We start from the raw sequence: 255000 nt of genomic DNA on the forward strand, positions 1-255000 counted from the left end.
CCTTCTCCAAAACTTTTTCCAAACCTCCATCTTGAAACCTCCATCTCCAAAACTCCATCTCCAAACCTCCCTCCCTATGTCAAACCTCCATCTTCAAACCTCCATCTCCCCATCTCCAAACCTCCATCTCCAAACCTCCATCTCCAAACCTCCATCTCCAAACTTCCATCTCCAAACCTCCATCTCCAAACCTCCCTCCCTATGTCAAACCTCCATCTTCAAACCTCCATCTCCCCATCTCCAAACCTCCATCTCCAAACCTCCATCTCCCCATCTCCAAACCTCCATCTCCAAACCTCCATCTCCAAACCTCCATCTCCAAACTTCCATCTCCAAACCTCCATCTCCAAACGTCCCTCCCTATGTCAAACCTCCATCTTCAAACCTCCATCTCCCCATCTCCAAACCTCCATCTCCAAACCTCCATCTCCAAACTTCCATCTCTAAACCTTCATCTCCAAACCTTCATCTCCAAACCTCTATCTCCTAACCTACCTATCCAAACCTCCCTCACCATGTCAAACCTCCATGCCCAAGCCTCCCTCCCCATCCCAAACCTCAATGCCCAAACCTCCCTCCTGTGACCTACTTAGGTCACGTCATTTTTATTTTGACATTGTATAATTCCTTATATGGAATGATGGTGTAACACCTGGGGTTTTTCCACTGACTTATTAAGGTGTTTGAGACATAGAAATTTTCCATTAAAATCTGATTGAATGATTCTGATCAGATGACTACCCCATAGCTCAATGGCTAGGATCTCGGCGCGCCACGGCGGCGGCCGAGGTTCGAATACTCTGTGAGAAACTGAGTAGAGTCTATGGTGTCTAGTGGTCTAGTGGCTTAGAAACTCGGCTTGCTGCCGAGTATTGTGGCATAGTGGTTAGGAACACCACTAGTGGCCTAGTGGTTAGAACCACGTAAAGTGTCACACCATAGGAAAACACAACCAGCACGAGAACAGTAACTCAAGTGGCCTTGAGTGATCTGTGAGTCTCCATAGAGACTTGTCGCAGGCAGTTTTACCTTGATCAGGCAGCCGTCCATATTGTCCGGCTATAGACTCTGACCATTTGAACGTGAGAGTACTTAAGACCTGTGTGTGCCTTGCTTTCTTAAGTGATTTAGTCTTCTAGTTTAATATTACTTGTCGCTAAGTAATTCCTGAAGCTACAGCAGTGTTGTGTGGCCTGTGGCTGTTTTTTAGACAGTGTAGAAATCTGTGATAGTGTTTTTTCCTACATTGTGTAAGTTGGGTTTTTGATATTTTATACATTAAATATTTTATTTAGTTCAACCTTGTGTTCTGCCACTTCTGAGTTCGCTGATTAAAAGGTCGTATGTAGATTGGATGAGTGTTAATTACAATAGTATCACTAGCTTCCCTAGACATTAAATTCGAGCCCTAGTGGGTCGTTGTGTTAAGTGTTCATCCACTTAGGCCGTAAGGCATTTGCATATGACCCCGAAAAAAGAATCCGGGGACGTTCTCCTTCTATTTGGCTGATAGATAGGTTAACGTTACAAAGTGGGGTCTCGCCGAGATTTAATCTGTCGTTCCAGTTGTTGGTTATATCAGTTGAATACTAAGGTTAGTTGGATTTAGTTGTTTTTATATCCAGTAGCGCAGTGTTCTTACAACGCGCGCTCAGGCTAGAGTATCTAGGTCAAATAAGCAGACGTGTCACGTCCTACATTTAGAGGTCAAGTACACGGCCCAACGCTGTGTATTAATTTAAAGGATCTAGGCTTGTTGTGATTTGAAAGTTAGTGTTATGGAGTCTTTTTTGGCTAATCCTACTGTTGAAGATGTCGAGAAGTTGAGTAGAAAAGTTTTGGTTAGTGTTGTTAAGGAATTGAAATTGGATTATTCTGTTACGCAGAAGTCAGAGGTGTTGAGAGATAAAATTGTTGTTCATTTCATTAATGAAGGAGTATTTGATGAAAGTTTGTTGGCTGGTGTGTTGCTCCGCGAGGAGAAAACTCTAGAGAAGGTAGAATTAGAAGCTAGAATTGCTTTAGAGAAGGAGAAAGTTGCTTTAGAGAAGGAAAAAGTTGCTTTAGAGAAACAGGAGTTAGAGGCTAAAATTGCTTTAGATAAGAGGAGGTTGGAATTAGAGTTTGGTCAAGTTAGTGATGTCACTTCTCTGGTAGATCCAAAAAAGTTGTCGGTAGGGCAAGTGATTGCCAAATTTGGGAAATTAGTTCCTAAATTTGATGAAACAGATTTGGTCGTTTTCTTTAACTCGTTTGAGAGTTTAGCGAAGACTTGTAAATGGCCCGAAACCTCCATTACTGCTTTATTGAGTTCTGTCCTTACTGGGAAAGCTGCAAAAACATACCAGGCACTCTCTCACGACGTTCAAAATAACTATAGTTTGGTCAAGACTGCCATTTTAAAGGCCTACGCACTGATGCCCGAGGCCTATCGGACAAAATTCCGAACACTCCGCAAGTTACCCACACAATCATATGTGGAATTTCTCTTTGAAAAGGAGAAAATATTCTCAAGGTGGCTACACTCTGAAGAAGTTTCTGAGTTTGAGAAACTCAGGTCACTTATCCTAAGGGAAGAATTCCTATCGTCCCTGCCTGAAGAGATACGACTACACATACTGGATAACAAGATAACTGACATCCAGAAGGCTGCTGAGTCGGCTGACACATATATGTTGGTGCATAAGAAACCACCAGTGTCAGGAAACCGCCTCAACCCCGTGCTTCCCCTTTTTGGCAGCAATCATCCTGTTGGCCAACATTTGAAGGCATCACAGTCCAGAGAGAAACCAAGATCAACTCTCAATCGTCGAGCGGTATGCCAGTTCTGCAAAAGGCCTGGTCACCATGTCAAGGACTGTTACAAACGTCTTCAGAATAACAGGGAGGTGGTGCGTACTTCCGCGCACTATGCTCTATCCCCTCAAACAGCCAGTTCAACTATGAACTCTAGAATTCAAAAGGACTCTAACCCTAAGTGTCCGCAAGAAGGTAGTCAAGTCTCCACACATTATGTGCAGTCACATTTTGACTGTTCTCGCCACCATCCAGTTTCTTCCGAGTCTACCGATCTCGAGAGATCGAGAAAAGTTGACTTTTCATCTTTTATTGCCGAAGCCATCATTAGCAAACCAGGTGATCCGTTGTCTCAGAAGAATATCACCGTTCTAAGAGACACAGGAGCGTCACAATCACTCCTTTTGAAAAGTTCAATGGACATTACACCTGAGACGAACACCGGAAGGATTTCCATTATCCAGGGAGTGGGGACAAAATCTACTGTCGTCCCTCTACACAAGTTTGCCCTGAAACATCATCTCGTCGAAGGTGAGGTCATTTTAGGTGTGATAGATAGTATTCCAGTCCCAGGAGTACACCTACTTCTAGGGAATGACCTTGCGGGAAGCAAAGTATACCCCTGTACGGTTTCAGACCCTTTGTCAACAGTTCCAGATAATGATTATGAACTGTATCCTGCATGTGCGGTGACAAGAAGCCAGACCAAACAATTGGCTGACACAACGTCTGAACCACACCCGCCATCATCGTCAAGAAATTCGACTCCCAAATTGGAGTCTATGCTTCCAGAAAACACAAGTCTGGGCTTACCCCTGAGGATATCTCAGGAAGACATCATTAAAGCTCAACAAGTCGACGCGGAACTCAAAGCAACGGTCGGAAAATCTCTATCATCTGACGATGGAGAATATTTCTCCGAGAACGGCCTCTTCTTTCGTCGCGCTATACCAGTGAATGCCTCACCAGCCGAACCATGGTTGGGTAAAAACCAGCTGTGGGTCCCTCCACCTTATCGGCATGAAATACTTAAGCTGGCACATGACCATCCAATGTCAGCGCACCCAGGTGTCACTAAAACGACGGCGAAGATCAAAGAACTGTTCTTTTGGCCCAAAATGAGAAAAGATGTGTCGCGTTACTGTAGAAGTTGCACGAACTGTCAGTTGGCCGGAAAGCCAAACCAGACAATTCCTAAGGCCCCTTTGAGTCCGATTCCTGTATTAGAAGAACCTTTTTCTAAAATCGTCATGGACTGTGTAGGTCCCTTGCCTAAAACCAAGGCGGGCAACGAGTACCTACTTACCTTTATGTGTTCAAGTACCCGTTTTCCCGAGGCGATTCCCTTACGGAACAGTAAGGCAAAGACTGTAGTCAGAGCCATGACCCGGTTCTTCACTACCTTTGGATTACCTAGAATCGTGCAAACAGATCAAGACAGCAACTTCACCAGTCACCATTTTCAGGAAGCGCTAGCCAAGCTAGGCGTTACCCACATCACCAGCTCAGCCTACCACCCTCAGTCTCAAGGCGTACTTGAGAGGTTCCACCAAACCCTCAAAACCATGCTAAGGACATTCGCTAACAGTAACACCCAATGGGATGAGTCTGTTCCTTGGATTATTTTCGCCGCGAGGGACTGTGTCCAGGACTCTTTAGGCTACTCGCCTTTTCAACTTGTGTTTGGACATTCTGTCCGTGGCCCCCTGAAGCTGATACACGAACGTTGGACAGGTACCAGTGATCATCCAGTGGAAAACTTCGACGATTTTCACGTTCGACTGAAAGCCGTGTGCGAAATGGCTCACAAGAACTTAAGAAAGGCCCAAGTGAGAATGAAAGAACTGTATGATAAGAGTTCTTGTAAACGAACATTCAATCCAGGCGACAAAGTTCTTGTGCTAGTACCTAATCTGAACAATGCGTTATCCTTGAGATATTGTGGACCCTTTACTGTGCATTCAAAATTAAGTGATTTGAACTAAGTTGTCAATACGCCTGACAGAAGAAAGAAACAGACAGTGTATCATGTTAACTCACTGAAAAAGTATTATGATAATTGTAACAATTTTCAATCCACAGCTAAAATTACTTTACCTGTATGTTCAAATGTTTCTGATGATGTGATACATGATAAATTGAAACCCCCAAAATTGGTAAATTCTTCCTTTTTAGATAATTTGAATGTCCACCTTATGCATTTGTCCACAGAGGAAAGCCATAGATTATCTCAGTTATTTGAGACATTTCCCTCTATTTTTGGGGATGTCCCCAAAGAAGCGAAGGTTCCACCTCATGATGTAGACGTTGGTGACGCAAAACCCATTAAACAACACCCCTATAGAGTTAACCCGGAAAAAGCTGCTTTGATAAAAGATGAAATTGATTATATGCTCAAGAATGATATCATTGAGCCCAGTTTCAGCAACTGGAGTTCCCCATGTCTCCTAGTACCGAAAGACGGTGGATCTTTCAGGTTTGTGACCGACTTTAGGAAGGTGAATGCGCTCACCAAAGCTGATTCCTATCCCTTGCCTCGGATAGAAGACGTTATTGATAAAGTTGGTCAAGCTAAGATAATTTCCAAAATTGATTTACTTTCAGGATACTGGCAAATCCCCTTATCTGACCGTGCAAAAGAAATATCTGCTTTTGTAACCCCTAATGGTTTTTATAGATACAAACGTATGCCCTTTGGTATGCGAAATGCTGGTCAAACTTTCCAGAGGGTCATTAACTCTGTCATTGCTGAAATAGACCAATGTGAGGCCTACATAGATGATATAGTTGTATTTTCTAATACTTTTGAAGAACATATTGTTCAGTTGACTCACCTTTTTAGAAAATTGTCTGAAGTGAATTTTACTGTAAACTTACATAAAAGTGATTTCTGTAAAGCTTCAATTACCTATTTGGGTTACCAAGTGGGAACGAACCAAGTTCGGCCCATTGAAGCTAAAGTAGATGCTATTGTAAGGTTACCACCTCCCAAAAATTGTAAAGAGATCAAAAAGTTCCTTGGGATGGCTGGTTACTATAGGCGGTTCTGTCAAAACTTTTCAGCTATTGCTGAACCTCTTACTGCATTATTGAAAAAGGGTGTTGAATTTGAATGGTCCAATAAATGTCAAGAAGCTTTTTTAACCATTAAGTCATTTTTATCAAATGCTCCTGTTATGGCTGCACCAAATTTCAGCCAGCCCTTTAAACTTGCCATTGATGCTAGCAACTTAGCCATTGGCTCAGTCCTATTTCAAGAAGACAACATGGGAATTGACCATCCCATTGCCTTTTTTTCCAGGAAGTTAAATGAGAACCAAAAGAATTATTCTACTATTGAAAAAGAAGCTTTAGCTTTGGTTTTGTCATTACAACATTTTGAAGTCTATGTCTCTTCTTCAACCAATCCAGTCAGAGTGTTTTCTGACCATGATCCCCTGAAATTTACCTCTAAGTTAGGACAGACAAATCAAAGAATATTGAGATGGTGCTTATATTTCCAAAATTTTAATCTGGAAATTTCACACATTAAGGGTAGTGATAATGTTGTGGCTGATTGTTTGTCAAGGATGTAAAATCTTGTTGTACACATTGATCATGTGACATGCTTTGTGGTTCATTAGGACCATAAACAGGTTTTGTTTGAGTGTCACTCATATGAAAATGAGTGGTGTGAGTTTTGAATTTTTTTCAAAATTCCAATCCTGTTGAATATTTTGTTTATTTTCAGGTGAACCTTAATTAAAGGTGGTTTTTGATTATATGTAATCTTTTATAATAAAATGTCTCATATGACTCAATTGATATTGTAGCTAGTCATTGAAATAAAGGTCTTACCCTGGCGGGTTTACCACTTTTAATATCCACATGGAAATATTGTAATACCCTTTTCTGAGGGATTTTGATGTATAATTACTTTTTGAAGGGTTACTCCCCTTTCACCAATTGTAAAAGTTGGAGTTACTTCCCTTTTATGTTCAGGGATATTTTCATCTGGTATTATGATTTTGATTGCCTACATTTGTAAAACATTTTTGTTATTTCATTGCCAGATTGGTTCCTTATGTATGTTTTTGTGGAACCTATCTGTCACTTCCAAAAAGGGAGGGGATGTGACCTACTTAGGTCACGTCATTTTTATTTTGACATTGTATAATTCCTTATATGGAATGATGGTGTAACACCTGGGGTTTTTCCACTGACTTATTAAGGTGTTTGAGACATAGAAATTTTCCATTAAAATCTGATTGAATGATTCTGATCAGATGACTACCCCATAGCTCAATGGCTAGGATCTCGGCGCGCCACGGCGGCGGCCGAGGTTCGAATACTCTGTGAGAAACTGAGTAGAGTCTATGGTGTCTAGTGGTCTAGTGGCTTAGAAACTCGGCTTGCTGCCGAGTATTGTGGCATAGTGGTTAGGAACACCACTAGTGGCCTAGTGGTTAGAACCACGTAAAGTGTCACACCATAGGAAAACACAACCAGCACGAGAACAGTAACTCAAGTGGCCTTGAGTGATCTGTGAGTCTCCATAGAGACTTGTCGCAGGCAGTTTTACCTTGATCAGGCAGCCGTCCATATTGTCCGGCTATAGACTCTGACCATTTGAACGTGAGAGTACTTAAGACCTGTGTGTGCCTTGCTTTCTTAAGTGATTTAGTCTTCTAGTTTAATATTACTTGTCGCTAAGTAATTCCTGAAGCTACAGCAGTGTTGTGTGGCCTGTGGCTGTTTTTTAGACAGTGTAGAAATCTGTGATAGTGTTTTTTCCTACATTGTGTAAGTTGGGTTTTTGATATTTTATACATTAAATATTTTATTTAGTTCAACCTTGTGTTCTGCCACTTCTGAGTTCGCTGATTAAAAGGTCGTATGTAGATTGGATGAGTGTTAATTACAATAGTATCACTAGCTTCCCTAGACATTAAATTCGAGCCCTAGTGGGTCGTTGTGTTAAGTGTTCATCCACTTAGGCCGTAAGGCATTTGCATATGACCCCGAAAAAAGAATCCGGGGACGTTCTCCTTCTATTTGGCTGATAGATAGGTTAACGTTACACTCCCCATCCCAAACCTCAATGCCCAAACCTCCCTCCCCCCTCAAACCTCCATGCCCAAGCCTCCCTCCCCATCCCAAACCTCCATGCCCAAGCCTCCCTCCCCATCCCAAACCTCAATGCCCAAACCTCCCTCCCCCCTCAAACCTCCATGCCCAAGCCTCCCTCCCCATCCCAAACCTCCATGCCCAAGCCTCCCTCCCCATCCCAAACCTCAATGCCCAAACCTCCCTCCCCCCTCAAACCTCCATGCCCAAGCCTCCCTCCCCATCCCAAATCTCCATGCCCAAACCTCCCTCCCCATCTTAAATCTCCATGCCCAAACCTCCCTCCCCATCTTAAATCTCCATGCCCAAACCTCCCTCCCCATCCCAAACCTCCATGCCCAAGCCTCCCTCCCCATCCCAAACCTCCATGCCCAAGCCTCCCTCCCCATCCCAAACCTCCATGCCCAAGCCTCCCTCCCCCCTCAATCCTCCATGCCCAAGCCTCCCTCCCCCCTCAATCCTCCATGCCCAAGCCTCCCTCCCCCCTCAATCCTCCATGCCCAAGCCTCCCTCCCCATCCCAAACCTCCATGCCCAAGCCTCCCTCCCCCCTCAATCCTCCATGCCCAAGCCTCCAATCCCCCTAAGCCCCAATGTCGATGCACCCAAGCCCAATTCCCCCTCCCCCCCCCCTCCCCCAGCATTAGCAGAAAACAGACGTGGAAGTTCCAGATAACGGAGTTCCAGCTCCACACAACGACGTAATCACGGTCATCAGCTGTCGCCACATTCGTCACGCGCGGCGTGGCAGTTCCCCCACAAAAAGCAGGTATTAAATGAGGGCGCGTCACTGGGGCGCTCAAATCAAGGGTTTATCTGCCCATCAGGGCGTCAGGGCGCGGGAGCAGACTCATGTCACTGCGCATGTCAACAGAAATATCAAACATATTATCATTGCATGTTGCGAACTAGATTGTCAGTGCACAGGTCAACTGCAATATCACTGATAATGTCATACAATATTATCAACAAGACAATAACTGCACATGTCAAACGATATTTACTTGTGTATAAAATTATATTTACTAGTATGTGCACTCATAAAAATGATATTTACTAATATGTACACCATCAAAAAGATATATAGAACATATGTGAACATATAAACTAATTTATTTTAAACTTTTTATTCTAACACCAACGTCGGTCTTGATTGGCACCTACGTCATTGGCCATCATGGAACACAGTATAGATTTCATTTGTAAACAAAGTCTTTATTGACAGACGACATAGCTTGTCTCAGCAGACGACCTAAGCCAATATTTGACAGACGACGCAAGCCTCTATAACAGACGATCAAACCTCAATACCAGACGACCCAAGCCTACATTGACAGACGACCCAAGCCCCTATCTGCAGACGACCCAAGCCTCTATAACAGACGACCCAAGCCTCTATAACAGACGACCCAAGCCTCTATAACAGACGATCCAAGCCTCTATAACAGACGACCCAAGCCTCTATAACAGACGACCAAGCCTCTATAACAGACGACCCAAGCCTCTATAACAGACGACCCAAGCCTCCATTGACAGACGACATAGCCCCTATCTGCAGACGACCCAAGCCTCTATAACAGACGACCCAAGCCTCTATAACAGACGACCCAAGCCTCTATAACAGACGACCCAAGCCTCTATAACAGACGACCCAAGTCTCTATAACAGACTACCCAAGCCTCCATTGACATACTACATAGCCCCTATCTGCAGACGACCCAAGCCTCTATAACAGACGACCCAAGCCTCTATAACAGACGACCCAAGCCTACATTGACAGACGACATAGCCCCCATCTGCAGACGACCCAAGCCTTTTATTGACAGACGACCCAAGCCTCTATAACAGACGACCCAAGCCTCTATAACAGACGACCCAAGCCTCTATAACAGACGACCCAAGCCTCAATAACAGACGACCCAAGCCTCCGTTGACAGACGACATAGCCCCTATCTACAGACGACCCAAGCCTTTTATTGACAGACGACCCAAGCCTCTATAACAGACGACCCAAGCCTCCATTGACAGACGACATAGCCCCTATCTGCAGACGACCCAAGCCTCTATAACAGACGACCCAAGCCTCTATTGACAGACGACATAGCCCCCATCTGCAGACGACCCAAGCCTGTATTGATTGAAAGGTCTTTAGAGGTCAGGAGCGCTGAAAATTCTTGGGACAAAGACCGCCTGCTCACATAGCTTGACATGGAGAGGTACTGACAGAGGGGGTGGGGGGGACGAGGGGTGGGGGGTGGGGGACGAGAAGATTGGAATGCCGTCCGGGGTCGGATCTTAATCGAAAGAAGGAGATTTGGAGAGGAGCTGGTGGGGCATAATGAGATGCTAAGTAACCCGGGGAGGGGGGTGTTAGGGCAGGGGTATGTGTGGCAATTATTGAGAAGCAGTCTGGAAATTTCCGATTTTCTTTTTTTTTCAACAACAAAAAAAAATTCCTCCGGGCTTTTAGACTGCGGATGGAGGGGCAGGAGGCGGGGTGAAAAGGTGGGGGTGGGGGTAAAATGGGAGGGGTAGGAGGAATTCCTCTAGTCAGGAAAATGTATGTGTAGCGCCCTGGGGGATCTGGGTGTCGGAGCAGGCGTGAAGGCGGCCTCCAAGTTCTGGCGGGCAAATACAGAGATAAATCGTTACTAGGGGCTCGGTCGGTTGCTAGGATGGCTCGAGAGGGCTGGGTGGGGGGGGGGGTGAGCTTCGATCGGTAGAAGCATTTTGAGGGAAAGTTGGGGGTGTTTGCAAGCTAGCCGGATCCGGCAACCGGTGGGCCGGCAATGTCCTTAATTCTAATTTCCACCAACGAGGTTTTGGAGAAAATTGGTAGTGCATTTTCTTGCACAGTTTTCTTGCGCTTGTTATGTGGCATTTCGTCATTTCGTCATCAAATCATCACATCGGTCCAATACAGTTTATTCGCGAGATCACACACATGTCTAAGCCGGTGCTTTTAAAAAAAAAAATATGGCGCTAAGACATTGAATTTTTTTTTATTTATTTTATAACAATATTTTTTAAAAAAAAACATTAAAAAAAACTTTGATTTTCTTGAAAATAATGTGTCGGTATTAAGTTTGTATAACAGTTTCACTTAAACATTTATCGATTTTGATACCAAAATGAAAATAACTAGATATGGAAACACACGACATAAAAGAGAGTGAGGCGCTGTGTTTTATATCCACCCAGGGTGTACTCAACATGTCAGGCAAAGTCGCCATCACACTCATATATCCTTTTTGAAAGTGACCGACAGTAAAAAGTGATAAATCCCCTCCCCCCTCCCTCCTTACATCCCACCCACGGGTTTATTCTGCTATATTCCAGTCGACGAGCAAGAAGATGGGCTCAGTCTTTTGTCCAGATGCCGCCATCTTGGTATAACCCCACGTCGTCTTTCAATTTCAGCTAACCCCCATGGGCAGTCTCACACCTCCCCCACCCCAACCCACCGGCCATCTCACCGACCCCCGCACCACCCCCCCCCCCCCCCACACCACTCATTTATTGAAACGATCGTCGCCCCTAGTATTTTGGTAGCTTTCAAAATGTCTATCTTCATTTCGCCCGTGTTTCGGTTCAATCGTCGTCGTCTCTACAGCAGTAATGATGGTACCCTGTAGTAATGATGGTATCAGCGACGATAATGGCATCACAAACGATGGGGTGGGCGGGGAAGACGAGGGCGAGGTACTCGTCAAATCCCAGGGCTGGTGCCTCAAGCGAGAAGTTTCTGGAGAATTTAGTATTAATAACAGGACTAGGGGAAGGGAAGCTGACAATGACAAGGAATCTGGGGTTGTTGTTTTTTTTTTTTTTTTTTTTTTGGGAGTTGCGGGGGATAAGGGTGGGACCTTAAACTAACAATATGGATGCGTTTGCGTTGAATAGAAGCTCAACTGTCCTATATGTCTTTATAAATGTGTTGCGTCTTCGATAAAAGCGATAAAAAACATCTTTCAAAGTTTGTCGGAGAGGGGGAGGTGAATTATGTTATTATTATTATTGATAAGTAATAATATACTAGATTTGGGGATATTCGACACTAAAAATACGTGTATCTCTCAAATAGCTTGTTAAGACTTTCTCTAAAATATCTGCTGTCAAGGTTTAAATGTAGATTTGGGAGATGAAACTACAAAATGGCGCAGAATTTGACGGACGAAATACCTGCTTTCGGTGTTTGAGCGGCTAGACGCAAATTATGTTCCCTAAACTATCCTTGCTTGGATAAAATTCTAAACTTAAAATTGTTTTTTTTTATTCTTAATGCTCCAAGATTATAAACAATATTTTCACGGATCCAAGTTGACCTTTAAATTCAAATCAAAATTTTCTGGAAACCTTAACATCCATTGATTTTCGCATAAAATTGTTGTTTGACATGAAATTTCCGTTGATGTAAACATAACATTTCTATGACCTTAAATGTCTTTTTATTCACACATTAAAATACATGTGAAAAGTAAACACACTTAGGTGTGCTCAAAAAAAAATAATGAAACCGCGCGTTTAAAACTCTTAAGCCTGCTGCAAATATTTCTGCTTCTTATTTCCGTATCTAAAAAAAAACCTTTGTACACAGTACCGAAAAAAATATCAAATAACTTTTGCCATATTTAATTATCATTGCATGCTAATGATTGGGTAAAATGGTTTGTCATGAATGTAGAGCCCAGTCTTAAGGGACTCCCCCCCCCCCCCCCTATTGTAAGGATATTTATGCTCTTATCCCACACATGCGAAGCTAACTGGACTTTCCCCAGCGGGTGAACCGTTAGTTAGCGCGTCTCAGTGGGAGATTATAACTAGATTGTCCGGCCAATTAATGAGTACTAAGTCATGGTCATGTAGTGTTAGTCATAATGGGGATGTCGGGTCGGGTAGTGTATAGGGTACTACAAATGATGTAGTGTATAAATGATACACTTGTTTACATGTAGTGTGAGGTATAATGTTCATGTCGGGTTGTGTAGTGTATAGGGTACTACAAATGATGTAGTGTATAAATGATACACTTGTTTACATGTAGTGCGAGGTATAATGTTGATGTCGGGTTGTGTAGTGTATAGGGTACTACAAATGATGCAGTGTATAAATGACACACTTGTTTCCATGTAGTGTTAGTTTTAATGGCTGTCGGGTTGTGTAGAGCTAGTCATAATGGGATGTCGGGTTGTGTAGTGTATAGGGTACTACACATGATGCAGTGTATAAATGACACACTTGTTTCCATGTAGTGCGAGGTATAATGTTGATACTAGGATGTATATAGTACACAAAACAACAGTTGATGTAAAGTAAGTGTACAGCTGGTACACTTGGGGACATTTAGTGCTGCTGTCAGAGGTAATGTACATCATTTGATTTAAGTGTACAACCTGTATACTTGTGTACATTTAGTCTCGTCAATTTGCTGCTTTCATTAGTAATGCAAAATTTCTAATACACAGAAAGGTATGGGCATTGTCATGTAATTGTACATATGGTACTCACTTTGTGTACTAAATACATTATCATAAAGTAAGTGTACATATGGTATTCACTTAGGATACATAATAAATTGTCATAAAGTGTAAATACGGTACTCACTTAAGGTACATAATAAATTGTCATACATTGTAAGTACGGTACTTATTTAGGGTACATAATAAATTGTCATAAAGTGTATATACGTTACTCACATAATAAATTGTCATACAGTAAGTATACTTATGTTATTCAGTTGTACACATAACACAGTGTCATAAAGTGTACATTAGTACTCACTTAGGTAACACAATACATGAAAATTCTGCTAAGTATAACAATCCTTACAGCGACATTGGGTACAAAATGTCCATGATGACAGTACAAGTAAGGTTGTTAAAAATATTTCAGGAAGGCAAGCTAATAAAACAGTATGAGAGGACCAGGTAAGGAACTCAAGGAGGTAAGTTAAGGTCAGTGAAGTCTAGAGAAAGGAAGGTCTAGGTAGGAGGGTCAGGGTGGGGAATTGAACAAAAGAGGTCAGTTAAAGGTCAAGGAAGAAGGTCATTGTAGGATGGTCACCTAGAGGAAATCAGGGGGAAAGATTAGTTTTAAAATTCTAATTACTGTAAATGTTTCGGAAGCATTCCTCTAGCGTAACGCCTGGTTCTAGAAACTTACTGTTCCACATTTGTTGAGTACCCTAAGGTAATTCTGTCTACCTAGTTGTATGCACTAGTTTCACGTACTCACTGTGTGCTGATTGTAGTGGTTTATGTATTTGTGTTGGGTGTGATCTTAACCAGCAAGACAAACAAAGTAACGAATTAAATATAACTTGTAAAAGGCATTAATTATCTTGATTTAAACAATCAGTATGTTCAAAATAAACATCAAACGAAATTAATTGGCAAAAACAAAGCGGTATATAGCATCTAAAATTGACATTTTGTATAACTTTTCAAATATTGGCCGGCATATAATGATGACGTTGGTTTAGTAGAGATTGGCCTCTCTGCTACCAGAGTAGTCGTGCTTCAGCATACACAACCATCAATAGCAGACAGCTCTAGCAGAAGCCTCTGGTGATAGGGATAGCACTACAGCCCCTGGGGATAGCGATAGAGCTGGTCTCTGTCTCTGGGGATAGCACTAGACCTAGTCTCTCATAACGGTCTTGGGATAGCGCTAGAGCTAGTCTCTGGGGATAACGCTACTGCTATTCTCTTATGGCGATCTGGGGGTAGCGCTAGAGCCAGTCTCACATGGCGGTGCATCTTGCAGCCCTCGCGGCTCCGTCCACACGTCTAATGAAACGCCACAGGCACTGGATTCCTCTTGAACAGTTCCGGCGAAGAAATTTATTTTGGGACCGTAAAGTAATGTGAGGGGAGAGGGGTGGAGAGTTTGAATAGATTCACTGAAGAAAAAGACATTTACGAGTTTTATAAATTAAAATAGATTTTATTTTAAAATGATTGCTTTTGTTTTTCATTAAAATCCTGTTAACTATTTTACATAAAAATAAACTGTATTAAAACGTAGTTTTTAAGACATCTATTCATCAATCATGATATGATTAATAATAAAAATGAATTAAAAATTAAACTGTTTCCAATTAAAAACAATGTCAACGTTCCAACATTTTCTGAAGGTTGTTTATTTTTGCTTCGATCAAGTTTTTAAGAAGTTCACGTTTTTTAAATTTTGTAATTTAAATGAGATATTGAATAATTTTTTGTCTTAAATATTTTTTTTACTGGAACAAATATTTGTTAGAGTGACACACCCGTCTTGTTAATGGGTTTGCACTTCGCACTTCTAATTGCACGTTACACAATTAGCAGAATGAGTCACAGAAGAGTGATTCATGTAACACATTCTCTAGCACTAGTAAGACAGTGGTCTGTCTTCATTTTATACAATCCAAAACTCTTGAACATTTCAGTTGATTTAGTCATAAAATATAGCACAAGACAGAGGCTTTCTTGAGAGGTAAATTATTAGGATTTACCGGGTCGGATTTTTCAAGAAAAGATTTGCCCTTTACTAAACCCCGGATTCTTTTAGTGCTTTTCTCTTTAAGTTGGTTGGAGTCGACCTTCGACGGCATTAAAGTTGGCATTCCTGGTGTAAAGCCGTACACAGCCTTGCCTTTGCCCGGGGGTGTAATTATGCGGTCCCTGGGTAGTGGACTCACTAAGGGAGCCCGTGGAGCATTTAATGCCAGCACATAATGAGGCTAGTTCATCAAGTATCAGAGAATTACTACAATTGTTACCTACCAACATACAAGAACGGGTTTTAATATAAATAAATAAATAAATAAATAAATAAATATATATATATATATATATATATATATATATATATATATATATATATATATATATATATATATATATATATATATATATATATATATATATATGTTTGTGAGTGTATGTGTATCCATATCCATTGATCTAAAAGAAGATCTATCAATGCCCCATTCATGAACACGTAAAATTAAGTACAGTAAGTGTTAGCGTGTACTTTCTCTGCTTATAATATGATACAGCAGTCAATTGACATAACATTTTCAATAAGATACGCTGGACAGGTCTCCTAATTCGGGAATACAATGACAGAGCATATTAGTTTAATGGTTTTAAATACCGCAGTTACATGCGGTAATAAAGCACCAACCTGATGAACTGAGTTCGATTCCACATCGGGCGCCAGGCAAACCTAACCCAACCTAACCTTAATGGTAAACATAACACTTGAGGATTCCCTACTTTACATTATACCACACATCTGATACATCTCTGTTTCCGATTACAAGTACAACACTACTCAGACATAACCAGCACACTACACACCTGCTGTTCCATCTACTTAGGTCAAGTCTTTATTCCCCTGTCTTGTCCTCCCACCAAGCCTACACTCCCCATACACCAAATTTTAAAATAATAAATCAATCTTTAGGTAAAAAATAAGAGCCAGGAATGTGCGTGCCAGCTAGCGGTCATGTTAGTGCCAGCTGCCGGTCATGTTCGTGCCAGCTAGCGGTCGGGTTAGTACCAGCTAGCGGTCGTTTTATGCCAGCTAGCGGTCATGTTAGTGTCAGTTAGCGGTCATGTTGGTGCCAGCTACCGGCCATGCTGTGTTTCTGTTGTCGTGGTGTAGTTCCAATTTGCGTGATGGTCTCTCAGTGTGTCCCCTCTCTCCACCGCACAACACCCAAACAATTAGACTCATGTATATTTTAGATGTCTTCCTGTGAGAAACAGGAACCAATTTGTTTTTGGCATTATCACTACTGTATCGTTTCTTTTTCTGGCTCATTTCTTCTTACAAAAAATATTTTTTGGTTTGTTTTCCTAAAATATTCGTTTGGCTTTTGTTATATCTAGGCCTATATGTATATATATATATATATATATATATATATATATATATATATATATATATATATATATATATATATATATATATATATATATATATATTTATTTATTTATTTATTTATATATATATATATATATTTATTTATTTATTTATATATATATATATATATATATATATATATATATATATATATATATATATATAATATTATATACACGAGGAATAGAGTATCCCCCAAGTGTATACAATCCTGTAATGTGTAAAGTTCCAACAACGGATGACTTGGCCCCAATCAATGTTTGACAAGATGACTTGGGTTCAATCAATGTTTGACAAGACTAACCTGTTATGGCGTCCACCTTGATTGCCGCATGGCGTGATACAATTAGATATCCGCGTCCGGATCACAGAATAAGCTTCACGAGTATCAAGTGTGTAATCAGATATCACGTGATATCTTTCAACCAATCGATGTGTTGTTTTATGGAGTAGCAATAACAATGGGGAGGGGATGATAGACGGGGCTATAACCTTGAACAAAGAACTTTTAGAACGATTCTCAATTAGTTCAAGGCTTCCCTACCCTCGTACTCACTATTCCAAGTATGTAACTTATAGGATAGCAAAATGTTTTCTAGAGCATAAAACGTCTAGTTTCTCTTTATAGCATGGGAAAAAGGTAATTCTATCAAACTGTTTAATATTAGACAATCTGGTTTCATTTAAATTAACTCTTGGCTTATTTTTGTCAGTTATGTTAACTTTTTTTTTAGATTCTTTTATTAAAAAAAACGTGTGTGTTTTACAGTCAAAGCAATTTAAAATACCTGATTTTTTTTCGTAAAAATTTCCCATGTTTTTGTATTTTAAAAACATTAACTTTATGTGTAAAATATGTTTAGTTTCACGTCAAGGTGACGCTTCATCTGCTTTACCCGCGGTTGCCATGGTAAACATGTCCGCCGGAAATAATCATGCCTTCATTCTTTATTTATCGAGTTTCGAGATCATTCCAATCCTAGATAATTCGTGGTATTTCGCCCACTTTGTGTAGATGGGTGCTATGGGTTTACTGAAAGGTGTGTTAAAGATTCGACTTGTTATGGTGCCATAGTCTTCCTACATGCTCCTTACATCAGCCATGTTACAGCATGGTTAATTCGGTTAACGTTGCTGTGGACATAGTTTTCTCGGTTAACGTCGATGTGGTCATGATTAATTCGGTTTATGTCGATATGGTCATGGTTATCTTCTTTTAAGTTCACGTTGACATTGGTTCCTAGATGTACGTTGACGTGGACATGGTTACCTCGCTTTACCTCGCTGTGGAGGGTGTTACCTCGGTTTACATTGGTGTAGGTGTTGGACAACACTTTAACATTTTTCCATAAATGCTGCAAGTGGTTGTCTGAAAATATTTGCAACAGCAATGTTTGCATCACACTTTATCCCTGTATGATTGTGTGTAGGTTAACATACGTCAATATCCCTGTATGATTGTGTGTAGGTTAACATACATCAATATCCCTGTATGATTGTGTGTAGGCCATAACACCGCAATATCCCTGTATGATTGTGTGTAGGCAATAACACGGCAATATCCCTGTATGATTGTATGTATGACAACACACGGCAATATCCCTGTATGATTGTATGTATGACAACACACGGCAATATCCCTGTATGATTGTGTGTAGGCCATAACACGGCAATATCCCTGTATAATTGTATGTATGACAACACACGGCAATATCTCTGTATGGTTGTGTGTAGGCCATAACACGGCAATATACCTGTGTGATTGTATGTATGACAACACACTGCAATATCCCTGTATGATTGTGTGTAGGCCATAACACGGCAATATCCCTGTATGATTGTGTTTAGGGCATCACACAACGTTATCCCTGTATGATTGTATGTAGGACACTATAGTACAACCACGTTAGACGCAGGTGTGTAGGACATAGCTGGAAGATGAGAAATCTAATTGAAAACATAACAACCTTAATACCGTGTGAGTGGTTTAATTAAGTTGTTCAAATTTATTGTAATTAAAATTAACAAGTGGCTGGAAACAGATGTGACAAGAAAATTCTGGAAATTTAAACACATTATTGATAACTGAGTGGGCGTTCTATTTAGTGAACCGAAAAATTGATAACTTTGGGGGAGGGTGGGTGGGGGAGTGTGGCTGGGGGTGGGGGGGGGGGGGGGGGGGGGGGGTATGTGGGTGTTTTCTAAACTACTGAACCAAAATGTCATTGAAATACGTGTTGGACTGCTAAACTACGGACAAAGGGGGAAAAACGCCTAGATGCACACACAAAGTTTACAGCTTTGAAAACAAATTGGCTTTTTATGCAACCCGCTAGATAATATATTTCTGGTGGGTTTTTTAGTGATAAAATTTTCAATTTTTTACAAGATTTAATGATTTGTTTCCTCTTCCTGCTTGCACTGGCGGACTGTTGGGTTTGAAATCCCACCTAAATGTAACACTTAATTTAAGTTTGATGCTGAAAATATTTATAATATCGTTTTTTACACACACACACACACACACACACACACACACACACACACACTCACACACACATACACACACAAACACACACAAACACACACATACATACCGTGTTTCCTGACAGTTGGCAAGTTTTTACTCATACAATTTTCTTCTTACTTCAAAGTAAAACAAAATGTATCAAAATGTTTATCGCAACAAGCTTTCACATGTACACTAAAATATAGAAAAAAAAGTAAAAAGGCTTTCATTATATACAACACTTAATACATAATTATAACGAAAATCTCATAAAATATTGATATTCTCTACATTTAGCGGTACATAACTATAAGTGTATTTATTGATCATGTTGTAGGTCTATTTATAGAGGTTGGTCAACAACCTTCTAGTTTTTTCATGACACAATTTCGAATCTCGCATATCACGGGCACGCTGGTATTATTATATTTAGAGTAATTTTCTTCGTTTTAGTGCATATTTTAGCGCACATTTAAAAGTTCGCTACTAAAAGCGTTAAAAAAAACTTTTTTTCTAGATAGTGTTACGATTAGGTTAAGATAATTTTATTTCTTTTGCTTTAAATAACATTTTAAAATACGATATGTTCAAAGTATGAAATTTACTGAAGGTAGTTAAATTTCAGCTTGTTTACATAACTTGAGTGAACTATTTATCTGATATAGTTTCTGACATTATCTTAATAGTTTAAGTCATATCAGAATTATTCAAAGTTGATAAAATTAACTTCTTTTTCACATTCTAAATTATTTTTTGTTTAATTAATATAAGTAATCATCAGTTGTAAGTTCTTTAAGTTTAAGACACCGGAAGTACAACTGTCTAGAAAGTTTAAGACACCGGAAGTACAACTGTCTTGAAAGTTTAAGACACCGGAAGTACAACTGTCTAGAAAGTTTAAGACACCGGAAGTACAACTGTCTAGAAAGTTTAAGACACCGGAAGTACAACTGTCTAGAAAGTTTAAGACACCGGAAGTACAACTGTCTAGAAAGTTTAAGACACCGGAAGTACAACTGTCTAGAAAGTTTAAGACACCGGAAGTACAACTGTCTTTTAAGAGCAAATTTGACAAATCCCGACAAAGGTGGAAGGGGGGATGCAAATCGAAAGTTTGAGGGGGGGTGCAAATCGAAAGTTTGAGGGGGGTGCAAATCGAAAGTTTGAGGGGGGTGCAAATCGAAAATTGGAAGTTTGTCCCCGGGCGCCGGAAGGGTCGCTACGCCTCTGGGGGTGACACCATTAAGTGCCGTACCGGGTGACACCCGACATCGCTACGCCACTGTTCTGGTGTATAGTGTTTTGTAATGAAGGGATGTTCAAAATATTGTACTTGTTTGGTAAGTTTTGATGAATCGTTTAGAAATGGGAGTAACGGCGGAAGGCTGTTGCAGATAATGGTTTCGTAGGTATAAAGTATCGAGGTATTAGAGTGTCTTATTTTTTTTATTTGACCACACTACAAAGAAACTTAGGCGTTCTCTAGCTGAAAATCTTTAGTTTTTTGTTTTTTTTAGGAATCTAAATTATCACTCTTAAAGTATTAGTATATAATATTAACTAGGCTGGAATTTGTAACTAACCGTAAACTTAGTTTTTAAAAAAAAAAAATTTTATATTTAATCGATAATTATAGCAATGTCTTAACTTAAACAGTTAACCGTATTTGAATTTCGTGAAATGTGTCCCATTTTCTCGGGGATCCAAAAACTTGTTTTAAAAATGACTGATCTGTACACTAAACTGTATGTCGTCAAACTTGAGTAGAAGTATGTTACAATAAAGCTAGCGTATTTAGACTTTCAAAAAAAACCTATAGTTAAGTAGTCAATTTGTAAAATATATTCTTTTGACACGCTTACATAAATAATATAAAATATTTGTTCTAATTATTACGTAATGAAATTTAGATCGTTTTACTTTGTTTTTCAAGAATATTTTAGTTACACTAGGTTAATTTAGCTACTCTTGTGAAAGCTATTTCCCTTGAACACAATTTTGGTATTTGAATTTCCAAATGGGAGATAATTCATCGCTTATCTTTACATTAATTTCAAATTCCTGCATCTAGTTACATAATCACACAATACAGACATTTTACAAATATAACTAAAGACAGTCAACCTTAAAACAGGTAAGTTCCGTTCTGGAACTCACATTGGGGGGTCTGCAGAAAGTCCAACACTACAAGAACTATGCTTTTTTTTACAAAGAATTTTTACAGACTTTTTTTTCTCTAGGGAGAGCGTTAGGGGGGAGGGAAATTTTCTAGGGGGCAGGGGCATTGTCGTAAAGTACAAAGTAGACCCGTAGACTGTAATTGAAGGAATTAGTACAAACTTTTTTGACGAAAGAGGCAAGTAAAATTTGATTTTGGTGTCTACTTATAACGTGTATGCAATTGATAATAGATTAATATGTCTCTTTCAGTTAATTGCTTTCTTATACATATGTTTTAGTAATTAATTTGTGTGAAAGGGGGCGTTTTAATAAGTTTTGCCTAGGGCGTTAAATATCCTGGAGATGGCACTGCCCCCCCCCCCCCACAGGACGCCACACCCCGGATGAGATCTCATTAAATCAGGGGGGGGGACTTTAAATTTCATCTTTAATACATCAGCCGTGAGCTTATATTTTTTATTTTCTCATTTTCGATTAGCCAGGCGAGTTTCACCTCGCCAATGAGAAAATGATTAATGGCGGTCAAAAACAAACTCTACAGCACACTCATTCATCATGTTCAGAATTTTGACATTACAAATTTTTAAAGTTTGGGGGAAAACACATTTTTTTTTTAGTCTTGTGTCCTCTATTCTCAAAACTGTAAAAGTTCTAAACGTCTTTTTCCACCTCGTTGAGTATGGTAGTTTCGTCCTTCTAAGTAATGGACCAATGAAGGCAATAAATGTGTCTCGCTTCCTTTTTGTTTTATCGGTTGTTTTGTTCTCTTCGATCTATCATCTTCTACGATCTTCCTCCTGTCTCTCTATCATTCCCAGTCACTATCTTATCAGTATCATCTTTCTATCTTTCTCTCTCTCTCTCTCACTCTCTCTCTCTCTCTCTCTTGACTTAAGCTCTAGCTAAAATCAACAGAGAGCATGCTCCAATCACTATAGATATAATCTTCATGTAGCTTGCTGTAAGCACGTTAACCATTTGATTACATGTTTATTTCGCCACTTCTTTCTTCTACACATAAACTTTTTGCACGCCCTACCTTTAGCACTCCATGCTTCTACAGATAAACTTTTAGCACTCTCTACCATCTACAGATAAACTTTTAGCACTCTCTACCATGCAGAGATAAACTTTCAGCACTGAGTAAACATCCATCAGTGTATGTAGACGTGAAATCAATGCCTTAGCTCACACTTGACCAATAACTTCTACCACGCCCCCCCCCCCCCCCCCCCCCACCCCCCACCCCCCTAGAAATAAATATATTTAACCCTCAAATGAATTCTCACACATACACACGCACATACGCACAACTAACCATAATATATATGACATATTTCCCAGCTTTTTTCTCACCTACCTTCTTTTAAATTCTACACATTTTCGATCCTTAAAAATAATGAATATACTCTTCATTTGTTTCTTCAAAACGCTTAAAATTAGCACATTATATCATTAAATGAATATTAAAAAACTTCTTTTTCTGTTTATTATTTCTTTTCTCTTCACTTCTATCCGTTGTAGTTATTCCCTGCTAAAATAATCTGACCAAAAAATTGTCAAAAAAACCAAGTCACCACATTGAAAAATCCTAGTTTTTAAGTTGCCTTTATTCCCCCTAGAGTTCCCGCCATAGCTGGCATCAAGTCGTCTGCTGTGTCGTTATTGTGTTATCTCCTCCTGGGCTGGCTCCAGTTGCCGGCTTGATAATGTTATTGTTGATTTGGGACCCTGGTGTTGTCATCTGGTTGATTTGGGACCCTCATGTCGTCACATGTTGATTCGGGACCCTTTTATTGTCACCCTATTGTCGCCAGCCTTTGCTTTGGGACCTTATTGTCACCCCACATTGGGAACTTTGGTTTAGACCGGTTTAGACCGGTGACGTCTAGGCCGTTGGCGACGTTTTATTATCATTTTTTTTTAAATTCCCACCCTAACACCCCTGTAGTTTTAAAAATAAACGTAACATAGACTAACCCATTTTCATTGTTGTGTTTTATAGCGGGCTATCGGGTATCAGCCTCAATGTCAACACTTGTTTAGGAGGGGGGGGGGATTGAACTTAACTCATCACCTTTATACTTTTAGTTTTAGTCAATCAATAATGTGGAGTCCATTTTGTTGCCCCACCCCTTCTCGTCCCCACCCCACATCTCGCAGTGTGATTTGTTTTCTGGCTTTACTTCCATCCATCCATCCCCCCTACCCCCACCCTCACGTCCTGAGGTCCAGCGTAAGCCCCACCCCAGTCTACAGCAAATTCTAGAATAGATCCAAGTCTTATCCCATCCTCTACCACTTGTCTTACCCCTACCCATCCCCACCCCTCCCCCACCCGCCTCTACTCAGGATGAAGGATCCCGCGAAAAGAGACCGACCCGTACATCGATATCACCTCCATAGCAGGACCCGAATCTTAGCCCTTTACCCCGCCACCTCCTCCCCTCCTCCAACCCCAAACATCGATATTGGTTCCACAACACCACCCCGACCCCACCCCCTCCCCCAAACCTCTGGTACCGCATTCATCAGCTCTCCGTCCGGCAAACTTTGACAGGCGTGCAATTACAGTGCCGGCGTCGTCCACTGATCCAAAGGGTCTAAACCGGCAACCGGCACTGAGGCGCGCAACGGTTATCCCCCCTCCTGTAATATAAAAAGGGAAATTGGCAAGTAGAACGATGGAGGCGCCGGTTATTTATAACCTTATCCTGGACGCCTCTACACTCCCGCAACCTCTCTACATCCCCTCTCTCTTTTCCCATCTCTTAAATTATTTTAGACACTTTCTATTTGTTTTATTTTTCCCCTTTACTCCTATTATCAAGTATAAATTGTATGTATTCAGCGCAACACATCGCGGGGTGCACCCAGTCTTTAGCTGTCTACAACTATACTTCACAGCTCCGCGTCGTTCATCACAGACCACAGGCTTTTAGAGCACGTCCCATAACTATGTAGAGAACAGTAAAAGGGGGATAACAAACATGCAGCTCTCAACATTTCAGACACCCATCAAACTGAGAAAAGGGAAAGAAAAACCAAGGAAAACATAACAGGATGAAATGTAAGGTGGTGGAGATATTACACAATGCCCTAAGGTATAAAGACTGTCTGCAATTTTTAGAACTTGCAGAAACTCGAAGGCTAGTGTGTTTCCTGTGTGTGTTTTATGGATGTTTTCATATCGCAATTAGTATATATATATATATATATATATATATATATATATATATAGGCCTCTCTCTCTCTATATATATATATATCTATATAAAATCTATATCTATATATATATATATATATATATATATATATATATATATATATATATATATATATATATATATATATATATATATATATACATATATATATATATATATAATCAATTTCAAGCAAATTTCGAATATTGTTGAAAATAATACTAGGCTCGTTTGTTAAACCATTTGCGTACTGCAATAAAAATAATGCCACGCTATATAAAGAATCAACGCGAGATCATAAATTACTTTCAAATTATCAATTGTTTACTAGTCTACCCGTCATCCTTTGGATAACTGTGGGTTTCAGGGTTCATTCATAAATGACATCACGTCTGTCACAAAAAAAACTAGACCGCACATTCAAAAAGACGTCACACTTTAGTCATGTTGTCTGAGACTTGGCGGGACACTGGGTAGGTGTAGCAGATTTGGGTAGGTGTAGAGTTCACCTGGGACGTCAGCATATGAGGGGATAGTGTGGTCAGACCCATGCTCAGGCAAAACAGGTGTTTTAAAAGACAAAACAACATAACTACTATTGAACAGCCGAGTTTTTAACGAAATAATTTAAGTCTCTTAGTTTTAAGTCTCTTAATCAACGTGTGCATTTAATATGGTGTTGTGTTGACTAATAGTGTATATAATTTGGTTTTAATTTTTCTAATAGGTATTGGTAGTCTGTGTTATTTTAAATGTGTCGGATTGTTTTAGCTATTTAGTTATTTCTTTGCATGGTCACAAATATCGTTCAACGTGTAGTAAAGCTCAAAGCGTTTTGACCAATAACTATTGTATAAAATATTTTTCTCAAACAAGTATAACATTAAAATATATAGGTAGGCCTATAACGGGCCTATAGCCGGAGTTATATTACGTCACCGGACTGTAACGGGTAAGCTCTAGAAGATTCTAGTCGGTCGTACTCGTAGTTTTTTTTTTCGATTTACCTCTTTAAATTCGGTCCAAAAGTGTCCTTCTTTGTAGCTTGTACTAAATGCCCTCATTTATTATCTCCCTTACCACTGTTGAAGGGGTCATTGCATTGTAAAACGGTCTTCAATACATAATAATCCACTTAATAAAAATAACAATCCCAATTTTAGTCTGAACTATCATTCATACAGCCGAAAGGTACAATTTTGTTTTGTTTTTTTAGACAGGATATAATAACAAATAATTGCCTATTATTACAGCTAAAATATAATTAAGCTTGGGATGAAATGATAAAAACGTTAATTAAATCAAGAACACATTTATTTTTTATTCGATGTCGCTGTGTTTTTTTTAGATCCTGCAAATTTTGTGTTATAATGTAACGCAAATTGAAACTTTAGTTGGTCAAACTTTAGTTGGTCAAACTCTAGTTGATCAAACTTTAGTTGGTCAAACTCTAGTTGGTCAAACTCTAGTTGGTCAAACTCTAGTTGGTCAAACTTTAGTTGGTCAAACTCTAGTTGGTCAAACTCTAGTTGGTCAAACTCTAGTTGGTCAAACTCAAGTTGGTCAAACTCTAGTTGGTCAAACTCAAGTTGGTCAAACTCTAGTTGGTCAAACTCTAGTTGGTCAAACTCTAGTTGGTCAAACTCTAGTTGGTCAAACTCAAGTTGGTCAAACTCTAGTTGGTCAAAGCTAAGCTTTAGTTGGTCAAACTCAAATTGGTCAAACTCAAGTTGGTCAAACCTAAGCTTCAGTTGATCAAACTTTAGTTGGTCAAACTCTAGTTGGTCTAACTCTAGTTGGTCAAACCTAAGCTTTAGTTGATCAAACTTTAGTTGATCAAACTTTAGTTGGTCAAACTCTAGTTGGTCAAACTCTAGTTGGTCAAACTCTAGTTGGTCAAACTCTAGTTGGTCAAACTCTAGTTGGTCAAACTCTAGTTGGTCAAACTCTAGTTGGTCAAACTTTAGTTGGTCAAACTCTAGTTGGTCAAACTCTAGTTGGTCAAACTCTAGTTGGTCAAACTTTAGTTGGTCAAACTCTAGTTGGTCAAACTCAAGTTGGTCAAACTCTAGTTGGTCAAACTCAAGTTGGTCAAACTCTAGTTGGTCAAACTCAAGTTGGTCAAACTCAAGTTGGTCAAACTCTAGTTGGTCAAACCTAAACTTTAGTTGATCAAACTTTAGTTGGTCAAACTTTAGTTGGTCAAACTCAAGTTGGTCAAACTTTAGTTGGTCAAACTTTAGTTGGTCAAACTTTAGTTGGTCAAACTTTAGTTGGTCAAACTCAAGTTGGTCAAACTCTAGTTGATCAAACTTTAGTTGGTCAAACTTTAGTTGGTCAAACTTTAGTTGGTCAAACTCAAGTTGGTCAAACTCTAGTTGGTCAAACCTAAACTTTAGTTGATCAAACTTTAGTTGGTCAAACTCAAGTTGGTCAAACTCTAGTTGGTCAAACCTAAACTTTAGTTGATCAAACTTTAGTTGGTCAAACTCAAGTTGGTCAAACTCTAGTTGGTCAAACCTAATCTTAAGTTGATCAAACTTTAGTTGGTCAAACTCAAGTTGGTCAAACTCTAGTTGGTCAAACTTTAGTTGGTCAAACTTTAGTTGGTCAAACTTTAGTTGGTCAAACTTTAGTTGGTCAAACTCAAGTTGGTCAAACTCTAGTTGGTCAAACCTAAACTTTAGTTGATCAAACTTTAGTTGGTCAAACTCAAGTTGGTCAAACTCTAGTTGGTCAAACCTAAACTTTAGTTGATCAAACTTTAGTTGGTCAAACTCAAGTTGGTCAAACTCTAGTTGGTCAAACCTAATCTTAAGTTGATCAAACTTTAGTTGGTCAAACTCAAGTTGGTCAAACTCTAGTTGGTCAAACTCAAGTTGGTCAAACTCAAGTTGGTCAAACTCTAGTTGGTCAAACTCTAGTTGGTCAAACTCTAGTTGGTCAAACTTAAGTTGATCAAACTCTAGTTGGTCAAACTCAAGTTGGTCAAACCTAAACTTTAGTTGATCAAACTTTAGTTGGTCAAACTTTAGTTGGTCAAACTCAAGTTGGTCAAACTTTAGTTGGTCAAACTTTAGTTGGTCAAACTTTAGTTGGTCAAACTTTAGTTGGTCAAACTTTAGTTGGTCAAACTCAAGTTGGTCAAACTCTAGTTGATCAAACTTTAGTTGGTCAAACTTTAGTTGGTCAAACTTTAGTTGGTCAAACTCAAGTTGGTCAAACTCTAGTTGGTCAAACTCTAGTTGGTCAAACCTAAACTTTAGTTGATCAAACTTTAGTTGGTCAAACTCAAGTTGGTCAAACTCTAGTTGGTCAAACCTAATCTTTAGTTGATCAAACTTTAGTTGGTCAAACTCAAGTTGGTCAAACTCTAGTTGGTCAAACTTTAGTTGGTCAAACTTTAGTTGGTCAAACTCAAGTTGGTCAAACTCAAGTTGGTCAAACTCAAGTTGGTCAAACTCAAGTTGGTCAAACTCTAGTTGGTCAAACTCTAGTTGGTCAAACTCTAGTTGGTCAAACTTAAGTTGATCAAACTCTAGTTGGTCAAACTCAAGTTGGTCAAACCTAAACTTTAGTTGATCAAACTTTAGTTGGTCAAACTTTAGTTGGTCAAACTCAAGTTGGTCAAACTTTAGTTGGTCAAACTTTAGTTGGTCAAACTCAAGTTGGTCAAACTCTAGTTGATCAAACTTTAGTTGGTCAAACTTTAGTTGGTCAAACTTTAGTTGGTCAAACTCAAGTTGGTCAAACTCTAGTTGGTCAAACCTAAACTTTAGTTGATCAAACTTTAGTTGGTCAAACTCAAGTTGGTCAAACTCTAGTTGGTCAAACCTAAACTTTAGTTGATCAAACTTTAGTTGGTCAAACTCAAGTTGGTCAAACTCTAGTTGGTCAAACCTAATCTTTAGTTGATCAAACTTTAGTTGGTCAAACTCAAGTTGGTCAAACTCTAGTTGGTCAAACTTTAGTTGGTCAAACTTTAGTTGGTCAAACTTTAGTTGGTCAAACTTTAGTTGGTCAAACTCAAGTTGGTCAAACTCTAGTTGGTCAAACTTTAGTTGGTCAAACTTTAGTTGGTCAAACTTTAGTTGGTCAAACTTTAGTTGGTCAAACTCAAGTTGGTCAAACTCTAGTTGATCAAACTTTAGTTGGTCAAACTTTAGTTGGTCAAACTTTAGTTGGTCAAACTCAAGTTGGTCAAACTCAAGTTGGTCAAACCTAAACTTTAGTTGATCAAACTTTAGTTGGTCAAACTCAAGTTGGTCAAACTCTAGTTGGTCAAACCTAAACTTTAGTTGATCAAACTTTAGTTGGTCAAACTCAAGTTGGTCAAACTCTAGTTGGTCAAACCTAATCTTTAGTTGATCAAACTTTAGTTGGTCAAACTCAAGTTGGTCAAACTCAAGTTGGTCAAACTCTAGTTGATCAAACCTAAACTTTAGTTGATCAAACTTTAGTTGATCAAACTTTAGTTGGTCAAACTCAAGTTGGTCAAACTCAAGTTGGTCAAACTCTAGTTGGTCAAACCTAAGCTTTAGTTGATCAAACTTTAGTTGGTCAAACTCTAGTTGGTCAAACTCTAGTTGATCAAACTGTAAATCGAGGTGGTCAAACTGTAAGTCAGCTCTAATTGGCCAAACAGTAGCTCTAGAATGTTCTAGAACAAACCAGGATGTTGATCTAGTCTAGTTAGGTACTTGCTATATCAACGTTAAGTTAACTAGTTTTAAGCAACTTATTTCATCGAGTACACGCTCATTTTTACCAATACCGTTTACATACCTGTAACATCTACAAACATACCTAACTTATTCTAAATTAAATAAACGTTTACAGAGGTACGCTAGTGTCAGATTTAACAATACAGTTTATCTACCTCTAACACCTACAAACATATACAGTAAATACCCCAATTCTAAATTGCATAAAAATGTACAGTTTTCTGTCGTTTGTTTGAGTTTTATTATCGTCACAATTTTAAAAGCCTTTTTGGTTGAAAATGTAGACCTCCCAAAACCATCGTCATGTCCAAAGTCTACCACTACCCACACATAAAATTACATTTGTTGTTGCTATTTCTTTCAAACACGTTAAACTGAACTGTGGAAAATTAGATATTTATATCGATTTTTACAGATTTTACAAAACAAAAAATCTTTATAAAAATGCAAAATAGCTGTTTGAAATTAGTCTAAAAATAGCTTTCGATATCGCAACCAGTTGTGCTCGCACTCTCCTACCCCTCTTATTGGCTAAGACTGTCACACACGACCGACCCCCCTAACCCACGGAACGTGACGTCATTTATGGACGACCCTGTAGCTTTAGCTTACCCAATAAACAAAATATTGTCCATACCGAGCCTTCAAAAAATGTTCAGGCTCCAATTATCAAACATGCAATTGTTTGAGAAACTTAAAACGTGTTTTACCACACTCGTTGGTGGACGTGAGATAGAACTCGTACAGTCTTTAATCAGTTCCATCTAGTCACTGGTAGGTCGGTGTTTTCACAAATGACATGTACACTCCACCCCTTTACCCCAACTCCCATCCTCATTCCACCCCGAAAAATTCTATCGCCCCCCCCCCCCCCCCCCCGAACGAAATGAAATGTATATAATTTATATAGAAAATATATACTTTTAACAGTGTCCGCCCCCCCCCCCCCAAAGAAAGTCCATCGCCCCCCCCCCCCGAAAATTTCAAGTGCCCCCCCCCCGGAGAAAAAAGTCTGGAAGAAACACTGACCCAGAGTTCCATAGCCCTGCTGTAATCCTCCACTCCCCCCCTTCCCACTTAACCCCAACTCTAACCCACAATCCTCCCAGAGTTCCACAGCCATAGCCCTGCTGTAATCTTCCACTCTGCCTTCTATCCCTACTCCCACCCTGAATCCTACCAGACGTTTTAAAGCCCTAATTTAATCCTCCACTCCTCCCCCCTCCAAACCTAGCCCCCCACCCCTCCCCTCATTCTTCCAGAAGTTTTAAAGCCCTTAGTTTATCTTCCTTCCCACCCCCCCCCCCACATCAGCCCACCTCCACCCTACCCCCCCCCCCACCCCACCTCCATCCTCCCAGAGATTTCCTAGCCCTGATGGGTTTATAAAAGCCGGGATTTTCTCCTCCATGTCCGGCTAGTTCCGGTGAAGAAAGCCGGACCCTGCCGGTAAGTTCGCTTTTCGCGTCGATTGCCAAATTGCATAGGGAGAGGCTGGTATAATCAAGCGGGGTATGTTCAATCTTTTAACGGCGGTATCGATTTTCTCCAGCGCTCGGCTCGGTCGTGTGGGGGTATGGGACAGAAAGGGAGGGAGGGGTTTGGAGGGGCTGGGGCATACAAGGCCAGATTACTAAGGACAGGGGAGCTTTTCGGCCTTTAATAAACATTTTTTTAAAGTGGGATGGGATGGGGTGTGGTGGCGTTGGAGCAATGAAAAAAAGAAGGTGTTTGATGATAAAAATTGAAGGATATTAAAATAGCTGGAGTTATATTACGTCACCGGGACTTTATTAAACGTTTGTTTGTTGGTGGGAGGGTCAAGCTTTACCTCACCCAAACATGGGGGTCTCATAATTACACTCGTCGCTATGGTAACGTTTCTACCTCACCCAAACATGGGGGTCTCATAATTACACTCGTCGCTATGGTAACGTTTCTACCTCACCCAAACATGGGGGTCTCATCATTATGGTACACTCGTCGTTAACGTTTCAAACTCACCCAAATATGGGAGTCTCATCATTATGGTACACTCGTCGCTATGGTAACGTTTCTACCTCACCCAAATATGGGAGTCTCATCATTATGGTACACTCGTCGCTAACGTATCTACTTCAACCAAATATGTCCCAGTCATCTTTATGGCAATATCATCACTTCTTTATGGTGCCCCTCCACGGCTATATTAAACCATATCTTCTAACGTGAAGGCTACTACGCGACCTTTGACTTCCCAAACATGACCCCTACACATGACCCCTGACATAAAAACACACCCACATAGGAGCTCCCAACTCCCGAAGACATTTTAACAATAATTCTTAAAAAGACCAACACATTCAACACAAACCTCACAACTAAACCCCTATTGTAAAGACCCCACTACAGTTTTACCTACCTACTAAGACCCCTATCTTAAGCCCCCCACCATCGTTTTACCTAACTACCAAGACCCCTATCTTAAAGACCCCCACCATCGTTTAACCTATCTACCAAGACCCCTTTTGTAAAGACCCCCACCCACATTGACCATGGCCCGTCGTCTATCAACCCTAAAGTTTTGTCCTGGGGGGGGGGGGGACAATTGAAACTGTCGGCAGGATGGGGGGCGTCCTATAAATTAGGTAGGGTGAAGTATATATTTTATATTTATAAATTTTCTTTTTTTTCTATTTCGTCAGCTGGCGGTGGACTTCATCCTCTCCCGCCCCTGAAACTACCGGCCCCACGTCACATATCCCTGACACTTTACCTACAACCCCCGTTCCCCCATCCCCCAATACAGCCCTACCCCAAAAATAACGCTAACACTAACGTCACAGTTTCTTATTGTTTAACATCATATTTACCCGGCTGTTATTAATTCAACACATTTAGCTCCAACCCTTACCCTCGGGGTACCCACCCTGACCCCTGGGGTACAAACCCTGATTCTCAGGGTACCAACCCTGACCCTTGTGGTACCCACCCTGACCCTCGGGGTACCCACCCTGACCCACGGGGGACCAACCCTGACCCTCGGGGGACTAACCCTGACCCTCGGAGTACCCACCCTGACCGTCGGGGTACCCACCCTGACCGTCGGGGTACCCACCCTGAACTCAGAGGACCAGAACTGAACCCACACCAATGAAACCAACACTGAAACAGGTGAAAGTTGACGTTTTTAGCTCCTGTAATTACACAACAACTGGTGAGTACTCCTGGTGCTCACGCTGGTGGGTTGTTTAAATAATTGATGGCTCGTGTCTGGTCGGGTGATGTAGCTAGCTGGGACATCATAGTGAGTTGAGTTCAAACCTTAAGGTTTTAATGAAGATCAACAGTTTCATACATGAACTATATTTTGGTATCTAGTTCATGTTCGAATCGAATTGTGTGAGATGTGATACAGGTTAGTGTACACTGTGTGTGGTCTCATTGTCATGTATGTATGAACAGACTCGGGAATTTTCTATTGCCGACGTAAACCGTCATTTTGTCACGTGTACATACAAGGTCAAGCATTGATTTTCAAAGTTTGTCTTTACTTTATATATATATATATATATATATATATATATATATATATATATATATATATATATATATATATATATATATATATATATATATATATATATATATATATATATATATCATGTTACGCATAATTCCAAACTTGCTTGAACTTTTCTTGCACTTAATCAAAACTTGTTACATTCGACAAGTCGGCAATTTATTATTTCTTAAAGGTGGGGAAAAAAACGTATCAACTCGACAAAAAACAAACTAAAAACCAGTCGGACAATAGGCCTCGTTAAGAGTAGGCGCAAAAAATAGTTCTTTGTATGTTAACAAGCAGAGTGGCTAAGTAGTTCTGCCCGTCCCAGGGTCTCAACTTCCGCCCCTGGGTGGCGCTAATAGACAGCACGTGACCCGGCACGGAAGGGCTTCATTTAGAAAGATGAGCAATTTGCATTAGAACCTGGGGTGGAGGAAGAGGTGGGGGGGGGGGGGGAGAGGAGACAACAATCTTAGATCAGTGCTCACTTTGAAAAGTTTCTAATTTTACAGACTGGACTTGTTCCTGTTTCTATTCATAGGCGTGGGGCTTTATTAATGGGCTTGGTGCTGGTTTATGATGGTCTTGGTGCTGTTTTATAATGGGCTGGGTGCTGTTTTATAATGGGCTGGGTGCTGTTTTATAATGGGCTGGGTGCTGTTTTATAATGGGCTTGGTGCTGTTTTATAATGGGCTGGGTGCTGTTTTATAATGGGCTTGGTGCTGTTTTATAATGGGCTTGGTGCTGTTTTATAATGGGCTGGGTGCTGTTTTATAATGGGCTTGGTGCTGTTTTATAATGGGCTGGGTGCTGTTTTATAATGGGCTGGGTGCTGTTTTATAATGGGCTTGGTGCTGTTTTATAATCGGCTTGGTGCTGTTTTATTATGGACTTGGTGCAGTTTTTGTAGTTTCCATGGTGATATATTATTGTACGTTTGGTGTTGTTTGTACATCTTTGGTAAATTTGAATATCCTGCTTTAATAACTTGTATTGACTTTAAAAAGTGTAAAGAAGAATTCCGTTCGTTTACAGTACAGCAACAGTTTCATTAAATTCTTAATCTAACGCCTTTTATTAACTTTCATTTTATTGTTTAAAGTTACTGTAAGTTAAATTTCCAATAATCTTTCATATTATCCTTTAATTTAGCTGTAATTAGAATGCCCAATCAACATTCATATTATCCTTTAATGTATTTGTAATTAAAAATGTTCCCTTTTAAAAAAAAAATACTTTGCTGCCTATTTTAATTTGTTCGATACCAACCCGCTTACATCAGCAGATTATTTAGTACTGGTTACTTTAATTGATTACTTTAACACTGATTAATTCAACTGACTATTTAATACTGATTAATTACGTTAATTGCTTTTAAACATCTAGACTAAACCACCCACCGTTTAGTGATGGAAACATCTTAACATTGGGATACAGAGAGACTGTATACAGCAGTAAAGTGGGATACAGAGAGACTGTATACAGCAGTAAAGTGGGATACAGAGAGACTGTATACAGCAGTAAAGTGGGATACAGAGAGACTGTATACAGCAGTAAAGTGGGATACAGAGAGACTGTATACAGCAGTAAAGTGGGATACAGAGAGACTGTATACAGCAGTAAAGTGGGATACAGAGAGACTATATACAGCAGTAAAGTGGGATACAGAGAGACTGTATACAGCAGTAAAGTGGGATACAGAGAGACTATATACAGCAGTAAAGTGGGATACAGAGAGACTGTATACAGCAGTAGAGTGGGATACAGAGAGACTGTATACAGCAGTAAAGTGGGCTACAGAGAGACTGTATACAGCAGTAAAGTGGGATACAGAGAGACTGTATACAGCAGTAAAGTGGGATACAGAGAGACTATATACAGCAGTAAAGTGGGATACAGAGAGACTGTATACAGCAGTAGAGTGGGATACAGAGAGACTGTATACAGCAGTAAAGTGGGCTACAGAGAGACTGTATACAGCAGTAAAGTGGGATACAGAGAGACTGTATACAGCAGTAAAGTGGGATACAGAGAGACTGTATACAGCAGTAAAGTGGGGTACAGAGAGACTGTATACAGCAGTAAAGTGGGATACAGAGAGACTGTATACAGCAGTAAAGTGGGATACAGAGAGAATGTATACAGCAGTAAAGTGGGGTACAGAGAGGCTGTATACAGCAGTAAACTGGGGTACAGATAGACTGTATACAGCAGTAAAAACAATCAAGTAAACCTACTCTTTCGACTGAAATGGTCCGTAGGGCATATAGGGGCAGATGAAGTAGAGTTAACCTGTTTCTATGACTGGCATATGAAGGGATAGACTGGTGACCTCTATGCCTAGCCGACTTAGTTAACCTTATCTGATTTAGGTACCCATCAGAACAGGATAGACTCTGGCAAGTAATACAGACTCGAACCAAATCTGAACTCGATACTTTCTGGTTAGTAGTCAAAACAGCCACATGTTTAATAGATGTAGGCTACTGTGCTATCAATATAGAATCTACGTTAAAATATTCAAAACGGGAAGCGCAACAGAAAGACTGGCATTAGAACTCTCCAACACTGAAGATCAGAACGTAAGAATTTTTTTTAATAATGACGTCATCTGGCTTGTAACAGAAAATCAACAATGTAGTTATTAAATCTATTGTAAATAATGGTATGCGAATGTATCGTGAAAATAAAATAAAGAACAGATTTTCTGTGTATTATAAAACTTGATTCTATTGAAATGTTGCAGAATGTAGATACATTGGGGTTAAACGCGACAAAGTGAAGGGTTAATAAGGCCAGAGATGACGGTAAAGAATAAATCGCATATTGAGTGGCGACAATTCTATTTCAACATGTACATTTACAGATTTTTCTCCTAAGTGAAAAAATAATAGATAAATATAAATAAATACATAAATAAATCCCATAACCATTGGGGGGCGTTGGGGCGCCACAAATTTGTGTAGTGTGATTAGGGTGGTACTTAGGTGTTTGCATTTTTTTCAGATAGATGAAAAGTTATTTCGTTTGGATGGAATGTTTTTCAGATTGAAGATGGGTTACTTCACGAGGAAGTACAGCTTTAGGTATTCCATTCCATTCCATTAATCCTCGTCACTCTTTGTGGAGTATAGGGCAGCAACAAATCTCCGCCATTCCACTATGTCTTGGGCGAGCCACTTCAATTCATGCCAGGTCTTGCCAGTAGACTGTCAGCTTTATGTATACTTGTACCCAAATGCAAGCTGAAAGTTTTGTAAATTATCTCAATATAATCCCATTATAGACAAAATAGAATTCATCTATTTTTTTAGATAACAATTTGTTGTGATCGTGAGCGCAGCACTAGCCCCACCTGCCTTTGATTTCTCCAGCTCTAGTCATGTACTAAAACCATCATGGGAACCGATCTTGAAACATACGGGAAGCAAGTGCTCTAACATTCCACCATTCCATTCCACAAGACACAGCCGCAGGAAACATATTTCAGAGATTTTTGTTTTGTGATAACCATTTTGGGAGCTGCAAAGTTTGGGTAGACCCGAATTGTGTTATTAAATGCTTGTATTCTGACAAAGTTCCTAAACATGTGTATTATCGGGTCTATTCATTGGCTGTAAGTTCTCCTTTAAAAGCGGCTGTAACTGGCCATACCACTATCGATTACAGTTCTTAAACCTTCATTTTTTTTTAAAATTAAATTGGGACGACGACCTTACAGTCCCTACCCTCCCCCCCTCCCCAAGTAAGGATGACCCACGGGCCATTAGGGTGGTAATGTCCGGGGCTACAGTGTTAGTTTAAGGCCCGACTCCGCTCATCCTGAAGATTGGGGACGGGTAAATGGCACCGGCTAGTGCCTCGTTAAAATAAAACTCAGGAAGTCATTTCAGTGCGAACTGGTGTTAACCTTATACCAGTCGGGGACTGGTCTGTGGAAGAAATGGTAGCGTTAGCTTCAGGGGCGGTTATAAATTTTAAACCCGCGGAGTTAGGACATAAGATGAAAAAATAAGCTTGGATTAACTATTTATGGTTGAGAATATAGGAACTATTGTGTTGGTTTTAGTTTTAAAGCAACGATGGTTCAAAATGTTAAATGTTTTTACATCGGAATACGTTAGGGTGTAGGGTTGACTGCGTGAGTTGGTACCTATGTTGGGCTGTGAGTTGGTACCTATGTTGGGCTGATCTATGGCCCGGTGACTCCGACTTGAACCTGCTTGTTTTCTGGAAAAGCTTCCATGGCCGCAGTTACAAGGTGGCAGTTGTTTGATTTTGGAGCTTTCTCTCCTAGACGGGGAGTTGTCCCCAGTTAATAAGCCTCAGCATTCGAACTCGAGTCAGCTTGCTATTTGTTTTTACATTTTTTTTTTTTTTAATATTTAGAAATTGTAAGAACTATAATATTTAGCAAATTTATATTCTTAAGACGACAGTCGAGAGTTTACTGAAGGTTGGAACATGGAGCGAGTTGAGTTTTTGTGTCCATTGCAACACAACAACAAGAAACACAGCAACTAACGATATATGCCATACATGATACATATATTACTCACACTACATACACAGCTGATTTTATACACACAGCATCCATAACCAAACAAATATTAGACGATAACAAATACTAGACGCATTACTCTCGACACTTATTACATACATTACATACATAAAGCTTACTTCAAATTTCATCAGAACCATACTACAATCACTAGATGCATATAAAAATTACATGCGTTTTGTATGCAGCACAATTCAATTTATTTTTTTCAAACAGTTGGCAACAACACATGTTACGCTACATGATCAACACAGGCCTACTAATGACACAACATATACTAAGCACTACTTACATAACAAATACTACACATACAGTCACGACAAAAAACAACAGTGCACACCACCAGTATAACACACAATTACACAACAGCCCATACTACACACAGCACTGACAACCAATGGAACACACTCCTTAAAGAGAGTACAACACATCCCCACACAGCCAACACCACACATCACACACAAAAAATACAAGACATTTACACACCAGCCAATACTACACACACCACTCACAATAAATATAACACACCAGAGAGAGTACAACATAACATCACACAGCCAACACCACACACCACAGACAGGTAATACAACACCCTATACACAACAGACAATAAACGAAACAACATCACAGACAACCAATACAACACAACAACCCACACAGAGTACAACACAACACCACACAACACAACACCACACAACACAACACCACACACCACACAGAGGTAATACAACACAATGTACACAACAGACAGTAAACGAAACAACCTTACAGACAACCAATACAACACAACACCACACACAGAGTACAACACCACACCACACAACCAAAACCACACAGCCAACACCACACAGGTAATACAACACCCACTCTACACAGACAGTACAAGACCACACAGCTAACACCACACAACCAACACAGCCTAGACTGTCCAGACCTTACCAAACACCAGGGGACCAATGTAGCGAGTGAATCATTTATTTGGGCACGTACGTGAGATGTCAGACAGACCACGTCGATAACTGCTCACCGCCCCAGCACGTGAGCTGGCCAAAAAACGCCCCTGGAATTGGATTAATTATCTTAGAGGCGCGAGCTGCAGGACAAGTTCCGCGGCGTCCAACTCATTAAGCTGTTTGTCCTTATATTTGCCCCCCCTCCCTCCCTCCACCAATCAGGTCATTAAGCTCACTATTCCCGTCTTTGTCACCCCCCCCCACCCCACCACCACCACCTCACAATTAAGTTGTTTGTCTCTGTCGGATCAACTCCTAGACTGTTTGTCCATGATTGTCCACCTCCTTAGAATTTTACATGTATGTATATATATATATATATATATATATATATATATATATATATATATATATATAATATATATATATATATATATATATATATATATATATACATACATATATATATATATAAATCTATATATATCTATATATATAGATATATATATATATATATAATTGATCTCCATCCACAGCTACGAAAGTGTATTAGTATCTCGAGGCTACCATTCCCTTTTACTCGACAATATTAACTTTTTTCTTTTTAAACGTGACGGATGTTCAATTTAACAACGCCCCTCAAGTATATATAGACAGAAAAGGCTGCCGCACCACCCTTGTAACGCCATCGCCGTGTGGTTGCTATGGAAACACAAAAACTCCTCCACATACAGACATGTCTGGCACGGAACTAAGTCTTCGACCCCTGAACCCCAACTAAGTAAATCCGCCATTGACCCCGCCGGAAAATTGTCAGTTGTGGTGGAATTAAGGTCAGCTCCGTGTCTGACTAGTCTGTTAATTTATTGAGCAGGTGATTGATCCCCGGCTGTGTGGGGTCGGTGGCGATCTGCCCTAGGGTGGGCCGTTTGACATTAGAGAGAGAGAGTTTGAGACTTATTTGGCTGGTTGAGTTGTTGGGTTTTGTATATCTTTTTATACCAACATTTAAATGTAAACAAATAATAAATAATATGGTAAAACAGTATCGAATTTCTAGTAAATCAGTCTCAGTACATAAAGGCTTTTCATTTAATATTTCCACTATATAGTAAAAGCAAAAATAAATTTTCTAATTATTTGTACATTAGTGGTTTATACATTTGATTTTTTTTTTGCCTTGTTGAAGATTAATTTAAAAAAAAAAAGGTTGAATAGACAAATTACATCAAATTGGTTTTGAAAATAAAAATGGCAAATGTAAATGTAAATTGCTAAACAGAATGATTTGCTCATTAATTCAGCTGTGTATACTATTATTAGAGGTCATATATTTAAAAAAAAAACAACTAAGGCACCAAAAGGTGACACTGTCGGTTTTAGTTATAGTGGGTACGTCACAAAAACGTGACAATATCGGTGTTAGTTATAGTGGGTACGTCACAAATATGTGACTATGTCGGAGTTAGTTATAGTGAGTACGTCACACATATGTGACAATATCGGTGTTAGTTATAGTGAGTACGTCACAAATATGTGACAATGTCGGTGTTAGTTATAGTGAGTACAGCACAAAAATGATACAGTGTAGGTGTTGGATAAAGCGACCCAGTGCTACGTAGATCATCTTTGGAAGGGATTTGACTTTAGCTATTTGCCTGCCTTTCAACTATTCTTTCCATCCGTTACATCTTTATATCTACCCATCCATTCATCATTCATTCATCCGCTCAGCCGTTCATCCATCCATCCATCCATCCATCCATCCATCCATCCATCCATCCATCCATCCATCCGTCCATCCGTCCATCCGTCCATCCGTCCATCCGTCCATCCGTCCATCCGTCCATCCGTCCATCCGTCCATCCGTCCATCCGTCCATCCGTCCATCCGTCCATCCGTCCATCCGTCCATCCGTCCATCCGTCCATCCGTCCATCCGTCCATCCATCCATCCATCCATCCATCCATCCATCCATCCATCCATCCATCCATCCATCCATCCATCCACCCATCCATCCAACCATCCATCCATCCACCCACCCACCCACCCATCCATCCATCCATCCATCCACCCACACACCCATATATCCACCAATACATACATCCGCCAATACATCTATACTTCCCGAATTCCATCCTCCCATTCTTTTATCCCTCTATCCTTTTATCCCTTCAACGACCCATCATTCCATCCACCCATCCTCCCATTCTCCCATACATCCATCCATACATCTAAACTTCCATCATTCCATCCTTCCTTTATTTTATCCCTTCAATGCCCATCATTCCATCCACCCATCCTCCCATTCTCCCATACATCCATCCATACATCTAAACTTCCATCATTCCATCCTTCCTTTATTTTATCCCTTCAATGCCCATCATTCCATCCACCCAACCTCCCATCCTTCTATCAATCAATCCTTCCATTATTTTATCCCTCCATCTTTTTATCCCTTCAACGTCCCATTCTCCCATCCTTCTATCACTCCAAACAAACCAAATACGCCAAAAGGCTTAATTTCATGTTGGCAACGTCTCCCAGAATCCAGAAAATTAAATAACATATTCCTCTCAGCATTTGTTTGCTTCATTGTCATTGGACAAGTTCTGCTTGTGAGATGGAATCCGAGGTTCTCAAAATATGAACTCCTCCAATATATTGGCTATGTTTATATATATATATATATATATATATATATATATATATATATATATATATATATATATATATATATATATACATCCATATATATATATACATCCATATATATATATATATATATATATATATATATATATATATATATATATATATATATATATATACGCCTGTATACAGAAGTATAATTCTTGTAATTAATTCCTAGATCAGAAAATAATATTCAACAACTGTTTTAAATGTCCCATCTTTCCTCCACTTAAACGAATCTAAACGAGAACACGTTATCCCATTCACCTAATAGCACTATCCTTATTTATTTGGTTCATCCTGTTAATTTCTGCATTATGCAGTTAGTTATACACGTTTCTCCAAAAATAAAATTCTAATTACTTTTTTTTAAATCAAACAATTCTTTCAATTTTTTTTCCTATTTGGCAACCCAGTTTTGTTTGAAAATTTTCAGCGAACATTATGAGCTGAGTTCAGATAGGCCGGTTACATCCTCCAGCCAAAATGTTGGCCAAAATGAATGTGTCCATCCGAGGGTATTTTTCTCAGCCTCGGCCTCAAGAAAACGATTGAGGTCACGCCCTTCCCCGGCGCTTAGAGTTAAATTATCAGCGATGTAAATTACATCAAGCAAAAACGTTCATCAACTCCGGGCCAGTTTCCTTATATTTTTTTGGTTGTCGCCCTTTACTTTTTTTCTTGTTATGGCCCTTTTTTGCGTTCTATGTTACTGATGACGTATTTTGGGGATATTTTTCTTTAGAGGAGTTTCTGCTCCAGCTCATCCAGCAGATGGAAAACGGTCGTTAACAAGAGCCCTAGGTCGTTAAAGGAGCCCTGGGTCGTTAGTGAAACCCCTGGGTCGTCTGCAGAACCCATGGGTTGTCTGCAGGAGCCCCATGTTAGCAGAAGATTTGGGTCGTTAACAGGAGCACTGGGTTATTAGCATGAGCCCTGGAGTTTTAAAAGTGCTCTATGTCGTTAGTCGTTGGTCGTCTGCAGGTGTCCAGGGAGCCCAGCGACTTTAGCAGGAGCCATTTGTCGTTAGCATGAGCCCAGCGACTTTAGCAGGAGCCATTTGTCGTTAGCAGGAGCACCTACACGTGAAACGAATGTTGCCTTACATCATAATAAAAAAAACAATATAGCTAACGTGATGTCCTATGAGATCTCTACTTACAGTATGTAGATGTTTGGGTTTTTTTTTTCTAGGTTTTGGGGATAAACTATTCGTGTATCAGTTATTTATTTATTTGAAAACATTTACTGTCAATAAGATTTTATTTAGCATGTATTTATCAGTAACAACGTCTTTGAGGGAAGACGTGGTCGAATGGTAGAGCTTACGACTTACAACCCGAATGTCAAAAGTTCGGAATCCGAACTCAAGACCGTAGGAATTCCTCTGGCCGAACTTCTAGTCAAGTCCAAAACCGGTGCTGCAATGCACCAGGTAATTAGCAAAAATTTAACTCATCTGTTAAATATTTGATTATGAAACATTAGACTGCAATCTTTACTTTCTATTTGTAAATATTTTTTAATCGAATGCCTATTTTGTTTTAAATACTTAACATTATACTGCATTGTTTCTCTGTTAACATCTAACATATTTTAGTCTCTACGTTACTAAAACATTTTATAAAGATCGGAAATTTTGAAATAAAATTGCCCTTTTTTCTTTTTCTCTCACTCTTTCTGTTTTTCGACGAATTTTCTCAACAATATAGTCCAACTAGTTTATTTTAAATCTGAACAGTTTTTTAAAACTGAGGTTTAATATTTAAATATAACTTGATCCCCGTATTGAAAGTCTTCAACTAGTGGACTATTTACAAGATTAAATGTATTCATCCGCGGATCGTGTCGTCTCAGGACACAATGAGAGGACGTAGGTTTGAGAGATGCTCGGCTTGTCGCGACGTTTTCCAAGCTGGAGACTTCTTGTACGTCCGCCCACCTGATCCGTCAAAATGTGCTTATGGTTATTAGATGAAATAATTCTAAGTCTTTTCTACGAGTTTTGGTGAGGCTTTGGGATAATGTTATAATTACCAGTATTAAGTCTGTGTATGTGTGTGTATGTACGTGTATGCCAGTGTGTGTCTGTATTAGTGTATGTCTGTGTATTATGTATATATTTAAATGTGGCCGAGTATTACAATATACGGTCAATTGTGGGGGGGGGGGGGGGGGTTTAATATGATATGGTGTAAGAATATGGCCAAATGTGTGGTGTAGGCCGAATAGGGGTATATGGTCAATAATGGGGTATTATAGCCGGATGGTATATGGCCATCAGTGAGATATACAACCAAACGTGGGGTTATTTCACAAGGTATAAAATATGGTATATACTAAATAGCTTACTATGGGAGTTTATGGCTGTATTATAGTATGTGGCCAAATATAGGGGTATAGGTGGAATGTGGGGGTATATTGCTAAATGTGGGGGTATATGGCCAAATGTGGGGCTATATGGGCGAGTGTGGGGGTATATGGCCAAATGTGGGGGTATATTGGCGCGTGTAGGTAGTAGGTGGAGTGTGGTGGCATTTGATGAGTAGGTGTGTATATGGCCGTATATGTATAATAGAATGTGGCCGACTATTTGGTATACAGCTAAGTATAAGTGTAAAGTGTATATCGGTGGTTGTGCGTAATAATTTATTTCGTTTTCTTCTTTACTTAAATTCTAATTCAATAAATGTCCAATTTATTTCAAGAACTTACAACAGACATTTGAGTGGAATGTGACCTGTGAAGTAGATAAACAGAGTTTACTGTGAACAATCACTGATTTCACCAGAAGGTGTGATGATTTAATCTGGACTGGGCTGACGTTGTTGCTCGTTATACAAATGGTTCAATTAGCTAATCCTAACATGTTGGGAACTTTAACAAACATACAGCTTGAAATGTAGAGAGGGGGGGGGGGGTTATCATGCCGTCGCCCTTACGATAAGAGTAAGATCCCAGGGTGCTTATGTGGGGGGAGGGGCTTGTTCCCCAGACTTTGTGATGGTAGAATCAGATAAATCCTTCTAGAAGATCGATCGCGATTGTTGTATCACCACTTAGGCGGTCATCACACAGGATGACTGCGGATCCTCGACAGTCACAAGTCATCTTAAGATGAAAGTCATGCGGTTTTGTTTCGTACAGAGGAATCCTCTTTGGCGAAAACTTAGGACCGACGGTGAAAGCAATTATCGCCCCTGGCTTTCCAACAGTTTGAACAGACAATAGGCTTAGGGCGGGAGACAGCAAGGACGGGCAACCAAGGAGAGATAACAAGGGGAAGGGGGGAGAACCAGCTTTCGATTTTTAATGAACAATGGGAAATCCCGATGGAGATGAAATCGAAAGGATTCTTTAAGAGGGCGAAAGCCGGTGTGGAAGAAATAGTTTGTGAAGAGAAATGTAACAAGTTATGAATGCTTTACGCTGGGAGATGTGGTGTGCTAATACTAAAAACAGAAGATCTAAGCTTACCGTGTGTAATACGGTTCAGCAGTAGTTTAGAGAAGTTTGGGGAATGATAAGATTCAACGTAGTTTAGAAAGGTGTTGGGGAATGATAAGATTCAACGTAGTTTAGATATGTGTTGGGGAATGATAAGATTCAACGTAGTTTAGAAAGGTGTTGGGGAATGAAAGCAGTGCCCTCTGGCGGCTGTTTTCGTCCTCTGTTGTCGCCCTGTTATGGAGGGTTCTATCTCCTACTTCCTTTGTTATTGTCATGATTTAACAGAGCATTCGACATCGTACAAGCACTGGTGTATTTGGGATTTGAGATTTTATCTTACATACTTTTTTGAAAGAGGATCTTTTGCCCTACATGCTCTGTTGAAAGAGGATCTTTTGTTAATATATGTTCTGTTGAAAGAATGTCTTTTCTGTCGGAAGAGGATCTTTTGTCAAATCTGATCTGTTGTAAGATGATCTCTTTTTCTACATTCTGAGTTAAAAGAGGATCTTTTGTAGATCTTTTGTTCTACATGCTCATTTGAAAGAGGATCTTTTAACCTACATGCTCTTTTGAAAGAGGATCTTTTGAAAAGCATACTGTGTTGAAAAAGGATCGTTTAACAAACATACTGTGTTTAAAACAAACTTTTAACAAACTGTGTTGAAAGATGATCTTTTGACAAACATACTGTGTTGATAAAGCTCTTTTGACCTACACGCTCGGCTGAAAACCAGATTTTGTAAAGGATTCTTTTTCAGGAACTTTGAGTTAGAGTACACTGCTTTAAGCACGTGATTAAACGAGCCAATCAGCGGCTGCTTTTAAAGGCTCGAGGCGGATAGAATGTAGGTCATCCAGAGAAAATCTTGCTTACTGGTCCTTAAGCTACTCACACACATAGAAACAAACATATACATAAATACTTTTATTTGTATGTAGTTACTTTCAAACGAATTCCATTGAGAGCTATTTTCGTGATGTCAAAAAAAGTAAACTTGACCACTCGCAACATTCGTGGTAGTGTGGCGTGGGTGAGGCGAAACCAAGGACAGCAAAAATTGAATCGTGTACACAATGACTTTGTGGAGTCATGTGACTGAGAGTTGACTTGCAGCCGCCTTCTTACCTTGATGTGTTCTGTCAGAGGTCGTAGTGGCAACTCTTCCCCAGCATATTGTAATCTCGTTTTCTCTTTAAAAAATCTGAAAATAAAAATCATCTTATGATCAACATTCACACAAAAATAGAATTTTCCTAGAGCGGAAATATCAAGTTTCATAAACTAGAAGAGTTTGCATGTGTGGGAAATGTTCTAATAAAATACAATTAGTACGTGCCTTTTAATTAGAACAATTATAAAACCGCGCATTCACACAGAATGTGCCAATTAGTGGTATGGTAAAGTCTACCCAGTATTAGCCAATTAATGGTATTATAAAGCCTATATTTACAAGGTATTCGCCTAATAGTTAGTGGTATTATAAAGCTTACATTCGCCCAGTATTCGCCTAATAGTTAGTGGTATTATAAAGCTTACATTCATCCAGTATTCGCCTATTAGTTAGGCTTATTGTACTGCGTCAAATCCCGCAAAAGAGCGCAAATAGCGCAGTAACCGCGGGGAAACGTAATCCTCCAGTCCGCGACAGTTTTTTCACCCGGCTCCGTATCCATTTCCGGTTCTCGCCGCATTGACCTTTCACGTGATTTGAAGTGCGGCCGTTAATTACAATTTTTTCCAATAATGCTCAATAAAGTTCATTTAATTTAACGATTCGTACTCCTTAACGTGTTCAGAGAAATCGATTCCATGTTGAATCGGATTTTTTTCCCGATTCTATCGCGTTGAATTACGATTTGTCCGTGCTATTTATAGCATCAGTGTTGGTGTGTTTGAAATAAAATATGTAATCCATTTTCTACTTTATGCTCAAAACGTATGAAGTACACGGTCAATGCATCTCTTTAAAATCCTGACTTTAAGTTGATACAATCTATGACAACTTATGACACATAGTGACATCAGATGTGTCATCAAATAGCTTACAATTGCAGTGATTACTGTATGACCTAATGACCTAATGTCATTTAGATAAGGACGGTGCCTGTGTATGATTTTAACTGCAGGAGCCAACCATTCCCTAGCAGACGACAGGGCTCTGTGGCCCAGAGGCGTAGTAACCCATTCCGTCTCCTGGGGCAAACAATTTATTTTGCGCTCCCTCCCGCCCATTATATAAATAAATATATATATATATATATATATATATATATATATATATATATATATATATATATATATATATATATAAGAAAATACATTTATGCCCAGTTGAATTCTTTTTAGCTATCCAACAATATATTAAGTTTCCAGTTGACCTTGAACTCTTGCACTGAGAATGTTTATATGCCTGCTGTCCAGATACCTCACCACCAAGACAGTTCTTTAAGAGGATTGGGGCCAGACAAGGACTCGGAAATTCAATTTCCCCGTACGTTTTTCAGTTCCAGGCGATATAACTCGGTGCCATTCAAAAGGCGGCATCAGGGAAAGTGTCGCTCCAAGTGGGGGAGAAATATCATTGGATTACTTCAATCGTTTGTCACGGTGCCGGTAAACTCGATCAGGTCCTAGTGACGGGGGGGGACCATTCACAGGCGGAGAGAGAGAGACCGGATACAGGACAAGGAAGAGATAAACTTCTGGCACTTTACTCTTAGTGCCAGAAGAAAGTAGTCGATATTGGGAGGGTACCGGTCTGTTGACGTTTTTTGGTGGAGGTTGTTCTGATGACCATCAGCTATTGTTCTAAAATGAAGATCTTTAGCTAAAGGTCCTTATTTGCCGACCTCCAGGTTTTTCTCATCTGACCTTCAGGTTAAGTTATCTCGGTGATGACCTTCAGTTAGGGCTTTCTGTACTATGACAGCTATATATCTGATGATCGTCAGCTAGATGTATGACGACTTTTAGCTAAAGGTCTTTATCTTGAGCTTCAGCTAGAAACCTTTCTTACATGACCTTCAGCTTATGGTCTTCAAGCTATATATACGATGACCTTAAGTTTTCTCTTTTGACCTTCAGCTAGAGGTCTCAGAACGTCGACTTTCAACTATAGGTCTGTATCTGCAGACCTTCAGTCAGATGACCTTTAACAAAAGGTCACCCTGTCATCGAAAAGACTGGAAAATGAGCTTGTGTGAGGGGGAACGGTTATCACGTGATTAATGTCAGTTAAGGCAGGTATCGTCCAGGGGCAAACGAGCATCTCCAGGTTGATGCCCTAGTGAAAGACATGACGTTTCTGGTGGTTTTAGAATACTTAATTAATGAACGTCATTTGTTTAAGTAATTAGATTTAGCTTGATGACTGCATGATGAAAAGGTTATTCATGTACATTGATTTTTGGAAATTTACTTAGTTCTCACTGTCTTTCTCGATATTATTCGCCATTGAGATATATGTAGGAATGCTCTATTGCGTTCAAAACATTTCGCTTTTCTTGCAAGGAAAATCGCATTGTTCAGTTGCAACAAAATACTGGAATTATCTATAAAATAATCTTATGGGATTTTGTAATGTTATTTTTTCAGCTCAATCTTCTTTTTATAAAGAGGTGAGTAAAAAAAAAGTAGTAATGGTACGAGTTTCGGATTTTACCAGGACAAAAGATTATGCATAAAGAAAAATCAGCTTTTTCAATTTGAAACGTACGACCAGTTTTTCTTAGAGTGGTAAAACATTCATGGTATCAAGGTATAACAATAAGACAAATGTCGGGTTGTACTATCTAGGGGATACTGTATAACAATACAAGAAGTCAATCAAAATAGATTTGACAATACTGATAATAATACATACTAAAATAAACGTTTAATATGTAAAGATAAATAATAGAAAACTTACGATACACAATACCCAACACACTCGTCCACGTCCTCTCTCAATCCACACACACACCAACCAACTGCCACACCCTAAAACACGCTCAGTCACTCACCAACTGCCAATCCTCACGTGAACACCTCTCATTCTATATCAACACACTCAACCAAGGGCTACAACTGTGTACATATATAAGGGTACCTGTTGTTCGAACACACAATACACAAGAAAATTTCGTAACTACGTAAAAACAACCCCGCGATTTTTAAAAGATTTACATGTTCTATATATGTTTTTCTTTCCTCTATTTCTCTGCCCGCATAGTAAAATTTTATTACGTAAATCCAAAATGACTAAGCTTGAATTTTTCTCCACCAAAACTAAATTTTTATTCCACCCAGTCTCCAGGCCCTAATGCGTCTGACCTCTGCGTGAGTGAAATCTTTCCTGTACAGACCACTTGAGCAGACGACTTGAAGCCAACGAGACGTTCATCTTTACCTCACCAACCTTACAGCTAGCCTCAGGACTCAACCTAGCATTCCAACAAAAAAAGTTGGACCCCGTCCAAAAAAAAAATAATTTCGCCCCATCCTAACACAAACCCTCAAACCGTTATTCAAATACACTGACATAAACCCAACACTACAAACACAAAACACTGACTCCCACCCTAAAACTTCAAAACAAGAACCCTTATACATAAAGAATACACTGGCCCCAAATGCAACACTTAAAAAACACAAAAACCCTTCCCGCAACCCTGAAAATCACACAAACCCTTCCCAAAACCTCCGAATGACAAAACCCTTCCCAAACCCTGCAATGAAATAAAACCCCTTCCCCAAACTTCGAAAAAAACACAAAAACATTCCCCAACTTTTCAAAACACACAAAACCCTTATGCAACACTCCAAAAAAAACACAAAAACATTCCCCAACTTTTCAAAACACTCAAAATCCTTATCCAACACTCCAAAAAGTAAAAAAAAAACCTAACCTCACTCTCCAAAACCTCGGAACCCACCCCCAGTATCTCAAAAAAAAAACACCCCAACCCCCTTCATCCCCTCCTCGTGTTATTAATCAAGTATAGTCCTCCTCTCACGTGGAACCAAAGTCTTGTGCCACTAGCGGATCTTGGGTTACAATACTTCTTGATTATCTCCACTTTTTTTTTCAGCACTTCCTTCACACAACGGTTGAAAAAAAAAATTTGGGATTTTATTTTTTTTACCAGCATGCCGATCCTACTAAAAATCAATACAATTTTTTTTTAGTTCGTTACTTTTTAAATGTAAAAATAGCCCTGATGCTGCGATGGTCTATCCTAAAGAGTTATTTTATGACTGTAAATTCTGAAAAAACAAAGTCACAGCCTTGCTGGAACATCGGATTCTCAAGCGCTGTACAAAGCGCAACACACAACAAAATGTGCACATTAATTATGCTAAAATCAGAACTACAAGTGCTACCAACATAAACCATGAATTTTAAACTATATACACCGTAATAGTTACCACAAATGAACTTCAGTTACACACAATTAACCAACCGACAGCACCACAAAAATACTACCATTTTAAGCTCAACCACGTTTAGAATCAGCTACTCACTTGCAAGTACCAGAAAAGAAAACTCACTCAAGACCCCAATGTCAGTAGCTATAGAGAGAAATGCCCTAATTACATCAACAGGACGCCCTTGCGTCAGGGCAGCTGTAACGCAATATATGACGTCATTAACTGTAGTTAGTGTTGGCTGACCACCCACAACCATTCAGTGGACAAAATGGATTTAATGATTCTGTTACGTCTGTCAAGTCACTAATGCGGCATGTCAGCCGTCTAAAGCTCCACTATTTCCGCCGTCTACATTACCACCATGTTAGCCGTCTACATTACCATCTTGTCAGCCGTCTACATTACCATCTTGCCAGTCGTCTACATTACCATCTTGCCAGTCGTCTACATTACCATCTTGTCAGCCGTCTACATTACCATCTTGTCAGCAGTCTACACTACCATCTTGTCAGCCGTCTACATTACCATCTTGTCAGCCGTCTATATTACCATCTTGTCAGCCGTCTACATTACCACCATCTCAGCCGTGTGATAATCGTCACCATCACCACTATTTCACTCGTCTACATCATCACCACTGTGTGATGTGAACATCGCAACTACCACATGCCATACCACAGCAAAGCGACACCTTCGCATCTGACTTTCTCGCAGATGGAATAAGGGATGTTTAATACAATCAAGCCAGGAATTTGAACCCTTTCCTTTCTGGTAGCAGTCTTGTACTCTAACGCCGAACCAGCCGCCTCGTACCACTAAAATACTAGATACCAATTAACTAAAACAATTGCATTTACTTGATGAAAAACAGCTTTCATAATCTTTCATCTTTTCTGCGTGGGATTTATGTTGGGCGAGGGTGGGGGGATAGGGGAGGTCACTAACCTACATAGCATCAGTCTACATACGTCAAAAAGTTGAATCCCCTCAGGTCCAAAATGTAATGGAGACACGAAACAATTATACCTCACGTAGTGGAAGTTGTAAAGGAAAAATAGAACATAGAAAAAGAGAAAAATCTTTAAGTATTACAGAAGATTTCGTTACTATATACACAGGGTGGAGATTTGCGCTAGAAGACATCAATAGATCCAATACATCTTTGTCAGGAGGCATGTGTCGTTTAGAATTAGAAAATTTAGAAATAACAAATAACAGTATGAGATTGTTGATACCATCTGTTTTTTATGTAAATGATCCATGATTTTGTAGGCCATACGGGTTTAGATCGTTGATAACTGGGTTTTTTGTTCTGAATATATGGATGCCTGTGTTCTTCTATAGAACATAGATGCAGTGTTTCTTTCAGGCATCTCTTCAGACACTGCCCCCCCCCCCAATAAAATATAATTTATATTGAAAATATATACATTTACAATCTCTTGTGGTATTATTTCCAGATCTATTCAGAAATAATATTATATTTATATACATTGTATTCATTGATTTTGGCCAAGCTGATTTTATTTTTTTTTCTTTCTCGAGAGCTGAAGTTTTTTGAGAGATTTAACGATGACGCAACGACGAAGATTGTGCCAAAGCTTTGCCAGAGTTCCAGATATACACACGTTAAAGTAGCTCGTTCTTACAACTGGTCAAACGTGTCCATTGATTAAGTGAAGTTTTTTTTCTCATGTCCAAGTACAGACACATACAACTACATACACTCTATCTCTCTCTCTCTCCCTCACTATCTCTCTCTCTCTCACACACACACACACACACACACATATATATATATATATATATATATATATATATATATATATATATATATATATATATATATATTTATATATATATATATATATCGCATTACAATTCAAGTAACTATAGTCTGACCGTTAGCTAAGTAATTAATTAATCAATACCATTGATGTTGTCAAGAAGTCGTAGGTAAATGACCCCACGCACCATAGGGGTCAGAAATTTTTGAAGATTTGGGAAGAGAAAGGAAGGGGTGTTGTTCAAAACACACCTTAAAGTGTAAAAAGTATGAAAAGGGGGGGGGTGATTTTAACGTTATGTTTATATTACGGGGTGAGGTAGGAGATGTTTTCGTGACTCTTTTGGTGAAGGGTTCAACTTTTTGTGACATGTCATGACTGTGGGAGAGGCAGTTGATAAACGGCTTGATTAAAAATCATCAAAATCATCACTACTACATGGTTTTGTCAAAAACCACACCAAACTGGGATTCCTAAATAACATCCCAAATTACATTGGTCTTAAACAGGCACCCATACCAAGACTTCAATCTAGCCCCTAACCATATTCCTAGCCCAAATTTTATATCGAGTTGATACCCGAACTCCATAGTCGAACCCCCTCCAGATAGCCAATACAGACTCTCCAACCTAAACTCCTTACTTACAGCCTACTCCACCGGGATCTTTCTAAAACTGGGTCTCTGTCCCACCCCACACTCTGAGATCCCTAATTCGAACCCTCTTTTTTCCCCAGTGACCTACGCATCCTCACCTCAACCATCCCCCCACTCCCATCTCTCCTAAATCCCCCCACACCGACTTGACCACTAAAACTAAGCGGAAGCTCCTGATGACGCACGCATGACGTCATCAGCCTCTTTAAATCTGGATGTCTTCATCTCGTCTGCTCGAGGTCTGTGAGTCGGGCAGGTGGGGGGGGGGGGACATCAGGAACTTTTCTCTACAGCCATGTTCTAGCTGGCATCACAGCCATACTCTAGCTGTCATCACAGCCATGCTATTGCTGACATACCATCACAGCCATGCTCTAGCTGTCATACCATTACAGCCATGCTCTAGCTGTTTTATATTTAAGCCATACCCTAAGTATACACAAAAGCCTGTTATTTTAAAAGGTATTCTTCGTGTTCTTGTAGATTTGTTTTAACCACTACGAAATGGTGACCTTCGCGTAAAAATGATCTTTTCAATGTTTAAAGTGTTTTTATCAATCTTTCAAGATTGTTTACTTACAGTACCCTAAGGCTATTTTTGTTTATATATATATATATATATATATATATATATATATATAAATAAATCTAATATATAAAGCTCAGTTCTGTAACGTGTGGCAAAAGAAAAGTTTGTCGTTGACACTTCTACGGATTTAAGTGTTAGATTTTTTATTGTGCTCAAAGTCTAAATTTACGAGTCAAAAAATTACCATTGAAAGTCTTTAAAAACAATTTTCATTCTATTTACTTAGAAGAATAATTTTCAATTATGAACGCGACATAAAATTTTTAAAAAGTGTATCGACGTTTATAAAATTTCTAAAATTGTGTCAGAAATGTATTGACTGCAAAGTTACTTCCCTTTAATGAAAAATAAATCCTTAAGAAGAGAGAATTAACATTTTATTACTTTGTTTTTGGTGTTAAGAAAAAAATAAAATAATTACACAATTAGCGGGGATTGATTAAGTGCAATGTCGTTAGGTATTTTTAACACTGCCTTTTATTTATTCTATACACTGAACATACTGTTCAATAATTATTATTTTTTTTTAAAATCAATAACATTTAATAAGCCAGGTCCTACAAATCATATACGTTTATTTCTTTCCATTTACGGATAAGCTTGGAGTATTATCATTTTTGTTCACTAAATTGAAACAGGCGCGTCCGCCGGTGCCCCTGCACGGTTTGATTTGGCACCCTGGGCTATCATGTGAGCGCTATGCTGCATAATTTTGTTTTAAACAGTGCGATAGACTATGGATAAGAAAGGTTACTATAGTCTTTAAGTGAATCAAATCCGGGCGTCCTCCGGCACCCCGACAGGGTGCTATTTGGCGCCCCGGGCCTTCCGGTGTACGCTATGGTATCTACGTTCGCGTGAGTTCAAAAGACTATAAATAAGTTATGCACTATAGGCGTTTACTAAGTTCAATCAGGCGGTGACGTCATGGTGCGTCCTCTGGCGCCCAGACAGGGTGCTTTTTGGGGTCCCGGGCCTCCCGTGTTCGGTTTCGCGCCTACGTTCATTAAAGTGAGTGCAAAAGACTATGAATAAGTTGGGGTACTATAGTCGTTTATTAAGTTGAAGTAGGCGATTCAGCCCCGTGAGCACTTTGCGTTTATATTCGCGTTAGTGTTTTCTTTGTGTTTAGGTTGGGTTTGCGTTAGTGGTTGCGTTTTGATTTGGTTCGTTTTTGTTCTTTCTTTTTTCGTTTTCGTTTGTGTTTTATTTTCATTGGGTTTGTGTTTGTATTTGTGTTTGAGGTTGGTTTTGCGTTTGGATTTGGTTTGTTTTCGTTTGTTTTTTCTTTTGTGTTTTTTTTCTTTGGGTTTGTGGTTGGTTTTGCGTTTGTATTTGGTTTGTTTTCGTTTGCTTTTTCGTTTGTTTTTTTCTTTGGGTTTGTGTTTGTGGTTGGTTTTGTGTTTGGATTTGGTTTGTTTTCGTTTGCTTTTTTCTTTGTGTTCGTATTGGTGTTTGTGGTTGTGGTTGGTTTGTTGTAAGTTTTTGTTTTCGTTTGTATTTGTAATTGTGTTAGCGTTATGTTTGCGTTTTGTTGTTTTGGTTTTGGTTGATTGTGGTTTGGGTGGGCAATGCCGGGTTTATGATGATTACTAAACACACAGGTGATGGTCTTTAACAGAAGGGTTTTTCACAGAAGCCAGAGCAGGGCCTGGCCGGGACGGCTAGTATATATATATATATATATATATATAAATAAATAAATATATATATATATATATATATATATATATATATATATATATATATATATATATATATATATATATATATATATATATTATTTATTTATTTATTTATTTATTTATTTATTTATTTATTTATTTATTTATTTATTTATTTATTTATTTATTTATATATATAATATGTGCATTGATTTTATTTTTTTAAAAGTCAACGCCTCTCTACACTATCTTTTTTGCTTCACACAATCCACGTCTTGATGAGCTACTATCTGAGAGCACCTGACCAGATTGTTCAGACAATTTCTTCTAGAACATTCTCACACAGTTCCGCCCCTTGCCCTGTAATAAAGCATAACAAAAAAGGGGAGATGATGAAGACAAAAAAAAAAGAGGAGACAAGGGGAAAGAAAAAAAATTTCCAATTTTCACACGGGAGACAGATTCCGGTAGGGGACGCGACTCTAAAAGTCATTACGTCCCCTTATCTCAGCGGCCCAGCGGACTGCCGAGAAGCTGATTGAACTGGAGGGACTTGATTGGAGTTTACCGACGGGCCGATAGGAGCTAATGGTGATAGTCAAGGTGGGACCCCACACACACAGACCCACACACACAGAGCTAATAGTGATAGTCAAGGTGGGACCACACACACACAGACCCACATACACACAGACAAACACAGAGCTAATGGTGATAGTCAGGGTGGGACCACACACACACACACAGACCCACATACACACAGACACACACAGAGCTAATGGTGATAGTCAAGGTGGGACCACACACACACACACAGACCCACATACACACAGACACACACAGAGCTAATGGTGATAGTCAAGGTGGGACCACACACACAGACACACATACACACACACACACAGACACACACACACAGACACACACACAGAGCTAATGGTGATAGTCAAGGTGGGACCACACACACACACACACAGAGCTAATGGTGATAGTCAAGGTGGGACCACACACACACACACACAGAGCTAATGGTGATAGTCAAGGTGGGACCCCACACACACACATACAGAGCTAATGGTGATAGTCAAGGTGGGACCCCCCCACACACACACACACACAGACACACACACACAGACACACACACAGAGCTAATGGTGATAGTCAAGGTGGGACCCCCCCCCCACACACACACACACGGAGCTAATGGTGATAGTCAAGGTGGGACCACACACACACACACACACACACACAAAGAGTTAATGGTGATAGTCAAGGTGGGACCACACACACACACAGACCCACACACACACAGACACACACACAGAGCTAATGGTGATAGTCAAGGTGGGACCCCCCCCCCCACACACACACACAGAGCTAATGGTGATAGTCAAGGTGGGACCACACACACACACACACACACAGACACACACACACAGACACACACACACAGACACACACACAGAGCTAATGGTGATAGTCAAGGTGGGACCACACACACACAGACACACACACACAGACACACACACACAGACACACACACAGAGCTAATGGTGATAGTCAAGGTGGGACCCCCCCCCCCCCACACACACACACACAGAGCTAATGGTGATAGTCAAGGTGGGACCACACACACACACACACACAGACACACACACAGACACACACACACAGACACACACACAGAGCTAACGGTGATAGTCAAGGTGGGACCACACACACACAGACACACACACACAGACACACACACACAGACACACACACAGAGATAATGGTGATAGTCAAGGTGGGACCACACACACACAGACACACACACACAGACACACACACAGAGCTAATGGTGATAGTCAAGGTGGGACCACACACAGACACACACACACAGACACACACACAGAGCTAATGGTGATAGTCAAGGTGGGTCCCCACACACACACACACACATACGGAGCTAATGGTGATAGTCAAGGTGGGACCACCCCCCCCCCCCCACACACACACACAAACAGAGAGCTAATGGTTATAGTTAGGTGGATAGCCCCCCCCCCCCCCCAATCCCTGAGCTAATAGGGATTGTTTAAGTGACCCCCTCCCCCCCCCCCCCCCCCCCGCCCAGCCCCAGTCACAGACACCCTAATAGACAGTTTAACACTCTCCTGCCATCTTTACACATTCCCCAACTCATCAATATAAAAATAGACGCATTTTCAGATCAAGCAGCATGTTTCAGATAATTAATTTAATTAAAATACAATTAATTAAAAGAATATCCTGTCATTTTAATAAAACCAGTTAATCATGGAAACCCATCATTAGGTCGCGTCCACCCGTTCACCCGCCCTCTTAATGCCGCCACTTTAACCTTGACGTAATGATAGACTTATGACGTCACAGAGTCTAATTGGGCTTTTTTTCAGCGGACGAGGCGTACAAGTGACGTCAAAGACTTGCCCGTCTTATTTACATCAAGGGGCGATCAGAGGGTTGACCGAGTCCGGGAATAGGGTTTGACGTCATCCAGTGGAAAAAATCCTGTTTTAACGACGTCGGAGATTATTTCATGTCAGCGTTTGTTGACGTCATGATGTCAGCAAGTTGGGTGCAGGGGTGGGGGGGGGGGGGGGTATTTGAGAGGTGGTGGAAGTTGTGGAGGCAGTGGAGTGTGAAGGTGGTGTAAGTAGTGGATATAGTGTGGATGTGGTGGATACAGTGTGGAGGAGATGGATACAGTGTGGAGGAGGTGGAGGCAGTGGATACAGTGTGGAGGAGGTGGAGGCAGTGGAGTGTGAAGTGGTGGAGGTAGTGGAGGTGGTGGATATAGTGTGAGAGTGGTGGATACACTGTGAGGTGGCTAAAGTATTGACTGAGTGTATAAAGCATGATTATAAGCATTAAGTAGAAACAAAAGAAAATTGAGAACAGAAAATAAACATTGGTATCAATGTATCTACCTTGTAGAGTGCTTTTCATATATTTAACTATAGAAAAAAAATCTATATATATTTTTATAGTATGGTGGGAATTTAATTAATTAATTACATTATAATACAGTTTCATTTTTTTAAATATAAACTATCATTTCTTAAGAATTTTTTTTAATACCAAAGTAAATAAATATATGTTAAAATGTTTTTTTCTAAAAAGCATAAGTATTTGAATTTACCTCCTTCAGTCGCTAGAGACGGGATTTTTTAAACCACATTTATGCTCTAAGGGAAATAATCGTGAAATATCAAATTACAAGGGACGCTATAATTTAGCATATTGTTAAAATACAATTATATATTGGTTACTTCCCTTTGATAAAAAGTGTTGTTTTTTTTTCTTTATTAATATCTTGTTACATTTAAATTTTAAATGTTTAAGATTTACCATTCATTAAATGCCTAGTAGCTTCCGAACAGCGATGGGCATCAAATTACTATTCTACAACCAGTTTTTATGAGCTGTTGTATTGTCTAGTTTTGCAATCTAGTTAGCGTGAAAGTGCACAAATAGTAGTGGCGGTTTTGTTAAATAGTGCTCCACGAGCTATATATACGCTAGAGTATGGGCTTTGCTTCTGCTAAAGAATGGTTTTATTCATACAACCAGGGGCGTAGCGAGGGGGGGCGGGGGTTGCGGACCGCACCGGGTGACACCATTTAGGGGGGTGACACCAAGGCAAAAAATAGCAAAATATATAGAGAAAAACTCGAAGGCGGGGTGCAAATCGAAAGTTTGAGGGGGGGGGGGGTGCAAATCGAAAACTTGAGGGGGGTGCAAATCGAAAGTTTGAGGGGGGGGGGTGTAAATCGAAACTTTGAAAGTTTGTCCCTGGGCAGGGTCTCTATGCCTCTGGCGGGGGTGACACCACTAAGTGCCGCACCGGGTGACACCCGACCTCGCTACGCCACTGCATACAACTATTATAAGACGTTTCAATTCTTTCTGATGTAGATGTAATATGTGTATGCATGTAATTCATATCACAAATTAAATATCCGGGTTTGTGAGTGTTAAATAGTCAGATTTTTTATTATGTTATGGTGTGTTGAAATTGTGTACGTCATATTTGGGGTAGGGGCGGATCACCATGGTCCCCTGTTTTATAAAACATACACGACCACTTTTCCCAGAGTTCCTTCCCTTTTTTCAAGTGTTCATTTTGGTCTCAAGATGTCATGTCAGTTAACGTCAAAAGAAAGACGCTTTGACTTGTTGTAACTGTACGTAATTGTACGTCTTTCAGACGTCACACGTCAATGTACGTCCGTCTGTCGTCACGTCACGGTAGGTCCGTCACTTGTCGTGTTACTGTACGTCCGTCACTCGCTTCGTATCTGTACGTCCGTCCGTCAATCGTCACGTGATTGTACGTCTGTTCCTATTAAAGCAGTTTCTAGAATCTAACTCTCGTATCTAGAATTCAACTCTCATTCATGACGTATCTAGAATGTAACTCATGCATGACGTATCGTGTACGTGTAGTGTACATCGGTGCGACCTTCCTATAGAAGAGTCTGACCTCTACGCTGGTGGGTCTGACCTTTACAATAGCCATGTAGGACCTACTGTATTATGTCATTTAATTGAAGAATTTGCCGGTCAATGTAACGGTAGGGGGTGAGGGCGGAGGGTGGTTCAAATTTTGAAGAATTTAATTTTATGGTCTGTGAACGTTGAGATGTTGAAGTTAGGGTTACAGTTGTATAGGGAGTCGGGTGTGTATGAGTGATGGTTTACCTGATGTGCATGGATGCATTTCAACACCACCAGATAACAGAAGGATGGTAGAGTCATACAGATGCCAACAGAAAGGTTGTATGAGATGTAGAGAGTACAAATTTGTAAAGGTAGGTTGTATGAGATGTAGAGAGTACAAATTTGTAAAGGTAGGTTGTATGAGATGTAGAGGGTACAAATTTGTAAAGGTAGGTTGTATGAGATGTAGAGAGTACAAATTTGTAAAGGTAGGTTGTATTAGATGTAGAGAGTACAAATTTGTAAAAGTAGGTTGTATGAGATGTAGAGAGTACAAATTTGTAAAGGTAGGTTGTATTAGATGTAGAGAGTACAAATTTGTAAAGGTAGGTTGTATGAGATGTAGAGAGTACAAATTTGTAAAGGTAGGTTGTATGAGATGTAGAGAGTACAAATTTGTAAAGGTAGGTTGTATGAGATGTAGAGAGTACAAATTTGTAAAAGTAGGTTGTATGTGATGTAGAGAGTACAAATTTGTAAAGGTAGGTTGTATGAGATGTAGAGAGTACAAATTGGTAAAAGTAGGTTGTATGTGATGTAGAGAGTACAAATTTGTAAAGGTAGGTTGTAACAGATGTAGAGAGTACAAATTTGTAAAGGTAGGTTGTATGAGATGTAGAGAGTACAAATTTGTAAAGGTAGGTTGTATGAGATGTAGAGAGTACAAATTTGTAAAAGTAGGTTGTATGAGATGTAGAGAGTACAAATTTGTAAAGGTAGGTTGTATTAGATGTAGAGAGTACAAATTTGTAAAGGTAGGTTGTATGAGATGTAGAGAGTACAAATTTGTAAAGGTAGGTTGTATGAGATGTAGAGAGTACAAATTTGTAAAGGTAGGTTGTATGAGATGTAGAGAGTACAAATTTGTAAAAGTAGGTTGTATGTGATGTAGAGAGTACAAATTTGTAAAGGTAGGTTGTATGAGATGTAGAGAGTACAAATTTGTAAAAGTAGGTTGTATGTGATGTAGAGAGTACAAATTTGTAAAGGTAGGTTGTATGAGATGTAGAGAGTACAAATTTGTAAAAGTAGGTTGTATGTGATGTAGAGAGTACAAATTTGTAAAGGTAGGTTGTATGAGATGTAGAGAGTACAAATTGGTAAAAGTAGGTTGTATGTGATGTAGAGAGTACAAATTTGTAAAGGTAGGTTGTAACAGATGTAGAGAGTACAAATTTGTAAAGGTAGGTTGTATGAGATGTAGAGAGTATAAATTTGTAAAGGTAGGTTGTATGACTTGTAGAGAGTACAAATTTGTGTAAAGCTTCACGCATCAGTTCTTTCTCTGTGCACTTATCTGCGGCTAAAAATAGAACAGTGCCTTGTACAAAAAAGACTTTGTTAACCGATCTAGAACCCAGATGTGTCGACTGCTAGAACACGTGATTGCTCACTTGAAAGTCTCGAGTTTGGATCCGCAGCTAACTAGTAAGTTAATACTTCCAACAAAAGGTGAGTAATAGAAGGACATTTTTGTCATGGGGCATATTTTGTCGGGAGTCATATTGTCCAGCTGACTGGATCTAGTATGTAGCGGCCACATGGACGTGACCCTATTGTATGTAGTTTTTTGATCGTGTACTTTAAGGCTCACCGATGAGGTCGAGTTCCTGCAGTTCATTGAGAGAGAAAATTTCATACAGCAAGAAATTATGCATATATATATATATATATATATATATATATATATATATATATATATATATATATATATATATATATATATATATATATATATATATGGTGACAGGACAAATGATCTCAGGACAAATGATCTCAGACAAAATATCTCACGGACAAATGATCTCAGGACAAATGATCTCAGGACAAATGATCTCAAGGACAAAAGATACCAGGACAAAATATATCAGGATAAATGATACCACGGACAATTGATCTCAGACAAAATATCTCAGACAAAATATCTCACACCTAAATTTTAATAGTGTATTGGGTGACTTTAGTTGATCTGAATAATTTTTATTAACTGTCGTATGGTTTTGTTTAATATGTTTAATATTGTTTATAGGCCCATATGATAATTGTAAGAAATGTTTGCCGTATAAATTTATCATATTGCACTTTTAAAATTGTATATTGCATTTTAAAATTAGAATTATTACTATAGAAGATTAAAGAAATTGTTCGATAGACAGCGTAGGCGGGCTTGCCAAACATGAGACAATCCAACCATGTCAGGTGGACGAAACTAGATCAAAGAGGATGAAATAACAATAGAGAAACACCTTCGTATCAAGGTGGCCACCCGCTTTGATGGTAGAGACATGCCTTAAGGGAAAGTCATCCGCCCTCCATGAACAATACAACAAATATCTAAATTCAATGGTTATGCGTCGGTCACACCTTAGTGATCAGGTGACTAATGCTCCTTTAAGACAAACAGCGGTCATCGCGGAGTTAGAAGATGTCGAGCAAGAGTTCAAACAATACACGATCACATAGTATTGGAGAGGTGTGATCACAACGATGTACTGTCAGCAAAGAACCGTAAACGTTATGTTTGTGTTGATCATGCAATAAAAACAATAATTTTACGTTACGAACCTGGAGACCCATTAACATTTTTGAAAGATATTTCGCATGTTTTAAACATTATTGTTGTATAGCTACCGTTACTTTGTTTTATACATTATCATTTATCATACCTTTCAGATTAAAGGAGAAAGTTTGTTTTAATTTTTATTTTTTCAAATCAAAGGCCAATACAAAGATTAAGTTAAATAAATCTTTTGATGGTTTGTTAAGTTTAACAAATTCATTTTATTCACAATTATGATGCGTAATGAAAGTAAACAAAACCATATTGACAGTCAATTTAAAAAAAAAGTTCAAATGAACTAAAATCATTGTACATACTATCAACATTTTGCTGTGAGATATTTTGTCTGAGATATTTTGTCTGAGATCATTTGTCCATGATATCATTTGTCCTGATATATTTTGTCCTGGTATCTTTTGTCCTTGAGATCATTTGTCCTTGAGATCATTTGTCCTGAGATCATTTGTCCTGAGGTCATTTGTCCGTGAGATATTTTGTCTGAGATATTTTGTCTGAGATATTTTGTCTGAGATATTTTGTCTGAGATCATTAAATTTGTCCTGAGATCATTTGTCATGGAACCATATATATATATATGGGAAATAAAATAGTATTACAAAAAAATATTTGTTTACATTTGATTTTTAACAATTTAAATTATTTAAATTTAAGACCCTGTAACATTTAACTCGTCTACCAAATTATAACTACGCAAACTAATTTCAATGTCTTTAATCCCGAAAGGTCACAAAAATATCTTATCAAAGACCCCAATTATAAACATTTAGTGCTGTAATGTCAAACTGCGTTGTATCATTGGATTTTCCCTCAGATTTTCTCAAGTACATTGCTAACTCCTGCAGGGAAATTTTCAAAACATAAAAGGGTGGGGAATCACAACTATGTCAAAAAAAGTATTTATAATTTATTTTTTGCGAGGGGGGGGGAGCTTCAAGCTGGGAGTCTTGTCTGACAGAGAGCTGTCACTTGAAGCAGTGATGTGTCATTCAACGATTAGGTAATGGTTGTCATGGTTGTATGACACTAGTGTCCGCTATATGTCAGGGTGTACTGAAGGATTGGTTTTTTACGTGAGTTAAGCTACAGGACTATTATGTGACCACCTCAAGACACTCGGGACCAATAAAGTTGAATGGAACGGTTACGTTATATAAAAACTTTATATAAGGCGACACCTTGACGCCACTACCGGTTGAGAGAAGCGTCAGTCTATTGTAAGCTGATGACGGTTGGGGCGGTAGAGTCACCAAGGTGTTCAGTGGAGTCTGGTGCTATGGTAGTCGGTCGCTAAACATATTAACATCATCAATAGCTCATCACTACAGCACGACAGACGCTGTCACCGTGACGTAGATCGTGTAAGGACACTGGCACTGAGTGAAGACTTCGTGAACATTGATCCTAACGTCAAATGTCAAGAGATCTTGGTATACAATATTATATAACTAAAAAAATATGTAACCTTTAAACGCAACTCCTGACAGTACTGACTTGTACCCCCATTAGGCTAGAAATGAAAGGAGATGCACGGATTCTTTGTTAAGTCTGGTCGGAAATTCAAGTCTGGTCGGAAATTCCGACCAAACGCTGGTTGCATGATAAATAAAGCGGTAGTGATCTCCCCTAAACTTTCTCGAATATTCTTATATCACAATACGGGGGATGGCAACTTGTGATTAGATAAAAATTTTAATCAATTTTTAATTACTTAAACTTTTTAAAATAGGATAGAATATCGTAGAAAAAAAATGCACACCAAGTGAATGACAAACAATATGTGTATAATATTGCGGAATATTAGTACTTTATAAATTCATAAGCGTTTTTTTAAAATCAGAAATAGCGTAAATTACTACTTCCGGTCAACGGAAATTACTCAAAATTTGATATAAGGCAGTACTCAAACAGTTCTCATGTTTTAGGCTTTTAAAAATTGAAAGTAGAATAAGTTCCACTTCCGGCTGTCGGAAATCGCCGAAAATTTGTTGAAATACTACAAATTTGATATAATACTTATACATGAAATTTCATCAACCTAGCTTTAACGTACTAAAGTTATCGTGTTCGCAGACATACACACTCATACACACACACACACATACACACACAGAGAGACATATGGACAAAATTGCAAAAGTATATTTTTCCTACTCAGGGAGGTGTAAAACGTCGAGATTCGATTTTTCCTCATATACAAGAAATTAAAACCGTCAGATAAATTGCTAAATGCTGTCAAACGTTAAAACAGAACAGCCGTTCTATAGTTTCATGACATTTACAATAATTGTTTATAGAATTGCGTGTTTCAAGTTTATGGTGTTAGTCATAGTGCTATAGATCTGGTATGTTTTTGTTTATGTAAATTGCGCATCACAACCCTAGAGGAAATTTTCCATTCTACTTCTAATTGGGTTAATGAATGGTGTAGTGTGACAACAGGCAATTACTGCGGTCTGTTTTTCTATTCACTGTATACACAATAGGAATATAGAAAAGGTAAATCATCTTTATTTTTCATAACATTTTGGTTTGTAACCAAATAAATTGGGTTTTACATAAAGTAAAAGTAAAGTTTCCCTTTCAAACCTGACGGTCTATGGGTTTTACATAGTCATTTTAAATTTCAAACCTAGCTCTGTTAAAATTTAAATTTAAAAATTAGATTTTAAAATCGTGAACGTCACAATGTGGTGAGACTACTAATCACTTGTTGAATTTGTATCATCTAAGTTGAAATTTTAACTCATGCTTAGGCTTGTGGTTTAACAATGAAGTTAATGTTATATTTAGTGGTTAAAATCTTATAATCTGCGACGCCTACATAAAAATAGTTGGGTTCGCATACTAAAATATAACGCTTTATTAATTACCGTCATAGTTGTATCTATATTTATTCAGAGTCGTAATTGCCATCGTTTATACATACACTGAGTTTCGCGTGTGTTTTCGAATGTGTTTTCATGTATTCCGCATGTCTTATGCATATGTTTATATGTGTTTCGAGTGTGTTTTGATGTATTTCGCATTTGTTTTGATGTGTTTGAAGGGCTCATGTATTAAAAGTTTCGCTCCAATGGTCATGACGGGGATTATAGACGTCCTTCTTTAACACAGGTCCAGTGACGTAATAAAGTATTTTATTGTTTAAGTGACGTTGTTCGTTACAGGCTCAGATGACGTTATGTGGTGTTTTAGGTCCCAGTGACGTGTATGGTGTTTGACGTCCCATTTAGGTGAAAGATGTTTGACCCAGTGTGATAGTAATCTTGTGAGGTAGTGACGTATTTATACCTGCGTTGTTTCAATGACGTCAATTATTGATTGATGCTAATTAACGATCATTCACAAGCACTGATTGATGTAATCATGCCATGTTCAAGTTTCCAGTTGACCTACCATAGGCTTAATAGCTGAGGTGTGCATGTCGCGTATGGTGATTGTGACTTAGCTAGCTGTATTGTGACGTATGTGACGTAGTACAATTTTTATAAGCTTTTACTTAAGTCACAATGGCCGGATTTATGTGAATTTGTAAACAATACTTGTACCTAACTCACGTTAGGGAAAGTAAAGGCGGCTGGGCATAGTGCTGGCCACACTATCTCTTCATATGCCGAGATCACAGAAACAAGTGAACTCTACTTCACTTGCCCCATAGACCGTCAGGTTTGAAAGGGAACTTTACTTTTACTTTACTTGTAATTCAATCCAACCCGATGACAACACAAAAATATCTCATTCTTAATTTCTAAGCTGTTAAAGTAGTTATTGAACTTTTTCTATACTAATGTTTTGAAAGAAAACAGGAAGACATCAACATATTAGCCATGGCTCTATCAGGTGAGCTGGTGATAACATCAAATATTTATATAACTTTTCCAACTAGTCGAGATAGTAAGATGATGATAATAGAACTATTCTTCTAGAATGATTTTATAAGAGGCTTTTAGCGGCAGTAATTCCATTCGATCTGATATAAAGGAAACTTCTTTAATCAAGTGGGGTGTTGACTCCTGTACGATTGGTTTGAGATGAACTGTAGCACTAATTACCAAATATAAAGAAAAAATTACTAATAGGACCAATGCTATTACTTGCACTATTATAGCTAAAGAAGAGTATAATTATTTTCTTATTTTACTGCATTTAAAGCTTGTTTCAAAACTTGTTTTATTGGGGTGTATAAGACCCAAGTTTCCAGCCCTATGTATACATTTAATGCCCACAGTTAGTTTTTTGCTGGCTCTCTGTCTCTCCATTCTCCCCCCCCCCCCCTCCTTACGATCTCTCTCAATCTATCTCTTCCACTCTCTACAGCACCGCCACATTCTACACCACCACTACACCAAACACTAACAAAACCAAGCATCTACACAGCCTTGCTCAGTGACCGTAGGATATATCCATTTATGTCCCCTTGTCATTAGACCCTTTCACAACTGTGACCTCAGAATTTGGTGACACAACATCCGATTTGGGGAGTTCGGCATTAGATCAGCAGTGTGGTTCACCCACATGTAGGTAGTGTAGACTGTAGTTCACCCACATGTAGGTGGTGTGGTTCACCCACATGTAGGTAGTGTAGACTGTAGTTCACCCACATGTAGGTGGTGTGGTTCACCCACATGTAGGTAGTGTAGTTCAGCGGCGTCGCTAGGTCGGGTGTCACCCAGTGCGGTACCTCATAGTATCACCCCTCCCTTATTTTTCTCTGTAAATTTTGCAGTTAGTGTGGTTCCCCCCCCCCCCCCCGGGACAAGCTTTAAAGTTTTGACATTTAATACTATTAATATCTATCTATAGTGGTTCAATACAGCTAGGTGTAGCATTATTTTCTCTATAGTTTAAATGTTTACGTTATGGAGTCATCCCCCCTCCCCTTTGTCTGGCTCGTAATTATGTACTTAAATTAATTTTTAACTCTAATTAACCATTCACTAAACTGGCAAAAAACATATTTATTCTATAAATCTTGAATTTTTTTTTGTCTTGGTGTCACCCGGTGCGGCCCGCACCCCCCCCCCCCCCGCGCTCGACTCACGACGCCTCTGGTGTAGTTCACCCCCCTATACACCTTGATTAGTCACCTGGCTAATATAGAGACTATAGTACGTCACATATTGACTTCCCCACCCTAACTCTACAAGGACGGCTGGAGATGTGCCTGGTTGAACAAACTGCTGGGGGGGGGGGGGGGGGGGTGTCCAAAAGTTGGGATGTGTAAAACTTTAGGGACTTGACATCATAGGGAAAAGACGCTAAACACAGTTACACAGGTCAACGTTACAGAAAATTAGTCTAAGTATCATGTCATTTTTAAGTTAGATGAAGGTGGCGTGGGAGGGGGGGGAGGGGGGGAGAGATTTAAACAAATGACAAAATGGGCTCCGTACAAGCTACCTGCAATGATGGGTACCCAGCCGACTTATATATATATATATATAGATATATATACATATATATATATATATATATATATATATATATATATATATATATATATATATATATATATATATATATATATATATATAACTACCTTTAAAAATATATCAGTACACCCCATGAGAATCATTTAGCACTCCATCCCCGGTCTTGCGTGACAAATAAATCCAACCAATCAAAATACTTTGACCCAGTTGCTGCAGCCATAATACTGTGCGACCTGGGCCACATACCGACACCAAAGTTCTAAATGAAAATTTACATCAATGTTTACGCTCTGCTAACTACAAATAAGCTCAGATGCAAACTAGACATTTTTTTAAAAGTGTTAATGATGTATAGCAGGGGTCTCCAAACTTTTCAGTCCGAGGGCCGCATTAACTATCAAATTTCAGTTCGGGGGCCAGTTTCTTCCAGGCTTGTCTTTGATTTTTCTGGGCAAAGTTCCTCAGCCATCACCAACAAACGTTTTTTTCGTGCACAAAAAGATCTCCGCGGGCCGGATGAGAGGACATCGCGGGCCGCATCTGGCCCGCGGGCCGTAGTTTGGAGACCCCTGATGTATAGGTTAAAAAACGAATCATGAGAAAGCGCAAACAGAAGAATCTCTAATAGCCTCCTGTCAATCTAGGATATATATATATATATTATATATATATATATAAATGTATATATATATATATATATATATATATATATATATATATATATATATATATATATATATATATATATATATATATGACACATGGGGTAATAATAAAATAGAGTTCATCTGTTTCAATAAACACGGCCGCCTTTGTTTCCCTAGCGTGAATTAGGTACCCATAAGAGCTGGGTGGACTCAGAGACGTAGACGTCCCACGGACTCAAGCCAGAGGCGTAGCTAGGGGAGGGCGGGGAGGGCGGCCGCCCCGGGCGCCGACCCTAGGGGGGCGCCAAAAGGGGTAGGAAAAAAATTTACAAGCTCATTTTAAGCTGCAGTTTTGAATTATAAACAGTCAAAGTAAAGAAATTTAACGGCTGAGAGCCTTTGCATACTGATTTAACTGTTTTCTACCTTGATTAAGTAACTGTAAAAGGTATATCCTTAAGAAACAGTGACCGGAAAAACTGCCTTCCAGCTTGCCTAGATGGGGGGGGGCGCTTTTTCGAAGACTAAAATCGGAAAAATTAAGGAATAAATAACCCTTATCACTCAGAAAAGAACCTTGGAACTAAAGCGTCTTTTACGATTGTGTAACATAAAAATAAGAATAAGAATCCGCTCTACCATTTTTATCCAAGATGGTGGGGAGGGAGGCGCTTTTTCACCAACAAAAATCGCAGGATTTGTATTGGATCGGTTACTATATAACTCTTTTAACACTTAGAAAAGAAATGTGTTTCATTATACAATCAACCAGTCAACGAAATACTCATATCGTATTCCAATGTGAACAATAATTTGTATGACCTTAATCTAACAAACTTATAATCCAAATATATACTATATCATAACAGAGACTGTTCCAAAGATAAAACATAAAAAGTCTGTCCTAAACGATTTAGCACCGCTAAAAAAATTTTCTCTGACATTACTAATCATCATCTTTAAAGGATAATGCATCTTAAGGGGAATTTAATTATCGTCGAGTAAAGTTTTAGGGAACGACAATCATACAGCGAAATTATTTTTTTTTCAAGACTGTCGCACACACACACACACACACACACATATATATATATATATATATATATATATATATATATATATATATATATATATATATATATATATATATATATATATATATATATATATATATATACTAGGCATACTGCCTAGCTTCGCTTAGGTTGTCAAAAGCATTTGATAATTTGAATACTAATTATTTATTGATTGATGAGGTGTGGAGTGTTAAATTTAAACAGTAATGCTAATTTGAGAGAAGATGTTGTTGTATGTTGTTTACGATCCGCTTTCAGAGAAAATAACTGAAAGTACGCAATTTATGACTAAAATGAAATTAGAACTACAGAGGTTCCACGATCAGTATATCTCATAATTTATATTACGTTAACTTTTAAAATTAATTTTTACTTTCTCGTATATACGTAGTATAGAGAAAGTATTGTAATCGTGCAAAAAAAAAAAATCGAGATTTTTACAAATCTCGACGTTTTACACCTCACTGATACGGAAAAACATAATTTTGCAATCTTGTCCGTATGTCTGTGTGTGTGTGTGTCTGTCTGTGTGTGTGTCTGTCCGTGTGTAAACACGATAACTTGAGTACCGTTACAGCTAGGTTGATGAAATTTCATATATAAGTATTATATTAAAATCGTAGATCCGTATCAACTTTTAAGCGATTTCCGACAACCGGAAGTGGTACTTTTTCTACTTTGAATTTTTCAAAAGCCTATAACTTGAGTACTATTTCAGATAGATAAATGAAATTTCACATGTAAGTACAAGATCTAATTCTCTACCTTCTGTTAAATTTTGAGTAATTTCCGTTGACTGGAAGTAGTAATTTACGCTACTTCCGATTTCTCAAAAAACTAATGTAAATTTTTAAAGTACTAATACTATTGCGCACCATTATACACACCTTTATTAGGCGTTCGCTTGGTGCGCAATTGTTTTTTACTGAGATTCTATTCTATTTTTAAAAGTTTCAGTATTTAAAATGGATTAAAAATCATAACTATATCCCCAGTTACCATCCCCTGTTGTTTTATATAAGAATATTCGAGAAAGTTTAGGGGAGATCACTCCCGGTTTATTTTATTTAATTATGATATGTAGCTTAATCAAGAAATTAATGTTTTACTAAAACAAATGCTATACTTTGTCATTTTCTGTTTCTGTTTAAAATAGTATACAATTAATTGAAAAATAATTATTTAAAAAGGTTACCTCCCTTGAAAATGACCCGAATGACGTCTGTCATTGTTTACTTTTTTTTTAACAAACAGATGCAATGCTTATAGTAGAAAATACAATATATGAACATATTTAACGACTACAATGGCTTTTCCCGACTGGAATAAAGTTTTTTTGTTACCCTCCAGGGTCGGTCTACGACCTCAAATAATATTAAGTGGATCGTTCGTCAATTTATTTATATACATCTCATATAAGAAGAATGTCACTCGCGGTCATCTTTTAGCCCTCGTCGAGGGCTTTGAGTGTGCCCAACAGCTTTTTCATACGGCCTAGTCATCTATAGAAATGTATGCAAAACATTAGCATGATGTACAGAGGTTAAGTAACCTAAAAATTGTGTTGAAATTACACTGTTTTTCCCATAAAATACAAAGATTATATAGGGAAATACGACTGGTCAGTTTTGACCCATTTAACGAATTTTCCCGGACATGGCGAGTTTTTTGGGACACCCCAAGGCGTTCTCCTACCACCTCACAAAATTTCAAGGGGGGTCGTCGGAGGAAATTTTTTTTCGTAATAGAGCTCATATAAAGAGAATTTCACTCGCGGTCACTTTTTAGCCCTCGTCGAGGGCTTTGAGTGAAACCGACAGTTTTCCCTAAAGGTCAAGCCATTTACCTAAGAGCATGCAAAAAATTAGCCAGATGTAAAGACGGTAAGTGCCCTCAAATCCGTTTTGAAATCACCCTCTGTTTTTCCCATAAAATACAAAGATTATGAAGGGAAATACGACTGGTCAGTTTTGACCCATTTAACGAATTTTCCCGGACATGGCGAGTTTTTTGTGACACCCCAAGGCGTTCTCCTACCACCTCACAAAATTTCAAGGGGGGTCGTCGGAGGAAATTTTTTTTCGTAATATAGCCCATATAAGGCGCCGGTCAGTCGAGGTCAGTTTTGACCCCTTCTCCGTAGACTTTTCGGCCAAGCGTCACCGGCCCTCGTGTTCTATCGCCCCAAGGCACCATCGTGCCAAATTTGAAGCACCTGCGGCGCCGGGAAGTGCCCTAATGGGCACTTGACCACTTTGCTTTATATACATAGATATATATGGGAGGGGGGTGCCAAACTGAATGTTCGCCCCGGGCGCCTGGAGGGGTCGCTACGCCTCTGACTCAAGCCCATACATACATTTTAAATATGTGTTTGTAAAGATGTTTTGTTAGTTTCATGCATACACCACATATTTTAATAAACAATTCTCTCACCCTAACATTAATGTGTTTTTAATGAAACAAATGAAGGCGATTATTACAATAATATTATTGTAAAATGTGCTTACAACTGATTACAAGAAAACTGATTTCCGTCTTTATCTGCCGGAAGTAGACTTCCCCCTCTCGTGACCTTCCTCAAAAATTCCCCTCCCGTCCCCTGACCTTCCCTACACACGTGACCACTTTTTGAATGACGCATGCGTGATTTTACTTCCATTCACGCTGATGTCACAATCCAATCCGCCTTTCACATATTCTTGATCTTCCACCCACAAGCTAATCCTCTACCGGAAAACGTTCATCCCCCCCCCCCCCCTCCCTACAGTGAAGGTACACCCAACAGGTAAAACTAACCGGGTTTCAATCGTGGCCGTCTGATGCGTGTATCGCTGCATCGACAGTCAAGTCAATTTGAGTGAACTTTTAATTACGTTTTTCCTTCTCCACCTGTTGAAGGCTGGTTGGATCGATGTGCATGTGGGCTGAGATGGAGCTTTAGTCCTACACGCTGTTTCATGTTTTACCGCTGGGTAATTGTGAGATATTTTATGAGCAAGTAATGTCAAGTGTGTTGTGTTCATAGCTGAAACAGTTTTCTCAGGTATGTCAAATTTTCTATTTTAAATTATTCTGTAAAGATATGTCACATTATATAACTTCATTTATGTTACATGTATATTCAAATATAAGGCAAGTTATAATTTAATGTTTGATGTGTACAAAGTTTTTAGAAGAACGGTGTATGTCAAAAATAATTATTCAATTTTAGATTTTTTTTCCTAGAAAATTAAAAGTGGCAGATAGTTGCAGACATATAGGCTATCCCATTTAAATATATGTTTTATTAATAATGTGTTAAGATGGCCGAGCTGTAGACTAATTATGGGGTTTGTGGATTCGAACCATGTTCACCGTTGTTACGTAATCGTGTGCGTTTACGTTGTCTCTGTTAGAACCATTTATCTAGAACTTGGGTAAACTACACAACATTACTAGACAAAAGATGAGTAAACTACACAACATTACTAGACAAAAGATGAGTAAACTACACAACATTACTAGACAAAAGATGAGTAAACTACACAACATTACTTTACAAAAGCTGAGTAAACTACACAACATTACTAGACAAAAGATGAGTAAACTACACAACATTAGTAGACAAAAGCTGAGTCAACTACACAACATTACTAGACAAAAGATGAGTAAACTAAACAACATTACTAGACAAAAGCTAGATAAACAGAGACTGACTTTGGAGAACAGAGACTGACTCTACATGACAATATACTAATGCCCTAGACCCCTTGGTATATATACAACGTTTGAGGGGGGGGGTGCAAATCGAAAGTTTGTACCCGGGTAAAAATTTGAACCACCCACCCCTATGAGACGCTACTGGCCATAAGTGATGGGTTATTAGCCTACATATTCTCGTGTGTTTATATTGTGATTTTGTGTACAAGTACACAGTTTCGACAGATTAGCCAATAGTCCCCTAGTACACACCGTCACGGTTGACTGACGATATTTGTATGGTTGTCACTGAAGGATAAAACGACTTTTTTTCTCAAGACAGATTTTTTTTTCTTACGAATTCACGCACTGGTTGTTGGGTAATTTCGACAGGGGTAGCTGCGCAAATATTGGATGGGGGGGGGGGGGTGAAAACTTAAGTGCTACCTACTTGAGTTAATCTATTCACATTTTGAAATATTTTTGCTTTTTTTTTTTCAGCTATAGAAAACAGGGCGTTTTTCTATTTATATCCCAGTATTACCTCCCCTGTCCGCACCCAGTACTGTATTTGTATGTGACCTGTGAATCCAAACGCTGTTATTTCCCTTGCACCAATTACCGCTATTGACTGTCAGACTGGCTATCATCACCCACCTACACACAGGACAGCCGCCTTTAGTGTGATCCATCATAAGGACCCAACGCAACAAGTCTCTGTCATTCGTTGACTCACTCTAATACAGCCAGCAGGGATTGATTGGTTTCCTTCTTGGTTTTATTTTACACTTCGTTTTTTCTTATATTAACAAAGTGTTTTAACTTGTTTTAGTTATGAAATTATTTTATTTTTCCTTTGTTTTTTTTTAAAATGTTGCGCACCTAAAACTGTTTTGGTAGTAGTAGCAGACGACGACTGGACAGATAAACACGTAAATTCCGCAGATCTAGAACACCAATTAGTCTCCAAACATTCGTAGGCCTAACTAGTAGATGTTCCACCGATGTTGTGAAGGTTATCATCAAGCTAGAGGGTCGATTGTCTTAAAGGACTAACTTGATACGGACGCGTTATAATTATGTACAATATCACATGCTCATAAATATTCTTATTGACGATTACAACAGTAATTTAAATAGGGAGCCTGTAAATATTTTGATATCTTAGTAGATTTTTTTAAATCTAAATTAGCGATTATCATCAAATTAAGATATATTTCTCACAATTTAAATGGTTTGATTGTATGTACAGTGTACAGTTAAACAACTGATGAATGTAAACTAGAGTTTAAGGTGGGTTTACTCGTGGGCCCGTGTGTGTTGGTATATGATGATGATAATTGATGAAACTTGTGCAGTGATTTGAAAATAAAACAATCTCCTTCTTCACACGCTAATAAAAATAAAACAGAAAAAAAATTGATTAGTTCGTTAATGAAGTTACACGAATGTGCTCTGATTACAGAAAGTTAATGGCACACACAAAATGTTATCGCCTGCATTTGACTAAATCGATGGTTATATTTCTAAAATAGAATTTTAACTTACAACAAAATTTCAAGTAAATTAAAATGCTTAAAGTCTCTAATTCGTATCACTAGTTCGAGTCTGTGGGTAGTGCCTAAGTTCGCCCAGCTCTTATGAGTACCTGACTCATTTTAGGGAAACCAAGATGGCTAGGAATAGTGCTGACCACACTATCCCATTATATTACCAGTTCATTGAAACAGATTAACTCTACTTCATCTGCCCCATTATTATGTCTTGGGCACCAACGGGAAAAGATGACGATGAATCATTAGGCCTGCTAGAATTTTCCATGTCTCTATTTAGTGCAGATGACAACGAATGTCACCAAGACTCATAACAAACGCCGATGACATATTTAACACGTCCAACAATAAACATCCGCTGTCCTGAACCAACATTGTCATTTAATGCCAGTAGCAAAGCGTGGCAGACAAGTGTGTATTTAACCTGATATGAATAGTGCGAAACACCATAATTTTTTTAATGTAATGGTTAAAAAGGGATATAATTCCAATAATTTCTACTCAGAAACAGTTCAGTTACAAAAAGGTAAACAAAATTTAACATATATTTTAACACGTAGTAGTTAGACATGCTAAAACTCCTATTAATATAACTTTAAAAAATTATTCTAGCAGTGTATGTCTGTTATGTTCGAGTTCATGCTAGAGAGGTACACAATTAGGCTCGTTAATTAGAAAGTTTTTAACATTTTAGATGTCGGTTCAAGTATGAAGGATTCAATCTTTTAACCGAATTCTACACTATCTACAATTTACCCCTTTGTAAAGTATCAATTTGTTCTCATAGTGTTACAGAAATTGTTCCATGTTCTACGTGGAAATAGATCAAGAACAAACGGTTAGATTTGGTCAGGTTGAATAATAAAGCGCTAATTAATGTCATTATTGTCATTAGGAGAGACCGAGTGGTTGCGCTTGTCTTGTAATTCAATTAGGCTCATTAATTAGGTTGATTGACACGAGTCTGGTGTGACCCGGTGATAATGTTGAGGCTGGGGGGGTTAGTCTGTCGCATTCCTGTTGGTGTCACATGTGTGATGTGTGTGTGTACGTGAGTGTGTGTTACTGTGAGGGGGGGGGAGGTAAAGAGTGTGCTATTTGTTGAGTGTGACATGAATTACGTTGTCTGTACAATATCCCACTTTTTGATTGTGAAGCCCATGGACGACAAATTTCGTTGTTTGAGAAAGCAATAGACAACAAATCCGATTGTCTGAAGTTAGAAAGCCATGTACGACAAATCCCATTTTATTATGTAAGAAAGCCATGGACGATTAATCCCGTTTGATGTGAGAAAGCCATAGACGACAAATTCCATTGTTTGATGTGAGAAAGCCATGTACGACAAATCCCATTTTATTATGTAAGAAAGCCATGGACGATTAATCCCGTTTGATGTGAGAAAGCCATAGACGACAAATGCCATTGTCAGGTAACTGACACGTCAGAAATTCTTTCTCTCTCTTGACACGGAGGAACAGTAATTAAAATTAATTGTCTTAAAGATATAATCAGACACGTCTAGTGATTAATCACTATTGTCTAATTAGTTGTTAATTGGATTGTGTAATATTCCAGCGCTCGTCAAGTTCCAAAACTTCGCGGATGTCACGTGTGAGACAATTGTTGATGGTCATGCGGTTTAATTAAGGCAGAACCGCTGCATGTCGGTGGTTCGAAACCACCCTTTACTACATAATAGACCGTCCTTTACCACTTACCACCCCCACCCCCAAGCCCCTACCCCCACACTACATGATTGATCGCCCTCCACCAATTATCTCCCAATTATGAACGTTTATGTTACTTTATGTGACTATAGTAAAGTACACTTTCAAACCTTAAGGTCCATGGGGCAAGTCAATGTGTTCACCTGTTTCAGTGAGCACAGCATATGTAGGAATAGTGTGGTCAGCACCATGGCTGGTCGCATTTATTTAGGTACCCATCAGAGCTGGGAGGACTCAGGGACGTCTTACGGCCCGGGATCCGAACTCGAGACGTTCGGGTTAGCAGTCGTATGTTCTAACATTCGATCACTCCGTCCCTAATATGACTACAGCATCATTTTATTTTTTGTATTTATTTACAGAAGAACACACAAGCTTGTGTGACGGTGACAGTAAACTAATCTTTCACCTGAGGTCATCTAGAACAAAATGGTGAGTTACGTAATATCGATCAGGTGGTTGTGTGTGTGATGTAACGTTCCTCGTTAATCTCTTCAAACTGCTCCCCATTGCCCCCCACCCACCCAGCTTGACACAGCGACGTTAAACAACATCTGCCCACTTAACGCCAAGAAAGTGCTGAAGCATTATTATATATACACACATAACAAACTCTCGCAATACAAACACCGCCTAGCTAATTAAAATTACGAGCTTATCCCTAACACTTGCTACACACTAAGCCAGCACACAGAAATATTTATGTGACCTAATGTGCTACATCGCTCGCTACACACAAACAATTAGCCAGCACAAAGATATATTTATGTGACCTAATGGCTACATCACTCACTCACAGATTTATGTATGTGACCTAATGTGCTACATCGCTCACTACACACACAAAGCCAGCACACAGAAATATGTGTGTGACCTAATGTGCTACATCACTCACTCACAGATTTATGTATGTGACCTAATGTGCTATATCAATCACTACACACACAAAGCCTGCAAACACAAATATTTCTAGACATGTCTGTCGGTAAGACCAGCCCAGGGCGCTAGAAGACAAGACGACATGATTTAGAATGTCAACACACTACAGAACGTTTAGCTATGTATCTGTGAATGCATGTGGTAAATGTTATGAAGAAATCGATAGTAAGACGTCAGTAAAACTATTCGCACGTGTGCTGTCCCAAGTTAAATCACAACATATGTTTACTGTTTACACAGCGTAATAAACAGCCTTCATTAAAAAAAAAGCTCTTTTGAACTGGATAAAGAAACAGCTTGACTATTTTAGTTTTGAGCAACGTGTGAATAAATAAATCTGGGAATTCACAAGAAATAAAATCACACAATTGCAAAACAAATTGTAATGAATATGTAAAGTAATAGTAAGTGGGAGGGTTTATGCCTTTGCAAACAAAAATACTGCTCTATAATTACTTGATATGTTGGAGGCAAATAATTTCAACCAAGTTTTGATGAAGAGTTATCATAAAAAGACATCGAAAAGAAAATTATTTGGTTGACTAAACTAAAATTGTGTGGGTCTATTCCAACAAAATGCTAGTCATTTTGTCAAGTAATTCATAGAAATACCATTATTGTCTTAGTTTATATGTATCTTTAGTTTCAAAAGTAACGTCGCGTTTTCATAGTTTGGTAAGTTATTCCGTGTATGTAGAAGTAAAGCATTTTAGATAAGAGTAAATTTAGGTATAGGACGTTAACAAAAGCGGGTGAATGTATTTCAATGTGACTGTATGGTTCAGGGATATCCATGATATGTTATTTGAAACTTTTCCTTTTTAAATAAATTTAATTAATTACATTGATTGATTTTTAATTATTTTTTCCCCACAGGGGGACATGCAGGAGGTTGACCCACATACCCCAGCACTGGGCAGACGATCGGCTAGATCTGGCGGGAAAACAAACGGCGCCTCGGCCGTGGAGTCGGACATGTTGACGGAAGGTATCCATGGTTACGAGCAGATCACCCAGAGCGCCATCTCCCGGCTGGCGCGTCACGTGTTCTCCACGGTGCTCGTGCCACTGGCCATCATGGCGGCCGTGCCCAACGTCGTCGTGCTCATGTGGTACACCGTCATGCACTGCGGCGGCAGCTACAACCGGATGTTGGCCGTCTTCACCGACAGGTCTCTGCTGCACGGACTCGGCGTCATGTGGAGCCGAACCTCGTACCCTTCAGCCCCGATCGTCTGGATCCTGGTCGCGTACGGCATCTACGCCTTGGCTATGATGAAAGTCTTACCTGGCAAGTACGTCACGGGACCGGTCACGCCTAAAGGGAATGTACCTGTGTACAAGGATAACGGCTTCACCTACTTCGTCCTGACAATAGCTTTGTTCTGGCTCTTGACTCTACTTCTACACCCTTTTGGTATTTCACCGTCTATTTTATACGACAAGTTTGATGAAGTTCTTTTTGCATTGAATGCATTTAGTCCAATCTTCTGTGTTTTTCTCTACTTGAAAGGAAAATTTGCTCCATCTTCAACAGACTCAGGATCATCAGGTAACGTCATCTTTGATTACTACTGGGGTATGGAGCTGTACCCAAGAGTGTTTGGGTTTGATATCAAAGTGTTCACCAACTGCAGGTTCGGCATGATGTCGTGGGCCCTGATGGTCTGTGTTCACGCCGTCAAGAGCTACGAGCTCCACGGGTTTGTCGACTCCATGTTCGTGTCGGCCGTCCTGCAGCTGCTCTACATCACCAAGTTCTTCTGGTGGGAGTCTGGGTACCTGCGCACCATCGACATCATGGTCGACCGCGCTGGGTTCTACATCTGCTGGGGGTGCCTGGTCTTCCTGCCCGGATTCTACGCGGCCGTGACGTCATACTTGGTCAGCCACCCAGTGAACCTTGGCCCGGGGGTCGCAGCTGGGATTTTGTTCAGCGGGGCCGCAAGTATCTACATCAACTACGCTGCGGACGCCCAAAAACAAAAAGCCCGGGGCGCTAACGGCAACTGCACCATCTGGGGACGCCGTGCGGAGATCGTCCACGCCAGGTACCGCCTGGAGAACGGCGACGTCAAAGAAAACATCCTGTTGGCGTCCGGCTGGTGGGGTCTGTCGCGTCACTTCCACTACATCCCTGAGATCCTGCTGGCGTTTTTCTGGTCGGTACCGGCCCTGTTTGACCACCTGCTGCCGTACACCTACGTCATCTACCTGACGGTGCTGCTCATACAGCGGAGCTACCGGGACGAGATTAAGTGCGGACTGAAGTACGGAGATTTCTGGCACCAATACTGCCGGAAGGTACCGCACAAGATTGTGCCGTTCATATTTTAATCCCCGGTGTGAAAACTACCTCAACTGTGTGTCATGTTTAACTCGTTTGAATCTGAAGGTGTAACTCTTGTTTTAATATCTGATGAATTAAAATTGATTGTATTTCCTGTAATGCTCAATGTTATGAAATATGTTTTTAATCAATTGATATTTATAAAATGCATTACACACACAAATAAATTATTTTTTGGTAATGATTGATATTAATTAAATAAGGGCTAAAAAGGGCAGAGTTGCAATTTTTTTTTAATATATCAGAAAATGAAAACCAATAAGAACTATTTGTTGATTTATTGATTTTGTCTTTTATAACTTCTTCACGATAGAACTGAGAATTGTATTCTTTCAAATTTAGTCATATTCAGTGAAATAAAATCAATCTTAGGAAGTGAAATTTTTAAACATTTAAACAATAAAACGATAGCAATCGACCATTGATGTGAAATATTTAAACAATAAAATAATATAAATCCACCATTGATGTGAAATATCTAAACTAGGGGTCTCCAAACTACGGCCCGCGGGCCAGATGCGACCCGTGAGGTCCTCTCATCCGGCCCGCGGAGATCTTTTCGTCCACGGAATAAATGTTTGTTAGAGGTGGTGGAGAAACTATGCCCAGAAAATTCAAAACAATTTGAAAATTTAGCTTTGGGTGCAAATACCATTGCCCGCCGTGTTGCAGACATCGGTGAAAACATCGTGACTCAAACAGCGAAAATGCAAGTTTGGTAATTTTTTAATTGTAATGGATCAGTTGCTGGACAGCTGCTCCACATCTCAACTGCTTATGTTCATTAGAGGTGTGGATGAAGACATAAACATAATACAAGAGCTGGCTTCCCTACCTAGAATGTATGACACTGTTACCGGAGAGAATATAAATAGTTCGAAGACATGTTAAAAGATAGAAACACAGAATCGCAAGATTTACCATATTTCACAGCAGTAAGATGGCTAATTTGCGAGAATTTTTTCTGAGCAGAGTATTTAAGTTAAGAAAGGAAATAGGTGACTTCCTTGAAAGTAAAGGCAAGCAACAAGCTGATGTACTTACTGTCTGATGAAAAGTGGGTATAGAAATTGGCCTCTGCTGCAAACATAACTAGTCATTTAAATTTTCTGAAACCTAAAACTACAAGAGATAGAAATTTAGTTTTTGATCTAGACACCCACCTAAAAGCTTTCAGATCCAAACTTGTCATGTTTTTGGAACAAGTACAGGCCAACAACTTGACGCACTCAGTTGTGCAAGGGTCTTTACGGCTGAAGCAACCACTGAATTCCCCACGTCATTTGCATACGAGATCATCAAAGACTTTAAGCTGCAGTTTCAGTAGCGGTCTTCTGATTCAAAGGAAGAAAAAAGTGAGACTGTTTCAGAACCCATTTGAAGCAAATGTGGCCAGTTGCAAAGATAAACTGCAGCTGGAGGTCATTAGAGACACGTTCAAAGAAGGGCAGGTGGGTTTTTATAAGTTTTTGCAAAAGGAAGATTTTCCTAATATTAAAGCTTTGGAACAAGATACCTGTGTGAACAAATATTTTCAAGATTGAAATACGTGAAGAACAATTTGTGAGCAAACTTGGACCTCGAGTGTGATTTTGGCCACCAACAGTGTTTCTTTCAGACTTTTTCCTCCGGGGGGGGGGGGGGACACTTGAAATTTGTATATATTTCTATATAAATTATATTTCGTTAAGGGGGGGGGGCGGTATACGTTCCTTGGCGTGGGGGGGGGGGGCGCTTTCACCCCGAAGAGATGTCTTGAAGAAACTCTGGCCCCCGAACTATAGTTAATGCGGCCCTCGGGCTGAAAAGTTTGGAGACCCCTGAATTCTAAACGATAAAATAATAAAAATCGACCATTGATGTGAAATATTTAAACAATAAAATAATATAAATCGATCAATGATGTGAAATATTTAAACAATAAATATCATAAATCGACCACTGATGGTCAATATTAAAACAATTAAACGATATATATCGGCCACTGATTCAACAAAACGATACGACGAAGAACTAGCTATGAGCGAGTCAGGATCGAACCTTTGACGCGATGAATGAGAGTCATATTTGATCTACTTTGTTATCAAACACCGACTGTAATTTGTTACAGTAATTACGTTAACGACGAGTCCTAGTTCCTTGTAGTCTAAGGGTTTGTTTCTATAGAAGAGGCAGTTAACAGTTATTCAAGGTACATAACTCAAACTTCTATATTTTAATTTTAGTAGATAATACTTTAATTGCTGGATTATGAGTTAACCTATAAAAATTTGTCTTGAAATACCTGCGTGGAAATTTACGAATCAAAAATTCATCTAAATTAGCATAACTTATATAATTATCGTCTATGATCTACTGTAGCCTTTTAAAAAGCATAATTATTACGCCTGCGATATATTGAGAATTTAGTTGTTGTGTAGTGTCTGATAAGGGAATCAACCCACTCATGTTTAAACGGTTTAAAATTATACACGGTTTTGTCCCCTTATAAAATCTGCAGAATTGTTATGTTTTTTAATCAAATATCCTATTTATATAATTGGATTTTTACAATAATATAAGACTGACGTTTTATTTAATCTATTAAACATGTCCACATTGTCCTTAGGTTGGCTAAACATGTGCATACATTAAATTTTGGCTTGGTAAAGATCTGCAAACGGTATTATAACAAATAAAGTTATAACAAATAGAGATACAACAAAAAAAAATATAAAAAATAAAGTTTTAACAAATGGAGCTATCACAAATAAATCTACAACAATAAAAGCTACCACAATGAAAGGTATAACAATGAAAGATATAGCAAAGCTATAACAATGAGGTTACAACACAATGAATATGTGGATGACACGCATAACTGAAAAGCTTTTGAACTATTTTTTGTTTGTTTCGTATAATGTGTTAGTTCGAGGTTTAATGTAGTGGGTTGTTGTTTTTTTTCTATCGATTGAAGATGCAATCTAATGAAGCTACATTGTGTACAGCTTATGATGGCATAACGTATGTGGGTAGGTTAATTAAATGGTCGCATGCACAACATTTTTCTTTGGCAAAAAAATAATTAATTAGGAAAAATAAATAAGCACGATCTCATATAGAATATTAAATGACACAAGCAAATCAATAACTGTTGTTTTACACATTTGACAAGTGTGTGCTAGACCACTTGACAGGTGTGTTCTTGTGCCTTCACAGGTGTATTTTAACCTAGAAGTCAGGTGTGTTCCAGTTTGTATTAGACCACCTGACCGGTGTGTTTTAATCCACCTGTCAGGTGTGTATTAGACCACCTGACAGGTGTGTTTTAGTCCACCTGACAGGTGTGTATTAGACCACCTGACAGGTGTGTATTAGACCACCTGACAGGTGTGTATTAGTCCACCTGACAGGTGTGTATTAGACCACCTGACAGGTGTGTATTAGACCACCTGACACGTGTGTATTAGACCACCTGACACGTGTGTATTAGACCACCTGACACGTGTGTATTAGACCACATGACAGGTGTGTATTAGTCCACCTGACAGGTGTGTATTAGTCCACCTGACAGGTGTGTTTTAGTCCACCTGACAGGTGTGTTTTAGTCCACCTGACAGGTTTGTATTAGTCCACCTGACAGGTGTGTATTAGACCACCTGACAGGTGTGTATTAGACCACCTGACACGTGTGTATTAGACCACCTGACACGTGTGTATTAGACCACCTGACACGTGTGTATTAGACCACATGACAGGTGTGTATTAGTCCACCTGACAGGTGTGTATTAGTCCACCTGACAGGTGTGTTTTAGTCCACCTGACAGGTGTGTTTTAGTCCACCTGACAGGTGTGTATTAGACCACCTAATAGGTGTGTATTAGACCACCTGACAGGTGTGTATTAGACCACCTGACAGGTGTGTATTAGATCACCTGGAAGGTGTGTATTAGAGTACCTGACAGATGTGTATTAGACCACCTGACACGTGTGTATTAGACCACCTGACATGTGTGTATTAGACAACCTGTCAGGTGTGTATTAGACCACCTGACACGTGTGTATTAGACCACCTGACAGGTGTGTATTAGACCACCTGACACGTGTGTATTAGACCACCTGACACGTGTGTATTAGACCACCTGACACGTGTGTATTAGACCACCTGACACGTGTGTATTAGACCACCTGACAGGTGTGTATTAGACCACCTGACAGGTGTGTATTAGACCACCTGAAAGGTGTGTTCCAATAGACAGGTGTGTTTTAGACCACCTGACAGGTGTGTTCTGTCCTGCCAGCTGCCCCTAACACACCTGTTCCACTTAACTGTCACACACCTGACACGCGTGAGTAAGGTGTTTGATGCAAGTACAGCGTGAGTAACGACATAATATCGACCACATGTTTCCCTAAGCTCGGAGGATTAAGCCGTCAAATCCTCCACCATTGAAGTCTTAATCCGCCGTTGTGATGGCGTGGGCAACACCCACAGTTTTACCACACACCAGTACATGCCAATAGAAAATTTGCTTATTACAACTGAATAGATCTCAGGAGACAGCTGGTTCGAACAATTGTGGTTCCACCTAAATGATTGGCCAGTGGCCATCCCATACAGCACGTTACACTTCAAAGTGGAGGGGCAAGGCGAGTTTTCGTGACTATATGTGACGAGATGGTAATGAGGGTTCAAAACGTGTGAAGGCAGTTTTTCATACAAGAGAAGAATGTTCCCAACTGAAATTTGGCCGTTTTGTAAGTTTTAATTTAAAAAATGCTAGACAAGCTCAACATATTATTTTAGAAATGTCCATGTGGACATTCTTTTAGAAAAAAAATCTTTAATTGCATTTTTTAGATGGGGCTGCTAGGCTGTGTGACATTATTTTAGCAGATGGGGAAGAGGAAGATCTGCTGGTTTAAATTTACTTCTAAAATTTGAGTCCGCATTTAAAATTGTGTAACAGAATACATGTACCAGGCTCAAGCGATTAAGAAGATTTAAACATAGGTACACGGAGAAGTAAGGCGTCTTTAACATGAGAAACCTGATGTTTAAACAAAGGTACACTTAGAAGTAAGACGTCCTTAATATGAGAAATCTGATGTTTAAACAAAGGTATTTGGTGAAGTAAGACGTCTTTAACATGAGTAACCTTATGGCTTGCTTTAAACCCATGTCTGACCTGGTTCCTGTGTTGGTATTTGACGAGTACCCAGTGACCCCAGTGTCACGTGACATGAACGTGACGTAATGTAAGGACGTGGGTGTGCAGGGGTGACAGGTTGTGTGTGTAGTGGCTAGCACAGGTGTGTTCGTGTAGTGGCTAGCACAGGTGTGTTCGTGTAGTGGCTAGCACAGGTGTGTTCGTGTAGTGGCTAGCACAGGTGTGTTCGTGTAGTGGCTAGCACAGGTGTGTTCGTGTAGTGGCTAGCACAGGTGTGTTCGTGTAGTGGCTAGCACAGGTGTGTTCGTGTAGTGGCTAGCACAGGTGTGTTCGTGTAGTGGCTAGCACAGGTGTGTTCGTGTAGTGGCTAGCACAGGTGTGTTCGTGTAGTGGCTAGCACAGGTGTGTTCGTGTAGTGGCTAGCACAGGTGTGTTCGTGTAGTGGCTAGCACAGGTGTGTTCGTGTAGTGGCTAGCACAGGTGTGTTCGTGTAGTGGCTAGCACAGGTGTGTTCGTGTAGTGGCTAGCACAGGCTAGGACCATGTGCTTATGTGTACGTCTGTTGTCCCTGTGCTATATGTACGTCTGTTGTCCCTGTGCTATGTGTACGTCTGTTGTCCCTGTGCTATGTGTACGTCTATTGTCCCTGTGCTATGTGTACGTCTATTGTCCCTGTGCTATATGTACGTCTGTTGTCCCTGTGCTATGTGTACGTCTGTCGTCCCTGTGCTATGTGTACGTCTGTCGTCTTTGTGCTATGTGTACGTCTGTTGTCCCTGTGCTATATGTACGTCTGTTGTCCCTGTGCTATATGTACGTCTGTTGTCCCTGTGCTATATGTACGTCTGTTGTCCCTGTGTTATGTGTACGTCTGTTGTCCCTGTGCTATGTGTATGCAGGCGTATGTTAGCCACGAGCTCATGTATGTCTGTGCGGCTCTAGGCCTGTGAGTCATAAACTAATGTTTACGTCTGTAGGTCCTAGTAAACATCTGCACGCTTTAAACAAACTCAAGCAAGCTGGGCACCTAACCATGTAGAGAATTACAACCAGAGTTGGTCGTGTTGGCTATGTCCTGTTGTGTTGAATATCTACTCGTTACACTCTATTTTTTATCATCGTAAACTGCATTTTTTTCTCACAGTCTACCTGACCCACGGGACAAGGGCGTGGCACTAGGCTGACCTACACCAGCACTTCAACATTACGACACGTCATCAAACCACTTCTCTGCTGCTTTGTTTACCTGAGCTAATACGTGATGGAGCCAATCTAATATTCAAATGTAAATCATGTTTATACCCGCGCTCCCACATTACACATCGCCCTTCACCTTCGTGCACCCGGTGGAGGGGGGGGGGGGAATGCCCACCCACCTGCACCCTCACCAAAACATGGCCTATTTTCTGTGCACCTGGTTTAACGTCTTTCTTACACTGTGCTGCACGTTGTTAACTACCAACTACCGCACTAACTACTCCATTTACTACCGTATAAACTACCACTATAACTACCTCACTACCACACTGAATACCACACCAACTAAAGCACTAGCTACCCCATTTACTTAACTACCACAACTATCTTCCCCATTAACTACCACACTAACTACCTCACTTATTAACGAACAAACTACCCCAATAACTACTGCACTAACCGCTACACATTTACTTTAGTAAATTCTAGCAATAAGACGAAAAGATAAATAATTTTTAACTCGCCACAAGACTCGCTTCGTCTATGTGTATGGGGTTTATCGTGATCAAACAAAATGTTACTTTAAGGTTTCACAACAGGTTTAAACCCCTCACTTTAACCAACTGATCTATTTTCCTGGCAACTCAATGTCTAGACGACCTGCTCATGGATACATTGATCGATAGGCTTATTATTAGAATTAATTACAGCTGCAAGGAGTTTCAAATCTCTGATCTTGCACACTCTAATATAATTATCATTCCTTCTTTCAAGCTAACGACCCCCCCCCCCCCCATTCAACCCCTCTTCCCCCCCCCCCCCCCACACACACACACAAACATGAACAAAAAAACTTAAGATTATGGAAAGATTCATTAGCGCGTGGCAAGGTAGATATGTGTTGTTTTTTCTTTAGCCCCGGTTTTGAAGCTGTTTGGTTTAGTTAATTAAGTTTAATTATCCTAGATTAATTACGTTTAATTATCTGAGACTACGATACGAAATCAATCCTTGCTATGTTGAAGAAATTGATTTTGTGTCTAATAAGTTTTCTTAGTTCAGCTCCGACACATAATATATAGCCACGTATGGACCAGAATTAATCAAGCTAATTAAACAGAAAAACTTACAGGATGAAACGTGATTTATTTTAATTAATGTCTTTTTTTACGAAAGAACAAATATCTACATGTGTCTTATAAAAAAAACTCAGCATGTAATTAAGATACATTGGGGGACTTTCTTTTTTCTGACAGAATTGATGTCAAATACATCTTAATACAGGTTGGCAAATACATCTTAATACAGGTTGTCGATTAGTCAGCGCTATAGTAAAAATAAGGGTTAATAAGGGTTGGTAAAATAAAAAAAGCAAGCATTAGCATTTGTTTTAGTAGGTGGTTGCGTTGCAGACCCGCCTTTATAGGCCACGCCTTCATAAACCACGCCCCTATAAACCACGCCTTTATAAGCCCTAATTAGGCTATGCCCAGGTGACGGTACAGTGACGTAAAAGATACGATCAAATAAATTGTGGCCTTTAAAATCTATTTCTGGACACAACACACAGAAAAATTAAGTTAAATGTGCCTTGCGATCAGAAAAAGATTTGTCATCGTTTAATAACTCCGTATTGTGTTGGATCAATAACTGAGGACTCCCGTGTGTCATATTTATCTGGCCACCTAGTCCCGTGTGTCATATTTATCTGGCCACCTAGGGAGTGAGCCCTGGATTAACTTGCTACCTGCCACTCACAACTGTCGGCATCATACTGGGGAAGGGGATTAGATCGGCAAGAGATCCACGTCATTATCTCTACATTATCTCATTACACTAAAGTGTTACATTATCTCATTACAACAACACACTACATTATGCCATTGCATTATTTCACAGTTTTATATCACTACATTATCCCATTACATATCTCATTACATTATCTCATTACATTATCTCATTACACTAACGTGCTGCATTATCCCATTACATTATCTCACTACATTACCTCACTAATTTATCTCATTACATTATCTCATTACATTATCTCATTACATTATCTCATTACATTATCCCATTACATTATCTCTCTACATTATCTCACTTCATTATCTACAGACATCTTTAGTTGTTGTTTTTTTTATTTGTTTGTTCCTTAGTGTACTTTTTGCTGGTTTAACGTAGTACAAACTAGTGTAAAGAGAGTGCTACTGTACTATCTAAATTATATTCTAATGCCAATTTTCTGGCCAGTACATTCATGGTACCAGTAAAATGGTCTGAATGTGGTAATATGACCATCATCAGAGGTGGTGATAGCTTCACATGAAACTGGCCAATATTAGACTCTACTTCCCCTGCCTCATTTTGCTCATATCTTGAAAAAAGGCTTTACAATTATTATTTTTTAAACATTCATAAAATTACTATAAATCAAATCGATAGGTTAAAAATGCCCTATGAGTTTATAACTTCACTTGTATGTGCCAACATTTTTTCACTACAAAACTTGGTTGACAATGGTAGTGTAATCCTACAATGAACATACGATCACACTCAATCAGATTTGAGACCATTCCCAGATGTCCGGATGAATATTCCAGAGCTAATCTCGTCAGATCTTACACTTACCGCTAATCCTTCTGATGGTGCTACTCGGAATACCAATGTCAGATATTCTAGCACATACATTCCCTCACAACCCCCCTTTCCCCCCCCCCCCCCCCCACACACACAGAGACGTCTGGCTAGTCATTAGTAGGTCAGGTGAATAACTGTCTAGTAGAGGTCACTTGCGGTTGGAGGCTAAATTTAGCAACACTCTGTCATCGTAGTGGCTTGACGGTTGTCACATTGCCTGGAGGGAAATAGTCCAGTTCTTGTGGGAGACGTTAGGACATATGTATGTTTGTGTGTATGTATGTGTGTGTGTGGTTGCCTATCTGATTGTTGTTACTCTGTGTGTTTTTGTGTATATATGTGTGTATGTTAGTGTGTATAATACAAATGTCACATGTGTGAAATGAAAGGTCTATGCGTTTAGTCAAGTCATTGTATGTGAGTTACTGTGTAGAATTGTCAGTGTTTGTTGGTTAGCAAAGCTCAGTGTAAGTGGGTGTGGAATATTCACTGCATTTGAGCATGGAAGGTCATTTTGTGTACATGGAAGGTCAGTTTGTGTATATGGAAGGTCAGTTTGTGTATATGGAAGGTCAGTTTGTGTAGGTGTAAGGTAAGTTTGTGTACATGGAAGGTCATTTTGTGTACATAGAAGGTCAGTTTGTGTACATGGAAGGTCATTTTGTGTACATGGAAGGTCAGCTTGTGGATAAAGAGTATGGATATGCGAGCCATATAGTCCCAGATTGTATAACGTCCCTCCCCATCTAGATCTAGTTAAATTGTCGGCTTGACAAGCCGGCGACGGGTGAGCGAGTGTTAAAAAAGAGGCGTTGCTAGGTTCAGTGTAGCCCGACACAGTGATAACATGATGTGTCACCCCCACCCCCACCCCCGAAACACATTAACGTCCATTATCGATCTGTCACATTGATCATGGCCCCTGGTCTCCCGACACTGAGTGATGGAAGAATAATCTGCGGGCGTCTAGAACTTCTATCCCGAGATTATGATTTGTATCGCAAGATTGTGTCTAGAATTTGTATCCCAACATTGTGTCTAGAATAATTTGTATCGCAAGATTGTGTCTAGAATTTGTATCCCAACATTGTGTCTAGAATAATTTGTATCGCAAGATTGTGTCTAGAATTTGTATCCCAACATTGTGTCTAGAATAATTTGTAGCCCAAGATAGTGTCTAGAATTTAAATCACCAAGATGATTGTCTGGAGTCGGTATTGCCATGGTGATTCTCTAGAGTTTGAATCACCATGTGTGTGTCCAAAATGTGTGTAAAGACTGTTTAGAGTTTGCATTACCTAGTTTGTAAATAGAATTATTTCACTAATATTTTGTCTAGAATCTGTATCGCCAAGTTGATTGTCTAGATATCTGGGCGCCGAGATGATTGTCAAGATTCTGTATGGTCTATCCTGCTTAGCATATACTATGAGCCAGCTACCCTGCACTAACTATACTGAAAAAAGAATTGTCATATATAAAGCTCTGAGGTTTACTTGGTTTTTTTACTGCTGCATTACTCATAAAAGAAATTTTTAATTAAAAAAAAGATCTCTGGGTTAGATATAAATGCAAATCCAAACCCCACACAGAGAGTGTGAGCTCTCCATTATGTCATGAATCGTTACAGCTTCAGAGGACAAGGGCAATCATCATTACCGCCAATCAATACAAGTCTTACCACAGTAGACAAAATAAGAGCCGCATTGTATTGATCTTGTAGGGGAGAACAATGGGCTATTGAGAAATTGCACAATGATCTACTGAAACAAAGAGCTATTTAAACAGTGAACTGTTGTAAGGGAAAGAAAAAACTGACATTGATAGAACAAACGGTAGAAATATCTGCAGGTTGAAATGTCTGCAGGTTGAAATGTCTGCAAGTTGAAATGTCTGCAAGTTGAAATGTCTGCATGTTGAAATGTCTGCAAGTTGAAATGTCTGCAGGTTGAAATGTCTGCAAGTTGAAATGTCTGCAAGTTGAAATGTCTGCAGGTTGAAATGTCTGCAGGTTGAAATGTCTGCAAGTTGAAATGTCTGCAGGTTGAAATGTCTGCAGGTTGAAATTTCTGCAGGTTGAAATGTCTGCAAGTTGAAATGTCTGCAGGTTGAAATGTCTGCAGGTTGAAATGTCTGCATGTTGAAAAGTCTGCAGGTTGAAATGTCTGCAGGTTGAAATGTCTGCAGGTTGAAATGTCTGCAGGTTGAAATGTCTGCAGGTTGAAATGTCTGCAGGTTGAAATGTCTGCATGTTGAAATGTCTGCAGGTTGAAATGTCTGCAAGTTGAAATGTCTGCAGGTTGAAAAGTCTGCAGGTTGAAATGTCTGCAGGTTGAAATGTCTGCAGGTTGAAATGTCTGCAGGTTGAAATGTCTGCAGGTTGAAATCTCTGCAGGTACGAATGGGGCTAGAAACCTTCGACCCGGAGCTGTTAATAAACTGAATGAATAGGATTATCCCCCACGCCATCCATTATGTGGGTAAAGTTGTGTGTAATCAAAGTGTGCATGTACAATCCGCACTGGAACAGCAAACTCTCGACGCTGACTCCTAGAAATGCTGGCTGGTGCTGACTCCAATTTATCCCTGTAATATCCGTATCATAGCCTGACGCAGCAGCAAGACGCGTGACTCTGGGATGGCGCTATGCTCTGGGACATCAATTTTACAGCGAAATGGCAGTAAGCCAACTCTTATACGGTCAATTTGGTGGAGGGGGGGGGGCATCTCACAGTGTATCTTTGGGGAGGGGGCACACAGTGTTTATTTAAGAGATGGGGGGTACACCTCTTAGTGTTTATATGAGGGATGGGGGGTACACCTCTTAGTCTTACACTATGACTAGCACATGAAGGGATATCTTCAACCTGGGGGAGGGGGGGATTGATTAGGCCACAATGGTGATCTATTTATCAGTGTCAACCACTAAGTCACATGACCAAGAATTTAGGGTTATTAACGATGGGGTGGGTAGAGGAGGGTAAAGGTGGACGATGTTGTGGCAAGGGGTCAAAGGGCGGCTGTGGTGACAAGACCCAGTCTGTCTGTCTGGGGTTTGATGGGGGGGTCAAATGATACATGGGCGAGGGGGTGGGGTGAATGTACACTCATTTGTTGACCGATGTAGGATGTTCACTAATGTGTTGACAGATGTAGGATGTTCACTAATGTGTTGACCGATGTAGGATGTTCACTAATGTGTTGACAGATGTAGGATGTTCACTAATGTGTTGACAGATGTAGGATGTTCACTAATGTGTTGACAGATGTAGGATGTTCACTAATGTGTTGACAGATGTAGGATGTTCACTAATATGTTGACAGATGTAGGATGTTCACTAATGTGTTGACAGATGTAGGATGTTCACTCATCACTCATTTGTGACAGATGTAGGATGTTCACTAATGTGTTGACAGATGTAGAATGTTCACTAATGTGTTGACAGATGTAGAATGTTCACTCATTTGTTGACTGGTGAAGGGTTGGGACGGGGGAAGTAGACAAAGTACGATGAAATCTGTGAATTGTGATGATAATAATTGTGGCGAATGGAGGGTGAAAACAAAAGAGTGAGGGGGGTCGGGGGGTTCTTTATGTAATTTCTGGTCAGACATTGAGACAAATTAGCTCACAAATTAATTGTCTCACTTAATTGAGTAGTGTTATCTAATGGAGGCGAGCGAGTTGACGAGATTCCGTCCCCAATGTTGTTGACATGGAGTAAAAACGTGCTTTTTAGATTTAGACCGTAAAAAAAAATAAAAAATAAAAACTTAAGCCTAAAATTAATTTAGAAATTTTATATTTTTAGAATAAATGCTATAAAAGTTGCAAATCCAGAGAACTTGAAAATAATTTGTTGAGTTTAAGGCTACATTTCTATTTATTTTCATCAAGCCTAAGTTATAACCGGATGTTTCACTTTCGTAAGACAAATATTGATTGGCTGTACAGTAACTTAGTGATCGATAACTATTTGTTTACAAAACTTTGCAGATCAAGTTTTTAAATAACAATGCAAATTTAAAACCCCATGAACTAGTTTTCTATTTTTAGCTTACAATGTGTACAATAAAATCAATGGCGGCCTATCCAATAGCAGGATGCCATTGTTTATGTCGCCATTACACGTGAAAACCAAATTGTTTTTGCTTTTTTTTAAATTTTTATTTAGTTACCGAAAATATTATAAACATCAAATACATCCAATCTTTAGTAAAGTCCGAAAAAAACCAGATAGACAGGATTTTATAACCATATTTATTGTAACTACGCTGTGCATGATTTTTAAATGAATTTATACACCTCTCAAATACCTTTGAGACTTTTCTCGCTGGTGTCCATTGTTTGATATTGTATGAAACCCAGGTGTGGTAGATGAGTGACCCGTGTGCTAGGTGGGTGAGCAAACCTTCTTTGCATTTCAATTAAACGCGTCAGAATAAACTTAAAATTAGATTGTTGAGCGTGTTGTTCTAGAAAGTGTATAGAGGGTTAGTTCTATATTATCAGCATAAAAAATTAAACATTGAAAGATCGGCAAACTCTTCATATTTTTAATCAAAATGTATAACCGATTTAAGTGTATTACCAGCTTCCGCCTAATAATTAAACACGTTTTAACATCAGTTGATTACGTTTGGGGGAAAAACCTAATTAATTATTTTCATTGCATGCTTTTTGTGTAGATTTCTTCTTCGTAACGGGCATACTGTAGATTCACCTTCATAATTAATTAATACAGAGAATTAGAACAGCTCAACTCAAAGCTTATACAACATAGTTTGATTAAAGCACGCGTAATGTGAACGAAATGACCCCTATCAATTTTGCAAGCGTGCATCTTTTCTGTGTTCTACGTCACGGGGAAAGTGTCGCGCGAGCCAGCACGCCGAGGGGGAGGAGAGTATTTGCTGTGTCGCCTCGAGACGACCTACTCTCGCCGTGCTGCCGTCTGCGCTTGTTGTCGGTCAATAAGGTAAGAGATTGCTTCTGTTGTTATTTTAAAATCCGATCTATAAATCTCCGACGTTACTTTCTGTATCGTCGGCTGATCCGTTGTGTGATTGTGAAAGAAGGTTGATCCGTTCATTGGAGATGGCGTGTGGCGATATCCGAACCGGTGAATTTCTCTCTCGCTCCCCCGTCTTTCACTCCGTTTGTTCCGTAACCTGCATTAGCCCTGTCTGTCTGCTTTTGTCTAGACTCTTCTGTTGTTATGGAGAGTGGGCTTTTCTTTTAGTGCTGACGTAGAGTCTATATAATTCATCTAGATTTAGATCTAGACCAGATTCTAGATCTATATCAAAACTGTTTACCCTATATTTTTTCGATAGAGATTTTTTAAAGTCTATTAAAGATTTGAAAAATAAGTTTATTTTGTAAAAAACAAAAACAAAAAACGTTGAAAACTCTTATTAATTATTTTTTTAAATTAATATTTTATGCCCATTCGGTGATCATTCATTATTGTTGATATTTTTCATAAACTTTTTTTTTCTTTTTTCTACAATTTTGTTCTTTTGAGTAGACATACAAAGTTAATTCAAATTAAAACAAAAACTAAAAATATGTTGGATATTTTTTTTTTTTACTTTGAGGCTTTTTGTATTGAAATAAATCAGGTCGACATGTTGCGCTGACGCATCCCATTTGTAAGAGAAGCTGTGATTGGCTACTATGTAATTATGGCCACTCATAATTGTTCCCTACGCCCTTCTCACTCTAGTGTTGAATATCACCATGAACTACTGAAATCCGGATGTCCCGAGTTCGGATCCCGGACTTGAGTCAGCAGGGTGTCCTGAGTCCACTCAGCGCTGATGGGTACCTTACCCAAGTTAGGGAAAGTAAAGGCGGATGCGCACAGAACTAGCCAGACTATCACATAAACAGCTGGACTCTACTTCATCTGCCCCATTGACCTCCGTATTCCATAAAGTAACTTACTCTACGGGATGATCTAGTTAAGGCTATCGTCTTTACATTAGTAAAACAAAGCGTGAGTCCATTAGATACCTTTACTAAATATTAAGAAGCGACTCACTCTTTTCTTTATAGTTATTTAAATAGAAGTGCATTATTATACATTAAAAGAAAATCAGTTATTTTCTCGTTTTTAATGCATAGTTATATAAAAGCTTGTTATTAAAACGTTTATGCATTTTTTTAAATAGTTGTAGGCCGATGCCCAGAGGCACAGTGAGGGGGGGGGGGGGGGGTGGGGGGGGCGGCAGGGGGTACATATGTCACCGGGCGCCGACCTTAGGGGGGCGCCAAAATGGGTTGTAAAAACAAATTAAAATCTCATTTTAGCTGCAGTTTTGCATTATAAATATAATACCGATGCCATTAGAAGATGACGTAGGCTAAATACAAGGGTTTTCCAAATAATCATGACAACATTTTACTACCATAAAGTTATTCGCCATGCTAAACATATTTTAGTCGGGGCTTTCCAAACGTGACATCACTTGTGAGATTTCCCAAAAAAACATCGTGAAACCTTCGATACGGATGTAAAAATCTTTGGGTGAAACTATCACATGTCGGTTTTTTTACACATTTCTTCATTGTGGACATCTTTGGGTGAAACTATCATATGTCGGTTTTTACGCATTTCTTCATTGTGGACATTTTTCTGTAAAACGCTATATATTGTCATGATCCCCCCCCCTTACTAACTCCAGAATCTCGCATTCCCTAAAAAATTTTGATCATTCCCCTCTCCCTACCCTGACAGGTGTTTGATCGAAACTTAAAAAACAAACATTTCGATTTGAACCCCCCCCTCAAACTTTCGATTTGCACCCCCCTCAAACTTTCAATTTATTTTTCCAACCCATTTTGGCGCCCCTAAGGTCGGTCGGCGCCCGGGGACATATGCCCCCCGTAACCATAAAGCCCCTCATGCATGCTGAATACTTTAACGGGGTTTTCCGTTTATAGAAGTCTCAATTTTCTTGGGAATACTCGGCTTGTCGGTGTGACACTATTCATTACTTAGATTTGATAATACTATGATACTATCATACCAAGAACAGTTTACTGTTGTTATTAAGTATCAAATGCCAATCGGCCTTAGTCATACTGTTTTTATTATAATCAAGCACAGTTTACTGTTGTTGTTTTTCACTATCAAATGCACTTTAAAAGTAGATTTGACAAACCTCGATAAGCCGCTTACAGCTAGTAGAAGCGTGTGGTGTTGTGCGTAAACAATATTTGGATAATGTAAACAAAATATTATAATGTAAACAAAGTATTATAATGCAAACAAAGTACGACAAAGTACGACAATGTAAGCAAAATATGACAATGTAAACAAAGTATGACAATGTAAGGAAAGTACGACAATGTGAAAAAGTATGACAATGTAAACAAAGTATGACGTCGTAAGCAAAGTATTATAAAGTAAACAATGTATAAAAAATGTAAACAAAGTATAATACTGTAAACAGTGTAATATAATGTAAACAAATAATAACAATGTAAACAAAGTACGACAATGTAAACAAAGTATAACAAAGTATCTATCTTCTATATATATATAATTCTCTTCTGGGAGTCGTTAGAAAACAAGCTGCAAGCGCGCCTTGCAGTCCCCTCTCTTCCTCTCTATCGCTACTGTGGAATTCACAAATTATGAATTACTGAAAAGTAGAAAAAACAACTAAAAAGCGGCGTATGATACACCGCGGGTCGGCTCGTGGCAATTTAAACCAAGTATGACAATATAAACAAAGTACGCTAGACAAAGTATGACCATGTAAAATGTCAGCGTGCTGCAATTGGTAGGGGTACACGAGTTGAAGCCCTCGAGAAAATATTTTTGGATTAACTTCGTTTATCTGCAGTTTAAAAAAAATTATTACCGGCTCATAAACGCTTTTTATTCAATTTATGTTATTAATGCTTGTTTTATTTTTATGCCATCACGACTGCTGACCCGAAAGTCTCGAGTTTGAATCCCGGCTCGAGCCCTTCGTATGTCCTTCAGTTTGACCATCTCTTACGGAACCTGACTCACTATATGGGAATTAAAAGCGACATAACGCTGACCATACAATCATGTTATATACTGAGGTCACAGAAATAGGTGACCTCTCTTCATTAATGTTGTCCCACTTGTCGTTTTGTTGTACGTGCACACCATGCTAAACATAGGGCCCTACGTATTTAGTTGGGTTTTGTTGCACTATGTTTTAGTGCAACAATGTTGGACGTTTTGACAGTAAAGTGCCAGGTGTGTACTGTAGGTATCACCAGTCGTCATCATCATCACTGTCATCCTTAGAACTACAACACCATCATCATCACCACATCATCCTGAGCACTGCATCACCAGCCACCATCATCGCTGTCAGCATCACCACTACATCACCAGCCACCATTACGACATCATCACCACTACATCAACAGCCACCATTACCACATCATCATCACCACTACATCACCAGCCGCCATTACCACATCATCCTCACCACTACATCAACAGCCACCATTATCGCTGTCAGCATCACCACTACATCACCAGCCGCCATAACCACATCATCCTCACCACTACATCACCAGCCACCATTACGACATCATCACCACTACATCACCAGCCACCATTACCACATCATCCTCACCACTACATCACCAGCCACCATTACGACATCATCACCACTACATCACCAGCCACCATTACCACATCATCCTCACCACTACATCACCAGCCACCATCGTCGCTGTCAGCATCACCACTACATCACCAGCCACCATTACCACATCATCACCACTACATCACCAGCCACCATTACGACATCATCACCACTACATCACCAGCCACCATCATCGCTGTCAGCATCACCACTACATCACCAGCCACCATCATCGCTGTCAGCATCACCACTACATCACCAGCCACCATTACCACATCATCCTCACCACTACATCACCAGCCACCATCGTCGCTGTCAGCATCACCACTACATCACCAGCCACCATTACCACATCATCACCACTACATCACCAGCCACCATTACGACATCATCACCACTACATCACCAGCCACCATTACCACATCATCCTCACCACTACATCACCAGCCACCATCATCGCTGTCAGCATCACCACTACATCACCAGCCACCATTACCACATCATCCTCACCACTACATCACCAGCCACCATCGTCGCTGTCAGCATCACCACTACATCACCAGCCACCATTACCACATCATCACCACTACATCACCAGCCACCATTACGACATCATCACCACTACATCACCAGCCACCATTACCACATCATCCTCACCACTACATCACCAGCCACCATTATCGCTGTCAGCATCACCACTACATCACCAGCCACCATTACCACATCATCACCACTACATCACCAGCCACCATTACGACATCATCACCACTACATCACCAGCCACCATTACCACATCATCCTCACCACTACATCACCAGCCACCATTATCGCTGTCAGCATCACCACTACATCACCAGCCACCATCATCGCTGTCAGCATCACCACTACATCACCAGCCACCATTACCACATCATCCTCACCACTACATCACCAGCCACCATTACGACATCATCACCACTACATCACCAGCCACCATTACCACATCATCCTCACCACTACATCACCAGCCACCATTACGACATCATCACCACTACATCACCAGCCACCATTACGACATCATCACCACTACATCACCAGCCACCATTACCACATCATCCTCACCACTACATCACCAGCCACCATTACCACATCATCCTCACCACTACATCACCAGCCACCATTACCACATCATCCTCACCACTACATCACCAGCCACCATTACCACATCATCCTCACCACTACATCACTACCATCCACAGCACGACATTACCGCCACCATCACCATCACCACATCCTCCTCACCACTACATCACCACTGTCATTATCAGAACCACATCACTAGTCTGTATCATCGCAGTCTTGCAGCAAACAAGTTCTCTCACAAACTTGATGAACTTTCTATATTAAACTTTCGACTGATGGCAAACTTAAATACTAACTGTAACGTGTCTCCTACATTATACCGCTATCATTTCTTCTTAACATATCTTTTAACCCAGCGTCTTGCTTGATGGGGGAAATACAATTCAAACAAAATGGTTTTGTAACCGTTTTATGCAACAGGAAAATATTGCTTAGACATGTAATAGATTAGATATAATTCCCTGAATCAAAGAGTTTCAGCCGAGTGTGACAGTGTAGGCTTTTAGTAGTTAAGTTCACGATATCCAGTCATGCGTCACACAAGCTAAGCATAGATGGCAATGGGAACATGAAGGCATTAATTTAATTCATTTGGGAGCAGCTGTTGACTTTATATTGAGCTATTTTTAGCAACAACCGCGGGTAGCTATAGTTAGTTTGTATTTTGTTTTATTTAGATCCGTCATGTTTTTCTCGCGTGTTGAGTGAGGCCGTACTAAAATCACGAACTCACGACCACAGTAAAAATGTATTTGCTGTCGAGATTTTGACGCAGTGCTAAAAAAAAACGTTAGCTCCCTTAGATGTAGACCAGGGGTTCCCAACCTTTTTTACTCTAGAGCACATTCTAAAATATCGATAGGGTGGCGGGCACCACCTATTTTAAATCGACAAACTCCATCCAGAGGCGTAGCGACCCTTCCCGTCACCCGGGGACAAAACTAACTTGCAACTCCCCCCCCCCCTCAAATTTTCGATTTGCACCCCCCTTCAAATTTTCGATTTGCAACCCCCCCCCCCCCCCCCCCCCTCAAACTTTCGATTTCCATTCCCTTCAACCTTTCAATAATGTTTATGAAAAAAATTCTGTCTCAGTCAATATTGTGAGAGGCGGGCACATACGAATCAATCGGCGGGCGCCATGGCGTCCGCGGACACGGGGTTGGGAACCCCTGATGTAGAAAGTTAACCAGTTCTTCCCAAGGTACCAAATCTTACTTCAGGTCCATAAAGTATAGCCTTGGTCGTGGTCCCCACCTGGACTGCCCTGTGTAGCCCTTGTGTGTGGTCTGGTCCAGTGTTCCTTCCAGACTTTTTTCTCCGAGGGGGGTGGGGGGAGACACTTGATTGGGGGGGGGGAGCATGTCTTCTATATAAATTCCATTTTGTTCCGTGGGAGGGGGAAGTCTTTCTTCGGGGGGAGGGGGGAGGGGCGGAGATGCCTGGAAGAAAATCTGGTCTGGTCCTAGAATCCACACCATCATCATCACCACATCGCTCTGAGCACTACATCGCCAGCCACCAACACCACAGCCATCCTCAACACCACAATAGACTATACCACCAGTCGCGATCACCAGCACAACTGCTATCATCAGCACTGCATCACCAGCCACCACCACCACATCATCCAAAGCACTGCATCACCAGCCACCAGCACAACTGTTATCCTCAGCACTACATTACCAGCCGCCACCATCACCACTGTCATTCTTAGCACCATATTACCAGTCTGTATCATCGCAGTCTGGCAGCAAACAATTTCTCTCACAAACTTGATGAACTTTCTATATTAAACTTTCGACGGATGGCAAACTTAAATACCAACTGTTGCGTGTCTCCTATCATATGTTCCTAACATATCTTTTAACCCAGCGTCTTGCTTGATGGGTGAAATACAATTCAAACAAAATGGTTTTGTAATCGTTTTATGCAACAGGAAAATATTGCTTAGACATGTAATAGATTAGATATAATTCCCTGAATCAAAGAGTTTCAGTGGAGTATGACAGTGAAGCCTTTTAGTAGTTAAGTTCACGATATCCAGTCATGCGTCACACAAGCTAAGCATAGATGGCAATGGAACATGAAGGCACCTATTTAATTCATTTGGGAGCAGAGGTTAACCTTAAATGGAGCTATTTAAGCAAAAACGGCGGGTAGCTGTAGTTAGGCCATGGTTTGCATTATGTTTTATTTAGTTCACAACTGCCATCCTCAGCACTACATCACCAGCCACAATCACCACTGCCATCCTCAGCACTACAATAGACTACACCACCAGTCGCCATCACCATCATCACTGTCAACCTCAGCAGTTTATCCAGAGGCGTAGCGACCCTTCCCGGCGCACGGGGACAAACTGTCGATTTGCACCCCTCCCCTCAAACTTTTGATTTGCACCCCCATCAAACTTTCGATTTTGCACCCCCCCCCAAACTTTTTATTTCCACCCCCTTCAAACTTCCGATTACTTTTTCCAACCCATTTTGGCGCCCCCTAAGGTCGGTGCCCGGGGACCTATGTCCCCCCCCCCCCCCCATCGCTACGCCTCTGAGTTTATCACCAGCCACCATCACCACTGTCGTTCTTAGCACCACATCACCAGTCTTTATCATCGCAGTCTTGCAGCAAACAAGTTCTCTCACAAACTTGATGAACTTTCTATATTAAACTTTCGACTTCTGGCAAACTTAAATACCAACTGTTGCGTGTCTCCTATCATATGTTCCTAACATATCTTTTAACCCAGCGTCTTGCTTGATGGGTGAAATACAATTCAAACAAAATGGTTTTCGCATGAACCAGCATGTTAACGATGTCAAAGTTCCTTGACATTTTATTTCTTCACGCCAAATGCCATTCCCCACTCGACAACAAATCACCAACGAGCTGGAGTATGTCATGTTATATTTATGCCTTTCTTGTCTACACCACTGATAAAAATAGTGTCTGCTGTAGAGAAAAGCCTTGACATAGAGACGAATGCAAGTAAAAAACATTTTTAAAGGGTTACGGATTAATTAAATCTACGAAATGCCATTGCATTTAAAATAAACTTCATGTAGATTTATACTCATTGTATACATTCGTTTTTACAAGCTTTTATTTAACTCACTTCCTCTGTCGTCAGTCGTCAGTCGTCAGTCTAGACGGAAACGCAGGAGTGAAAATTCGGATAGTTCTACTTGACCGACACGATTCACAGTTGGCACGTGGGTCAAGACATGAAGACAATGCAATCTGAAACTAAATTTGACTTAATTGGATGCCTAATTGATTTTTTATGAATTAATTAAAATTTGGACCGAATTAGTAGGCATGTCTAGCCAACCACACCACACGCGTCATCAATAGCTGCGCCATCACGACCACGTAATGGCTGCGTTCAAAAACCATTGCGCGCCTACTGAACGTGATATTCAGTAGGCGCGCAATGGTTTTTAGTCATGTAACTCTATTGTAGATAAAACATGTAAAGTACTGAAAAAAAAATTCATAAAAAACGTTTTAATAACAAGCTTTTATGTAATGATGCACTAAAAAGTAGAAAATAAATTATAGACTACTATTTAAATAACTATAAAGAAAAGCGTGGGTCACTTTAGTATCTATTGGATACCTTTACTAATGTTAAGGAAGACACCCACGCTTTTCTTTATAGTTATTTAAATAGTAGTCTATAATTTATTTTCTACTTTTTAGTGCATCATTACATAAAAGCTTGTTATTAAAACGTTTTTTATGAATTTTTTTACAAGCTTTTATTTAACTCACTTCCTCTGTCGACAGTCTGTCTGTCTAGACGGAAACGCAGGAGTGAAAATTCGGACAGTTCTACTTGACCGATACGATTCACAGTTGGCACGTGGGTCAAGACATGAAGACAATGCAATCTGAATCTAAATTTGACTTAATTGGATGCCTAATTAATTTTTTATGAATTAATTAAAATTTGGACCGAATTAATAGGCATGTCTAGCCAACCACACCACACGCGTCATCACCTTCAATAGCTGCGCCATCACGTAATGGCTGCGTTCAAAAACCATTGCGCGCCTACTGAACGTGATGTTCAGTAGGCGCGCAATGGTTTTTAGTCATGTAACTCTATTGTAAATAAAACATGTAAAGTACTGAAAAAAAATTCATAAAAAACGTTTTAATAACAAGCTTTTATGTAATGATGCACTAAAAAGTAGAAAATAAATTATAGACTACTATTTAAATAACTATAAAGAAAAGCGTGGGTGTCTTCCTTAACATTAGTAAAGGTATCCAATAGATACTAAAGTGACCCACGCTTTTCTTTATAGTTATTTAAATAGTAGTCTATAATTTATTTTCTACTTTTTAGTACATCATTACATAAAAGCTTGTTATTAAAAAGTTTTTTATGAATTTTTTTTACAAGCTTTTATTTAACTCACTTCCTCTGTCGACAGTCTGTCGTCAGTCTAGATGGAAACGCAGGAGTGAAAATTCGGACAGTTCTACTTGACCGATACGATTCACAGTTGGCACGTGGGTCAAGACATGAAGACAATGCAATCTGAATCTAAATTTGACTTAATTGGATGCCTAATTAATTTTTTATGAATTAATTAAAATTTGGACCGAATTAGTAGGCATGTATATCCAACCACACCACATACGTCATCACGCGTTCAATAGACGCGCAATGGTTTTTAGTCTTGTAACACTATTGCAAATAAAACATGTAAAGTACTGGGAAAAAAATTCATAAAAAACGTTTTAATAACAAGCTTTTATGTAATGATGCACTAAAAAGTAGAAAATAAATTATACACTACTATTTAAATTACTATAAAGAAAAGCGTGGGTCTCTTCTCAAATATTAGTAAAGGTATCCAATAGGTACTAAGTCTAAAGTACTAAAGTGACCCACGATTTTCTTTATAGTAATTTAAATAGTAGTGTATAATTTATTTTCTACTTTTTAGTGCATCATTACATAAAAGCTTGTTATTAAAACGTTTTTTATGAATTTTTTTTTTTTTGTATGTCAGTTCAATAATTTTCCCGCCATTTTGTCTAACCTTGACCGTGAGCTGCTAACGATCGATTTATCGCGCCACGTTGGTGACGTAACACAAAGGTCACGACCTATCAGGCCATTGAAAAAAAAACGCACATCTGCCGAGGAATGTGTCCCGCAAGCTTGCGGGTCAGAGGTTATGACCTTAGATTGCGTCACAACGAGTTCACAATGAATTATTTTGTGTCACGGCTAATGGGCGAAAGGCAGCCACTACTTGGGCTATGGCTAATGTGTAAAGGTCAACTCTTAGCTTGGGCCAATACGTAGGGGCCAACTCTTGGCCAGGCCCAATGTGTAGAGACCAACTTTTGGTTAGGCCCAATATGTAAAGGCCAACTTTTGGCTAAGGCCAATACTTAGAGGCCAACTATTGGCCAGGCCCAATGTGTAGAGACCAAATTTTTGTTAGGCCCAATATGTAAAGGCCAACTTTTGGCTAAGGCCAATACTTATAGGCCAACTATTGGCCAGGCCCAATGTGTAGAGACCAAATTTTTGTTAGGCCCAATATGTAATGGCCAACTTTTGGCTAAGGCCAATACTTAGAGGCCAACTATTGGCCAGGCCCAATGTGTAGAGACCAAATTTTTGTTAGGCCCAATATGTAAAGGCCAACTTTTGGCTAAGGCCAATACTTATAGGCCAACTATTGGCCAGGGTCAATATGTAAAGACCAATTCTTGGCCATGGCGAGTACAGTAAGGCCAGTCAACCTATGGCCAATATGTAAAGGCCAACTCCAGGCCATGGTTTATAACGGAGTTGTTTTTATTGAAGAGGGACTAAGTATATTCTCTGCAGCAAACAACCATTAATTTCGGAAGAGACGGGACTGTTTATGCAGTGGTTTTATTATAATGGTATAACGATTCAGGTAAACCACATTATGATGTTGATGTTTGTTACGTTGGTTGTTCTTTGTAGTTGCCCCACGCTCCACCGGGCATTCATAGAAGTAAAATGATATCTAGGTTGTAACAAAAATAACTTCTAATTTTACTTTAAACTAAACAGTAATTTTAAAATGTATACCTTTGGAATTAATATATGTTGAAACAAATAATCGAGACAAGAAAAGTCAAGGTGATGTATGGTAGCTGGTTAATGATTGACACACCTGTCTTTAAGTCACCTGCGGGTCTATCTCACCTGGTGACACCCAGCGATAGACCCCCCACATTATATACCTGGGTTTAAGGCGAGGAGTGGACGTTCATTAGTCTTCTCGTTACTGGCAGGTTAACGAGCATCATTAAATTGTTGAAATGTTGACATGGTAAAATGGACGAGATGTTGGACTGTCCGGTTTAAAACTTCCGGTCCTGACGTATACCGATGTTTTTTTAAAGCATGGAACGTCGGTTCTAGTGAAGGTACTGCACTATACTTTTCTCCAGTGTGTAATAATGTGAGTTTTCTAATGTCTTCATCGATTGGTTGTTGTTAGAAACCAATCCCAGAAAGTTACCATTTGAGTGTTAAACTTTGGGGACTCAACAATAGAAAGCAACACTGTTCCATGTTAAACATATGGACTCAGCTATTGACATAAATCCCAATGTTGTGAATATTGCGGACTCAGCTAGCGGAGTACATCTTATTGTTGCTGTTAAACTTAATCTTCCGCTCTGGAAACAACTTATTGAGATTACATTAGTAGAGTTCTACTATTGAAATAGGTTGCTACACTTGCTGTTGAAATACATTGCTAGACATAAGAGCTCAACTATTGAAATAGGTTGCTACACTTCAACTTGCTGTTGAAATACATTTCTTGACATAAGACCTCAACTACTGAAATATAACCTTTAGCTACCATGAGCTAATCTACTAAGATATTTAATCAGGTTTGGCTAACCCACAGATTCAGCCGTACATCCCGCTCGAGTCACGTGGTATCTAGCCAATCAATCACAGGTGATTGATGCGACTTATCGATTCGTCTGTACTCGTGAGTGATAGATCCTCGCCGAACAAAATCGAGGATCGATCTACAGGTGTTTTATTGGCTGGCGCATGCGCTGATGTTATTTCACGTCCGGGTGTGACAACAGTCGTAGACAGTCTCAGAGATTGCCGTTTTGTGTGGGCATCGTTTTACTTCCTTTATTAACAATACGGTATCTAGTTATATTCAAAATTATATATGCGTGCGTTGTCATCGGAAAAGTACCCATCTGGTGCTTTAACATTTGGTCAAAATTGAATGAGAAGATTTGAACACAAACCTATCCACTCAGAGGGACAAAAAAGAGATTGTGATATAAGAATAAGTTTGTAACAGAGTATATAAATCTACACCATATGTGGATATAACAGCAACATCGACTATAGAGAGCATGCGCAGTTGTTTATTTGCGTATTTTTTTATATGCGAGAAACAGTCGATAGCATGGTCAGTGGTCGTGTGGTCTATAACCCGACCACCCCATCTCATGGTCGATCTTTGTGGTACTGTTATTTGCTCTTGTTACACCACCACCCTATCTCATGACTCAGACAATAGTCGCTGTGGTGGTACGACGCTTATTTAAAGTTATTACCTAACTTTAGTAATGACAAGCACAGTGTAGCAGACCTTCACAGAATGGATTGTAAAAAAAACAACGATGTTTTTATATTGAAATAGCCTTGACAAGAAATACATTTTTAAAACCATCGCACACGCAATCGATGATGATAGCCAATGATTTAAAAGGTCATTGCTTGCTTTAAACTTAACTGACTGGTTCCCCGGTATTAAATGTCCTTGTTTTTTATTTATTCGCATGTATTTTTTCCCAATACGAAACTGTTGAGCACATTAAAAAAAACGCAGGTAAACAAACACGTTCAGACGTCTCTTAGTTCAGGTTACCAGACCTGGCAGCCACAACCTCGGCCGATAATTCTAGAATAAATAGCCAGGTTAACCTTCGAGCACACATCCGGCATCAAACGTGTAAGGTCATCTTGACTGACCCGTGGTCATTTCTGAATCATCAGCAGATGTGAGTTTGTTGCGTGTTGTGTGGCCGTGGTGGTGGAGAATATAATCTTGATGCAAACTTGAGGCATCAGAACTCATTGACGTGTACCAGATGGGAGTGTCATTTGATCACTTGTATGGCGTGACACTATGTGACTTATGTGAAATGTCGCTTTGTGACTTATGTGAAATGTCACTTTGTGACTTACGTGAACTGTCACTTTGTGACAAGTGAAATGTGAAATGTCACTTTATGACTTATGCGAAATGTCACTTTGTGACTTATGTGAAATGTCACTTTGTGACTTATGTGAAATAGGAACTTACGTTATTTGTGAAAAGCAAATGATGAATTATGTAACGTGTTACATTGTGACTTCTATAACATGTCACATTATCAAATGTCAGAAGTCTCACTTGATGGCGTATGTTCATAAAAAAAACTTAACGACATGTATGGCTCATTAGCTCAGCTCATTTCTGTGACTAGCAGGAGTTAATTGTCCACGTGAATACCTGATTAAGATTAGCACGGTGGGGCTATTATTTTCAATATAAAATCCTTCTGTAAAACTCTGCTCACCTGTAATACCTGTACCTGTACACTGACAGACAACACCTGTAAACTGTTGGTGTCCACCAGTTTTGAGTCGTGGAGTCAGTCATGCAGTCAGCCCACGTCCACCAACCTTATGTTTACTCTACTGCTTTCTTTCACCGCTTTAAATCCCATGCCCGGGCGAAAATCAACAGGAAAAATGAAGAAACCAAACAGAGGTGTTTAGCCTTGTGCTAACCTCCTGTCAGGTATGCTGTAACTGCCCGTGGATGGCCCTGGTCAACCCGTCCCCTCCCCACACCCCAGCCACACCTGGTTGTTAATCTGTTAACCCTTGCCCACCTGTCTTGTGGGAGATTTTCCATAAGCTTTTACTTGGTTTACAAGATGTCTGACTTCTGTCTGTCTGCCTACCTGACTGCCTGTCCGTCTGTCCGTCCGTTCGTCTGTCCGTCCGTCCGTCCGTCTGTCTGTCTTTCCGTCTGTCTACTTGCCTGCCTGTCTGTCTGTCTGTCTACCTGACTGTCTACCTGACTGTCTGCCTCTGTCTATCTGTGTCTATCTGTGTCTGTCTGTGTCTGTCTGCCTGCCTGTCTGCCTGCCTGTCTGTCTGTCTGTCTGCCTGCCTGTCTGTCTGTCTGTCTGCCTGTCTGTCTGTCTGTCTGTCTGTCTGTCTGTCTGTCTGTGGCAGATCTTGCAACTCAAGTTTGACCCACTTCTAAAGCATCGATTTTGCTCAAGATTGGCAGATATATTGGAAGACAACGCAAGAATTTCTCATTTCTAATCTAATCACATACTAAATTAGTAATTAACAATTAATTAAAAGATTACCAAAACCAATAGCCATAGGCAGTGGCGTAGCGAGGTCGGGTGTCACCCGGTGCGCCACTTAATGGTGTCACCCCCCCCCCCCCCCCAGAGGCATAGAGACCCTTCCCAGGGACAAACTTTCAAATTTTCGATTTACACCCCCCCCCCCCCCTCAAACTATCGATTTGCACCCCCCTCGAGTTTTTCTCTATATATTTTGCTATTTTTTGCCTTGGTGTCACCCCCCTTAATGGTGTCACCCGGTGCGGTCCGCACCCCCCGCCCCCCCCCCCCCCCCCCCTCGCTACGCCCCTGGCCATAGGAGATATAGTAAATTAATTACTGGCGGTAGAGGATCAGCTGGGTGAGCTGTCTTTTCGGGAGGGTCTCACATCTGAGAACCAACCACGAACGTATAGTAAGGTGCATGTATTTGACTCGTTCAGATTGCAAGCTACTGATCGGGTTTTTAAGCTAATTGATAAGTTTACTCAAATATGGTGTTGGCTGTTGCTAATGTGTAGCTAAGTATAGGAGGTAGGTAATGCAATTAATTATTTTTTAAATGTTGGATTCATTAAGTGTTGAATTTAATCTTATCGAAGTATTTGATTAATTAATGTCGGATACAATTGAAAACAATACTCAAAATTTTGGCTGGGGCTATAACAAAGTAAAGGATTTAGTCATAACAAAGCTTTGGGGTAGTTTCTTCAGTCCCAGATGTTTATATATAACAATGTACCTGCTATACATCTAATACCACAAATGCAATGCTAAATAGAGCACAAAAAGTGATTGATTATCAGCTGATCAGGAAGGTATTAACACTGTCTTGTTGTTGTTATCTCTTCCTTATGAGAACATACACACCTGCTTATAAAAACCTCCACGATAAGCCGATAGGGATTACTTAATCCACTAGGGAAGAATTAACGTGATTGAACTAATCAGATATAATCGTTGATATAGATTTAAATAGATTGCTGCTGTCTTCGGCTGTTGTAGATGGAGCTGTCGTGGGCGGGTTAGTGTGTTATAAGGGCAGATAGAATTGTCGTGTGGCGGGTTGGTATGTAATAAGGGCAGATAGAATTGTCGTGTGGCGGGTTGGTATGTAATAAGGGCAGATAGAATTGTCGTGTGGCGGGTTGGTGTGTACTAAGGGCAGATAGAATTGTCGTGTGGCGGGTTGGTGTGTAATAAGGGCAGATAGAATTGTCGTGTGGCGGGTTGGTATGTAATAAGGGCAGATAGAATTGTCGTGTGGCGGGTTGGTATGTAATAAGGGCAGATAGAATTGTCGTGTGGCGGGTTGGTGTGTACTAAGGGCAGATAGAATTGTCGTCTAGCGGGTTGGTGTGTAATAAGGGCAGATAGAATTGTCGTTTAGCTGGTTGGTGTGTAATAAGGGCAGATAGAATTGTCGTGTGGCGGGTTGGTATGTAATAAGGGCAGATAGAATTGTCGTGTGGCGGGTTGGTGTGTACTAAGGGCAGATAGAATTGTCGTCTAGCGGGTTGGTGTGTAATAAGGGCAGATAGAATTGTCGTTTAGCTGGTTGGTGTGTAATAAGGGCAGATAGAATTGTCGTGTGGCGGGTTGGTATGTAATAAGGGCAGATAGAATTGTCGTGTGGCGGGTTGGTGTGTACTAAGGGCAGATAGAATTGTCGTCTAGCGGGTTGGTGTGTAATAAGGGCAGATAGAATTGTCGTTTAGCTGGTTGGTGTGTAATAAGGGCAGATAGAATTGTCGTGTGGCGGGTTGGTATGTAATAAGGGCAGATAGAATTGTCGTGTGGCGGGTTGGTGTGTACTAAGGGCAGATAGAATTGTCGTTTAGCTGGTTGGTGTGTAATAAGGGCAGATAGAATTGTCGTGTGGCGGGTTGGTATGTAATAAGGGCAGATAGAATTGTCGTGTGGCGGGTTGGTGTGTACTAAGGGCAGATAGAATTGTCGTGTGGCGGGTTGGTATGTAATAAGGGCAGATAGAATTGTCGTGTAGCAGGTTGGTGTGTAATAAGGGCAGATAGAATTGTCGTGTGGCGGGTTGGTATGTAATAAGGGCAGATAGAATTGTCGTGTAGCGGGTTGGTGTGTTATGAGGGCAGATAGAATTGTCGTGTGGCGGGTTGGTATGTAATAAGGGCAGATAGAATTGTCGTGTAGCGGGTTGGTGTGTTATGAGGGCAGATAGAATTGTCGTGTTGTGGGTTGGTGTGTACTAAGGGCAGATAGAATTGTCGTGTGGCGGGTTGGTATGTAATAAGGGCAGATAGAATTGTCGTGTAGCTGGTTGGTGTGTAATAAGGGCAGATAGAATTGTCGTGTATCGGGTTGGTGTGGAATAAGGGCAGATAGAATTGTTGTGTAGCTGGTTGGTGTGTAATAAGGGCAGATAGAATTGTCGTTTAGCGGGTTGGTGTGTATTAAGGGGCAGATCCCACAGAATGTCATTCTTTATCTGGACAAATTAGAACATTGATTATGTTTTTTGTGATGTTCACCTTAGTTGTATGTAAATTACATTGCACGTACAATTTGATAATAGTCCTAGACTATTCTAATCGATGGTTGCCTTACTGTTAACTGACTCATTGGCGCCACTTTCTGACAGAGTTAAAACAATCAGGTGAGCAGTTCCAATCACAACGATTGTCTGTAAGTAGTTCATGTAAAGTTCACTGGGTCAGGCTGGCGATGGATCGATGTCGGCAGACGACTTTGGTGGCTGATTAGTTTTGGCCAGGTAATCTATACAGGGAGTTTTGGCCAGGTAATCTATACAGGGAGTTTTGGCCAGATAATCTATACAGGGAGTTTGGGCCAGATAATTCAGTGAATGATGAGCTTTGGCCAGGTAATCTGGGCAGGGAGTTATGGCCAGATAATTCATACGGGGGGGGGGGGGGTTGGTCAGATAAATTGTGCAGGGAGTTTTGGCCAGGTAATATATGTGGGTGGTTAAAGCCAGGTAATCTATAAAGGGACTTTTGGCCAGGTATTCTATGAAGGGAGTTAGGGCCAGGTATTCCATGAAGGGAGTTTGTTTGATTTTTTTTGTGTTTTTTTTTTTTTTTTTGTTTTTTTTTTTGGGGGGGGGGGGTGGGCATTGTGAATGGTGTGAGGTTGCATAGTAACTAATGGATGCAACTGTATTGTGTACATAGTTAGGAGAGCATGGTGTACATAGCCAGTTACTATATAGCGTTACATTTAAATCTAGATCAAACCTGACTTCCAGTTGGTATATGGATTTATTAGACCCTAATCTTGATTAGATATTAATTTGTCTTTCTTCCTCTACTCCTACCTTATCTATCGCTGCCCCGCCCCTGCGCTTCCTCCTTTGGTATCCAAAAACGACCATTTGACACTGCCGGTAAAATGTAGGTCAGATTTACACAGGGAAACCCCGTTGCACGTCATAATTACATTCCGGCCAAACGCATCGTACGATAAGGGTGACCACAATTTGTGAGCTCAGTATTAGCCCCATTTTTCATATATTTTTTTTTTTGTTATTGTTTCAACCGAATGTTGTCCGCATAATTGATTCTGCTACAGAGCAGAGTACAGTGCAAAAACGGTTTTGATTGAAAAATATCGATTAACATATTATTCTAGCTTTAGATCAATATTTTAGCATACATTTTTTAAAGTTATTGAACAACATGTGTTGTTTTTATGTACTTTTTTACGATACATAAGATGAGTCACATATAAAGTTCATACATTAGAGTCATTCACTAGAATCACACAATAGATTTATAGTCGCACATTAGTCATACAATAGAGTCATAGAATCACACGTTAGAGTCATAGAGTCACACATTAGAGTCATAGAGTCACACATTAGAGTCATAGTCATACATAAGAGTCATAGTCATACATTAGAGTCATACATTAGAGTCATAGAGTCACACATTAGAGTCATAGTCATACATTAGAGTCATAGTCATACATTAGAGTCATACATTAGAGTCATAGAGTCACACATTAGAGTCATAGTCATACATTAGAGTCATAGTCATACATTAGAGTCATACATTAGAGTCATAGAGTCACACATTAGAGTCATAGTCATACATTAGAGTCACACATTAGAGTCATAGTCATACATTAGAGTCACACATTAGAGTCATAGTCATACATTAGAGTCACGCATTAGAGTCACGCATTAGAGTCACTCCTAAGCTCATGTTTCCCACTCAACTCACGTCCCCAATCGATGCCGAGTTCTGCGACTAAACTGAACAGTGAGTCGTCTGTCCGCCGACCTTTGTCACGCATGGCTGGGTATGACTCAGGCGGAAATCTTCCGCATCGAGACGATTTCCGCGCAGTCGGAGGGCGGCTCAAGTGGAGCGTAGGGGGTGGGGGGTTGATATGCCGTGAGGGTGAGGCGTGGTGTGGTACGGTGGGGGTGGGGGATAAGTGTAGGAGTCAGCACGGCAGGAAGTGAGTGAGTTCTTTGTGCTGGGCGTGTGCCGTGGTTTTTTCATCCCGCGGTAACTTCCCCTCTTTTAAACTAGGAACACAGTGAGTACATACCGGCCGGTGTCTTCGTGCTGGGTGAGTTCTCGTGTGTAGTTCGTGTGTAGCTCGTGTGTGCTTTGTGTGTAGTTCATGTGTAGCTCGTGTGTACTCACATCAATATATCTGCTCACGTCGCGGTAAGTTTTGTCCTAGTTAAATCAGCACATTACGTCACTCAGTTGTAGTTGTCTCAGTTGTGTATTGGTGTGTGTGAGAACTATAACTGGCTAGTTAAATCACAACATTACGTCACTCATTTGTAGTTTTCTCAGTTGTGTTTGGTGTGTTAGTGTGGGGAATATTACTGGTTTTCTTGGTTAGGCTCTAGTTGTATGTGCACCCTTGCTCAGCTATGAGTACAGAGGTATATGGCTGTGTACACAATGTTTAACACTGTGTACACTGAGGATACATCAGTCATTTAACAACCAATACATCAGTGATTTAACGACCAATACATCAGTCATTTAACGACCAATGCATCGGTGATTTTACGGCAATATATCAGTGATTTTACGAAGATATATCGGTGAATTATCGATCAATACAGCAAGGATTTAGTTCTTTGCAATACAAAAGTGATTTAATGACCTATGCATCATTTATTTAACGACCCGTGATTTATATTTACAACAGTGATTTATATAACACGACCGTTATAATAGTGATTTATTTAACACGACCGTTATAACAGTGATTTATTTAACACGACCGTTATAACAGTGATTTATATAACACGACCGTTATAACAGTGATTTATATAACACGACCGTTATAACAGTGATTTGTATAACATGACCAATACATTATCACAGCAAACCAAGTCAGGATGTATCGTGTGTGTTTTACCGTGGCTTATATCCGGGTGAAAGGTCATGTGTGTGAGACGTTAGTGCTGTGATGTGCAATCGAGTGAGCTGAGTACTACAGTGTGTTCGTAATTAGCCCAAAGGTCATGCGAGTGAGTACCCCACTGGGAAGTGTAATTTGGTGTGTTTGTATTGGAGAGCTCATGCGTGTTTTATAGTCCAGTACTTTTTTGGCTTGTAAGTTTGTTTTTCTTGAGTATGCTATCTTAATATTCCCCATTTAGCGTTTTATATGAACAAAAACTTGACATAATGTTGTGGAGTGGCAATTTTGTTAACATAATCATATTTTACAAACATAGAAAAATATTCCTTTAGATTTTAGATGAAGCAATACAGAAGAGTATTATGAGCAATTATAATAGAGAAATGATTGTTTCTTTTTTGTATATTTTTATATAACATTTCTAGTAAGATACAAAAGTAAAGTTTGAATGAAAACATAGCCATTAAATAAAATTATTAATTTTCTTAATCTTTTCTTTTCCTAATGAGCATATCCATTTGAATAATGATTGTTTTCACTGATGTTAATTAGGCAACGCCTTTGTTTAATTTATTTCCTGATTGCTCTAATACTTAAACACTGCAACTATGGTTTAATTTTTAATTAAATTTTAATTAATGTGTCAATCTTATCCTTATCTATTTTATTGGGGAATTTCAATAAACAAATTTTATTGTTAAATCCCTAAATTGTTGGGCTGATTGTGGTATTGATTACCCTTTCTTTTTTTTTTTCTTTTTTTTTTCTTTTGGGATGCTAATTTTATTAATCATTCTTCCTCAGCTGGGGTTTATAATCAGCAGAAGCCACAATTCAGACTCCATACCCCTCTCTTCAGCAGACGACTTGCAGACGTGCCAGAGAGTTTTAAAATTTTAATAAGCTCTAGACGGACGGGCGGTTGTTTGATCGTTTTTTCAAGGTGAGCTCATCTTTTTATTTTTCACTCGAATAAAGAACGGCCTCGTGGTCTATTTTTAGCACGGCCGTGTATCCCCGATTAATGATATGAAAGTAGGTCAAGTTCACGCCGCTATCTCTGCTGATATAAATTTCTCCCAGTCATATAATGTGTGTCAGTCTGTTCACCTCTTGGTGATCCAGATTTGGTTTTTTGTAGTTCCAACCTGAAAGTTAAAACATGTTTTTAGTAATGCTTGCTAATGCGGATACACTTATCTATGGCTGAAGGGGGTCATTGACACAGTGGGCCCGTATATATATATAGGCCATAGTACGTTGTCCTGGTATTGCTGTTGTCATGCTGAGTTAAAACTGACATGACATCATGATGAAAATCGAACTGATAAATAACGTCATGAAAAAATCGATCTCATACATAACGTCATGAAGAAAATCGAACTGATACATAACGTCATGAAAAAAATCGAACTGATACATAACGTCATGAAAAAAATTGAACTGATACATAACGTCATGATGAAAATTGAACTGACAAGATGATATATGGAGCGTATTAAAATATATCAACATTGTACTTATATTTTAATCTTGCATGAAAATTCTGACAAGTATCTGGTATGTACCGATGGTTTATGTATGTTTCTCATTATTTGTCGGATGTGTTATGTGTCATCCTCAGGTGTGTATCTCGTTGTATGCGCGTTATGAATGTTGTTTCGTCAGTTCCACAATTGTCTATCAGTTTTTGTACATCGGGCATATGCTAATTTAACGATATAAAAAAATACCATTAAAATGCTTGTCTTGCTTGAACTGAATCTATTTTAAGCGCATTGTCTTCTGTTTACGTTTCAATCATAGAAGGTATTCAACGCTAGCCAGATACTGTGCTAAAAAAATCTTTCTATTGTGCTAAAATTTAAAGCTGTCTTATTGTGCTAAAAAATTTGAGGCTACATATTTTCCTAAAAGAGTTGAAGCTCACTGTATTGTGCTAGAATTCACTGTCTTTGTTTGTCGCAACTTTGTCCTACCAGAAATCTATTCAACCTACTCTTTGTTACACATTCTTTCCCTCACCCCCCCCCCACACCCCACCCCACTGTTTAAGCTAACAATCCTTTAGCTGGGGAAATAATTTGATCATAGGACACCACGTTAATCTTAAACCAACACATGGAGGAGGTAATGTGGGGAGCGGGGGAGGAGTATTATTGTTAGGTGGAGAGGACAGGTGTACTTTATGTTGCGTCAAAGTAAGTTGCATTGTGCCTACTGTCTCGCTGCAACTTAAGTCAGCAGTGGTTAGCGTGCTATTGTAGTAGTTAGACTAAGGTCCCACTAAGACATAGGCCTTCCAGATAAATTCATCCTGAGCTTGTTTCTCCAATAGTCCCCAGTGGTAAACCATCTTTGTTAGTTAGCTCTCCCAGTCAAGTCGCCATGTTTTTTCTTTCCCCGCCTCTTTCTATCGCGTGCCCTGGAGATTTCAGGCAGCGATCTCTGTCTTGATGTGCTGGAGTTGACGACCAAAATAGACCAAGTTACCAGTACATTGAACACACGTTTCTGTAACACATTGTATTGTTTGGTAACATATAAACACATGCAAGTTACCAGTACATTGAATACACGTTTCTGTAACACATTTTATTGTTTGCTAACATACAAACACATGCAAGTTCTACACGTAGCTACACTCAGGAAACTGTTGGACCAATGTTGGTAATAATTAATTCACGGTGTACTTCAGTAGGCCTACAGCTTTTAAAATCTTAGAACAGAAATGATCATTGTATCTTTCTAATTTGAATTTAATTCGTTGTTTTTTTTGTTGTTTTTTTGTTTTTTTTAAATTGTGGATCGTGGCCATAGCGATAGGGCATATGACGTCTCACATTCTGGGTAAATGACCCCTGGCCTATTGTGTAGATGATCTAATACCAATAGGGTTTATGACGTCACAACTGTAACAACTAAATACTGACATAGTACTTTTGTTATACCTGGCCAGTCCACGTTCAAATTATCGCAGTAAAACAAACGAAAACCTTGACTGAACTCGGCCAATTGCAGGGGAAATAACTCTGGAGTAGCAATAAATAATTCAAGCAGAGTTCTAAGCTGGGATGTCGTGTGCTTACCCCCACTGTACCGGACATTGAACCCTTATCTTATCGCCCCCTAGGTCAGCCCGTGGGCCTTAAATAGGCCACTTAATAATGGAAGCGATAAAAGCACCTTGAACTATTTTAAACACCTGGCGTCGACTTTATCTTTCTGTAGTGCACACATTTTTTATATATTTCTTTTTTATGCTTAGTTTCTTATTTCCCTGTTCATTATTTTGACTGACATTTCCTATGTGAATTAGTAAAACAATTATTTAATATAAGTCAACGTTTTTAAATATAAAATCCTATTGACCCACAGAATAAGAGTGTAAAAGAAACGGATAAAAGAGCTTGGCATTTGATTGGGTATGCCCCCTTCCCCTTCCCCTCCCCCTCCCCATCCCCACCACTAACTACTCCAATCTTTACTCTGTATTAAATTCATTTAAATTGGTCTCCACGTTTACGACCTTATGCATTTTATATTATGTTACCATTGCTGCCTGGGGCTGACACCCCCTCACCTCCTCTGGCTACGCCACTAACAGCTGTACAAGACAAATGGGAAATAGAAGGAGGGACTGGCTGTTAATGATAGAACCCAGATCCCACCCAATGAGTCAAAAAAAAAAAAACTAAGCTCACGATAAGAAAAACTAAGCTCAAGATTAAACAAAAACTAAGCTCACGATTAAACAAAAACTAAGCTCACGGGGAGAAAACTAAGCTCAAGGGAACAAAAACTACCACAAGATTAAAAATATCAATGTTTATTCTAGAATTATATAATTAGCGAATAGATAAAGGTTTTGCTTAGGTTAATTAATAACTAGATTCTAATTAACTTGATTACGTAAGAAAACAGCCCAGGGCGTGTCATTCGCCTAGAGCACAAATGATCTACACTACATGACAATACATAGTAAAGTATATCACTTGTTCTTAAGAGATCTAATTAAGTCAAAAGTTTCATCAGCTGAGTCAAGCAGGTTTGACACGACCAGAAATGGACATGCCGCGGAACTTAATGTCGAGCAAAAACATCGGTTATAGGATGGTAGGATGACGGTTATTTGAAATCTACTAACTTCTGTAGAGTGGAGGGTGTGTAATGGGTAAAGTTTGATTTAGAAACTCTTGTAGATAAGCTAAGGAGATGGTGGGTCGTTGGTCAGAGATTTTAGAAAGTGCTCGGTACAATGGGTGAAGAACTTAAGTCTCTTGTCGCCAATAGCCTTTGTCTAGTTGTGAAGATTATTCCCCAGTGTTGATGTAATTCGAAAAGGTTTCTTGTTTGTTTGTTTTTTTAATTATTTTTTTTTTAACGCGCGTCTAGCTTGACGATTTTTCAACCTACTCAGGCAAACTGTGAGTGATAACAGTAAAAAGGTTCAGCTACTCGTTGTTCGAAGTTTTAACATTGCTACCTCAGCACTAACTCAGTGCTACCTCAGTACTAGCTCAGATCTGCCTAAGTAATAGCGCAGAGCTACCTCAGTACTAGCTCATAGTTACCTCAGTGCTACCTCAGTACTAACTCAGTGCTACCTCAGTACCAGCTCAGAGCTACAGTACTACTTCAGTACTAACTCACTGCTACCTCAGCACTAGCTCAGTGCTACCTCAGTACTAACTCATAGTTACCTCAGTACTACCTCAGTGCTACCTCAGACCTGGATCGAACATGAGCTGCACGTGTAATTGACTGCTCACATTAGCCGGAGAGTTTTCTCGCTCTTATCGGAAAACGTGAGAGGTCCAACGTGAAAAACACAGCACTTATTTTTTAAATACTTTCTTATATATATATATATATATATATATATATATATATATATATATATATATATATATATATATATATATATATATATATATATATATATATATATATATATATATATATATATATTGGCATAGCAGTACAGTACACTGGTTAATGCTTTTGTTCTAGTTGAATAAGACAAGGGAGAAAACCGCAAACGTTCTTCAGTAATGGTTTTCTGTAATTGTATGTATATAATCTTTAATTACATGTACATATCATGTAATTGAAATGTGAGCGAAGCGATAGCAGTAATATCGGGTTAACAATAGAACAATGCCATTGGCTGGCCCAAGACAAAGGGACGTTATTACATAAAAATGTAAGCCCAGAGAAACTTTTGGCTTGGTTCTGACATGAGTATTGTCCCAGCTACCTACGTGTGTGGTTGTCTCCCTTAATGGCTATGGCTTCAACAGGTGAGCTGTTGATATAGTGACACTGTTTAATTAGCTAGATTTCTTTCACCGATCAAATCAGGTTGGAAAAACTGTTTATTTTCTACCAGTGTTTGTTTTCATTCTCTTTGAGTGATCTACAGCTTCTCTTTGCTTGCTTTTAGTGAGTATTCTTCGTATATAGCCCGTCATTGTATATAATTTAACCCTTCGAAAAACGAGTCATACTACAAATATATACGTGCATTAAACTTAACCATCATATGTTTTGCTTTCCAAAAAGGTACGTTGTGTTAATTTATTGTTGATTTTTATGGGTTATTCCTCTTAAAAATATAACTGAGAAATGTCGTGACTTTTGTATGTATACACTTGATAGTCAACTGACCTCTGAACTTGTCTGTCATAACTTAGTAAAGTCACGCCCAAGTCTCCAATAAAAATAAAATATTGCCAGCCAACAAATGTGATTTAAATCAAGTGCTTGTTACATTAGCACTGCCCCAAATCTCCATCAAAAATAAAATGTTACCAGCCAACAAATGTGATTTAAATTAAGTGCTTGTTACATTAGCACTGCCCCAAATCTCCATCAAAAATAAAATGTTGCCTGCTTATAAATGTGATTTAAACCAGGTATGTGTTATCTTAGCACTGAATCCACCATAAAGATTAGAGTTGCTGTGCCAATGGAATTTGTCCTTGCTAATCGCCCAGCATCGCCACATAAAGTGTCGTTGAGTATCTTATCTTGGTGTTGATAGAAGCTCTCTCCTCTGTGTGCTTCAGGCAGATACTCCAGAGATAGGTATCTGAACAATCTGCTGACCATAGCATGTGGCTAAATAGATAATGAAAGGTTTTGTCATTTCTTATCAGAAATGGGTTAGTGTAAGGAGTTACAAAAGTCTTACCAGCAGTATGGGTTCAGGGTTTCATTCGGACATTTTTCTCCGGGGTGGGGCACTTAAACTTTCCGGGAGTGATACTTGTTGAAGTAATATTTCCTATTTAATTGAATTTGTTTTATATTTCTCTCCCCCCCCCCCCCCCCATTCCTTCCCTTCCCCCCCCCCCCTCCCAGGTGGACGTGCTCCGGGGGTTAGGATCTATATTAGTTTTGCCACTTCTATTAGCTACGGCTAGAAACTTTGAACTACGGTGTGGGCTCTATATTTGTAGACTCAGCTACGACATGTATAGAGTAGCCTGCCGAGTTGTGTGTACTTGGAGTCCAGGACTTTCCAATGATTCCATCGTTTGAATGGAGAGCCAGACCTCCAGCAGGGCTGAGTTACGTCTGTAAGATGTTCGTTATACAGGTCTAAGCTTGGGGTCAATGAAACTGTGTCAGCGTGACCCGTCTGTGATTACCAGACCGTGAAACCACACGGGACGTTACGAGATCTGTACATAGGGCCTATATGACGTGTGGGTGTTGATTGACTGTGTGTGATGGAGATGTTCTATGGGTGTTGTTAATGTGGTGTTTCCTTTAGCCGAGGTGTATGTTCTTTAACTGTTCTAATCGTTCTATAGCCACTGGTCCAAAGCTATGGTCTTATACCAGAACTATAGTTCCCATTATCTTAAGTATTAGCTAACATTTGTGTATCTATCACTTTTTCCACCCGCTAGCATTTAAGCTGGACGCGATAGCATTAGTGCATTCGTACTTAGTTGTTGACAAACATAAGTGTCACTTTCCTAAATAAATTTTAACATTTTGATTCGTTATTTATTTTTGTGATGAGGGTTTAATGTTGTGCTTGTAAGAGAATGTGGGACCAGTGGTGGGGAGGGGGGAGAAAGAGTCGGGAGGGATAGTGTTGGGGGGAAATTAAGTGTCGGAACATGGGGGAGGGGAATATTACATAAAAGTTCAGACCAGGGTGGGTGAAGAATTAAGTGTCGGAACAAAGGGGTGGGATATAAGGAATGAAAAATACGACCGGGGATGGGGGAACAGAAAAACTTTGGTCGCTTAGTTCATCGAGTCACTCGTGTTACTGAGATAAGAATGGGCCACCTTCATTCATTCTCTGCCCACGTCGTCACTAGTCGCATGTTGCCTGGTCTGATGGTCGCATGTTAGATAGGCTGTCGGTAAAATAAATAGTTTAACGTTAGGCCGTGACATGTTGATGTGAGATGGAGCACAGGTAATAACCCACTTTTTTTTTATCTGTACTCTAGTCACCACATCACCTGTGTGTTAGCGTTACCTTGTTCTTCGTTCACAGAGTTTCTTCAGGCATCTCTTCGGGGGGGCGAAGCCCCCCCGAAAATTTTTTACCGCCCCCCCCGAACGAAATGAAATTTATATAATTTATATAGAAAATATATACTTTTAACAGTGTCCGCCCCCCCCGAAGAAAGTTTACCGCCCCCCCCGAAGATTTCAAGTGCCCCCCCGGAGAAAAAAGTCTGGAAGAAACACTGTTCGTTCATGTTTCATTCCAGACCTGTTTATGTCGGTCAGTTCATTTTTATACGCCATCTCTGTTTAAAAAAACGGACTACATAACTACGTAATAGAAAGTTTAAAGTTATGTTTTTAAAAAGTCTATGTAATTCCTTGTAACACAGAATAAAAGTTGTAAGTTGGCCTACGTAATTCTATGTCATATAGGTAATAGGTTTTAAGTTGGCCCATGCATTTCCATGTAACCGAATATAACTTCTAAGTTGCCCCATGTTAGAATGTAAGTTGGCCCATGTAATTCTCTATAACAGAATATAACTTCTAATTTGGCCCATGTAAGACAGAATGAAAGTCTAAGTTTAACTGTGACCATTTAAGACAGAATGAAAGTCTAAGTTTAGCTGTGACTATGTAAGACAGAATGAAAGTCTAAGTTTAACTGTGACCATTTAAGACAGAATGAAAGTCTAAGTTTAGCTGTGACTATGTAAGACAGAATGAAAGTCTAAGTTTAGCTGTGACTATGTAAGACAGAATGAAAGTCTAAGTTTAACTGTGACCATTTAAGACAGAATGAAAGTCTAAGTTTAGCTGTGACCAAGAAAGAACGACTAGGTCGGCACGGTGTAGACGAACTTGCCCTGTAGATTTTTAACTCGAGGCTGGTCACGTCATTTTCACTGAACAGAGGTCACCAACGGCTTCTTTCTTTACGTCAGGTTTTATATCACTCGTGTATGTGTGTGTGTGTGGGGGGGGGGGGGGGGGTGATAGCTTTCTCATATATTTTACACGTAGTGTGTTTAATTGATTCCTCCACAAGTTTGTCAACGTTTAACTATAATTATATTGTTGATATTTATTTATACAGTGAGGAAAGATGTGGTATTTAATAGAATTTTTTTTTTACCGTTCTGTTTTTTTTTCTACATTTACACTTAAGTGTACAAAATTAAAAACAAATTTAGTCCTAAAATTAAAAAGGTCAAAAATGAGCTGTTCATTTTATAATTTGTTTTTATATGACACTAATTCCACCTACTTAAAAGTGCAATTAACGAATCAATAAACCCTCCACCATCCGCCCCTCCCCCAAACACCCTGCGAGTAAATTAGTAATGCTAAACTAGCTGCTTGATGAGCTATAGATCGGCCTGCAAGCGATCAAACCACCTGTCCGTAATAGCCTGCATTTTATAGATCTACATACGATTTTACGTGTTAATGTATTGCGCTCTTAACCCCAAGACTGCTGTCACACCTGTGGGTGAGGTCACCTCTACCTGTGTCCACCATACTCTACCCTACACCCATGCCCCCTATAACAGTTGTGCCGTAAGGATATCACGATGCAGGTATAAAATGACTATCAGGGGGTCGGTCATACCATGGACGATTAAATTGTAGATTATATTTTACAAATTGGGGGAATTCGGCAGGTTTATTGATTCTACCTGGAAATGGAATACAAATTTTAAAAGACGCAACACACCGCAACCTTTTTTCTTTCACTACAAAAAAAAATTTCCCATACCATTAGAGACACCCTTGGGTTGGATGCCGGGGTATATGAACTCCCAACCCTCTGTAGGTCACTGGTTGCAGTGTAACGCGTGTACGGCGATGTGACCATCTATGTTGTCCACACACAGGCTGGCCCTAGCGAGGGGTTCAAATCCTTCAGATATCGACTTATTCGTCTGAAATCCTAATTTAGACCTGTATATCATCTGCCCTATGTTTGAACCTTACCTGCCCGCTATAGACTTTCACCTCTTACCTGTCTGGTACCACGTGTTGTTGTTGTTCCGGGTCAGTGAACACGGACCCGCCCAGTGGTACGAACAGCTGACGCGCGGTCAGCTGTGAAACAAGACCAAGAAGTCGAGCACAACACGTCACGGCTGACCGCGCACGGTGTGAATGGAGGAAATTTCGTCATGACGTCAGATCTGGTGTCACACGGTACGGGAACTGACTGTTAAACACAAATAGACTTCTAACAACTGTTACACGTTCGAGATCTGACCCAGCTAGACCGTGGTGTTTGGGCATTTAATGAGATCATCAACTGTAAAACACTCTGTACTTAGCCACGGTTCATGGACTAATTAAAAGAAAAAAAAGATGAAACAAAATCCGCTTTAATTAAACCATGACCTACATTTTGACTCTGGCTGGTAGCGCTTGCTTGCAGACGCCCTCCAATAAAGCCCGAGCTATTTGCACGTGTTGACCTGCTGTCTATTTTTACCTACTGACCCGTGAGAGATCGCTGCTGATCTACGCTAGCTGTTTGAACGTACTGACCACTTCACGTAATGTTTTATTGAATGTTTCCCAACGCCCATTTTCAATCTAAATCTAATTATTACTTGTCGTTAATTTGCAATCGCGTCTTCTTTGCTTAAATTAATCGATAATTGATTTGCGTGCCTGGGGTGTTGCGTCTAGGTTGGTGCTTGTGAACGTCATAAGGTCAAAGTTCAAATAACGACTAAGTGTCCTTTCGCGGGAAAGGGGAGAGAAATGCCATTAGAATCAATCGAAGTCAGGTATAGTTTGTATCAGTGGTACAGTGTTTTTATTACAGAGTATGTCATGTAGAGTTTTGTAATACTGTTTGTTGCGGTCTTATAGTAATGATATTACAGTTTGTAGCGGTCTTGTATACTTTTGTAGTACAGTTTGTAGCAGTCTTGTACTGTTTTTACTGCAGTTTGTAGCACTAGCTTGCACGTCATGTTGTAAATCTGTTCGGTATGGCTTAGAAGCTAACTAAGGTGGATTCACCACTCTAAACTCGTCATTTGTTTAAAAAATATTCATGTCACTACTTTGTATGTTTGTTGGGGGGCATCGAATAAACATCATTTGGGACGCCGCAGTTGCTGACTGGGTGACCCGCTGAATCCTGTTATCGATGTTTGTTTTTGTTCTTGACACTGTACTGTCTCGTCCTGTGTTAGAACCCTCGGGCACACGAGTCTCGTTAGCTGGAGACATCGACCCATCTAGGAGAGAGAACTCCGAAAGCAATCAGGCATGCAGTTATCGCATCGTCTTTTAGACTATGGCGCTATTTTATACCATCATATTACATAAAGACGCATCATCCAGCCCTTCTCCCCCAATGAATTTACCTCCTTCCTTCCCCCAAGTCTAACAACAAAAGACCTTCTATCTCTAATTGCGTAAATCGCGTGATGTTTTATTTTTTTTTCGCTAAACTTTCCGTACCGGCAGGTCCCTGGACACACGAACTTTCCGTGTCCGCGTGACGTCACTTCCTGTATTTTTACAGTTCACCAACATAACCACTCACCCGTCCTACGAGGAGGTCAGTGTTTTTAAATAACCGCCCCCCCCCCCGGCGAATTTTGTGTTGTCACTCACGTGATGCGCACATGACAGTATCGATTCGTCATTTTGTCGGTCAATTAAATCACGGACGGTCGGTCAATTGATTCACGGACGGTTGGTCGATTGATTAACGGACGCCTCACGACCGGATGGTCAAATGATGCGTCACGGGCTTTTAATCGGCGCAGTTCCGGTCGATGGTTCGACCAGTGATGTGAGCAGGACTGACCCAGTAGCAAGCATGAGCAATCGTCTGCTATCTTTTGTCCGGTTGTCTCTCAATACTGCCCCTTCGTTTAGCGCGATTGCCTATGGTAACCCCAACACTTCCTCTTCTTTCTTTAATGTCATCAGAGGCGTAGCGGCCCTTCCCGGCGCCCGGGGACATACTTTCAATTTGGCGCCCCCCTCGGGAGCAAATTTTCGATTTGCACCCCCCCCCCCCTCGAACTTTTCATTTGCACCCACCCCCCTCAAACTTTCGATTTGCACCCCCCTCGAACTTTTCATTTGCACCCCCCCCCCCCTCAAACTTTCAATTTTGCGCCCTCCCCCCCCTAAGGTCGGCGCCCGGGGATATATGTCCCCCCTCGCCCCCCCCCCTCGCTACGCCTCCGAATGTCATTAGCATAATTAATTATCTCTCATCATCCCCCCCCCCCTCTCCTCACAATATCCAGCACGAGCAACCATCTGTTGTCCTTTGTCCGGGTGTTTCGTCATTATGGCATGAATCTATAGACTAGACCTTTGGTTAGCGGGATCGCCTATCTCCCCCTCCTTCTATTCATTAATGCTATTAGCATAATTAATCAGCATGTCAGCACCCCCCCCCCCTCCCCACAATGTCCTGCTCTTCTGCGCACGTTAATTAATACTTTATTGATTAATATTTGCAAAACAGACTAAGACATTTTAAAACCCCATTACCTGTCTAAATATGCTATTTCCGTGCACAGTGAGAATAGTTTTGTTTTTTTCAACGATATTGACTTGCTTGCCAATGTTAAATTTTTTAACAACAGAGTTATCTTTCCTTCCGTTACCTAGGAAACCATCAACATCACTCAGAGACCGAGTGAAAGTTTCATGTTTTTTCCTGTACAACTCGTGTTTTTTTTAGACGTGATGTAATTTTACCCTTTCAATGACGTCTTTTCATTGGCAAAAAATTCCCAGCAGCCATTGGAGCGACAGGATGTTTACAAAACTAAACAATGGCGTTGCCATGGTGACCAATTGGGCTAATTAAAGTTTGAGTTTTTCAATGTTTGGCGTTCGTCTGTGTAAAGGAAAGTTTTAGAGAGAGCTTTAGTTCAAGTTTGTTGTGTACTATGGGCAGGTCTTTAGAACAGATATTCGGGTTTTTTGCGGCGCGCTGTACTGATGTTTAGAGATTTGAGTATTTAACTTTTAGGTATTTAGGTGTAGGGTATTTGGGGCTGTGTGTTAGAGTTAAGTTAACCACTCTAGAAGTGACTCTATCACTCTAGAGGCGACTCTACCACCAATAGAGGTGACTCTACCACCTCTAGAGACGACTCTACCACCTCTAGAGGCGACTCTAACACCTCTAGAGACGACTCTACCACCGATAGAGATAACTCTACCACCTCTAGAGGCGACTCTTTCACCTCTAGAGACGACTCTACCACCTCTAGAGGCGACTCTACCACCTCTAGAGATGACTCTACCACTCTAGAGATGACTCTACCACCTATATATGCGATTCTAACCCCTAGATGGCTCTAACCCCATATAACAATATCTCGAACCCTCGACAAACCTTCGTGTATCAATCAACGATTATCGATCTAATAGATCGGTTAAAGACCCGCCCGTTGACCCGAGTGTCCTGCATCCACTCACCTGACGACCGCCGTCTCCCGTGTCCGTCTCCCCCTGTCGGCAACATCAAAGGAATAAATGCATCACATGATCAAAGAGTAATGTGGTGAACGAACACATGTCTATTGTATTATTGAACTAGAATACACCACCTTGGATTATTGTTCAAGGTTTGAGGATTTCTTCATGCGTGTGTTTCCCTGTTTGGTGTTTGTGCCGTTGATAGTTCTGATGTTAGATTCGTTGTTTTTTTTTGTTTTTTTTTTTTAAACATTTAAATTTAACATTTTTAAAGTAAAAACATTCTTACCCTGGAACAGCTTAATTTTCTTTATAGAAGGTAAAGGTATAGTTTAACGACGATTTAAAAAAAAAAGAAATAACAAACGTGTTGATACTGTTTAACTATTGCACTTCTAAAAAGCATTTTTTAGTATTTTAATTCAAGCTATTGACATCGGTGTATCTGTCTGTCTACCTGCTTGTCGATTGTGTGTATGTGTGTATCTGTCTGTCTACTTGTTTGTCGATTGTGTGTATGTGTGTATCTGTCTGTCTACTTGTTTGTCGATTGTGTGTATGTGTGTCTGTATGTCTACTTGTTTGTCGATTGTGTGTATGTGTGTATCTGTCTGTCTACTTGTTTGTCGATTGTGTGTATCTGTGTATCTGTCTGTGTACTTGCTTGTCGATTGTGTGTATGTGTGTATCTGTCTGTGTACCTGCTTGTCGATTGTGTGTATGTGTGTATCTGTCTGTCTACGTGTTTGTCGATTGTGTGTATGTGTGTATCTGTCTGTCTTCTTGCTTGTCTAAATATACATGCACGGTAAATACTTACCTATTTCCTTTTCAATGAATCTTGAAATCATTTGTTTGTTGTTTTTTTTTATTTTATTTCCGGGTAAGATTTCTTCCCCCGTCCCTATTTCTGTTTGTTTGTTGTTTTTTTTTTAAATTCCAAAATGAGCGTTAAACGTTTGGATAGGGCGGATTTAGAGTGATTTCAGTATTTAAACATCAAAGACAAGGTAAATATTTTTTAACCGATTTCTACTTCCGGTTCTAAGGTGTCCATCGTGAATCACTCCCCAAACTTATACCCCCCCCCTTCCCTCCCCGTCCATCTGGTGATCTAGTCGCTAGTCAGGTGTGGGGTGGGTAGTGATTGGTGCACACCCGTGGTAAACAAACATGGCGACACGGTGTAACGCCCTCTACCCCACAACCCCTCCCCCTGACAATCTGCGCGGTAAATTAAAAAACCCATAGTTAAGCAGACGTCAGCCACGTGTAGCCGTTTAAAAAGTTTCCACCATCAGGACTAGATCCCCTACCTCACAGATCTGTGGTGTTCTTTTGTTCAAAGATTCATCCAGCCAGTTAGGATCTCGCAGTCAAAGTGTTCTGTCGTTTATTGACATTCATGTCTTTGTTTACAGACTTGACAACGGGAAATATTTATTCATTAAGTTATATTGGTGAGTGCAGACATACATTTTTAAAATTTCATAGGTAGAGAAATAAATACAATTTTAATATTAAAACAGTATTATATTATTTTAATAGTAAAAAGTTAGTCAAGAGAATTATTTTTAAACTCCGGCTAATTTCTCGCATATTTTGTTCCCGTTTTAATACAATTCTATTCTTTCATGTGTCCTTGTGTAGTGTTTTAACATTTTCGGGGACCGAAACCTAGAAAGGACTTTTGCCCCCTCTCACCCTTCCACCCCACCCCTATATATTGGCGACCGAAAGCATTCACGGATTTGTACATCGCGTAACCCCTACACCCACATGTGTTAGGTAGTTAAAGTACTGCCTCTCTCCACCAAACTGATCTACGTCATTCGCCAAAACAAACATGTGGATTTATGTAATCAATCTGTCCTCTACAGACTATAATCTACAGTGGCAATAAATCTACACTAGCTATAAAACTACTACAGCAATAAATCTCTAGCAGTATTTTAAAATCATTATAATAAATGCCCGAGAGTGTAAAAACAAGATTTAAATAGGTGTACAATATAATCCTACGTCATTCCAACTAGATGAAAACCATTGGTTGACCAAACACCACGTGACGTGAACCTCGACTACTCAATGTTTGTAAACAAAGTTTACCGTGCACTCAGCTGATCGAAGATCAGAATTAGAAAATAGGGCTGGGGAATCCCCTGGGATGTGGGCACATGTTCACAACCTAAAACTTGTATATTAGTCTTTCTAAATGTTTGACTTGGGTGTTTTAACAATTGGTTACAAATAGTGGTATTTGAGCACTTGGAGGATTAATTTAGAAAGGGGTTAGCTTTAAATATGATTGGATACAAAAGATAAAATTAACATTGTGTTCTTGTCAAAATGTGTTAGACGATTGGTTTGATTTAAATCTTACTTTTGGGCTAAACCCTAAACAGAATCGACGTCTTTTCGTAAGGTTATATTCAGTGTAATGTCATGGTTCAGCGAAAGGTGAAAAATAGGTTTCAGAGAAAAGGTGTTAGTTGTTGATGTTTGTGTGACAAGGAAGTTATATGTGTATATGTGCCTGTGCACTTCGCTGATGCTATGTGTGTATGTGCACCCCACTGATGGCGTATATATGTCTATGCACTCCGTCGATGTTGTATATGTGTATGTGCTCCCCCCTGATGTTGTATATGTGTCTGTGTACCTCCTGATGTTGTATATGTGTATGTGCACCCCCTGATGTTGTATACGTGTCTGTGCACCTCCTGATGTTGTATACGTGTCTGTGCACCCCCTGATGTTGTATACGTGTCTGTGCACCCTCTGATGTTGTATATGTGCCTGTGCACCCCTTGATGTTGTATATGTACCTGTGCACCCCTTGATGTTGTATATGTGTCTGTGCACCCCCTGATGTTGTATATGTGCCTGTGCACCCCTTGATGTTGTATATGTGTCTGTGCACCCCTTGATGTTGTATATGTGTCTGTGCACCCCTTGATGTTGTATATGTGTATGTGCACCCCGCTAATGCCAGCAACCGCCACATGTTTGAACATACCTGTACTGCACCGAGTGCATGTCACCCCCCTGTATACAAAATGGGCGTTGCTGTCGCTGCCATTGATTTCCCCCAGACGTCATTGTCCCTCCTCCATAGAGACGGCTGGGCCGGGTACATGTCCCTGTTTCCACCGGCTATCACGTGACCGGCGTGCGTGCCTACACTTTTAAGAATCGCTAAAAATAGTTTCGCCGATCAGTAGCTGATTAAGCCGGGGGTATCTATTCATTGTTTACCTCCAGAAACAACGAGCTGTAAACATCTAAACGCTGTTTTGTATTGTTTAGACCGTAGCTACTGTCTCGCACCTAAACTTCATTCTGTACTTTTCTAACTGATAAGTAAACTTGTATAGATCCGTAATCAACTATTCCCTTTGTAGCGCTACATTAAACCGTTAACGCTTTACTTAATCTTAATTAGAACTAGACGCAAAAAAAAATGAATGTGTGTAAATATTTTCTACCCAATGGACTACCTGTTAAACACACACGTTCTGTTTTCTTCATATACATATGTATGTATAGAAATATATTCATATACATGGGTATTTATGTATATATATATATATATATATATATATATATATATATATATATATATATATATATATATATATATATATATATATATATATATACATATATATATATGTGTGTGTGTGTGTGTATGTGCAAGCGTATGTGTATGCGTGTGTTCCCGTTAGCCTCCACACAATAAGTAGGTGAACGAGACGCCACTTTTATACCGGGCCCAACTAGTCCAGATAGTTCTATATTAATCGGATTCCTTTGTTATCAAACATATTTAAAAACAGCAAGTTATCGCGCGGTTATTTATAGACATGACGTGTGCCGCCGATACTAGAGTGAATGCCCCTAGCCGTGATACGAATGTAAAAGTACACCAGTGTTATCAAGTACTTCAGTAAAATAAAACTTTTATCTCGTTTTGTTTATCCAATTCAGATTGCCATTCACACGTGCAACATTTTGTAATCAAGCTAATGAATGTATGTTTTAAATAGGGCTTTGGCGTTACTTTTGATTCGACTATGTCGTATGTTTAAAAAGAGATATGAATAGCACATGCCTAAATTTCTAAAATAAATTTTGACAATTTCCGTCCTGTTTTTAACAACAGAAAACAGAAAAACAACATAATATGCTCGATATTTTGTCAGCAAACACCGTGACACCCCTTCCCCTCCTACCATTTGATGTGACAGCCACAACCCCTCCACACCGTACAAAATGTACTCTACAGGCCTTTATCTGGTTTAAATATCATTTTTAACGTTATTTAACATATTTAATGTGCATGACATCAGTATTGGGGGTAGTGGATGTTTTGATTAGGGTGGGGGTTAAAAGTGCTTGATGTCATATTGACGTTTTAGGTTAATATAAAAGAGATCAAGTTTGTCAGAGAAACCTAATATACATTTTGTTTTCAAGCTAGCCTCAGTTGGATATTGAGCAGGATTGTTTTGAAATTAGCAGCTCCGATCTGAATTTTGGTAATTACCCTCGCCGATAATTTGCTTCTTCATCTTGTGATGCTAGTTCTCTTGCCACTGTTTTTCACGCATCTTTTTAAACTGTTTGACCATAGGGTATGTAGTAACAACATACGTTGGTATGATATAAAGATCGCTGTGACTATAGGGTATACAGTAACAACATACGTCGCTATGATATAAAGATCGCTTTGACTATAGGGTTTACAGTAACAACATACGTTGCTATGATATAAAGATCGCTGTGACCAGAGGGTATACATTAACAACATACGTCGCTATGATATAAAGATCGCTGTGACTATAGGGTATACAGTAACAACATACGTCACTATGATATAAAGATAGCTGTGACTATAGGGTATACAGTAACAACATACGTTGCTATGATATAAAGGTCGCTGGTAGAAGGCCAAGCCACCCACAGGCCAGAACGTTGGTTGGTACCTAAGTACTGTAGCTTTTCTGAAATCTTTTAGCGTTGGATGCACTTATAAGTTATATTTATGGTCGTTTGGCGCAGTTTGATTTATGGGGCTTGTTTCCCTGTAAAATTTCTTGGGCCTTACCGCCCTCTTATAATTAGCATACAAGCAGTCATAAATACTCCATTGCTATATCAACATTTTTTGTGTGTAACTGCATGGCTTTGAGTAGTGTGTTGTGGCATTTGCTTTACAATGCTTTGATCATGGTGCAAATAATCTCGAAACAAAGCTCAATATCGATCATTATATATGCGGTATGTTAATTGCCTTTTTTTTATTGTCTTTTTTTTTTCTTAAATATTTTTAAGATTCTAGCTGGTACATATTTTATTGATTTTATGATACTAGCTGATAGATATTATATTGATTTCTAAACCCAACTTCCTTGTCTAGCTCTGGGTGTGGGTGGGTTGGGTAGCTCTGAGTTTTAAGAAATTCCGCTTTGTTCTGTAGACCAAAATTTGTGTGGTCTTCGTTTACCGACGCTATTCGGGATCTTTACAATAGGACGTTTTGTGTTCACATCAAATGGCGGGTCTGGAGATTTCTGAGAATTTGAATTTGTTATTGCATGGATCTGATATGAGGGTCTGGAGATTTCTTAGAATTTGAATTTGTTGTTGCGTGGATCTGGTCTCACGGTTCGGGACTTAAGCTATGCTGTGGGTGTCTTAGTCCGGATACATCAGCGTTGGTTGGGGTCTGTTTCTATCCTTCATTACCGAACTTGTGGACTTGACCACGGACCATCACGTGACTGCTGGGCTGTCCAGATCTTGAGATAGACAAGGTTTGGTTTTGTGTTTGTTGTTAGTTTGTTGTTATACCGATCTAATGTTCTCGTTGAGTAAGCAAATATTTGAAATATTCAAGTACTCGCTCGTTAGGATGTGCTCGAATGGCGTTGTTGGCGTTGTGTTGGCGTTATGTTGTGCTGGCGTTGGGTTGTGCTGGCGTTGTGTTGTGTTGGCGTTGTGTTGTGTTGTGTTTACTTTTTCATGGGTTCGCCTGCAGATTTCTATGGTAGCAGGAATGAGGTAAACGTAAAATGAAAAATATTTTAATATTTTTATAGGCATAATCATAAAGCAATCTATAATTATATCTCATTACACAATTACACATCGTATAAAAAGATATTATGCAAATGTAATCATGTATTAGTGCATGGTTAAGTGACCACACTACACTGCCAGTTGGGCTGTGTTACGCTCTTATTATTCTGTCTATATTTAGCCCCACGTTGCCCATGCTCGCGCATACGTAAACTCTTTATCTCGACCTTGTGCTAAAAATAGCTTTTGCCTGAGCGGGAAGAATTCCATTTGGCAGACGTGTTCAGGTCCGTGGTGTTAAGAATTTTTCAGAGTGAGTAGATCTGTCTAAGGTGACTGTCTTAAGGTGTAATTCTTGGACTCAGCGGAGGTTTGTGGAAATGTTTGTTCTGCTACATTTTTTACTTGGGATTTTTGTTCTGCTACATTTTTATTGGAGATTTTTTGTTTTGCTACATTTTTAGTGGGGATTTTTGTTCGGCTACATTTTTACTGGGGAGTTTGTTTACCTACATTTTACTGAGGAATTTGTTTCGCTACATTTTTACTTGGAGTCTTTGTTCTACTACATTTTAACTGGGAATTTTTGTTCTGCTACATTTTTTACTGGGGATTTTTGTTCTGCTACATTTTTTACTGGGGATTTTTGTTCTGCTACATTTTTACTGGGGATTTTTGTTCTGCTACATCTTTGCCACACAATATTTTTAACTATTTCGCGAGGCATTATGTTTCCCCCAGTGTAGAGACGTAGGTTTTGTCTGACTGTTTGCTCGAGCAGATAATTTTCTTGATAGCATTGATCGCTCCAGTGACCCCAGCCAAATCAAAGTGACCATTGTATCGACCTACCCGACCATCGTGATTGGTTTGGTCCTATTCGGGCTGTACGGGCATAGTGTTTGAAATGTCCTGATCTAATTTTAGATAGTTTCTGGAATATCCCTGGGGATTAAAGTCAGTTGTCCACTGTTTCCAATTTTGATTCAAGTGCAAGCGTTCAGCAGTCTGTTATTTCAATAATAAAACCTGTAAAATGTTGTTCCGGTAAAAGCATGTTATCTTGCTATATTATGGTAAATATGATAATTGTTCTGCTAATTACAGTCATGACCTTTAAATGCCCCGACATGCTATGTATGTCTGCCTATCCACACGCAGATGTGTATAGAGTAATTTGGCGTATAGAATTTACTAATTAGCGGTATATTTTAACTTAGATCAACCAGTTCTGCTTAAATTTTTCTTTCACTGGAAGTTCTCACAAGAAGACTTTAAGACCCCATTAAAAAGAGACAGTCTGACCCTGTTGGTACAATAAATTATTATCCCTATTTAATTAGACATTCTGATCCCCCCCCCCCCCCAAGAGAAGACATTCTGACCCTCCACAAGAGAAGACCTTTAACCCCGTGACGTAGCGGGTCAAGTTAATTCCTTAACCCCAGTCCCACACGAGTAGTGGATCTACCTAAGCCGGGTCGTGACCTAACTGTGCTCACCCACGGGCTGGCACAGGTAGACTTGCTGCACACTGGCACTAGGTAGATGCCAGACTCTGATGTTCTAATCCAGTTCATAAGCACCAGATTAATCTTCATCCAACTACAGTCTACACATATCCCGCTTAGTTATTTTATAACATGTATAACAAAGCCTCAATATCTTCTTAGTCAATATAATCCGCCCCTCCTTATTTATTTTATAAACCTGTACAATAAGGTTTTGGTAACTATAGTTAGAATTGTAGTTTTGGTTCTTTCGTGGATTAAGTCTCCACTCTCCTTCCCACCGCCATTTAAATCCCGTATTCCCACTTTGAGGGTTACTCCATTGTGTATGTTCCTACCCTATCTCATCCTAGTTGATGTGTGGGGCGGGCCACCTGACAGTGACTGAAACCTGTGACTGCTGGCTTTTAGCCGTTCAGTACAATCAGTCAATCACTTAGGACTTGGGACGACTTAATTTATACCAGCCATTTCAGTAAACACTGGTCTAACAATAGCTGCCATCTGTTTCCTGTCGTTTTCCTTTTAATGCCTGCCATTTTGTAGTCCACGTTTATTCTCCTTTCTCCCCCTTCAAATAATATTTTCCAACCCACTTTATATGCATATATATATATATATATATATATATATATATATATATATATATATATATATATATATATATATATATATATATATATATATATATATATATATGATTGACTCGACCGAGTTATGAATACTGCTAAGTTTCGCTGTGTTACGTTTTTGAAATAACGTTTTGCGAAGTGTCGTTGTGTTCGTGTTACGGTTTTTAAATAACATTAACAATATACATAATAATACTGTTCGTGTTGTGTTACGGTTTTAAAATAACAAGATACATGAGACTATTCATGTTGACACAGACAATTTTAGTTTTGACATCCCCTCCCCTACTCTAAAAGTTAGTCATGTATGTATATCAAGTGTTAGCATACACAAATCTTATTAGACAACAATCTATTTCAAGAGGTCTGTCTGTGAGAAATCTTTTCAATTGTTTGCTTCACAAAGATTTCAATGATAAACATGAGCAAGGCTAGCTTGTGTTGAGTGTGATCAAATTTCATATTTTTATCTGCGTCTTTGTGAAGTGTCATCCGGTTGTTTCCTGTGAGATACAAGTTTAACATTGATCTCGCTGGGCTGTGAATATTGACTTAGTTAATGCCATCAGTAGCGGGTCGTTCTTGTTAACCTGCCTCGTCAGAAAATGATTCACATCACGAATCTACCCTGCCTTCGTCCCACCTACCCGGACACAGGCACAAATCCAACCCAGCCACCAACTCTCCAACCAACGTAAATGTACACATATTTCTCCAGCCACCATCCCCCCCCCACACACACACACACACACCACCAACACCACCACACGTAACAACTAAATATTCCAACACTTAGATGGCTCAACATTTACCGCATGCAACATGTATTAAGCTTGATATTTGCCAGACTACTTTGTTCCCAATACCACGTAGCCTATACCGGCATGTCACATCACTCTGAACAATTCATATCACTTAGGGCCACTGGCCAATACTGACCGTATGATTCTACACCTATACAATGCTACTGACCATGTGATTCTATAACTATACAATGCTACTGACCATGTCTGACCACCAGCATAGTCTCACCCCAAGCTTATATCAGGCCTAACCTTGAACCAGCAGACGGTAAGAATTCGGTCAGGTACCCCAGCCAGCAATAATAGTGCTCAAACTGCCTGCCTGCATGTGGCCTGTCTGCCTGCAGCCTGCCTGCCTGCATGTGGCCTGTCTGCCTGCCTGCCTGCCTGCCTACATGCATGTGGCCTGCCTGCATGTGGCCTATCTGCCTGCAGCCTGCCTGCCTACATGCATGTGGCCTGCCTGCATGTGGCCTGCCTGCATGTGGCCTACATGCATGTGGCCTGCCTGCATGTGGCCTGTCTGCCTGCAGCCTGCCTGCCTGCATGTGGCCTGTCTGCCTGCCTGCCTGCCTGCCTACATGCATGTGGCCTGCCTGCATGTGGCCTGCCTGCATGTGGCCTGTCTGCCTGCCTGCCTACATGCATGTGGCCTGCCTGCATGTGGCCTATCTGCCTGCAGCCTGCCTGCCTACATGCATGTGGCCTGCCTGCATGTGGCCTGCCTGCATGTGGCCTGTCTGCCTGCCTGCCTGCATGTGGCCTGTCTGCCTGCCTGCCTGCATGTGGCCTGTCTGCCAGCCTGCCTGCATGTGGCCTGTCTGCCTGCAGTCTGCCTGCATGTGGCCTGTCTGCCAGCCTGCCTGCATGTGGCCTGTCTGCCTGCAGTCTGCCTGCATGTGGCCTGTCTGCCTGCCTGCCTACATGCATGTGGCCTGTCTGCCTGCAGCCTGCCTGCATGTGGCCTGTCTGCCTGCCTGCACATATGTGGCACGGCGTCTCATTATAAGTGCCTCACAGAATTGCCTCTCAGATAGGGGTGGGGTGAATGTCAGGGGGGGGGTGTATGCGGACGCTGTTGGACGTTAAGTAGTACATGGTAATTTTACCACGACCTCTTCATTTTCCATCCCCTTCTCTCTTCCCCCCTACCCCTCCCCATCCCCCGGAAATGGAATGTCGAGCAGGGGATATAACACGTGATTGAAACAAAGATTTACTTTCCAATGGCATGACAAGATAGAGCAACACAGGCGAATACTTCTTTCCATTCTGTGCATCTAGTTATACCGTTATTTTTACGTTGGTCGAGTCAGTCAGTAGTTTCATTTAATGTTATCAAACTCACATAACATACAGATAAACAAGATATAGTCTGTGTACTTCGTTGCCTTTTGAACTTGTTTGTAAACAAAGGCTGTGCTATACAGTACATGGTCGTGAAAATATTTTGATTGGTAAGCACAGACGTTAACTCGGTTAAATTAAAAATTGATGTGCGTACTTTTCAAAGTTTGTAAAAATCAATATTTTGAACTCAGCTGTTTGGTTTTAATCTATCAGATTACGCAGCCATTAGTTTAATACAGTATAATTGATTTTTCCTTCCTCATGGCAACAGCTATGCAACTTTTCCTAGTTTCAGTGCGTTTGGGGAATGAGCGCAACAACACTGTATAATACACTAGGCCTACCGAGACTAGTACTACTTAATATGCAGATTGCGTATAGGTCACGGTTAAACTTATCAATTATGGGCCAAACTCTAGCTCGCTAAATTGTCATGCGCAAATAAGTTAATAATTAATACATTCAGTCTGGTTATACAGCGGTCGCGACAAGCTTCTAAGGCAATCGGTTCTACCCTTGTAACGATGCGCTAGAAATTAATAGAGACAGACCATAGTTACTAGTGTTTGGAGCGAAGTTTTGGCCAATCGTTACTGACAGAAGCGCGCGGCAGACGCGTTGTTGAACTTGACGGCTTTCAGACGAGACAGCCCGGGAACATCATCACACGCGCTAGGGGATGCCGGAATAGGCTGGGGCAGGCGGGAGCAGAAACGAGTAGGCTACTTGACGGGAGCATCGTATGCTTACAAACATCCGCACGCCGTTACTGTGCCGGCCGCTCTGGTCTATTCAAGGCTGCGGGACTTAGGGTTTTTCTTGTCTGGTTATTGCTAGTCTACCATCATGGGTAAGTGTGTTCAATTAGAATTATTTTGTGATGCAAGGTCGAGATTCAAGATTGTGTACAAAGCTAGCGTTAATCTACTGCGGATTAAATATCTAAAAGTAATAAAATGCATGCGCTTAGACGCTTAGGCTTAATACATTTTAATACATGTTTTAATCAGCTGAATTTATTTTTTGTAGTCTCAACCTCTAAGTCATCTAGAGTAGAGTAGTCTAGACTACATTCTAGAATCTATATTAAAATGCGTTTTGATTAAATCTAGATCTAGAATCTAGATCTAGATCTAAATATTCTAGATCGAGATAAACTTTCCACTGAATAAAAATCATGCATTGTAATAATTACAAAATGTGTGTATTTACTACTAGCCGCGTAACCATATCGATATCAGTAATAATCAATTCGTATGGATGATGAATAATTTAATTATTAATTAAGCAATGATGAATAATATAGATCTAATCTAGGTCTACAAAAATTTGAATGAAAAAAAAAAGCTGGAGTTTGCATGTTTAGATCTATTTAATAATATCTAGATCTAGATCTAAATACTATATTGTTTACAGCTCTGATTACTGCTGGTAAAAAAAAACCGTGTTAGCATTCAATACTGTGTATGTTGGTGCACACTTAATTGCGCGGTTGTTGAAACTGAGCGCGCTGTTATTTTATCATCGTTCTCTAAATGTAGGCCTCCACCGATTATCTTGCTTGCTGCAGTATAGTGAGTGTTGGACTAATTATTTCTAAATATAGAACTACAAGTTTGGTTTTATTTCATTTGTTTTCTTTCAGAACTGATAAGAATTTGGATGACCAAAACATGTTGTTTTTTTTAAACCTCACATCTGTTCTTAGATTAGATTTATTTATTTTTAGTTTAGAATGAATACAGTGATGTATTATAGATCTAGATCTATATAAAAGTAGATCTAGATCTAGATAATAGAATCTAAACTAGATCTCGATCGAGAATATAAATCGAATATAGATTCTAGATCTAGCTGATATTGGTACTGGTAGCCTGTAGACTTTCTTTTAAAAGAAGTTTCGTCATATTTTTTTGTTAGCTTTTTTTTTGGGGGGGGGGGGGGGGGGGGGGAGAGAGAGAGAGATCTGGTTATGTACAATGATAGGGGTCTGGAGTAAAAATCGACCAAACTATTGTGACGTCACTAATGATCCTGCCCCCTAAATTCACACTAAACTAGCTCAGAGATCTTTTGATATCCACGGAGACACGGAAATAGTTTCATCTATCGGAGTAACAGATTTAATCAGATATTGTTAGAGCACACAGTGTTTCTTCCAGACTTTTTTTCTCGGGGGGGGGGTAGACTTTCTTTGGGACACACACACTGTTAACAGTATATATTTTCTATATAAATTTCATTTCGTCGTGCGGGGGGGGGGGGGTGTCGGAGCTCCCCCCACCCCCGAAGAGATGCCTGGAAGAAACTCTGAAAGCACACCTTTTAAATTTAATATTTAGACTTGACTCAAGCCTTAGAATTGTATATCGGTTCGTGAATATTTTTTTATTAGCTTGATAAGAAGCTAGGAAACAAATCAACGTTTTTTTTTTTTTTTTTTAATGCACAGGTAAACTGATCAACACATTTTAAACTGCAGGCAACTGCTGTGAGATGTCGTCATTAAAAAGTAAAAAAAGTTATGATTATCTATTTAACTTTTTTTTTTTGCTCTTCAGCAGACAGATACAAAGAAAAGAAATTCGTGAGTCAACATAAATCGTCTTCAGAAGAAAGTGAAAGTGAAAACTTAACAAAAATGGTTAGTAATTATTATTATAAATACCTAGATTTTAGTTCTAGATATTCTGAGATAGCATATAGGTAGATCTATGTTCAAATAAATTAGACCTAATCACTAATCTCCTATATGACCTATGCAAATGATGTAAAGTGAAGAACTAATAAATAATCAACTATTTTCCATTAGTAATAAGTTATCAGTGATAATATTTCTTGTTTTATTTTCCTTGAAAAAGCTTATCAATATATATCAGTATAAACATTAACAGCCAACAAAAAGTTTTTACATCAATAAACATATATTTACAGGTTGACACAGCAGAAGCAGAGCAGCTGATCAGGCAAGGGCTAGGCAAAAGGGTGGTTAGAGCAGATGGTAATGTCAATGGCACTTCAACAAGTAATGGCGACTCAGACATGTTGTCAGAGGGTATCCACGGTTACGAGCAACTCACTCAAAGTGCCCTCTCTCAGAGAGTGAAGAAGTTCATCACCATGACAGTGATGCCAATCTTTCTGATTGCCTTTGTGCCCAATCTGATCATCCTGATCTGGTACACAGTCATCCACTGTGATGGCAGCTACCTCAAGATGATGTCTGTGTTCAGCAACAGGTCAATCTTCCATGGCCTGTGTGATGTCTGGAGCTTGGCGCGCTACCCCTCGGCCCCAATCATCTGGACCCTCGTCGGGTACTGTATCTATGCCTTGGCTATGATGAAAATTTTACCTGGGAAAAACGTCACCGGCCCCGTCACACCAAAGGGAAATGTGCCTGTGTACAAGGACAATGGGTTTTCATTTTTTGTGATTACAATGGCCCTGTTTTGGATCTTAACCGTAATTCTGCATCCATTTGGAATCTCACCTTCCATTTTATATGACAGATTTGATGAAGTGATTGTTGCTTTGAATGCCTTTAGCATTATCTTCTGTGCTTTCCTCTACGTGAAGGGTAAAATTGCTCCATCTTCAACAGACTCAGGGTCATCGGGTAACGTTATCTTTGATTACTACTGGGGTATGGAGCTGTACCCAAGAGTGTTTGGGTTTGATATCAAAGTGTTCACCAACTGCAGGTTCGGCATGATGGTCTGGGTGTTGCTCGTCTGCGTACATGCTGTTAAAAGTTACGAGCTTTATGGGTTCGTTGACTCCATGTTTGTCTCAGCGTTCCTCCAAGTTCTCTACCTCACTAAGTTCTTCTGGTGGGAGTCCGGGTACCTGCGCACCATCGACATCATGCTGGACCGCGCTGGGTTCTACATCTGCTGGGGGTGCCTGGTCTACGTGCCTGGACTGTACGCCTCAGTCACCTTCTACCTGGTCAGTCACCCAATACACCTAGGACCAACTGTCACTGCTGTGTTTTTGTTCTGTGGAGCTTTGAGCATTTACATAAACTATGCTGCTGACTCGCAGAAGCAGGAAGTCCGTGGGGCTAATGGCGACTGCCTGATATGGGGTCGTAAGCCTGATATCATTCGTGCCAAGTACCAACTGGAGAATGGCGACGTGAAAGAAAGTATTTTACTGGCGTCAGGCTGGTGGGGGCTGTCGCGACACTTCCACTACATCCCTGAGATTATGCTGGCGTTCTTCTGGTCTGTCCCTGCTTTGTTTGACAATGTACTGCCCTACTCATACGTCATCTGGCTCGTGATTCTCCTCACACACCGCAGCTACCGGGATGACACCAAATGTGGGAAGAAGTACGGCTCATTTTGGAATCAGTATTGTAAGAAAGTTCCACACAAGATTGTACCCTATTTATTCTAAATCTAGGTGCAATATTTTATTTAACATTTGGGTTGTTTAATTTCTCTCTTATCATTTCAAAAACAAGTACTCACTTTTTTTTAAAAAACAAAAAACATTAACTGTTGCCATTTTATTCTGTAAATAGCCATTTCTTCCATGCTCTCCAAAGATACTCATGTAATCTCTTACACTTGGTTACTCAGTTCTTTAAACCTTTTTTCTAAGTTATAAAGCACTTAAGTATCTATAAACAATGCATTATGTGGATCTAAGGATTTTTTTTTCTAATCAGTATATCTATAGTGACTTTTACATAAACCAAAGTCTGACCTATGTGTTAATTCTAGTAGGCATATTTGTCTGTCAAATATCTTACCTTAATGAACGTTTCTTTAAAAAGACAATTAATGTATCATTAAAAGCAAAGATACTTTTAGATTGTTTGAAAAAAAAGAAGTAATGAAATGGAGGAAGACTTGTCAGAAAAATGTGTGAGTTAAATCAACAGAACTCACTAAGATTACCAAGAATAATCCAAACTATGATTACTAAAGTGGAGCTACTTTTATATATATATATATATATATATATATACTCTAGTCCTACTATCTGTATGTTGAATTGTACAGCATAATCCAGTAGTAATTACTGTGACTATAACAGAAAAAAAATATTTATATATTTGTAGAGGCCCTCGTACAGTTTATAGATTGTGTACTTGTTTCTTTTTAACAAACTCAAAATTTTTCATTTTTTGAAAATGGGTTATTACATTTTCAGAACACAATGTTGTACATTAAGGAATTTTTAACGAGCAATTTTTTTAAAGCCAAAAAATATGCTCATTGTTAGAGCATTTACTACATATTGTGCTAGTTGTAATGCTTTTTTCAATGTTTACTCAGCATAGTAGAATCAATAAATTTTGATAGCAATCAAATGTTTGATTTGCCAGCAAATACTCGCATGTTGTCATTGTTCTGTTTTCATCTTCTTCATTAAATTATTTGTAATGTTTCATGTTGTTGAAGCTTTTATCAGTATTGCAATTAATTTAATAGCTTAATTTTTATATTGTTTTCATTTTTGTTGTTAGTTGTTTTTTTTTTTTCTGTGGATAAACCTTGTAAATTATTTTACTTTTAATAACATATTTTATACATTGTATAATTAGCAGTTGGCTTCTTCTTTTACCTTTAATGAGTTTTTTATTATCAGGTGGTTAATTACCGATTTTATTTTTTTAATAAAAATTCTATTGAATAAATAAATTCTTGATCTATACAAAAAGTAATTTTAAAATGGATATATTTAAAATAAGGCAAGGCTGTAGGCCTTATACCAAATTAAAACTACTAAATACATCACAATGACCACAATTTTATTTCTGATATTTATTTAAGATTCCTGAATTGATTCATATTTTGGAATGGGTAAATCTTTAAATAGTTTTTATTTGTACTCATCTGAAATGGTGAAATAAAGAAAGGTCACACACTGGTATCCACATGATACTTGCTGGTAAATGTCCTCATAAGTGGGTTCACAAATCTTTATTCTTTTTTCTTTCTTAATATTCTTCTGGGTAAAAAAATTGTCAATAATTTATTCAAAGAGTTGAAGCTACTTTATAAACGGTTGCCTAGCACCTATTTAATTTCCTGGTAGTGTGTATTTTAGGTGATTAGATTGTTATGCTTCGAAACAAAGGATGCATGTTTTTCTGCCTTTTACACTAAATGTTTCTTCATTGTCTGAAACTACTTTCATTAAAGTGAAAAATGAAAATTTAAACATTTACAAGTTCTGAAAGTCATCTCCTTTTTTTATGTGTGTATATAATTTAAGGTTTTTTTATTTGTTTTTTTTTTTAATTTTGTAACTCCTGAATACTTGATCTAATAATTCTGGCCAAAGTCAATTTCATATTTTTTAAAATAAATTATCTATTTTTACTGTATATTAGGTTTTTTGGTTTGACTTTTTAAAAAATCATCTCTCACTGAATGTTAGTCTTGATTCCTGTTTTTTATTTATTTTATTTTTTTTAATTCAAGGGTAAATAAAACTCAGTGTTTGAAGAACTTTGCCTCCTCTCTTTTGCTCTTATTTAACAAAGTATGTTGTGTCAATGGGGAATGGTATGGTTGGAAGGTAGATCATATGACTGCTGAAAGTCTTGAGTTCAAAACCATGAGGTGTCATAGCGACGCCACTGAACAGCACGTTACTGTAGAACAGTTTCTTCCAGGCATCTCTTCGTCTAAGCCCCCCCCCCCCCCCCCCCCCCCCCAGAGAAAAAAGTCTGGAAGAAACACTGCTGTAGAATACTACCCGAACCTCGTTAAAAGGGAAATCAATTATAAGTGCATTCACCTCTTGTAGATGATCCTATTAATAGCTCACTTGTCAGGTGACCACTAAATTCTAGTTACGCCCCCTGGCAACAGAAGTCTATTTACCAATCAATATATTACCCTTACGTCTAGCTGAACACCGCCACCACCAGCATGCCTATACGCTATTATACCAACAGATGTTTAGCGTGTGTAGTTCATGTTTAAATGGATATTTGTTCAGCTTATATTAGTCACGCAATCAATGAGCGACAGCTTTTCTACTTAGGTACAAAAGTCAAAATTCTCAAGTTAAAATGAAAATTTTCAATTAGTTTATTTTGCCAACCTGCTAAAGATTATATATGGTAGACCTAAAATGCAGTGATGAGAAAAATTCTCAGCGAATTGCATTGAATCTTATTATGGCCATAAAAGCTTGAAGGGGTGGTGATCCGGCTTTAGTCTTCACTAATTAACTTCTCCAGTTCTGTATTATCTGGTGCACCCACAGCCCTGGTGTATTACACGTCATTCGTTGCATTTCTACTAAACACAACCTGCTCGTCTCACATGCAAGATGTGTCTCAAACATGTGAACTCGTAACGCCATACATGTGATCTCAACACAACCTGTAGGATACTATGTCTAACACAAGCGAACTCTGCTCCCCTAGGTCTTGGCATGAAGTGGCATTCAGCCAGGGTCAAAGGTCACTGGACATAAAGAACACCATAGCTCGTTCTATGGCCCAAGTTTAGTAAACTGGCCGTGTGAGGAGGGGTGGGGGTGGCAGCGGTGATGGGGCCAGCTTCCAGCATGGGGTCTCAACAAGGGATCCGTGATGTGGGGTGAGATTTCGGTGAATTCATATTGTGGTCTATCTATGCTAATCGTTTTGTTTTAAAACAAAATTACTATCTTTAATTATAGCCTATGCTTAGATATTAGACGAGGATTTTGCATGCACACGCACACACACACACAGACAGATATATATATATATATATATATATATATATATATATATATATATATATATATATATATATATATATATATATATATATAATGACAAGATTGAATGAGATTGCTATCGAAAAGAAGGTTAAACAGCATCATTCTGACACATCAGTGCAATGAATAATTCGTAGTCTACATAAAAAAGATCATATGAAACTACCCTGTTAATAGCTGAGTTTGAAGTCATTGGGGACACCTTTTTTCTGTAGCAAATAATCAATACCCACTCACACGCTTTTTGTTTCATCATTCCCCTAGCGGCAGGACCAATTACTCTATTCAGTTGTTTTTAAATGAGTTGTCTTCCGTAATCACCGCTGTGCCAAGCAATGAGCAAACGGTTGCTATGGAAACAGTGCCTTTTTTTTAATCGAATAAAATAAAAAGTTTGGCAGTGTTAATTATTGAATAGGTTTATGTGAACGAGCTTTTAGGCTTAGGCGTGCATTTTAAATCTGTGGCCAAACAAAGCATTTCTGGTGTCCGTTCATTCCGCGGACTGACTATACCCACTCGCTACAGCATCACAAATTGTCTAAGGCTACAGCTACACACTTGAGACGCAATCTGAAACTCGCCTCGCCGCCTATTTGCATTTATATAAGGGGCGGATTATCGATCTTGGTGCCCATCTAATCTACATTTTCATTTCTATATAAGACAGAAAACTCGCTGGCAGAAACGTCCTTTCTTATGTACATGGAGACATGCATACAAATATGTTACACAGAGCTATATTTATGACCATATATATACACATAAACTGATAGATAGATTAGATGGATGGATGGATGGATGAATGGATAAATGGATGGATGGATGGATGGATGGATGGATGGATGGATGGATGGATGGATGGATGGATGGATGGATGGATGGATGGATGGATGGATGGATGGATGGATGGATGGACGGACGGACGGACAGATAGATAGGCCTTAATTTATAGGTTCACACACATGCCTCTCTCTCTCTCTCTCTCTCTCTCTCTCTCTCTCTCTCTCTCTCTATATATATATATATATATATATATATATATATATATATATATATATATATATATATATATATATATATATATATAAGTATGTATGTATGTGTGTGTGTACGGATAATGTAAAATAGAATGGAGATATGATTGCCTGCAGGGGTGCCTGAGAATTTCTGCTAGAGATCCAAATTAAAGACAAATACCACCCGCGCAAGCAGTGGATCTCAGACGTCGATACTAGCAGACGTTTGGGTCTTCTCTTCCCGCCACTCTTTATTTTTTCATTTTTTCCCGAGCTCATATTATTGATTGGGCTTGCCAAGCGTTTTATAAATAAGGCCCGGAAAAGTTTGGGAATCTCTCGCTGGACAGCGCAGGATGTTGGAATACCAGAGAATGGAATGTCAAGTGGGGGGAGGGGGGGGGGGGTAGTTTAAGCAAGGCGAGGTCAGAATATTTGGTATCGATTTTTTTAAAGCAACGATACTGGCTCTGATAAACATTTTTGTATCGTTTAGTAGTTTAGTTAAAGAAGTGAAAGTCGTTATAGTAAACAAGTTAATAAAAAGTCTAGTGACAATGTAAGCGCAATTTCCTTAATTAATTTTTTGTGACCGAACGAAAGGATATTTTTTAAAACTTTCTTCGGCAATATTGTTCTAAACTATGGCAGGAATCGATTGGTAAATGTTTCAAGTCGCTAAGTGGTCTGGTTGCCGAGATATGGGCCAAAAACTGCATTTTATCGAGGTTTTTTGGCTATTCCGGGAAATCCAGGAAAGAAATTCCGGGAATTTTTTTGGCCCACAATCATCCTCGGAACTTGCTTAACATATTTGCTTTTAGATCTAGTCCTCGATATTGCTTCGTTGAGGAGGAGTTACGACTTAAAGCTGCGCACATCCATCCATCCATCCATCCATCCATCCATCCATCCATCCATCCATCCATCCATCCATCCATCCATCCATCCATCCTGTAAGAAAATTGCGCTAAAAAATAAAGGACATTTTACAATCACTGGCATTAACAGGCAGATGATTTTAGAAATTTCTTACACCTCCGTAATGTCAAGAATCAGTACACACAGGTGATCCTGAAGGTCCCAATGTTTGAGACATCCAGCATTATGCGTGATTGGCCATTTAAGCAGATGATTTATTATTCCATTTCTTAGCTACTAAGTAATAGTAACAAACCAGTTGGCCTGGCGGCCCTCTTTAATCGTACTAACTGGATACCCCCTCCCCTTTCTTTCTTCCCTCCCCCCCCCCCCCTCCCCCAATTCCCTTGCATTATGACGTTATTCATGCACTAAAATTGTATGCCTTAGATAATTATATGCGACCCACTCTTTTCTTTTTCTTTAAAAAGTGGTGCAAGATTAGATATTTGTAGTTGAAAAACTCAATTTCTTTTTTTTTTTGTGCAAATACAGAAGCTTGTTACTAAATCTATAAACAATTTATTTGATTCCTTGTTGTATAGGATTAGCGATTAAAGGGAAGTGATCGTAAAAATATAAACTCAACAGCGAATGAAAGACTTATCTTTCCTTTGAGAAACAGCTGCGGTTTGTTTTTTTAATGTAATTTAAAATACGAGCCGACCCGCTGCGTATCATACGCCGTTATTTAGTTGTTTTATTTTCTACGTTTCAGTAATTTGTAATTTGTGAATTCGACAGTACCAATGCTGCCATTGAAAATATTTCCTTAAAAACACTAAACCCCCCTTTCCCCCCCCCCCCCCCCCCCCCCACGTGAAAGCAGCCTCCTCTTAGTAACCTCCTCTAAGTTTAAAATCGTTTCAAACTAAATTATCTGCTCCTAGATCTAATAGCCGTCACCAAACCCGTCTCTATGATTGTAAAATGTAAACAGCGTGAACCACAACTCACCAGACCGTGTGAGTGGGTGGGGGTGGTAGTTTGCAGCTTGTTTTCTAAAGGCTCCAAGAAGAGAATTATATATATAGATATGTACATATATATATTGAATGATACTAACTGCAAAATGTTCAGAGGAAAAAAAGTTTCTAAGAATAATTTCAACCGATGATCGGGATGAGGTGATACGACATCTAATAACTTACTATGAAAACTTTGCTTTTTTCCAATTTAATTAATAGGTGGATTAGTTTAAAGAGCACAAATTCACGCCATTGGCAATATGTGGGGGTTTGGGGAGGGGACACACACACCAATTGCAACTGTATATTTACATATGGGCCTATGTATGCATTTATATAGAGAGAGCCTGTACGTTTTCCTGTGTTGGACGGTGACACCCGATCTAGCCACTCCATTGCCTAGTGGTGATGTTTGTTTTATTTTTAATTTTATAGTGAATGGCATTTATTTAAATTATATTGTATTTTTTTAACGCATTACCACTATTTCTGAATAAGTAAAGTTGAGCCATAAAAGATAGGACCAATTCCACTACTTTCTGGGTCCAAGAACAAACAAATATTTTAGTTGCAGGACTGGTAGATATAGATTATGAATTACTAAAAAGTAGAAAATGATTTTAAATGCACTAAAAATAAAAAAATAAAACTTGCTTTCTTTCATAAAAGCTTTGGTTCCTCATGAGATATTTTAAATATTTAAGCAACCAGAGCTTATTTAGTTATTGAATATAGTAGTTATCAATCGAGTGATTTAGTTTTGTTATCCCCCTTAGTTTTTAAACTTTTATTTTTAATGGCTAATCAAACTTAAAAAAAATAGATAAGACTTATGTTGTTATCAAAGTGGAGCGTATCTGGAAAGTTTGAATGAAACTCAGCTTTGGAATGTGTCAAAATTCTGTTTCAAGATTTGCCACACCCAATGCCACCTACTCAAAATATTTTCATTACTCAAGTAGTACTAGTACTAGTAGCAAAGGCTTTCTTTTTTTTTAAAGATTTTCGCATTCATTTTTTTCTATACTAATTATTATGTCTAAATGAGTACACATTTCATTTTTTTTAAATTGACCTATCGTGTTATTAACATGCTAAGGTTATTTATTGAACATGGTTGCTGAACTTGTCCCGAATTCAAACTAGGGACAGCTCTTTGATAGACAAAGGATAGAGGCAATTCTAAGTAGGCGGAAAATCTGTGTCAACTGCCTTGTGTTGGAGGTAATATCTTAAAAACATAAAGGAGCAAATTTGTCACTGAACTCTTGTCAGACACAGAAATAAAATCATACAATTAACTTTTCTCACAGAATACTGAAGTATATTAACTAATTAAAATCTTGATGCCTTCAACTACATTGATTGCATTTTTTTAAAGAGCCACTAACATTTTTTTCAATAATTTGGTACTTGATAAGGATTTGGTAAATATTTTTGATTTGAAATAAATAGCATCAATTTGTGAAATTATGATGATTCAAATAAAACAGAATTGTTTTGCAGAAGTGTTTTTTACTAGCTAGCTTTATGATCAAATTTAAAAATTAGTGATCAAATAATACAACTATAGGGCAATCCAAATCCACTTATTAGTAGCCAATAACTTACTTTTTTATACTTTCTTTACGGACCGTCTCAGGTGTTTCACATAGCGAGGCAGTCCTCAGCACGACCAACTGGCATCAGTTTGATTACTGCAACGGTAGCTTTTGCCCTTTGGTTCTCACTGAACGCAGGGTAAGGTAAACTCATACCATACAGTCCAGTACATGACTCAAACGTGGGAAGCCAATAACTAAAATACTACGTCACTCAGGTCAAATGAATGCATTCTGAATAAAACTACATCCACCTTTGAGATATTCGAAAAAGCAGACACTTGGGCTGGATGATGCCCAAGCAGCTGTCAGCTCTCTATAATTTTTGCCTCACCTATTATGATTGGTTTTATCCTGTTTTAAGTTAAAAGAAAAAGTTTTTCTTTACAGTATATTTTTTATGAGTTTTGAAAATGAAATAATATAATTAATATTTGTGCATGCATTGAACTGGAGAGCTGAATCTCGACATCCAAATAGCCCTGGTCTAACCCAATCTTTGGTCAGCAAGTTTACAGGAGTTCATAGCTCACCACAAAGAGGTGATTTACCTAAGGCAGTCATAAAACTAATCAGTGTAGCAAATTATTGCTATAAGCTCTTTAAGTCCATTAATTCAAGGACTTTGATTACAATTTTAAAATAATTAACTCCCTTTTAAAAGGATTAAAAAAACAGTGAAAGTACCTGCCCTAAAATTGTTATTTGTACACCATCTGCCCTAAAGGTTATGGAGTAGAAGTGCCAAACATATTTATACATTGCTACACATTTAACACCTGAGTAGAGACCTATATAACAGCAACTTCAGATAAAACTAGTGAAAAAAGCGTTACAGAATCTATAACATAGCAAAAATAAATGAGAATTAAAGCAGGTATCAGTAAATCTAGTTTGTTTAATTTTACAGACGACATTCCTTTGTTGCAGAACCCATGTATGTCTAGGCTTAAATCATCTGCTTAACAAGAGCATCAATCATGGTGTCCCTGAAGCCATAGTCACCACCATCATTGTAGTGGTTGTACTTGCGGCGCCATCCTCCCAGGGGTGAGGAGAGCTTGAAGGGCCAAAGGAAGTTGGAGGCATACTTGAAGTTTGAGCCAACAGTGAACACTTCATGGATCAAATCTTCAATGCAAATCATGTTCTGAGCACCTGTCAAGAAAAGAAAGGATTCACAAACATAACCACTATGTAAATGCATTTAACTAAAAATCTCAGATAAATGTTTCTATTGTTTCCACCATAATAAAAACCAAGCAAATTAATGTCTTGGTTGGAATAGTGATGGACTATACTTTAGCAAGCTTAAAAATTGAACTAAACCACTATTAAGGTTTAGCACAGAGTGTTACTTGCGCGAATAGCCCCTGAAACCAAACATAGGTCAAATTCTTCACATAAAATTCCCCACACCATGCAAACCAAGTATATGACCAACTTCCATTAAAGCAAGTTAAATATTAAATTCAACAGAAATGAGCTTTCCTCCAACAATATTAAGACCTTATAATGCTATAGGCAGCAATGAATTTCTCAGTACCCAAATCTTAGGGAAAGGGGGAAACTATTTTAAATGTGGTGAACCTTTATAACATTTGTTATACTTTAAACATTAAACACACAACAGTAAAAGGGACAAATAGATTAGCTGATTACAATAAAATCCAACAATTGTTTTAAATCATTTTTATTGTTTATCATTTGCAAAATTATTCAAAATCACTTAATGAGGCCACATGCAAATAGGGCTTAAATGCACTCAATTCCTCATGGATGCAGTCTATTTCAACTGCTCTTAGAGAATCAAGAGAACAATGATAACTTACCAAGTTCCTTTTCAATAATGGAATTGTCAGTCAAAGGAATCCTTTGGTGGTTGACTTTTCCAAAACCTCTCTTGTAGATGAGCTCTCTCACAGTTTTAAGATTAGGTGTTCTGAAAATGTATTCAGTACCATTGAAAATGTGCATCATGTGACTTATTTTGAGTATAAAATAAGTTATATTTTGGATCAGACAGTACGAATACAAGCAACAATCATTCTTGCTGCATCAAAAAAGTTGAATTGTCATCACTTCCATTGAAAAGAGAAACTTATAACATTTACTCTGAATAATAGTATGTGTAAAGGTCATCCGATACTGAAAACAACTGAAAGGTGGAGGTTGTTTTGACATGATGTCTTAAAAAACGTGAAAGTATAAGCGTGAATTTCTTATTCAAAAAGATAGTATGTTTGAAGGAATTTATCTTATTGAAGGTGTGATCAGAAGGGATGTAAAGCTGACATATTTAGGAAACCACTTCAATGTAATGATCTCTTTTACATAAAAACATTTATGAATCAATATGTTGAAAAATCAAGATGACTTGATGCCATATCTATCTGGATGTACTATGGCCATATGAACAACTGCTTCACTTCAGTGGTTAAATTAGATCTATTTTGTTTTTATAGTTAGGTGCGTTGATGTATTTTGTAACATTTTGATTAAAACTAACAATTACAAAAACTCAAAAGAAAGTTTACTTTAGCATTCATTTCTAATTTTATTACTGAAAATTTCTCAGAATATATCTAAAAAATAGTATTCTTTTTCAAAGCTCCTGCAATCTTGGCAGCTGACATTTTCCAGGGTACCAGATATAAAAATACTTATGCCCTCATTATTCAATATGACCACAACTATAGTAGGCTAACCCATATGCCTAAACAACGACCATTTAAATGACAAGAAATTAAGTCATTGTAGCACTTGACGCATGTTCTTACAGCTAGAATTGGCCAAGTAACATGCCCCTTTGAATTGTTGAACTCAAAATTCTTACCCCCAAGCAACATATGGCTCAGCAATCTTCAGCATATTCAGTGTGGCCTTGTTCAACCTAACAAATACACCATTGTTTATCTGACGCAATCTAAATAGCTGAAGCACCTTTCTGGGGCGGGGATGAATGCCATTGATACTGAAAAAAAAAAGATTTTTTACACCAAGAGTTTTACTAAATACTAGGTTGAATTATGGATTTTTTAAAATAAAATATTCTGTTATTTCAAATACACCATTAACTTCCTTACCCCTTAAGAGAACATTTGACACCACATTTAAATATCTAGCTTACTCGGTTGACAAGAAAAAAGAGAATTTGAAATTTTTCCGATATTGGAAAATGAAAGACAAAACCGTGTTTTATCCCCTCGACCGGCATAACATTACGTCGTGGACTTGTGTCCACGAGCTTTTAATTCCCGCCATGGTAATTGCGTCAGCTTAGGTTATTTACTCACCGGAAAATAACAAAAAGCAACTGGTTGATAATAAAACTAGATCTAGTTATTTTATTATTTATTAAATTCTACTCTACATGTTATTCATACCATTTTATGAAGTAATGAACACCTGCATAAATCAAATGACCATAATAAATATTTTTATTTCAAATAATAAATATGCATAAAATAATATGATAGTAATTGCTAAGATAGTTTATAAATACAAATACATTTTACACTCAATCACATTATATTGAGTCAACAGTGTGGCAGCTGAGGTTCATACATGGTTTTAGTGTCCCTTTTTTTTTTACATTACATTTTTTTTCATCTTGAAAACATGACGTATGTGATTTTTTTTTTTTTTTAAATAAAATCTCCAAACATCGTCACTCGCGTGATTGCTTGCTTATGTTTACTATCCTGTGGATGAAAAATCCCACCACGGTCGCGGGGTCACCGTGACCTATAGTACACGTCATAGAATGAACAGGCGTACACGAGATGGTCGGTGTCTTCACTTCTCTCTCTCTCTTCCCCCCCCCCTTCTTCAAGCAAATTGAATAACAGACCTACTTCCCTACTTCTGGTCATTTTTTTTTTTTAAAGTTCGGTCATTTTTTTTAAAGTTCACATATCAGGCATGCTAGACAGCCAGCTGTATAAAAAAAAATTTAACTAGATCTACGTCTAGCTTAAAAAAATACATAAATAAACGCTTAAAATGCCCGTAAACAGATTATTTAGCGCCAAAAAAAAAAAAAAAAAGGCAGCTGAACGAGCAATTTTTTTAAAATACGCAGCAATGAAAAGGGCTAACGGCCGATCAATTAAGTCTAAAAATCGCCCGTAATTAGGCCTAGCTCTGAAAAAGGCCACTGAACGAGCATCAGTGATTATATAAACAAATAGGCCACGCAGCTTTGACGGGGTTAACCACCGGTCACGAATGCAGCAACTGTCGGCCCACAGTGAAGAAAAAATCAATATACTAATACAATTACTAATACAACAATAATGTCCATAATTTTACTTTTTCCACACATGCTACAATTGAATTATAATTAAAATACTAGACTTAACAGTTCATTCCGTAAAAAACAAAAACTAGTTGTTTCAGTCTGGCAACTAGCGTAGCAATGACGTCATGATACTAAAAATAGCGGATAGAAATGTCAGCGTGGGTACCTCATTTTGGGATAAGATTTTGGAAACCAGAATCAATAATAATGTAAATATACAAGGTAAATATCTCAATTATATATTAATTTAGAGGAGGTCGGGCCGTTTTCCCCGGAGGTCGGTCGTTTTTAGCGGCGGTTCAGTTTTTACGGAGAGCGCTCCACTAGAAATCCTCTCATTATTTACAACAACAAATCTCTCGATTTTTTCTGGCATTCTAAGGCATATTATCCATTTTATTAGCATTCTGCATTAAAATAATGATGAGAATTTGCGAGATAAACAGTTTTTTCATTTGTCGTGGATGGGACCCCTAAAATAAACGTAAAAACCGTCTAAAAACGACGCGTGACGTTTCAGGGTCAGAGGTCAATCCAGCCATCTAAGCAACGCGCCAGACTACTAAATACATATCACTATAGACCTACATAACTAAACCAACAGCTTCTTAGAGAAATAGAGATGATAGTTTAAATTATAAATTACCCTCTGATTCTAATGACAAATGCCAATTTAGGCTCAGCTGGAACATAGAAATTTCCTGCTTTCTTTGCAATTCTAGCCAAGCGAATCTCATCTCGCTCCTTGGCTCTGTATTCCTTGACATACTTCTCTGCTCTTTTAAATATGGTCTTCTTTTTGGTTACCTGTTTCTATTTAATATAGAAAAACAATTTTAAAAAGGAACAAAACAATATTCACATCAAGTTAAACCATAGACTATTCAAAACAAGACAGACTTTTTAAAACAGCCACCTACTAACTACTAACCACTAGTCACCATTATCAATAATCCCAACGAAAACCACCTAACTTTCTAACCAGCAGAAAAAGTGCTTGATATGCTGGCAGTAAATATTTGCAGGTGCACTTAGATTTTGCTTTCCTGTATGGAATCTCTTGGAGTTAATCTTAATTTGAACACGTTTTGAGTTAAGGAAGACAATGACTTCTCAAATAATCTTATTTTTCAGCTGGGGTATGTTATTCAAGAATCTCCCAAATTTACATTTTTTATAGGCCTACCTGGGGAATTTGTTATTTGAGGGTTAAGACAGAAAGTTTCCTGAGTAAATATTACTTCCAGGCCTAAGAACTACACTTAGATTTCTATATCTACAAGTGTTTTCAAAATAACTCAAGTCAAGATCCAAGAAGTTGTAAAATTTACCAACTTACCTTTCTATTAGCTAGCTCAGCTTTTGCAGCAGTAGCCTTGTTTATGGCTAACTGCTTTCTTCTTTTGAGTATAGACTCGGGAACCTTGGGCAGCTGCTTTGGTCTATCAACGAGTAAATATTTAATCATTTGAAATAAAAGTGACTACAAATTTTGAAAATGCAATACAACCCCATTTTGCTTCACGATAATTAAAAAAAAATAGTTTTGTCTTATTAGAAGTAGAAATAGCAAAAAAGACCCCCTTACGATGAACATTAATTTTTCCCCAATAATTTAAGACGATTAAATAAATTAACATTTAAGAAAATTAGCCGATTCATTTAGATTTAAAAGGAGGATTTTAGGACTCACTTGTCTGCCATTATTGTTGCAGGGTAAAAGGAAGTGACTGTGTGTAAAACGTAAAGACAACAACCTACTTCCTGATATACGAAACAAATTTCTCATCGACGAATTAATTCAAATTTTAAATGTGTCGTTTTTTTTAAAGAAATAAAATGTTATATTATAAACAATAATTATATAAACTAAACAATGTTTATTCGATGTATAGCTTATAATAATACTATGGTAGGTTTATGCATAATATAAGTAATGTATTTTTTTAAATCATGAAAGTGAAAAACATGAATAATGGATCAGATTAAAATAAATACAGGAACTAGAATCTGGGCTTCATCATAAACTAGGATTTAGTAGGCCCACTGTAAAATTAAATTTAATGTTTTTTTTTAAAATAAATTAGTGTAGAAGTCCGCAACTGCAGCTCAAAAGCCGAATGGGGCCGTTAAAATAATAATTTAAAAATTACTGCAGGTCTAATTTTTTTAATAGAAAAAATATAGTGCTGTTTATTTAATTGTAATTTAATGATCTTCCAAGTTATACGATTTAATTATAACATAATTTTTTTTAAACATATATAGTGTATGCCTAAAGCTATCAGATCTAGATCTATATAAAATGGTTCTTGATTCGAAAAAAAAAATACCCGACTATGGTATTAGTCAGTGTTTCTTCCAGACTTTTTTCTCCGGGGGGGCACTTGAAATTTTCGGGGGGGGCGGTAAACTTTCTTCGGGGGGGCGGACACTGTTAAAAGTATATATTTTCTATATAAATTGTATAAATTTCATTTCGTTCGGGGGGGGCAGTAAAAATTTTTCGGGGGGGCTTCGCCCCCCCCCCCCCAAAGAGATGCCTGGAAGAAACTCTGGTATTAGTGCCGCAAGATTACTGTCGGTTGAGCTCTAGCAGAGATTATAATTATAATCAAAAGTCCACATTCGTTTCACAGGGGTCCATCTTTACACTGGAGCTAGATGGGTGTATGCCAAAAGGCCGACATGGACAAAAAGGCCGATATAAACAAGCTCGAATGGAATAAAGCCGGCATAACCTAAAAGGCCGACAGACCATACGGCCGATAAAACACAAGGTCGAAAAACCTTTAAGGCCAACAAAGATTAAAATAATAATAATGCTAAATGATATTAATTAAATATGTCTCACTGCATAGACCCCCTCCACCAACTGGACAATTTAAGACAATAATTATCAACGAACGAATTCAAAGGCCGCCGGCATCATCGCCCAAGGCAACAATGCAGAACGTCCATTAGCTAATGCAAGTTGCTATCCTTTTAATGTGAATTATATATATATATATATATATATATATATATATATATATATATATATATATATATATATATATATATATATATATATATATAAAGTTGGGTCCTAGTAGACTGGAGACGGAGATGAAAAGAGGTAAAAGATAAGTGGAAAGTGGGTAATTTGTACCCCTAAAGGAAAAAATAATTTTAAAAAGCTCCAAGCTAGAAACAGTTTATTTTTACTTAAAGGCAATCTTTATTGTAAACTACATCCAAAAATAGTGATTTTGATGTGTAATTACAAACAAGAAGAGCACAGTAATTAGACCCCAAAAAATACAAAACGCAGCGGTACCAATTACCCGCACAGAGGTCCAAATAGTGTAATAGATTGAGTTAATTGTGAGGTCAAGGGAACTCACTCTCTGTATTAGTATTATATTTATATTGTTATCTTGAGTGATGTCCCTTACATGTTGTTATCTATAAATAGTTCTCTCTCGCCACTTCCTTCCTCTCTCTTTGCATCATGGCTGTCTGTAAATAAAGACTGTTAACACCAATGTGGCTCCTCGTCAATCTATAACATTTTGGCGACGAAGGATAAACATCTACTAGAAAGAGCACCTACTTACGCAAAAAAGAGGTTTGCTAGAGCTTATTAGCTAATTATTTCTAGAATAATGGCGCTGTATGGCCAAATAAAGCAATTTGATTCGAATGATGAAATCATTCAGGATTACCTAGATAGGTTAAGCTTTTACCTTGAAGCAAACAACGTGACGATAGAAGCCAAAAAGAGAGCTATTTTGTTAACAGTCATAGGGCCTCAACAATTTAGGCTACTAAAAGACTTATGCGCACCAGCTAGTCTAACTACCAAGAGCTTTAACGAGCTGAGCAAATTGCTAACAGACCACCATGCGCCTGTACCATCAAAGTTTCTATGTCGAGCTAGATTTGACAGTAGGACTCGTCAACCAAACGAGTCAATATCAGAATATGTTGCTGCTTTACGTCATTTAAGTGAATTTTGTGAATTCGGAGACACGCTGTCTGACAGATTATGTGAAAAGTTTGTGACAGGTGTAAACAGCCCTGATATTCAAAGAAAGTTGCTGCTCGAGTCAGATCTAACATTAGAAAAAGCAATACAACTTGCAACTTCAATCCAGCAGTCATCAGATGCGGCGAAATCTCTAACGCCTTCAGGGATCCATGCAGTAAACAGCAGGTTAGTCAACAAACATCAACCCCATCAGAGCATTCCAACTTATGCTAAACAGCCTGCTCGTTCAAATCCTAGATCTAAATCTAGTAATAATTATCAAAAATGTCATCGATGCAAAGGTCCCCATGCATCTCATCGGTGCAAGTTCAAGTCTGCAACTTGTTATAAGTGCGGTAAGCAAGGTCACATTGCCAAGGCCTGCTTTGCAAAGTCTTCGTCTGTTGCTAAATCTAGCCAGTCAAGACAGTACCGCAACCAAAGGCAGCACTATGTTAACTCTCACCAAGACTACCTAACCCAACCAATGAACCACTCTACCTGTGAAAATGCTCAAATTGATTTGCAGCCGGATTTCAACCTGTTCTCTGTTAAATCAATAAGTCATGCTCCCATCAATGTACAAGTTAATATCAACGGTAAGAGCATCAGCTTCCAACTTGACACTGGAGCATCTCTAACAGTCATAACAAAGAAAGATTTTGACGCTGTCACAGGAGGATCAGTGTCTCTACAGCCGTGTCACAAGTGTCTAACAACATACACTGGTGACAATGTTCCGGTAATAGGAGAGTGTATGGTTCATGTAAGTTATAATGGTCAAAGTGTTAAACTTCCTCTTCTTGTGGTTGAAGGAAATGGACCGCCATTACTAGGTAGGAACTGGTTAAGTGATCTTAAGTTAAATTGGGAGAGTATTTGTTCATTGAAGAATGTAAAAGAATCTAGTCTTACTTCACTAGATAAAGTTATATCTGAAAATAAATGTGTTTTTGGTAATTCAGGTTTACTAAATGATAGAACAGTGAAGTTAAGCATTAAAGACACAAATCCAAGATACTGCAAGGCTAGAGTTCCACCTTATGCAATGAGGAATAAAATTGAAAATGAGCTAAGTAGATTGGAATCTAATGGCATTATAAAGAAGGTAGACTATTCCGATTGGGCGACACCCATTGTGCCAGTGTTAAAGAAGGATGGTTCTATAAGAATTTGTGGAGATTACAAAGCTACACTGAATAAGCAAATAGAGCTAAATAGGTACCCTATACCTAACATTGAGGAAATTTCTTTGAATTTGGCAGGAGGAGACAAATTCACTGAATTAGACTTTAGTCATGCTTACACTCAACTAGAACTGCATCCAGATTCAAAAGTCTATACGACAATAAACACACATAAAGGACTCTACCAATATGAAAGACTATGTTTTGGCATATCATCTAGCCCTGGAATTTTCCAAGCTGTCATGGACAGTATTTTTAAGGACATTCCAAATGTTTGTGTGTACTTTGACAATGTGTACATAACTGGTAAGAATGACACTGAACATCTTAAAACACTTGATAAAGTCTTGAAAATTGTTGGTGAAAAAGGTTTAAAGATAAACAAAGATAAATGTCAATTCATGCTGACAGAAATTAGTTTTCTTGGTTATATATTAAGCAAGCAAGGCATCAGACCTCAACCTGAGAAAACAAAAGCCATTAAAGAAGCACCCAAACCTGAAAATACCCAACAACTAAGAGCTTTTTTGGGCTTGATAAATTACTATGCAAAGTTCATAGGAAATCTGTCTGGTAAACTATCACCACTGTACAAGCTGCTACAGAAAAATGCAACTTGGCACTGGGGTAAACAACAAGAAGCTGCTTTTAATACAGCAAAAGAGGCTTTGTCTTCTGACACCTTACTAACTCACTATGACCCAGGGAAAAGACTTATATTAACATGTGATGCTTCACCAGATGGTGTAGGAGCAGTCTTGTCCCACATGGATGAGAAGGGTGACAGACCCATTGCTTTTGCCAGTAGATCTTTGAACCAGGCTGAGAAAAATTATTCTCAGTTAGATAGGGAAGGCTTAGGCATCATTTTTGGTGTTAAGAAATTTCATAAGTTTCTGTTTGGTAGGAAGTTCACCATCTTTACAGATCATAAACCATTGCTAGGTTTATTTGGAGAAAACAAAACCCTACCTGAGCATGCCTCTCCAAGAATTCAAAGATGGGCTATCACACTAACTGCATACAATTATGAATTGAGATACAAACCTGGATCTGAGAATAGTGCAGATAGTCTTAGTAGATTACCTTTAAAAAACCAAAGCCTGAGCTATGTACCAGAAGATGTATTTGTTCTCTTCACTATCATGGATAACTCCAATATAAATGTGAATGATATTAAAAGAGAAACACAAACAGATGAGTGCTTAATAAAAGTATATGAGTACTGTAAGAATGGTTGGCCTGAAGAGTCTGTGAATGATGACTTAAGGCCATATAAAATAAGAAATTAAAACCCTTTGTGAAGATAATATAAAAGATGGAGAAGATGCAGTCCATTATCAGTCAGAGTTGCCTAAACAAAGTATTTGTAACTTAATAAATGATTATGGTGATATGGCAATTTCAAATGTTTTAAAGAGAATACATTAGTAAGAAGGAATGTGATCATCAAACAACTTTGCTAACATCATTAGCACTTACAGAAACTAAAAGGGTAACATCAAAAGAAAAAAAAAAAAGATTTTTTGCCATTTAATACTTTCAGATGCCAATTCAAAAATAGTTCCATTAAATCATGACAACTCATGCATTGAAAGAGAATTTGGTGTTAATAAGAATGTGTATCTAAGAAATTATGGGAGAAAGGAAAAATGGATACCAGGTCAAATTGTTCAATGTACAGGACCTGTGTCTTATAAAGTTAAAAATAACTTGTGCAGATAATAAGTGTGAATCTATCAATCCCACCAAATCTGAACAGTTCACACCAACTCAGTTTGTTCCACAACCAAGTTCTGTTGATATGAGTGAACCAAGTTGTCTGGAGTCAGAAAATGTAAATTCTGGAGTTAATGATTTAAATCCTAGACCTCCTGAGATAGAGAATCCAAATGGTCAGAATCTTGAGTCACCAAATCAGAAGCCACTGAGAAGGTCAAGCAGGACAATCAAAGTCCCAAATAAGTTAGACCTATGATTCTAAAGGTCAAAAGGACTTTGACATTATTGTTTTGTATTTTGATTATGTTGTGGCATATTGTGCATTGTTTGTAAGGATGTAATCTACCATAGTGTTCATGTTACAATATAATTGGTGATTTTAGGATACTATCAATTGTTCTATTGAGAGATGTGTTATTGTGTTCTAAGGGTAAAGGGATGTAATAGATTGAGTTAATTGTGAGGTCAAGGGAACTCACTCTCTGTATTAGTATTATATTTATATTGTTATCTTGAGTGATGTCCCTTACATGTTGTTATCTATAAATAGTTCTCTCTCGCCACTTCCTTCCTCTCTCTTTGCATCATGGCTGTCTGTAAATAAAAGGCTGTTAACACAAATGTGGCTCCTCGTCAATCTATCACAAATAGTATCACTGACTTTTAAAAAGTACCAAATGGTATTTTTAAAAATATGTTTAGCAAAGCTATTAGTATAACCTTGCTGGTCGCAAAACTTTTAGTTTTTCAGACATAGTTGTCGAGTCAAATATGACCTTCCCTCGTTCAAATCTTGTCAAATTATATATTTTTGGTTCAAGTGTATCTTTCCCAGTACATAGACAGAAAAACCATGATATAACCAGGATATATCACAAAAGCCACGAAGAACTTAAGTCGCGAAGTGTGAGGCCCTACTAATGGATATCGATATAGGTTCAGCTAATTCAATGCTGACTGTCTTTATTTCATAAACTGAATGACTTGACCTTCTTTCTGCTTCTTCGTTCTTGATTATATTTATGTCGTAGGATTTAGACAACTATTCCCACTTTGTGAATGAACTGGACTGTGGTCTACAGATATGCGGGCACCCCATACAGTTTATCTCTAAGTTGGGTGCTGTGCCTTATTGTACAAACAGCAGTCCTGTAGGACGTGCTCTACGTTCACCGAAGGCCAGTGTTTCTTCCAGGCATCTCTTCGCTCCCCCCCCCCCCCCAAAAAAAAAAACGTCTACCTCCCCGACCCCCCTCGAGAACGAAATAGAATTTATAAATATATACTTTTACCAGTGCCCCCCCCCCCCCGGAAATTATAGTTCCACCCCCCCCCCCCCACCGAACGAAATAGAATTTATATAGAAAATAATTTTACCAGTGTCCTCCGCCCCCCCCCCCCCCCCCGAAAATTCCAAGTGCTCCCCCGGAGAAAAAAGTCTGGAAGAAACATTGATCGGGGCCATGCCGCGCAAGGGCAAATTATTATCTGGGCCAACTTTTAGTTTTTAAACGTGCTGTTTCAGTCTATTATGGCATGCTCTGAGCATGAATATTATGTTTTATCTTTGGCGTATTAATTTGTAAAATCCGTTGTCTTTTGTGTAATTGGGCGTGTTTCAGACCAAATCTGGGATTGTTTGCTTTTTATTATTATTTTGATTTACTGTTTTTTTTTCTTTACCCCATTTTTTCCAAGCTAGTCCGAGGTCTCATTTCCTTGTTTAGGGTGTGTACCAGGATCCACTGCAGCACTGTCATGCTGCTGATATTGCTTAGCTTTTCTAGGGCTGTCCTGAGTGATTGATTGTAGGAGATTTCTGGTCATTATGGCGCCGACGTTCGTTTTAAAGAGCATTCTATAATAGGATCACGGTAGCACACAACATTCGATGATTAAACCGAACCTGTGGACGTAACCGGCGTCCCTGTGGTAGTGTAACTGGTGGCTCCATAGATTGTCCCTGACACCTGGGCGGTCGCCAATGTATGTTTTACTTCTTATTACAAAAAGCCCTATGGTGTTTGGGCGGTAGTATGTACAAATCCGCTCCCCGACAATCATGATTCAATAAATATATACATTTAAATAACTCACTTTTAGAAAACAAGGTCAAGCGTCTAAAAAATATACGACTGCTAACGCATTGATCAAATCAAAGTATTGCGTCAGCCCGTTTTATGAAACTTGTTGGCTTTACGTCCAGTCGGCTTTTTAATGTCGGCTTTATTTCTTGTCACACTTTTGTCCGGATCGCTAGTAAAACTGCAACGGTGTCCGCGAGTCTTAAAAACCTAACGATTTTTGCTTGATGAAGACATTCGCAGTTCGCAGTCTCTGTAATCAAGCGCTCAGTCCCCAGTCTCAGTCACTATATTGTCACCAAACACGACAAAAGCCTCATTCTATATCAATCTTTGATGAGAGTCTCAAAACGTTTGTTGTTGAGAACAGGGGCGTAGCGAGGGGGGGGGGGGGCGGGGGGTGCGGACCGCACCGGGTGACACCATTTATGGGGGTGACACCAAGGCAAAAAATAGCAAAATACATAGAGAAAAACTCGAGGGGGGGGGGGTGCAAATCGAAAATTTGAAAGTTTGTCCCTGGGAAGGGTCTCTATGCCTCTGGGGTGGGGGGGGGGGGGTGACACCATTAAGTGCCGCACCGGGTGACACCCGACCTCGCTACGCCACTGGTTGAGAATAGTGTTGGATAGGCTATGTGTGTGAGTGTGTTGTGTGTGAACGTAATTAAGTTAAGGATATCCACTTTAGCCGTCCCACACTAAATCAGATAGGCTACTTGACTGATAGTTAAAAAAAACAAATAACAACAACTAAAAGCGACAAAACATTTAAATAATAATATTCTTATACAAAATTTAAAAATGAAGCATTGTGCATAGTGTTTTTTTTAAATTTAAAATTGCATTCTTTCTTTGTCGTACCACAAAAAAAAAAAACAACAACACACACACACCCTCCAATTTGACTGACATTGCATAAGTGCCATAAGCCCCCTCATAATCATTGCTTCGACGACATTTTAATTTACTAATTGATGTGTGTGTATTAAACTTCAGCGTCTTTTTAATTACAAAGAAAAATACCCCAACTACTTCTCTGTAATATTATACCAGTCAGCGACTTGCGCATAGCCAAATAAAATTTTTATTTAAAAGTAAGAAGTACTGTATAATTCATCATTTATTAAGCGGACAGATGCCGTTGGGGGGGGGGGGGGGGCAAAACCCGACCCAAAAACCAAAATAATTTTTTTTTTTTTTGTACCTTGATAAAATAGTGGTTTTGTAAAAAAAAAAAAAAAAAAATCTACGACAGCAGTGACTGTTCTATAGTAACCACTACATGAGCTGCTGCGAGAAAGATTGGCAAATCTTCAAACCACTTTCAAGACGTATTGCTCCTCATTGAAAAGTCTAATAGGGGTGCCCAAAAAGCTCATTTAAATAGTTTTTTTTACTAAGCAAATTAAAAAGCCATTGCTTTTCTTAATTATAATTAAAATAAGTCATACCATAGAATGACACAGCTATATAAAAGGGGCGTATTCAGAATTATAAATTTATAAAGGGATAAAAAAAAAACAAAAAAAAAACATCATAAGAATAAAACAACCTCGGAAAACAATCACTCATAACAAACCTCCGTGTTTAAATACTTTTGATAGGCTCGCCAGATATAACGTTATCCTTTTCACAATTTTTGGCGGAGCATAAATGAGATAGAGACGTTTTTTAAAGACTATTATATCAGTCCCGACTAAGGGAGCTTTCTGTGGAAGCCCCATGTGTCTCGGGCGCAAAAAGGAAAAGATGATGATAAAAGGCTTGAAAAAAATAATTTTGTGTGTGATTTGTTGTCTCAAGATGGATACACTTTGCAATGAAATAGGTTAAATGGTTTGATTAAAAATTTAGGGAGACAATCTACTTATAAAGACGTGTGTGTGTGTGTGTGTGTGTGTGTATAGGGGGTGAGATTTTTTATAGGGGTGGGGGGCTTTTTTCGGTATATTTCAAAAAAGATTTTTTCAGTTTTTATGGATATACTCGAGATTCTGGCAGTAAAAACAAGAAGACTTTTCTTAAAAAATAACTGTTTTACACAATACATCTTCTAATAAACCGGGAGTGATCTCCCCTAAACTTTCTCGAATATTTTTATATAAAATAACAGGGGATGGGAACTCGTGCTATAGACATGATTTTTAATCCATTTTAAATACTTAAAGTTTTAAAAATAGAATAAAATCTCGTAGACAAAAGGATTGCACACCGAGTGAACGCTAAATAAAAAAGTGCATAATAGTGCGTAATATTATTAGTACTTTAAAAATTTACATTAGTTTTTTGAGAAATCGGAAGTAGCGTAAATTACTACTTCCGGTCAACGGAAATTACTCAAAATTTTACAGAAGGTAGAAAATTAGATCTTTTACTTACATGTAAAATTTCATTTATCTATCTGAAATAGTACTCAAGTTATAGGCTTTTGAAAAATTCAAAGTAGGAAAAGTACCACTTCCGGTTATCGGAAATCGCTCAAAAGTTGATACGGATCTACGATTTTGATAAAATACTTATATATGAAATTTCATCAACCTAGCTGTAACGGTACTCAAGTTATCGTGTTTACACACGGACAGACAGACAGACAGACACACAGACAGACACACAGACATACGGACAAGATTGCAAAATTATGTTTTTCCGTATCAGTGAGGTGTAAAACGTCGAGATTTGTAAAAATCTCGATTTTTTTTTTGCACGATTACAAGACTTTCTCTATACTTCGTATATACGAGAAAGTAAAAATAGTAAGACGTAATGTGATGTATTTTAAATTGTGCGAAAACGAAATAAGCAGTCTATAGTTAGTTAAAAAGCAGGATCTGTAAATACAACAACACGAGGAGAATGATGAACATGGACGAAAATGAATCAGATTCGGACATCGAGGAGGTAATTATTGTAAAATAAACATTAATTGAGATTTAAAAGCTTTTAACAGTAATGCAAATTGTAAAATAAGTCTAGCTGAACAATTGTTTTCTCTTAGGTCACAAAATCATATGTCCGTCTGGCCGTGCTGGTCGGCAGATTTAGTAATTTAGTAATTTTAATTTAGTTTTTATTGTTTTTGCACTTTTAGTCTGTTTTGTAACTGGAAGATTGTTTTGTTACTGACTGAACTAGACTCTAATTCAAATTTAACTAACTTTTAAAAATATCTAGATAGGTGTGTTTGTTATACCAGTGTCTGATAAATGCCCCAAATGGTAGGCATTTCGACTTCCGCTGTTTCGATTCGGTACGACCGCATCCTGACTTTTTCATCGTACTTGTTGAAATTCGCCATTTTTTAACATGTTAATTCTCGCCATCGGAATCGAAGAATAAAATGTATTCGATGTGAATATTTGAGTTGAATTTCATCTTTTATACATACTAATAAATGAATTAGCTCCCGTTTTACATTGTCCGATACCGAAAGCGATCACCGATAATAGCAAATATTTGTCGAAATGCCGACGCTACCGAACTGGCGCATTGACAACTAAATTTCAGATATAAATAATCCTTTAAGTTGCATGAAAATAGGCTTAAATAGCATGCCAACCATTTGGATAAATAGAAATGTCGATTTGAAGGGTTTTTAAGCACGGGCCAATGAGGAGTAGCGCGATAAAACTCGTAGGGGTAGGAACGAGAAAGCATGCGTAATTTCATAATGGCGGCCGGGCTACGAGATATTAATAGATATGCGCATACGATGTTTTTTAATAGCTGTTTGTTTTTAAATGGACTGTTACAATAAAATGGGCTTTAAAATAAATATAATGTAGATCTAAATTATTAGATTAAAAATGGAAAGAATGTAATTAGGCCTAATTGCTGCCTAAATAAATTATAAAATTTTAAATTAGCCAGATTTTTATTAACCTTCTTAATACCAGGTTAACTAGATCTAGCAAACTAGCATTAACGAATTGCAGATAAATAGATTATAAAGGCATTTTTAAGTAGAAAAAAATGTATATTTATTGTAAACAGTTTTAAAAAAATAGAATCTAGATCTAGATCTAAATGGAAATGAAAACACTAAAACAATAATGGGTCTAGAGATGTGTAATAATATAGGCCTATATATATATATATAAACTATTAGGCCTTAATGTAAATACTGACAGGCCTATTTGTAGTATCTAGATCTATAAAGTACTATAAAGGGCCTAAATTAAAAATAATAATGCCCAATTTTATAAGCTGCACGGCATTACAGTTTTAGTTAAAGGCAACTATAATAGAAAGAAAACATGAACACTTTAATTAATGTCATTTAAGAATTTATCAAAGGATACGTCAACTTCACTAAACATTTTATAAATAAGAATACTGTGAAATGTCAATCTTTGAGTTTTAGCACACCTCAACACTTTTCATCAGAAACATTACAAGAACCAAAATTTTCTAAATTAATAATAACATTTTTACCATGTTATACACGGACACAAATCCAATGTTTATGGCAAATCGTTAAGTATCTTGATCATATTGTGCTGTATTTGACTTGTAAGTTCTAACTCTATACATTACCTGTACAATATGTATACTAGCATTCTTATTACTAACACCAGAATCAATATGTAAAGTTTAATCTTTATTTTTATAGTAGCAACAAAGAAGTGTAACATATTAGCCTGTAGTTAATCATCATAGTCTAATTGCGCTGTACCATATTCAAGTTCACTATTTATAGTTTTCCTCTAGCTATGTTTATTTTACTTGCATGATTGTATTTTTTACATGCTCTAGTCCTAATATATAAAGTTTCATGATGGTATATGGAATAGCAACCTAGCTGTGCAGTCTGGAAATCCTCTTATGGCAGTCACTATAGAACAGTGCCACACCCCTTAATTTAACTTCATTATTTCTAGTTACCTCTTTTCTAATTTTTATTTTATTTGTAGACTTCTATTGCCTATATCATTGAGTACAAATGTGCAAAGTTTTATCATTATATCTTTAATAGCAACATTGGTATGCAAGTTTAAAGCCAATCACACGTCTGGAATGCAGGTTACAATGAAACATAACAAGTTAAACACATAACTTTGAAAATTCATACAAAAAAAACTATTAGGCCTAGAATGATAAATTTGATATTTTTATCAATGGGGTATATTATAGGATTAATCTGGGTCCATTTTATCATTCTATGATAATTAGGAAAAATTTCCCAATAGGCCTACCCAAATGGCATAAAAAATTCGAATTGACTACTTGGAAGAAGATTTTTCTCCCCGTCTCCACTTACTTGACTTAGTCGGCAAAAGATAGCTCTGCCCTTGCGCAGTGACCTATGGCTAGGGTTAGGGCTAGAATTAGGGTTAGGATTAGGGATAAGGTTAGGGATAGGATTAGTTACTAGTTACTAGTAGTTAGGGATAGGATTAGGGTTCGGGATAGGATTAGGGTTGGACCAACCCTAGGGTTAGCGGTTAGGGTTAGGTAGGCAACAACTTCCATGTTAGGATTCTGCGGTTGTAAACACACGCATGCGCAGTACCATCGAAAACATCGCCGCAATGGCAAGTCAAACTCTCCATAAAACATCGCCGCAATGGCAAGTCAAAGTTTCTCTCCATTGCGCATGCGTATCTTTTTCCGGCTAGCATCAGCCTAAAAAATTTAGCTACTAGACTAGATTCTAGATCTAGATCTCTTGTACACTGTACTGTACTGTTAAAAAAAAACTAGATGAAGAATAAAATATAAAAAAGGAAATATTCACAGTTCACATGCTGGTTAAGTCTGGTAAAGTTATTACCAGTTATTAGCCTAAACTCAAGCCCTGCCTTAAAGTATAAGTTTAAGTTAGGCCTGTTATTAGATTTCTAGATTCTAGGCAGGTTTTATTATTTATAACTTAAGTTAATTAGAATCCATGCCTAGATAACATCATAATATGTGAGCTGACCGCTAGTGGCCTGGTCCTACCAAACGCCCAGCCCTAACTAATTCCATAAAACTAAAATACCTAGTACTTACTATACTAACAATCTTACAGGCTTATTTTTGGAACAGTCTACTGTCAGTCATTGTTATTATCTTAAACCCAATGATGCAAAGTACCCTTATTTTTTTCTGATGAATGCAAAAATATACACTTTTAATTAGCTCAAATCTGCAGCAGTGGCATTGCCATTTTGACAATACAATGATTTCCATCAATACATTTGACAATGATTTCCTGAAAAAACTTTTAACCTCTGTATATTTAGATACAGGAAGCTCTTGCGGCAGGTAAAATTCAACCAGGACTTATTGTGCAAGAGCAAAAGAAACATTTCATCAATAACAAGGTGACTATATTTTTTGTTTGTTAAGTTTTACATTTTTATTTTAATACTTTAAATTGAGAGATTTTTGAAATAATAAAATAATGCATTTTTATTTTAGGAGGGGCTAAAGGACAAAATTAAAGAATTTTCATTGGACAGTTTGAAATGGATTGAAAGATTGGTCCTGTCTAGCAAACAAAATGATGCCTCAGTTGACAATGGGGAAACAGATGGTGATCAGCTGCAAAATGATGATTTTAATAGGGAACTTAAATTGTAAGTTTTTCATTAACCCCTTTACCGTGTGTCACGAGTTAACTCGTCATATAAAATCTTGGGCTTAACCGTACATCACGAGTTAACTCGTCTTCAGATAAAAAAGTCGTCTGTGTGCTGTGCGTCGCGAGTTAACTCGTTTTGATACGAAAATAGCATTGGAAATCAATAACAATGTAGAGGGAGGCTAATCTATCAGCCAATTCAACAGCGTATGATAAAAATAGGTCATCACGTGATGTTGGTACTGTGCTTTTGAATTACCTTCTTTATATTTACCTCATAAATTCTAAATGTCAACTCATTTTCACTCAAAATGATGTTTTATTTTGTCAGGACAACATAACAAATCAAATAATGAAAAAAAAAATACACAGTTTCCAAAAAAAATTTTTTTTTTATTTCCACGGTAAAGGGGTTAAGTTAGCTCAACCTTAGGCCATTGTCTTTAAGAAAATCTTTCTAGTAGAACTAGTGTTTTACTTGTTAAAAATTGTGTGGCAAGATAAAAGTATATGTGTACATTTTAAATTTAAAAATCATCAACAGCTACAGACAAGCACAAGCAACTGTTTTAGAGGGTCTTGCACGACTTGCCAAATTATCTGTTCCAACCAAAAGGCCAGAAGACTATTTTGCTGAGATGGCAAAATCTGATGAACACATGAAAAAAGTAATTCTTTATTTTCTTAAATATATGCTTGAAAAATATTGTTTGCAAGTGAATTAACCATTAATGTCCCATTCATTCTACCAAAACTCCACCCATGACGGCCCGATGTAAGGAGCATAACTCTGTATGATCAAGTGAATAGTTTCACAAAATATTTGTTTTTGTCTAAATGAAATTAAAAATTAAGATAAAAACTACTGCTTAATGTTGGGAATAAACCTGGCTTTCCAACAGTATTAAATAGAATATATTATATTCGGTAAAAGTACAGTATAAAAATAAAAAATGTCGGAGAAAATTCAAAACAGGTCATTTTCGGTAGTCAACTTTATTTATTTTTGTCTAAACAACTATGCATCGAATTTAACAGTTAAATATCAATTTGGTTATGTTTAAGATATATAATTCATAAAATACATGCCTAGATACGTTTAGAGGCATTACTTTATTTTATTTTTAATATTAAATCTACTAAAAATAGGACAGATGAGTCTAAAATTTCGAGATAGAAAGAAACTATTATTTTTTATCTTTCAAAAGCGCCATTGAAATTAGAAGACCGGAAAAGGATGCTGAAACAATCCGACTTCCTGTTTAGTTAAAAATTAGGATTTGTAGGCCAAATTTTAATGAAACAAATTTAATTTTTCTATGCGTATTGTTAGCGGGCGGCAGCGGGCGTTACGGGACATTAACGGTGTCGGGCGGCAGCGGGCGTTACGGGACATTAATGGTTAATGTCTGAGAATTACTTTTAATAATTTAGATTAGATTTTTTGCTTTTATGTGATTACAACTACTTATTTAAATAACCATTTAATATGAAATAACTTATTATTTAATAGGTTCGTTCCAAGTTGTTAGAAAAGAAAATCTCTATGGAAAAATCTGAAAAGGCAAAGAAGTTGAGAGAAATGAAAAAATATGGTAAAAAGGTAAGTTCATCACAGGTGATTCATTTTGAAACCCTAACTCATTCTCCGGTGCAAATACCCTATGTTACTCAACCCTTTGCAGATACCACAATGATGGGCAGCTTTTGTATACCACATTTTATGCACTACTTGAATATGTGAATATACTTTTAAAAAAATTAAGACTTCCTAATATAAACTAGGTATTGTGTAGTTAGGTGGTAGACTTCTAAGCAGGTCTAAGTTAGGATCCCGGACTCAAGTATGTAGGATGTCCCTAAGCTCATCCAGCTCTGATGGGTACCTGATTCATGTTAAGAAACAACGGTGGCTGGACATAGTGCTCTTATTACTATTTCCCTGTATGCAGAGATAATTCAAACAGATGAACTCTACCTGCCCCATAAATTTTTATTAGTACAAGCATTACTTGTCAATTGATGTCCTTGTCTCAAATGATTAAATGAGAAAAGTTTTGTCCCAAGTTTCAGAAGAGAAGGTTGTTATAAAATAATATTCAATGTATTTTTTTTTTAGATAATTCTATCTACAGTAACAGTATGATTTTAAGTAAAAAAATTTCCCCACCCTATTATCAATTATAGGTGCAAGTGGAAGTATTACAGAAAAGACAAAAAGAAAAGAGAGAAATGCTTGAATCTGTTAAGAAATTTAGGAAAGGTGAGCATTATTTCCTGTTGCAGTTTTTACATTTTAAGCACATTTATTGATACAAATGCTTTAAGTGCTTTTTAAAGAGCTGAATTAAAAGTATTGACAAGAAGCTATTTTGATTGGTGTAGTTCTTGAATCAAGGCCAATTGTGTAATTTAATCAAAACTATTTTGTAGGACAAGTTGATAAGCTTGATATTTTTGATGAAACAATTGAGAGGCAACCTAAGCAACAAAACCAAGGAAAACAAATTCAAGGGAAGCAACAGTTCAAGTAAGAATCTTTTAGTTAATTTGAAATGATTTATTTTTCTCTTTGCCATTACCTTGTTTTGGAGGCTACAGGACATTACCCCCCTGGAAATTTCCCCCCCCGTATTTACCCCCCCCCCCCCCCCCCCCGGAGCAATTACCCCCCTGGGAATTACCCCCCCCCCCCCCCCCCCCCCAGTTAGAATCCTAACTCTAACTAGAATTCTATACCTATACACTACTTTAATCCAAACCTTAAGAAAAAGACCAAAACCTAAGCATCCACCTTAGCCTAAAACTTCACACAAAACCAAAACCAACGCTAGACACAACCCTAACCCTAAACCTAGCCCTAACTCTAGCCCTAATCCTAGCCCTAACTAGCCCTAAACCTAACCCTAGCCCTAAACCTAAATCTAGCCCTAGCCTTAGCCCTAACCCTAGCCATAGCCCTAATACTAGCCCTAACCCTAACCCTAGTCCTAAACCTAACCCTAACCGTAAACCTAGCCCTAACCCTAACCCTGTCCTGGGGGGGGGGGGGGGGGGGGGGGGTAATGTCCTACTTGGCGGGGGGGGGGGGGGGGTAATTGACAGGGGGGGTAATTGACAGGGGGGAAATGCCCTGTTCCCTATTTTGGATCTGTTAAAATAAAATAATCTTTTGCTAGTCACCAAAGATATTCATATTGTTTGTAGTTCATAACATCACAAAGCCAACAAATTGTTACAGTAATGTAAAGCTAGCATTTAAAACATTTAGAAAATACATTTCCCTTCTTTTTTATAGGCCTAACAAAAAGCGAGAGTATAAAAACAAAAAGTTTGGCTTTGGTGGGCAAAAAAAGAGGTCAAAGTACAATACAGCAGAGAGTTCAGCTGATCTTAGAGACTTTTCAAGAGGTCCAGGAAAAAGAAACTTTAAGGTATGATTAACTGGTTTTCACTATGTATAAAAATGAATTATCTTAATATTTAAACGTGCCACGTGCTACTAGCTTCTGTAAAATTGATTTCAAACTGAATTTTTTTCACAGAGCAAGCCACAAGGAAAAAACAGTAAAAGACCAGGAAAAAACAAACGAAAAACAATTAAGAATAAAAAGAAGTAACCATTTAACATTGCATAGTTTTTGTTGTTTCTTTAATGCGATTATGACATGATTTTGTTATCCTTCAATGAATCACCAGTCACATAACTGAACCAATTCATTATTAGAATAATAATGACAAATTTATATTTATTTACCTTTTATTAAAAACAAAATTTTTTAAAATAGCCACATTTCATTGTAAAATCACTATGTGGACTTATTTGTAAAACATAAAAAATAACATTTGAAAAATTGGGCATATTCTTGCATTAATTACATTTTCCTTTTAAACAATAATGATTTCACTAAAAAGTGTTTATAAATACAACTTAAGTGTTGTCAATGACATAATTATTTTACCTGAGCAATATTTTTCACTGTGAAAGTAAAATGAATTTTTTTCAATGTCCTAGTGTTTGATCAAAGAGTAAGTTTTTTAAAGTACACTATTGCAACTCAGGTGTCCACACAAAAGATTTTGTTTCATGATGATATTCACTCTGTAGACAAAAAGATTAGTTTTTAGTCCTTATTCACCATTTAAAGAGTGATCATTTGGCTGGTTGTTTTTCTGGTTCAGCTTTTAGACTCCATGCCTTGTCCATGTACTTTGTTATACTGGAGCAGTGACGATGAAAATTTAAACGTCTGTCTGATTTTTCATGTTCTATCTGTAAATAAAAAAATAATAAAAGATTATTAATTGCATATTCAAATCTGGCTTTTGTTTACTGTAGAAATATAAACATTAAGGGTTTGTCAATTTTAATCTCTATGGACTAAGCATATGAAAGAAATTTTTTGCTAGCGCTGTGGTTACCATTTAAATCTAATTATGATGGTAAGGAAACTAATGAAAAATTAAGCTGACTTCTTAGCCAGCTAACCATAGAATTATGAATGCTAGCTAATTTAGCTAGTAGTCAAAATTCTACTGTTACAAGCAGGGATGTGAAGTTCTCAATTAACTGGACTTTTATAAAATTCTCTATTTATATTGAATTGACTCCTCAAAAATAAAAACTACAGAGGTAAAAAAAAAGTCATTTTATTCTTCAAGCTTAAGCCCAGATTTGGGATAAACGACTAATTCTATGCTTGTCTAAAGTAAAGCTAAGTTAAAATAATTGACCTTGATACACTGGTTAACTATAAACCCATTTTATTTTTCAAGGATTAAGAAATTAAGCACTTTCATAAACAAAAGAGAATCTTGAAAACACACCAATGGTCGACTAATCCAGCCATATTCTTGAGATTCTGTTTGTGGGAAAGCGTATTTTTTTACTGGTTCTTGGTTTGCCCTTTTGATAACTTGCCGAAAATGATCTTAAATAAATAAATATCAATGTTTAAACTGATTAAAATTTTAATAACATTTCATTTAGGACAAATAAGTCTTTCAGATATGTGATTATGTTTTTTTATTTTTACTTTTCTATAATTGCCTGAGGGGAAACAAGCTATTCTATTTTCTTAAAATTCAACACCAAATGCCTTTTTAAAATCTTTAACCATCTTTACATCAACTACTTAACATCAGTACTTAACATAATTAAAATATTTTAAAAAATATTTTAGCTGTCATGTGAACTGAAAAAAAATCGTTTTAAAAAAACAACTAATGTATGTTTAGAAGACAGTACTGATATAAAATTACAGAAAAATAATAAGCAAGTCTAGTTGACAATTGTTAGATGGTTACCATCTTCTTCTCCTTCAGCAGTATCATGCATCGAGTTTGGTTTGCCAGCTATGACATGTACTGAAATACAAAGTAACAGAATTAGATTTGCTCAAAGATAAAAAGTTTGAAATGGATTTTATAACATGATTTGTTATTCAAAAGCTGTCAATATTTATGCAGTTTATTATTATAGGCATGATGAAAATAAAAATAATAATATATTTTATAGTTGAAGTAAGTGGCTTATTTAATATAAAGTAAAAAAAAAATACAACATTAACAGCCACTTATCAATAGGATCTAAGGCATCAAATACTATCATCATCAACAAGCTTGATTAATGGATATTTTAAATTTGATTCTGATGCAGGGAGACAACTTGGGTAAAACAGAGGCGTAGCGACCCTTCCCGGCGACCGGGAACAAACTTTCAATTTGGCGCCCCCTCGGGATCAACCTTTCAATTTTCGATTTGCAACACCCCCCCCCCCCCTCAAATTTTCAATTTGTACCCCCCCTCAAACTTAAGATTTGCACCCCCCCTCATATATTTTTTTTTTTATATTTATAAAGCAAAAATGCAGCTAAAATGAGATTTTAATTTGTCTTTCCAACCCATTTTGCCGGGGACATATGTACCCCCCCTCGCTACGCCTCTGACCCACTATCAAAATTATGATACAAAAATATTAGTTTATGGGGGGTGGGGGGAAACTGATTAGATAATATATAAATATTCTTAATGTTTACAGGCCTATTCTAATTTTAAAAAGTATTATATTCAATGTAAAAGTAACTCATTCATTAGACAAACACACTCGTCTTGGGCAGTCACTAAAATTTTCTACCTCACCCTCGCTGAGAGTGATTAAAAACACTCAATGTTTTCATACAGCACACCCAGTTCTTGAGGCATGATAGGCAGACCCTAACTAAGGAATTTTTTTTTCAGTAAAAAATAATTTGTACAGAAAGATAATATTAATTACCACCGAATTGGTTAATCTATCATTTTAGGTATGCAATGCTAGTAATGTCAAAAAAAAGGTGACTCATTAATATTGAGTAATTATTTCACATTTTTATGAGGATTTATGTTTTGAAAGTTTAAAAAATGTTTCAAAGTTTCATTCATGTACCTGTTTTTAAACAAATGTATTAAAACTTTTAAGTAATAAAGATTAGCGATGTTTTATCAGATGCAGCCAATCTCAGTTACTTTAGCGGGGTCGGCGTGGTCGAGTCGGTAAAGCTGATGGTTGCTCAACCAAAAAGTCTCGAGTTCGAACCCTCGGGCATATGAGGCTCGTTAGCTGGGGACAGCCACTCTTCTAGGAGAGACAACTCCAAAATCAAACAACTGCTGCCTTGTAGTTTGTTCTTGGTTGGACAAAGGCTATGGAAGCAAATCCAAAAAGAAAAGCAGGCTGAAATCGGAGTCAATGGCCTCAATGGCGCATAACCAGTTGACACGTATCCTTAATTGTGATAGAGGCGTGGTCGAGTCGGCAAAAGCTCATGGTTGATAAATTCGAAAAAGTCTCGAGTTCAAACCCTCTGGCAGATAAGGCTCGATCCCCTCCAACACTAAAAATTAAGAACGAAGAAGAAGAAGTTACTTTAGCAGCCACCTTGTTTAATTTTATTTTGGTAACAACTCTAATTTATAGATGACAGCTGTTTATATAGCAAATCTTGCTCACAAACGCTGCTGTTTAAAGTTAATTTCTGGCGTATATTGATAAATTTATTATTCAATTATCGATTATATTTGACACAAATATATCACAATATACTTGTATTAAAGCCATAATAATTGATAATAATGAGTCATCTTTTTTTCACATTGCTAGCCTTGTTGATTTTACATACCTAAAATGATAGATTACCCTAAATTGACTATGTAGTAGTATTATTAAGTATAGTAGTACTAGAAAAATCTATATCTAATAATTATAAGTTTTACATAGGCCTACTTACAAATTACAAAATACTTTTTCATTGTGAAATATTAAAATTTTGTTGATTTTTACTGTCAAGTCAACATTAACTAAGTTGACATTTGAAAACTGTCATACTCATTAATGTACAATTAGATCCAGAGTCTAGTGACAATCTAGCCTAGAATTTTTCTAGCTAGTACATCTAACTTGATTCTAGTACCTTAATTTTAACTTATATTTTATAACTTAATTTTGACTTACTCACTTAAGTTGACTTAAATTACTTGTCTTAATACTTAACTAAATAACTTACTTACACTATAGTAGTCTATAGTTTTAAGTATAGGCCCTACTTCTTTTACATTTTTACTTTTAGCGATTTAGTAATTTTTACTGTTTTAGGCCTAACCGCTAACCGCCTATGGCTACTACTAGTCTAGATAATTCTAGATCTAGATTCTAACTAAAACTAGCCGTTTGTTTTAGTACCGTTCAATAGTTAATAGTTAGTAGAGACTAGATCTAGTGGTTAAGTAATAAGTATTTAAGTACTAGATCTAAGTAGAGTACACTAAGAGTAGAGACTAGAGTAGAGGCCGTTGTATTGTAACCGTTAGTTAGGCCAAAACATAAATTTGAAAATTAGAAGTATTGTAATTGTAACAGTGAAATTGTTATACTTTTCCGGAATGGATTTATTCCATAATTTGTGTACAGTTTTTGACATCTGTTTTCTTTCGCAATTGTTTCACATAAAATGCTATTCTGATGTACAGGATTCACTGGCTCTTTCTCTGCCTGTTTGGCCGCCATCTTTGATACTGACGCCAAGAAGCATTCGGGTTGCTATGAGGAGATTATTTAAAAATTTCCAGTTAAATTTGAAATTATTGAAAAGTATATATAATTTTATTTTTTTTAGTTGAAGCCATATGATAATTATGATTATTTCACTTTTAAATGCTTTAATTTAAAATAAAAAAATATATTTAAATTTCCCATAGTCCTTTGTGGACGCCATTACCACTGTATCAAAACAGAAATCTTCAGCTGCTCTGTGTCTATTATATTATTGTCTCTAGTTAATAGTTTATGTTGCCATTCAATATGCTTGGTAAACCAATTTATCTTATATTTTGCATTAAATTACTTTGTTATGAATAATAGAGACACTTAAAAAGAATACACATTGTTAAAACAATTTATTATTTCGCTGTTGAATTGTGTTTTCCCCTGCCCTAGGTTTTGAATTTTCAAAAAATGTAGGCCTAACTAAATTTAAAAAAATAAATCCATGAAATCGACTGAAGATCTAGATCTAGATCTAGAATCTAGACTACTGTTGTAGTCAATGTAACGTGAAAGGTTAATGAAAATAAAATTGTTGGGCTGAATAAAATAGTACTATCATATTCTTTCAGTTCTCTGCTGAACAGCTGATTCAAGCTGATTGAATTTATTTTGAATGATTGATAGATCTAGTTGATAGTTTTGATACCCTCACATCAGTCAATCAATTGCTTACTTAAATCACTCAGTGCAGGGTGTAGTTTAGTTTAGGCCCTAGTTTAAGGTCATGTACGCTAGTTAACTAGAATAAATACTCAACTACATACAAGAGATCTAGTACCACTAGCTAGAGGATAGGCTGTTTGATGAGAACTACAGAATGATTTTTTTATTAAAAATGTATCAATAATAGCTAGAACACTAGTAAACTAAGCTAATTTAGCATATTTTAACTTTCTGTGCAAAGTCATTATTACTGAAAAAAATTCCAAAGTCAGGTCAGCCTGTGGCACCCTCCACTGAACGTGACAGAAGGAAAAAAAAACTTCACCCGTGACCTTCATTAAAACAGAATTTGCTTTTGTTTTATTTTTATTTTTGGTAAACATGTGCTTAATCTTACCCAATAAGTGATAAAAATTTGAAAATTAATTTTAATTACTGTTGTAAAGTGAGATAAACAGCTTAATAAACACATGCTTTCTTGAGGGGGTGTGGCCCGGGTGTGGCACATCGCAATTATAACTTTATATTTCTGTGTTTTATGACTATATTTGTTCACAATTAGCATGCTATGTTTTTTAAATTGATAAAAGGTAAGTATACCAAGTTACAAAATCCGCAATCTAACTAATAATTCATACTTTCAATTTAAAAAATAATAAAAACGATCATCAACGAAGAAAGCGTAAACATTCTATTTTTAGGTATGACATAAAAAACAGTCATAAATCTAGCCAAATGATTGGATTCTTGCGCGGCACACATTTTCCCGCGCCTCGTTTTCACCAAACAAGAATATAATAAAATGGCATTATTACTTACACCCTCAAAAGCATTGTTTCCACCCTAATTATATTAAACAATTCTATTTTTATTTGATAGTAAAGATGATATACAAATTGTATATTACAATAAAGTTATTGTAGAACGCACCTGCTTTTAGTTTATTCGACTTGAAACGCAAGCTAGGTCAGCGTGACTTTCTCTCGACTGCCTCGTTAAATACAAATAAAGAAATTAGGTCAAGCTGCCATTATTAAAATGTTAATTATTCGCCCCGTAAATACATGGGCAGTTTCGAGTGAAAATCTATCCGATTACGATACAATCCTTAGTTTTAACTATCATGTACTTCATGAGAAAGAAATGATTCGATATTTTATATGGCCGCCCAAAACACGGGTGCTTCAAAACCGCGAGAACGAGATTTCACGAATCGAAAAACCTAGCTAGAGGAGTTTACACTTTTCGGACACACACCAAAAATTACGTAGGAGCGAACACTTCGTCGGTTTTTGGCTCATAGAAACTTTAATTAGCATGTCTCACGCGAAACCACGGCGCCTGCACGTAAACTGTTCATTTATGAACACTTCCGTGTCAAGTACTTCCGTTTCCTTTCTCAAGAATTATTTTTAGAAATTTTTTAACGTTGCATGGTACGCACATTTCTATTTTTACACCAGCCGGATGAAGTGACCTAGGGTTGGACTTAGGGGCAAAACTTGAACCAATCAATGCTTAGCTAAAAGGTTACACTATAAATAGCTTCTATATATGTATGGAACATCGTAAATGTCAAGGTTAATGGGTTTTTTTGTGCTTGAACAATAAAAAAGGGGTGTTCGCTAACTTATTTGGCCTTACATGGGAGCGGACAGCAACACAAAAATATTACTAAATAAGAATTTAGAGCATAAAAGGGGCTGGTTATTGAAGGGAAAGGGTCAAAATAAGGTCAAGAAGGCAGTGGAATGCGAAAGAGGAGGGGGAATCATGTGACCTGGCTGGCTTAGCAGCGTACTGCGCGAGCCGCAATGGCTGAATGGGATGAACTTTGGGAGTGTGGGAAAAAGGTTTTATACTATTAAAATTACCTCACAAACAATCAATAACACAATATAAATGCATATAATATATGTTTTTATTCATTAAATTGACTTTAAATTATTCTAAATGAACAAAAAGTGCTATGTCCGATGACGGGTAAAGGTGTCCGAACACATGTAAAACTGTATTACATGTGTTCGAACACACGTTAAGACCCCCCAGTCACTATAACAAGAATAGCTTAAGTTCTATGCGTATGAATACAAAATGACACACACATTATTAAAGTAGAATGGTTGCGGATAGATATGATACTTTTTTTTTGTTTTCTATGTTAAGCGGTTACTGAATGAGACCGCATGGAATTTTTACGTTGCGTTTTTTCGCTATGTGTGTCCGAAAAGTGTAAGCTCCTCTAGATCTATAGGCCCCTATCTTCTTCTACTTGTCAAATTTTAGTGTATTCACTGTAAGTGTAAGTAGTCTGCCTCTGGTTACATTACAATTACAATGCTTTCACTACACTGCGCATGAATATATAATAATAAAACACCTCTAGGAGTGACCTGGTTTTTAGATGACGCTAAATGTCTCTGGTTTAGGCCTATGTGTTAGATTTAGATATGTTAGACTGATAGACTACCATCAGCTTAAGAATATGATTGTAATATTTTTGTATGAAAGTAACAGCCACATATAGATCTGCATTTTCTGTCACACCAATAATTATCTTCATTAGAATCAACTACTAGGCCTAATTAACCTAATTCAAGTTCCAAATGGACAATACAGAGTTCCATCATTATTGTTGACATGAATAAGATTTTGCAATCAAAGCGACTGTATAAATAATAAAAACTTAGGTCTAATCCTGAAAATAATTTGGAAATTTATTATTTTTATAATCACTGTTATAGAAGTCGCAAATCCTAAGAATTTTAAAACAAAATCTTTTAGTTCAAGGCTTCATTTCTATTTATTTCAATCAAGACTAAGTTATAATCACTCTCATAAGACAAACATTGATGGGTGTTGGGAGATTGCGAGACGCGAAAAGCGAAATGGCGAGGCGGGAAAATGCGAGAAGATAATGCGAGACATACCTGCGGAATTAAGGGTAAATAGCGAGACACTTTTTGCGAAAAAAAAAGTTTTTTTTATGCTTTTTTCATCTTTATTTATTTTTATTAATTTTTATTTTTTTGTTTTAAAATAAACAAGCATTTAGCCATACCCTTTAACACGAGTGTTTTATGTTGTTATTTTTAATCTAGATTTTATTATATAGATAGATAGATACTAAGAAGATAGATAGATCTATATCTAGATCTATCTATTTAAAAATCCTAACATCGTTGCTGTGCTACTGTCATCGCCCTCTCTCGTTAGCGAGAGGAAAATCACGTCTCAGTCGGCATTAATTTTAAAAATCTAGCCCGCTCATGTTTATACAAACGTGAGCTGTGTCATTGTGAATTGGAATAATCTTGTCAGCAGGAGAGATATTCTGCAACATGTATTCATGGATTGTTGTACTTGCAAAAAGTGTAAAAGTATAAACAATTCTAAAAACTGCAATTTATTTTTTATTAAGTAATTTTAATTACAAACAAAATTTACAAATAAAATCTTCTGAAACAGTCCTAGCACTACTCAAACACACCGCGCCACACCATCTTTCACACATAGTACATCCAACCCAGTTCATTAGACTCCCATTTATACTGTGCTAACACAGAACACGAAAATGAACAGAATGACAAAAAAAATGTGCGTTTGTAGATACTCTGAATAAAGTCCGCTATCGACAAAACTACCATTTAATAGCGTAAAGGGGTCCTTCATAAATGATGTCACGCTTTTTTTGACGATTTTTACGCCCCCCCCCCCCCTTCCCCCCATCACACATTTTCACAAAAATCCAGACACCCCTCCCACTAAAATGACGTCACACCTCAGCCTACAACCCCCTTCAAAATTGCAGTTGAATTTTTTTTAAACATCAATATTTTTCCAAAATCTTGTCTGAACTCTTTCAAAATAGAGTATTTTAATCAATTCCTATTACAATTTATTAAAACAGTTTTCTAAAACGCGAAATAACGTCTAAAATTCTTTTTCTAACATTGCTTTTTATAGTGTGACGTCACAAAATCTAACCCCCCCCCCCCCCCCCACCCTCCGCCTCATCACACATTTCTATGCAACAATACAAAATATGTTTGCGGCGGCAGCAGATTCGGGCTCGGTGATCTTCAAAGACTGTAAATCAGGCGGCCTCGGCGTTCCACACAAAAGACAGAAATTGATCCATCGTCGGCGGTATTTCCGTCGGTTTCGAACAAGGTGGTATTCTAAGTCGACACAAAAGAATGGGGGAGTTGACAAATCATCAGTATGTCTAGCGACGAAAAAAACCGGAAGTTTTAACAATGTAAATAAACGTCTTTGTAGTCTGGACCAAATACCACTGAAAATCGGGTGCGGTAAATTTTTCGCAGAAATCTTCGCATTTCAACACCACCCAGCGTAAGTATCGGGTTGTGGTAAAATGCGAGACAAAAAGTCACGTGACCGACCGTTTTCGCGCCCTTCTCGCATTTTCCCCGCCTCGCCATTTCGCTTTTCGCGTCTCGCAATTTCCCCACACCCAACATTGATTGCTCTGCAGGAACTCAGTGATAGGTTTTCTGAAAACCCAGCTTAAAAAAGCTTATAGTAATTAAACTTAGCTGATACAATATTTTTAAAGTTTACATAAATGCTTACAGTTAAATTGATTTTGGCTTTTTAAAAAGTTTTGCTTAGTTAGGGCCTACCGAAAATATAAAAAATATTAAAAACAGTACAATCTTAAGTTATTGTCCAACAAAGATCGGATTTTTTTATAACCACATTTATTTTATCAACATTGTAGGCTACATGATTTTTAAAATATTTAAACATAACTAATAAACTCTCTAATTAAACTATTAATTCTGTTTTTTACTATTGTAAGATTAATTAGATAGACCTACAATATTTAAGGCTTTTTAATAAATTACATTTGAAATCACAAAATATTTCGTTATACAGTAAGGAAATGTTTATTTTCTTTACCTTTCTACTGATAGTTTTCATTGTCATAATGCTCTTGTCTCAATGATTGTTTTTACTTTGTGTTATATTGAGCATAGAGGAAGTATTGTAATCGGGCTAAAAAAAATTAATAAGTATTAAGAATACTATATGTATAGTATTCATGATACTTATTATTAGACGAGAAAAATGGCCCGTTGAGGAAGGGTACAACGGGCGCTAGGCTGATAGTGCTGTCTCTTTTCTCTAAACTAAAACCAACCCACCCCCCCACACACCACCCCCACCCCACCCCCACACACCACCCCCACCCCCACCCCCCACCACACACCACCCCCACCCCTCACCCCCACACACCACCCCCTCCACACACCGCCCCCCCACCCCCCCAAAAAAAAACATGTCTACCGTCCCATTCAACGAAATATAATTATATACTTTTTCCAGTGTCCGCCCCCTCCCAGAAAATTCTACCCCCGCCCCCGAAAATTTCAAGTACCCCCACCCCTCTCTGGGGAGGAAAAAGTCTGAAAGAAATACTGAAACCAACCCACCCCCACCCCCCACCCCCACACACCACCCCACACCCCCCCCCCCACACACCACCCCCACCCCCCACCCCACACACCACCCCCCCCACCCCTCCACCACCCCCCACCCCCAAAAAAAACATGTCTACCGTCCCATTCAACGAAATATAATTATATACTTTTTCCAGTGTCCGCCCCCTCCCAGAAAATTCTACCCCCGCCCCCGAAAATTTCAAGTACCCCCACCCCTCTCCGGGGAGGAAAAAGTCTGAAAGAAACACTGAAACCAACCCACCCCCCCACACACCACCCCCCCCCCCCCCCCCCCCCCAAAAAAAAACATGTCTACCGTCCCATTGCAAGAAAACCACTTTTTAGATTAGACACATTAATTAGGCGGTAATTTTATTATAGAGTATCGATGAGGAAATTTCTTTTGAGTTGGGGAGGGGGGGGGGGCTCAGACGTTCTTACGCGGGGGGTGGGGCTTCGCCCCTACCCGAAGAATTGTATGCAAGAAACTCTTCACGCAAACCATTTAGATTAGACAACATTTCCTTTTTTTCAATGTTTACGCGAGAATCAATGACGTCATTACATTACTGTGTGCACTCTCTGGTTTGAGATTATGTTCTACTCTACGCTAAATGTGTCGACGTCATATTTCGTTTTTCGAATTACTGTGCATGTTTTTAAATTGCTTGTCTTTTCTCTAGAGCGTTCTTGTCAGACAGATAGATAGATAGATAGAGAGACAGCGAAACTATTATTATAGATTTTGCTTAACAAAATGCTATGGGCACTGTGTGCTGAGCATAGTCACAGCATAAAAATTTTAAGCCAAAAAGTACAATCTAGGCTCTCGGCACTGAGCAGAAGTGACAGTTGGCTGTTTTTTTTCTTAGTTTCGGTTTTAATACCAAAGGGGGTGAGTCCTCATTGGGATGAAATAAAAATTGTATTCTCACTGATTACTTAAATGCTAGAATGGACACTTGTGTATCTGAAAAAGTTGAAATTTTTTTTTTTTTAATTTAACAGAAATTGTTTTTGTATGTAATATTTAATTAATTAAAGCTGAATAGCCTACACAGTTTGTTTATCACATAATTGCATATGAACACAAATCTAAAACTATATTACTTACTCATGGCCTATCTAATTCATGGCCAATTTTAATTTAATTATTTCCCGGTTTAACCTGTTCCCTTAAAAAGAGTATTACAATATTGTTTGATTTTGATATTGAACTAATCGCTTAGGCAACTGTGTTGGTGTACAATCCCTGAGGTTTTTAATTCTAGCACATTATTCCCTTGTCTTTTAGATCCCACACTTCAGATCATATAAAAACACATAAAACTCTTAAAACTGAAAGTAAGTTTCAGAAAGAGTTGGCAAATGTGTTCTTTTTGAAAAAAATAAAGACCATAAGAGTTTTAGAACTGACTAACCCAAAGTTAATATTTTATAACTGGTAAGGAAGGAATAATATCACCTAAAAATCCTAATTTAAAGACTGATCCCAATTCACTGATTTCAATGCAGCTTAGCACAGTAGCAGAACAACAAAGGCAATTTAACTTACTTCTAGTTCAGAATATCCTATTTTCTTTTGGATCAGGCTTCAGTCAAAATGAATGGTGGGCTAATGAAGTCATGTGGGGATATTGTGTATGGGAACTGCTAAATGATTACCCCTGATAGTAAATACACAATGCTCTCTTAATTGTAATTGTGTTCTTTTAGCTGTCTTTTGGCTTATTCTTGTGACTCATATATTAAAGCAGTGGGCTACATGATCAGCTAGAAGTAAACTGAATTTCCTGATGTTTCTCTACCATGAGTATTTCTCTTACAGTCAAATTTGGATTTCTAGTTCTTAAATAATTTTTTTCTTTAATTTCTATGGAATAATGGAAACCAGTGTTCTTAATGTTATTTCATAATTTTTTTTAAACAAATAAAATAGTATTAAAATTAATATTTCCTTTAAAAATTGTAGAAGCAGTTTGAAACTAATGCATAACTTTACTGAAGTCTGTTTGTTTTTTCTTTCCTCAGTATAGTGTTTAACTAAATCAGCTCCCCTTTAAAAAAAATCAACCAACTAAAGAGCACATGTTGAAGCAAACTTGTCCTTTAATTTTCTGTTTAAGTCAACGAAATTTTAAATAATATACATTAATACAATGGACCCAGAATATGAGAAACGACTTCTTCGTCAACAAAATGGGCAACTGTCTCCTTATGGCGTAAGTTTTTAAAATAATTTAGACACAAGATGTATCATTATTATAGCTTTATTATTTATTAAATTCATTTCCTGTTCGTTTTCTTTACATTAAGCAATGTTTAAAATTTTTATCTACATTTTCTTTGTTTCCTAGAATGCTTACTCAAGCCCAGTAGTGTCCCCAAGCAAAAGAATTTATGGTGATAGGTTCATCCCTTCCAGATCAAGCCCTTGTTGGAACATCAACTTTGATCTTCAGCAGGTCAGTGCTGTGATTGACTCTAGACCTTATGTAATACATGCTCACCCCTCCCATTTTATACTCTACGAGCCGACCCGTGGCGTATCATACGCCGCTATTTAGTTGTTTTTTCTACTTTTCTGGCCACCAGTTGTTCCGGTTTTCTACTTTTCAGTAATTCATAATTTGTGAATTCGACAGTACCAATGCTCCCACTGAAAATATTTGCTTTAAAACACTAAACCCCCATTCCCCCCCCCCCCCCCCCCCCCGTGAAAGCAGCCTCCTCTTAGTTACCTCCTCTAAGTTTAAAATAGTTTCAAACTGAATTATCTGCCCCTAATAGCCGTCACCAAACCCGACTCTACGATTGTTTTGTAAACATTTAGGCCTAGCGTGAACTACAACTCACCTGACCATGTGGTGGGGGGTGGGGGTGGTAGCGATAGAGAGGAAGAGAGGGGACAGCAAGGCGCGCGCTTGCAGCTTGTTTTCTAACGGCTCCCAGAAGAGAATTATATATATAGATTCCAGTCATGTTTAACTCAGAACATATTGATTGATACCATTTTTATGCTGAATTATTTCCATTTGTTTCATTAAAGCCACACACCCCTACCTCATCTGTCAAATCTAAAGATACAAATACTGAGTCTGCGAAAGATGGTTTGGCGTATGCTTGTTTGCTGAAAAATGAGCTGTTGGCTGCCGGAATAGAAGATTTAAAGGTACTTTAATTTTAAATATTTTTTTTTTTACAATATATACATTGCATTATCCTAGATGCACTATACAACCATTACTCTACATCACTAAACAACCACTAAAAAAACTCTAAAAACATCCTAGTGGTAAATTAACAAAAATATTAATTAGCTTTTGGCAATGAGCTAGTAGTGTTTAAAGAAAGCACTAATTGCAAGTATAATTAATTTTACACAATTTTTCAAAACTAGGATCTGCAAACTGATGACAAAAAAGTACTGGCTCCTAAAGAAAGCAAAAATTTATTTAAAGTAAGTAAAACTAAAATGTTTACTATATTAAAAATGTTGCAAGCAGTTTTTGTTTATTTTGAACTAAAAGATTGAAAAACATGACAAATTAAGAAATAGGCAAGAATAATGTTTTTTTTTTAAATTAGAGTCCTTAGCCAAAATATACAAAAGTAGAAGTTACAGTTTTGTTGTTGTTATAAACAGTTTTTAATTATTTTGCATCAGTAGGGAATTACATTTTTTCCTTATGTTTATATAACGTTAAAGAAAATAATACTCTTTTCACAGTTTCATACTCCTCGCCGATGTTCTGATGGCTGTGACACTTCACCTTATTCATTATCTCCTGTTGGTAGCAAGAGTCAGAAACTGCTTCGTTCACCTCGTAAAGTAAGCTGCCCTTTATAGTTTGTATAAATTTTGTATAGTATTCCTTTCTCCCTGATCAAATCTATTCTCCTAGTTATGATTCCTATTACCCATGTGAGGCATTGCTTTTTTAAACAATTAACTAATTACAGTATTATTTAAATGATCTTAGCTTTTTTACTTAGAAACTTTGTATTAATAATCATAATGAGACAAAAGAGTCAGGATTTTTTAATTACCAAAGTTGGACATCAGGGTTTAACACCTGAATTTTAATACTAAGTATTATAACAATGGTACATTGTTTTCAGGCTGTGAGGAAAATATCTAAGATACCTTTTAAAGTTTTGGATGCTCCTGAATTACAAGATGATTTTTACTTAAATTTGGTTGACTGGTCCTCACAAAATGTACTTAGTGTAGGCCTTGGGACATCTGTGTATTTATGGAGTGCGTGCACAAGTCAGGTATAGGGGCTTAATATTCATGTACTATGATATTTTTATTTCAATAGATCATTTCCCCTTTTATGCTAGATATTATAACTATAGAAATAAATAATAAAATGGTTTAGGAATGTTTTTGCAGTAGATGCTAAATTGTTTCTTTATGGTATCTGGTGTTAACTTCTATGCTTTAAATAAATTTTATTGTCAAAACAATGCTCAAAAAACAGCTACTGATTTCCATTTTAAATTTGTTGCAACAGGTGACACGTTTGTGTGATCTGTCTACAGATAATGACACTGTGACGTCCGTGTCATGGTCAGAAAGGGTAACATTTTATATAAATTTTAACTCCTTACATAAGTTTTAATGACATCGTTATTAATTTTTATTTAAAAATCCAGAAGTGTTAGTTCTTTATAATTTAAAATGAAGATTTTTAATAGTATTAAAGAAATAAATTTAGTAACCAGAGTTTCATCAATCAGTTATTTATCAACATGTATTGGCAGTAATTTTACTTGCATAGTAATAAATTTTTTATGTAAATCAAAAGTATGTTACTTGAATCTTGAATTTCTGTAGTGTTTTTAAATGTTTTTTTTTTGAATAAAAATCATAATTAGGGTAATCAAGTAGCTGTGGGGACAAACAAAGGTATTGTACAAATATGGGATGTTGCATTGAGCAAAAAAGTTCATGCATTACCAGGGCATGGAGCTAGAGTGGGTAAGTTTTCTTGTACATTTTTAAAAATCCTTTTTTTTCTTGAAGACAGTTATTGTGTTAAACTTCTGTTTTTAAAAATGAAATATGCTCAAGTAGTAAATACTAGCCATCGTTACCTGTTACACATGAACTATAGACCTATACATTTTTAATGTAGTTATACTTGTTTTAGAAAAAAGTTATAAAATAGTTATTGGTCAAAACGCAATGTGCTTTACCACACGTTGAATGATATTAGTGACAAAGCAAAGAAATAATTAAATAGCTAAAACTTTGGTTTTAATTTTTCTAATAGGTATTTGTAGCCTATTATATTCATTATTAGTCAACACAACAGCATGTTAAATGCACACACTGATTAAGAGACTTAAATGATTACGTTAAAAACTCGGCTGTTCAATGGTATTTACATGTTTTTTAAAGTAATTTGTATTACTTTTGGTCAAGAAAATTGTATACATTTCATAGCCTACGTCGTGATAAGTAGATCTAAATCAAATTTGAATAAAATAGTTCATTTCTTCATATTCTAAAATTGGAAGAGGATGTGTCATTTACTTTCCATAGCTTAAACATATGACATGTGATGACATTGTTTATTACGTTCTTGTCACAACCATAATCACTTTTCCGGTTGCATAGTTAAAAATGTATTTCTGCATTGGAACATTGCTTTATTTTTATTTTCCTTCTTTAAATACAATTTAGTTTATACATTTATCCAACATATTACTGAGAGAGAGAGAAGTGCGCACATGGGCTTTTATATATTAGGATTACTCATGTAATTTTAAGTTTAACTATAATTGATATACTTTTTTTTTATCAGGGGCATTAGCATGGAATGGGGATATGCTTTCTTCTGGTAGCAGAGACAGGTTAATTCTACAAAGGGATATAAGAACTCCAAACACAACACCAGAGAGGAAACTAATTGGTCACAAACAGGAGGTGAGTCTCTACCACTATTCATTGCTTTCACAAAACCAATGTTCTATTAGTTTAGCCCTAATTTATCCTGCTTCTGTTTACACTATATGTTGTAAAAGTTATTTATCATTACATTTTAAATAAATTGTTTTACACCAATGTAATTACGGCTAATAATTTATTTTTGGAATTTGTGGAGTTATTCTAGAAAATCCAATACCTCAACAGCTTTTCTGAAACCTTACTGGTAGATTAAATCTGTTAGTACTGGTCAAACAAAACACTATTTGTAGCTTAATTAAAGAATAACTTGGTAAAACTTTAACAATTCTTTTGTTTTAGGTGTGTGGTCTAAAATGGTCACCGGATCACCAACATTTAGCATCTGGGGGAAATGACAACAGACTTTTTGTGTGGAATGCCACAAGTACCACACCAATGCAGACACACATGGAGCACCTGGCTGCCGTGAAAGCCATTGCATGGTCTCCTCACCAGCACGGTCTCCTGGCCTCGGGTGGGGGTACAGCTGACCGGTGTATCAGGTTTTGGAACACACTGACAAATCAACCCTTACACTGTGTAGACACAGGTTCTCAAGTCTGTAATTTAGCCTGGTCCAAACATTCAAATGAACTAGTGAGTATTCTAGTTTTCATTCCGTTTATTCTTTAACATAGGAGGTAAAAGTTATCTATCTTACTGATTAATAAAATGATAATTTATTTTCTCAGGTGAGCACACATGGGTATTCACAAAACCAAATCTTAGTGTGGAAATATCCATCTCTAGTACAGATTGCCAAGCTAACAGGACATTCTTTCAGAGTACTCTACCTGGTGTGTAAAATTTTAATTGTGTCAGATATAATCTTCTCTTACTAGTCAAATTTTACACTAACAATTTTATTAATTAGGCATAGTTTTGTTTTCCTCTTATTTACTCATGAATGCCATTTTTCTGGGATATCCCAGAATTACGGATTCGAGAATAATATTTTCTGAATTTGCAAAATTTTACAATTCCCAGGTTTGTAGTTTAAAAATAAAGACTATTTAAACTTGAAAATTTTGGCACTCTATTAATGGTTTTTATTATCAAGACGCCATAGCATTTTTACTTTTTATGGCCCTTTGCGTCATTTGTATATACCAAGATGGTACAGTACGAACCAGATGTATAAACCTAAAATTAATTTACATTGCCGTGACACCATCTATTGCTCTGCTTATTACAACAGTGCACAATTCTACCACTTTTAATAGCTATATTTCGAACATAAAATGAATTAGATGTCTTGAAAAGTAATGAAATATTTAATAATACAAAAAAAAATTCAGTGCATCTAAGTTTCATGGTTTTAAATTTTTCAAATTTTGGTTTCCGGATTAGTAAATTTGGGGATTGATTTTAAGGATTCCCTTATAAAATGAGTGGCAATCTGTTTATTGAAGTCAATAGATATGTTGATTAAAATATTTGTTTTTAATTTAAAATGATGTCTCACACAGGCAATGTCACCAGACGGAGAAGCTATTGTAACCGGAGCGGGGGATGAGACTCTCAGGTTCTGGAATGTATTCAGCAAAACACGCTCAACAAAGGTGAGTGGGCGGAAAAAAGCCTTTTTTATTATCCTCTTGTTTAGTAGATGATGACAAAAGTTGATCTTAGGTCTGTACAAAGCAGGTACTAAGCTTTGCCTTGGTGTTCAATTAAAATTTTTTTAATTACTTAAAACTTTCAAGCAAGTAGTAGAACATTTTTTTTTTCCACATTTTTTAAAATTCACCCTATATTAGAATGACACATGCTTAAGTATCAACAAATAAATTATTATTTAAGGGGTGTAGAAAAAAAAAACACTGTTTAGTGCAGCAGTTTTCAAATTTATAACAATCATCCAACTTATTATTTTGGTTAAATAATTATTTTTTCCTGCTTTATTTCAGGAATCTAAATCAGTGTTAAATCTTTTCACCCGAATCAGATAAGATTTGTTCACTAACAACCCATTGTAAATTCCATCAAGTATTCACTGCTGTTCTCACATTGTCAGCTCTGGTATCAATGCCACCAACATTTATAAACAAAATGTAACTATTTGTTAACTCTTTATCATGCCTAGTCTCAAACTATAACATGTTTTCCTTTGACATTGTTTTACTTTAGATTCTGTATTGTTAGAATGTGGTACATCTGTTTGGGAGAGAATTTTAAGCTACTATTTCATGTTGCTGAAGATAGTTACATTTTCATCTTTATAAAATGTTATTACTATGTTTTTAGTTTAGTAGGATTTATTTATGTGGGCTTATTTTTATTTCTTTATATGTTTTGGGTTTTCTTTTTTTTTTTCCTGCTAATGCACCATTTTTTGTTTTGTTTACTTTATTTTGTTTTATAGAGTGCCGACCTGATACATTTTTGTGTGTATTAGCTCATTCAGTTTATAGTGCATTATAAATAACAGATAAAATGGTAGCTTCAGTATTTTTTAAACTGTTATCAATATGTTTTATCCCATAACTAATTGCAACAAAACAACACTATTTACAGAACATGAAAAGTTGTTTTTTTTAAATGAAGAAAGTTTATACTTACAGAAACATGAAATCCATTCCTTATTTGAATTTCTAGCTATGAATAGTACCCAGATACACTCACTGTACCAAAAATAACAGTATCTAAATATGGCAGTTAAAAAAAGAACAGCAGTTGTACATTTTTATAAATCTTGCATTAAGTTATATCATGTATATATTCATGTATAAACGATGCTTTAAACTATTTTGTGGAGCGAGGGAATCCAACACACAACAGTAGTCTGTGATTGTCAACTTTTCATCTGCTCTGGCAGAGCCCAGAGTTTTATGTACAACACATGTCAATAGCTCATCCAGGCAAACATTGAAGCTGTAGGTGGTCGGGTATGTTTTCCCTCATGGTGTTTTCTAGTAGTAAAATTTGCTATCTGCACTCTTAGTACGCTTTTTGGTGTAGCTTCAAATAAGAAAAGAATTTTAGTTATATGGTGTAGGGCACTTAAATATTAGTACGACAACTGGTAAGCTAGTAGTATTTTAAATGGAGCTTTTTTAAATAGAATTTTTTTCTCGTTGCCAATTTTTTATTTAGCTTTATCAGTTTCTTTCTCTCACCCATTTCTCAGTAGAGTCTGTTAATTAGCTTAGCACCAAACAATCCTCCGCCACTTGGTGTAGCTGGGTTGCCATGGTGACCAGGTTGTGTTCATCAAGCTAGACAAGCTACCTGCATTTAATTTGTACACATGCTTCACTCTGCTAGGGTGTAGGGAATATTTAGTTCCATTCATTTGATTGACCTTTGTTATTTATAATTTTTGTATTTCTGTAACAAGCTCCACTACACACAGCTGAAGGCAAAACCAGTCCATTAGCTGTGTGTGATGACCACCTACTACATCTCCACTGTCCAGCCACACATTTTTTCTTGTCCTAATCATCCCCTTCATTCTCATGCCAGTCTTCATTAACTACTGTCCTTAGCTACCCAAAGTCCTATGACCAAATCTTGTGATAAACAAACTATTGTATCCTATCTGTTGTCTCAAACATTTCAGAAGTCACAAAACACAACCACTAACACTTTGATTCTTTACGTAGACTTTACAAACTAAGCTTTCAACAACATTATACTTTTATTAACAGATATTGACGCTCATTAGGTGGAACATATGAACAAAACATACAAAAACATTTATACCTTTTAATAAAATAAATACATTCATTAGGTAGGCTACATTTATTATTATACCTTTCAACAAATACTAAAATTAATTAGGTGGAATACATGAACAAAATATTCGCAATCATTAATATATATTAACATTGATGAGGTGGAATACAATGACTGATTAATTTATTACCAATCATTCATTCACATTTGTCTAAAGTTGAGAAGGTAATCTATCACGCAACATAAATGTTACATTAACATCAACAAATCCAGATTTTAATCTACATTTACTTAACTAAAATATACATTTCTTTTTATAGTACTTTTAACACTTTTATATTAATATATGATATTTTAAGTCTAATAATTAAAGAGAAACTATTTGTTAGAAAGACTGAATTTCATTTCTTTACACCAGCGTTCAGAGCTTGGATTGTTTGTGCATGAGTTTTATAGAAATATTTTACAACGTTGCTTCCCCATTGTTTTAACATTTTGTTTTTAATCCATTATGGTGTGATACGTTTCAGTTTAAACCAGTTTTATTAGTTTAAAGCCAGTTTTTTTCCGTGACACCGCTTACACTCTTGGCTTGGGTGGGTTTAGATCCTGTGTACTTCAACTTCGTGAATAATGTCCCATTTTCTATTCGCCATTTTTTTTTACAAAAGAAGGTATTGTTATTAGTGTATGAATGAAAGTTGGTTAATGCCTTTTGTCAGGGTCAGTATTTGAACAGAACACTCCATACATGAATGTACAGCGACTATCTTCACATTTAGTTTATCAATAACAGTCCGGTTTTAATTTATATCGTCTGTCACACATTCTCATTTATGTTTCATTGAATTACTTTCTGAGCAGCATTTTTGCATTTGATTTAGTTGTGCATTGTGATTTTATATTTGTATAGAAATGTAATTAATATTTTTGTTTAATGATTAAAAAAGTAAATGAAAGTTATTCCCCGTTTTTTGTTCATATGTTGTGTAAAGGGAAAGATAACTCCCTTTTGTCGGGAGATGAATCAAATGTTTATTATTATTATTCACATGGTTTTTGCAGTCAAACATTCACCACGTCTGAAAGATCGATGGTGTTATTAGTCTGGTAATAAATTTAAACTGCTTTTAGTTCTGATGTTACAAAAGCAAACGAAGTACTGAATAATGAAAATGCTAAGTATTGCCAAGTGTGTTAAAGGGTCTATAACTGCACACTTCAATATTATCTATTGCCTGTGTTCAACGAACACATTTAGTATTCAAAAATAAAAATTTAATAATTAGCAGTGGTAAATAATTCTAATTTGGCTGTTTCAATTTAAGTACATCATGGTTGATTTTTAAAGCGGTTTTCTGTGAACATGTATCGCAGCATCTAACAGGATACCTTCCCCTTATGAGAGGAACTAGCAAGTGGCTTTGTCTTGTTTAAATTAAGTAGGCTTCATCAAATATATTGGAATCCCCCTCCCCCCTCGAACAAAGTCTACCGCCCCCCCCCCCGAACGAAATGGAATTTATATAGAAAACATACCAGTGTCCGCCCCCCCCCCCCCCCCCAGAAAATATCAAGTGCCCACCCCCGGAGCAGGGGCGGAACTACAGTGCCGCCAGACCCCGCAATGCGGGGGGGCCCAGACCGAATGGGGGCCCAAAAATCCCGGCTAAATTATTTAAAAAAAAAAATTAAAATAAAAAATTTAAAAAAAAAAAAAAAAAAAAAATAGGTGGAGGTCGAGTTATCTTTCTTCTACAGTTACAAAAAAACACGATAGTCGGCAAACGTCTTTGAAAAAAATGTACAGAATATAGCTCGAGAGACCGCCAGACATATAGACAACTTCAAAGACGCAGGGGCGGAACTACAGTGCCGCCAGACACCGCAATGCGGGGGAGGGGGGCAGACCGATTGGGGGCCCAAAAATCCTGGCTAAATTATTTTAAAAAAAAAATGTAAAAAAAAAATTAAAACAAAAAAAAATTATTTTTTTTTTTAAAATTAGGTGGAGGTCGAGTTATCTTTCTTCTACAGTTACAAAAAAACACGATAGTCGGCAAACGTCTTTGAAAAAATGTACAGAATATAGCTCGAGAGACCGCCAGACATATAGACAACTTCAAAGACGCAGGGGCGGAACTACAGTGCCGCCAGACACCGCAATGCGGGGGAGGGGGGCAGACCGATTGGGGGCCCAAAAATCCAGGCTAAATTATTTTTAAAAAAAAATGTAAAAAAAAATTTTAAAAAAAACAAAATTAATTTTTTTTTTTAAAATTAGGTGGAGGTCGAGTTATCTTTCTTCTACAGTTACAAAAAAACACGATAGTCGGCAAACGTCTTTGAAAAAAATGTACAGAATATAGCTCGAGAGACCGCCAGACATATAGACAACTTCAAAGACGTAGCCTACCTTTTTACTTTTAGTGGAGTCGATTAGGAGAACAAAAAAGGATTGTTATATTGTTTACATTATTATTATATATATATATATATATATATATATATATATATGTATATATATATATATATATATATATATATATATATATATATATATATATATATATATATATATGATTGTGTGTTTAAACTACTGGCCTGGACTCTACAAAAAATATAATTATTTATTTCGATGTCATACATTTATAATTGCGTTCATTTTTACTTTAACAACTGTATCAATAAACTTGTGAAAGTTTAAGTTATCTCCCTTTAGCGAAGCATCTGAAGTTTTTGCCGGCACGCTTTGAAATCGGGCTGGGGAAATGTTGCGGCGACTATTCTGGTCTTCTAGACGACCGGAAAAAGTCGGCACTATTGATGTAGATGTTTATCGGCACTTTCTAGTCCCCTTCCCTTGAACCTTCCCAACTCTCACCCCTCCCCCCTCACCCCCCTCTCACCCCTACCCCTCACCTCTACCCCTCACCACACCCTTACTCTTACAATAAGATGTAATGCATAGATTAACGAACCGTCTATGAACTACTGAACTGTAAACTGGCTACTTCTGCACATTTTGTTAAAGACACTAGTCAGTAGTTGTTCATTTACCTGATGAAGTATTTTGTTGACGAGTCTAATTCACACAACAAGGAAGGTAAGGCTCGTCTTTATATTATTAATTGTTTTATAATTAGTACACGTATTAATTGAACATTAGTTATTAACACTAAATACATTAAAGTTAATCAAATTTAGGATACAATGATCTAGCTTTTAAGCCTAAAAACAACCAAAAGATCTATATCACCTTTGAATGTATTAATGTTTAATTTCATGTTTAGCCCGTAACGGGGAGGGGTTATATTCGGTTATAATATGGGTGGGTCTTTGGCAGTGTTTCTTCCAGACTTTTTTCTTCGGGGGGGGGGGGGGGCACTTGAAATTTTCGGAGGGGGGGGGGGGGGGGCGGACACTGTTAAAAGTATATATTTTCTATATAAATTATATAAATTTAATTTCTTTCGGGGGGGGGGGGGGTGCGGACCGCACCGGGTGACACCATTTAGGGGGGTGACACCAAGGCAAAAAATAGCAAAATATATAGAGAAAAACTCGAGGGGGGTGCAAATCGAAAGTTTGAGGGGGGGTGCAAATCGAAAACTTGAGGGGGGGGGGGGTGCAAATCGAAAACTTGAGGGGGGGGGGGGGTGAACATCGAAAATTTGAAAGTTTGTCCCTGGGAAGGGTCTCTATGCCTCTGGGGGGGTGACACCATTAAGTGCCGCACCGGGTGACACCCGACCTCGCTACGCCACTGCACCCGATATATATATATATATATATATATATATATATATATATATATATATATATATATATATATATATATATATATATATATATATATATAGGGGCCTAAAAAAATTTTTTGCGGGGGGGCCATTTTTTTTCTAGTTCCGCCACTGCCCCGGAGCAAACATTCTGGAAGAAACACTGATTGGAATCTGTTTCAACTTGTGACTATAACTTGTCTACCCCTATCCTTCCCATACGAAACGGAAAAAGAAATAATTTATATAGAAAACGTGATTTAACCAGCGCCCTCCCTCCCTTGCCAGGAAAAATGTCTTATAGAAACCCCGCAGAACAGCCTATAGATCTAACTCATGTTAGTCTTCACAGCGTGATGCCGTTCTCCAACAGCAGCTTGTTACTGCAGCCGCTAGCCTATCACCTAGCGGAAAAAAATTATTAACAGCCTCATTTTCAGAAGATGCGCGAACTACCATAAACTCAACCCAAAATGGGAGTGGCCTCCTAAACAAGGGGAACAACTCGCGGCTCGGTGACAGCCCCTAGTGATGGCCCCTGGTCCCTGCATAAAGAAGGATAAAGAACCCCCCAGGAAGACCGTGGTCCCGAGATAAGGGGATCACGGCTACGGCCGGCGACACGCAAATCTCCGGACGGGCACTTGACAAAGTGAGGCGGCGAAATTTGCTTCCAGTAAACTGGGATTAATCGCCGGAGACCGGCACTTGATCGGCACGGTGGCGTGCAGCTGATAACGGTTGCCGGCTCAGTGGGCTCATTGGCCGGTTGGCTTTAAATAATAATTAGCGCTCACGGTTGGAATCAAACAAAAAAAATATTTTTTTTTTATGTTATCTCCGTGTAAGCATGTGCTTACATACAAACATCTGTTGTTCTCTCACACTCTATGCATGTGTGCATACATGCACGCATACATCAATACATGAATACAAACATACAATGGCTTTGCTGCAGTAGCGTAGCGAGGGGGTGGGGGCGGGGGGGGGGACATATGTCCCCGGGCGCCGACCTTAGGGGGCGCCGAAATGGGTTGGAAAGATAAATTGAAAGGTTGAGGGAGGTGCAAATCGAATGTTTGAGGGGGGTGCAAATAGAAATCTCGACGGGGGGGGGGGGGTGCAAATCGAAAGTTTGAGGGGGTGGGGGTGCAAATCGAAAAGTTTGTCCCCGGGCGCCGGGAAGGGTCGCTACGCCTCTGCTTTGCTGATAGGAGTGGGGCGGACAACTAAAGCGGTTCATCATAGGTGGCGCAACCTCCCTTTACGAAGACACTGTCTAGGCCTTATACATACATTAAATTATTAGCTTACTTCGCTACAATAAATAAATAAATTTAACTGCCAAGCTTAATGGCCGGAATAAGCTCATCCTAATGTTAAGTATCTTTCCATTCGTCATATTTAACGATGCAATCAAAGATATTATACTTTAGACATATTTTACAGAGAAAAAAAGTTTTGTTTGAAAAAATTCAGTTGTAATCCTATTAAATATTTTTATGATTAATTTTCTTTGGGTAGTTCTTCAAAATCTATCAAAAGCATGTAAATCTATTACGTAATAATAATAAAGATAATAAATAATAAAGATATTTAAAAAAACTTCTGCTTCCATAGCTAAATATTAGTATGTATGTTTAGTAGGTCCAGACGAATATAATCATACCAACCCAATTCTAATAAAATAGTTGGACAATATGAATATACCCATACTAACCCACTTCTTGTCAAATAGTTGGGCAAGAAACAATGAGTTATACCAATCTACTTCTAAATTAAAAAGCCAGTTAAGCGTTGAGGTAGCTTATATCTTTTTATAAATCTTTATACCTGTTCCCCAACAATACCCTTAACTCGTCTTCCATGATTACGTCACTTTATCGGCAGACGGCAGAAAACCGACGCGAGCAGAGGCGTAAAGACGGTTGATTGTGTGTGGGCAATTGATAGGCTTGTAACCCCACACCCCCATAATCACCACACACCACCATTGACACACCCAGTACCACCATAGTCGCACCCTGCACCAAGCTGGTTCATCGCTAGTTGTCTGGTTACTTGCCTACATATATGGCGCAACAGTCTAAATATAAACACGTCCGATCGGTAAACAAGAGATTAACGCGGTGTTCTCTAGTCAGGTATGGCCTAAAGGATCCTGCTATCCGTCCCCTCCACCCGACACTCGTCTATAGGTAATCGCTCTCTGGGCGCCCTGGGCGGGAGACTTACTGGCGGGTAGAGAATACATTTTGAGCACGCTAATAGATATCGTTTCTTTTTAAAATTCATTTTAAATATTGATTGCTAAATCTGGAGTTTTTGTATTATGTAACTAAAATAGTTAAAAATAACGAAAAATAGCAAACAAACAAGTAATCTTTTTGAACATAATAATTTGGGGCTGTGTTGGGCAATTTTAATCATTTGAGGAGAAAAAAAAGTACATCAAATATTAGATGGGGTTCAGAGCATATTAAGGGGTCGGTGTGGTCGGTAGGTAAAGCTCATTGTTGCTAAGGCAATAAGCCCCAAGTTTGAACCCCTGGGAGGATGAGGTTCGATAGCTGAAGACAGCAATCCATCTAGGAGAGACAACTCTAAAATCAAACAACTGCTGCCTTGTAGTTTGTTCTTGGTTGAGCAAAGATATGGAGCAAATTCAGAAAGAAATGCAGGCTGAAATCGGAGACAACGGCCTGTTGGCGCATAACAAGCTGACACGTAATAATTAATTTTATTGGAAGAAAACCTTTCCAACATTACAAGTACATGAAGAACGAATAAGAAGATCATATTAAAACCCGACTTTATTTTTATAACCCGGAAAAATGACAATCAGCTATCAATCTTAAATAAATATACAATGAGAGATCTTTATTTTTAGATTTTACACAAGCAACATGTAATACGTTTGTTTTGCGAAAAACTGTTAACGTCAGTAGAGGGAAGATCGTGTAGATTAGTCTGTAAACCTAATGAGAGTAAAGCTGACAGGAAGAATGTGCAACAACACACGTCATCTGACTCAGCGGCGTATCTTTACATTTCGATTCTAGTGGTAGTTTCTCAGTTTTGTACTTTGTTCATGTTTCTCAACAAAGGACTCTGGTATTTCCCCACCTCGCTGACTCTGTATCCCAAACGTAACATTTCTCTCGCTCAAATACGCATCTTATTGTAGAGAAAATCTTGCAGCCCCCCTCCCCTTCTCTCTTCTGTCACCCCCTCCTCCAGCGACGCCTCTGAGCCGATCCCTCCTTTCAGAAGCATCCGCTTCCTGTTAGTGTCATACACATATCAGCGAATCAATTTTTTCCTTCACTAGCCGGTTTGATCTGCCCGATGACAAAGTTTTTTTTTTGTTGTCTGTTTTATTGAACTTGTCGTCTATCGTCCTTCTTCACACAACTTTAACACAAATAAAGAGATCTCGGGTGTCTGAGAGGCACTCTCGTGATAAAATTTAATGAAAAAAGTATGAATAAACTGAATACGATTAAAAATTCGCCGTATTTAACGACACTTAAAATGCGAATAAATTTGCCACCCTGTGACGTCGATTCGAATTTAATGAGCCGCAAAGAATCGGCCGTCCTGTCTGAGCAGGAAAAGAGCAATAAATACACGGGGAAGTAACTCTTCAGCTTTTGAAAACAATTTGGCGTTCACCTCATTGAATCTGCATCAAGATCATGAATTCATAATCAGCACGAAAGAGGGGACTTAAGAATCATTTAACTGGCTATTTAGGGTTATGTTCCGTTAAAAAATGTAGCAAATAAATTTAATTGTTCACAAAGTTTCCTTTTTTTTTTTTTTTTTTTTTTTTTTTTGCATTTGGCTACTTTTGTTTATATTTCAATAGATTACAATAATTAAGTTTTAAGAAAACAAACAGCAAATCAACCAGCATAAAAATATGAAATCAGAGCGTCATTTATTTTCTAATTTATTTTTCGACGCTTTAATTTTAAACTGGTCTATTGGTACATAACGTACGTCTTCACTGTCGCGTATCTCAAATAATTAGACGAAACAAAATTTTCACAGCACCGAAAAATACTTATAAAAGAAAGAAAGAAAGAAAAATAAAATGGTAACACTTTGAGATAAACCTAATTAAAGAAAACTAGTTCTAATGATAAAAACTAACTGTTGTTAATTACATCATTGACGTATGCTACTAAAGTAGTAGAATACATATACTATTAATTCTAAGTAGCTTTTAAAATATTATTAAAAATGGTTACATTATAAAGCTCGCGAGAAAATATTTCTCCAGGGCCTCGGCTTTGAAAACATAGGCCTAAGGCCAGAGGCGTAGCGACCCCAACCGGCGCTCGGGGCGAACTTTCATTTTGGCGCCCCTCTCCAATATATATATATATATATATATATATATATATATATATATATATATATATATATATATATATATATATATATATATATATATATATATATATATATATATTTATGTGTGTGTGTGAGAGAGAGAGAGAGTTCAACAATCCGGAAAAGTCGGAAAAGGTTTAATAATTACGATATATGATTGTCGTTCCCTAAAACTTTACTCGACGCCAATTAAGTTCCCCGTAAGATGCATAGTCCTTTAAAAATGATTATTAATGTCAGAAAAAAATAAACCTCATCTGAGTTTAGAGGTCAGTTTGTAGCAGGTGCTAATTCGTTTAGGACAGTCTTTTCATGTTTTATTTTTGGAACAGTCTCTGTTATGATATAGTACATAGTTGGATTATAAGTTTGTTAGATTAAGGTCATACGAAGTGTTTCCTACGCCTATATTCCTTAGAAAGCCGAAAAGGAAAAAAAAAAAGAAGAAAATCAAAAGAGTTTGGAACAGTGAGTTCCATCGAACCCAAGAGGTTCGGTAAGTCAGTCTCAGGGCTTCCGCGGAGGTCAAGACACACACCCGACTCATATGATCCACGATCGAATTTTGTCAGGGTGGACGATACAACTATTAAGGAGGGTTCGGTGATTGCACATATGAATCTGTTGGGGTTCGGTACCCCCAAAAAGTTAAGAACCACTGCTTTAGAGTGTACTTTGTAGAAGGTGCAGGTCTACTGTTGGTCGTGTTGTTAGAATAATTTCGATAATAGTGTATTACAGTTTAAAATTATGTTAGGTTGAACAAAGTGTGATAAAAAAGCAATAAATACAAGATCTATTCAGTACAATATACTAATTTTCTTCTCTCTTAAAACTTTTTGCAAAGAGTGTCGCCTTCCACCTACCCGCTACGACAGTCGAATATTTTAATGATGGGATAGCAATACAAGAATCCGTGATATTTATTTCTCTTTGATGCAGTGATCCAGGCAAGATGTAATGCAATGAAATAAAAGTACCTGATCTCTCACGTTGAAGTCGAGAGAATCGTAAGAATCGTACAAAATACTAGTCGCGTCATTTCTTAACAAAACTGGCTAGTGACATTGTGCATTAAGCGTTAGTAAAGTTGGTTTCTTTTCTTAGTGTTAAAAGAGTTATCTACTCATCAATCCAGTGTAAATCCTTGCGATTTTAATTGGCGAAAAGCCCCCCCCCCCCCCCCCCCCCCACCATCTTGACAAAGTTGGTAGAGCGGGTTTTAAACGTCACTAACTCTTTTTTTAATGTCACACAATCGTACAATAGGCTTTAGTACAATGGGTTTCTTTTATAAGTGGTAACGTTTATCAACTCACTAATCCAATTTAATTTTTTCTGATTTTAGTCTTCGAAAAAGCGCCCCCTCCCCCCCCCCCTCCCCCAGGAAGCTGGAAAGCGTTTTTTTTCCTGGTAATTGTTTCTTAATGGTATATGTTTTACAGTTACAAAATCAAGGTAGAAAACAGTAAAATCAGTATGCAAAGGCTCTTAGCCGTTAAATTTCTTAACTTTGACTGTTTGTAATTCAAAACTGCAGCTTAATGAGCTTTTAATTTTTTTTCTACCCCTTTTGGCGTCCCTTTAGGGTCGGCGCCCGGGGCGGCCCTCCCCCCCCCCATTAGCTACGCCTCTGCCTATGGCCTCTGTGTAGTTAGGATTGGAGGTAATTTTACGCCTTGGGTATTTTAAGTAAGTTGTTGTATCTGAGATACTTTGTACAAATATTTCGTGTGAGATATTTTGCAAAAGATATTTATCGAGTTCATTTTCGTGAGATATTTTGTTTTTTAGATATTTTAATCTGAGATATTTTTTACAGACATGGTTAGACATAAAACTCTCTCGCTTTGTTGATTTTAGAAGGTAAACACAAATTCTGAGGTTCCTATGACACCAAATGGGGTTGATATGGCCCTGTTTTTTTAAAATTAATACAGTTTGGCTGTGTTGTCACATATTTGCTCCTTGTCAGTGCCCCGCGGGGCTCATATTTGTAAACAAAATTTGTTAACATCAGCTCACCTGTCTGATTCATTGATCGCTTATAAAAAACAACTGAGAGTTGTCGTGACAATTATTTTTTTTTTGCTGTTGATGGCAAACACGCGATTCTTATTCTGTTTGAAAACAAAGTCTTTTTACTTACAACACTTAACCGTATCAAACCTCCATAAATTTAGCTGTATTTTTTTAAAGAGTGAAGTTCATGTGTCCAACCAGAGTAGACAGTCACATGTGTAAGGCTACATGTGTGCTGACCACTACACACCTCAGGCTAAGTTCCTAGTGTAAGGCTACATGTGTGCTGACCACTACACAGCTTGGGCTAAGTTCCTAGTGTAAGGCTACATATGTGCTGACCACACCTCGGGCTAAGTTCCTAGTGTAAGGCTACATATGTGCTGACCACTACACACCTCGGTCTAAGTTCCTAGTGTAAGGCTACATATGTGCTAACCACTACACACCTCAGGCTAAGTTCCTAGTGTAAGGCTACATATGTGCTAACCACTACACACCTCAGGCTAAGTTCCTAGTGTAAGGCTACATGTGTGCTGACCACTACACACCTCGGTCTAAGTTCCTAGTGTAAGGCTACATGTGTGCTGACCACTACACACCTCGGTCTAAGTTCCTAGTGTAAGGCTACATGTGTGCTGACCACTACACACCTCGGGCTAAGTTCCTAGTGTAAGGCTACATGTGTGCTGACCACTACACACCTCGGTCTAAGTTCCTAGTGTAAGGCTACATGTGTGCTGTGTGCTGACCACTACACACCTCAGACTGAGTTCCTAGCGTAAGGCTACATGTGTGCTGACCACTACACACCTCGGGCTAAGTTCCTAGTGTAAGGCTACATGTGTGCTGACCACTACACACCTCAGACTAAGTTCCTAGTGTAAGGCTACATGTGTGCTGACCACTACACACCTCGGTCTAAGTTCCTAGTGTAAGGCTACATGTGTGCTGTGTGCTGACCACTACACACCTCAGACTGAGTTCCTAGCGTAAGGCTACATGTGTGCTGACCACTACACACCTCGGGCTAAGTTCCTAGTGTAAGGCTACATGTGTGCTGACACCTACACACATCAGACTAAGTTCCTAGTGTAAGGCTACATGTGTGCTGACCACTACACACCTCGGTCTAAGTTCCAAGCGTAAGGCTACATGTGTGATGACCGCTATACACCTCGGGCTAAGTTCCTAGCTTAAGGCTGCATGTATCTATATTTATTCAATACACTTTGGTCTAAGTCCGGCATTTTTGGGATTTCAATTTCTAATTTAGCCTCCATAATATTATACATTTCAAAAACCTGCAACACGTCGTTAATATTTTGCCGTGCTCAGTATAATTGCTTGATAGACAGCATCGATTAATTAAAAATTGCACAAAATTTGTATTTTAAAAATCTCCCTAATATCAAGTTTATTGTTTTAATTAATTTTTCCCCGTTCAAGTTGATAATTATATGAAAAAATCTGTTAGTCCAGAGGATTATTGGGCGGTTTAGGACGTTGTGTTTTATATCGCTTTGTTTATCACCATAGTACCAGGTTTGTTTTATCATTTAGCTTTGGATTAATCTCATTTAAAAAGAACAACAATAACTGAGGTGTGGTTTGAGCAGAAGACCACCCAGACACACAACAAGACACCATCAACACGACACACCACCAACCCTATACCTGTTTGGGGGGGGGGGGTGCAAATAGAAAGTTTGTCCCCGGGCGCCGCGAAGGGTCGCTAAGCCTCTGCCCTATTCCCCCAAAACCCAACACCATCAACTCGACATCCAAAATACCCACTTCAGAAAAACCCAAAGCCAGTAACAAGTTATAATTTTTTTTAAACATTAATTTGGTACCGCGCAAACAAAAAGAACTTATCAAAGTCAACTTCTTCTTTTTATTAGTGGAAATATATATTTTCTATTTTTGAATACTTTGAGATACGTACATTAAATCTATTTGTTGGCAACACAATATAATTAACTATTTTCCAAATTGTGATTAAATATCCGATTTAAACATCAAACTGATAAATAAAGAAACAAAGTAGCCTATACAGATGAATTAAGCTTTTATTTACATATTTTAAAAAATGTTTATATATTGAGTAGCTAAGATAAAAATATAACTAGGTAAACTACGGTTATGTTTTAATAGCATTCAGTCCCGATGTTGACTCTTATAGAAAACAGATCTACAAAGCAGCACCTAGGCCTGTGGTATACACGTACAACTAAGCGAAATAAATCTAGGTATATAGAAAATTACACCACGCCCGTATAGCACGAACACTTTACTATCTTGGGCTGTCGGATTATCCCCAAAGAGTAAAACATAAGAAAAAAAAAACAAGACACTGTTCAAGACTTTGAGGGAATTAAATTGTGCGCTAATTTGCCGTCATTCCACCTTAAACACATATATGGCAATAATCTGTTGATTGGCGTTTAATTTATCAAGGGGGTTGCAAATTGCCGAATGTGAATATTGTTTCTTAAGTGGATGCCAAATTGCTTTAAGCCCAGATGGTTAGGTGGACGCAAATTGTCTTCAATTTTGACAAATTGTGTTTTATGTTGATGCGAATTGTATTAATCTTTGACCTATTTGTGTTTTATGTGGATGATAATTGTGTTGATCCTTGGCCAAATTCTGTTAGGTGGGTGCACATTGTGTTGACCTTTGAACTAACGGTGTTAGGTCGATGCAAACTGCCTTGATTTATGCCCGGACTGTTTGTAAGGAAACACGACTGGAGATGGCCGTGGCGATTTTTTCTTCAGTTTCTGCACACCTCGTTTTGATTTAGTCTCAGCCATTCTCTTGACAGTTGAACCATGTCCATTATTTGTGAAGTTTATGTTCGAGTTGTCCCGCTTGCTTGGACTTGGTTCCCCGTCTTTCCCGTGACGAGCGCATGCCGTTGTTGACTCCTGAAGTGTTGTTTTGTTTCCGGGGTCAGTGATTCTATTTATAGCCTGCATAGCCTCGTTTTGAAAACTGAGCCGGTTGTCACGCGCAGCAGTTGATGACCTGGAGCCGAGGTCGTATTGTTGAATGTGTCGACGCTTGAGCGCTCTGCTGTTACAGAAATGGGAGGTTTCTTCCGGCGTGTATATTTGTGTAGCCTCGTTCTGGGTCTGCTGATTGTTTTGAAAGTCAAGGACTTTGTTGAGTAGATCAATATACCGGATGGCCAGTCGGAGTATTTCATTTTTGCTGAGTTTTTTATCCGGGGGGTGCGTGGGCACCAGCTTCCGTAGCTCGCAGAAGGCGCCGTTGACGTTCTGTTGCCGCCAGCGCTCTCTGGTGTTGGTGAACACCCGCCGGACCAGTTTCCGGCTTCCGGTGCCGGTCGTCGGGCCGTTATCACAGCTGTGGCGCCGGTCCAGGCCGTTGTCCGGGATGTAGTCGTAGACGGGCAGGGCGTTGTCCTGCTCGTAGTCGCTCTCTGTGGCCCCGGGGGAGAGGTCAGGCGCGGCCAGGCCGTTGTAAGACAGGGACCTTTGTGACCTCTGAGACCTTTTGAGACAGGAGAGAAAATAAATATTTATAAAACCGACACAGAGATATTAAACATACAGTTTTCATGTACCTTTATAATAGGGGTCATACATAAATAACGTCACGCTTTAAAAAAAAAAACGTTTTTTAGACCCCCCCCCCGCCCCCTTAGTCACACATCTTCACTCAAGTCCGTACCTTCCACCCCTAGATATGTCGCGTTATTTATCAACGACCCCAAATGAAAGAGACGTAATTTGAGTATATTAAACTCTAAACACAAATGTCTATATGTACATCTATAAATCAGGTCTAAGCCACTCTTCGCCATTGAAGTTTAACATGAGTGCCCACAACTAGAGGCGGATTTAGGGAGAAGCTGAGTGTACTACAGCCATGGCACTATGCAAATGATGCTATATCTGCTTATGACGCAGTCAAGAAACAGATGAACTCTACTTCATCTGCTGTATCGGAGGATTTTGTGCTAAGTAAGTGAGTTTATTACATGTTAACCTTACAATTTCTTAATTGGCCAACCACTATATTAGTGGAAGGAGATTTTTTGCTTACTCAGGATAATGCTCTAGCTGAGCTAAAAAAAAAATAACCATATAATAAACTATGGCTTGGGGGGGGGGGGGGGTGTTTAATCTAAGGGAGGATTGGGAGGGTATTCAAGCTAGTTGTGAGCTTGTGATATACCAAGGTTACCAAGGTCACTCGAACAAAGAGACCTGACCAAGGTCACATGAACCAAATCTCTTCTCACCTTGCTTGTAACAGCTGGTATGGGACGTTGGACAAGCGAATGTAGCCCCCGTCGGGATTCGATCCCAGGTCCTCGGAGGTGAAAACATTATCGTCCATGGTTTCATCGTCATCCTCATCATCCCCGCTGTCGATGATGCCACCATCCGGCGGCCTCTCGGCCAGGTCACGTGGGTGTTGGCCCCGCCCACTGCTGTCATCCCGCGAATGGAAACTGACCATGGAACTGTCAGAGTCACTCATTGTGTTTGCTCTTTGTTTAGTGGCGTCACTAGGACCCTGGTGGAGAAATGCTCTTTGTTTAGTGGCGTCACTAGGACCCTGATGAAGAAATGCTCTTTGTTTAGTGGCGTCACTGGGACCCTGATGGAGAAATGCTCTTTGTTTAATGGCGTCACTAGGACCCTGATGGAGAAATATACGCAGTGTTAAAAAAAATTGTCGTATATTAAAAAAAAAGATTGATTAAACATTTAATCAAACAAAACAATCCCACCCTCCATTTCCAAAGCGTTCACGTTTTTATTTTTGCTAGTTACTTCCCATTTAAAAACTCTCTAATATAAAAACAACGAAAAGGGAGCCAACCTACTGCAATGCTCTCAATAGTCGTTAGAAAGGCAGAGAACTTCATTTAGTAATAACATGCACAAAGACGATCCTTGTTTATTAATTAAAATAACATGAGTAAAAAGTTTTATACAACTTTTCAGATTTCGTAGAGAATTTTTGAATGTTCATTCGACCCTAGTGTAAAATATAAACTTTAGTTTTTATTAAATACTTAAATTTTTAATACGTAAAATGTTATTAAATTACCGATTGTCAAACGTCACTGAGTGATATTTCTTTCCGAACCTACTTCCAACCCATACTTTCATGACCCTACTGCAGGGGTCGGCAACCTGAAGCTCGCGAGCCGCATGCGGCTCTTTTGGTGGCGAGATGCGGCTCGTCAGCTCAATGCACAAATATCAATAATTATTTTATTTTCAAAACTGAACAAAAAATTGCACGGCAACACTCGGTAATGAACAATAAAATAAAAAAACAAACAAAAAAACACTCGCTATTCTATTGGAATATTTAGTTACGTCATATTTTAATGTAATTCCTATAAACTTGTCTATCCCAAATTGCAACATTCAACTTCATGGTGGAGATCACATAGAAACTAAACGAGCTAAATGAAAAACTGTAGGGAAAGGAAAACCCATCCTATGTCTTGCTTGAAGAAGATGATTGTTTCGAAAACAAAATTACTTCATTTTGTTGAAGACGCGGAAAGCGGTAAATTACTTCATTTCGAAAAATCTGAAAAAATGCCATGATAAAACAAACGCTACTATTAACATGAATCACTTCATCATTGCTATAAACAAAATGAAGGATGGGTTCACTGAGAGATTTGAGCAATTCAAAAGACACTTAAGTACTCTGACGTTCATAGTCACAGTAGATTATCTCAACACAAAAACACAAAAACAAATGAGATTAACTTTGAGCTATTTGGAATAATGCTGGTTCGCTTCAAATTAAACTGCTAGATTTGAAAACCAAACATTTGTGGAACGGTAAATTCACATAAGCCAACTAACATATAAAAATCTAGAGGCGTGCTTGAAACTAAAAACAAGTTATTAGCCAGGTTAAAACAAACTTTCAAAAGCCATGCAAGGCGAAACTGTTGTAAATAGTTTTCAATAATTAAAGTCATATACTTTGATTACTGATTTTATTATTCTAGCAGATTTTATTTGAATAAATATTATTTAATATTTAAAGCTATATATATATATATATATATATATATATATATATTAATATAATCCTAGTCAAATATAATAAAAATGAAATAAAAATGTTAGTGGCTCTTTAAAAACAGGGATATTTGGTAAATTGTAACTTTTGGCTCTTCTGTCCGAAAAGGTTGCCGACCCCTGCCCTACTGTCACCCACCCACCCCACTACTAGCGTCGAATCTTTTGTTTTGAAAATCTTTTTATCCTCTAAATGTAGCCATGTGTTACTGTCCGGACGTCGCTTGCTTCACGCCTGCCCACCCCTACCCCTTACTCAGCAACCACACAACTTATAAACATTGTTAAGATACAAATCACTGAACCAGAACCCTCACATCCATCCATCCCCATTTCAATGTTTTTTCCGCCATGAACCCTCCTCTCACTAGACTGAATTTTTCACCAGCACATTCCTACTATTTATTACCTCCCTGTAAATACTTTGTATATAAATGTTGTTAAATGATCTATACGGCATATCTTTTTATTATTTATATGTATAAATGTGTAAATCCATCTTCAATATGTTTTTTAATATGTACATTTGTAAAGATCCTTCGTTTCATTAGATTATTGAAATTGAAATATGTTGAGGTTGTTGCACTTGTTTTAAATTGCAAATAAATGTATTCAATATTTATTTATTTAAAAAAAATAATAATACTGAAAAAAAATACTAAAGCGGCAATCACACAACCTAGATCTATATACATTGTGAAGACACAATACACTGAGCCAGAACCCTCACATTACTCCCCCCACCCATTTCAATATTTTTCTTTCAGAATGTTGCGGAAATGAGTTACATGTCTGAGACAAACAAACAAACAAACAAACAAACAAACAAACAAACAAACAAACAAACAAACAAACAAACAAACAAACAAACAAACAAACAAACAAACAAACAAACAAACAAACAAACAAACAAACAAACAAACAAACAAACAAACAAACAAACAAAACAAAACCAAACCGTATTCTTCAACCCTTACTTCAGGTCTAACTTACAAGACTCTATCTTTCCTGCCCTCCCCCCCATCCCCCCCCCCACTTTTCTTACTACAAACCACTCCCATTAACCAATACATTCATGTCTCAGATATGATCAAATTAAACTCAGATGTATGTAAAGATGATTGTGCATTAAACGTCAGAGAGAAATATTATTTTTGTAAAACTATTTCATTCATCGCAAGCCGATGATGAAAGTAGTGATACAAATGCGAACCTGGTGACAAGTCAAACTGACTCTGAATAAAATAGTTATCTGAGGCAAAAGAACAAAAAAAAACAACAAACAAACAACAATTGTGCACTCGAGACCAAAACAACAATTCTGCTTAAAATAAAGATGAAGTGATTCAAAACCATTTTAGGAAAAGCGGAAGTTTCTATCGAAAACCCTGAAAGATTGGTGTTGCTAACTCCACATTTAGAATGCTATTTAAGAGAGCAGCCAATGGCATTGTTTCCCGCTGTGTGCTTCAGCCAACGAATACAAATTATTAAAGTTTATACATTTTTTATTTATATTTTCCTTTTGTAATATTAAAAAAAAATTGATGCATTGTCTTAGACATATACGTACAACAAGTATACTAATTTAAAATGTAAATAGTATATTTGATATGATGTATGCCTATATGTACATTGGTCGAGTAGGAGTATACACTGTTTTGTATGTATCGTTTAACAGGAAACTTTAAACAAGAAGAGATATCTCAGTCCCCTGGGTGTATGTTTAGTTTCAGCTTACCCCATGCCTTATAATAGAGCGGTGGTAAGCTGAGTGAGGGGTGGGCGGTGGAGACTACCAAATACTAATGCACCGGTACTTTGACATACATCTACCCCGACATACGAGATTTTTGAGACATCAGCGATTTTTGTGTTGTTTTTAGCGAAGTTTGAGAAAAGATGATCTGGATTCGTGAGTTTCACAGTTCAAGGGGAAAAAAAAACACCCTGAAAAAGTAACAACTGGTGGTGCATCGCAGCTGTTTAATGACACTTGTCAGCAACTCATTTCCTCAACATTCTGAAAGGGAGGAAGAAAAAAACCCCCTAAAAAGGTTTTGTTTTAAACGGCCTGCACGCGAACATGTGAGAAGCGTGGGAGGGGGGGGGGGAATGCAAAGACTCGTTAAGAGAATAGTAGTCACTAAAATTACAGAAATAAATAAATAATAAATTATTAAGTAACATTTAAGTTACACAAGCATCAGTGAAAATTAGATAAGTCCCATTTATTTTTGGATGTATTTAGTAAGCGAAACAATGTAGAGAGTAGAGTGTAGAGAGTAGAGTGTAGAGAGGAAGTGAACGAAGTACAACTCTTCCGCCTATCACCTCCACCTCGGGGGGGGGGGGGGGGTCAAAGCCCCCCACCCCCCCCCCCCCCCCCCCCCCGAAATTTTTTTACCGCCCCCCCCCCCAAACGAAATGAAATTTATATAATTTATATAGAAAATATATACTTTTAACAGTGTCCGCCCCCCCGAAGAAAGTCTACCGCCCCCCCCCGCCGAAAATTTCAAGTGCCCCCCCCCCCCCCCCCCGAAGAAAAAAATCTGGAAGAAACACTGTTTTAAACGCATTCAAAATACAACTGGGGTGGCATTTTGGGCCGCAACGGATTGAATGCATTTCCTATAATTTCAATGGAAAATAAAACGGCTTTAAGATGCGAACAATTTATACTTACGAGCAATGTTTTGGAACAAATTAAATTCGTATTTCGAGGTATCACTGTGCTATCCATGATTACCGTACTGCTTAAAGATAGATGAAAGGTTCATTCTTAGCCTAGAACTTTACACTTGATTGATTCTACTCATTTGATAAGGTATATTTTTAGCCTAGACCATCACGCTACGCTTGATTGTTTCACCAAATTTGGGATGACCTTTTAACCCCTCTTGAAAATTCCACTCGGGATCGTACCTCGGCAGCCCGCGACAAAGCTCGTGTTTGTTTTCTCCCTCTGTCGTCACGGCCTGCCTGAACAGCTGAGCAGGAAACCCGGGTGTATCCGCGCCAGAAACCACCCGTCGCAGATAAGTATCGGGGAGATTTTTTTAAAAAGGGGGTTAAATCGTGAGATCTTCAGATACGGAGGTGCGAGTTACGTCCCCTCGTGTCAACATTTAGATTCCAGTTGGACACGGTATCAAAACACGACCGGGAAAAAAACAACATTTTACGCTGATAACGCCGTGGTTGTTTTTAGTCGGTTAAATAGTAGTTGGTATAAGAATGGCCTCCCCTTGAGTAGTTTAGGTTTAAGAGTGGTCGCCCCTTAAGTTTAGACCTTTTCAAGGCTTCCGTTTATAACGGGAGGAATATCCGATTTCTAAAAATAAACAAGGGTTGTTTTAGTGGTTGGATAATGGAATACTTATATATGGGAAAAACATTAGTAGCTTACTGTGGGAAGGAAAGTAGTTCATATTATACTAGACCTATATAATAACACGAAGCGTTATTGTTATAATAAGTTTAGGACTTAAGTTGGTTGAACCAGTTTTTTTACACGTTAGATGTGCAAGTTAGATGTACAAGTCAGATATACTAGTTAGATGTACAAGTTAGATGTACAACTCAGGTGTACAAGTTAGATGTACAAGTTAGATGTACAAGTTAGATGTACAAGTCAGATGTACAAGTCAGATGTACAAGTCAGATGTACAAGTTAGATGTACAACTCAGGTGTACAAGTTAGATGTACAAGTTAGATGTACAAGTCAGATGTACAAGTCAGATGTACAAGTCAGATGTACACATTAGATGTACAAATTAAATGTACAAATTAGATGTAGAAGTTGGGTGTACAAGTTAGATATACAAGTCAGAACAAATTAGATGTACAAATTAGATGTACGAAATAGATGTACAAATTAGATGTACAATTTCGGCGTACAAGTTCGGTTTAGAGTTTAGATGTACAAGTGGAATGTACGTATTGGATGTTTGGAGAGCCCACAATCCGACCTAAGAAATGATATTTTTATGTTCTTGCACCATGATAGAGGCTTTCTAAAAAACAAACACGAGATCTACTACAGCAGAGGTTGTTCTACAGTAGCTAAAACACTATGTTGCATAGACAAAACAACATTAGCTGTCGTGTGAAACATAAACAAACCTGCAAACCACTTCCATGACTTATTGCACTTCTTAAATAGTCTAATAGGTGTGCCCATAGAGCTCTTAATAGTTTGGTACCAGAAAATTGAAAAGAAATTGCTTCGCTTAATTTATATGTAAATAAGACAATAATCAACGATAGAATAAAACTAACACGGGAAGCCATTACACATATCAAGATTCCGTGTTTCGTATGCTCCAGGCTCGAAGTGTGTTAAGCGTTCTTTTACGGTTTGTTGGCTCACGATGGATTTAGATCTTTATGTTTAGATTTACATTTAAAAAAAGTTAACGTTACATTCAGTTGCTAGCAGTAGATGTAAAAATTAATCCGTCTTTAACGGTCTTTAACCCTAGCCCTAACCCTTAAGAGTGCACTAAGCCGATGTACGGCAATAAAAGTGTAGTTGTACCAGGGACGGGTGAGTACTTGTAAGATGTGCACGTGACCATGCGAACAAATTGTGTGGAGGTACGTGCGCTTAAGCTCCCAAGCTGAACCACACACACAGAGGTTAGGACATATATTCGTGTGGATTAACCACACATCCGATTTGTTCAGCTGCCCAGTTTGTGCCTGACGTCTGATCGTGTGGATGATCCACAAACTCGTGTGGTTAAGCCACGCACACACACATACACACACACACAAACACACACAAACACACACATACACAGGATGTAGAACCATATACTCGTGTGGTTGAGCTACCTAGTGTTGGTCTCATTGATTGTATGGTTAAGCCACACCCTCATGTGGCTGAGCTATTACATCTTGTGGTTTAGCTCCCCATCTGTGTGGAGCGACCACATCCATATTCTGATTGTTCAAGCACACCTTTAGCGCATGTAAACACACCTTGTCCTAAAATTACATCCACTTTTTATAACTGGAACCTTTCTAACCTAGCCCCGTTCTCCTAAACTAGCCACACCTTACCAAGCGAACAACATGCTTCTTTTTCAATGTTTTTCCCTACTTCTTTATTTATTTATGTTGTAGAATGTAATATTGTATATGCTAATGGGGTGTTAGAATATATGTGTTTTTTTTTATTGCTGTGTGTTGTCAGACATCAACAAACACGCGATAGACAGTCCCGCGTCGGGCACAGCACACAAGCAACAGCATTGTTATCATTAAAGGAGTGTTTCGCACAATTGTCCACGTCAGTTTTGGGAATTAAATTAATACAACTTAATTTTTATTTATACGTACCAAAGCGAACAATCAGCACTAAATGGACTTTAAAAATGCATCCGCTAAAAAGATAAATAGACATCGAAAGACATTGCGAGTAGACATTGCAAGTAAACATCAAAAGTAGACATCGAAAGTAGACATCGAAAGTAGACATCGAAAGTAGACATTGCTAGTAAACATCAAAAGTAGACATCGAAAGTAGACATCGAAAGTAGACATTGCAAGTAAACATCGAAAGTAAGATTTCGCAAAATAGTTTTTACTGGAGATTATGATTTTTAGCCTCTAAATAATTAAAAATTAGTTATTTGTAAACATTTGTCGATAAACTAAGTTTTCAAACATGCCATAAACTTAGTAAATTATGTAATTAACTTTGCATTTATTTAATATTTTACGCTCAAATAATCCACTTTAGATGTAGGATAGACTTTAAAATAAAAAGTTGATCTAGAATAGACGTCAATATCAAAATTAGACCTAGAATAGACATAAAAAGTAGACCTAGAATAGACATCAAAAGTAGACCTAGAACAAACATAAAAAATAGACCTAGAATGGACATCAAAAGTAGACCTACAATAGACATCAAAAGTAGACCTAGAATAGACATCAAAATTAGACTTAGAATAGACATCAAAAGTAGACCTAGAAACACATCAAAAGTAGACCTAGAATAGACATCAAAAGTAGACCTAGAATAGACATCAAAATTAGACCTAGAATAGACATCAAAAGTAGACCTAGAATAGACATCAAAAGTAGACCTAGAATAGACATCAAAAGTAGACCTAGAACAGACATCAAAAGTAGACCTAGAATAGACATCAAAATTAGACCTAGAATAGACATCAAAAGTAGACCTAGAATAGACATCAAAAGTAGACCTAGAATAGACATCAAAAGTAGACCTAGAATAGACATCAGAAGAGGACCTAGAATAGATATCGGAAGCAAACTACGAAAGCACCAGGATGTGAAGCCCCAAGCACTCAAAATATTAACGCGTCATCAGTTACGTCATGCTTATACTTTTTTCCTAGACTTGTATGGTATATATGTTGCTAGTGAGAACTGTCGCTGTTTTTATCGCGGAAAGTAAATATGTACAAGGTGTAATTTTGTCATATTTAGCTACAATAATCTAATATATAAAGCTCAGTTCTGTATGTAATGCATATGTTTGTCGTTGGAATTGTATGAATTTAAGTGTTAGAAAATTATCGTGCGCATTTGTCTAAATTTATGAGCTAAAAACTTACTATTGAAAGTGTTGGGAAATCATTTTCATTTTTCAAATTATAGTAATAATTGTCGGCATGTTCATTTAACACAAGTTTTAAAAAAATATCATCTTTTACAAAAATTCTAATTATGTCTTTATTTAGTCCTATAGCACTTACTTCCCTTTGATAAATTAGGAAAACACAATTACTTCCCTTTATAAAACCATTGCATTTTGTGGAAAAGTATTTACTTTTTAATTACTTTGTTTTGGTGTTGGGAAAAAAAAATAATTACATAATTAGCGGGGATTGATCAAGTGCAAATGTTGTAGGTATTTTACGGATAAGCTTGGAGTATTATAATTGATCATCAAATTGAAACAGGCGCGTTCGTTTAAGTGAGTGCAAAAGACTATGAATAAGTTGGGGTACTATCGTCGTTCATTAAGCTAAAACAGGTGATTCCGCCCCGGGCGTTTATGTTCGCGTTAGTGTTTTCTTTGTGTTTAGGTGGGTTTGCGTTAGTGGTTTCGTTTTGATTTGGTTCGTTTTTGTTCTTTCTGTTTTCGTTTTTGTTTGTGTTTTTTTTGTTTGGGTTTGTATTTGTGTTTTTGGTTGGTTTTGCGTTTGGATTTGGTTTGTTTTCGTTTGCTTTTTCGTTTTTTTTTTTTGGTATTGGTGTTTGTGGTTGGGTTTGTTGTTAGGTTTTTGTTTTCGTTTGCTTTTTTGTTTGTTTTTTCTTTGTGTTTGTATTGGTGTTTGTGGTTGGTTTTGTAGTTAGGTTTTTGTTTTCGTTTGTATTTGTAATTGTGTTAGCGTTATGTTTGCGTTTTGTTGTTTTGGTTGGTTGTGGTTTGGGTGGGCAATGCCAGGTTTATGATGATTACTAAACACACAGGTAATGGTCTTTAACAGAAAGGTTTTTCACAGACGCCAGAGCAGGGCCTGGCCGGGACGGCTAGTGTACTTATAAACAGAAGAAAAGTTAAATGCAATTATGCAAACTTTTTGTCATTCGTCAAGAGGAATGAACTTTTGTGATACCATTTTATAGTTTCAGGTCTATTTAAAAAGGCAAGACACAGTCAAATTATTAATGAAACCAATAGGCTTGCTAGTTTTTAGATTTCTGTTACCATAATGATAAATTAAAACTAAATATTTAAAAAAATCTTTTATCCTGATTAGTTAGACCACGAAACATGTTCATAGTAACAATATGGTATAAGTGTATCACAGACTGTACATTGTTGCGATTTTAAACAAAATATTTAAATATCCTCAAAACGCACAAATTTTATAATATTTGTGTTGATTTACCACTAATTAACAAACAATTTTTAATTTGTCTATCCTACGACTGTGTGAAATCCCAAATTATTACTATACAGATTTTATTCGAGAGTATGTAATATGTATGTGTATATTACTAAAGGATTTAAAAACATGAAAATTGTTGTTTTTATGACGAACAATCTTTGAAATTGTATCCGTAAGTAGACACTAGCAAGCCACCACAATAGATCTAGCAATGACTTAAATTGAAAACATTCTAATTTATGCGTAAGAAAAAAAACCCTGATTACTCTGTTAGAAGAAAAAGCAACAACTAATAATCTGCTCTCAAAATGTGCTAAAAATTCAGATTTTCTTTTTGTAATGAAATACTAAAGAGAGCGTTGTTTTGTATTTTAACAAACATAAATAACCAAAACCTTAAATGACTTTATACAGATGTCAATATCAAGGACATGAATAACATAGTGTATCACACTTGAATTTAAAATGATTATTTTGATACAAAGATGTTTTTTTTAATACATTTTTTTAAGACGAGTTTTGTTATCAGTTTCTACACTTTTAAAGTAATAAAAAATGTAAAAAAAAAACACGTAAATATAAAAAAAAAGTTTAAAAACAAACAAACAAACAAGGCAATAAAATATGTAAATAATATTTATTTTTTACCTTTTCTCGTGTAATTGTAGCCGCACTCCCCCAGAATGCAAGTGGCTAGATAGCAGAAGCCACACAGGATGTGACGATATATCTCTATGATTATGACGCGCTAAGCAAACAACGTACAGCTCTTGCGGTGTTAACCCTCCACTGGCCGATATTTACAACTGTCCGTGTGGGGGCAGGGATGCCGCGTGTTTGTCTTAGCTCTAAGATATCCGTCTGCTCAGACTGGTGACGAATGGATGCGCGTGAGGCTGGAATAACGGTTTTTATAAGGGGCGGTTTAAGGTTTCAAGGCGCACGCGTCCACGTCTGCCAGTGGTTCGTCGCGATCTGAGATATCAAGTATCCGAGCCTTCATCTGCACAAAGAAAATCAAGTCTTATTTTCTTAGCGGCTCAAGTGCAGGCCGCGACTGTCTCAAACGGGAGATGTTCGTATTAAAACACAACTTAGTTGTTAAACTTTCGCTTTTTGGATATTCAAGGGGGTTGGGGGGGGGGTAACATGGAAGGTTGGTGGGATTTAGTACGTAGAGATTATATATTTGTAGGGGGTGGGGTTGCTTGACTTGGATGGTGGTACAAAGACTAGCTCTCTTAAGTTCTGTATCAGACGGCCTGATCTTGATAAGGAATAGACCAACAAATAAGTGCTGTTGAAATTAGGCTAGCGGCTCGCGATACAGAAAGATAAACAAATCTAGATGGCAAGATTTGTTATGCGACCCCCCCCCCCCCCCCCCCACTATCAAACAACGACCACATTCAGAAGGTAGTAATTGCTATTTTTAAAAAAAATTATTATTTTTGTTTCTTAATTTTCCCTCTAAAACTTACGTAAGTAGAAAAAAATATAAAGACAACGCCCAGATTTTTTGTGATGGAGTACCGTGTCGGCCAAAGTATAAAAACTTTGGCCAAATTCGGGACGTGGTGGAGACAGACGCCAAGTGCGTGTCTTGGGCCGGCCGTCAAGCTTTGATTGGCTGTCGGTGATCAGGCGCCGCCAATAGAGCGACACCTTTCACCTCAGTCCACTTGTAGAGGTGAAGAAAGCGTTCGTTCAACTTTGTCCTTTGTCGCAAGCGTCCGTCTAGTGATCCACTTAGTCAAAGAAAGACTGGTCTCCTACAAGTGACTTGTGTGCGATAAATTGTAATAATCTGCACATCGTAATTAAGGAATATTTGCAAAACGATAATTAAAGAGCTTTAACGCGTGCTCTCCAAAAACAAACAAGTGTTTTCAGAGTTCTAGATAAATCTCAGCACGCACACTTCTCTTTTTCTTGTAGTATTTGTTCTTTGAGTTGTTTGAATATTTAGTGAATGATTTGTTCATCGATTTAATCATAATGTGAATGGTTTAAGTATTTAAAATGGATTAAAAATCATGTCTATATCCCGAGTTGCCATCCCTTGTCGTTTCATGTAAGAAAATTCGAGAAGGTTTAGGGGAGATCACTCCCGGTTTATTTTAAGATGTTCAAATATTTAATTTTTTGAAATTCATACGATCATCAATTTACATTTATTAAAAAAACTTATAAATCCAAATATTTATCTAAATCTAAACCTCCTAACTATTGCTATAAAGTGATCGCCTATAATAGAACCATATTGATTTGGACTTGTACGAAATCGTGCAGATATTTTATGTCATGAAGGGAGGAATAGATTTAAAGTTATGTGTACTTTGTAGGGTAGGGGACTAGGTGGTATGTTTTGAGTGCTATGTGAGGTGATTTATCTGTTTGTGTAATATATGGGGTAAGGGTAGTTTTTTTTAAAAACTCCGCGTGCTGTTAAGGGATGTGGGAAGTTTATTTTTGTGAGCTATACTAGGTAGTAGTGGGTCATACCATATAAATAAAGTGGTTATCGTTTATTGTGTTATTTGGGGTTTAGGTTATATAGAAAAGCGTTAAATAATACATTCGAGAAATATACAAAAACTCTACTCCACCCATCTTTTCCTGGATCAGCATATCATTACAATCTACAACACAATCTCTGGAAATGTACTTTTTTTTCTTCAAGTTTAATTTGAATCATGAATGCTGCATAAATTCAATTTGATTTTAAAACAGTGCTATTTTAGGATTCGAAATTACATAAATATTAAATTAAAGGTAGATAATTTTTTTCCCCCGCAAATTGTGATCATGAATTAAAACTATTTTTGTAGAATTACACGTCTCAGTACAATAGGAATCCCCCACTTGCGTTAACTTACTTTACATATGTGAAGTCAGCTGATTGTAAAAGTGACATTAGTATTACACGTCTCAGTACAATAGGAATCCCTTACTTGCGGTAAATTACTTTACATATGTCAAGTCAGATGATTGTAAAAGTGACCTTAGTGTTGCTTTCAAATGCCGAGGTCACTGACACGTGATACGGTCCGAATTCCTAAAGGGTCTTTTTTATTAGCTTTTAATTACGTCCAATATTTGTGAGTTAATTTGAAGTAAAATATCCTATTAATTTAATCTAATATTGCAAAGCTGACACACAACCCAAACTTAATGGATTATATACACATTACCCAAGAAAAACTGTCAAAGTAATTTGTGAGTATAGCAAGAATTCATCATTGTGAAAATTTCAAGTTTACAAAGGCGTTTTTCTTGTTAATGGAACCATAGTACCCTAACATCATCTCTGGCAGATGAACAGCTGATTTAGCCATAAAGATATGAAGGTGAGGGGGAGGGTATGGAGTCGACACATTCGCCTATATAGGAGGGCATAAATAAGAATGACACAAAATTTCTGAAAAAGTTTATAGGCACCGCTGATCAACATTTTATCGAACACATTTATGTGTTTAATGTTCTGCAAATATCTTGCACTTACATTCAGATAAAATTAAATTAGCTATAAAAGACACTAAAAGTATAAACTTTCAAATAAAATAAATATTTTTCCAATAATTAAAACATAATTTTTAATGAGGTTGTTTTTATCAGACCATCATATCTTTTGTTTATTCCATGAATTATTTTTTATTGCGTCCTCACTACATTTAAAATTTAAGACCAAAAGGTTTCAGTTTTCAAAATACGTTTTCAATAACGGCGTCAGGTGCTAGACAACCACAAACACCGGAGATTATCGTCGTTATCTTCATTGTTGTTGTCTACATCCAAAGAATGAAATGCCCAAATTATCGTACCAGCAGTGACGCGTTAAGCCCCAAGTACATGGCGTCGTATAGCCGGCCAACACGAGAAACCTGTCTATTTTTGGTTGCATGTAACTCACACCATGCTGCACTGTTCTCACGGGCTCGTCCTGGGTTGTATCCGCCGCCTTCAATTATATCACTCACACGCATGGTCCCCTTGACCCCTGAGAGGGGTGGGTCAAGTCCAGCGTGAGTATCCTAAGCCTGGATTAATTAACAGCTTGTTTCTAATTATGCCTTTCTCTGTCGGTGCATGCAGGTTTGTTCCTAGGGGATAAGCATCAGATGACGGATATGCTCATTGGTAAAAATAGCACGGGCTCTTCAGCAATGTTTCCAGGGTCGATATCAGCAGTGATCGACTGGTGTTTAGTGTAGTGTCAAAATATGCTTGATTGCCTACTGTCGGTGCCGCCTGGCTACTGACATACATACGTGCGCAGACACTATATATATATACATATATGTTTCTGTGTGTGTGTTTGTGTATCTATAAATATATATCTGCGAATGTATAATACGAAAATATATTTATGCGCAACTATAATACACAATCATTTACATATATATACATATATATATATATATATATATATATATATATATATATATATATATATATATAACTGTATGCCTACTGATAAACATTTGCTTTGTGATAGTTCACTCAATTGTGCGCCTCTGTTGCCTCTATCGCACTCTGACACTCACCATCGATGCACCGTGCAACATTCGTTCGGCCCAAGTGGACCACACTGTCGGCAGGCAGATTAGCTTATCGCGTTATTCTTTGTTCGAGACCTCTGGTCAAAGTTGATGGTTATCCACTCTCTCAGCCTCCATCAGCAAACGTTAAGTAATTTTCGCCAGGTCTTTGATGACTATGTTTGCCAAACTCTTGCAATACCATTCGAGTTGTTGGACAAAGTTTTTTAAACAAAATTTTGGATTTTTATATTTGGTTCAATATACTTTTCAGAATAAAATAGAATAATTCTGAAGAATCTTTGAGTTGATAACGGCATCGACCCAGATGGCTGAAAGATACCGAATCATAAATCTGAACATAAAAAGGTTCATTTTTGTCCATTTCGGGAAGTCGTGTAGAATAGTAAAATTAAAAACCAATATTCATTTATTTATTTTTTTATAGGAAATTTAATATTAATGTAATAACATTTGTAAATGCGGAGAACTATAATTTGTACCCTTGTAAGCCACATTTTATTTACAAATCCTAAATGTTACATTAACACTTCTTGCTTAATGACTTTAGAAAAAAAAACACTTTGATATGCAATACTTTTATCATGACAGACATATGTTTGTGCGATATGCTCTTTACGCTTCGGGGTAACATTTTGTTTCGTGGCATTTGTAAATATTTCGTTTATTGCTTTCAGTGCAGTTTATAAATTTAAAATTAAAATGTGCAAAAAACACACAATCAGGTTTTTAAACTATCATTCATGTCTTTATGAGATTTCATAAGGTTTTCAAACCAGTTTGAATGAGTGTGTCGAAACCGGAAATACATTACTAATTTTAGCAAATCTGATTAATTTAAACTTTGTTAGACAACGTAAAATGAATTTTAACTTTCTAATCTATTCGTTGTAATTTTTCAGCTTCAAGCAGTGGCGTAGCTAGGGTTTTCGGACCCCTAAGTAAAAATTCTCAGTGTGCTTTTTAGTCAGCCTACATGTGAACTAATGTGGTCAGCGAAAAAAATCGACTCCTTCTTACGATGGAGGGTTTTAAGTTATATAAATAATCTCTACATTTTTTATTTTATACGTCCTAATTGTAAGCTATTTTAATTTATAACACTTTTATGTAAAAAACAACTATAAGTCTGTCATAAGGCGGAGGCAGGGGTGTGGTCCGCATTGGGTGGGGGGGGGGGGGAGGATGACACCATTTAGTAGGTGACATCGGGACAAAAAAAAAGAAACATTGACTGTTTAAAAAAAAACGTTTAGCCCATTTTAAATATAATTTTTTTTAGAGGAGTGGGGTGACACTAAACCGAAAATTTTTGGAGGAGGATGGGGTAACACCTCGGTAAACGCACAGGGAGACAACCATTTTCTTTTAAAAATTATCTATACAAAACAAATATTAAAATTCCAACGTAAAAGTTTTAATTATTCAGAAAGTTAAGGGGTCACTATGTTCCTTGGGATGGTGTGATCCTCATTACAAGGGGAAAAATCTTGTCTTTAAGAAAGCACTCAAGATTTAAAACAATATATTGTTGTAAGATTTTTTTTTTAAATAAAGAAGAGAAAATAATTTTTTTGGAAAGCTAGATCTAATATCTACGAAAATCACGATCACTAACAATTGAAAACGAAAGTTCACTGAGTGCTGATGCGTCATTTCCTGCTGTTTGCAATGTTTATAGCAATTAACCACTCTTGAAGAAATCATCTCTACCAAAACGGATTATTGAAGAGATAATCTATGAGTCGAATATTGAAAGTTTACTGAGTGCTGATGCGTCATTTCCTGCTGTTTGCAATGTTTATAGCAATTAATCACTCTTGAAGAAATCATCCCTATCAGAACGGATTATTGAAGAAATAATCCCTGCTAGAGTCGGATTATTGAAGAGATAATCTCTGAGTCGAATATTGAAGAGATGGTCTCTAACAGAGTCGGATTATTGAAGAGATAATCCCTGCTAGAGTCGGATTTCTGAAGAGATAATCTGTACCATATTCGAATATTGAAGCGATAGTTTTTAAAAGAGTCGGATTATCAAAAAAATAATTCCAACCAGAGTCGGACTATTTGAAGAGATGATCCCTACCAAGAGAAGAACGCCAGTGATCTAACCACACACGGGTGTATAATTTGTCTATTGACCATGTCCTCGCATGCTACATAGCAACTCCATAACAGCCCGATCATATAACTGAAAATCATAACTCATAACCTACACATACTAGTCTTACTCTCTATACAGCTCTCAGGACAATGAAAAATTACACAGGCAACAAGAAAGGGAACTACTAAAAAAGGAAATTCTACATAAAATTTGCGAAACTAAATCTGTCTTTTCTTACAACGAAATAGCCACGAGTGTTAATGATGAGGGAATAACGAACCAATTTACCAAAAGTCACACCATGTCAAGCAGACGAAGGTCACGACGTTGACCCCAGAACGGCGTGGTGCCGTCGTCAGTGGCGTGTTGAGACCACTGGCTACTCACGGCCTCTCAGCCTAGAGCACCTCTTTAGTGTATAGCGCGATGGTGTCCCCTTGCAACAATATGGAGAAAGCAAGGTACAAAAATGCTCTCCCCTTATCAGATGCTGCTGGAGTTACGGTTTTGTTCAGCGCAACTTGGGACGCGTATGTCGTCATCTCAACCATCTCAAGTGCTGTTGAGATCTCTGTAAGGATTAAACTAAGCAGTCGTTTCTTTTTGCTGCGACTCCTTGTTTTTTGTTTTGTTTGTTTTTTGTTGTTGTCGTTTCTGTATATACCTAACTACTACCTTATGGTATTATAAGAACCCAAAACTAAAGACTGTACATATTTTCTATATTCCCTCTGCCGAAGGTTTATGCAGAATACAAAACATTGGGGTAGAGTTTTTCGGGGGGAAGGGGGGGGGGGGCGGACAAAAAAATTTCGGGGGAAGGGGGTGGACTGTGTTAAAAGTTTAAATCTTCTATATGAATTCCAACCCTCGACCCACTACCAAACTCTCTCAATGCCCCCACCCCTGCACCAAACTCCACTATTCCTGCCACCAAAATCCACCATCCCCTCCACCCAACACCACACCACACACATAGTTGTAGATAGAGAGGGGTTTATTTAATGTGAGCAAAAAAACAACAACAAAAACTACCTTCATTTTGAGCCACAACAAGTACTGCAGAGCCATTTGTAAATGAGTTGAGTTGCTGCCTCTTTTGTGCTGGAGCCATCCACTCCTTACCTCCTCCCTCACTTCCCAGAGCCATCCACTACTTACCCCCTCCCCACTACCTAGAGCCATCCACTCCTTACCCCCCTTACCTCCCTCCCCACTTCCTAGAACCATCCACTCCTTACCCCCCTCCCTCACTTCCTAGAGCCATCCACTCCTTACCCCCTCCCTCACTTCCTAGAGCCATCCACTCTTTACCCCCCTCCCTCACTTCCTAGAGCCATCCACTCTTTACCCCCTCCCTCACTTCCTAGAGCCATCCACTCTTTACCCCCTCCCTCACTTCCTAGAGCCATCCACTCCTTACCCCCCTCCTCATTTCCTAGAGCCATCCACTCCTTACGATCCCCCCTCCCCTAGAGCCATCCACTCCTTACGATCCCCCCCTCCCCTAGAGCCATCCACTCCTTACCCCCCTCCTAGAGCCATCCACTCCTTACCCCCCTCCCTCACTTCCTAGAGCCATCCATTCCTTACCCCCCTCCCTCACTTCCTAGAGCCATCCACTCCTTACCCTCCTTCCAACTTCCTAGAGCCATCCACTCCTTACCCCCCTCCCCCACTTCCAAGAGCCACCCACTCCTTACCCCCCTCCCCCACTTCCTAGAGCCATCCTTTCCTTACCCCCCTCCTCCTCCCCTAGAGCTATCCACTCCTTACCCCCCCCCTCCCCCCTTCCCATAGCCATCCACTCCTTACCCCCCTCTCTCACTTCCTAGAGCCACCCACTCCTTACCTCTCTCTCAGAGCCAACCACTCCTTACCCCCCCCCCCCCCAGCTACTTATCCATTCCAAAAATCCTGGCTTATTTGCACTTATTAGCACTGGCTATTGTAACCACTTGTGTATCGATTCGATTGGACATTGCTGTGTATAACGTGATCGCATCTAAGATACTCAATTAGAGCGGAAACAAAAAAATTCGGTCGAAGAGGAAGAACGTTTTTTACTTCCTCCTTAACCTGTTTACGATGTATGTAAAAGATAAAAATGTGAAATTATCGGGTGATAGTGCGAAAGGGAGGGGGTGGGGGGCGGTTAAAACTGGCCATAGCTCACTTATAGTTCACTACCTTTCTAAACTACTTTTCTCATAACTAGTTTAACACCATAATTCTGAGCTATTTTCCAATTTTGACTTTTTTCCCCTGACTATATACCGACCAGAAAATAAATTTGACCAAATCCGTTTATTTAGCGTTGCTCGCTAAAACAACAATCTTCTAGTTATTCTGACCTACTTTTTAGTTTAGGTGTCACCCGGGTCTAACGGGGGTCTAACCCGGGTCTCACCCAGCCAACAAAAAACAAACAACCCCAGGCTCCCGCCCTACTAACACACAGACCTAGATGTCAGATTACACCCCTCACCCCCTCCCCTCACCCCCTCCCCTCACACCCCCGACCTACTCCCCTCACATTAGCACCACCAGCAGCAGATGCGGTTACCGTGAGCGACTTTAAACAAACATCCGACAATGTAGGACTGATTAATGGCCAATTAATTCGGGAGAGAAAAGCGTTTTTATCACGTGATGAAATGTTGTAATTAATTAGATATTAGCAGGGTGTGTCGGAGGGGGGGGGGGGGGGGGGGGGGATGGAGTGGGTGTGGGATCGGCCAAACAGTTGCTGGTTAAGATTTACCTTAAGACTTAAGTTCGTGTAAAGCTAAAGGTTAGGGAGTTTCAACTTTACTAAGAGATTGGTTTTTAGTGATGCATGGCGGGAATAAAAAGAATAAAAGTGCGGGAAAAATAGTTGAGATGCACTCAATGTTGGTGACGCAGAACAACAGAGTTGGAAACTGACCATTGGCTAGACGTTAAGATGACCACGGTGAGGCGTGGTGCTGGACACACTTAGGCGTGGTCATAGACACACAGCTAGGCGTGGTGCTGGACACAGCTAGGCGTGGTGCTGACCACACAACTAGGCGTGGTGATAGACACACAGCTAGGCGTGGTGAAGGACACACAGCTAGGCGTGGTGATAGACACACAGCTAGGCGTGGTGAAGGACACACAGCTAGGCGTGGTGAAGGACACACAGCTAGGCGTGGTGCTGGACACAGCTAGGCGTGGTGCTGGACACACAGCTAGGCGTGGTGCTGTACACACTTAGGCGTGGTGATGGATACACTTAGGCGTGGTGATGACCACACAGCTAGGCGTGGTGATGGACACACAGCTAGGCGTGGTGCTGGAAACAGCTAGGCGTGGTGCTGGACACACGGCTAGGCGTGGAGATGACCACACGGCTAGGCGTAATGCTAATGACACAGCTGGGTATAGACAACACTGCTAGCCGCGATGCTGACCACACAAAAAATACAAAATATCCTACAGCATAACTTACTTCAAACTTATTCAGAAAAAAAAAACAACAAACAAAACCCATACAGACCCCCCCTCTATCCATCAACACACCAACAAACCAACACAAACATGTGTCACGTGTTATCTCGCAATTCACTTTTCCGGATATCCGGTTTTACCTCACTCTGTTGACGGACGTGTTTCAGGCCTCACCATTTCTATCAACAATTGCCTGAAATCTCCGCCTCTGGTAGCGCAGCGTTACCTCCCCTTTATCTCGCTATTCGCACGAGATTAGCACATAAGCCACGGCATCAGGTTCATGCTTGAACAATTACATGCAGCCTGTTGTTATACATCACTAAACCATCATGTTAGATTACATCACTAAACCATCATGTAAGATCACTAAGCCGTCATGTAAGATTACTAAGCCGTCATGTAAGAATACATCACTAAACCATCATGTAAGATCACTAAGCCGTCATGTAAGAATACATCTCTAAACCATCATGTAAGAATGAACGTAAATTTAATCGGTGAAAACCTAATCTAAGTACATCGTACCAAAAGCATAATGTGTGTGTTGGGGTGGGGGAGGGTAAGAGAGGGGCGGGGGGGAGAGGGATGGTATATGTGAATTCAGGTATTTATTTTTAAATATAGCATTTTATTTGTGATTTGTAAACAATGCAAATAATTTATACTAACCTACTTACACATTTAAGGTAAAAAAAAAGTTTTAAAAACTTAATAGTGGCTATTTGTATAATGAAGGTTTTATTTATTTCGGAATCTGCATTTAAAAAACCGACGAAGGGCATTGAAAATTATTACATTATTTAAAATGCCTCTAAAGAAATAAGCATGTGTCAGGCACATTTTGGTTAAACCAATAAAGCTACAATAGCGCTACAAAATGTTTTTTCAACTACAATACAAGATATCTATTTGAAATTTGAATCAATAACAGTATGATATAAAGACAGGCTAACTTAAGGACACCGGGGATAGAACAAGGCAAGCTGGTAGTTGATTATATACACCGGACATAGTTTGATTGGTATTCATTAGGTTCGATGTAAGCTAGTTGTATTGGAGTGGATCAATGCAGAGCAATACATGAGGTTGATTTAGAGGAATTATTGTAATATGAAAAAATAAATCTAGATTTTTACTAATTATTGCGCAATATTTACACCTCCCTGAGTCTGAAAAACATAGTTTTGCAATTTAGTCCGTATGTCTCTCTCTCTATCTCTCTCTCTCTGTGTGTATGTATGTGTGTCTGTGAACACGATAACTTGAGTACCGTTTCAGCCACGCTAATGAAATTTTTTATATATATAATATTATATCAAATTTGTAGTTCTGTATCAACTTCTCAGTGATTTCCGGTAATCTGAAGTGAAACTTATTCTACTTTCAATTTTTAAAAGCCTACAACTTGAGTACTATTTCAGATAGATAAATGAAATTTCACATGTAAGTGAAAGATCTAATTCTCGGTCTTCTGTCAAATTTTGAGTAGTTTCCGTTAACCGTAAGTAGTAATTTACGCTATTTCCGATTTATCAAAAAAGCGCGTGTGAATTTATAAAGTACTAATAATATTCCGTACTATTATACACATTTCGTTTATCGTTCACTTGGTGCGCAATTCTTTTTTTCTACGAGATTCTATTCTATTTTAAAAAGTTTAAGTAATTAAAAATCGATTCAAAATGAAGTGTATATCCCGAGTGTTATATAAGAATATTGGAGAAAGTTTATGGGAGGTCACTCCCGGTTTATTGAAATAATTAATTAGGAATGAAAAACAATATTCAAAACCTTAAAACATTTATTCAAATAAAAACCTATTTTGAGATATATGTGTATCATAGACATTATAACGTTTTTAACTGAGAGTTATCGTAAATTTTTCGAGCTGCTTACCCTACATAACAGTAACAGACGAGGTTAGCCAACATATTCGCAGTTGAGCGATAACTCTACAGTTCTCACATTACATTTAAATGACGTGTCCATCCATTAAGCTAAGTATTCTTTTCAATTAAATTAAAATGACTTGTCCGCCCATATACTTTACCCATGAAATTAAAATCGTTTGTCCACAAAGAAAACCAATTAACCTCTCACATTAAATGAAAAACATTTGACCACCTACCGTTAAATGACCAGAAGTCTTGTTGGTGCCAGAACTCAATAAGACAAGAACCGCTGGAGTTATTGTAGGTGGCAGTAGAGTTGTGTAGCGAACACGTCATTGCCCTGTCCAGAACTGTTTTAGAATAGTTTCATTTTACCCCACTCCAGTTTTTTAAAGTAACCGCCACCCAGGGATCGACCATCACCTCTCAGACATTCGTCAACACCCATTTTTTTTGGGGGGGGGGGGGGGGGAAGAGAGAGAAAAGATTTAATTTGCCTCCGTCTCAGAGCTGATTGACGGTTTCTTGGACAATCAGAAGCCTGGCCACGCCCACTCTTCTGTTTTCTACGCGTGGAGCGCTCGGGCCAAAACAAGTGGTGACACGCCGGGGGAGGGGGAGAGGGAGGTTAAATCAGAACAGGGGTGGTTTTGGGTGATGGTTTTGGATGGGGTAGGTTGGATGGTATTGATGGGGTAGATAGGATAGGGTAGGTTGGATGGTATAGATGGGTTAGGTTGGATGGGTGGAGGAGCCCGGCATTGATTAGGTAGGTTTAATGTAGTTGTAAAATACCGGACGTTACATTGATGTTTGATGTAAGAACTAGTTTATAAAACTGTCCATCCACAGCTCCGTTTTTAGTTTTACAAGTTTAAATACAGAACAGCTTATATATAATAATAAACCGGGAGAGATCTACCCTAAACTTTCTCGAATATTCTTATATAGCACTATGGAGGATGGCAACTCGGGACATAATCATGATTTTTAATCAATTTTTAATTACTTAGACTTTTTAAAATAGAATAGAATCTCGTAGAAAAAAGAATTGAGCACCAAGTGAACATCAAACGATATATGTATAATAGTGCAGAATACACTACTTTATCGGAAATAGCGTAAAGTACTTCTTCCGATTAACGGAAATTACTCAAAATTTGACAGAAGGCAGAGAATTAGATCTTTTACTTAGACGTGAAATTTCGTTTATGTACTGAAGTACACAAGTAATAGTCTTTTGAAAAACCAAAAGTAGAATAAGTTCACTTCCGGTTACCGGAAATCGCTGAAAAGTTGATAAAGAACTACAACTTTGATGTAGTACTTGTTTATGAAATTTCATAAACCTTGCTGTAACGGTACTCAAGTTATCGTGTTCACAGACATCACACACAGACATACGGACAGAATTGCAAAGACAATTTTTTCCGACTCGATGACTCATAAAACGCCAAAATTTTGATATATCTGGATTTATAATTTTTGCCCGATTAAAATAAGTCCTCTATACTGATGAAGTACTGAGGTGTAAAACGATGAAAACTGTCAAAATTTCATGTGATTTATGTCCACGATTACAATACTTCCGCTATACTTTGATAAAGTAAAAAAATAACAAAAAGCTTAAAAAATGTTTCTCCAGCATTTTTAAAGTGGCTTATGAAGCGTACGTGACGTGGTGGGGGAGGTGGGGATAGAGGGGGAGGTGGGGAGGGGGGTGTTAAGTTCTCCAAGCCAACCTTGCATCCGTGTAAACATACATTTCTTTTAATTTAAAAAAAATCCTTTGCATAATTACAGTTTTATATCAACGGAAGCGGCTGCTCAAGCGGTCTGTTAAAAATTTGATGAAATGATTTCATCGTCACAAAACTTAAACCGTATTTGATTGGCTGATCAAGGGGCTGAGTCAACAAATATCTGACGATCTGGGTTTGGAAATTCTATAGTGGCCATCTCGTGTAACTTGACGATCTAGATTTACAATCTGAACTTCGCCACAGTGGCGTAACCATCAAATAATCAGGGGCAAAATTATATATATATATATATATATATATATATATATATATATATATATATATATATATATATATATATATATATATATATATATACATATACATATACATAATTTTATTCTGTTATGAATTTAAGCAAGTAAAAGTGGTTTTGTAACACTGACAATTTTAATTATGAGTCCTTGTGGGGTGGTGGGTGGGTGGAGGGGTGTGTGTGTGTGTGTGTGGGGGGGGGGGGGGTTAAACCACTTGTCTACGCCGCTGGAACAGGATATTGCATCTTAGACAATGGTTCTTAACCTGGGTTCGAGTCAATTTTATCGGTCCGGCATAGGTCAAGACACATCAGAGGCGTAGCAGGGGGAGCGGGGTGCGGACCGCACCGGGTGACATCATTTAGTGGGGCCTGGAGAGGGGAGCGGAGGGTGGGAGTTACATCTAACAAACGTTGTTAATCGTAATGACGTAGGTGTGAATCCATGATTTTGCAAATGAATAAATAACTGTTAGAATTAGGCCCCCAAATGCTTTTTCTAGGTAGATTAATATATTGTTTACACAAAATTGACCCTAATCGACAAAAAAAATAGGAAGCGAGTGTCACCAAATACACCGTCCACTGAAGTGGATTGGGGTTAAACCAAATGCGTCAATTTAGTATACCCATAAAATACAAAGAGCTTATAGCGGATTACAACGTTGTAAAAAAGCATTTGTCACTATGTTTCTCATTTTTCTATACATTAAAATTTGAAGGACGAAGTTCAGTCAAAAGTGCGTAGTTTAAGAAATATTAAATACATCCAGAAAAAAAGATATATTTTAATACATATACACAGTCTTATACACATACTTACAAGTATATATGGAGAATAAATATATATATATATATATATATATATATATATATATATATATACATATATATATATATATATATATATATATATATATATATATATATATATATATATATATATATATGTGTATGTGTGTGTGTGTGAACGATAGAACTATTAAGAAATGTTCGGTAAATGCACTTCAGTAACTGGTGGGGTTTGGTGCCTCCAAAAAGGTTGAGAACCACTGAAACAGACATTGGCGGGAGAACCGCTGAAACAGACGTTGGCGGGAGAACCGCTGAAACAGACATTGGCGGGAGAACCACTGAAACAGACATTGGCGGGAGAACCACTGAAACAGACATTGGCGGGAGAACCGCTGAAACAGACGTTGGCGGGAGAACCGCTGAAACAGACATTGGCGGGAGAACCACTGAAACAGACGTTGGCGGGAGAACCACTGAAACAGACGTTGGCGGGAGAACCACTGAAACAGACGTTGGCGGGAGAACCACTGAAACAGACGTTGGCGGGAGAACCACTGAAACAGACGTTGGCGGGAGAACCACTGAAACAGAAATTGGCGGGAGAACCACTGAAACAGACGTTGGCGGGAGAAATCTACACCAGGATATTGATAATATCCGGATCGAAAAATGTTGAATTCACCAAACTCTCATGACAACTAAATTCTGGCTTAAGTTTATTGAGAGCAGCTATGGTGAGAAATATAGTTATGGTGACACATATAGTTATGGTGACAAATATTTTTATAGTGACAAATATAGTTATGGTGACACATATAGTTATGGTGACACATGTAGTTATGGTGACACATGTAGTTATGGTGACACACAAAGTTATGGTGACACTAATTGTTATAGTGACAAATATAGTTATGGTGACAAATATAGATATGGCGACAAATATAGTTATGGTGACAAATATAGTTATGGTGACACACATTATGGAGACACATATAGTTATGGTGACACATGTAGTAATGGCGACACATATTGTTATGGTAACACATAAAGTTATGGTGACACATATAGTTATGGTGACACATATAATTATGGTGGACGCAACTTGTTATGGTGACACATTTAGTTATAGTAACATATATAGTTATGTTGACACATTTAGTTATGGTGAAACATATAGTTATGGTGACACACACGGTTATGGAGACACATATAGTTGTGGTGACACACGTAGTTATAGTGAAACATATAATTATGGTGACACATGTAGTTATGGTGGACACAACTTATTATGGTGACACATTTAGTTACGGTGAAATATATAGTTATTGTGATACGTATAGTTATGGTACCAAAGATAGTTATGATGACACATACAGTTATGGTAAAATATATAGTTAATTTGATACGTATAGTTATAGTGCCAAAGATAGTTATGGCGAAACATATAATTATGGTGACATATATAGTTATGTTGCCAAAGATAGTTATAGCGAAACATATAATTATGGTGACATATATAGTTATAGTGCCAAAAATAGTTATGGCAAAACATATAATTATGGTGACATATATAGTTATGGTGCCAAAGTTAGTTATGGCGAAACATACAATTATGGTGAGACATATAGTTATGGTGACACATATTGTTATGGTGACACATATATCTATGGTGAGATATATATCTATGGTGACATATATAGTTATTGTGAGATATATATCTATGGTGACAAATATAGTTATGGTGAGATATATATCTATGGTGACATATATAGTTATGGTGAGATATATATCTATGGTGTCAAATATAGTTATGGTGAGATATATATCTATGGTGACATATATAGTTATGGTGAGATATATATCTATGGTGACAAATATAGTTATGGTGAGATATATATCTATGGTGTCAAACATAGTTATGGTGAGATATATATCTATGGTGACAAATATAGTTATGGTGAGATATATATCTATGGTAACAAATATAGTTATGGTGAGATATATATCTATGGTGACAAATATAGTTATGGTGAGATATATATCTATGGTGACATATATAGTTATGGTGAGATATATATCTATGGTGACAAATATAGTTATGGTGAGATATATATCTATGGTGACATAGTTATGGTGAGATATATATCTATGGTGACAAATATGTTGAATTATATAAAAATGTGGCCGGGTACAATAATCGCGTGTTGTGACGTAGCTATCTGAGGTGAGGTACCAATGTGACGTCACTCAGTCCACCCAACTCTGCGTGTAACTAGTCGGAGAAAACAACAGCAGCTCAGCACTGAACTGACCACACCACTGAAATGTCCAGACAACAGCAGCTCAGCACTGAACTGACCACACCACTGAAATGTCCAGACAACAGCAGTTCAGCACTGAACTGACCACACCATTGAAATGTCCAGACAACAGCAGTTCAGCACTGAACTGACCACACCACTGAAATGTCCAGACAACAGCAGTTCAGCACTGAACTGACCACACCATTGAAATGTCCAGACAACAGCAGCTCAGCACTGAACTGACCACACCACTGAAATGTCCAGACAACAGCAGCTCAGCACTGAACTGACCACACCACTGAAATGTCTAAACAACAGCAGTTCAGCTCAGCACTGAACTGACCACACCACTGAAATGTCCAGACAACAGCAGTTCAGCACTGAACTGACCACACCACTGAAATGTCCAGACAACAGCAGTTCAGCTCAGCCCTGAACTGACCACACCACTGAAATGTCCAGACAACAGCAGTTCAGCACTGAACTGACCACACCACTGAAATGTCCAGACAACAGCAGCTCAGCTCAGCACTGAACTGACCACACCACTGAAATGTCCAGACAACAGCAGCTCAGCACTGAACTGACCACACCACTGAAATGTCCAGACAACAGCAGTTCAGCACTGAACTGACCACACCACTGAAATGTCCAGACAACAGCAGCTCAGCACTGAACTGACCACACCACTGAAATGTCCAGACAACAGCAGCTCAGCACTGAACTGACCACACCACTGAAATGTCCAGACAACAGCAGTTCAGCACTGAACTGACCACACCACTGAAATGCCCAGGTTAAACGACCAGATGAAAGTGCACACGGAGATGGGAGGGGAAGAGGTCGGAGAATACCCAGACGTCGCTAGCTTTGACGGAAGTAAGCGAACTCACACGGGGCTAAAAATAAAACGTGGATAAGATAATTTTCAACATGCGGAAATTAAAAAAAAAACTTTGTCAAGTACAGTGATGGTGGTACAAGAAGTACCTGAGTAAAAAAGTGGTATCTCTTGTGGTAAGTGGTTTGTGGCTTGTGGCTACCGTTAGACAAGTACATCCTTAGCGTGCGATATGTGGACAGTGGGTTGGATACAAACACGGGTTTCTTTTTCATCGTTATTCTCTTCACCGACTTGGATCAGTTTTCCACATCATTAAATAATGTCTTCTTCTGTCACTATCTTTCCTACTTGGATCAGTATGCCAATGATCCATATCAATTTAATAAGATTTAATAAGATTTAATAAGATTTAATAAGATTTAATAAGATTTAATAAGATTTAATAAGATTTAATAAGATTTAATAAGATTTAATAAGATTTAATAAGATTTAATACGATTTAATAAGATTTAATAAGATTTAATATAAGATTTAATAAGATTTAATAAGATTTAATAAAATTTAATAAGATTTAATAAGATTTAATAAGATTTAATAATTTATTTAGTAGTTTAACAATACCACACTCAAACTTATAACAAGACGAAAAATTTGGCGAAAATCAAGCATTTAACTCGAACAAATGTTAGGAGTGAAGAATATTTAAATAGGGGCGCCGTATATACGCAATTTAGCACCCCAGGAGGATTACAACTTTTAACCTTCGTCCCCTGCCAAGACAGAATTTAATGTTGCAGGAAAAAAACATAAATAAAAAACAAAGCTACACGTTTTTATTTTATGTTGGCTGCAAACATGTAATCTAAGAAAAAAGTAAAACTGCCTTTAAAATATAATCACACGACAGTCAATTGAGATTCTCTTGAAACACTCACAGAGTCCTATATAGATGTGGTTCAGCCTAGTGGTCAAAGATTAACACAGTAACTGGTCATTTTGACAAACACAGTAACTGGTCATTTTGACAAACACAGTAACTGGTCATTTTGACAAACACAGTAACTGGTCATTTAGACAAACACAGTAACTGGTCATTTTGACAAACACAGTAACTGGTCATTTAGACAAACACAGTAACTGGTCATTTTGACAAACACAGTAACTGGTCATTTTGACAAACACAGTAACTGGTCATTTTGACAAACACAGTAACTGGTCATTTTGACAAGCACAGTTACTGGTCATTTTGACAAACACAGTAACTGGTCATTTTGACAAACACAGTAACTGGTCATTTTGACAAACACAGTAACTGGTCATTTTGACAAACACAGTAACTGGTCATTTTGACAAGCACAGTAACTGGTCATTTTGACAAACACAGTAACTGGTCATTTTGACAAACACAGTAACTGGTCATTTTGACAAACACAGTAACTGGTCATTTTGACAAACACAGTAACTGGTCATTTTGACAAACACAGTAACTGGTCATTTTGACAAACACAGTAACTGGTCATTTTGACAAGCACAGTAACTGGTCATTTTGACAAACACAGTAACTGGTCATTTTGACAAACACAGTAACTGGTCATTTTGACAAACACAGTAACTGGTCATTTTGACAAACACAGTAACTGGTCATTTTGACAAACACAGTAACTGGTCATTTTGACAAACACAGTAACTGGTCATTTTGACAAGCACAGTAACTGGTCATTTTGACAAACACAGTAACTGGTCATTTTGACAAACACAGTAACTGGTCATTTTGACAAACACAGTAACTGGTCATTTTGACAAACACAGTAACTGGTCATTTTGACAAACACAGTAACTGGTCATTTTGACAAACACAGTAACTGGTCATTTTGACAAGCACAGTAACTGGTCATTTTGACAAACACAGTAACTGGTCATTTTGACAAACACAGTAACTGGTCATTTTGACAAACACAGTAACTGGTCATTTTGACAAACACAGTAACTGGTCATTTTGACAAACACAGTAACTGGTCATTTTGACAAACACAGTAACTGGTCATTTTGACAAACACAGTAACTGGTCATTTTGACAAACACAGTAACTAGTCATTTTGACAAACACAGTAACTGGTCATTTTGACAAACACAGTAACTGGTCATTTTGACAAACACAGTAACTGGTCATTTTGACAAACACAGTAACTGGTCATTTTGACAAACACAGTAACTGGTCATTTTGACAAACACAGTAACTGGTCATTTTGACAAGCACAGTAACTGGTCATTTTGACAAACACAGTAACTGGTCATTTTGACAAACACAGTAACTGGTCATTTTGACAAACACAGTAACTGGTCATTTTGACAAACACAGTAACTGGTCATTTTGACAAACACAGTAACTGGTCATTTTGACAAACACAGTAACTGGTCATTTTGACAAGCACAGTAACTGGTCATTTTGACAAACACAGTAACAGGTCATTTTGACAAACACAGTAACTGGTCATTTTGACAAACACAGTAACTGGTCATTTTGACAAACACAGTAACTGGTCATTTTGACAAACACAGTAACTGGTCATTTTGACAAACACAGTAACTGGTCATTTTGGCAAACACAGTAACTGGTCATTTTGACAAACACAGTAACTAGTCATTTTGACAAACACAGTAACTGGTCATTTTGACAAACACAGTAACTGGTCATTTTGACAAACACAGTAACTGGTCATTTTGACAAACACAGTAACTGGTCATTTTGACAAACACACCAGCTGGTCATTGAGACGAGACACTATTTAGTTAAACATCTTCACTGAATCTCGTCTGACCTACTTTTAAAATAACTAAGACTCGTTGTGAAAATATATTATAGCATTCGTGATGTGCTATAATAGATACACCCATACAATCTATATATATAATTCTCTTCTGGAAGCCGTTAGAAAACAAGCTGCAAGCGCGCCTTACAGTCCCCTCTCTTCCTCTCTATCGCTACCACCCCCACCCCTACATAGTCTGGTGAGCTGTGGTTCACGCTGTTTACATTTTACAATCATAGAGACGGGTTTGGTGACGGTTATTAGGGGCCAGTGGCGTAGCGAGGTCGGGTGTCACCCGGTGCGGCACTTAATGGTGTCACCCCCCCCAGAGGCATAGACACCCTTCCCAGGGACAAATTTTCGATTTGCACCCCCCCTCAAACTTTCGATTTGCATCCCCCCCTCGAGTTTTCGATTTGCACCCCCCCCCTCAAACTTTCGATTTGCACCCCCCCCCTCGAGTTTTCGATTTGCACCCCCCCCTCAAACTTTCGATTTGCACCCCCCCGTCGAGTTTTCGATTTGCACCCCCCCTCAAACTTTCGATTTGCACCCCCCCCCTCGAGTTTTTCTCTATATATTTTGCTATTTTTTGCCTTGGTGTCACCCCCCTAAATGGTGTCACCCGGTGCGGTCCGCACCCCCCGCCCCCCCTCGCTACGCCCCTGTTAGGGGCAGATAATTTAGTTTGAAACAATTTTAAAGTTAGGAGGTAACTAAGAGGAGACTGCTTTCACGTGGGGAGGGGGGGGGGTAGTGTTTTTAAGCAAATATTTTCAGTGGCAGCATTGGTAATGTCGAATTCACAAATTATAAATTACTGAACAGTAGAAAAAACAACTGAATGGCGGCGTATGATACGCAGCGGGTCGGCTCGTAATATTATAAAATACTGAAGCTATATATTATAGCATTCGAGAGGTGTTATAACAAATGGTGCGCGGACCTTTGACCACAGGTGCTTTGACCATAAGGGGTTTGACCATAGGGGGTTTGACCACAGCGGGTCTTTGACCATAGCGGTGCTTTGACCATAGGGGGTTTGATCATAGGGGGTTTGACCATAGGGGGTTTGACCACATGTGTTTTCTCAGATGAGGGTCTTTGATCACAGGTGGTCTATCAACGGGTGTTTGATCACAAGCGCTGTGTCCGGCTTTGGTCATAGGTGTGATACAATTAACACGAGTTTATACATTTTTCCTGAGAGTACGTTAATAGAAATTAACATGTATTTAAAAAAAGCCAAGAACTATATTTTAGTCTCCACATAAAGGCTGGTGCTAGGCCTCGTAGATGTATTTTAAATATAAATGAAAAACAGATAATGCGACATATAACAAGTTTCACAAATAAATAATGTAGATGTACTTGAAAATACATAGCATATATAAAGGATAAAAGGATAAAAATGATACAAAACTTGCCAACAATATAGTCAAAGATGTAATACATAAAATGGTTAACTAAATGACAGATGTGCTATAGCACGCAAATATGTCAGTACATCTGTTTGACTATATGTCTGGACAGCACGTTGTACTTTTTCGTGCAACATATTGTATCGCTTCTCAGCAGTCCATCTTTAGACCTTCAAGGAAACGCCACATTGTTGGGTGACTACATAGGAGGAGAGACTGAAGACTGTAATGCCATCCTTCACAAATGTTATTTGTTCGTGCTATACCATCGCCTATCGTGCGCATTTGATTCCAAGTTTCAACTGGAAACAAAGCAAGCTTGTACTTTTCGCCACGACCACGGATGCGACGACCTCGGACACAGCGCTTGGGATCAAACACCAGTTAATAGACCACCTGTGATCAAAGACCCTCTGCTAAGAAAACACCTGTGGTCAAACCCCCTATGGTCAAACCCCCTATGATCAAACCCCCTATGGTCAAAGCACCGCTATGGTCAAAGCCCCGCTGTGGTCAAACCCCCTATGGTCAAACCCCCTATGGTCAAAGCACCTGTGGTCAAAGGTCCTAGGACCTAACAAATATCCCCATTCTATTCTAAAATGCTGAAGCCAAACTAGCTAAGTCGGTAAATCATGAGCTAATTTTTAATTTTTTTTTACCCCAAGCTGATTGAAAGTTTAATGAAAATACCGTATTGTTAACACACCATCTTTGTTTTTCTTTACTGCATCAAGCAATACATAAACTACACCGACCTCCGACTTTTATTTACATTTATATTTTTGGGAGAAACAAATTGAATAAACACCATTTAGATATTTTTAAAGCAATATTTGTCAAGGGAGACTTAAATTGTAACGCAAAACTGGTAAAGTCACTATGTTAGGTTTTTTTGAATGAATGTATCTAACATTTCTAGTTAAATTTATGTCAAGGAGATTAACTACATACGACACACCAGGGAGTCTCTCCTTATTTTCAAGGGAAACAACTCATTATACGATAACTGTTAACATTTTAAAAGTTATCTCCCTTCTAATAAAATGTGTAAGTTTTTGCCTGGCCTATTTAAAAATAAGATGCTTTAACTTTCTCGTATATAGAATATAGAGGAAGTATTATAAGCGTATACAAAAATCACATCAAGTTTTCACAGTATTCATCATTTTACACCTTAGTATATACAATCGTACAAAATTCTAAATCCAGATTCTTTAAATCTTGGCGTTTTACGCGCCATCGAGTCGGAACAAAAAACTGGACTTTGTAATTCTGTTTTTATGTCTGTGTGTGTGTGTGTGTCTGTGAACTCAGAGGCGTAGCGACCCCTCCCGGAGCCATGTGGTCTTGTTAAGTTCATGTGTGGCTGTGGTCTGGTTAAGTTTATGTGTGGTTGTGGTCTTGTTAAGTTCATGTGTGGCTGTGGTCTGGTTAAGTTTATGTGTGGCTGTGGTCTGGTTAAGTTCATGTGTGGCTGTGGTCTGGTTAAGTTCATGTGTGGCTGTGGTCTGGTTAAGTTCATGTGTGGCTGTGGTCCTGTGGTCTGGTTCAGTTCATGTGGGGCTGTGGTCTGGTTAAGTTCATGTGTGGTTGTGGTCCTGTGGTCTGGTTAAGTTCATGTGTGGTTGTGGTCCTGTGGTCTGGTTAAGTTCATGTGTGGATGTGGTCCTGTGGTCTGGTTAAGTTCATGTGTGGTTGTGGTCTGGTTAAGTTCATGTGTGGCTGTGGTCTGGTTAAGTTAATGTGTGGTTGTGGTCTGGTTAAGTTCATGTGTGGTTGTGGTCTGGTTAAGTTAAGTTCATGTGTGGCTGTGGTCTGGTTAAGTTTATATGTGGCTGTGGTCCTGTGGCCTGGTTAAGTTCATGTGTTGATGTGGTCCTGGTTAAGTTTGTGTGTGGCTGTGGTCCTGTGGTTAGGTTAAGTTTATGTATCGCTGCGGTCTGGTTAAGTTCATGTTGTCCTGTGGCCTGGTTAAGCTCATGTATGGCATTGACCTAGTTAAGTTTATAGTTTTAAAAATATAAATTAATTGTTCATTCGACCTTCAACACTTAAATATAAAAAAAACCCAAAGTTTATGAGATTTTTTTTTACGGGATCAGTGCGGGGATATGGAAGGAGTATAAATATCTTGGTGTAAGAAACACGAAGTATATTAAAACATGAATAAATAATCACTTGAGTCGACACCACAGAGCTCAATAAATCAGACATTCGTGACGGCGCTGTAGTTCTTGGTAATTAGCCTGATTGGTCTGGCCACTCCCCTCTACAGCCTGTACAAATAATTCAACTTCGGACATCTTATACTATAAACTGACGGGTCACCCATTTTGGTCTTAGAGAATGTAAACTATTAAACTGTTTTAATATAAAAAATAGCTGTTCTCAGTTAATATTACAAAAACATATTGAAGAATAGTTTTATGGACTAAATATATACGCACGGCATTTTTGTAGCATACACTTTACAGGTAAGTTCAATAACAAATTAAATAATTTTTGTTCTTATAATTGATCTTTTTATTTCGGGAAAAAATAGTTTATTTTATCTCTGGTTTATAGCTACTGACACACAGTCAATTAAAAAAAAATGTTTAAATACAAACGATCTTCAAATACTTCAAATTTCATAGATGTGAAACTTGTGAAAAAACGAATTTTTTTTTCGGGCATATTCTACGTAAGTTGGTATCTAAAACTTTTCAAGGCAGAGGGTAGGTTCAGGGTTGAAGCTTACACTACAGGCTTGTGTGTCACATTAGATCTTACTTTTTATTTTTAGTAAGAATTTAATTAACATTAAATCGATTTAAAAATTAAATTTTAAAATCAGGGAGAGAAATGTATATATAAATAAGTAATTATTTTGTTGCTAACTTTGAACCAATTTATGGCTGTATTTGCTCATAAGAACATTATCTGTTTGGCCACCAGGCGCCGCGTTTATAAGTTTGATATGTGAGTGCTGTAAATCTCTTTTAGTTTTATTAGCAGTAATAGTTGAGTTTAGATATAGATTTAAGTAAATGCCTATCAACACCAAAGACAAGAATATTATAAAATCAAAAACATTACATAATTTTTATAATAATGGATTTTTTAGCGCAATTTCCATTCTGGAGAATTGCGTTTATTAACTCGTCATTTCTGGGAATGGATGGATGGATGGATGAATGTGTGTCCGGGCTTTAAGTCGTATCTCCTCCTCAACGAAGCAATATCGATGAATAGTTCCAAAAGCAATTATGTTAAGCAAGTTACGAGAATGAGCATAGGCCATAAAAATTCCGGGTTTCTTTCATGTATTTCCCGGAAAAGCCAAAAAACCTCGAAAAAATGCAGTTTTTGGCCCATATCTCGGCAACCAGACCACTTAGCGACTTGAAACATGTACCAATCGATTCCTGTCATAATTTAGAACAATATTGCCGAAGAAAGTTTTCAAAAATATTCTCTCGTTCGGTCACAAATTTTAAAATTACATAAATACCTACAAACCGATTGTTCTTCTAGCTTGAACGCACCCCAACTTTATACGTCAGAGCTATTTTTAGATAACATAAGGAAATTGCGCACAAATGTCACTAGACTTTTTACTTTCTCGTATATACGAAGTATAGAGAAAGTCTTGTAATCGTGCAAAAAAAAAAAATCGAGATTTTTGCAAATCTCGACGTTTTGCATCTCACTGATACGGAAAAACATAATTTTGCAATCTTGTCCGTATGTCTGTGTGTCTGTGTGTGTGTCTGTGTGTGTGTGTGTCCGTGTGTAAACACGATAACTTGAGTACCGTTACAGCTAGGTTGATGAAATTTCATATATAAGTATTTTATCAAAATCGTAGATCCGTATCAACTTTTGAGCGATTTCCGATAACCGGAAGTGGTACTTTTCCTACTTTGAATTTTTCAAAAGCCTATAACTTGAGTACTATTTCAGATAGATAAATGAAATTTCATACGTAAGTAAAAGATCTAATTCTCTACCTTCTATTAAATTTTGAGTCATTTCCGTTGACTGGAAGTAGTACTTTACGCTACTTCCGATTTCTCAAAAAACTAATGTAAATTTTAAAAGTAATAATAATATTGCGCACTATTATGCGCTTTTTTATTTCGCGTTCACTTGGTGTGCAATTAATTTGTCTACGAGATTTTATTCTATTTTTAAAACTTTAAGTATTTAAAATGGATTAAAAATCATGTCTATAGCCCGAGTTCCCATCCCCTGTTATTTTATATAAGAATATTCGAGAAAGTTTAGGGGAGATCACTCCCGGTTTATTTACTTTCTCGTATATACGAAGTATAGAGAAAGTATTGTAATCGTGCACAAAAATCATTTGAAATTTTAACAATTTTCACCGTATTACACCTCAGTCCTTCATCACATCCGAAGTATAGAGGACTTATTTTAATCGGGCAAAAATTATCAATCCAGATTTATCAAAATTAAGAGGTTTTATGCGTAATCCAGTCTGAAAAACTGGACTTTGCAATTCTGTCTGTATGTCTGTGTGTGTGTCTGTGTGTGTGTCTGTCCGTGTGTAAACACGATAACTTGAGTACCGTTACAGCTAGGTTGATGAAATTTCATATATAAGTATTTTATCAAAATCGTAGATCCGTATCAACTTTTGAGCGATTTCCGATAACCGGAAGTGGTACTTTTCCTACTTTGAATTTTTAAAAAGCCTATAACTTGAGTACTATTTCAGATAGATAAATGAAATTTCACATGTAAGTAAAAGATCTAATTCTCTACCTTCTGTTAAATTTTGAGTAATTTCCGTTGACTGGAAGTAGTAATTTACGCTACTTCCGATTTCTCAAAAAACTAATGTAAATTTTTAAAGTACTAATAATATTGCGCACTATTATACGCGTTTTTATTCGGCGTTTGCTTGGTGCGCAATGTTTTTTTTATGAGATTATATTCTATTTTTAAAAGTTTAAGTATTTAAAATGGATTAAAAATCATAACTATATCCCCAGTTACCATCCCCTGTTGTTTTATATAAGAATATTCGAGAAAGTTTAGGGGAGATCACTACCGGTTTATTTATTAATTAACTTGTTTTTAAACTTCGACGGAAAATATCAGATAAACTTCAGATTAAAGTTTCGGTTAAGACAATTTTTTTTATTAATAAAAGCATAAGCAAGTATTGATTTAATTTGATTCGAAACGTGGTTTTCAAAGTTCATGTTTATAAAAAGTTTTTATACATTGAACATTCTTATAAATACGAGTAACATTTTATTTTCTGTGCAGGTACCAAGAATATGTGTATCGACGAGATACACCTAAGCACTAGATCCCATGTCGATGTTTCAAAGTATCAGGAGCACCATGATGTTTTTCTTACTTTTTTTCTGTGCCCAAGTCCAGCACAGACACCAATTTATGCTGACCTCTGCCGGCAGCTCAAAGAGCAACAGCACAGCATCCACAGCTCCACCAATGTTGTCAACCAACACAGCATCCACAGCTCCACCAATGTTGGCTACCAATACAACATCCACAGCTCCACCAATGTTGGCTACCAAAACAACATCCACAGCTCTACCAATGTTGGCTACCAATACAACATCCACAGCTCCACCAACCTGGTCAACCAATACAACATCCACAGCTCCACCAATGTTGGCTGCCAAAACAACATCCACAGCTCTACCAATGTTGGCTACCAATACAACATCCACAGCTCCACCAACCTGGTCAACCAATACAACATCCACAGCTCCACCAATGTTGGCTACCAATACAACATCCACAGCTCCACCAATGTTGGCTACCAATACAACATCCACAGCTCCACCAACCTGGTCAACCAATACAACATCCACAGCTCCACCAATGTTGGCTACCAATACAACATCCACAGCTCCACCAACCTGGTCTACTCACCATGATTCCCCTGACCCCATGACGGTACCATCTTCGTGTCAAGGCCGATGCGGGATTCTTCAGGAGTTTCCATGCTCCTGTGACGTCACGTGTCATTTGCTCCACTTCTGCTGTGATGACGTACACACCGCGTGCCCGGAATTGCTCACCGCCAGCAGACGTCTCTATGGTAACGTCTTTGACCGTCAGGTTGTGTGCAGTTTAACAGAAGGACTTAACTTCGGCTATTTTTTAATCACCACCTGTCCAACGGAAAGCCACAACGCCACCGACATAGATGGCGTCACGCCTTTTTTTCATAGTCTCATTACAAAAACCGACTCTAATTTAAACCTTGACCACATTCTGAACAACGTTCCAGTCACCGACCTGACCACAGGATTGAATTTCATCAACCTCACCGTATTTCACTGCAACACTCAAGGCAACTCCACCCCTCTAAAATGGAACGTATGTTTCCAAAGTAAGGATTTCATACAGTCTTTAAAGAACGCGAGCGATTTGTCGGATAACATGGACAGATCCTACTCGCCTTATTATCTTCCACCTGAAGAGCTAAACAACAAGGTGATGTCCAGATGTGTCCCATTAGCTATTGCTAAATGTAGCCCTAGTCTTGCCACACATGATAACCAGCGCAAATGCAGTCAAAACATTTCTTTTGTAATCGACGTAGATAACACATTTTATAAAAACAGACACTGTGCTATTTGCAATGGTCTGAACGAAACTCATCTCTTCTATCCAACATTGGTCATTGATGATAGTGGGCGGCATAGAAACCTATTATCGGTCTTAGTTTCGTTCAGTGACTTTGGCATCAAATTACAGTCTTTTGATAAACCCTTGTTTGATAATAAGAAGTTAATGCCCTGGCTGACTGCTTCCTGTCATGCTCCGGAAGTAACCTTCGACCTGGTGACATTGGACAGTTTGAGCTGTGATGTGGACAAGTGCTCACCATTCTTTTACAAAAGCCCTGACGGCAACTGTGTGATGACCAACGTTCTGCAACTGGCTGTCACGGATGACGGATTCCCCCTGTCCCCTCAAGAACAGTTCCGGTTACCAGGGTTCGTCGCGTGCTATTTGAAGCGCCTCAAGTGGGACGTATCACATTCTGAAAACTCTACGGAAATTCTGTTTGATGTTCGCCTGAACATCACGCTTTATTCTACAAAAACAGCTGTCAATGAAAATCTACAGTTCCTAGAACCCTCAGAATTTTTCTTTCTTAAACAGCCCAATCTTATTTCTATAGCAAAATCATTTTCCTTGTATCGAAGACTACACTTTCTGAGATCTCGAGAGGTTACGCAAGAGAGAACGCTTGAAAACAGGTCGACGGACGCCAACATTTTTACTCAAAGTTTCTTCCCAGAGAAGTCGCCGTCGTGTGGAGACAGCAGACCTGTCGCCCTCTGCTACTGCACCTTCAGGCCAACTTTGCAGGAGACTTCTTGCAGTCTTAGCTGTCTTCATGTCTGCCTGAACATCAGCGACAATGAGCTGGGGCCCAACCTGTGTTGGGACGTTCTCAGTCAAGGTCATTTTAACTGGCCATCAGGAGCTGTCACTGCACTGACTGTTTTAATTAGCGTTAATTGGGTCTAAAATTATTGAACACTGACTAAAATCTGAAAAAAAACACTACAAAATCAAACATGTGCTGTCTTGCAAAAATATGGAGTCAGGTCAGTTGTGATTTATGCCCGACACGCTGATTGGCTGTCAGACCCGACCGTTAGATGACCGGGTCGCCATTTTGTGATTTATGTCTGTTGAACAATCTTGATGGTCGCGCCCTCCTTCGCGGTGGGGAGAGGTCGTAATGAGCTAGGACTCGGATAGTTGCAGGCAGTGTTTCTTCCAGACTTTTTTCTCCGTAGGGGTACTGGATATTTTCGGGAGGGAGGGGGTGGGTTAACATTTTCCGGACGGGGGGGGGGGCGCACACTGGTAAAAGTATATATTATCTATATAAATTCAATTTCGTTGGGGGGGGGGGGGGGGGGGGGTTAAGTTGTCCTAGTATAAATAAGGAAATCCAAAATGTAAAACAATTAACCAAACCACACTTTTCTCTACCAGACTAAACTTAATTATTGACAAAAAAATTTCGCAGAATGTTTCAAACTTTGAGGAGATTTTGTTTCAATATTTATATAACGGTCCCATGTCGGATTTGTCGACTGGCTTGGACTACATGAACTCGTCCGTGTTACTATGTAACTCTCTCAAAGATTCGAACCGCTTAAAGTGGGACGTGGAAATTATATCGAAGAACAGAGCTGAATCGTCGACCAGTCAAAAGTAAATATAATCACAGCTAAAGAAAACACCCCGTTCTACCTATTGCCCAGAAAAATTAAACCTACCTCAAGGCCACGCTGCGTTACTTTTAGTTCATCCACTTGTCATGACAGATTAAAACTCGAACTTTTAATCGTTTACAAATGCAAAAAATGTGTGTCGTAAGACCAAGAAGTTGCTTTCACGCAGGTTCGTCAAAACAAGTATTGGGCATTTTGCAATGGGATAAGCGAATCACCTCTGATTATACGGAAAAAAATTGGTGTCATAAAGCACCCTTATAAGCAGAGTTTCTTCCAGGCATCTTCAGGCTCCCCCCGCCGAAGAAAGTCTACCGCCCCCCCCAACAAAATGGATTTTATATAATTAACTTACACTTTTACTATTGTCCCCCCCCCCCCCGAAAAATGTTGACCGCCCCCCCCCCCCTGAAAATTTCAAGTGCCCCCTCGGAGAAAAAAGTGTGGAAGAAACACTGCTAATCAGTTCTCAGTTTTGTTTTCGTTCGAAGAAAGCGGGTTGGTGTTGACATCGAGCAGAGGAGGCCGAGATCGTGTCTTTGCTGTGGATCAGTACAAGGTGCGTGAACTCAGATGTGACCTCTAACTTTGCTTCTATTAAAAACTTAACATGCGAGGCTACAGACTGCAGCCAGCGATACTACAATCAACCCGATGGCAGTTGCAGTTGAAAACTTAACATGCGAGGCTACAGACTGCAGCCAGCGATACTACAATCAACCGATGGCAGTTGCAGTTGAAAACTTAACATGCGAGGCTACAGACTGCAGCCAGCGATACTACAATCAACCCGATGGCACTTGCAGGAGGGAATATCGGCTGGTATTGGCTGCAACTGACGTAGCACCCCCCCCCCCCCTGAAACTGACAGAACAAGTTGATCTGTCCAAGATGTTTCAAAATGTCTGGAAGCAGATTAAGGAACCTTACATTGAAACAAGATGTTTCGGATGTAGGTTCTGAGAAAAAAATTAATTATTACCCTCTATAAAACTGTACTCCTGGTTTATCTCAGTGATTAATGGTACCTGCAGGAAGGATTATTCAAGAGAGAGTTAAAAAGTTTACAGTCAGTGGTTAAATGATGTTTTATGTTGGGCAGAAGAAAACAAAACGTTTTCTTTCGAATGTAAACCCACCAGCCATTTTAAAAGTTGACCTGCGCCATCTAACGACAGATCATCGAAGTCCAGCAATCGTCACATCACCAATACCATCACCTTCTGTTATACTGTGAGAAAAATTACCCCAGATATACCTTTAAATAAAGCCTTCCTTATGTATTATCATGTAGTAAACTGTTTATGCAGCCGAGTGAAGACGTGACAACTAATCAACCATCAAACTTGACCCCAAACGTTACGACGAAAGTGTAAATAGGATTCGAAGAAATATGCTTCAAGCCTTTTAACTCCGTAAAAGGGAAGTTCACATTAACATACCGTGGGGGATTATTTTTTCTATTCAATATGTTTCATGTGGTGGTAACGCACGATATATTAAGTAACTATGCTAGTAATGTTGTAATATTTCGACACATAACTGAGCAACGGAAAACTGCCCAAACTGAAAAGGGCACAAATACAAACTTATTATACTAATACATTTTAATTTAATTTTGTCATACTTCGAGGAAGTATGTTTTAGCACGATACAATGTTGATCTATTCCTTTTTTGCTAAAGTCTTCAAATCATCGATTTAATAAACACGAATGCCCTTGCGCACTTTTTGTGCACAGTTTTCTGTTGCACTATTTTTCTCTCCGGTCACCATCAGAAACAATGGAAACAAACAGACAAAATGACATAAATCAAATAGCGGCTATAGCATATATCAGTGTCTCGTGGATATCAAATACAGACAAGTACATTTTTCTATCTGTGGTACTTGCACAAGTCCAACTTATTATTCATTGAAAAATCCCCACAACAATCAGTAGTTTAGTATGTTCTTATCTGGTGACATATTCTCTTTCTATCAATTCTTATTTCTTTAAAAATTTAATTAAAGGAAAAAAGGTAAAACGTTTGTCAATGATCGAGATTTATTTCTTTGGAAGTCTCTTTTACGTATTGTATGCTGCAAGAAAAAGAAAAGTCAATTACAATTACTAACAGCATAGTTTACTTAACAAGCTAATTTTGTTATATTTAAAGATATTCATAATAAAAATCCTAATCTAAACATATGAACAGGTCCATATCATTTCATTGCCTACAATTTTAACTTTCAAAACGCTCAATCTATTGTTTATTTTTAAAATGAGACTTGTTTTGAATCATAAACACTCAATTCTATTTTTATTCGGGTATTTTTCTCTTCCTGGTCCGTTTCATAGTCCCGATATTGAAAATGTTGTTGAGTAAATTATTATATACTATATTTTAACATTTATTTTATATCGTTTTATAAAGTTTAATCAAATTTAGCGGGAGTGATCTCACCTAAACATTCACGAATGTTCATACATAACACTACGCGGGGATAGCAAGTAGGGATATAGAAATAAGATTTAATAATTTTTTTTATGTTTGTGTTTATGTTTATGTTTATGTTTATGTTTGTGTTTGTGTTTGTGTTTGTGTCTGTGTCTGTGTCTGTGTTTGTGTTTGTGTTTGTGTTTGTGTTTATGGTCATGGTCATGGTCATGGTCATTGTCATGGTCATGGTCATGTTCATGTTCATGTTCATGTTCATGTTCACGTTCACGTTCACGTTTACGTTTACGTTTACGTTTACGTTTACGTTTAAGTTTACGTTTGTGTTTGTGTTTGTGTTTGTTTTTGTGTTTTCTATTGTTTTTGTGATTGGGTTTAGGTTTGAGTTTGCGTTACGTTTTCGTTTGTTCGAGCGTTTGCGTTTGTGTTGTTTCTTTGCGTTTGCAATTATGCTTGCTTTTGTTTTTGTGTTTGCAATTTTGTTTGTGTTTAGTTTTGATTTTGCGTTACCTTTGCGTTTGTTTTTTATTTTGTGTTTGGCCTTGGTTGGATGTGGTTAGAGTTAAGTTTATAATTACAGTTAGGTTTGGGGTTATGTGTTATTTGCGAAACGTCCATATTTGCATACAGTTTTACTAGTGTCCGCCCCCCGGAAAATGTTGATCCCCCCCCCCCCCCCAAAAAAAAATCAAGTGCCGCCCCCCGGAAAAAAAGTCTGGAAGAAACACTGTTTGCATATAACCATTTAATTGAAAAGGAGACTATTTCCTAAACCCAGAAAATGCCGGTTATAAGCTGTTTAATAAACAATGTCATGGTCCTTTACAGATAGGTTATTTGAAGAGCCCAGGGTAGGCCTGGCCAGGACGGCAAGTACTTTATAAATTCGTGTTCGTTTTCTTTTTTGAGAAATCGGAAATAGCGTAAAGTTCTACTTCCGTTCTACGAAAATTACTAAAAGACAGACAGAAACACACACACATACACACACACAGACATCCGGACAATATTGTAAACCGTCGACATTTGTGAAAGTCTTGGTTCCAAATTTTTTAAAGATTACAATAGTTCCTCTATAATTCGTATACGAGAAAGTAAAAAGGGATGACTTGTTGATTGTTAAGATAAGTTTAATGAATTCTGGGATTTGTTGAAAAGGGTTGCGATGGTATGGTGATTATGGGAGTAGAAGTAACGCATACCGTGATAAGACTGACAGGGTAGGCGTGGGTTGATGAACGTGGAATTGAATGGATTTCATCATCAACAGATACAGTTTTGATGCACTGAATGTTGCGAATTTTGTTTTTTAAAAAACTAAGAAAACAAAAAATGTATAAATGTGGCCACATGCTCGCGAGCAAATGTTTTTTTTGTGTGTAGTGTGTGTAGGGGTTTGAGATATTCCGAGACGGTTGCTATAAGCTCAGGGGGGGGGAGAGGGGGTGGAGGTGTTGGTAATGGGTGTGTGTTTGCAGATAATTCGATGTCGTTTGAGGGTTATTAGCATATTTATAATTAAGCAATACACATTTCTTTATAAACTTATAAACATAAAAAACATAACAAATATCATGATAACATACTTTACCTAATGGGTTGTCACAGCTAAAAAACATAAATTATTATTCAATTACAAATTTTATCATAACTCATAACTCTAAAAACAAAAATTATCATTAATTAAAATAAATTGGAAATTAAACTATATAGATAATTTGCGGAGATAGTTTTTTGTTCTGCCGTCAAGCAATTATAATTCTGACACCTAAAGTATTCTGAATAATCTTAGTTTCCACATGTCAGACTTGTTTGTGGGTTTTCTTCTTCTTCTTCTTCGTTCTTAATTATTAGTGTTGAAGGGGATCGAGATTTATCTGCCAGTGGGTTTGAACTCGAGACTTTGTTCGAATTTATCAACCATGAGCTTTTTGCCGACTCGACTACGCCTCCAACACAATTAAGCGTTACGTGTCAACTGGTTATGCGCCATTGAGGCCATTGACTCCGATTTCAGCCTGCTTTTCTTTTTGGATTTGCTTCCATAGCCTTTGTCCAACCAAGAACAAACTACAAGGCAGCAGTTGTTTAATTTTGGAGTTGTCTCTCCTAGAAGAGTGGCTGTCCCCAGCTAACGAGCCGCATCTGCCCGAGGGTTCGAACTCGAGACTTTTCGGTTTAGCAACCATGAGCTTTACCGACTCGACCACGCCGACCCCTATGTCAGACTTGTTTGTGGGTTGAATAAAAACATTTTTTAATGATCATGTCATTTCTCTCCTAAAGCTAATTCAAAATAATAAAGCCATCACATATCTAACCGCCGCAAAAGTTATTAACGCTATGCACGCTAAGGCTATATTCTTTTGTCAACACAATTTTGTTCTTATCTTACTTTGATACTTAAGTTGAAATTCTGACTCTCATCCATATCATATAAAGTGATCATATCTCTATTATGCCAGTCGGAAAGGAAAATTGTACTTAGACTAGGGGAGAGATCCCGGTACATTGCTTAAAGTCACATGACCCTATCGATTATGTGACAAATTAATCGACTTAGCTCGACGCTCAGTGTGGTTAGCTCTAATTTTATTAGTCTTTGTTAAATCCATTATTTATTTAACAAAATGTTTTTGATAAATGTAACTTAGCACATGCACTAGGTCTTTCATGACCTTTGGACAACTCTGGTTCAATGTAAAGCTATAGTCTCGGGTCCTGTTTTACTCACTGCACTAGATGTACCTTTTTATTCACATTTGTAGTGTTTTGGTGTGAATGGTGGATTGTTATGAGAGATTAAGGTTGAGCCTTGTTTGTGATAACTTTTAGTGTGAATATATTATTGTGCTTAACAAAGAAAATACTCTTAAATTTAATTAATAATATCAAAATCCAATTACTTGTCCCTCCAGCAGCTATATGGAGGGCAGCAATCAGTAAGTATGTCACATTCGCCGCCTTTTAGTTTACAACAACTGTTTAAACATAGAGAAGAAAACATGAAGCAGATGTTTCAGCTATATGATAAAAAAGTAAAAGTAAGTTAATGTAAATGGTCATCGTTCGGAGCACAATTAGTAACAATATTGAATAGGTCACATCAATTTGAATAATTGCTAAATTTAAAGAGATACAATTTTCAAATCTATTTAAAATTTGAAATGTTTAAGAGTCAACTGCATCTTTGAAGGCAGACCGACACAATCTAACCGCGAAGTGGGTCACAAGACTGCAAATATAAAACATAAGGCCCATGCAGCATGAAAACAGATGGGCAGTGCTGGAAAATATTATTATCTCTTCGTTTTGCTTGAAATAGAGAGGATGAGTATCTAACTCACGCTCGGCAATGTAAAGTAGGCGTGGCAATGTGCTGGCTACACTATCCATTCATATGCCGTGGTTACACAAACTAGTCAACTCTACTTTGCCGTGGTTACACAAACTAGTCAACTCTACTTTGCCGTGGTTACACAAACTAGTCAACTCTACTTTGCCGTGGTTACACAAACTAGTCAACTCTACTTTGCCGTGGTTACACAAACTAGTCAACTCTACTTTAATTGCTCAAGGGATCGTGAGGTTTAAAAATGGAACTTTAATTTTGTTATGAGATAAGTAAAGTTTATGTGAACTCACCTTTCAGATTCAACGATGAGATTTAACAGACACACCAGGACCACGAGAAGGAGAACTGCGAACTTCATTTTAATCAGCTGAGGAAATTTTTTTTCTCAAGTAATTTCAAATACAATCATATCCTTAATTCATACATTTAATATTAATGTAATAAAACAAATTAGTAATAATGAACCAATTAGTTTTATTACTTTGATTTGATATGATCCATATAAAATTGTAAATACATTTTACATTAGCCAATGAACGATATTTTTAAATATTCTAAAATATACAATTACTTTAAGTTTATTCATAAAAAACAAACATACAGATATCACAAAGTAAATACTTACATTGTTATGAAATAATAATAATTGATTATTAAGTCAATACACGATGCCAACGACTGGGAGAATACAAGTGTTCTGTTCAAGACACGTTAAATTTAATCTTTAAATTTAGGTTTTATAACGTGGCTCATTTCTATTGGTTAGTATTAATTAACAAGAGTAGTGATAAATCCATCTTATAGAAACACTTGGTAAACCTTTTGGGATCAACAGGTTGAAAGCAGATTTTGAAAATTAGTTTCGCATACCATAATGGGAACTAACAAGTAGATTACATTTTAATAAAAACACTACACATCCACATATCCAAACATCAATACTACCACACACCCACAAATCCCACATGTTATTCTTCAATGTACACATTGATTAAACTTATAATGTACATAATCAAATTATTATTGTGGAATGAATGTTAACTTTTATATACGTTTATGATGAAACAGATAATGTTCTTTCTTGTTTACTGCTATAACAAATAATGTTTATGATAAAAACTAAAATTGTATTTTAGGAAATGTTGAGTTGAGGCATTTAAAATAAGTCTTGCCTTATAAGAAACAGAATTTTTCTAAATTTGGACAACCTTGCCTTAAAAACAGCATTGTGCTAAAGTTGAACAGCTTTCTTAATTGACTTCTTCTAACACATTTAAGGTTTAACGTTCAACTTATTATACGCCACATAGGCCGTTGACTCCGATTTCAGCCAATTATTTATTGATTTGCTCCCATTTTGTAGTTTTCCCCCTAGATTGGTTGCAACCCCTACTTTCGACCCCCCTCTGCCCGGGGGTCACACACATTTAATGCCACGTGACCATCACATCGGAGACACACGATGTGAACTCACACGTTTAAAATGTATGGCAGTTTCATGAGGGGGTGGGGAGTGGAGGGGATATTAAGTGTATGATGCCCCAGTCTCTAAACCTCATTAAGTTATAAGCCAATCAATAAAAAACTGAATTTTTAATGGTGTGTATGTATTGCTGGCCATAAGGAAAAAACAAATGTAAGGATAAGGACTGATGATAATTTGTGATGAGTTAATGCGGATATGAGCAACCTTTTGTGATTTATTTTACCTAGTTTTTCGAAAAACATTTGTCTAAAATCGTAATCTTGTATGAGCTGTAAAAAAATTAAACTAATACCAAACAATACACGATAGCTACTTTAATACCAACAGTTCAATCGCAATTATAGTATTTTTAATCACTTATTGTCAAGAGATTTCCTTTTTTTTAAAAACGATTTAATAAATGGGCGCCGCGACTGGCCCCTGGCTAGTTTTAAACAAAGAATGTCGTGTACTACAGTGTCAATAATGCAGGGTACTCTTTAAAACTAACCTAGACGCCATATTACTGTTGATCTCACAACTGCTATCTGCTTAATCCCCTAATCCGATCACCAGCCTAGAGTGATTTGTTGCCTGACGTTTGTAGGATTTGGATGTAATTTCACAAAGTCGTTGATAGTGTCCTTATGACCTGATGATCTAGATGTGTGTGGCGTTGGGGTAGGAAGGAGAAAGGCACATTGACCTCAA

At 38.2% G+C, this 255000-nt stretch overlaps 8 protein-coding genes, 1 long non-coding RNA gene and 1 other non-coding gene across 27 annotated transcripts in view; 4 read left to right on the forward strand and 6 right to left on the reverse strand.

Moving 5' to 3' along the window:
- Positions 1 to 11492: 11492 nt before the first annotated feature.
- LOC131941186 (interaptin-like) lies at positions 11493 to 29504 on the reverse strand. The gene is made up of 3 exons (XM_059300208.1): positions 29496 to 29504; positions 26115 to 29305; positions 11493 to 11646 (listed from the first exon to the last, which is right to left on the reverse strand). The coding sequence occupies exons 1-3, from the start codon at positions 29502 to 29504 to the stop codon at positions 11493 to 11495; spliced, it is 3354 nt and encodes a 1117-aa protein (XP_059156191.1).
- Positions 29505 to 76548: 47044 nt separating this feature from the next.
- On the forward strand, positions 76549 to 79561 carry LOC131941239 (uncharacterized). Its single transcript, XM_059300358.1, has 2 exons — positions 76549 to 76621; positions 78005 to 79561. Exons 1-2 carry the CDS (start codon positions 76619 to 76621, stop codon positions 79463 to 79465), a joined length of 1464 nt encoding a protein of 487 aa, XP_059156341.1. The 5' UTR covers positions 76549 to 76618; the 3' UTR covers positions 79466 to 79561.
- Positions 79562 to 93367: 13806 nt separating this feature from the next.
- On the forward strand, positions 93368 to 140834 carry LOC131941202 (uncharacterized). 13 transcript variants are annotated; one of them, XM_059300272.1, is made up of 4 exons: positions 93368 to 93444; positions 113837 to 113975; positions 138913 to 138995; positions 139286 to 140834. In XM_059300272.1, the coding sequence occupies exons 3-4, from the start codon at positions 138993 to 138995 to the stop codon at positions 140753 to 140755; spliced, it is 1473 nt and encodes a 490-aa protein (XP_059156255.1). In that variant the 5' UTR covers positions 93368 to 93444; positions 113837 to 113975; positions 138913 to 138992; the 3' UTR covers positions 140756 to 140834. The 13 variants fall into 13 exon arrangements, with proteins under 13 accessions (XP_059156255.1, XP_059156289.1, XP_059156265.1 ...); XM_059300306.1 differs by having other exon boundaries at positions 138916 to 138995; XM_059300282.1 differs by lacking the exon at positions 93368 to 93444 and adding an exon at positions 112122 to 112213.
- Positions 140835 to 149478: 8644 nt separating this feature from the next.
- On the reverse strand, positions 149479 to 154700 carry LOC131941278 (large ribosomal subunit protein uL30). The gene is made up of 6 exons (XM_059300450.1): positions 154597 to 154700; positions 154243 to 154345; positions 153550 to 153716; positions 151437 to 151574; positions 150433 to 150542; positions 149479 to 149758 (listed from the first exon to the last, which is right to left on the reverse strand). Exons 1-6 carry the CDS (start codon positions 154605 to 154607, stop codon positions 149550 to 149552), a joined length of 738 nt encoding a protein of 245 aa, XP_059156433.1. The 5' UTR covers positions 154608 to 154700; the 3' UTR covers positions 149479 to 149549.
- LOC131941461 (small nucleolar RNA SNORD41) lies at positions 150614 to 150688 on the reverse strand. Its single transcript, XR_009386646.1, has one exon. It is a non-coding gene; the product is annotated as a small nucleolar RNA SNORD41 (small nucleolar RNA).
- Positions 154701 to 164734: 10034 nt separating the features above from the next.
- LOC131941322 (putative rRNA-processing protein EBP2) lies at positions 164735 to 172144 on the forward strand. Its single transcript, XM_059300528.1, has 9 exons — positions 164735 to 164808; positions 168135 to 168215; positions 168313 to 168470; positions 169020 to 169143; positions 169989 to 170078; positions 170663 to 170738; positions 170909 to 171005; positions 171774 to 171909; positions 172021 to 172144. Exons 1-9 carry the CDS (start codon positions 164764 to 164766, stop codon positions 172093 to 172095), a joined length of 882 nt encoding a protein of 293 aa, XP_059156511.1. The 5' UTR covers positions 164735 to 164763; the 3' UTR covers positions 172096 to 172144.
- LOC131941328 (cilia- and flagella-associated protein 144) lies at positions 172111 to 176553 on the reverse strand. The gene is made up of 4 exons (XM_059300541.1): positions 176388 to 176553; positions 173783 to 173842; positions 173303 to 173406; positions 172111 to 172748 (listed from the first exon to the last, which is right to left on the reverse strand). The coding sequence occupies exons 1-4, from the start codon at positions 176518 to 176520 to the stop codon at positions 172629 to 172631; spliced, it is 417 nt and encodes a 138-aa protein (XP_059156524.1). The 5' UTR covers positions 176521 to 176553; the 3' UTR covers positions 172111 to 172628.
- A 168-nt stretch (positions 176554 to 176721) lies between these two features.
- On the forward strand, positions 176722 to 193284 carry LOC131941289 (fizzy-related protein homolog). Of its 2 annotated transcripts, none has more exons than XM_059300471.1 (14): positions 176722 to 176821; positions 184722 to 184912; positions 185048 to 185155; positions 185740 to 185862; positions 186091 to 186150; positions 186421 to 186522; positions 186813 to 186968; positions 187211 to 187276; positions 187575 to 187677; positions 188507 to 188628; positions 188950 to 189246; positions 189342 to 189446; positions 190119 to 190211; positions 190560 to 193284. In XM_059300471.1, the coding sequence occupies exons 2-14, from the start codon at positions 184850 to 184852 to the stop codon at positions 190599 to 190601; spliced, it is 1440 nt and encodes a 479-aa protein (XP_059156454.1). In that variant the 5' UTR covers positions 176722 to 176821; positions 184722 to 184849; the 3' UTR covers positions 190602 to 193284. The 2 variants fall into 2 exon arrangements, with proteins under 2 accessions (XP_059156454.1, XP_059156463.1); XM_059300480.1 differs by having other exon boundaries at positions 176723 to 176821; positions 184727 to 184912.
- An 11312-nt stretch (positions 193285 to 204596) lies between these two features.
- On the reverse strand, positions 204597 to 228894 carry LOC131941297 (protein Fer3). Of its 4 annotated transcripts, none has more exons than XM_059300508.1 (3): positions 228783 to 228894; positions 206809 to 207212; positions 204597 to 206054 (listed from the first exon to the last, which is right to left on the reverse strand). In XM_059300508.1, exons 2-3 carry the CDS (start codon positions 207048 to 207050, stop codon positions 205229 to 205231), a joined length of 1068 nt encoding a protein of 355 aa, XP_059156491.1. In that variant the 5' UTR covers positions 207051 to 207212; positions 228783 to 228894; the 3' UTR covers positions 204597 to 205228. The 4 variants fall into 4 exon arrangements, with proteins under 4 accessions (XP_059156491.1, XP_059156483.1, XP_059156474.1 ...); XM_059300500.1 differs by lacking the exon at positions 228783 to 228894 and adding an exon at positions 217157 to 217465 and having other exon boundaries at positions 206809 to 207086; XM_059300491.1 differs by lacking the exon at positions 228783 to 228894 and adding an exon at positions 217157 to 217465.
- A 20156-nt stretch (positions 228895 to 249050) lies between these two features.
- Positions 249051 to 255000, reverse strand: part of LOC131941347 (uncharacterized) — a 6020-nt gene continuing 70 nt past the window's right edge. Inside the window, exons 1-6 of one of the 2 annotated variants that reach the window (XR_009386632.1) lie at positions 254801 to 255000; positions 253450 to 253521; positions 253115 to 253191; positions 252376 to 252450; positions 251061 to 251077; positions 249051 to 249110 (exon numbers count right to left, since the gene is read on the reverse strand). The exon at positions 254801 to 255000 is cut by the window's right edge and continues 70 nt beyond it. This is a non-coding gene — a long non-coding RNA (uncharacterized LOC131941347). Of the gene's footprint in view, positions 249111 to 251060; positions 251078 to 252375; positions 252451 to 253114; positions 253192 to 253449; positions 254316 to 254800 lie in introns of those variants that run through there. The other variant, XR_009386631.1, reaches the window with a different exon arrangement.

The sequence above is a fragment of the Physella acuta genome, unplaced genomic scaffold (assembly GCF_028476545.2).
Source record: "Physella acuta isolate Inbredline_101_S28 unplaced genomic scaffold, ASM2847654v3 ptg000028l, whole genome shotgun sequence".
Classification (NCBI taxonomy): Eukaryota; Metazoa; Mollusca; class Gastropoda; family Physidae; genus Physella; species Physella acuta.

Bases quoted from the DNA above. Each gene is read 5' to 3' on its own strand.
- LOC131941186 (XM_059300208.1), bottom strand. The intron at 11,647-26,114 runs GTTTGACCAACT...TAAATTCTCCAG, and splicing joins CTAGAGTTTGACCAACTAAA to AAACTTCTCGCTTGAGGCAC.
- LOC131941202 (XM_059300234.1), top strand. The intron at 138,996-139,285 runs GTTAGTAATTAT...ATATATTTACAG, and splicing joins GTGAAAACTTAACAAAAATG to GTTGACACAGCAGAAGCAGA.
- LOC131941278 (XM_059300450.1), bottom strand. The intron at 153,717-154,242 runs GTAAGTTGGTAA...TATATTAAATAG, and splicing joins CTGAGCTAGCTAATAGAAAG to AAACAGGTAACCAAAAAGAA. The intron at 149,759-150,432 runs GTAAGTTATCAT...TTTTCTTGACAG, and splicing joins CATTATTGAAAAGGAACTTG to GTGCTCAGAACATGATTTGC.
- LOC131941322 (XM_059300528.1), top strand. From the start codon at position 164,764: ATGATGAACATGGACGAAAATGAATCAGATTCGGACATCGAGGAG. The intron at 164,809-168,134 runs GTAATTATTGTA...CTGTATATTTAG, and splicing joins CAGATTCGGACATCGAGGAG to ATACAGGAAGCTCTTGCGGC. The intron at 170,739-170,908 runs GTGAGCATTATT...ACTATTTTGTAG, and splicing joins TGTTAAGAAATTTAGGAAAG to GACAAGTTGATAAGCTTGAT.
- LOC131941328 (XM_059300541.1), bottom strand. From the start codon at position 176,520: ATGGCGGCCAAACAGGCAGAGAAAGAGCCAGTGAATCCTGTACATCAG. The intron at 173,407-173,782 runs GTAACCATCTAA...TATTTATTTAAG, and splicing joins TGCTGAAGGAGAAGAAGATG to ATCATTTTCGGCAAGTTATC. The intron at 172,749-173,302 runs GTGTGTTTTCAA...TTTTATTTACAG, and splicing joins GCTGGATTAGTCGACCATTG to ATAGAACATGAAAAATCAGA.
- LOC131941289 (XM_059300471.1), top strand. From the start codon at position 184,850: ATGGACCCAGAATATGAGAAACGACTTCTTCGTCAACAAAATGGGCAA. The intron at 186,523-186,812 runs GTAAGCTGCCCT...CATTGTTTTCAG, and splicing joins TGCTTCGTTCACCTCGTAAA to GCTGTGAGGAAAATATCTAA. The intron at 188,629-188,949 runs GTGAGTCTCTAC...CTTTTGTTTTAG, and splicing joins TAATTGGTCACAAACAGGAG to GTGTGTGGTCTAAAATGGTC.
- LOC131941297 (XM_059300508.1), bottom strand. From the start codon at position 207,050: ATGAGTGACTCTGACAGTTCCATGGTCAGTTTCCATTCGCGGGATGAC. The intron at 206,055-206,808 runs GTGAGAAGAGAT...CTGTCTCAAAAG, and splicing joins TACCAGCTGTTACAAGCAAG to GTCTCAGAGGTCACAAAGGT.